A 288,358-nucleotide genomic window follows, 5' to 3' on the forward strand; every position below is an offset into this window, starting at 1 on the left:
CTATACTGTGAAATCAGAGATGGTTTTGTGGATGCATGTTCATTTTTGTGAGATGTGGGATTTCTATTTGGAAAAACCCCAGACGAGCAGTGATAGTGCAGGGAGTGCCAGCAAACGATTAGTGCAAATTGTGGAGTGGGTTGGAAGGGACCTTAAAGATTTAGTTCCAACCTCACTGCTGTGGGGAGGGACACCTTGCACCAGTCCAGGCTACTCAGGAAACTGAATGCTGCATTTCTGATTGACATCCTGCTTACCTTTTCTTCTATCTGCCTATACATTCTTGTTCTCTGTAGGCACAGTCCCTATAATTTTCTGCTTTGGTCTCTTGGGGGTTGGCAGTGCAGTGGGCTCAGGGATGCAGATTAGCTCTGCCCATCTCTCAGTCAGACAGGAGTAGCTGCCTCCTGTTGAAACACCCTGTAACTGGGGGAGCCCTGCTGCAAGACAGCACTCATTATCACAGGCACAGTGTGTGCTAATGAGTCTAAATAGCTTCTGGAGGAGCTCATGGCTGTCCAGCACACTGGGTGGGTGGAGTGCTGTATCTCATGGTGTCAGCGTCCCCTTTGCTGCATCAGGCTTGCTGAAGCGCACGTTTCAGTGGGAAAGAGAAGACAAATGGATAGGTTTCTAATTTCTTGCCTGTTCCTTCCACAAACAGCCCTTCCCTTGAGCCTGCAGATTTATCACAGCTGAGAGGGAATTCTGTGGCAGCTTCTTATTAAAATATTGGCAGCTCCTTACAAATGATGCAGATGGATCACTGACTGAAACAGTGCTGAAAGGCAGCTCTGTCTGAGGTGAAATGCTCTTTGTCCATCACTGCTACCTGCACTTTTCCTTGCTGGAAAGCAGATTTTAATTTTTTTTTTGTTATACTTTGCCTACTTCAGCAAATCAACATCTTAAAAGTTATTCCAGAGGCTCCCTTATCTTTTAACAAATATCTGTGGTCTGTGGCTGTCCTGACCTTGAATTGGTTAGCCGTGCATTTCTCACATCAAGATTAGATTATTGCGGCTGCCTCCTGACAGCCTGGCCTGATAAGACCCTGCACAATTTCCAGCTGGTGCTGGATGCTGCTGCCAGGCTCCTGTAATAGAGAGATGAGCTCCACATTTCACCTCTGTCCAAAGCACTGTGATATTTGCCAGTTAAGCAATATATCGACTTGAAGAGTTCCCTGTTAAAGACAAACTGCACTTTTTAGCCGCACTTACGCCCATGAGTGCTTTGAGAAGTGAGATGAAAGCACAGGCAGGTGCTGCCTGCCCTGTGTAATGGTGCTAGGAAGGGCTCTTGGCACCTGGCCTCACATCACCTGCACTAATGACAGGTTATTTGTGGCTCACCTCTAAACAGGATGGCATGAGTCCAGCCTGTTTTCTCCTACATCTTTTTAATTTCCTCACCTAGGATTGGTACCAGTGATGTCTGTAGTGTCCTGGCTGCCCTGCCCTGCCAAGTGGTCTCCCCTGTGTTTTCCAGGAGGGGATGCAGGAGCTGCTGCAGGGGCTGGAAGCAGGAGGTGCTCTGTGGCCAAAGGCAGCAGCTCTGAGCCCTGCACTCCGGAGCTCAGCTCACTCACAGCCTGCTCAGGGATCATCACATGCCAAACAGCACTAGTGTTACTGCAAACACCCTGAGCCTGCAGGAAACTGCATGGTGCCATGTGAAAAATGAGTGGCAGGGGGTTTTACAGGACAAAGAGGTGCAGGGAATGGTTGAAATGTGTTATTGTGCATAAGCTAATAAAAACCAAGGTGGGCGAAGGACTTCTTGACTTCTTAGCATGGAGATGTTACTTTTTTGTTTTTTTTCTCTATTTAAAAGTATTTTCAGTTTCTGTGGTTGGTTGGAAAAAGGAAACTAGGTTTTGGCATTAAAGCTGTTGATGTTCTTTCTTGTTTCTTTTTCTTTTTCTTAGAACTCTAAAGTTTTACATCCTTGATATCTGGGACATGCTGAGAGAGAGGAGGAACTGTAGGTTTTCACAAATAATTATCCTCCCTACTTCCCCTGGGCTGACCTCTTTCCTTCCTGCTCCAAATAGGCTAAATGGGCCTCTCTCCTCCTCTTCCAGTCTTCAAGGGGCTGATGGATTTTCCATCACCAGAAGCTTCCAAATTTTTTCTTAAAAGACAAGTTGGATTAAATAAATGTTTGTTTGTTTTCTGTGTGTGTGTTTTTCCCCTGGTGGTCAGAGGAAAAAGTGGATGCTCTTTGATAACAATAAAATACCAGTGATTGAGACAAAGTGGATGCTTCTCTCCCATCCCTCACTGGATCCTGAGGACACTCAGCCTTCACCACACTGAGCTTGAGGTTATGTAAGATTCAGAACTGCTCCTCCATGATTGTACAGATACAGGGAGAATGGGTCTTCATTGAAAATGAATTTTGCTGTTGTATCCAAGTGGGGTTTTATGTTTTTAACTAATGTTATATTAACTGGGAACTTTTAACCTGCTATTAGCTGCACAGGCAAAAGTGAAATACCATAGACTTGACAGAGTGACTTCTCTCTCTTCAAGGCTGTAATTCTGCAAGGGAGGAAAGATTTTGTGTTACTTTTGTTATTTGAAACTGAAGAGTGGAGAGAGTGATCAGTGAAATACAAATGTGTGTCACTGGTGAGAATCCCTTGGGATTATATTAGCAAGCAACAAGATAGGGAGAAATTAGTAAAAATTATGTGGAGGTGCATTGCTTTAACTTCCTCTGCACCTTTTGCCAGTTTTTGTAGCTTTTTCAGCTTTTGCAATCCAAAGACTTCTCTTAAATATTAGAAAAGCATGAAAAACAAAAAAAAGAGAAATGCTTCGAAGCAGATGAGCTCAGTCTGTTTCAAAAAATATCATGCTCACCAAGCATATGCACAGTACTCAAATTAGCTAATTTCTTCTTAGCAATGATAGCTCTAGAATGCCCTTGACCTTCCAAAGAGGAAAAATTTGTACTACTGCAGTACATAGGATTTTAATATTAAAAGAGGTTAAATAGCAAAAAAGTCAAAAGCTCTTTGCTTCCTCTTTGGTAAGAAGTGAGCTAATGCCAGCAATTTCCATGGCAACTGCAAACAGACTGTCCTGTTCACTTCCACGTTATAAATAAAACAAAAATATTCTCTAAATTACATGCTGTGCCTACATGTATTTGCTATCACCCTGTTCAGCAGACATTGGGAAATATTTCTGTACACATTTGTAAGAAAAGATTACAAGATTTATGCAAACTGTGTAGCTTTGGTGGGCTGTGTTCCTCGAGGAAATAATAAAAATAACCTCAAAACAATTCCACCCTTTTTATTGCTGATACTCTCTGAGTTTCACAAGTAATTACAAGTCCAAAATCTATACCTTTCCAGTAGCTAGTACACACAATAATAAACTTGCACAGCTTTAAACTGGAGAAAAAAAAATAAAAAGGGCAGGTGATGACTGAAACTTTAGCCTTTTAATTTCTGATGGGGTGTACACTATGCAAGGACAGCTGGTTTGTGTTCTGGTTTTGTACATATTCCAGTAGACCAGACCTACATTGTGTGCTTTCACTGCACGTTGTATTCTATTCTGTTTTCCATAAAATAGATCTGGGTTCACAGCAACCCTTTAGGTGTGGGCAAGCCTTCATCCTGCCCTTCTTTAGGTCTGGGAAGTGTTGTTCCCATGGGTACAGCTACAGGGCTCCAACAAGGGATAAAGCACATGAGCTTCTTGGGCAAGAGCAGCTCAAGAACTTTCCTGGGGATTCCTCAGCCCCAGCTGGTGTTCAGCAGAGGGCCGGGCATGCAGAACATCCCAGCACTGCTCACTCTGGGAAGGAATGTCCATGTCCTGTGGGGTGCCCATCCCAAATGCCACTTCCCAGCCAGAAGAGAAGGACTGGGAGATGTGAGACAAGCTCTTTGAGACAGCTGCTGCTGCTAACTCGAGGCAGAGGTGACCTTGGAGGAATAACCAGTGCTGCTAAAAGCAGAAAGGTGCATTAGGCCAAAACTGTCATTCTCCATAAAGTCTTAGCTGGGCTGCCCTGTCCATTTGCTGCTTGTTGAGAATTGAGCAGTGTAATTACTCACTGGCCAGAGATGCTGACATCCTACTGTGCTTCCAGCCTGCTGGCTGAGCGTGGCACTTGATATTACTGGTTTTTAAAGCACTTTTGAACACTGGCCTTGCCTCTTTTCACACACAGGTTCTGGGGCTATACTACATTATCACATATGTGTGTTCACATGCTGAGTTACTGTCAGATGTAAATACTGCAAAGATTAGTTTCCACTAGTGCCATTGAATTATATCTATCTCATAACTTACTGGCCTGTCCTATTGCTTTCAGGGAGAAATGTCCAAAAATGTATTATTCTTCCCATGCAAGCAAATGTTTCTTAGTTTTTCACCCTCTTTATTACAAGAAGATATTAAGTCTGGTTGCTGAGGTTAGTTGCAGTTTACTATGCTTGTGTGTGTGTGTAAAGAAGGACACAAGTAGATGTGGATTTATTTTTGTATCATGTATTTTCATTCTTGTTAAAACTTCCACAGGTTGAACAGAGATTGCAAATACAGCATAATAAACACCTCGGCACAGCAGAGAGGATATAATAGATTCTGTTTATTAGAGATGATTTTTTTTCCAATTAAAATTGCAGGCAATGTTTCTAATTAGAGTACAAATTATTTCAAGTATATCTTGCTCTGTTAAAAATCTGTGTAGAGGACAGTGCTACACTTGAGTCAGAGCTGGGAATCCAGCCAGGAATGTGACCCCCTTGATCCCTTAAAAGCACAATTGAGGGTGAGGCACAGGAGGAAATGTCTCCATTTTCTGTTACTCAGCGTTGAATCCTGCCTCATGCCAGGCTTGACTCAGCCACCACAGGTTCCACCATCCCCTTGCCTGCATTGGAGATCCCTGCTATTTACACTAAAGATCCCTGCAAAGCTCTTGAAATTATGCTGACAAGTTTAACTGTTTTTGTAGTGTCAGACACACCATATGTCTGTGAGTTTACACTGATTTTTAGCTTTAAGGGAGTAGGGAGATGGTGAGGACCTCTGCTAGTGCCATACCTTCAGCAGGGAAGGAGCTTCCCGTGGTGGTACCTGTGCCACACGAAGTGAAGGCTGTGAGGATGCTCATGGTTTGGCCAAACTGGGTCATTTTGGGGGTCAGCTATGGATGGCAGTCGCATGACTCAGGGCAGAAGATGCTCTGTGGCACCAGTCTCAGTGATCTGAGGTGGGTACTCTCCTGATGCCACAAGCTGCCTGTGAAGAAGAGGGAACAATCTGAGCTGGGTGATGCTGCAGGGTGTTATTCAGCAGAGACATGTTCATGGGGGAAGAAATTTCAAATATTGTCCATAACTTATTTCTGCTGTCCATGTCTCAATGCTTCCAAGCACACTGTCAGGGCTCTGAGGGCATTAATTAATAAGTCTTAATGGGTCTGTTCAGCCTCACCTGGAACTCAGCCCTTGCCAGACACTCTATTTAAGCTCAAGCTTGTGCCTTCAGTCTCTGCTTGAACTTTGCTGCAGGTGCACCTACCTCCTTGGTGCTGTAGGGTCTGCTCTCAGGGTTGGACACCCTGAATGTACCTTGTAGATGGTTCCTAGGTCAGTATTTGGCCTCTGTTTCTGGATGGGCTTTGGAACCATGTTGGAGCCCTGTTTCTAGCCCTGCCTATGGCTCTGGGTCCTTTTATTCCTGATTAGACTCCCTGCTTTTCCCCTGGATCTGCTGCACCAGCTGGATTTGGACTGTGGATAGACACCAGGATCCACCTCTGCTCACCATGTCCAGACTCTTTGGGGCTGTGCCTGTTGGTGAGAGCCCTGCCAGGGCTAGATCACCCTTGCTGCTGGGTGTTTCTGCCCGAGGGAGCAGCCAGCCCTTGGTGGCTCTGCAGAGCTCTCAGCTCCTGTGACCTCCCCGTGTGCCAAACCACCAGCAGGGCTGTGGCTGATCCAGCTTACCCTGGACCCCAGGGGGATGGATGGCTGTTAGAACCCGAAGCCTGGAAATTTTGACCTTTGTATGCTTTCTGACACTGACCCCCAGGACAGCACTGCTTTTGAATTGAGGTCTTGGAAAAGACTTCCAAATTTGAGTGATGGAGTTAAAAAACTGGTGTGTAGTTAGAATAGAAGTGTGTGATCTCACATAGTGAAAAGTTTTGAATTTGGAATTTTTAGATTATAGTAATAGGTATGAGACAAGCTGGAGGTTCTTGAGTGTTGTCTCTTTCTGTCTTGTTCCTTCTTCTTCGTGCTTTCAAGTGCTAGTTTTTGGTTGGATAGTTAATGCTGAAGTGTGAGTCTCAAGTGTTATTAGGTCAAAAGTATAAATAACATAGGTGTTAGCTCTTTATTGAAGTTTATTTATTTAGCTTTAAAAAACCTTGTAATTACTAGATTCATCTTCATTTTGCTTACTTTTAGCTGGTAGCTAGAAGTGTTGCATAACTCTCTGTACTTTAGATAGATTTAATAAACAACCAAGTCCAAACACGAGAAATTCATCTCCTACATGTTTTTAATCCTGACTCTGAGTAAAAGCAAAAAAAACCCCAAAAACAAGCCACTAATTAAGTGGTGCAACTAACCTAGTTACAGATGGCAATGTGGTACCCAAGGACTGGCTGGAATGCTGAACCACATCTTGCTGTTTGCCAATTCCTCTATAAGTCAATCATCTTCCTCCATAAATAGCTGACAGCCCAGGGCCTCTTGGGCTCTCCTGCACAGCAGTAGGCTGCACACCAGATCTCTTCTTGAGGGGACACCTCTCGAGGTTACTCCTTGAGGATGAGAGGTTTCTTGCCACAGCAGATTCTTGGTAAGTTATTGTTGGCATGATAAACTTTGAAAACTTGCTAAATGATATGAAGGATTGATTGTGCACATAGAATCGCTTAGTCTTTAATTATTGTCCAAGTCTAGGACTAGGTCTGGATCCAGATGCACCTGAACTGTCCTTTGAAAAGCTCTTTAGAACACAAGGGGGTCTTTTCTGAACCTCATGACTTTTCTGACCTCATAAGAGGAGGTCAGTTTTGTTTCCCTTATGAAATAAATACTTGCCATCAAGTCTCGTTAAACCACTGTCTCATTTGCTATCACACTTCACGAAGTTGCTGATTTAGATCAATGAATATATAAATATTCATATATAATACTCCCCAGGGAGAACAGTGTGGCACTCCATGTGGGACACTCACCCATCACTTCCCAGTGCCCACGTCCTCACCAAAGTGCTGTTCCCTCCCAGCCTTGAGCTGTCTCCTGAGGGACATCTCCATAAACCAGGACCTCTGTGCTTAAGTGCCCAGACCATCTCCATCCGATTTGGAGGGAGTGTGAGTCTCAGATCTCAGTACAAGATTTGTCCCTTCTCTGCTGGCATTGTCACTTCTCATAAAAGACCAAGAACCTATGGGTATCACTTGCCCTGGGCTCTGCCACCAGGCAGGAGGATACAGACTGGGTTTTTCCTGCTTTTCTAGGTAATGGTGTTTTGTTAACCCCTCCATGGAGTTCTCTTCTTTGCATTATGTGGTTGGGATGGGGAGTGTGATGAGGACATCTGGTCCTTTATCTTTATTTGGGGAGATTTAAATAATTGACATATCTCAGTGGGCATCAAGGGAAAAAAAAAAAAAAAGATCCTTCAAGCCTCTCCAGTTGCTAAGAGACAAGTGCTTCAACTTTGAAAGTCACAATCCATGCAGGGGATATTATCCTGGCAAATTGGACTTTCAAATCTGGCAGCAAGAGAAAAAAGGTGATGCCCAAAAAATACAGGTCGCTTAGGTGATTGAATCGCAGAGACATCTGTTCTCCTGCTCTAGGAGGGCAGGGGGCTGCTCTAGCTGGTGAACATATGTGACCACATTATGTGTAATAATTTTACTTGTGAGCATTTTGCATTTTTTTTTTTGCTTGGCCAGGTGACCCCCTTCCTTTCCTTCTTTCCGGCACAGTTAATTTTTAACTCACCTTTTGTGTACAAAGCCTGATTGTGTAGTCAGGCCGTGTGTAGCCCTTGCTTTGAAGCCTGGAGCAGGTTTGTATGCAGATGGAGTGCAGGATCAAGTAGCAGTTTAAAGTTTTAAATCCTGCAAGCCTCCCTTGCAAGGTCCCTCCCCTGACTGGCACGGGAGGGTGAAGCACAGAGCTGCTCATCTGCAGTGTTTGTGTCTGGAACAGCAGCTGCCTCGCTTCATAATTCTCTGGTCGTGTAACTCTCTTCAAAAGCACTGCTGTTGATTGCCCATCAAGTGAAGCTTTAGGGAGGATGATTTAAAGGCTATGACCTCTTCTCTTTTTGATGTTCAGACTCTGTGCATCACACAATGGCAGGGGAGTAAATACTAACACTGTTATTACACTGCTCCTCTCACCCTGGGATGCTCATGGCAAGTTTTGCAGGGGATTTCAAACAAAACCCCCTGTGCTCTGCCCTGTCTGTAAAATGGGCTGGGAGGCTGGTGTGTGCCCAGACTGATGCTGGTCATGGTGCTCATTTCTGCCATGAATTTCTGAAATTCACAGGCATTTCTGTGCTGCAGGATGTCCTACTTCAGCACTGCTCTGCTGGGTCACAGCCAAACAGCTGCAGAACTTGTGTTTGCTGAGCAGGATTGGGATCTGGGGCTCCTGAGTCCTGCACTGTCCTGGGGCAAGGCTTTTGTTGCCCTGGGGTTTTCGTGGTCTCTGACAAATGATTCCCTGGCAGAGACAAACACCTGGAGCTGTAGCTGCTCCTACTTGGACACAAAGTGTTAGCAGTAGCAGCTGGTTATTTGGCAAACAGGGCTTTCAGTCTCAGCCTCAGTTCACTGAGAGGTGCACTTGCACACGCTTGATTTGAAAGTATGGAAAGGACTTAGAGTCTCAGAATGTAAATTCTGCCACTTGTGCCACATCAAACACCTACATCAGGTGTGGATTTGAGTGCAAAGACTTCACCTTGCTGAGCTCTGGCACAAAAAGTCACCTTCAGACTTTTTCTTAAAGGCAGAGAACATGACAAAATCAAATCTATTTGCATTATAAAATATACAGAATATGAAAGATATCATAATCCTAAAATTTTTAAGGCTAGAGAAGACCTTTAGGATGACCAAGTCCAAATATCAACCCAGCACCACAACCATGTCCACCATGAAACCATGTCTTCATGTTCTGTGTCCAGATGTTGCCTGCATCTCACAAACTCACAGTGGCTTTGGAGAATGACCAGTAATGGCCTTCTAAACTAGATGCTTTTTATTTTATTTGCCAAACAGAACAAAAAAGAAAAGCTAGAAAATACATTAAAAGTGAAAAGGAGAAGATGCATGAAAAAAGGGAGTAAAAAGGGGGGTTTTGATCTTTGGCTGGTGTTTGTGAATAAAGTTGACACAGAGCTAATGTCAGAGGCTCTTTCTTAGATAGTTTCATTTTAAGAGCAGGACAAAGGGTCAGCCTTGTCATGGTGGCCTAGAGACTAAAGGAGGAGAAGGATATCATAGGCTGTGTGTTGGAGTTCATGCTGTTCAGGTCACCTGTCCTCCTGGGACTCGTGTAGGATAAGGTATCCTGTGCAGTGCTGACAGACCCATCCTGTTGCTATTTTGCTCTCTGGTTTCCAGCATACCCAGTTTGGATTTGTCACACTGGTCCCTGCCCTTCCTGTTTACCAGGTGTGATCCAAACTCAGCCATCCCTGAGCAGAGTCCCTGACCTTCCTGTTTGGGTGAACTACATCAGTCAATAAGTTTCATTGACTTTTCTGCGCAAAGTCACACAAGAGGCTGATTTCAATTTCTCTTGGAGAATAGTGCATGACCACGTGTCCAGCCTCACTCCTGATGCTTTTCTTACTGTGCAGAGAGCTCTGTATTTTCACCTGGAGAAGAACCAGCCCAAAGCATTGTAGTTTTCCAGGAAATTAAGACTCAAAGCCAAACTTTTGCAGTCTTTTTTTCCATCTTTTTTTCCCCTTTCCTCTGCTGCTTAATTGGAATCTCCTGTCAGTGTGCATTTGTAATAGACTTTTGTGAACACAGGTCCTGAACCCTACGTGGTAATGTAAAACCATTGCTCTGTGCTCTCTATAGCAGATGGGAAATGTAATCTTCTGGGTCCTGTGACAGCATCTGCTCATTATTATATGAACAATGAGAGGAGAAACATAAAAGGTGCAATGTACATTTATTTCCTGACACCTTGTTTAAAAGGCAATGGGCCCAATTCTTACTCCCTGTAAGAGCTGCTGGGAACACTTTGGTGTAAGATACCTCCAACTCAAAAGGAGGATTGCTTAATATGACTGAGATGTATTTTTTTTTTTTAGTACTCTAAATTTCCCTCAGTTTCCACCTTTTAATACAGCTTGTCATTCAGGCAGTTTTGAGTACTATTGTGCATTTATCAAAAAGTGGGTGGCAAGGCAATTCCTACAATTTAGTGAATCTTGGGACATTTGTCTCAGAATCTTCTTAGCCTGAAGTTTTTTGCTTCTGTCTCAGACCTGAAGATGAGCTGCAGGGCCTTTTCCAGCTGCACCTTTGTGTGTGAGACTTATTTATTTGATTTTATTTTAAAAATACATCTCTTCCTGAAAATCTGCCTCATTCTTGCACCTCTGAGGCTGTAACAGAAGATCTGTACAGGATACTTTCACTGGGGGTAACATCTTCAGACTCCATCTTTTGACTGAGAATTTGGAATCTGTTTGGATTCAAACAATCTTCTAATGAAAGTGGATGGTGTATTTGATAGAGTTTGTGTGCAATTATCACAGAATCACAGAATTGTCAAGGCTGAAAGAGAACCTTCAAGATCATCTGGTCCAACTGTATCAGGTCTATGATGTTAAAAGCACTGGGGATTCAGAGCAGACTTACTAAATATCAAGCAAGAGAGCCTTAACTATAGCTAGACCAACCAAACAACTCAAACACTGGTGGCACCTTCTCTTTTGCATTCTGCAGGTTTTGAAGTAGCTTGAATGACAGCCTCCAGAGAACAGAAAGGACCCAAGTAATGCATTTTCCTGCTGGACAATGCCTTCCCTCTTCTCCTTTGCTGAGTCCTATTCTGCCTCTGACCTGTCTGCTGGCAGCAGGCCAGCTCTAAAGTCCCTGGTATCTGATCTTCTGCTATCCTCTTACCTTTCCTGCCCCAGCCTGCAGATCCCTGTGCTATCTGACCCTGTTTGAAGTCTCAGGGTGATGGGCTCCATTTCCCCTATCAGCCCTGCCAGTCTAGGTGGTTTCAGCATTTCAGCAATCTTCTATGTGGGCTGGTGCATTACCTGTAAGGAGTGGAGTTTCATGCTGGAATTATTATGCCCTACTTATTTTTAATCCCCCTCCACCATCAGCACCTTTGCCAAAAAGTGGAGTCGAGTTTTGCAAGCATTGCTTTGATCAGGCTTGTACCTTAGGTAATACCTGTATCAGCATTTGCATATTGATTCCTGGTGGAAGGGTTCACAACCCAGATTGCCTTTAAAAAGCAAGAACTGTTTTCCAATAATAATTCCTTTGTCTACTAATAAATACACAGACACAAAACAGGCATACCTGGGTTTTGGTCATGCTTACAGCAGTTCTCTCCAATCCTGCTGATTCTCTTTGTTTTAAGGGAAAATGAATGACACTGGATTCTGATCAGGAGAAGGTAATTCATCCCAGTTTTATTTGAAGATCTTCCTAAAACAAACATGGCTAATTTGAAAGCCTAAGCTCTTCAGCTATCAAAAGTGTTTAGCTCATCATATTTCTTAAGTCCTAGCTAAATCCCACATAATAAAGGTGCCATGTAGGTATTACCCTTTCCCTTTGCTATTTCACCCAGGATGAAGCCAAAATCATTGTTCCTTTGACTCCTGTTTCCAGAGGGAGGTAACATCTACTGTGAAAACTGCTCTTTTAGGGTGGTGCTGGCTGGAGACAGATGTATATTACAGAGCCACCACAGCTGTGCTGTGACATGTCACATCACGTACTGGTAACTAAGGACTAACCTGCTGGGTGACCTTGGTACAGTAAATCCACTTAGCAAGTTTTCCCTGAGAGGGTTTGGTACTACCCTAACCAGCCCCTCCATGCAGAAATCAGTAGATAATTTTTAAAGCCTTCCCTTCCCCCATTTTCTCATGTTGCTGTGTATTTATTTCTAGTTACTAGTGTAGGAGGGTTGGGGAGGAAGGGAGGAAGAGCACCATAAAACCCTGGCTGTTTGTATTTCATAGATCTAATTACTGCATCTTGACATGGGAATGCATGCAGGCACGTGAATGTGTATTAGAATTAGGCAAATACAGCACAAATATATCCATGTGTGTCCTTCCAAATGAGCTAAACCAACTGAAATGTCAGTGATTGATTTTTCTAGTGGCTGAAATTGCAGCCTTGCTTATTGGTTTGTTTGTGAACAGATGAGAAAGGGAGATTTTATCTCTCCATAATTTCTGCAGAAAGCAGATATATACAGTAAATAATTATCCATGAGAGTGTTTGTACAACAAATGATGCAATGTCCTTTCTGAAATTTACTTGTAACATGGGAAATGCATAAGGAAAATGTAAGAGCACAGATCTATTCATTGGCAGTGACAAAGCTGGGATCATGCAGTGTCCCTCACCTTTGACAGCATGTTATTTCTACTGCTCTGGCAAAGAAACAATTCTATTCAAGAGTCTGAAATATTTCCTAAGATTTTTTAAGGCCTTGTCTGTTCACATCCTGTTTGAGTGGTGGGTGTAGCAAAAGTCAGTGTCTTCTGTAATGTGTTGTGAAACTGAGGAACTCCTTGATGCAGGATGTTCTGATTGCTGGGGGTTCATAGGAGATTATGGGGAGGCTGGGCAAGTTAATGGGGAAGAAATGCACGCAGATTTAGCAAACACCAGCAAAACACCTCAAGCCCCTCTGCTGCTGGAGGTCTGAACCTCAGGCTGTGGTGATCAGGGCAGCATTCTTGAAGTGTTTCAATGCCCTGTTTTAGAACCCTCCCCTATTATCTGCTGTAGTCCATTGATGGAGACAGGTTGCCACTCTTCCCTGTACAACCTTGCCATTCTAGGATCCTGTGAGGGATCTCTGAGGTCTGTTAGTGAAGCTGGGATGTGTGAGTTGTTGTGTCCAGCCAGCACACACGGGTCACTATGCAAGGAAATATTTTAAATCTTATGTAACCCCTTCTGGGGACAGGTTTAAGTTCTTTCTTGGATCAAGGCAGACATGAACAGACTATTTGTGAGCTAGTTACAAAATGCAGCTTGCATTCCTAAACTGATCCAATGCACGTTTAGGAAAAACAGAATAAAAGTGATGAAAACCACTGCCTTGGCTGGTAATTTGTGATCAGACAAAAAGTTAGGATCCTGGAACGATGACTTCTTCATCCAGCTGCAGTGCATATGTAGACACACATAAAAAATGTCATTGAATATTTTATTCCTATTAAGTTATCAACAAACTCCATGTGTTGCACAGATAACAGGAGAGACCAATGTGCTGAACAGAGGTGCCTTGTCGTCACTCTCTAGGTTTGATTCTACCCCATTCAAATCAGTAAGAATTTTGCTACTGACTTTGGCAAAACTAGGATTTTCATCCTGAAGTATCAAACTGCAGGAATTTAGGCACCTATTTTCACATGGTCCAGATTGGAACCAGAATGTTTCTTTCAGTCTTATAAAGAGGTGTTACATTCCTACTGGCTCATCAGCTTAAATTTCCTCTCACGTATTCTAACAGCTAGGAAAGGGAACAAATAAAAGAACAATGAAGCAAAAGTAGTATGTTGAATTAATAATACAATTTATACACTTAAAGGAATTTAAAAAATATATTTCCATAGAAATTGCTTCAGAAATACATCAGAGGCACAAATTAGGCCCTCTGAGGTATGAGTAAATGTGAGGATGTAACACATGGTAATCAAATCATGTCATTTCATAGACATGGGGATGATCAAAGCATTAATAAAAACTGCAAGGTCACCTTGAATCAAGGATTCTGTTTTGAGTGTCAAACGTTTCTTTCAAACATTTATTTTTGGCTTGTGGGACTTGCAATGACTTGGGAAAATTTTGTCCCTGTGCTTGAGTCACCATTAGTTCAGAGAATACCAGGCTGAGGATGTGACTGCACATCCCACTTGGTGGGGCTGAGCTGGACTACACGAGGCTGTGAGCAACCCCAGACAAAAGGATAATAAGGCACAGCAAGGGGATGGGTCAGGCTCATCCTGCAGGAATCTCAGCCCAATTCTTTTCCTTCATCAGACAGACTGTGCCAAATATAGACAGCTAAACCCCCAGGGTTCCCAGGTGGCAGAAAACTGTGGTGGTTTTTTTTTTCCCCCTCTCAGTCTAAAACAAGCCTTCCTCTTTACTTCACATGAACCAGAAAACCTAAGAAAAGACTGTTTTCGACACATCAACACACAGCGTTTCCGAAATGAAATCTGCTCCCCAGATGCTGCAGCTTCTCAGAGAAATCGATGATCCTGTCAGTTTTGCTGCTGGTAGCAGCTGCTCTGAGTCTCAGGAGTTGTGGCTGGACTGGTGCCAGTGCCAGTCAGGCTTTCACAGTCCCAGCTCTCCATCAGAGACCAATCCACTTGGGCTGCTGCTCAGCTGTCCCAGACCACCAGCCTGCAGAAGGGACCTGGGCCAGCAGCTTGTGGGGCCCTTTGGAACCTCTGCTCCCAAATCCCATCACACAGCCATGACTTGGAGACCAAGGCTCTTCTGCCCTGGGGTGATGTGCTGGGTGCCACAGACCCAGAGCCTCAGGAAATCCCATCCTCAGCCCTGACACCACCATCTCATGAGTCCTTCCCAAGTCCTTCCACACTGGTTGCAGTTCCCCAAACTCAGGTGTATTTCCTCACTTCTTGGGCCATGGGGTTTCTGTCAGATTCCTTGACTCCTGCAGAGAATATTTTTGATGAAGTGTAAAGGGTTCCCTCAGATGTAGTTACAGCCTCTTGGCTATGGTGTGGTTCCTGATTTATGTGGGGAAGAGTGAGACAAACCAGGACCTGAAAATGCTTCAGTAGAACTAGTTAGGAAATGCCTTGTTTCCATGCTGCGAGAGTTGAGGAAAGTAGTAAATAGTTGCAATTTTTATAGACAGAATTTAGTGAAGAGCTATTCCTGGGAAGTTGAAAGGACTTTTTTTGTTTTGAAGCTTTGGTTTTTTTGATGAGAACCCCTTGAAAATATTGAATCAAAATCTGCTCTGGGAAAACTGATTCAGAATCAGAAGACTTTCTGAAGCAATCTAGTTTCCTTGAAGAGATTTGAAGCTTAGTAGAAAATCCAATTTTCTGTTGAGAAGAAAATATTGTCAGTTGTTCTGGATTTTGGTGCAGCTCTTCAGTTCCCCTGGGGTGGAATAGTATGCAGTAATCTTAATGGCTATCTGAAAAATGAATGGAGTCTTTGCCAAGGACCAGGAGGTCATCTGGCCAAGAAGTGAAGGAGAGAAGGCTGGAGTAGGAGGCTGCTGAATCCTGGCTGGAAAGATGGTGCCTCAGTGTAGCTCTTGTTACACTCTGTGTGGTAAAACTCCAGGCTGATGAATTGCAACTTAAATGTGCCCCCAGTGAACCATTACTAAGTGTGGAAACATTATTTATATTTTCCAAATAATTTCAAACAAAACAACCCCTGGCTAATGAAAAAGAAAAATTCGTCACCAAATCCCCTCAGTCCTATTAAGTGTTCCTGCTCGAGGAATATCACGAGCTGCACAAGAACATGGTCCTTGTAAGAAACAGAATAAAGTGCCTTCATGCTGCTAGTGACCTCAGCTGGAATTCCTGGTTGCTGGAGAAATATTGGTCTGTGCCTACAGGGGAGGCTGTTATGTGCCCAGCCTGTTCTCCTGACACAGGACTAATGGTTGTTTGTAAACACTTCCAGCCTTTGTGGCACAGAGGATGCAGAACCATGTCAGATATTAATTACCCTGTGAATAAATAAAGAGGTAGAAAGTCTGGTTTTATCACTAGCTAGGTAGTGGATATTTACTCTGCTTTCCTCAGTACTGCTTCTCATCTTGGTTTCATTGCGTCAATAAGTGCATTCAATAAGTGCTTTTGCACTGAACTCTCTTTTAAGATTCAGCCACTGATGTAGCTTATAAACAAAGCAATTAAAGCAGATATTATCAACAAAGAACATCTGGGGCATTTCTTCATTTCCAAAGATTTTCCAGAATTCATCTTTGCCCTCACATGGATTATGTGTGTGGATGAAATGAAATATGCTGCTATACTTCTGTGCATATAGAATGCATATTCACTGCTACTTTATGCCATAGATTTTTATAGTTGTTAAATTTCCTTTTCATTATATTTGATTTGCTAAAATGAAGGCTTGTTTTATCAAAACTAATTACATGGTATGTATTTAATGTTCTGTCCCTAAGGTTTTCATAGTAATAAAATTGATTGTTGCTGATTAAAATGGTTCTATTACATCAGCTTAATGTCACTTGAGGTGAATGTGGTATTAGAAAAAAGGCCATTAAAAATGTTGAATAGGGAACACAGAGGCAAGGATTAAAGAAAAAGATTTTTTGAATGGGCACTCTTTAAAAAAAATTAATGATCAAGAATTTTAAAGTCTATGACATGGCAAGGAGAAATATTTGAGATGTGTACAAAATCTTAGTGTTATTGGTTTCATGGAATTCATTCGAGCACCACTCTCCAGCTCCTAGGTAAATGTTCAATGTACAACCTTAAAAACAGAGCTTATATTAATTTCTTGTGTAATTACAGGCCTGCCAAATACAGATAAAGCTGTAAATAGGGCAAAGCCAATATTTGGAAAACATCTCCCTAATGATGAGGATCCCTTATTTCTCTGTCAAAGTAAACTCAAGAGGTCATTAAATTTTATTACATGGAGAGGGAGGTCAAGGGCAGAACCACAAGCTCTGCCAGAGTTGTTGGGAATGTCTGGTGGTGGCAGCAGGAGTTTTCCTTGGCTCTCTGGGATGGGACCTTGGGCAGCAGAGTGCAGGGGAAGCATCACATTTAAACTTGAGAAAGAGGAAGAAACAAAGAAATTCAGAAAGGAGGAGTCAAAAGAGGGGAGATGCAAGACTGAGAAAGAGAGGACATCTTAAAGAGCAAGCCATTTTTAAGGGGAGAAGCTCTGGTGCTTCCTCTACTCCTTTTCAGGTTGCAAAACATGAAGAATAGAATAATTTTATTTGTTTAATTGCTGTTATAGTGTAGCTCTTCCAGAGCTCTGCATGGCTGCACTTCCAGTGAGTCATGGAATCACAGAACCACAGAATGGGACATCAGTCATGTAGATCCAAGCTTCCCTGACCATGGTCAGGAACAGCACTATAACCCATAGATCAGGTTGCTCAGGGCACCATTTAACCTTGAGTCAATACCCACATGATTTGCCAAAAGACCTAATGTTTTTTCTTGAATCCCAGCTTCCTGGGGTTGTGTGACCAGCCAAGAGTCAGATTTCTTCCTCTCTCTCAAAACCTGGAACTAGAATCTATATTTAGCTACTCAAAAGGCAAGTAAGAGGAACTAGAATTACAAGGACAAGAGGAACTGGAATTACAAAATCTGCACGATTTTTAAGCTGCTCCTGTAGGTCAGCATCTCACTTCAGAGTGGCTGCCCAGAACATTTCCTGTCCTCTCCTGTGATTTTTAGCAAATTGGGAACTCTCTATCATCCATGACTCCTCTCTCCCTAGTCTCTGACAATTTTATTCATAATTCCATATTCTTTTCTTTTTTTCAGATGCAGCTGCTGAATGGCAGTTCTTGATGTCATTTGCAGCTGTCTTGAAAGAAGGTCAAAATAACCCACTTCTATTTGACTTAAACTAAAGACCTTCAGAACAGCTAAATTCAGTTGTATGGTTAAAATTAAAATTAGTTTGAGGCTTAGAAGCACAGCAGAGTAGGAATGTGTTATGCAAACCATGACTGGAAAGTGGCATGATGCAAAACCAGAGGAAAAATCTGTGAGCTCTGTGGGAGGAGGAGGAAGAGGGAAGGAGAAAAAGTTCTGAAAATGGGAAGCTTCCTGGGGGAATAAAAAACAGTAACAATGAAATTACAACTAAAGTGAGCAGCATGTCTGATATTTCAGGGACATTTGCCTAGAAAAGTAAATTCATCCTCCCATCAAATACCCAGGAAACACTCCAGACAAAAGTTATTCTTGACAAAAGAAGGCATTTTCTTGGGCTTGACAGCTCTGTAGGAGATGATGACCAATAACTGGGGAGTGAGTCTTAAACCCCAATATTGTGAAATGACAGCTGCTGTACAAACACATAAGGAAGGAATAAACTTCATCTAAGGAATAGGAACCTTTCTTACATAGAACTATGCCTGTATGCTTTTCAAAAGTTCTAAGTAGTGTGTGCACTTTTATATCCTTCTAGAGTTTTAATCCATCCTTCACATTCCATTAAATTGAAAATATTGTTTAATTACCAGAAAGGAGAGCTTTGTATCCATGGAGAGCATGATTCTTCTTATTTTCCAGGAAAGGGTGGCTAGGCATTAGGCCCCTGAGGGTAGGAAGATAGAAGAGGAAACAGGAGAATCTGAGGCATCATAGCTTGTAAAGTGTGTGTGCAAGGAGAAATTATTGCACCTTTCCTGTAGCCAAGTCACAGCCTGTCCCAGTAAAGGAGGTATTTTTATACTAAAGCCTAGATGTGACTTTGTTCTGTACTTAGACAGTCAAGAATATAAAAAAAGCTATGAAAAGGTGACAGAATATGAATTTTGCCATTCTCTGTTAACTCTTAGGGGCATTTGGCTGGGTCACAGAGAAACTTTACTCTTCAAAGTCGTCCTCACAGGACCAGTAGCTGGTAGGAAATCATCCCTGTTTGTGCACAGTTTAAGGATAAGATTTTGGGGCCTTTATGTATGTATTTTTCAGTGATACACAAATTAGAGTGGCATGTTTTTCATTGAAACATCCTGTTTATGTACTGAAAATGAGTTTTTGAGGAAACTAGACATGTTAGTCAGAGCTGGGTTTGGTCTCTTATACTTTCAGATAAAAATGAATCATAAGATAACTCTTTTCAAGTTAAAATGCTACATTTTTGACTAAAACCTTAGAATTTTGAGACAAATTGTACCACAATGTAAATTTAAAACACCATGGGAGAGAAACCCTTTGTTTCAGGCTGAAAAAAAGTATTTAAAAATAGCCAATTTCGTAGAGACATTTGAACTTCCATTTTAGATCAGTGTGAAACCACTGCAATTTGACTGGGAAACGTGAAGTCCGTGATTTATATAACTCTACCCAAAACACAGTTTTGGTACTGGGCAGCAGGACCTGATGCTGAACAGCTGTGCGAATCTCAAGGCATTCATATTTTAAGAGAACCTTGGACTAAGCAAAGTTCTTCACTTTGTCTGATTCATGTTGTCAGGCGATAAAAAGAGTTTGGGGGGAAATGGATCTTACAGTTATTTTGAGAATATTCATGCCATCTTAAGGCTTTCTAATAAAGGTACCTAATTTATGAGCTTAGGCATGTTATATATTCCATGGGGAGAGGTGAACTCCTAGTTTAGCTCTTACATCTCTGAAGTCTCCACTGGCTGTAAAACAGCCTGAGCACATCACTGAGATTGGGTACCTGGAAGTGGGAATTATGGATGCCTTGGATCGCTCCAAAGGCCACATTTGTGTGTTTCAGATAATATTTTCATTGTTTAACAAGCAGTGGCTCGTCTAGGATCTGGGAGTTGTTTTCCAGCAACATCTGGCAGTGCAGCCTGTGGGAGGAGCGCGCTGTCTTGTCGCATGTTTCACACTTTACTGGATTTAAGCATCTCGTAGAATTCAAACCTGGGATACACGAGTGAGATCCAGCAAAATTATAGTTATTCCTGTGTTTACAGGTTTAGAGAAAACAGGCAGGAAGATGGAGCTGGGTGCTAGCAATAATTGCCAGCTGTGCATGCACAGGAAAGGGCAAGAACCTTGTGCCTTTACAAAAACCTGCGTTTAGAGCTGTTAAATAAAGGGGAGAGGCAGGAAGGGGAAGGAGTGGCTCCAGCAATTCTTAGCTGGATCTTTACAGAAAAGAAAGGGTAATTGTAACCACAGGTTGAACTGCAACAAAACAGATCTAATTATAACTGGCTGTCTATGTCTTGCATTTGTGATATACCCATTACAGGAGGTAGCTGGAGATGTAAGAACAGCAGATGTCTCCTTTTCTTCTCTTTATATGGAATTCCCACTAATGAAGATGCTACAGAAGAGCCTGCCTGGAAGTGAAATGCTAGCTCCTCAGCTGATGTAAATCACTGTAATCCCACTGAAGTCAACACTGGAGATTTAACATCACGCTAATTGAAGTCAATGGAGCCAGGCTGATATACACCAGCTGAGGTAAATTCCCCAGAGCATTCTCTGAGGGGTGTTTGGAGCCTGCTCTCTGGTTTGAGTCACAGAGAGACCCCAGCTGTGCAGTTCAAACCAGGCTCCTTATTTAGAGCTGACCTTTCCTAAATTTCAGTGATAGTTTGAGACTGGTGATTGCAATCCAGGTTCATCCTTACACTTAATTTGCAGGGTTTCTTTCATCTTCCTGGCCCTTGTGGTTGCATTCCCTTGCGTTTGAAGATTTTTGCTTTTTGGCCTGTGATATCTAATTAGGCCTGATATATTTAGCTGTCACAGAGTACAACAATCTGTAGCTAGGCTTCTGTTATTATTGATGGTAATATTGTATGGAGGGATCCCCAGATGGTGTTAAACATAGTCTTATGAGCTCCTTTTCTGGTGTGTAAGCAAATGCTCAGTTTATGGAAGACCTGCTGTCTGATTTGGTCTCTCCCTTCATTATGCAGTGATCTTTGAGCAAAATATGTAACAAATTGTGGATGGTCTTTTCTCACTCTCTGTAACTGATGATAACTTATAGGGCAGAGTATTTTTGGAGGAAGCAGAACTGGAAGGTTGAGTTTCTGAAGGAGAAATTTTGTTTCAGGGTGTTTGTGCTTCCTTCCAAGAGGAATGTCTGATACGTCCAGATGACTCAAGCTATTTAGACTTCAGACTTTTTTACCAGTGAGATGGCAATACCAGAGACCTTTCCCCTCCTGTGTATTGGGGAAAATGCTGAAGCAAAAGCCACATTTTCTACAATGGATCTTTTAGAGTGCAGTTATGCAGAGGAATTGGTTTAAAACAACAACAAAGACAGCTTCCAGTGCTGAAGAGGTGTAATCTGAGCATCAAAGGGTTTCTTTGCAAATGGTATGAATGATGTCAGGGATGGCAGGGCTTCTCTGTCATATCTCTTTGTGCTTCCTGGCTTGTAGGTTGGTCCTATTTGATATTCTTGTAGGTTCTGGCAAGATAGGCAAGATGTAGATAGCCAGGGGGAAATAATAGCTTAATGGAGAAGACACTCAGAGTAAAGAGAGGAATTGAGTTTGTAGTCTTGGGCTGTAGAGAACCTCAAACCTAGAAGTCCTATTCTGAAGTGAATATTTTGATGAATAGTTTTTTGCATTTGAAAAACATGTGGTTTGCAATGTACCTACATTTGTCTCTCTTCAAAGGAGACAACATGAAGACAGAGACTCCAATGAACCTTTGGCTAAGAGAAGGGACTGACAAATGACTTCTGGGCTGGGTGGGAAGGACAGCCCAGTCACAGTGTTAGACACATGCAGAAATTAGCTACTTAATGTAGACATTTGAAGTCTCTGTTTGGTTTTTCATAGAATGGTTTGGGTGAAAAGGCACCTCAAAGATCATCTAGTTTCAAACCCCCTGTCTCTTTTCACTAAAAATATTTTTTTTCTAATCTTTTAGTGTTGTGGAAACAGTCAAACTTTGAACATTCTGTTCAGAGGCAAGTGCATTAAGAACAGTTTTGAGGGTTGCATTAAATGTGCACATAGAAACATAGACATGCACTCAAACATAGAACAGATTTGGGGTTCTGCCTTTTTGTGCAGGAGGTGAGACTGTTGCTGTGGATTCTGGAGTCACATGCAAGAAGTGTTCTGTGTCACCACTGCCTGTATTTCTACACTTTATTTCAGGACATAAACACTGAGGACATCACTGCAACTGATGCACAGAGCCCCTGCTGTGAAGTGCCTTGTGCTGCTAATGAGACCCTGTGTGATCTCCTATCGCTGGAGGGGCTGCCAGATGCCACTAGGAAGAGTCCCAGAGAACTGGTGATGAACATAAGGCTTGTGAGAAGCACTTTGCTAAGAACAGTAGCTCCACAAGAAACTTTGGGTTTAGCAGTCACTGCCTTCCAGATGGGCAATACCTCTGTGAGCAGCTGCAGGTGAAATCTTCAGGGTGGAGATCAGGGGAAGGGAGAAGAAAATTCTGCAAGCTGCTGAGACAATGAGAAGCCAGTCATTAGAGTCATAAAATGGTTGAAAGAATGGTGAGAGTGCTCCTGCCTAAAATCATGACAAATGTTTTCTCCCTTGCTCCTTGGGAGAATTCCTGCTCTGCTGACATTTTTTCTCTCCTCAGGGGATGGTAGTCATCCTGCAATTACATTCTGGTTTTCTGTGCTACCAGAGGGACTTATTTTATCTGCTGAAATCCTTGGGAAAGCTCCTGTGGCCTCTCATCAGCACAGGATCAATTCCTGAAAATGTTATTCTGAAGTAGAAGCCTGGTTGGTGTTCTTCCTAACTAGCTAGGAATGGAGTTTTGCTAGGCTGAGCACAAGTTATCTGAAAGCCAAAGGATTTACCTGGGCTGTCATCCCTGATGTTGGGAATGGGAATGTAGATGGGTTTTAGATATTTCATTTTATGTGGGAGAATTTTACCCAGCACCAAAGGCTGTCTCTGCTGTCCCGAGAGAGCAGCCATGGGTGAGTAGAAGAGGACTGCACTGCATAAAACCCTCTGAGAGTGAGGGGAAGCTGTTTTCCCAGGGAGACTGTAGTTAGTTCTGCCTCTGGCAGGGTAGAATGAGCCCTGTGCAGATAATCCAGTGTGTCATCACAGCAGTGTGCAGAATCCAGCCCTGTCTGTGAATGAGGGAGACAGCACGGTGCAGCTCAGGGATGCCACGCTGTGTCAATCAGCCTGACCACCAGCTCATGGGTGCAAATAGGTGCTGATAAATGGTGTGCAGTCCATCACTAGTTGTATCTGATTGCTACTTTAGTGCTCTGAACTCTGGAGCTTTCTCTGTTTCATGTTGAATTATGACTTTCTGAAGCCCACTGCACAATGCTGCAGGCCAACAGCGTGTGTCTAGAGGGGCAAATTTGCAGATATCTCAGGACCTTTGAGCTGAGCTGATACCAAATGAAGGAGATCCTGGGCCTCTGCTCTTAGGTTGGCAGATAACACCTCCCAAAAAGGGAGTCTGCTGATGTTTGTTTGTGTGTTTATTTGTACACTGTTATCTTGACTGCACAAAGCCCCTCCTGGGGACTGTGCAGCCCTTAAAGGTGCAAGAAGAAGGACACTTCTGAGGTTTACCCAGCAAGACTAGGAGAAAGAGAATGTGCCTCACTGGCACATCTGGTGCCTGACAAAACCCTGAGTAGCTGATTTAGCATTTTACAGCAGGAAAGTTTCCACTCTCTTGGCCTATTTGGAGAAGCTCTGGGACAGGATTGGGTCTCCTCCTTTGTAACCAGTATATTGTGGGCAAAGAGAAGTGCCTGCAAAGTCTCTTTGTTCACTATGGGTTTGTCCTCCCACTGTGTTGTGACAGCCTGGTTTGGAGACAGATTTTGGCTCTAATTTGAGGAGTCTAAAATTTTCTTTAAGAGGCTGGAATATAGTTCTGCATTCAAGCAATTCAAAGCTTCCAGCTGGAAGAAATATGTCCAAGGCTGTGCTTTGCTGCAGACCTTTCTGCTTCTGTCCCTGCCTCTATAGTCACAAATGCACATGGGTTTGCAAGTTATGTCTATGGTCTAACTCAGAGAGCTGTCTGAAATGGTTGGTCTTGTTCTCTTCAGCAGAAACTAAATAAAATATATGAATGTCTGCTGCCCTATTGTAAAATTTTCACATTAGCTGTGATTTTACTCTGATTCAGTCTGTGCTAAGAACTATGGCTAGTTACAGAACACCTGAGTTAGTGGATGTTAAGTGCCCATTACCCACCACACCTGAACACTTCTCCATTTCTTTAGCTGATTTGAAAATAAAAGAAAGTCTGTCTTATTTCTGGAGCAGCAGTTAGCAAAAATGAATGTTGAAAACATCAATCTCCATTACAGAGCAAGCCTTCATGCTCTTATCCCTTCTTGTGTGGCAAGACATGCATTTCCTGGAATTGCTGAGCCACTCTGTGAGCAGACAGGCAGTGTTTAACCCAACATGGGCCTTGCTTTCAGAATAGATTTATTTTGTGGATGATGCTCTACTCACTCACATCACTAGAGAAACCTTCAGCATTCTGACCATTTAGGTTGGGTATGTCTTCTTGCTGAGGCTGTGGAAGTGCTTGGGCAGCACCAGGGCTGTGTGTGGCCCCAGCAGCCCTGGGCTGTGGCTAATGAATCCTTTCTGGCACAGACAAAAGGACTCAAGGTTCATATGGGCTCTGTTGGAGGGGCTCCCCTCATGCAGGTGAGCACTGTCACCCCCTGAAAACATTCCTAAGGAGAGATGATGAAAACATCTCCTTGTGGATCTCAGCTGGTCCAGAGAGCTGCCACGTGTCCCCAGGGATGGAGCCACCCCAGAGCCCCTGCTCCTGTTTCCCAGTCATGCTGGATACGATGGAGTAGGGACAAGTGAAAATCACTCTGAGTTCCCTCTTGTGCATTCAGTCCCATGCTCAGGCACAACTCAAATCCGTGCCAAGAGGCAATTCAGGTTAGGAAAAGGGATATGCCATTTTTCTCTACCTCTGCTTCTTGTCACATTTTGTTAAACGCGGTCATGTAGCATGTAATGAAGACATCTGTTCGTTTTGTAGGAAACTGTGAAAAAGTGCGTGCGTTTGCCTTGTGCCATCTGTTGCCATTCTGATAAACAGTTGAAAACTCTGGCAAACATAAACAAAAACAGTGTGCTTTGGTGCTATAACTGCACCATTTTCTTTCTTGGTGCTCTGTGTTTGAACCTTCCCTTGTGATTATTAAATATTTGGGCCCCTTTGCTGTAAGGAGATCTGATGTGCAGCAAACACTGCAGTTCTGCTTCTGTCCGTGTCCCTCCCCTGAACCTGAGGCAGTGAGGAGAAGCAGGAGTTTCTGAGCTGCTGGAATGATGAGAACTGCTGTCTGTGCCACCTGGACGGCTCAACTTTCTCCCCTCCAGATTTTGTGCCTCTGAGTGGAAACTTGGCTGAATCAAGCAAATTATTTGGGAATATGCTACTGATCAGGAGGGATTTAGATGTATTATACAGGATTATTATTTTTCCAGAAGTCTGTCTTGCGAGCAAAGGTTCTGTGTTACAGAATGTGTTGAAAATAAGTAGCTTATATTGGATTTCTGTGATGATGAAGAACTATTACTGTATGGAAAGACAAAATAAAAGGGCATTTTTTGTGAGGTTCATGCTGTCAGAGAAACACAAATAACAATGCTGGAGAGGAGGGGTTGGTGGCCAGTTAAAAGCAGGCAATGGAGAAACAACACATGCAAGCTTTTCATTGTGGCTTTCAATGCAAGACCATACAGAAGATCTCAAATGTTCTATATAAACAATTTTTTCAAAAAAAGAACCATAAGTACTTGCACAGGAGTCTTTAGCATGTGCTGCTTTGCATTTACCAGATCCAATCTACAGAAATAGCTTTCGTGAAGGGGAGAAAAGACCTCTTTTAATTCCTGCTACATAGTCACTAAATATAGTTTATTCTAGTGACAGTGCATTCTTGCTGGCATATATAGACTGTGCCAGTTAACAGCTAAATTACCTTTTGTAGATTTCTGCCTGAGTTGCATATAAAGTGAGCTACATTGCAGGTTAAAAATAAAATGTACTGTTCTAACAATTATTAAAATTCATGTCTTATAAAGTACTTTAAGCAAAGAAGTTGAATGCAGAATGTCTAAGCCAATACTGCAGTCCTGGGACTGCTCTGACACAGAAAACAATATGAAAACACGGTGGTAAAAATATAAAGAAGCTAGGAAAAGATCACAGGAGAAATACCAGGTTTTCTTTTGAGACAAGCCACGGAAATGTGAAATTAAGAAGTACTCTAATGCATACTGACAGGGATCAGAGGCACAGCTCACATTGCAGCCACAGCTGGGTATTTTTAGGCTGGTTTCCTTGGGAAGGCAGGCCCATGAGCACGGGGGGATGTTTGTGTGTGTGCATGCATGCACCTGCCTGGGCACTGCCATGACTTCTAAACCTGCTGGTCTCTTGCAGCTGAGTTTGACAGAAATGGTGATTTGCATCCTGATGGTTTCCTGAGAGTGGATGGGGAGGGAAGGTCATCTCCATCTCTTGTAAGGCAGGAAGGAATTCACCTGGGTAGACTGGAAAAACACCCCAGATGCAGGAAACCTTGAGAGGGAGGGTCTAGCACCTTGTTAGGCACGGGAGAATCTGGCTGCAGGGCACCAAATCATAGGAAAACTGATTTCAACAGTTCCACTGCTTATGGAACAACTTTTGAGGAGGTGGGACTTCTGGCAAAAGCTTCCTTTTGGCAACTTCAGCAGACTCTCCTCCTCTGAGGACCAGACAGGGAAGAGAGCTGAAGCACAGACACAGCAGGGGGTTACAGCAACTCTTGGGAGTAGAGCTGCCAGGGGCTGCAATTTCTATTTCTGAGAAGATGCTGTAACCTTTTAAATTTAACTTTACAGTGTAAGTATATGAAAAAATGCTCTACTTTCACTCTGATGAACATTTTGACAGCCAATGTGCCATTGAAATTATTTTCTTCAGAATTTTTTTTGGTAGAATCGTATGTCCCTCTAAAAAGACAACTTTGTGAAACAACATACATTTTTTGTTAAAAAAAAAGGAAAAAAAAAGAACCTTGTCAGAAGGAGTTTATTGCTTGGAGTCTAACCAATTTCAGTATCAAATGATAAATCAATCTGTACAATTACAGCTCTAATGGGGATTAGGTCACAGTAAAGCTTATGAGTACTCAAGACTTAATTAGCTCACTGAAATCAGTGTGACTCTACATTGACTCGGTAAGTCTTGAATCAGACTCTGAAAGCTTGATGAGCAGCAGGACTCATTGCTGTGGTGCCTAAATTTCAATGATGTCTCCCCAGCAGGGACTCACTGTCATCACTCTCTCCTGCAGTCTGAGCAGGGTCAGCTGCTGTTCTCTCAAAGTAGTGATCAGATGTGTTTTTCACTTCTGTGTTTCCCCTTCCCTCATCCCCCATTTTGTAACAATCTATGGACCTGGGTCTGAGATATTATTCAAATCTTCTCTTTACCTGAAAGGTGGAGAGCCCTCATTTGCCACGAGGTTTGGAGATTCTTCTAAGACAGGAGGTACCGGGCTCCTTTTCTTAGAGCTCTTTGTTCTGCATGGGGAAATAATTACACTGCTATAGACAGTCACTCTTGGGACTTGTGGTCAGGGTACTTGTAGGACTGAACATCTTTTAGACTCCTTGACAAACTGGTTTGCAATACCTTTATGTGAGGCAGGAGCTCCTGGCTTTGGCAGAATTCCAGCCTTGTTCCCTCTCTTCTGTCATGTTCCTACTTGAGGGACCAAGCAAGGGTATGTGAGGTTTCTGTGCTTCCAGCTGGGTCCAAGAGACTTTATTCTTTCTTGTTGTTTGACCTTGTCCATGGACAGATGGCCCTGCTGCATGCCTGCACATTTAGATGGAGGAGATATGAGTTGCAAGCTGTGTTGCTGTATTTTTGTAACTGAGCTTTGATAAGAGATTCTTTGATATGAGACAGAAGAAGTTCAGCCTCTGGCATAGAAGAGGAATTCAACTCCTGTCTTCCTGCATTCCAGCCAAACACATTTATCACTAGGCTAGAAGTTAAACCTGGAGAACTTGGATCTTCATGTTTTGGTCAGGGCCTGGTGCAGGACTTCTCAATTGAAGAATTCTTTCATACAAATAAAAACTCTACAAATAAATTCACAAGTTGGTTTTTTTTACACTGTTGCCTAAGTGGGTTTTTATTTGCCCCCTTTTGGTTGTGTCCCTGTTCCCACGTGTGGGACTATCTGGTTTTGTTCAATGACTTTTCAAGCCCTCTTCTGATGTGTTGTGTGCTGCTATCAATCTCTGTCTGTCTGTCTGAGAAACGCAGCTGGAGGGGCACTGGGCTCTGCAGGTGTGAGGCTGGGAAACATCTGGTTTGTGAATCACAGCAGGGCAAATGAGAGGGTGTCCATCTGCTCCACAATATAAAGACTTGGACAGCTCCAGTAATGCCCCAAAGTGCTAAATTTATATCCCTAAAGCTAAGCTGACTTTATCATCACCATATATAGGAACTTTGTGCCTTGACGTGCCCGTGGGTTAAGTTGCAGTGCTCTGGGAGTGTTTAACCAAAACTATTTTTTAAAAAATAAAAATGACAGCTAGAAGCTTTAAACAAAAACAAACTCCTAATCATGTTGGCAGTGAGAGAATCACTACCTTGAAGTGATGACTGTCGTACTAGGCAGAAAATTAAAAAAGAACAAGTACAGGGAGTGAGGTGAAGTAACTGGTGTATCATTTATCAGCAGAGATGGGATTCTTGAAGCCACTGCCTTGTACTCCTTAAGGGCCGTTTTACTTCTGGATTAATGTGTAGATGTGTTGGTAACTGCTGTTTGTCCCTGGGATCAAATGAGGTTCTCAGATGAGTTTACCCCATTTATAACTTGCTGTTAATCACACAGCAACTCTACAGCACTGGTCAGTATATGAGAGGCCATGTAAACAGGATAATTTTTCTGCTCATCTCTTTATTATGTCTTACGTTGTTGGTGAGGAGATATTTGTCTTCTGGTCTCTGTCTTATGTATAAGAGGACATATCTGTAGAAATAATCAGCTGTCCCCTTAATAAAGACCTTGAGGCACAGATTGTTTACAAAATGAGGCACTGCAAGTAAGACAAGGTCATCCTCTAAGATAGTGGCATCACTTATGATCTCCCAATCCAGTCAGTATTCACACAAAGGTGATTACAGCTGACTTTGAACTCATAACATTTGAACTTATAAATTATATTAATTTTTTTTCTTTCACCTATATTTGTATTTCCTTATTTTGCCCATATAATTAGTAAAGCCTCAGTGTGTTTAGATCCTTGAGTGTGTTTTGATCCTTGATGAAGTAAGTTTATTTTTTGTAGACAAATACTTGCACATTCTGTGGAAATACATTTTACTTCACATAAGAAAAAAAAAGTAAGCTGCTTACTTATCTCCTGATTCTGGCTAAGGTGGTCACACCTCAGGCTAGGAAAACAAAATGCATGTTGGCTGTATTAATGGCTTTGTTGGAATGGAAGGGGGCACGTGGGACATAATCTCTACAATTTGTGAGAGTGAAACCTTTTGAGATGGTGGCAGTAGGGGACAGGAGCTCAGGACACTTTGAGACCAGCAGCTCAGGGAGTTTTCTGTGCACCTCACAGCCCTTTTATCGAGTCTGCACTTCATCAATTTGTCCAGGACGATGTTATGGCAGACAAGTTAAGGCAAAAGCCTTTGTGAAGTCAAAATAAACAACATTCACTGTTCTTCCCTCATCCATCAAGCCTATCACTTCATTGCAAAAGGCTGTCAGGTTGGTCAGGCATGATTTATCCTTCTAAAATCCATTCTGACCACTCCAAATCACCCTCTTGTCCTCCATGTACTTGGAAATAGTTTCCAGGAGGATTTGCTCCTGGGATTAGGGAAGACTGATGGGTCTGCTGCTCCCTGGAACCTCTTCCTTGAGGGCAGGAGCAACATTTGCTTCCACCCATTCTACAGGAGCCTCCCATCTGCCCAGGATTATTGAGAGTGACATTGGCCCCCAGCATTCATGGATGCACCCATTCAATCCCAAGGACCTTGTTGTCCAGTTTGTTTGAATATTCCCATGACTGACCATCCTCTGTGGGTAAATCTGGCTCCAGACTTTCCCACTGGCCTCAGGGGATTCCTCAAGACCACTCTTTGCAGTACGACCCAAGTGAAGAAGGCATCAATCATCCAGGCTGGAATTCCTCGTTCCTGCTGCTGGGATCCTGCGTTCCCACCTGTGTGAGCTGTGTCTTTGTTGCTGACAGCAGAGGGGAGCTTAGTTCTGTACCTCAAAAGAAGGTGTTTAACTGCAGGAAAATAGGCCATGCTCTTTTGATCTTTTTTTTGGTAAATGCGGAATCTTTTATGTTGTGTTGTGAGCACAAGTGACAGAAGACCAAAATGTCTGTTAGCCTAGTTATGTCTTACATCCAGAAGAGCAGCTACTAACACAAAAGGAAACCAGGACCCCCCATGGCCTGTCTTTTGCATTCAGTTATTCATCCCCACAAACAATATGGAAAAGTTTTACCAGGTAACGCTGTTTCTGAGGCAACAAATCACAGCAAGCAGATTGATTGTGAGTTAGCAACTAGGGAGAGAGGGGGGGAGAAAAACAACACCCTTCAGCTATAATGTTTTCTAAAGTTAACACGTTGCATAGGAGGTGTAAATGATATGAGGTCTGAGGGCTGCCGAATTTCCAAATGCCTTCCTCCAATATCTTGGTCTGGCAATTAATCAATTTTCTGTGCCTTTCAGAGTTTTCCTCTGAACAATGTTCTTCCTCTGAAGCTCATTAGCCATCAAAACCTGTCATGTCTACACATGTTTTTCTTGCACCTCATTAAGAGATTATTGATTGTTGGCTTCTACCTCTTTCAGAATTTGCTTCAGAAAATTAATTTCAACCACGAGTGCAATTTAAATGAATGCTTTTGCCAATGCTTGATAATGACTTCCTTCGTTTAAAACCATTTAAAAATTTTCGTCGTGTTTATTTTGTCCCCTGCAAAATACGAATCATCTTCAGCTGAAGCAAAAAAGGCAGAAAATGTACCTTGATAAAAATGTATGATATTGTCTTAAGATAGATTGAAGCCTGAAGCAGTTTCAGAAATGCAAGAAAACTTCATAATTGCTATTGATCCATTTGTAACAAGTGTATCTTGTGGTCACCAGATTTTTCTTCCTATATGAGGTTTGTCAATATAGTCATTCCATTGAGAGAGGAACATAGGCCAAGCAATTAACACTTTTTTGGGGGGATTGCTTTGGTAATTAGACCAATTTTTCACTGGTATGTTATTAATTATTCAGGTCTCATGGGGTTTTTTTAACAGGAAACATTGGCAAGTTCTTTCTGCACTCATGAACAAACTTCTCCTGAGTCATCAGCCAGTGGAGTCAGTCAGATATTCTTTTGCTCGGGAAGAAGGAATTAGAAAAAAGGCTTTTTACATGTAACATTTCCTGGATGTTACATCCCTTCTGGCCAGTGCAAAAGATAGGATTTTCTTTTAAAGCTGCTGGGGCAGGCAAAGCAATGACACACATTTTACAGGGAAACAGCTTTAGTAGAGAGATATGAAGAACCAGATTTGTTCAAGGTTTCTAACTGCTCTTGAGGCTAATGAGAGTCTCAGAAGGGCCCTTGTAATGGGAGGCATCAAGTTGCTGTTGTTCCCATGCTGAAATCAAGCAGAAGTGGAGCATCAAACCTTTCTGTGTACTTTTGACATTGCAGTGAGATGATTACAGCAGCTCATCCTGGGAGATGTAGCACTAAGGCCCTTCTTTCCAAGAGGCTCTCTCTTGACTGAAAAAGCTGTGTTCAGAGGCATTCCTTGTTAACCCAGCCTCAGTGCTGTCTGTGTGTTCTGCCTCCTGCCTTCATCACACAGGTTTCACAGACTCATTCATGTCAAAATGGCTTGTTTTGACAACAGTGGAAAATAGACAGGTGAACCAGTAAGACTCAAAATCAACCCAAAAGAACTGTGCTGTAGAGCTAGACAGCAGTGGTTTATGGAAGAGGATCTTGGGATCATTGAGGTTGGAAGGCAGCTCTGGAAATTATCTCATTCAAGTCCCTTGCACTCAGCAGTTTCAGCTAGAGGAGTTTTCTCAGTGCCATATCCAGTCAGGTTTGAATACCTTAAAGAATGGAGGCTCCACAACTATGCTGTGCAACCAGTTCTCACATTCAGCTCCCTTTGCAATTAATTCTTGGGTTTGGGGGACTTTCCTGTATTTCATTGTGTGCCTGTTGCCTCTGTACTGGGCACCACTGAGGTTTATCAGTCATCTCTATTCTTCCCTGACAAGTATTTATACATGTTCACAAGTCTCCTTTCTCCTGAGTTTTTGTTTTGTTTTGTTTTGTTTTGTTTTTTTGTCTAGGCTAAGCAATCTTGGCTTTCTCAACCTCACCTCAAATGCAGATAAGTGGTAGTGGCATTTGAATCTGACTTCACTGTCTAGAGTAAGATTGTGAAAAGTCACTCTAAGGATATCTGATAACAGGAGCATTCTGTTCAAGCCTTGCTGGTAGTTTTTGACCTTAGATGTCTCTAGGCAGAAAGACTAAGAGTGGATTTGCTGGGCCTTCTGGTCTTCAAATCCTCCAAAGCAGAAGTTTTCCTCTCCATGATGTTGGTTGAGGTTCACTCCATGCTTTATGTGGTTTCTCCTTCCCATCCTCCCACAGTTAATGATACCTCTCCACTCTCTTGGCAAGAATGGCTGGGTTGACCCATCTGTCTCACTTAAATAATTAGGGATTGGTTGGGTGTGATTCAGACTTTCAGTTTATTTCAAATGAGGCAGGTTAACCTGCAATCTGTGGTCTCCCATAGTATACTGAAAAACAACATTTTAAATTTCAAGTAAACAATACATATCTAAATTCAACCACCAGTAATAGGAAAACAAAACCTACAGCTGCATTTGCTCTGGTAATTGTTCTGTGTATAGGAGAGACATTTAAAATGCCTTTTCATTAAGGAATATGTTATCTACATAGTTTTAAAGACATTTAAAATGAAAACAAACTTAAATAAATATCATGGGCAAATGTTTTGTTTTATGGAACAGACGGGCCAGTTAGTCACCTGATTTTGTATTCTAACCCCCTGCACGATGAGCTTCTCCCACTGATTCCTGCACACATCTCTTGTCATGTGGCTGGATACTCAGGGAGTCACAGCCCATTGCCTAATCCTGTGTCCATTTGCCTGAGAATAAAAAATTGTCTATTGTGGTCCCATGGTGGTCGTTGACTTGACAGAGTGCTCTCCAAGCAGGACCACAGGCACCAGCTGCTCCCTCCTGTTGGTTCTGTTCTGGCTATCCTGGCTCCTGCTCAGCTCATACCAGTGCACTTAATCAAATTGCCACCTGCCAATTCTCTGTTTCTGGGCTGCACAAGCCAGCAGGAGACAGCCAGGTTCAATCCCAGTCCTGCTGCAGCTGATGGCAAAGCTACCATCAGCCTCGGGGAGATGAGATATTCCCTCAGTATTCCATGACCTGCTATACAGTTATGGACATCCCTGTCTATGGGGCTGGATAGGCAGCACCCTGTGAAACAGGGAAAATCAGTTTAGACTCTCTCAGAAGCCTTGAAGGATGAAAATGACTGGACTTTTAATGCTACTGAATTAAGTGAAATACACAGATAAGGATTTTGGGTGAAATCCCCTGTCTTGTACTAGTGCCAGGCTTGGAAAGCATTCATTTCTTACTGCAGCTGGGGGGATTCTGGTACCATAAATATCTGTATGGACCAAGGCCATTGCTAACAGTCTTGTGCAGAATAAAATAGACTTTGTGTCTGTGGGCAGGTTGGATGTAAAGTACCTACTGCTATGACCGTGAATAGCCACAGACCAGTGTGCTTTGCCTTGAGATCTCTGTTCCCAAGTCCAGGCACCACTCTCTAAGCTCTTCAGAAGGTGTTCAGTTTTATCTTAAAAGCAGCTGAACTCATTCTGCTCTGCTCTTCCCACTGGCAGGCTGTTTCAGATCCTAATTGCTGTAGTGATTAGGAAACCTCTTTTAATTTCCAACCTAAATGTATGCATGGCCAATTTCTATTCATTTGTTCTGGTGCCAGTACTGGCCATTAAGTCAAATAGTTCTTTTTCTTCTGGTGTTAATCCTTAAGATAGATTTGTAGAGAGCAATCTTCCCCCTTTCACCAGCTATTTTGCTAGTCTAAACAAGCTAAGCCCCTTCAGTCTCCTCTTGTAAAACTGATTCTTCATTCTGAGTGATCTCCCTTCTCCAAGTCAGCTGTAGTCACACAGGCAGAAAACCAGAAATCGTTTCTATCTTTAGTGGTTATATCTTAAGTAACTGCTTTGCTCTATGGAGTAATTGGCCAAGCATTACCATTCTCCTCATGTATCCAGCTCTACATATTTCTCTGTGCAGAAGATAGCTGAATAATCTGGTCCCATCATTAGAAAGATTTGTGAAGGACACCAGCTGTATGTCCTGCTGTAGTAAAACTTCTGTATTTCATTTGTGTTGGACTATGGATAATGCTGAGACTTTAAGCTGTTTTTTCTCACGTGGTGTTCTTGATCTTTCCCTCCTGTGTCCTCTCCTATTTTTTTTGGCGGGGGGAAACCCTTAAGAGGGTAGTCCATGGGGTGGTGTGTAAGAGCAAGCCCTGCTCTCTTCCTGACTTTTCTTCTTGTCTGCCAGCACAGTTGTGTTCAGCTGGAGGATCATACTGAGTATTTCCAGCTGCTCAGACATCTCTTTGCTTTTCAGAAGTCTGAATTTCCTCTTCACTGGCACAGATTTAAATGCCTTTTGTTAGGCCATGGTCTTCATCACACAAAATATCAGCAGTACATTCAGTTTTCATGATGAAGAGCAATCCTACTGGGAGAACATCAGTGAACATCTGAGCTAAAACTGGTAAGCTTTGAGGGTTTTGCTCACTGGTGTTGGCAAGACTCTGGAACAGTTCCCTGCAGGTCTAATTATTTTTACCAGACAAGCTCCCATTGCAATGAATGGGGTTTGGACTGTGCTGTGATTTCAGTGGACTTTATGCTGCAAGACTGTCACGTTGGAACAACATAACGTGCCATGAGAAGGGACTGCCCTGGGAGAGGAACAGGCTTGCTGGTGTGCCCCATGTGAGCAGGGCTGGGATCTAGCAACAGTTCAAGGTCACATTTTGACTATGTATATTGTTTTAATTTGCAGCATCTTGGCAGTGCAAGCAGTCACATTTGTTAGTGTTTGAAAAGAACAAGGGAAATTAAATATGCAAGAGCATTAGATTACATTTCAGCATTTGACATGAAACCACAAAATTAAAGCAATCCAGACACATGCCCGCTTCTCTACTTCTTTGCACCAACATGCCCTCAGCTTCAGCTCTGTGACACCTACCACTTTGAAGGGACAGTTCTGTGAGTTTGTGATGACTAAGAGTAATTTAAAAGTGATACAAGAATGAACTGGGGTGACAGTCTTATGCTTTGAACCTATTTCTTCTGTTTTATTTTTTTTTCCTTTCAAAATCCCTCATAGCATCAGAGCCATGTGTAGGACTGGCTTTATTCACAGAGCCTGACTTACAGAAGATTCATGTGTCTGTTGGGCTCAGGGTTAACATGGTATAGACTAGGAGAGAGCTTATTCTTAGTTCTGACAGTGGGTTTTATTTATTAGCCTTGAGTTCCTTCACACTTTCTTTTTCTTCCTGTGCTTTTAGACCTGGTAGGGTGTGTGGGAGTGGGGTGTTCTCAAAACACTGACTGCCATTTAGTAGCCCATGCAACAGTTGGTATGTTTGTGTCACAAATATTGCTGCTTCCTTACGTATTCCTGGACCTCATCTTTGGAAAGATTTTTTCCTTTGGAAAATTTTTTTCTTCTCATCCTGCCAAAATGTAGGATAAGATGAGTTAGGGTTGTTTGTGTTTTCTGAGAGCTGATATAGAAGGGAATTTAAATTTCCATGCTGTTGCTAACTTTTCAATGAAACCTCCTGAGTTTCTGTGTTCACTAAGAAGTTCCTTGTGAATTTGTTAAACTCAAAATGTTTTTCACCTCAAAAACTTAGTGAAGAAGATGTTTAACCAGCTCCCCAATGTTCTTATTTGAGCAAGTACAAGAAAACCTCTTCATATCCCTGATTTGTATTCTTGGAGCTGGTGCACTCCCTCCTAATAAATAAGTCCTGATGTGTTGGAGCAGCACAGTGCTCTCCTGTCACATGTGCTACACCTGAGCTGTGGCTCAAGGAGGACATTTGATCTTCAGAGCTCAAATCTGCCCTGTCCCATCTGTGTCAGTGAAGGCTGGAGTATCTTGGAGCTGAGTCTTGAGAAAGAAGCAGAAATGAAACACTGCAAGTCAGAGCTGACCACAACATCTTTTCCTGCTATAAACTCCCAGTTTAGAGAAATAGGCAGCATAGCAGTCCCTTTCTTTCTGCCTGGGTCTGTCCTATCTGTTTGGATTGTGGAATCTTTGGGACTCCTGTTGTTCCTGTACACAGACTGGCATCATGGGAACACGAAAATTGCTGGGTGGCCCAGACATGATCACAATAAAATATTGAGTGGTGATAGCAGGGAGATTGTTTGTTAAAGTCAGAGTCCTTAGACTACAGTTTGATCCAGGCAGTAGAGATGCAGCTGGACATTACCATTCAGATACAAAGCTGGTAGTCCCAGCACTGCATGCCCCAATTCTATGATCAGTGAAGGATTTACAAACAGAACAACAGAACACAAGACCTTGGAGGTTGTATCAGGGGAGGGCTCTGGAGGAGTAAAATGTTGGTCTATGCCTTTGTTTCTGTGGACACCCTCCAGTTATTGTTATGAAGCTGAGCTTATTGGCTCAATAATTAATTCATTGATTTACAAATAAAGGGTGAAAAGCATCAGGGTGCATTTTTTTTTGTGTGAGAAAATGCTACATTATAGCTTTCAGATTATTTCATGCTAAGTGTACAAAGTTAAGGTATTTTCACTTTGCTCTGTCAGTCAATAACTTCAATGAGCAGAGGCTGTGGAGAGGAGAAAGAGAACTGAAAGAAAACTTCCTACTGACTGATCCTCTGCTTAGGAGCTGCACTTGAAAAAGCCAAAGGAGAATAGTCTGCTTACAGAGAGAGCATCTAACAGGGCTGTTGACAGCCAGGATCGTGAGAAAATAGCAACAGGATGCTTTAATCAATACAGAAGGAGAGGTAATTGATTTTAGGGATAGCAAGGGGTTACTCAGCCAATAATTAACCACCCTATCAAAGTTTTCTGGTAAAACCATGGATTATGTTGAACTCAGAGTCCTGGCTCTCTGAGGAGAGTTCAGACCTGGATTTTCCTCTTCCCCAGTGCTCCTTGCTGCTGACCTGCTGCCACAGTCTGTGCCCTTTATTCTTTTTCACAGGCAAAGGGATTCACTTCTGATGCAGCATTGGCACAGAGGATCTGGGAAGAGCTGCCATGTCAGTGTGTGGTGGGAGACAGAGTCAGAGCTGCCCAAGAAATGCTTTTGTTGAGTCTTTTTTAGCTGAGTTTCTCTACATTAAAAGGGAGCAGGGAATTGCAAGATCCTCCAGTCTCCAGTCCTTCAGAAATATTTAAAGGACCCTTGTTGTTAATGGTAGCCTCGAGGCACAAATACTCAGTGGTGCAATTGTGATGAGGCAGTTGGTGAGATGAAGCAGGTGGAAATCCTATTGCCAGAGTTTAGGGTTCTGGAGTGCTCTGTTTATTCCTGTGATTAACCTTCTCTGCAGACATTTGACCATTCAGCTCAGAGTGCAAAACACTTTGTGGGATGTCCTTTCTTCATCATTTCTGACTCATAACTGTGTCTAAACAAAGGACTTTGTTTAGAAATAATATTTTGTTTCTTAAGGTAATGAGTTCATTCCATTCCACTGCTGCCCTGAATGGATTAATCTGTACTCTACTGGGACCACAGTTTGTTTCTGCTACAGTACTGTGCAGAGCCTCAGAAAAGACCTAGATCCTCTCAGGCTTTGATAAACCCAGATAATGAGAAAGTTCCTTCCGTGTTTATGGCTGGCTGAACATTTTTGATCAGCAAAAATGGTCTTTTTTTCAGCAAAAACTGTTTTTGCCAAACTGAATATATATGGGGAAAAACCTACTGAAGAGGCAGAGAGATGCTATGCATTTGCAAGAAAGAAAATGTATTTAATCTTGTTTTACAATAAGTGGACTTAGACATGACAGGGCTAAATGAAACACTCAGTAGCTCTTAGTAAGTCTGTGACAGAGCTAGGATCTCAATTTTGCTGCTCTAAGCCCTAATTCCAGAGTTTTAAGCTCAGAATCATCTTGTTCATTCTTTATGCTTTAAACATAGTTTGAGCCTACTATTTCCATGGACTCTGTGTAATGGGTGAGCAGCCACAAAAATGTTAATTGTATGCCTGGCTTTCCTGTTGCTCATGAATATCACTCAAGCCTTGTGCCTTGGTTTCTTTAATTATAAGATAAAGTTAATGATGCCACCTCAGTTTTGCATAATTCCGGAAGTATTACATTTTATTTTTCTTGCTGAGCACTCAGGACCAAGACCTGTGGTTGTTACTTGGCACTGTTAAAATCAAAGGATTATTTGCAAGTTAATGCATTGCCTTTCTGGGGACAGGCCAGTGCCACCTGTGAAGCTCTGTAAGAGCTGTGGCTAGGTCCTGCCCAAGCACAGTTTTTACATGCTGCTTCTCTTGCCTTCAGAGAAGTTCTTCTTTTGCAGTGTTTGGGATGCACTGAAATGTCTGCATGAATTGGAAGGTAAGAACAGAGGACGTGACTCCAACATTTTGTTGTGTGCCTTGCAATACTCCCTTTGAGGGTTGCGCAAAAAATTGTGGGCATTAACATTCAGATAAAAGGAAGATGTGTTTGGAATTCTAATGCTGTTGTTTATGCTCAGACAAGTCAAACTGTTCTCTGGGTATTTCAGTATAAAGCATAAAAGTTTCTAATTAAACTTATAAATCAAGAATGCATGCACTGAAAATATTTCCCACTGCTGGATGCAAAGAGTATTTATGTGATTTGCCAAAGAGCAAAAGGTGCTGTATAAGATGCAAGTAGTTGTTGCAGATTGCATATTGAAATACTGAAGGCATACAAGGCAGTTGGTACACACTTAGAGTGCATGTGTGTGTGTCTTTACCTAATGTAAGGAAGGGAACTCTTTATATCTGGTATTTCTCCTCGATTATTAGGTGTCCCTCTATTGGGAAAAAAATTGCCATTCAGCTGAAATTCAAAGTCACCATTCTCAGTCAAAAAACAGAGAAGGAGTAGTCAGACTAACTTGTCTCAATGTGCACGTAATCCCCAGCTGCCTTCCTTGATTCAGATCAAAATATAGACTGTCAAGTTTTGTTATGCTGTATTAAAACATTTTATTGGAGATCAGACTAGAATCAGTGCCATGGGGATGGGACATAAAATTGTAATTTTCTGTTGCTGTCCCAAACTTGAAAAAGAGACAGTACTGCAAACAGATCTTTGTGTTACCTTAGAGGGCCAATCCAGAAGGATCAGACTGGTATTAAGCATTTGGTGCGGTTTTTTTGTTGTTTTGGTGGTGGTTTTTTTTTTGTGCAGTTGTTTTTCTTTATTTTTGTTTGTTTTAGTTGTTTTGTATTCATTGTATACATGTGTGTATGTGGGGGATGGGATTGTTGCTGGTTTTAGCTTTTTTGGTGGGTTGTTTATTTTTTTTTTTGTTATGTTTTTTTCCTAAATCAGGAGGGTGCCACTGGACCTGCTGGTTGGTGGATCCTGTTGCTAGGAGTAAACCTGACCCTCAATAATTAGTGCTTGAGAGCTTCATTTGGCCTCCAGCTCTGAGGCAAGGTTAAAGTGCTGTGATGCTGTTCAAAATCTATTAACCAAACAGAGTCTTACGGAGCCTTTGGACTTCCTGACCTTATCCAAACTCTCACAAACAAATTCTCTAAGCTAATCAATGAAACAGAATAACTCTGTGGTCTTTACATCCACCCACTCCTTAGTGGTTCTAATCCAAAGCTCTAACAGGAGGGGTTTCCTTATATTATTAACAGAGGCTGATGACCCTCTGAGCTGTGTTTTGACCACCTTGCCAGGAACCCCTGCCCCCAGATAATATTTTTAACACTCCAAGGATATGAAGTTTTAGTAGCACTGCTAGACCTGGCAAACACATCCAGCCTTGTGGAGCCTAGAAATGCTTGACTGGCCTGGCAGCAGGTGAGGTTTTCACAAGCACAGCTACAACACCACAAAAACTCTCTGTGAACAGCACATGCCATCTTCCTGCAAATGCATAAGCAAAAAGCACATGAATTATGTGTAAATACTGATAGGCTCGAAGCCCAAGAGGAGGGGTGAGCCAATCGTATCTCTGCCATGGATGCAGACATAATGAAAAATCTCAGGTGTCTTGGGGACACACAGGAGATCCCAGTGGTCTTGGCATTACGAGGAGCCCCATCAAACAGCATTAGCAGACTAATTAAATGTGCAGCTTAAACTTAATTTTCCTGGTAGCATTAAGACGGATTAAACATTATTCATTTGGTGATGTCCTTGGTTCTCAGTATTTTTCACTCCTCTTCCCACCTTGTCACTTTGTTTCAATCAGTAATATTGCTGGGTTTAGTTTAGGAAATGCTCCTGAGCAGGATTTGAAAATAGGATTTTCTAAGCAAATCTTCATAACTTACAGCACCTGGGTTCCTATTTTGCATAAGAAAAATACTCCTTCTTTTAATGAAATAGCTTAATTATCCAAAGTGTGAACATAGTGGCTAAGTGGAGAAAATTTGCTAATCTGTAAATGAGGAGGAGGATCTGTTCTATAAATTGCATTTTCTGTATTTCTCTGTTTCTTTTCCTGCCATGTGAACTTGGTGAGACTGTGTATCAGTACCAGCATGAAATTGTTGGGTGCCAAGTATTTAGATTAGATAAAAGAAAATTGTCATTAGGTGGGTAGTGAGACACTGACATAAGTTCCTCAGAGAAGCTGTGGATGCCCCATCCCTGGGAGCACTCAAGGCAAGACAAGACAGATCTTGAAGCAACCTGGTCTAGTGGAATGTGTCCCTGTCCATGAGAGGAGAGGGGTGGAACAAGATGATCTTTAATGTTCTTTCCAACTAAAACGATTCTATGGTTCTATGATGAATATTCTGATTTGTGCTTCTGCTTTGTTTACTGACCCATCTTGCTCTACAGGCAAATCCAGGTCCTGCCAATCCATGCCCAGCTGTTGGTTGCACATGTGGTGAGAGCTTGACAGATGTGGCTGTTAATTGAGTATATGGGATCTGTTCCTTCAGACTTGAATTCTAGCATTCTGTCCCAAGGATTTGGTGGTGTCTTCAGTCTATCAGGAGGTGAAACTCCAGACATCATATTTAAACTTGTATGTTCAGTGACAGAAAGAGTTCAGACTTTGACTTGGGGGCACCTGCATGCTGACATGATCTTTAATCACGTTATTATGTACTGCCTTTCCACCTGAGTCTCTAGGTGGATTAGCAACTATAAAATCTCTGATAGAGAACAAATTATAAAGTGACCTGAAAAAGATGTTGTGATTATTTCTATTTTGTGAAATGAGTGCTATGATACAGGGTAAGGTAGTGGGGCACCTCCAAGCTAAGTAATAGGCTACCTTTTAATTCCTTTCACATGTCCTTGAAATCTGCCATTAGTCTTTACTGCACCAGGAATCCCCAAACATGTCATTCTCTGACCTACTGAATGTAAGCAGCAAAATCTTCTGGAATGTGATGAGTCCTGGGATACATGGGAGGAATTTTCCATAGACTTTTTTAATGTCTATTGACTTCTTTTTCTGAGTGACACTTGTATATTATATTTTATTCTCCGTACCCAGCTCAGCCTGCTGGATCTGAAAGGCTGCTCTCCTGCTTCTACAGCTTCTTCATTGCTATAATCACACTGTAATAATACAGAAGGAGCTGGTCAAGAGAAGCATCAGACACTTTCTGTGATTGCTGCTTCTGCCTTAAATGCATTGAATTTCTCAGTGGAAACTCCCAGAAGTGTTTTATGCTTCACAGTTGTAGAAGAAGGGACAGATCCATCTTGAATAAACACATGGACTGTAGGTGAAGCAGGAAAAAAGGAGAAAACAGAAGTGTTTTTCTGTCCAGATCAACAAAATTAATACAGATCATTAGAACAAGAAGGTGTTTATAACCATGCTTCAGCATGGAATAGGTGCAGGCTCACAGCTGGGGTCACACAGGGGATGGAGTGAATTAGGGGGATTTGTAAGGTCTTCTCCATAGAACTCATTACAGCAGCCTCTCTCCAGTCACCTATCCAGGGCACTCCTTCAATACTTTGCTTTGTTACTTGAGGGACCATGAACAGAAGATGAATGCTTGCAAAGAGGTGGTGATTGATGCAGGTATGTGGCTGGAGTTGCACGAGTCATGTGAAGCTCTTGGATTGCTTCTGCCTTTGAAACCTTGCTCTTGTAATGACAGTGTGAAAAATGAAAACTTTCCTGGTACCTGTGCCTTTCAATGCTCACAAATGCTATTCACAAACCTGAAAGTAGTAAGGTAATATGTCTGATTTCAAAGAGATGGACAACTTAATTGGTATATAAATTTAGCTCTAATAATGCATATTTTTCTTCGTAATATATTCTGTATACTTTGTGTGTTAGCTGGGTAATTTGTTTCTGCCTTCTACCTTAGGAAGCAGTGGGATGGTGCTATTTATCTTGTTTCTTGTGGGAGACTTTCATAAAATGTTTGCTGGGCTGTTGACTAAGCGCATAAGAAAACAGTCAAAGAAAACAGTCATTGCAATTTTTACTAATCTGAAACAATTTTCTTTAAGAAGCATAGAATGCAGAATGTCACTTGAACATACAGAGTACATTTAGTTTGGGACTGGTGTATGAATTTTCCAAAGAGAAGAGCTAATCAAAGAGTGATGTTTATGGAATAATAATGTGATTGGAACTGTCTGATTTATTTACTGATAGAAGTAATGTTGAAAATGGAATTTTGAGAAGCTAATTGTCTGTGTGTGAAATTCTGCTTCCACACTTCTGAAGTATAACTTGTACACTGGGTATTGTGAGGACTCTGAAGGGGCTTAACAGGTGAAACACAATTGTAGAGCCCATTAGATGAAGAAAGTTGTGATCCCAGGAGGAGGGAATGGAAAAGATGTGGGAGCTGATATGAAGTTGTGGTTTGAATCCCTCTCCTTCCCACCAAAACAAAGGCACCACTGTGAAATTCATTGTTCCCTCCCCAAGTGTCAAACATGTTTCTTTGGTTTTGCCTCCTCATGCATGCACGTGTACTTGCATATGTTTATATGTAAATAAAACCAAATTGCTTATCACTAGGAGACTCTCTGCTGTGCCTGCTGAGTTTATCTGTGTGACAAGTACAAGTCATGTCATTTGGAGTGCTGCTGGAACATGCTCATTTTCCTTCGACAAGGAGCAAGGTACAAAAGATGTTAAACTTAGAATGAAGTGTCAGCTTCATGCTTTGCCACAGGGACAACTTCTAATTTTTTTTAAAGTTAGGAAATAATCAAAAACCAGTGCCACCCCAGCATCCTTTGTTCAGAACATGCCCATGAAGTACTGATGGAGGACAGGTCTGTGTCTGACAGAACTCTGCTTTCCTGCAGTGTTTTCTATCTTGTTGAACAAACAAAAGGGTTTGTTATATTACCATCACCATTACCATTGCTTTTTACTTCATTTAATGGATTCCCAGTGTCCTCCTCTCTGCCACGCAGCCTGTCTGTGTCAGCACTGTTAACTATTAAGTTGTTTATTATTTATTATGTGTTAAATGCTGACAATGTGACGTGCAAAGGATGTAGGCTGAAAGAGAGGCATTTAACCAGATGTGATTTATGCTTTCTGCAAGCTGTCTTTGTAAGAATTCTGAGCTTTCATATTTGCAAATCTCAGGTTGGTGGGTTTTACAGGCTATTCAGCTAATTCAGTCCCATCTTTCAAACATCTGTCGCCTCTGAAAAGTTCTCAGTGTAAAGAGGAAACTGTTATTTATAAGAAGAAGCTGTCAAAGATCAGCTATGTTCAACAATCTAAAGCATCGCTTACGTACATCAGCACTAAACTATGCTCATTTGGATAGCATGAATGACTAATTTTAGCTTAAAATTGGAAGCAATTATGGGTTCAGGAAGAAAAGTAGGGCTGTATGTCATTAGTAATTGATTTCTTTTGTGGAAGAGCTTGAAACGAACATTTAAAAAGAAAAAACATTTTAAAGTGATGTAACCTGTGGCATGCAATACACAGATGTTTCGCAGATTTGTGTGTATGTGTCTCAGGTGGATGGATATTCCTGATGTTATTCTCCCTCCTCCCTACAGCTCCCTGAAACCTCTGCTTTCCCACCGTGTCTTTCAGCTCCCGTGAAGCTCTCAAGCTGATGATAACTCACACTGGGAACATTGTGCAATTGGTGCACAAAGAGGAGAGTGGTGCAGGAAGCTGGGAGTTGCTTGGTGAGATGTTGGGGGTAGTTTTGAATATCTGAAGGTCTTGTAAGTAAATAATTGTTCCACCTGTGTATCTTGTGGTGAACTACAGCAGGTGAGCCCAACAGAGCAGTGATGTTCTGGACACTGATGAAGGACAGTGAGAAGTAGGGTACAGTGTCTGTAGGACAAGAACTGACTGTGGCAACACACTCCTTCTGCTTCTCCCCTTCCCTGCACCTTGGAACACCATGAGGTCTTTCAAAGGAGTGGTGCTTGGCAATCTGGGGAACAGCTACTGGGTCAGGAATCCTGACCTCTCTCAAAGGAGTCAGGTCAAAGAAATTGCCCTGCACTTATCTCTCACTGAAGCTTGTCTTCTGTGGCAAGGAGTCATCAGAATGATCAGATCCAACGCTGGGACCAAGCTGTCATTCTTTCTGCTGCCAGTGCTGTAGTCCCTCTTAGGGAATTTAAGGGCCAGGAAAAGAAAATAAAGTCATTGCCCACAGGACTGATGTTATGAAGGATGCCTTCATTGGTGACCAGCTCTAGGAATGCTTTGGGCTAGTAAAATAAAGCATATTTGCCTGAGTGGAACCAGCAAGTAGGGAGAGGAATGGTGAAGTGATTTAGTGTCTGGAAAGCAGAATTTCAAAGACTTTGTTGGATCTCTCCTCTAGGAGAAGTTACATTTGCATGGTCTTTTGCAAACAGATGTGATCTGTGAGTCTGGGTAGATGACTTTAAACTCAGTATTGAGCTAGCGTGATGATGTGGCTTTTGGATTAGTCTAGATCATGTCCAGTTATTTTGGTGTGTGGATGAGGTGAGTATCTGCCTGCACAAAATCTCATCAGCCTGTTGGGTGGGATCCAGTTCCTCAAGCATTACACAATTTGAGGCCTTTTGAGATGTGTGAGGGTATCCAAGGCAGCCAGTGAGGGTCTGGCAGCATTAACACAGGACCTACATCTGACCCAAGCAGGATTCCTGGGGCATCTCAAAGGGCTGAAACCCCCTTGTGAAACACAGGTCCAGAGGACTGAGGAGCAGACCTGCATCAAATGCCCAACTTTTCATATGTTTGCCTGGGAGAGATGGCCTGCCCTCTGAGGGGCCAGGCTGAAATGGAATTTGCTGTCCCTTTCTCTAAGAGAAGTCTGTATAGAAAATGACAGGCTTGCATGTGGCCAGGAAAATTAAAGTCAGAGGTCTTCTGTGGAGTTCTAGTTTAAAAGACAAATACCTGCAGACAAGTTGGCTAAAAAAAGAGAAAGATTTCTAGTTTTCTGAATACTTTCTATTTGGTTTGGCTTCAGAGCTGGCAGGATTGCTAATTTCAGCCAAGGGATGAAAAGACCCTTACTTCAAATCTTGGACGATATCTGCCAAATATATCTGCCTTGGGACTAGCACACCTTGCTAGCCAAGACAGCAGAACTGTGAGGAGTCCAGGGTTCACTCAAGAGTCTTTTGTGCATTAGGTCAACATTTGTCAAGACATTTTCAAAATAATTTTTTTTAAACCAGCAAGTCATTTTTGATGACCTTGTTTCAGCCAAAAATTTCCAAGAATCTCTGCTCGCAGAGTCTGAACTGCACACAAGAGAAATTTGCCATGACTGTTTCTTTCTTTAGGACCCTTTATGGCAACAAAAATTACACAAAGATTCCATTTATCTCATTTCTGAAATTCATAGGTAAGATTTATGAAGGCCCCTGACAGATTGTAGGCTGGTCTCCAATCACTATACCTCACTTTCCTAAAGATAGAAAAGATCTGTGCAAAATTCTTATGGAAGAACAAAATACATGTTTGTGTTCAGGCACTCAAATAACTTTTGCTAACTATGTTAAAGCTTAGGCTAAAGACTCAGTTATATCAAAATTATCTAGTTTGGTGTTTCAGTCTTTTATTGCTTTCTGGCTACCTCATGCTGCTTAGTTTCTATTTCTACAACTATTTATGTAGTGTACAGCTTGTGACCATACCTAATCAGGCCAAAATTTAGATCTAGTTTTAAAAAAATAAACCTCTGCATATTAAAAAATATTGTAAAATATTTAATGTAAAAAAATTGAACAGATAACCTCACTTAGTACTGTTCCTCCCTCCCCCCCAGGACCCCACACCTGAATTGTAGGCATTTCTTGTTTTCAATCTTGTTGGAATAAAGGAAAAAAACCTCCAGTTCCTTCTATTTTGGTTTCCCAAGGGAATGAGACTTATGATCCTATTCTGCCTGCCTGTCAGTCATTCTCTTAATAACTTTTGAGTGCATTGGCTGGTCTCAGGCACCTTTGACACAGGGTAGCACCTCTCAGATATTACATTCCTACACATTCTGTGCAAATCAAGACCTGTGTCAAGGAGAAAGACTTTATTAGAAATTTATCCCTCCCACAGGTCAGCAAGTTGGTGTGGGCCGAGTTCCAGGCTGGCTGTCACACCTGACTGTGACATGGGGGATCTGGAAATGTGAATCCTGGGTGGATGTGGCAAAGTCTGGAACTGTGGGAAGGGGAGAATCACGTGGGTTAGAAAACACAGAACCATAGAATGGTTTGTGTTGGAGGGCACCGAAAATCTCATCTTGTTCCATCCCCCTGCTATGGGCAGGGACACCTCCAGGCTGTTCAACATCCCAGGGGAGACTGGATGAAGGGACACCAAGGAAGGTGACTTTATTGGAGGAGTGTGCTTTAATTGAGGACGTTAAAACCAAATCAATAAGGATATATTGCTCAATATTAATAAGCATCCAGGCTTCTGCCAGCGCACAGAGGGGAAGGTGAGATGCATTTACAATTCTGTTTGTGTGTTTTGTATCCCAGCTAAGTTGGTGGGTGACAATGAATAGTCAGACAACTGATTACTGAGTGTTTGATGATGATCTGTTTAATCTTAGTCCAAGTGAATATATTTAACGTCTTGATTTTTCTATTGAATGTGTTGTGGCATTGGTTGCATACAATGCTTTCTAACATCTTATTAACTAAATAAAATCACAGGGTACTTTTAACAATGAGTGGTTTGTTTGGCTGCATTAATATAAATTCAAATTCTTTTTACTGTCACTGCATGCATATGAACCATCTCTTGCAGAAAAAGAGATTGATTCTCTTTGTGAAAAAAAATTAATAGATGTTCCCATTACCCAACATACTCCTCCACCTGAGAAAATTTCTAAACTTCAGCAGCTTTAGCAGTAAATAAATGCAGCTCTTGGAATATTTCATAGTGTGTTATGGACCTGACTTGCCAGGTTTTCAAACCCTCAGCAGCAATTCAAAGAAATGATTTGATATTTTGCTCATGTTCTTAGTGTTTTGGGAGAGAAATATTTGCAAGGATTCACTGAAAGAGAAAGAGAGCACCAAACTGGGTGTTATTTTGGTTTGGAAAAATGCTATCATTATGCTCTGTTTATTAATCTGTTTTATGGTGTGGTGTGTTTTCATCAAGAGGACTCTGTGGGTAGAATAAAATTGAGAGTGTGAGACAGATCAACCAGCAACTTCTATTTGACACACTCTGTCCACTGGCCTAGTTTATTACACCTGGAGTGAAACAACTAAAGCACTTGGGATAAAAATGTCTGAGTTTTCCATAAAATGAACTCCTGGGTTTTGCTGGTAGTGGCTGTTGGTTTTCATATGAAATTAGTAGTGTCTCATTAAATGAAAGGCAATTATATGTATTAGCAATAATGATAGAATCATACAAAAAAAAAAGTCAACTAAAAAAATCCCCTATGGATGTAATTTTAAAAATGCATTATGCAAGGGTTAATTTGTGAGCTGAGTTTTTTTTTTCTTCCCCCACGTTTTGAAAGCTTTGCTGTAATTTTGTATGAAATTTGAGATCAGTGAGTCTATAATATCTAATGAATAATTTACTACGCCAACAGTCTTTCTGTGGAAGAATACTAAATTAATTAAGGCCTGGAGGAATTTCCATGTGTTTAAGCCATATTATATCTTCAAGGTTTTACTGCTTCAAAGTCACTGAGATGAACTCCTGGCTTTTCAGGTGTTAACAGTCCCAGGAAAACAAGATTGATGCCCTTGCTTTAGCCTAGAAAAACTAAAGGGCTTCAGCGTGTGTTTTGTGTGAATCTATTAAAAGGATAGTTCCTTGCACTCACTTTGTTCCCTTATTCTTTTTGGATGTTGTGTTTATAGGAGCTGCCCTACCATCTCCCACACCCAGAGGTGTTTTGCTGGCTTGGAAGGCACACTCTGAGCCAGCTCATTAGGGTGGTTCATTGCTCTGGGTTAAAGGAAGTGGGGACCCTCTCCCACCAAGACAATCAGCTGTAGCTGGGCTTATCCCTTCCCTGAAAAACACAAAACTTACTTCTAACCACACCAACCTGTGCAGAAAGTGATTGGTTTTGGACCTGTTGGTCAACCTTGAGAGAATCAGTCAGAAGCTTTTTATTTTTTTGAGTCTCAAGCCATAAGCGTCTCTCACAGCTGATGGTACAGTGAAGGCTGGATATGGTGAGAATGCCAACCTGCCACACACACATTGTTTATTTAAACAGGACAAAATAGCTGCTTTCCAGCTGCTCTCGATGCCCTTGAGTTGAAATGCAAATACAGAAAAAACATGTGCCACTATAACCAGATGACAGCCGTTCCCCTTCCCTGGAAACCAGTCAAGCACAGAAAGGAGGAAATCAGTCCCTCTCTCCCATGGCCAACCACTCTCATCATTCTCTCCTTGCTTCCTGCTGCTGACCAACTACCCCAGGCAGGATAATTTGACTCTGTGAGAAAGCCTTCAGAGGTGCCTCATTTAGGCTTTCATCTGGTACACAATTTAGTGAACCACTTTAGTACTTACATATGTCCTGGTCTGGGCTCACAGTAGTATGTTCTTCTCACACCACTTCTGTGCTATCCCCACTTTAAGGTTAATGAACTGGAGTGCAGAGGGTACTTTGAGAAAGGTTCATTAGGACATCTGTGACACATTGTCATGGGTTATTCTTGCTGAGGTGCTCTAACACACAATATGTCTGTCCCAAGAGTTGTAGCATGATGGCACTTGAAGTGAAGGGGAAACAACCCTAGCAAGGACAGCAGATGCTCAACTGCATTCTCTCAGGTAAGCTTAGATCTGAGCTGCCTTCAAGACCAGGTCCTTCCAAACACTGGATGGGCTGTTTGGACCTGGAGTGCTGCTGCAGAGGCCATGAGCCGTGAAGAGTGTTGGGCCTAAACCCTCTCCTGGCTTTGCAGTGGGGTTTGGGGAGTCTGGTCCCTCCTCAGCACAGAGCTCTCTCCCTTTCTTAAAGCCACATCCCAAAACATTTTGCCAGATCAGGACCTCTCTGGCAGCACGACCAATTTGTACATACAGTAAATCAGAAAGGAATCAGGCAAAGACTCGTGATACAGAAAGTGGCAGTGCCAGATTAAACGTGGTCAAATTACTGACTGTGTATGTTCAGGCTACTTCAACAAATTAAAAGTGGGGGCTGGAGGAAGGATAGTCAATGAGGCCTGTATGACTGTAGAAGGTGGGGGGAAGTCAGGCTAGGGGTGCTCAGCAATACCCAAATTGTCCTGTTTGCCAATATCCAGGGATAATTTACACATCAAAAGGAGAGGGAGGAAATGGACATGAAAAGTGACAGCGATTGCCAAGTTAAATAAAAGCCCCTCAGTGAACATGAAGAGCAATAAGAGCCGTTTGGAAAGTTGGCTGGAGAAGAAGAGGTTATGTGAGAGCTTATACCCGACCGCCTTCTTGGCCCCTTGGGAACCAATACAGACATGGAATTCACTTGACCCGCAGGGCTGAGCAAAATATGGCCACACATCAGTAAAGCCTGATGCTTAAGTCGTAGGAAACAAAAGCAGGACTGTGCCAGATGCCAGACGAGTGGGATCAGGTAGCAGGAACCACAGCCTGACTTCAAAACGCCTGAGTAAATCTGGGCTGCTAAATTTCCACTGGACTGAATCTGAAGAAAATAAAGGAGAAGGAGAATGCTGTTTTTTACTTCTCTAGCCGGATACTAGAGGAAGAATATAGGTTGAATTTGAATAAGCAAGAAGCAATATTTCTAAGACGGGGTGTTTTTTGAAATATGAGTCTTTGTAGGTTTAGCATTAAAGCAATTTCTCTTCTTGTCATGAATCACTGAAGGACAGACACCGTGTTTAGGTGGGATATGAACACCCAAACTTCTTCCTTGCCTCTCTGCCCTTGATTATATTTTAAAAAAAATCTCCTTTGAGCAAATTCAGAAACAGTCTTGATTTTGCCTACCACATCCCAGTCTCACTTTCTACTGCTGAATAGCTGCTTAAGATCCCTTGTCAGGCAGTGTCGTGCTGGCTCACTTTGCAAAGAGATGGTGCGAATGATCCGGGCTTTCCAGAGCAAGCACAACGAGAGCAAAACTAATTGCTGCCCCAAGCAAGAATCTTCCGATGAAAAGCTGATCTATTTTACACAAGTCCAAACCTGAAATAACTCCACGGACGTCAGTGCAATCACTCTAGATGTGCAAGAGAGGCGAATCTGCCCTCAAGTCCTCTGTCTTCTTTCCCTGGGGAGGGCAGCCTGGCTCAGGAGTCAGGGAGGGGGGAGAGCGTCTGCAAGGATTGCTGCCTTTTTATACAATCTGCATCAGTTTTGTGATCAAAGGCTAGAAGTGACCAGAATAGGCAGAGTCCTGGGTTTTCCCATTCACATGGCTCAGGCAAGCTTAACCCTGCCTGCTTATCGGGGGCTTTGATGGGGGAGTCATGTGCGACTCCACTGCTGCGACTCTTTGTTCCAGGCAGTGCCTCTGGGGAGAAGCAGAGTGGGTTTAAAACCTTGGCTGTTTTGGGTACATTAAGGCTTGAATCAGTCCAGAGTGCAGGGGTCTATGCCTCTACACCCCTGAGCTGAGCTGGGATGAAGCCTCCAGCTGCTCAGGCTCTCTGGTCTCTAGGGAAGAGCCAAACACCTCTCGGGGTGGCTCTATCTCTGGCTGCCGTACGGCGGGGATTGGATTACAAGCAGCTTCATGCTGACAAGGCTTTGGAGGAATAATAATATCTTGAATATTATGGAATTTGAGGAATAATAATATTGGGGGGATAATAGCATCCTCTGAGGAATGAGGTTGTCTCTCTCCCTTACAGCCCTGTCACAGAGAGGTTATAGATTCTTACATGTAGTGGGAATTAGCTATTTCTTTAAGACATACGTGCCAGTTCCAGTTAAAACGTTCCCAGCATGTGTGCTGGCACAGCTGGGATGGGAATCTCCCTGCAAAATAGAACAACTGGGGCTTCCAGAGCTGCTTGAAATCATTCTGCTTCCTCTGCCTGCAAGGCAATAGCGTTTCCCTTGGCACCTTCTCTTCCTTTCTTCTTCCAAGGAATTAAGGGCCAGGTAGAGTTTTGCTCCATTGTATTATCTTTAAGACCCAGACTCCCATTTGCTGTGCTTGTGCATTGCTCCATCAGTTCAAAGGAGCTATGCCAGTGTAATCCAGCTGAGAAAGCAACACACCATACACCAGGCTGTTTGGGATACTGAACTCTGACTTCAGGACAATGATGCTGAAAATAAATAACCTGTTTTTTCTTGCTAGAATACAGTGCATTTCTGATGTAACTGATTTGCACTGTCTTCACAAACCCTCTTTACTAGCACCAGATTTAATACCTGAGGCAAAAGTAGAAAGGTTATTTTTAACAGCCAAAGGACATTGCAGCAACAGGTCTGGAGGATGCAGGGTTCTAAGGCTTTCTCACAGTGCAAGGAAAGTCCCTGGGATGAAAACCCTACTGTGTACCAGAGAGGTGAGTGTGTGTCTCAGCTTCTGTCCTGGCTGGGGATCTCTCTTTGCCTGGGAGAGGTGACCAGGCTGCCAAGAGAGCAGCGTGCACTGTGAGGCCAAAGATCTACCACCCCTGGGAGGGCTGGGACTGCTGTCACCTACTGTCACCTACTGTCCCCTATTGTCACCAATCTGCTACTGTGCAGCCTGCTCACCTCCCCTGCCAGCTCCACATGGGGACATGCCACCAGCTCAAGAGGGACTCGCTCTGGGAAGGGCTTGATGCCTAGAGGAGCTAGAACCGAGGCTAGACAGGTTAAGGGGGATAAAGTGGATATTTATTGAGGGGCCTTCAAAGGCCACACCCTGGCAGTACCAGTGGTGGCCCTGCCTGGATGGCTCCAGGATGGAAGCAAAAGAGAGTTTGGTCACAAGAGCTCACATTTTTATAGGTTTTAGTCCCTTTGCATACAGAAGTCAACTGTCCAATTAAAAGCCTCAAATCATGAAGTGTCATCCTCCTCGCCTGCTTGTCCACCCTCTTTTCACGCTGTTTATGCTCAGAGCCTGAACTTTGCAGCAATTGTCGTTGAGTCCTCAGCTGGAATAGGACTTCACCACCCTGTGAAAAGGTCCTAGTAACCCTCAATATAAAACTGAAAGCTACACACCAAGGCAGAACAGCAAAACTTAAGACTTGAGGCATCAGGCTGGCCCTGGGAAGGGCTGGCCCTGGGCTGCACACATGCTGGCCTGAGCAGGCACCATCTGCTGAAAGGGGACTGCTGCAGAGGAGGAAGCAAGGGCAAGACTGGCTTCTCAGAGGTGCAGACATCTCTGTTTATTTACTTTTCCTAATTTGGTTGGATTGTTAAGGAAAAAAAATAGGCTGTAGAACAAAATCGTGTCTTTGTCAGCTACAGATGTGCACATCTGATGTATAAAGCTAATGGGGAACAGCGACCAAACCAACTTGAAAATCTTCTGAGCTGTTCCTGAAAAAGAAACAACCCCATAAGAGAGAAACCAAGCCATGCTGCCCAGATCTCTTTGTCACATATCTCAGGAGAGGTTAGAGAAATTAAATCAAGCTCAGTGGGCTTTTAGTTGCCTTTGGAAGAAGTTTCTGCCTGGCATGAAAGCCACAGCCATGGCAGGAGCTCGGAGGTGCCTTTCAGATGATTGCATTAGCCATGGCTCCAGGTGTCCAAGGCAGACAGCTGACAATTACACCTTTTGTTTTCTTTTCATGTTTGACAGCCAGATGCCTTTTTGATCTGCAGTGTGCATCTGAGTGTACGTGTATATTGATTTATAACCTCGGATCTATTACTCTGGCAGAGTCACAAATTACTTACCTGAGCATTTTAACAAATATAGGGCTGATTTACACACTAGACCCTCAAATGAAAAGGTTCCCTTCTGGCAAATGTCTTCTCCTGCAGTTTTACAAAACACGTTCTTTCCTGTGACACTAAAATTATAAGGCTGTTGTGTGGATTTCACCGAGTAAAAGCTGCTCCTGTAGCTGGTTTCTCAAATAATTGAAGAGTTATATGGCAAAATTTTATGGCTGGACTCTGGATTTTAGAATCCCACAAAAAGACCTGCTGTGACTGCATGCATGTTGTGCAGGTTGCCTATTTAGAAAGGAGAGATGGCTCAGGAGCTGAGGGATCTCAGTGACAAAAAACAAAAAGCTAAGCAAAGTCATAGAGCAGGAGCCCTTTCTGCAGCTCTGGAAGTCAGAAAAACCAGATAATTCCTACTGACTGCATGTTGTACAGCCCTTGCCAGAAATATGAAGAAAATATCTGTATTAGTTCAGGTATTGAGAATTACTTTTCCTGCCAAAGAAGAGTTAAAACTCAAAACCCCCCAAGCCCCTCTCTTCCCTGTGTGTTTACTACTGGTCACTGCGGGAGATGGAGTATTGGCTTGGAAGGCCTCTTATTGACCTTATTAAGTTCTTATAAAAAGCAAGTTGTTTTCTGGTTTACAGTAGAGATTTTCTGCTCAGAGAAAAAAATCTTTGCTGGTTATTTCTGGCTCTGGAGCCAAGGCTCTGCAGGAGCTCTGTCCTCACAGGTAATGGTGCAGCCTGTGGGAGACCATTAAGTGGTGCTCTGAGACGCAAAGTGGGCACTTCCAGGCTGGAGTTAAGACAGAGGAGTTTAAAACCATGGTGCTCACCACAGCACTCACAGCCTGACATCAGAATTGCTTCAGAATAAGCAGCAAAAACATTTAAGCAAACAGTTGTTGTGAGCAAGAAAAAGTCTGACTGAAGAAGGGGATTGGGCTAATTAATGTGTGACCTTATGGTTCAAGCCAAGACCAAGACTTGCTCAGACTGCAAAATTATGGACTGCCATTATATAAAGGAAGACTTGTTCCAGCAATTCCTTCTCTTTCCAGGGATTATTGGCTGGGGAATGAGAAGCCTGGGGTGAAAAACTTATTTGCCTCTTGGGTTGATCTAGGCAGTGAGGGAGGGTGTTGCAAAATAAAATTTTTCAATTTTTTTTTAATTTTTTTTTTTTTTTTTGCTACAGGAGTATTGATGAATTGGAGGGAAAAAGAGTACAATTAATAATAAAATGCTGTCCCTGACAATGGAAGGTAAATCCTAGATGCCTTAGAGGTAACAGGTGGTACAGAGCTCTTCTGGTAACAAAACCTCTGGGAATACCTGGTCCTACAGAAGAGCCAAAGAGAAAGCCTGGGGTTTATATTTCATAATGCTCTGAGAGCTGAGCTACCCTTGGAGGAAAGTTAATGCTGGCACTGCCAGGGGCCATATATCCCTGCTCACCTTCCTGAGTCTGCCTCTGCAATCTCTGCCTGTGCAGGATGTTAGCAGAGTGATGTGCAGAGCATGTAGGATCTATGAAGTCTCTGAGGAAGACCAAAGTAATGCTCCTGCCAACTCTATTGTGATTGCAGTAAGCTCCTCATTTAATATTTATCACATTCAGAATTCATAGGAAATCACTGTAGGTTGTAGTTTTAATAGAAGTTGACCCTGTAAACCAACTGATCAAATCTTGGGTCAAGATGACATGACATATGCAAATCATATGCAAAGCTCGTGAACAGCTGCATGTACAAAGATCACACTCCACCATGAGCAAACCTCCACTGACTTCAATTAAAGTTTTGCCCAAGTCAGCTTGAGCTTTGTACATAGAGCTGTATGTGGGCTTTGCATATGATTTGCATATGTCATGTAATGTACAATGTGGTATTGTGTACTGGCTGTCTCCTCCTAATTAATACATGATAGAAAAACTCTTCGAGAATAATGATTAAGGAAAAAATGGTGCATAAGGAAATTGCTTGCAAATGACCACACTGGTGAAATTATAACCCAGTAATATTGCAGTCCCATTTATTTTCTGTTAGGTTTAATCACCACTAATAATTCAGTTGAGGGTAATTAATCTTTGCTGATCAAAGTACAGGAAAGGGCTGAAGTACTGTGGCTGCATCCTAATGACATGTAATGCTGATGGTGCACAATTGCCTGTTTGCAGAGAGATGTGAAGATGTCCTCATCGGCACACAGTCAGTGAATAGGAGTTCATTATCACTCAGTACAGGAGAGAGGCTCAAATAATAAAGGAAAAAGCCCAAAAGTACATCCACAGGCAGGTGCTTGCAACTAGAGCTCAGCTTGTTCCCTGAGTTGGAGGGGTGTGTGCAGGGAAGCTGTGGTAGAGACCAGTGAGGGAAAGGACATTCAGTATTGATTTTTTAAAATCACTTTATCAGGATAAGGTTCAGCTAATGCTGCACTGAAGGAAAAAGGGAGTTTCAATTGCCAAACACTCCAGTTCCCCAGCAGAGAGTGACTTTTACCAAGTTCTTTGTGTCAGTCATTATCAACATGGAACTTGTTACCTTCATGGTACTTGTTACCTTCAAGTACCTAGCTGGTACTTTCTCGGAAAGGACACCTTCTCTGGGTGATTTGATGAGGCCTAAATGATTTTTCCCTTGAGGGAGGTGGTTGATGAACCAAGGGAGATGGACTGTGGGCTAAAGATCCTGCAATGGAAATAGTACATAGCTCAAGAGTGGATAACTAAGGTTAATCTTTGTTCTTCCCCAGTTTTTGAAGAACATTTTCAGATCATAATTGTGCTGCTGTCCTGGGCTAGGCAAAAATCCAGCAGGACAATTTTCATCTATATGGCCAGAGAAAAGGGACAGGGGCAGGTTGCCTCCTGAATTGCTTCATGAATATAAAACATGCTTGAACTCAAAATGCTTGAAGTCAGTGCTGTGCTATGTTGAGTTTTGCAGATGACATTTAAAAATCCCAACACCTAATTTATTTAGTCAGGGTTCATTTATTTTAATCTTCCAGCCAAACCCTTGTTTGGCAACTTTGATCTGAAAGTGGTGTTTCTTTTCAAAGTCACAAAAAAACCCCTTCAATGCTTGAATATTCTAGTTAAAATTCTTTTGATATTTCCTTCTATTGAAACTGCCATTAGTGGTGTTAAAAAAAACAACACCTATTACTAAAAAGACAGACAGTATTTAGAGCTACAATGGTCCAGAAGTACAGTAAATCAAAACTGGAAATCCATCAGTTCTTTGGCTGCTAAATGATTTCCATGCTGGGCTGGCATTTATCTTCTAGAATAGAGAAGCCTTTCAGAGAACAGCAAATATCTGGCAGGGGACCAGAGGCCTTGGATATAAGACAATTAGCACAACAGGGGAAAAGAAGGACTTCCGGAATTAGAGATGAATAAGAAATATTTGAAAAGTGCACTTTAAGTTATTGGTTTGATCACAGCTAATGTTTGTCACTTATTTCTCATGGTTGCAAATGTGCTGTATTACTCGTCTGGTTCTGCTTTCTTCTGTAATTAGTTGCACCACTGAGTGGTAGGACGGGTACAAACCACACTTGTTTTCCTCTACTTCGTCTTTAAAAGACTACTTTGTTTGTTTCAAAAATAGGGAAAACAGCAAGTTGTTAGTTGTTGCAAAGATGGACTGCTCCCTCTTAGTCTGCTGGCTTTCTCTCCATGCACAGCTTTAATTAGATGTGGGGATTTAAGCCTTTACATTCTGAGGCATGTAACAGACTAATAATTAAGAGGATATATTTAGATGGTTTAAAAAACCCACTCTACTTCCAAGAGCAAATCTCGACGATTAAAAGTGCCGAAGGGTTTCCAGGCTCCTTACAGTATCGAGAGCTGTAAGTTTGCTCATCTTATTGACAAAGAAAAATGTCCCAATCACAGAACATAAACAGACTATCAAGTCTCAAATATTAAGATGTCTTAACCATTTTGTGCTACTTGGTTAGAAAGACAAAGTACATTTTAATTGATTAAGGTCACACCATTTGAGCTTCTGGAATTTCTTTAGGATTTATCTTATAAAGATGAAGAATTAATGATAATATCATAATCTTGGCTAGTGTTAGGGACAAACAAGAATTTACTTGTAAACTAACAGAGGTGAGATATTCTTCATAACGAAACCCAGTTTAAGCCTCAGGTGGGATATCATATCTGGTTTTGGACACTACACAAAAAAATGTAGATCTACAGAAACAAGGTAGGTCAAAACACTGAAAATGTACTCTGAAAGAAATTTGGGCTTGCTTTGTGTAGGGAAGAGTGGACTGATGAGTGATTCAGTGATCTTCAGATGTGCAACAAGCAGCTGCAGAACAGAACAGGCAGTCTGTTCTCCATAGCAGATGGAAAAGGAAGTGGTGGGCTTAAAGTTTAGCAAAGGAAATTTCATTGAGGCATTAGGCAAAGCTTCCTGGTGTACAGGTAGTTATAGACTGGGTTGGATTGCCTGGGTTAACTGTGCAGGCACATTGAAGGTTTTCCATGGCAAGCTAAACAATATCTGTTCAAAATTGTTTAAGTTGCTGTCCTTGCTGACATGAATGGCTCTTGTTGTGGCTTTATTCCTTTATTCCACCAAACAGTCCATCCATCAAACCCATATCTCTCCAATTTCGAGATATGGGTGCTGAGTGGGACCATGTCAAAGGCTTTACAGAGGTCCAGATAAATGACATCTGTAACTGTTCCCTTGTCCACTGATCCATCCCAGAAGGTCACTGGGTTGCTGGGATTTGCCCTTGGTGAAGCTTTCCCGAATCACCCCCATGTGCCTTAGCTTTGGGGAGGATCTGTTCCACAGTCTTCCCAGACACAGACACAGGCTGACAGGTCAGAGGTCCCAGAACCTTCCTTTCTACCCTTTTTTAAGATGAGCACAATGCTTCCCCTTCCCCAGTCACCAGGGACCTCACCTGCTGTGACTTTTCAAATATCCTGGAGAGGGTCTTGGTAACTGCATCAGCCAATTCCTTCAGGACTTTGGGATTCATCCCATCAGATCCCACGGGTTTATGTGTGCTCATATTGCTCAGGTGGCCACAAACCTGATCTTCTCTTTCAGTGGGAGGGACTTTGTTCCCCGAGGCCCTGCCCTGAGGTCCATTCCCTTGAAAGGTGTGGGAGTGGGAAGATAGGTTGCCAGTGTATCTGTTTATTTATCATGATGAAAATGTAAATGAGAATAAAAATATTTTTGTGTTTAAAGGTTGCCATGGGATACTATTCACTATTGAAAATCTTAAAAGTTTCCCCCCCGCCCCCTGAAAATCAAAGTGTCCCATGAATCAAACTCACAATATTTCATTTGGATTTGAGCCAAACTGAGCCAAAAGTTGGGCTTTGGCAACTCAGTGAAGAGTGCCTACTCACATGGAGGCTCATAAGAGTTTCAGCTTTGTCTCAGCCATGCCATGGTCTTGTTCTTTGGCCCTTTACCAATGTTTTGTTACCTCTCTGTGATGGGAAGCTGCAAGGCTTCCAGGAGGGTACAGTGCAGCCTGGTTTATGGACACCTTTGTGGATCTGGGGAGCCACACTACAATTCCCATGGGCACAGAGGTGGGCTATTCTTGTTTTGAAACTCTGAGATATTTCACTTGAAATGCCAAAACATGCTGAATGTTGCTGTTCCCAGCCAGAAAATACCTCTTTTTATTGTTTTTAGGAGGGATTTTTTGAGAGTTTCTATTTCTGACAAAAAGCAACATTTTGCATTGAGAAGAGTAATTTTTCATATTAGAAAACACAGGAAAACAGAACATTCCACAGAAAATTCGCCTTTCAATGAAAATAAGAAACAACCACCCCTCTCTTGCCCCTTTGCTGACTCTCACTCTGACTGCACACAGGGAATTCCTAAAATTAAAATTCTTTTTATGGTGCCCCCTACAAAAATAGGTTCTAACATTCTCCCCTCCATGAAACCACCCTGGGGAGACCAGTTCCCAACTGGAGCGTGAACAGTGGTAATGGGAATGACCTGTGGTTTGTGATCCCAGCGACTGTGGGGAGGACAGGGCAAAGCTCTTTGCTGAGGGATTGTTCCCTTGCAAACCTCTGTAAGAGGGAGGCATCTGTGAAGGTCCCTTGGTCAGGGTATTATCAGATCCTCCTGCACTGTTCTGTCAGGTGAGTTGGGTCCATCTCCTTCAGGGGACACCTTCCTTGTGGCAATTCTGCTCCTCTGGTCTCTTAGGAGCCCAAGGCCAGGCTTCCTAAAGGAGTTCCTTGGGCTTCATTCATGGCTGCATTTTTTTGCACCAGTTAATTTTATCCCCAGCTCTTTGCCCTCTCTGAGACTTTGGTCTACCCTTCTTCTCTTGTTCAAATGACTCCAAAGTGCTTTGAAGCTCTGGCCTAAAGGGCTTCCTTCCCTGCACTGCTAGTATCCTGAATAACTGCACCACAGGACACCCTGGCACCCCCCCATTTTCTTCCATATTAAGAAAAACAAAATAGCTCAGAACTGTGCATGAAGCCTTCCCCTGTTGAGGTTTTAAGCCCAGTTGGAGATGAAACACCTCACAGCTGCTTGCTCAACCTCCCCCCTTTCCTCTCCCCTACCCTGCTGAAATAGAGAGGAGAATCGAAGTAAAACATGTATCTTGAGATAAGAACAGTTTAACAATTGAAAATAAAGTAAAATAAAATAACAATAGTAAATGATAACAAGGGAAAAAAACAAGTGACATACAATACAGTTGCTGACCATCCACTGGCCAGTGCCAGACCCCCTTCCTGAACCCAGATTGGCCCTGTCAGGGTAACTCCCCCCAGTTTATATACTGGGCATGGTGTTCTGTAGTGTGGAATATCCCTCTGGCCACTTCAGGTCACCTGGCTCAGCTATGCTCCCTCTCAGTTTCTTTTGGGAACCTCCTCACTGGCAGAGCATGGGAAAGGAAAAAATGAAAGAGTCTTTGACTTGAGATAAACTCAACTTAGCAAAAAACCAAAACCTCAATGTGTTATCAGCACCATTCTCATTCTGACTCCAAAACACAGCACTGTAAGCATTATTAACAAAAAAATTAACTCTGCCCTAGCTGAAATCAGGACATCCCCCCTTTCCCATCCTAGTATTTCTTTTGGCTGTTCCCCAGCCCTTTACAGGTGTCACGTAGGAACTCTGTGAGGGCTGGAGTACCAACCCCTCGATTTTCATTGCAATAAAGCCTTGTGACATTAATGCAGCTGCTGGAGCATAACTGAAGCCTTTAAACTGCACTTTCCTTTGAATAGGGGCAGGTAATTAGCAGGGTTAGCTATTTGATTACTCATAAATTTAAAGCTGTATGGAAACCAGCTGTCTGTGCCCAGAGTAGTTCCACTAGGAAGAAAAGTGGTGTTAGAATCAAATCCCTGCTGAACTGACACTCTGTTCCAGAGCTCTGGAGTGACTTGTCTCTGTTTCTTCCACAGACCTGATGTGGGGCATTCTGGGGATCTGTCAAAACTTTATTCTTTGCTGGCTGTAACATCAGCATTTCTCTGTCACTCTGAAAGCTGCTTGAGGCAACAGGCATATCCATGGTTAAGTGAGATGGGCCAAACCTTCACCCATCCAAACCAGCTGCAGGTTAGTGACAAATGCAAACTCCAGGCTGAGCCTCATCTCCTGAGTTTGGGTTGAACCAGCCCTGTGTTTTATGGCACACATAGACTGTGCCTGGCTCCATGAGGGCAGCTTGGAAAATTAGCACACACCAGGTTGGTGTTTGGCAATGTCCTGGGCTTGGGAGGTGAGGCCAGGCAGCCCAGCCTGCTGGGAATTTCAGTGGGGAGCCCTCTAGGGCATGACTCAGTCTGTTGTTGTGTGTTGTAGTTCTGGGGAAGATCTGTCATGTCAGAACATGCAGGGTAGTGACATCCTTGTAATTCCTTGGGAAAAATAAAAAGAAACTCAAGTGAAAGGTTCTGACTCTGTGCTCTATATTGGTACATCTTAAGCAATCAAGTAAAGATTGAATTAAGCCAAATAAATGACCAAATAAAGACAGTTGCATGTTAGATGCAAGGAGGAGCATTTTCCCAGCCATGTGCCTTGGTCAGCCAGGAAGCCTGTAGATATCCCCATGCTGAGTCCAGTTGTGCATGAGTGTCCTCCAGTCCCTCCAGTCCCTTGTCCTCTCTCTCTGGTATTAGCATTGTACTCTGTCACCAGAGCTCTGAAAGAAAAGGGAGAAGGAATACAGGAAATTTGTCTCCTTCCTTCTTGTACACTGAAAAGCACTGCATTCATGTTCTGGCTGTCAGCATTTCTAGGAACAGCTCCTTTTAGAAAAGGGAATCAGGGCCCTGCAGTGCCCCTCACCCTGGATGTGACCTGTGCCTGCTGTTCCTGTACAACACAGACAGATTTCCAGATCAGAAATGGGGAGCTGCTTGGGCAAGGAGTTTCCCAGTGACTGGTCAAAGTGACACAGCCCTGCCATTCCTGTGGTTCTTGTCACTCAAACCAGGCACCTCTTTCACCACAAGTGGAATCCTTTTCCTGCTACAGCTGATCTTAACTGCTGCTGAGCTCAAATGTCCATGACTGGAAATCAGCTGCTCTCCATCCTTGTCACAGCATTTTAACTGCCTGTGGGATATTAATTACAGGTTGTCTTTTTCAGACCTATACTTCTGCATTACTTGTTGCTTTAGGAGCTGAGAAAATGCCACAAGAGACAATGGCTCTACAGTGGCTTTTAGCCTCTCAGGACAAATCCCAGAGCTGACATCATCTGCAATTATGGTGCACAGATTCAAGCACTCTGACATAAGGTGGTAAATTATTCATGATTTGGCAGCCACCATAACTGGAGAGTGTGCTTTAAGTAACCTCACCTCACAGCTGCAAGTGTGGTTTGTCACCACAGTCATATTAGACCAGTGGCTTATCTCTAAAAACAATACTTTGGGTGACAGTGATAGAACTTTGGTGTAGATGTATGTGGGATAAACAATTTCCATTGACTTCATGTGAGTTTCTTGGCTAATATAGGAAGGATTAAAATCTTTCCTGGATGGGGCCATGTGGCTTCTACCCCAAAGACTTTGCAGTTTAAACCAAAAGAATGCTAAGTGTGGGTTGAACACACAATTGCAGCAGATTTGGTGGGCTAGAGCAGGGCAAAAAGGAATTGAATTAACAACTTTGCACAGGCAAACTTCCCATCTTGTTTGAACAACCTTGTAATCACTTCTGTGCTGGCCAAAGATGAGGGACAGAGACCTGGGGCCATCGGACTGAGAGGAAAACCAACCATGATAGAAACAGGTGGGGACTGTAATTAAGACTTGCAAGCTTTTAAGATTTAAAGAAGTCAGGTGAGCAATGAAAATATACATAAATCCAGCTACAGTTCTATTAAAGACAATCCTCTCCCTACATATTGATATCAGAGCCCTAGCATGGGATGGAATGTTAAAGCTGCTGTAACCAACCACTGTGATTATTGTAGGTGATTCTGCATCATTACACAGAGAATTCAGGTAAGACTGAGGCCACCATGGGGCACAGAAGGGGAGGAAATGCTCTTTGCCACCAGTGTTTGGCCCTGTGGAGACTGGGGACAAGCAGAAGGTGACATCCTGGCTGGTTATCAGGACATGAGAATGGCTGGAGAGGGAACCCAGCACTGCTGTGGCTCCTGTGGGTTTTCTTTTCTTCCAGGAGAAACACAGCAGCAATTTGTGCATCTCTTCAGCACATCACTGCTGCAGGCCAGAAACTACTGTTCAATCCTAAAAGGCAATTCCTGATGTCTGATAAAATGCATTTTCTTCTTGCTGTTTGTCCTGATGCTTACACAACTTTACCATACACCACTGTCATCATCACTGTAATAAGAACACATTACAGTAGTTTCACGAATACAAGCCGCACGGATTATAAGCCGCACCCCCGGTGCCTCGACAATGTTGCTGTCTTTGTCAATAGATAAGCCGCACCCCGAATATTAGCCGCACTTTCGTTCGTAGCGAGAATCCGTGCGCAGCTTTCACAAATTGGCAAATTAGTAACAGGATCGCGGCATAGCGGGCTTTACTGGCTCGGGGCGGGGCCAGGCAGGCTCGGCCCGCTCATGGTTGCCGACGGGGCCAGGTGGCCCAGCTCAGCGCCACGGCTCGGCGGGGCTGGCCGGGTGGTACTGCCGCCGCCGCCGGGCTCGCTGGCCCCCCTCTCCCGTCAGCACCGCCCCGCTGCCGCGTTCCCTAGCCCCGCCGCCGGGTTCGCCGGCCGCGGCGCGTTCCCTAGCCCCGCCGCCGGGCTCGCCGGCCGCGGCGCGCCGCCTTCCCTAGCCCCGCCGGCGGGCTCGCCGGCCGCGGCGCGCCGCGTTCCCTAGCCCCGCCGCCGGGCTCGCCGGCCGCGGCGCGCCGCGTTCCCTAGCCCCGCCGCCGGGTTCGCCGGCCGCGGCGCGTTCCCTAGCCCCGCCGCCGGGCTCGACGGCCGCGGCGCGCCGCCTTCCCTAGCCCCGCCGCCAGGTTCGCCGGCCGCGGCGCGTTCCCTAGCCCCGCCGCCGGGTTCGCCGGCCGCGGCGCGCCGCGTTCCCTAGCCCCGCCGCCGGGTTCGCCGGCCGCGGCGCGTTCCCTAGCCCCGCCGCCGGGCTCGCCGGCCGCGGCGCGCCGCCTTCCCTAGCCCCGCCGGCGGGCTCGCCGGCCGCGGCGCGCCGCGTTCCCTAGCCCCGCCGCCGGGTTCGCCGGCCGCGGCGCGCCGCCTTCCCTAGCCCCGCCGCCGGGTTCGCCGGCCGCGGCGCGTTCCCTAGCCCCGCCGCCGGGTTCGCCGGCCGCGGCGCGTTCCCTAGCCCCGCCGCCGGGCTCGCCGGCCGCGGCGCGCCGCCTTCCCTAGCCCCGCCGCTGGGCTCGCCGGCCGCGGCGGGTTCCCTAGCCCCGCCGCCGGGCTCGCCGGCCGCGGCGCGCCGCCTTCCCTAGCCCCGCCGCCGGGTTCGCCGGCCGCGGCGCGTTCCCTAGCCCCGCCGCCGGGTTCGCCGGCCGCGGCGCGTTCCCTAGCCCCGCCGCCGGGCTCGCCGGCCGCGGCGCGCCGCCTTCCCTAGCCCCGCCGCCGGGTTCGCCGGCCGCGGCGCGTTCCCTAGCCCCGCCGGCGGGTCGCCGGCCGCGGCGCGCCGCCTTCCCTAGCCCCGCCGCTGGGCTCGCCGGCCGCGGCGGGTTCCCTAGCCCCGCCGCCGGGCTCGCCGGCCGCGGCGCGCCGCCTTCCCTAGCCCCGCCGCCGGGTTCGCCGGCCGCGGCGCGTTCCCTAGCCCCGCCGCCGGGCTCGCCGGCCGCGGCGCGCCGCCTTCCCTAGCCCCGCCGCCGGGCTCGCCGGCCGCGGCGCGTTCCCTAGCCCCGCCGCCGGGTTCGCCGGCCGCGGCGCGTTCCCTAGCCCCGCCGGCGGGTCGCCGGCCGCGGCGCGCCGCCTTCCCTAGCCCCGCCGGCGGGCTCGCCGGCCGCGGCGCGCCGCCTTCCCTAGCCCCGCCGCTGGGCTCGCCGGCCGCGGCGGGTTCCCTAGCCCCGCCGGCGGGTCGCCGGCCGCGGCGCGCCGCCTTCCCTAGCCCCGCCGGCGGGCTCGCCGGCCGCGGCGCGCCGCCTTCCCTAGCCCCGCCGCTGGGCTCGCCGGCCGCGGCGGGTTCCCTAGCCCCGCCGCCGGGCTCGCCGGCCGCGGCGCGCCGCCTTCCCTAGCCCCGCCGGCGGGCTCGCCGGCTGCGGCGCGCCGCCTTCCCTAGCCCCGCCGGCGGGCTCGCCGGCCGCCCCCTCCCGTCTGCACCGCCGCCGCGTTTCCTCGCCCTGGTCGGCACTGCAGGCCCCCGCACCGCCAGGCTCCCCCACGCTGCTGGCCCCAATTCTGCTGGGCTTCCCCCGCTGCCAGGCAGCCCCACCCGTTGGCCTTCCTGCTTCTGCCATGCTCCCCTGCACTGCTAGCCCCAGTTCTCCCGGGCTCCCCCGCCCTGCTGGCTCAGGCTCTGCCGCCCTCCCTGCCCCGCCCTGCTGGCTCAGGCTCAGCCGCCCGCCCCCCACACTGCTGGCCCCGCCTCTGCCAGGCTTTCCCACCTCTGCCGGGGCCGGCCGGGCTCCAGCTTGGCTTGGGGCTGCCGCGGGCTCTCACTTCCGTGTTGGTAGCTTTTAGAATTTTGTTAATAGATTAGCCGCCCCGGAATATTAGCCGCACTTCCGGGTTTCCACCAAAATTTTGGTCAAATTGGTGCGGCTTGTATTCGTGAAATTACTGTAATTAATCCAGGAACTCTGGGGAAAAGCAGCCATGCTCTTGTTTCCTTTGTGAGAAATGTATCTTGTTACTCACAGAAAACCCCTTTGTATCAACTACTCTATTGATTACTCTGTTCATTGAAGACTTTTTTCACTCACAATCAGTCACATTATCTAGATGTAAAGTAGAGGCTGGAATAAATTTTTCAGAGACTGTTGAAAACTGCAAATGACCATACACTCACAGATTTTCACAGCCACTAGGGACTATTATGTTCTTTACCTTGACCTCTTGTAAAGCTGAGGCCAGAGAATATGACCAAATAACTTATTTATATGGCATTAGAGGAAACATGCTATTTTTAAACTGCATTTTAACTAGCTATTGCTCAAGGAATGTGTGTATGTTAGATTGCTTTTATGTTGTGCTGAAAATATAGTTCCTTCCCATTCTCATTTAAAATTTCAGTGTCTGCATTTCCTCCTGATCCATGGAGCTGGCTGTGCTGGTACCTGATAATGCCAGAGACCCCAGCAGCTTTCTGCAGTGCTGATGCAATGGCCTGTGCTCAGGCATCTGTTTGGAGTGTACCCAACTTCTCCTCATGAAGGGACAGAAAGAGACATTGAATGGACAAGAATTAAATGTCCTTTCCTGAGCTAAATACTGAAAAAAAGAGTATGTTGCCCATTTTGAAATTATTTCTTCCTGCTAGTGGATGAAATGTGTGGTAGTTACCCAGGAAAAAAAAAATAAATTGATTTTTTGGAAGCAATGTAGAGTCCTATTCCTAATCCAAGGGGAGATAATGGAGGAGGCCTCTAACTCCGTTAGAGTTTCTGCAGGATATCATCCAAGCTGGGATGAGCATTGCTGAACTGCAACAACAGCTGGGGTCTGCTTGGACACTGCTGTGTTCATCACCACAGACTCCTCTTTGAACTGGAATGTCCTTTTTACACCTGATGTGCCTGTTAATTGCAGTGATAGTGCAGGACTGGGGGCAGTGGGGGAGCCCTTGGAGAAAAAGGTGAGTGCTTGGGAAAGGGAACTTGGCAAATTTACCTTAATGAGCCCTGTCTCTTTTGGGAAAGTCTCGCCTACAGAAAATAAATTGAAAGAAGGTAAAAGAGACTGATTTTAGAAGCTGGAGGAGTAAAATCTGACAAGCTAAGGTTTAAAGTGCTGTTTGGCACATTACAGTGATTGTTGTAGCTATACTTGGAATATGGTGCATAGGCTGACTTCAAAGGATAATGGTGCTATAGTTAATATCTTCTGAGATGCTAAGAAGAGAAGTGTCCATCAAAGGATAGATGCTGGCCTCAGAGAATGAGAATTACATATATTAAAATACATCTGGGTAATAACATGAATGTACAATATCTTAATGAAGGATAAATAAAGGCCAAACACTAATGCACCCTCCTATTAAACAAGATGCCCCAGCAGCAGCTGAAAACAGAGCCCTTGCAGGCAGGCCCTTTGAATTTCAGCACCTTTGAAGAAAATGCTGTACAAAGATTGGTAAGTGCATTGCCCCTTAGCAGCTGTCTAGAAGAACCAAAACATAGCAGCACTGCTAGCTGCAGCCTGCCAAATCCAAATCCCTCTGCAAAACAAAATCCCAATAAAACACTAAATTGCAGGAAGTCAATAATTGTATCCAATTAGGCAGGATAAGTGAGCTGGTGCCAATCTGATTTCTCACACTTGAGCAGGGTAGACTCAAGTGCAGTGGGATGCTGCTGACAATTTTTCCTCCATCAATATGTGATGAACTTAAATCTTCTTAAAGTATGACATTTCCATGGAAGTTGGTAGTCCCTTACCCTGCAATTCAAAAGAAAGTGGTTTTGAATGTTTTTTTGGCATTTGCTCACAACTGAGTCTGTATGATTGCTCAAAGGTGGGAGACTTGGGTATGAAGCAAACAGATTCCTCTCCTGCTGGAGCCATAAATCAGCATTAGCATGTTCCTGGCCTGAAGCGTGTCCTGCACCAGAGGAGCTGGGAATGTCACATCCACAGATCCTGTACCACAGCAATTCTCCAAAACCTTGTCACCCCTTTCTCATCCAAACATGCTGCCAGAAGATGGCCACTCAAAGAGCCCTGTTCTCTGCAGTTCACAGCCTGTCCCGGAGAGCATAAACATCTTCAGTGCTGAATGCTGCAGAAGGGCAACACATTTTCTGGGCTTGTAGTGAGCTCATGCAAGCAAACCCAGTAGTGTTTGCACATATATGGGTTATTTTGCCTTAAAAAAACCAGTTGTATACCAAAAAACCACCCAGAATTCAAAAAAAATAGAAGGCCAAATTTGATGTTTAAGCCTGTGTAAATTACTGCTAGATTTATAGCTAATCACTGCCAGGGAGTGGCACCCTTGGAGGAAGAGCCAGTGCCTGCAGCAAAAATCTGTTTGGAGGAAGCTGTAGTGATGCCTGTCACTGTTAAAGAATCTGATTTATGGGGGAGAAGTTTTATGGAAGGGAATTGTGAGACAGGGCAGACAGCATGGAGAAGATGTGGGTGATCTAACAACACTCAGCAGCACTTCCTAACAGACAGAAATAACAACGTGTATCAGCAGCAGGTAATCAGCAAATTGCTCAATATGTAAGGCCCCCACCACATTTTTCCTTTTGCCCCTTTATACTTTGGAGGCCTGGTGTGTCTGAAAGCCAGCACAGAGCCAGCCCAGTTTCCCTTCTGACCAACACTGGAGTGAGTTTTAGTGAGAACTGGAGTGCTGGTGCTGCCAGAGTGACATTCACTCCTGAGCCTTGCTTATGGTAAGAGGGATGCCTGCTTCAGATAACATTCTTGAATATTTTAAACCTGACATTCATACCCTGTGTTTTACTACTTGCAGATTTGGCATACTTAGTGTGCTTTGAAAAAAGCACACCACTCAACAGAAACCTCTGCAACAAGTGTTGTGTATTAACCACGTCTATGTGACAGAAAAATGTGTATTCAACTAAAGCCTCTGTTACATACACACACGTGCCAGCAACACCTTTAAAGTTTTCAGCATTTGGTTTTGGTGCTTAAAATTCAACGATGCTCATGCTTCAAAAACTGGAAGGATAACACGAAGACATGAGGTGCCTCAGGGCAATGAAAGTTACTTCTTAGAGGTATTTGTGACACATGATTTAAAATTGGATGCCTTGCTTTTATTACTCCAAATCATTTCTGTTTGCCATAGATATACAGGAATAGAATAAATCCATTGCTAGTCTGGTTACTTCTCCTCCTTCACTTCCAAGAAATCCAATTTTTGTTTTAAAAAATGTACATGTAATTAAAGGACATGTAATTCAGCAGAAAGTCTTTAAAATGCATAACTGATTATCTACTTCCTGTAATTGCTGGTTTGTATATTGAAACTTAGATTGAGTTGGCAGACAATAAAAGATTATTTTTTAATTAGATATACTCATCCCTATCATTTGGGAATTGGGGATATTTTCCACCACTGCTATTCTTCCTATCCAGGAACACGCACTAATCTCTTTCTTGCTATCAATGTCATTTTTTTCCTAAATGAGAGATAAACAGAAGCTGCCTCTCTTTCAGAAACAGCACAGCTAGGCTGTGTTTTCAGTTTGATAGGGTGGTGGTAGCAGGATAGTTTATATGCATAAGATGACAAACAGGAAGACTACGTACCCAGTTTAAAGCTCTGAGATTCACTTACAATCCCTGAGAAATATTTATATTCATTCTTCATTAGAAATTCTGCTTTTGCATCAGAAGATTGTCAGCACAAAATTATCACCCCCAAACTGTTCTATTATAGGGTCCCAAACTAATTTTTTTCTTTTCCTTGTGACAAATGAAGCAATTGTTAGCTGTATTAAAAGACATCTCATGTAACCTCTGGCCCTGCAAGCTCCATCTAAAATGACAACAATGTCTCTAGAGACCTTTCTTTGCTTGATAATGGGCACTCAATTTATAAATCTTTTCTCATGTGGGGACAACATTCCAAAGCCATCGATAGGGTCCCCACACCTCTCCCACTCAGCCTGCCCTGCTCCCTCTGCATGGCTGTCATGGGGTGACCAGAACAGTCATGTCATGGCAAAGTGAGGGGTGGTTTTGGGTTTATTTTCAGTTGTCCTTTTCATGTAATTCAGCCACCAGAAAAGGAGGTGGTGGAAGCACTGCCCACCCTTCCCAAACCCTCTGAAGCCATGAACCCGTGTGTGCAGGCACTGCCAGTTCTGGGTTCACTTTTCTAGATAGAAAAGGATGTTTTGTGATTTGGGGCATGTGGCACAGCTGTCCCTCTAGCTGAAGCTGCATCAAATTTTGCTTGTCTTTAAATTTTGATTAACCTTTTCTCCACTCCTACTTCCTTTTCCAGGCTGTGCCTTGTCACAGCACTGCCTGTGCAACTCCTGTTCATGCCATCCCTGATAACTTTCCCTCTTGACTACTGTAAATCTCCTCCTATTGCATTTTTTTTCCCTGCAGGCATCTCTCTCTAAACAAAAAGGATGTGATTCTTCTCTCACTCCCACTGTCTTTAACCTGTTGCAGTTTGCCATGTCATTATTCATGGTTTAAACGAGGCTAAGTGAGAGAAGAATGGTGCACAGTGATTTTCATTATGCCAAAGCCGTGCTATTCTCTGCCCACGGGCTATGGTATTATATCCCCCTGTCCCTTTACCACTTTCAAAGGCTTCCTTTCCTCCTGATCAAGCTCAATAAAATGCTAAAGACTTCCAGAGCTTGTTTTTGAGCTTGCCTGACCCTGCTCCTCTGATCTCATATCCACTCCCACACACATTTATTTGGATTTTCTAATCTGGCTATCTGCTGTGGCTGCCCAGCTCTCAGCATCTGGGTGTTTGTGGTTATTTATGCTTGCCATTTGTCCAATGCATCAAACCAGTGAGTCATTTTCCCCCTCAGGCTCACCTTTGCAGCTTCTCTCACCCTCCCAACTGGTGAGCAGGCGCTGCTGCCACCTCCCTTTCCACCTCCTCAGGGCTGCATGGTGATGCCTCACTGCACAGCTCTGGTGGTGTTGACCTGACTCTTCTTTCTCTTTATGACTTCACAAGACCTGGTGGCTTTTCTTTCTTACACCAAGTGTCCAGATACCCTTCATCTGGCTGGTGTGTGTATGCACAGCCATTGGGACATGATGCTTTTCCCTCCATGTCTTCCTCCAACAGAGATGCCACACTTCCCTGTCAGACTCCACAACAGACTCCCTGCTCCAGCACCCTCCATCCAGCTCATTTCCCCCTCTTCTCTGCCCCAAAGGTGTCTGGGGAGGGTGCTGGGCTGTCCCCTGAAGGCACATGTGGCTGTGTCCTGCTGGGTACAGCAGGGTCGTGGGGTGTCTCTAACTGAGGGTCCAGGGTGTGATTTAGCTACTGGTGGCACCACACAGGTTTCCCCAGCCTGGTCTGCACCCAGGCATCTTCCTGTGATCAAATAGTGCTAATAAAGCAAGCTTTGTCAAAGTTGGTGTTTTCCAGGCTGCATTTTAATGACATTGACTCAGGATTTATGTTCCTGTAATAGGTTCCTCACGTGTGCAGGCACAGGCTGCTCCTTCCTTCCCTGCAGTAATTGCTGTACTGCCCTTTATGTGGAGAAGAGAGAGTGAGAGGTGGTGAGCAGCCAGTAACCTCTAGCTGCTACTGCATCTTCAGGAGGCCTTTCAGGCTGGCAGGTGTAACCTTTGGAGAAGACATATGCTATCATCACTCGTCCTCTCCACCCAGAGAGCTGCAGCTGAGGTGATGTGTGATCAGATGATTCAGAGAAGAACCCCAGGGCAGGACTGCCTGAAATATCCAGGTGTCAAGTATACTATAATCTCTTTATAGCTTCCTTTCTATTAGAGAGTATATAATCCATGTGGGTGCTCTGCTGCCCAGAGCAGCAATTTTCATGTGCATATGTAACCCTTGAGAGGTTTGTGCATCTTCCCAAGGCTGGTGCAGATTCTGTGCAACCTTTTTCCTTCTCAACAGGTCCAGCAATGTCTTTTGTCTCAATATGACAAAAGCATGAGATTGCCTAGACAAAAAGGAAGAAAATACTTACATTCCTGTGTAAGTGACAAGAATCACTGCTAGAAATTGTCTTAGGGATCTTTCACTATCCCAGAAGGTTTGATCACACTGACTTGGAGTGACACCAGAGAAGCTGAGCCTTCTTCTGAGCTTTACCAGCTTTGTAAAGGCTGACTGGTCATACATCCCTCACCCAGTGTCTGTTTTGCAACAAGTTTGTGAGAGAGTTGTGGAAAGTGGAGTTTTTGTGGAGTTTGACCATAGGAGAAGCTGTGTCAGGTCTTCTTTACCTCCTTATACAGAGATCAGTATAGGGAAATGTGAGGCAGTCACCCCAGTTGTCTTTGATGGGAGTGAGTATGGCTGGGGAGAAACAAGGTTGTGCTCCTGGAATCTCAAGACACTTCTCTGGAGCTGCCAAGTTTTCTCACAAAGTCAGCTTATCACAACTCCCATCCAGCATTTCTGGCTCTTAAGACTGAGATTCATTGTGCTGACTGATTAGAGGGTTCTGACCCATTCTGGAGGGAGGAAAGGTCCTGGTTCCCTTCCAGTGGGATACTTTAACCAGTGTTCTGCACACAACAGAGCAGGCAGCACTGTAGGATCCTTCATATCCAGTGAAAATGAGTGTTTTGAACTGTTGTACACTGAGAACATACACCTTCTTCCCCTACAGTATTTTAAATTAAGTATTTCCTCTGTCCAGGATTTCAGAGACTGTTCAAGCAGAGTAAAAATTCAGATGCAATTTCTGCATGTGCCCAGATTTGCTCTGGAGCACGTGTGATGTGTCCAGCATTTCCAGGAGCCACGGGCCTTTGGTCTGTACCCTGGACAGATGGTCTGTATATGCACAATAAATGCCATGTGTTTCTAAGCACAGACCATCTGCAAAACGTGGGCAGAGCATGACTGATGCTTCCTGAAAACCTGGGACAGAAATATGGCAGCCCTATGGCTGATGCTCTGCACTGTGACCGAGACCAGGATTTTTCAAAGGGCTTCAGCCTTTCTGCTGCTGCTGATTTCAGCAAATTTTCCAGAGCAGATGCTGAGCAGGGACTCCACGAGTGGGTCATTTGGTAGGACAGATGTTGCACATGCTGGGTATGTGAGTGCAGCAAGGAAAGGCAAGGAAATGCTTCACTGGGAGGCTGTTTGAAAACTATGGTGCAGTGTGGAAGGCTGCAGAGTGCAGCTGAGGTCAGGAAGATATTTTAACATTAATTCAGTATGATGAAAAGGCTATGTGGCTCTTTTAATGGAGTTCTACAGATATAAAAATGCACCTACTGATATTGTAAGCTGTTTTATTTATTCACTTATTAATCACCCTTGAAATTACACTTTATTGTAAAAGTATTACTATTTTCTTCTCCAATGGATACCTGATTAATGTCTTGTAAGCCATACATGCCCTGGCAAATGGCAGTGATGTGTTTCCCAGCTGATAGCTAAATAATTCTCCAAATGAGTTGTTGTCTCAGTACCTTTGGTAGATGATACTGCCCACTTGATGAGCCCTCCCCAAGCAGAACCAAAATTACTTTATTTTGCACTAATTTAGAATGGTATTAACCTCAACATTCAGCAGTGAGAAATTTCCCAAAAGCTTTTCTGTTGAGTTTTCCCAGTTGGAACTACTTGTATTTTAAACTCTCCCAAATGAAAAGGTCATCCCATTTATCCCAAGCCTTATTTGAGACTTTCCTATAACCAATATTTATGTAGGAGAACACTCTCATTAGCCCAGTACTGCTGCCTCTCAAGAGTATTTTGTAGATTTTTCAAATTTGCAGCTTTCCCATATTAAGGAAGGGAGAGAACGTAGTTTTGGGGCAGACAGCCTGTTCTCAGAGGAGCAAAACAAGTTTTGGCAATGGAAATTCCCATCATCCCACTGTGGCCTTCACTGTCTCTGGATTTTCTGGCTCCTGGGGAAAATTCAACATCACAAGAAGTGAATTTTAACCTCTTGTCCTGGCTCACCTCATTACTCTCATTTCCTACTCCCTTTCCTTTTCTCTCCCCTTTCTTCAATCCCTCCCATCTACCAGATCTCTGTTTGGATGTGCTGGGTCACTGTGGTGTGCAACACCAAGAAGATGGAGATTCCTCTGCAGGCATTATGCTTTTTGAGCTTAGCAGTGCCATACTTTTGTGATTGTCAGCCATCCTATCATTCTTTAGCACTATTATCTTTGCTGAAAAATCAGTGTGTGTGAAGTAACCCTCTAAGTTTGCAGCTGGAACTGTCAAATCTTTCAGCTGTTGCCTGTCTGCTCCTCTCCTTTTCCCACTGTTTATTTTATTCATAGGGTTGGACATGGACAGCCCACTTCTGTTTACTTCTGTATCCTTTGCAATGCCTCGCTCAGTTTGATTTTTGGCATTTTAGTCTCAAGCTTCTTGGCCTTGTTCTCTTTGCTGATTGTCTTTTTTCCATTCTTTGTTGGCCCTTTGTTGATTGCTATTACAGTTTGTTGAGGTAGTTTACCCATTCACTCACATTAACAGTAATTTTTACAGGCTTTATTTTTCCCTGGCTTGGGAGATGTACTGGAGGTAGTTTCTGTACTTTTGGCTGAAAGGAATCACAGGCCTTTCCCACATTCATGCTTTTCAGCTTTTTAGTCCAGCTGAGTTCACTAATTAGTCCCTTTAATTTCTCAAATTTTGCCCATTCGAAATGTAGAACCTTAATTACAGGCCTATTTTTGTTTACCCTTCATTCAATTTAAACTGAATCAACTTGTGATCTCTCAGTCAAAGGTTATTTTCTTTGATCATTTCTTCTGTAATGTGCTTTCTGTTTACCAAAATGAAGCCTAAAATAGCATCAGTGGTTCAGCACTCTTTGGTGAATTAATTTGTTGGCAATTACATCTAAGACTGTCTGGGCCATGCTGCCAGTAGGAGCTTCTCTGCCCATGAAAACATATTTATTTTCCTCAAATCTCATTCCTTAATGACATGGTACATCATCTGTGATATTGATAAAGAAGTAAATAAAATGCTAAAAAATCTAGAGAGGAACAGAGAACACAGCAGGGAGCATTTCTATGCCACTCTGTAATTCTTTAATGCTGTATGCATTTCTGGTACATCCCATCTTTTAAAGGATATAGAATACATGGAAAAGGTTCAGAGATGGGCAGCAAGAATGTAATATGGAAGAGCTTCTGTCTGAGGAACAGCTGACTGAGATAACAGGCTTCAACCTGGAGATAATTGGAGGTATCTATACTGACAGCTGGGATGCCATAAAAATGGTAAATAAGCAGGGATTGGTCACTGTACACCCCTAGATAAGGAAATACAAGGGGGTATGAGGAAAACCTAGCAGATGGTTGGTTCAAAGGAGGCAGAAAAAAAGTGTTTCTTCTTATGGTGTGCAGTTCTGTAAAACTTCTTCTTGCCACAGGTTGCTGTGCCTGTTTTATAGGGTTCAAAACAAGCAAGCAAAAAGGCAAACCAGCCCTAGGCAGATAAATGGAAGAAAAAAAATCCAGTGAAGACTTTTGCCTGTACCTCTGACTCAGTAAGCTCATGTAGGCAAGGTGTTTATCCTGGGCAAGTATCACCACAGACTTTGTTTTATATTCTGCCCTGGACATGTGCCTTTGGCCATTTTTTGGAATGAGATGGATTTCTAATGTGTAGGAATGCTTCTATAACCCCACATACAGTGATGAGCAAAGGACTTTAGCATATTGAGATTTTAACAACTGCAAAATGATTCCCATCTCATCACTAAGGATAACACAGGAAGATTATAGGGTGGTGAGGTGCCTGAACAGGTTGCCTGGGGATGTGGATGCCCCATCCCTGAAGTGTTCAAGAACAGTTTGGACAGGGCTTTGTGCAATCTGGTCCAGCAGGGAGGTGGAACTAGATGGTCCTCAAGGTCCCTTTCAGCCAAAATCATTCTGATTCTATGATTATTAGTATTTTTTTTATTTTTCTCTCTCTGGTTATTGGTACAGACCTGGGTTATGCTCAGTTCTGTGTGGTAGGTTCTTGCCATTTCTGCCTAATTTCCAGTCACCTTTCCAGTTGGAAATGATCTTAGTGCTTTCTCCATTCCCTGGTAGGCAGTGTGTCACTGAGCAAAATTCCAGAGAAGCACGGAATTCTGCTCCAGGTCTTCTAAGGAATAAAGGCAGGTGAGGCCAAACAATGAAGAAAATGTGATTGACTAATAATTATGACCTAGTTACAGCCTCATTGCATACCTGTGCCACAGTGTTCTTAGGCATCAGAAATTCTGTGGGTCCATTGAGACTACTGGACTCTGCTACCAACAGTTATCCTTCTCTGCCTTACCTCTCTGCAGAAAATGCTGCCAAAGCTGAGTTCATATCATGCAAACCTTTAACAGCTGCCTGATGTTCCTTTAATCTTTTACATATGCTGCATTCAGCCTCCTTCCAGTAAAAAGCACATGTTTTTTAAATGCTGCAGCCTCCTATAGGAGGTCTAAGTTTTGACTTATGACCTGCAAACCAAAGGTAACCAGGAGTGTGCAGTTGCTCCGTGAACTTTGGAGTTGCTCAGACAATGGGATTGTGTTCAAAGGACTGGGATCCTCCACTCTGCATTTGGTAACTGGCTCTTGCTTGCACAAAGACATGGATCTGTCTTGGCACATGTGGGGAGAATAGTCTGTCTTTCCTGGATTGTTTCCTTCTCCAACTTTTGTCTTGTCTGTTAAGGTCATTAGTTCCTCAGGCAAACTCTGTGCACTGTTTGTTCAGAGCTCAGAACAAAGAGATCATAGCCAGGCCCCCAGACACCACCGTAAGGCTGCTGTGAATGATCCTTTTTCAAACTGCACACATCATACCAGGGAACTCCCACATGGATGTTTCCAGACTGGTCATATGCACATCATCCTGACGATTGATTTTCTGTGGTTGCTTTGAAAGTCAACAGTTTACTATGGGTTCAATACGAACAGAAAAATAAAGAAGCAGTGTTCTTACCACCAGTCTCTCATGAGATAATCCCCTTTGGATATTTTCCAAGCTTTCTTCTTCCACAGGATGGGTTTTTAGAGTTTTTGTCCCTAAAATTCTTTGATCATTGTGCCTACATTAGTCTGCTTTTGGAGCATCTCAAATTAAAGCTCATCAAAAGTTGCTAATTTGTTTAAAATTCACAGCTGCATTTAAAAATTCTTTTGAATACCTTCCTATTCCTTCACCTCCCAGAGCTCCTATTTTTCATGAACACATTCTTTTTAAAAACCTTTTAATCTTCTTCACCTTCACTGTATGTCAATCTGGCTAGGACTAGAATCCTTCCTGTTTTCTTCAGTGGTTCCAGCTATTTTCCTGGTGCTATCCTACCATTGTTCTGACTTTGTCATAGGTATTGTGTCCTTTCATTTGTACTTGCAACTTCAGGAAGCGCTCCCTCAATTTTTTTCTGTGAGAGGGCCACCAGGAGCTTGCTGTCTTCATGTAGCCTCCCAGTTCTTGTCTCATTTAGTGGCTCCTGAGCCTGGTTAATAGGGTGATTCACTGAAATATTTTGCATCTCGCTGTACCAGTTGAAAGAGCCCTTTTGCATCAGTATGAATTTATATATAAATATGTATGTGCCATCCTGCTAACTTAGGGCTCTATTTACCTGCTCATGTGTCTGTCTATCAAGCACTGTTCTCGATGGAAATTACTTCAATGTCTCTTCGTTACTTTGAAGTGATTTCTAGACAGCCACTTACCAAAGAATATTAACATTGATGGCAGATCTATTTCCCTATTCCTGCAATTAAAAATTCTATCAATTGAAATGGTTTTTACAGGCCCACGACTGAAGCAGAAAAAGGAGAAAATTCTGCCTGAGAATGCAGTAATACTTTGTGTAGCAGAGGGCAGCAGGACCAAGTACAATGAATGTGGTGTTCGGAGAAGCACACAGGGAGAGAGGAACTGAGCTCCACTGAATTCAGCTAGCTATTAACTTCAGTGAGGCAAAGAATCCTCCCTCCCTTTCTCCCTTGCACAACTCTCACATAAACAGAGATCCTGAGAGCTGGTCCTGACTAAAGGTGCTGTGTAAGCTGTGGTAGTCTTAAATACAAGGGGTTTTTTTTAGTTTTTTTTGGTTTTTTTCTTCTATTCTCCTTTTCTGTGATGTGTTGCTGCTTTATACATTCTGAAATTTAGGAACTATCAGGATTTCTGGACCTGATGGTTTCACTTTCTCCATTGGGAGTTTTATGGGGCATTGTAAGACAGGCTGGTTTCGTCAGACCCATTATTTGACAAGGACTGTTTACTCTCTCTGGTTTGGGGCATCTAATATACATTGCTGAATAAGGAATCAAGGCCCACTGTTCAGTCACAGGATTTAATCTGGCCTGTTTCACATGAAAACTCATCCAAATATCATTCTTGGACTATTTTGGAAAATTATGGGCTGCACCTCCTGGAAAATTACACAGGGACCTAGTTTGCATGGGGCAAATCATACAGAATTTTTTCCTTTCTCATGATTCCCAGATTAGGCAGGCACTAAATCAGGCTCTGCACAGCAGTGCTCACTGCTGCAGCTGGTATCAGTGAGACTGTCGCTGTGCTCTCACTACAGCAATCCTTTCATATGATACATGAGATGTTCCTGGCCTGGATTCAAAGGGCAAAGGGGAGAAGGATAACAGCATGGGCCTGGATTTTGTGCATTTTGTTTACTGCAACATCCTTTTAACCATTCAACAGTGTACACTGCTGGGTTAGGCAAAAGTCATCAATGTTGCCCTTGGTAAGAGGATCAAATAATAGTGCCATATGCTCCTATGCAGTGACATGCAATCACTGTCTAGAAGAATTTTTAAACTAAAACCCAGATTAGACTCATTTATGCTTATTTTGCTGCACTCTAAGAGTATACACCATCACTGAAGTATCTGTGCGAAGCAGAGATGTAGAAGAACCAGTAAATCAGTTTTTTCCTCAAATAACTATTTTTCTGTAGCCTTAATTTGTTTTAGAGGAAAGTCTATTTGTCCCCTTATTCATGGATTCAGGGCTTTGTGCCACCACTCCTTGTTCTGGAGAGCTGCTTATTGTGACTTCATCTCTGTGACCTGAGATGTTCCCTAAAGACCACTGCCAGGCTGGCTCCTCACAGCCATCTGAAGAGGTGCAGAGCTCCCTGGATAGGTATGAAACCTTTTCAGGTCCGTGTAGCCATCAGAAAAAAAAAAAAAAAAAAGGGAAAAGATTAAACAATGGGCAAATTGGCAACATTGATCCTGGAGCGTTCTTTGCAGGACATTCAGATCTGTGCTGGCTCCCACCTTAATCCACCCCTGCTGACATGCATCAAGCATAAAACAGCACAGAGGCTGGCCTCTGTACTCTGTAAACATTAACTAATTAATCCTCCTTACAGCCTTCATAGACTGCAAAGGAGTTATTCTTATACTTCTCTTCATAGACTGTGTAACTGCAGCAGTCTGGATAAAAGATTAAAGGACACAGACATAATGATTGCTGAGCTTGGGTGCAGAAGAACTCTTGGACCTCTTTTGAGCACTTTTCATGTAATTTTTTAGCGGTCCCAATTGAGTAATAAACAGGTGGGGCTGTATAAGCTATTTCAAAACAAGCTTCAGGGCCTTAACCTTATCTGTGTTACGCCTACAAATCCACAGAAATTCTGTTTGCTCCTTGCAGGGGTTTACAGCAATGCTGAAAATCAGAATCTGACCTATCATATTAATATAAAATGTGAGGAAAAATACCCAACAACAAACAAAGGGCAATGCTGAATATAGGTTTGTTACAAACAAATTGGTTATGTTTGGTTTTTTCTACATTATTGCTGTCCAGCATTCCCCTGTGTATTCTCAAGGAAATGACTTCGTTATATCAGTGAAGTATATTGAAAATGAAATCAGTGGCAACACCAAATGTGCCCAGACATGACAAGACTTTTAAATAACAACAGAAGAATTCTATCTCCTTTCCTGTTTGTTCCATGTTAACTTAAGGAGATTGGTGCTGACTTTCTGGAATGGGTGCAGCAAGCTGTAAATGATGTATGAAAATTAAATGAAAAGTCTCTGCCCAGGACACTGTGCACAGCAATCACTGCTGAGGCAAATTAATAGCTCTTTGCTCCTGCACACTCTGACATGGAGCAGTGCAGAAATTGGAACAACTACCCAAAAATATCCTGGGCAGGACATCTGCTGATTCTTCCCTCAACCTCATTTTGGGTGGTAGTGTCCTTTAACAGGGTTGAAAGGGAAGAGACCCAAATGTTTATAACCCTTCCTGTACAGGCCAGGTGGTTTGCTCACAGGTAAGGAACAAGTCAGACCATGGTGCCTGCTTCTCAGGTCCTGTTTTTTCCTGCCTCTCTTTCACAGCTTTGTTTATGTCCTCCTGTGTTGCAACGTCCGGCCCCTGGGGCTGTGCAGTTGAGAGACTCTCATCAAATGGGCAGAATGAAGCTGCTCCAAGTGTGTGGGTGCAGCTGGCACCTGTGGTTGTGCCAGCAGTGCTGGGATGGTGACAGAGGGCAGTTCTGGAAGGCTCCCTTGTAGTCCCACTGCAGTGCAGCACCACAAACAGGGGTTATTAATGCCATCAAAAATTCATGCAAGCCCAAGTTCTGCAAAGGCTCTGCTGTGTGAACAGTCTCTGGAGATAAAGAGGGCACTGCAGCAAGAGTAAAAAGCTGATGTCCTTGCTACTGATGCCCTGGTTAGAAGCTGCTCTTCAGAGCTTTGGTCGTGACCTACTCCAGTGTCCTCAGGTGATGGAGTGACCAGATGTTTCAGCAAACATCCCTCATCTGGCATCCCCTTTGGGACATTTGCTATGCAGCTGTCTGCACCTCCCTTGCCCTTTTTGCACCAGTAACTGGTGCAAGTGTAAACTAAACCCAACAGAAATTAAAAAATAATACAAATTAAGCAAGATGCCGTTTGTGTGGTGCTCCTTCACAGCCCAGAAGCAGAGGGAGATGGAATTTAATTTAGGCCAGTCCTCTGCTGCATTTCAGATAAAGGATTTTTAATCTAGTTGTAGGTTGATAAAAACACCCCTCTCTGATCCTGCAGGCAACTTTTTCTGCCAATTTTCTTTGCACAGAAGAAGAGAGGGGAAGAAATAATTGAAAGAACACTGCTGCATAGAAAATGACACTGACGGAGTAATGCACTTTGGAACTGCGTGCTCTGCCAAATCCTTGTTTTCTACTCTTTTTCCTTTTTTCTTCAGAAATTTAAAGCTATTGGTATTCAGCATGATTAGGTGGCAGGGGTTTTTTTGTTGTTTTTCTTTTTTTTCCCTGAGTGCTAGCCAGGTAGCAGTATTTTAAATACAAAATGATTTGATTCCTCTATTCTGGAGTGTTATTTCAACTTTCAGAGTACAACTTGTTCCCTTCCACCTCAAGCAGAAAATTTTCAGGGTTAATTTATTCATCTAATTGCTGGATGCACATGTGGTATTGCAGTCCACAGTGATTTTATGGACTTAAGGCTATGGTAATGACTTAATAAACATGCATGTGTACATGATTTGAAGGCAATGTATTCTCTTGAATGTAACATTTCAGAAAACACGGCATGAAAAATAAAAGGGTAGCCAGAGGCATATCTCAGTGGAGGCGTGAAATGCTGAGCTTTTAGTATTTTTTCCAAATTAAAGACTCTGTTTAGAAAAGGTATTACCTGTCCAGCTTTCTGACAATTCATGAACGTTTGAATGATCAAAAAAACCTCACAATTCAACACCTTTTTTTTTTTTTCCTACTTCCTTTGCCTCAATGCTCTTTTGAGCTCTGGTCTAGGGTCTTGAAACTAGTGTGCAAACATCCACAGAAAAGCAAAGCTCAGCTGAGTGGAGAAAAGGAGCAGGACAAGTTTGATGGACAGCTTTCAGGAAGGGCATGTTAGAAAATCTCTGTTGTGGTCTATGAAAGGGTGAGGGAGGTCAGGAGGGACGGACAAACTTCAAGAGCTGTTGATTGAGGGGCTGGTTAATTATGCCACGCCAGCTTAAACAAACCCCAACACAAATGCACCTCTGTTGAAGTCTATGAATTTACACTGGTTGACTGTTGAAAGGAGGAAAGGTTGGACTCTGTAAATGTTGGTCAATTTATTATGCTTGAAAGTTAAAACAATTTTTGATTGTCCCATTGTCAATTATTAAACCTGATGGCCTGGATGCAGCTCCCCACTTGGGAATGAGCCCAGCACGTGCCTGGGGGTGCTCACCCTCTGCATGGCTCCTTCTTTCCTCCTCCCCTCCTCACTGCCCAGCCAGGGCACCAGCCAGGATGGAGCTTTGACTGAGCCCATATGGCAGCTCCTTTTCTCTCCTCCAGTCTAACAGAGCCATGAGATGTGCTGGCAGTGCTGCATGAAGTGCTAAGTTTTTTTTTTTCTGATGAGGCCAATTTCCACTGGTGAGCAAGCATCTTCTTGAGTGGTCCCTCAATAAGTGTCTGGTGAAAAGGTTGGTTCTCTGATAACTGGGGGAAAGGAGCTGCTTGCAATGAGAGTTGTGTTTGTATACTCAGTTATATTGGGTGAGGTGGGGCTCCAGTTCTTTAAACTTTGCTTTCCCAAAAATATACTCTGCTGCTTCTTATATCTAGTGGAATGGTTTATAATGACGTCCAGATCATGAAAACTTGAGATCAAGTGCCAAGTGGTTGGCCAATAGCAGATGTAAAAATCTTTGAGTCTTGGAAAGGTCTGGATAAGTGTTTTAGCCATTGCCTAGGCCTGATACCTGCAATATTTCAGGATATGATTTTTTTTTCATGGAACTGGACAGGTCACAAAGTTTCCAAATGTTTTAACTCAATTTTGAACAGCATTTGGCTCACTTTTTGGCATAACTCTGGTCTGGATGCCAGAGGCTCACCTGCACTTAGCATCTCTGCTTCCTTTAAGCTGTGACCAGAAAATGTCTCACTGGCAACACTTAGCTGTCACTCGAGATGGAAAAACCCTCCTTGAGCAGTCACAGTGAATTAAGCTCCTGCCACAATGGCTATTTTTGACCTTGACCAAATGAGTCCCCTGGGGATACCTGTAAGCATTTCAGCATGCTGTGGATTCAGATGCCATCTCAGCCTGCTCTGGCTCAGGAGGCTCTTCTGGGACATGACCAGTCTGGAGTCTGAAGGTAGATGTAAGGAAGGCCCAGAATCTTCAGAGAAATCTGTGATTGATGGGAAGGAACATCCTGAATCCCACTGTCCTTGACTTTGTAATATTTATTTGCCCATCCAACCCTGCCCCTGAAAATCTTCCTTCTGCTGAAACTGATTTTTCAAGTTTTGTGGAGGTAAATGGTGATGAATTGTTCTGCCTGAGCCACAGCATTTTTCTTCCAAAAATGTCACACTTTTTGGAGAAAGATCTGGTGAAGGACATGACTTTTTGTCTTGCCCTGCAGTGACTCTGAGGCACAGTTGAGGTTTTCTCTTGCTGCTTCCCTGCTCCCAAGAAGCCAAGTTTAACTCATCTTTCTATTAATGGAAGGAGCTAATGCTGAAAAATGAGCCACATAAGTGCAAGTCCTTTGAAGCCTGTGGAGGTTACAGCTGTTGGCTGCCTTGGTGAGAGTCACATCTCCCTCCCATGTGCTTGATGCAAAAGCAACAAGAGAATTATTATGGATTTCAGTTGGGTTTATTCAGTCTGGAAGAGATGTGATGAAATGGTCTCCCACTTGCACATTTGCTGTCCTGGATATTTAAAGCAGAAGAACTATCTGTGCATCTGTCCATCCCTACAGCTGCTGTAGGTCCTTGCTCATGATGCTTAGTGGCTACTGAGCCATAACAGCCAGTGACACCCAAAAGGGCCACGAGTTCCCTCTGCCCTTGGTGTCCAGCACTGCCCCTCCGCTCTGACCACAGTTCTTGTGCTCTCTGCTGCTCCCTACTCCCATTATTTTTCATTTTGCCTCTGCTAGTTTTGCTAGCAAGATGCCATTTGTCACAATTGCTGTATTGAAACGGGGGAGAGATTGGGCTGGGGAGGTGAGGTGTGCACAGCTTCACAATGGGTGAAGTTGCTGCCACAGCACCAGATCCCATCAGCAAAGAGCTGAAGGTGACTGCAAGCACATCCTGGAGAATGCCATTCATTATTCCCTCGTACAGGCAAGATGAAGCTATTCCTCTCTGCCCTCTTGGGAGGTGCTATTTAAAGGAGGAAAAGGCAGGTCTTTCTTCAAAGAGCATACAAGCTAACCAAACTAGGCAAGGGTGGGAGAAAATAAATATTACCCTGACTACTGAGATCAAAAGCAAGGCTTGGAGGTGCTAAATGATTTGCCTGAGCTGGTATAAGCAGTCTGTAAAAGAGCAAAGGTGGGAAGTGAACCCAGAGCTCTCACCCAGCAAACAGTGTCCTCTGAAATGCCATGTGGTCAAGAAAATGGCAATTTCATCAAAATCCAGCAGTTCCCTGTGAACTCTGACACCTTAAAACAAGTGATATAATTAAAACAAAAAAATTAATCTGTTTATTTTTCTCATATAGAAACTGTTTTTCCCCACTGTTTTCATTGCTATCTATTGTTGCTACTGTATTTAATAACTAATAATTAATTATTTTGATAGCAAAATACATAAAAATTGCTGATTCTAAATGTTCCAGAATTCCTGCTCTCAGAAACATTTGCAAGATATTTCCTTCCTCTGGCTTTGAACTAAAAGGTATTGGAATATGTTGGCATTTGTCACAAGACAAGTTGCATTCTGGTGAATGATAAAGAACAATGTGCTTTGTACTGTTTTTTAAGGATTGCCCCTTGGTCATCAGATTTTACCTAGCTGAAAATAGGAATAGTGTTCATTGCATTGGGAAATATGCTTGCAATACACTTGTGTTGTTTTCAGAAAGACTGAGCTCTTAATTACCTACAAAAAAATTTTGCCTAATACACTCAGGCACTATAAATACAACCCCTTAATTAACCATTTAATTCCTCTAAATTAAAGAAAGATCATTTAGTATATTACCATGAAGACATTTGAGTCATTAACACCAACTTTATCATCTGCATCAAAAACAAGAAAAATATTTTATTCTTTCCTTGAGCTGAGGTGTAAGGTTTTATTTTCCTAGATAAGCAAAGGACAGCTTGGTTCCTAACTCTTAATTCTGTATTTCTGATCAAAAAAGAGCACACCCTGGATTAATTTTCCCCCTGTTGGCCCCAAAGGCTGTTCTGTTCAGGGGAAGGAAGTTAAGTTACTGCCCCCTGACAGACCTCTCTGTCAACTCTTCAGGATATTGATGCTGCTTTGTTTGGTGGGAAAACACCAAAAGTCAACACAGGGAGGCACTGGAAATAGCATTCAGATGGTCAGGAGACAGGCAGTGGGTTGGGTGGATGCACATGAGAGAGCTGAGCACAGTCAGGAACCATTTAATGGAACCATTTAAAGACTGTGTAACCGTGTTTCTCTTTGGCTACCAGGATCTCCCCAGAGCACTTGCCCACTAGCCAGCAGTGAACACATCTGTTGTCGCTAGAGATTTTTCTGTTGACTTATCTCAGGCTCAGGCATGAAACCCCTGAAAGCCTTGGGGTTGAGGGTAATCACTGCTGCATGGCACAGCCATGGGGGGCTGATTAGGGAGCAAGAGGGTGTTGATGGTTCCCAGGTAGAAATGGAAATAGGACAGAAGCTTTGCTCCTGTGTGTGTGTTTAGGTTGAGGCTCATTCCAGAGAAAGATTTGGGTACCCAAAGAAGAACAGAGGTAAAGTTAGGTCTTGTGGCCAAAACTGTAGTGTGAATCTGCTGCTGCCTAACCCTGAGATTGTCTGGGTTCAATATCTGTTTAAGCATCTGCAGCAGCACTTCTGTGTGCCCAGGGCTGCCCTGCCTTCTTGGGATCCAGGGACTTCGCTTGAAAGTACATTGAGCACCACTCAGAAACTCTCCTGAGGTGTGCAGGTGACTCTTTCAGTTACCTGAAGAGAGGCAAAGGCCATGTTGGTCATATCCAAGGAGAAGTCACATCCACAAAGGTTTTTTGAGGACTGCAGCTGTGAGCTGAGGTAACCAAGTTCTGCCTCTCTCCTGCTTTTGTGCCCGAGGCTGATCTGGGTCTGATCTTCAGCCCAGGAGTGAGGAGCGACTGTCTGTGATGGTGGCAGGTGATTGGAGAGGGACCAAGGACCAAAGATATTCCTGTCACAAAGAATTGGGAAATTTTTAGTGATAAGAGGGATGAACACTAGGTTCCTTGGTGATTTTAAGAGCTAGGCTGCAGCTCTACCTGTGAGTTAATGAAACATTAGTGAAGTTAAAACTGAACTGAGTCTCACTTCAGAAAACCTGGTTAACTGTTTTTTTGTGGGGTTTTTTTGTTTCATTTTGTTACTGCTCTCTGTTTTTCCTCTTTGGTTCACAGAACTGTGCTTTTATGCTTTTCCATTAAACAATTTTATGCCACTGCTGTGGATGAATTAATCTTCTGAGGATGGCTGTGGCTGTCCTTTACTGATGGGGGAGGAGGGCAGCAGGAATGACTTCACTGCTTCTTTAATTACTGATCTCATTAATTACCCTCCAAACCAAGTGGGTTTTTGCTCAGGGCTGTTTCCACAAGCCAGAATGTCCTTCTGGAACTGGTTTACACCTGAAAGGGTAATTGCTTCCTGACTCCATGCTTAAATATTTCCAAAACCCAACAGCATCTCATCCAGTTTTATCACACACCTCCTCCCTCTACAGCACTGGGCTTAGCCCATTTAGGAAAGTTCCCTATTTAGCTCACCTTAAGACACCTGCCTGATAATAACCCAGACACAACCTGGTATGGTCAGGACCAGAATTTCTATCCTGTGGTTTATACCTTGAAATAAATGGGAAAAAATGAAAAAAAAAACATGTGGAGAGACTCAAAATGGACAGTGCTGTGCCTGAGCAGCCTCTCAGCAAACTCTCACCCTGCAGCTCCTTCTGCTGAAATTGCTGAATGCTGTGCCTTGGCCCTCAGGATACACTGGTACAGTGCCAGAGAAGCAGTCAAAAAAGAAAAAAAAAAACAACCCAGCCTACCAGAAATCCGTTTTCCTCTGGAAGTCCCTGAGCAAGTGTGGTTCTGGCAAGGGAAGGAGGATAAAAATGATCCTCTTTGTGGGTGCACTGCACCAGCTCGGTGCTGCCGTGTTGCTGCTCTACAGGCACTTTATGAGTGATGTGACAGCTTCCCTGACTGAAGTAATTCCAAGTACTGTAACATGAAGTGTCAAGGCAGACAGTAGAAAACATTTCAATCCTTTTCATTAGAACAAAGCACTATTCTCTTGACGGCTTTCAAATGCATATTGTTTAGCTATTATGTGCTAACCTTGACTGTTATATTCCAAGCACAATAGCAGTGGGAGCTTTCTGCTTTTTTTGTTCATTTCTGATCATGGTAAGAGGATTTCTCTTTTTTTTGCAGGGTCAGTAAAATATTCAGTTATAAAGGGGCAAAAAAAGTAAAAAGAAATATTTATGTTGCAGAAACAGTGAGAAGGAACTTTGAGGTCTCCTCTCATGTCTCAGTTTTCAGGTGGGTCAGATGGTTCCCAGCATGGATTTTTACCCTGAGTGGCTTGTACTTCTCTTGACAGAAATCAAAGGCTGCAAGTGCATCCTGCCTAGACTGCTTGTGTGACAAGTGACAGGCTGATGCTAAAGTGACTGCAATGTCAGCTGCTGAAAGCCTCAGGCAATGTGCAGCAGGTAAATGGTTAATTAAAATGATTCTTCAAGGATACCTGTAAGGGAACATGGAGCCTTTCCAAACCTCCACAGGGAGTTATTGATGGAAATTGCTGCTCCACTTTTTTGCCCAGGGATACACACAGGGTGGGTTACCTTAACAGTTTCTGACATTTCATCTGTTTGACCATGAGGTTGCTGAGATTGGAAGATTAAATTGCTCCTGAAAGAATGAGATGTGACACAGGTGAAAGCCAAAGATAAAGACACCAAAATGTGTAAGCAACACATGAAAAGCCCTGATAAAACCTGAGCTCCTTTTTAGGACCAGGTGGGCCATGAATGCTGGAGGACAGAAGTTCTTGTTCTCTCAAAGGGCTTTGTAGCTTCTGCTTGCCCAAGGGTCTGATTGATTTTTTTTGTCCCATTCTCCTGAGTTAACCTTTTCCAGTTTCCACAATCTCATCTATTCATCATACTTTTTCCTCTCATCTCATTCTTATTTTCGAACAACCTCATTTTGTTCCACTTACAAAACTCCTTCTCAAAGTAAAGCATTTCCTCTCCACATCCAAATCCTCCTTCCTGACCCCTTAATCTCTTCCCATCCATTCCTACCTTCTCCCTTGCACCAGCTCCCACTCTCATTTTTCCTACCCCAAACTGGAACTTTAAAATTAACCTCTCCTGCTGCCATCCCTTCCCCTCCAGAGGATTCAGCTCTTCCCTTTCCACTGTTTGATTTTTCCTCCTTCCCCAGTGCCAAGGCCTGACAGAGGAGTCCCTGATTATATGTCTTCATTGTAATTAAACTGGGCCAGAGCCCATTCGCTGGCACTTAGAGCAAGTGGCACAGCCTGGCTCACATCCATACAGCTAAAAATCCTCTTCCTCCCATAACAGGATGGCTTTATCCTTTCTGCCTATTGGGAACAGCCCTTGGCAAGTGCTGCTCTCTGAACCCTGCCCAGACACAATCTCTGAGTACTCCCTAGGACAAGCCAGAACAGTGCCAGGGAGCATGCTAATAATTAAACATTATAGACTGTGCTAGAGGCCTTGGTGCTGTTTAATTTACTTGCAAAAATGCAGCTGAGAGAGTGGGAGAGGCAGTGCCCTTGCTTTCAGCCCAGGTATCCTCTCACAGCACAGCCAGCATGGTTGGTTTGGCCCCTGTGAGGACAGTGGTCCCTGGAGATTGAACAAGAGCCCCTGGAAGCATAAACTTGGCTAAAGGTGGGCAGGGCTTTTTAGTCTAATGGGGGTGTGGGAAGTATGTCCTTCCTTAAACTTCTGTCCTCCAGCCACCAAGTTCCTGCCCCCAGATATAATCATCCAAGCAAGGATTTCCTTGGGTTTTTTTATTTTTAATATGAGTTAAAACCACAGTTTTTTCTGCTCCCAGCCTGAGGTGAGGATAGTAAAATGCTACTAAAGGGAACACCTACATGGGAAATTTTAACTCCTTTAGTTAACATTTAGCAAAATCTGTATTGGCTGAAAGCAGGGTCTTATTGTGTGTAAAGCATTCTTGTAGTGAGTGATAAGAACTTTATCTGCCACAGGTGAGTGTGGGTAGGCACACAGGCTGGGAGGATGGTGCTGGCATAACCCCTCTGACAAATCACATTTATCTGAGACAAAACACATGCCCAGTCAAAAGGAAGGTCCTGAGCTCTTGGTATGGGTTTGGGAATAATGCTCTGAACAGAGTTAGTGTGAAATTGTGCCCAGGCAGAGATAGTGTTGCTCCACTAACTACAAGCTTAGGATTTTGCTCTGACCCAGGGGTAAAAGCCATGTGGAAATCCTCTGTAACCAAACTCTAATAGTCACCCCTCATGTTTTTATACCCTGAAAGGGTTTGAGATAATTAGCACATTCACATCCAGATATGTTACACACCTGGTGCCTGTATATATGTGTGTGTATTTATAGCCAGCCAAAATCTAGCACCACCACAGACTGAAGTGGTCAAAGTAGAGAAGTAGGTTATTGTTGTTTCCATGGCTTTGAAAATGTTATAAGCAGCCAGGAATAAAAACAATAAATAATTACTGTGTTACTGAATACTAATGTTATTTCAGAAATAACCATGTATATTTTCTGAAGGTTTTGCTTGTCTTTTAAGCCTGAAATAACAGGCAAGCAAGGTCTGTAAGCCACTTTTTTCCTTTTTTCATATATGTATGTATTTGTAGATTGGATCACTGGTGGGTTCTCTGCATTAACAATGAATAAAAGGCTTGAAAGCAGCTTTTCAGTCAGTGAGTGCTGCCTGGAATTTGTCTTGGACTGCAATTTCAGGTTTGGCCCTACAGACAGTAATATGTTCATCATCTCATACTTCATGTAAGCAACTCCTTGTGTACAGCACCAGCAAGGATGACTGAAACACAGGGGTTGCCAAAATGTTCTGTATGCTATTTTGTCCTGGCTTCTCCTTGTTTTTCCCAAGCTGCCACCCTGGGAGTCTGTCCTTTCCCAGCGCAACGAGGGCTGTGGGAGGCTGGGGCTGGGTTCTCAGCTCTGTGCCTGGCTGTGTGGTCTGAGGCAGAGCATTTGCTTTCTACCATGTGCCAGGCTGCACACCTTGCTCATCCTATCTGGTTCAATGGTGTTGCTTCCTACAGTTCCTTTTCTTTTTTTACTCCCAAAAATCTTACTGTCTTTGTTTGAAACTGAAACAGATGTTTACATTACATGCATATTAGCACACAGTAAGTCCATCCAAGGCAATGGAAAAAACTCTGGTGGGACTGTCTTGTGTTAGAGGATAAGTAATAGTGACTTTGTGTGCTGTGTGGGAGGTGACAGGACTCTCTTGCTGAGCAGAATGGCAGCAGAACACCATTAGTGCACAGATACAGGAATTGTGTTATCTCTGGTGCTGTTCAAGGCATTGGCGAGTTTCCCTTTGACTCCAGCAGAGATGGAGTTGAGATGAGACATTTGCCTTTTTGTGGACACATTCTTCTTTTCAACTCAGAGATTTTTGGAGGAGAAATGCAGAGATTGTCAGGACAGAAGATGGCTGTGAAAACAGCCATTGCCTTGCTGGAGCTGACTGCTGTGGAGCCCACATGTAAGTGCTTGAACAGGAGGGAAGAAATCTCAAAGCTGGGACCCTCATAGGAGAGAAACAGCAGAGCAAGTGAAGTGAACACAGGACAGCAGAGGGGAGGGATGGGACAGGCAGGCAGACCACAGGACTCAGCACAGAGCACCCAAATCTCAGACCTTTGGTCTTGCCTTGGTGTGTCACTCAGGTGGCTCAGCAGGCTCATGGAAGAATGGTGATCAGAACACTGCCAGCCCCTCTGAAAGAGGGATAAAGCACAAGCTAAAACACAGAGTCTATAATTAAAAACATTCCATCTGGAATCTTGTTCAGATAGATCTAATGTCTTCTGCTGATTTGTCTCCCTTCACACCTTCCTAAGCTGCCCGTGTGAGCACTGCAAGGCTGTAATTCTGGGAGAAGCTGTTTTCTGCAAATTCAGAGCTGCTCTGGGCTTTGCAACTTTGCAGTTCTTGGCAGAATTCATCCCATTTTCTTTCTCCTCCTGCCCTGTGTGGGTGGAAGCCTTGTGGGGAGAGAAGCAAGGTAAACAGGGCTGAGCAGAAGAGGTTCAGGGAGGATTTCCACTGGGGAAATGGAGATTTTGTGTTGGGAGCCAAGTGTCAGCTGGACCCATTCCAGCCTTTTCTCCCCTCTTCTGCACTCAGGGAGGATTTAAGCCTTTCCAATACAAGCCAGTGCTAATAGCTGGGAGAGATCTTGGATTTCTATGGATTTTGGCTCAGACCACACTTCTTTCCATTTCCCAAGGAAAGTGCACTGATAGCCTGATTTATGTACCCACCTTCTGCTGGGACTTAATGAACAATGCTATGACACAGAGCTTTTCCAGTGGTGTATGCTGGCCTCACTGCAATGCAATAATTGCACAGCAGATGTGTATGGCCATGGGCCCTCCAGCTGATGACAAAAGGTGTGGTGACAGGAGTGACTCTGCATTTCTCTCCTTTCTCTCCTTCCCAGGTTCTCCCAGGCAGGAAACACTGCCAATGATAGTGTGGAAGTTCCTGGAGCTCTTCTGTGAATTGAACCTTCTTTCTGACTGTGTTCTTACATTTCAGTAGGTAAATCAGCCCATGAGGAACACTGCAGCTGGCACAAGGCTGTGGCTCTGGGGGAAGTGTATCCTTGGGAAGCTCACTCATTTTACTTGCTGCTAAGTTGGCTCACTATGTCCTAAGTTTCTGTGTTGACTGCAAAACCTCTGTCCAACACTCAAACAGGGCAGGTAAAGAAGCTGCAGCGTTTTCTGGCTTTATTTCAGCAGTTAATATTGTACTTAACCTCTCTAGCTTCCTTCTGTGAGCTTTGCTTGTGTGGGGCTTGGGGACCCTGCTTTCTGCTGTGTTCTGCCTTTTGCCTGTGCTTTTAATCTCTCCTTGAGAAAGCTTCTATTTCCCCAGGAAGATCTGGAAATCCTGGCACACTGAGCACTCAATACCTGTCTTTGCTGGTCACCCTGGGGTACTGAAGGCTTCAGCCCCCTCTCAGTGCAAAGGGACTATGAGGACTCAGAAGTAATTTGTGAATGGCTCTACTTAAGGGATAGGGATGTTGTGTAGGAAATGCCTTAGTTCTGCTGGAGAACACTTTACCATGGATATCCTCAGCCCCATCCAATCAAGAGGAATTCCCCTCTGTTTTTTTTTAATTAACCATCTTCCAAATCTGATGTTTCCTTTTTTAGAGGATGTGAAGAAGGCACAAACCTAAATTTTCTCTGTGAAGACCCAGCAGCAGAATGCTACACTTGGATTTGGAATAGATATCAGGATTGTCTGAAGGGAGATTGCTGATTTTTCCTCCTTTACTGTAGATCTTTGTTCTTGTCAGGAACATGAGATGCACGTCCCAGCACACCAAAAGGATCTTCAAGCATGTACCTGCCATGGAAGCCAGTGCAGGCTGAAGAGTGGGAATGGTGGAAAGGATAAGGGTAATTCTGGCAAGATATTCCTAGGGGTGCTGGAAGGAGGGAACTGAGCACACTGAAGTGACAGAACAGCTCATTGCCCAGGGCAGTAAGGGACAGCCTCTCCCTGGGAGAGGACAGGCTGGGCAATGATGGGTGCAGTCCTGCAGGGTGTGAACAATGGATCCATCAGCATTCCCAGAGAGGGCAAGAGGTGCAGCAGATCCACGCAAAGGGCACAGTCAGTGGGAAATGGATCCAGGGCCAGAGTCAGAGCTGGACACAAGGCTACAGCGTGGATCCCAGATGGAGACATGCACTGGGGTGGTGCAATGCCTATACAAGCCAATTATTTGCTCTCTCTTATTTTCTAACCCAAATGTCCTGTGATTTTCATCTCTCCAGGGTACTCCTGACTCTCACTTTGTTTTGGATGCCATATGACAGGAAAACAATGTGAACTGAGGACAGCAGCATGGGGTCTTCCCTAATATTCACTTCTGATTGAAAAGAGATTGAAATTTTAAAATTGAATTTCATAAAGCTTTTTGAATCTCTGTGTCCTAATTTAAAATAATTGATAACCATGCTGGAATTAGTTGGTTTTGGATTTTATTCAGGGCACTACACAGGTCTTTGGGACAAACAGTTATTTAATCTTTTTCAGATGAATGGTATTATTAGAATAAATTTGCTATCCAGGCAGAGATGATCTGTTTCAAGTATTATCCAACACTTACAAGATAAAAGTTGATATTCTTGTTGTGATATGTATTTTCCTAAAAAACTCAGATTTATCCAGCAATAACAAACCAGCCTATGTTGAGCAATCTTAAGGACTGAAGCATGTGCATTTGTTTTATTACAGTGTCCTTTTTATGATCAATTTTCATGTTTATTTTGGTCTGGTGCTCAGAGAAGCAACATGCACCATGTGCAGGTTGCAGATGCTATTGGTACAGCAAGATGAGAAGTAAAAATCAACAATTCAAAATGCTTAGCACATTTCCATACTCACAGGTAGCATTCCTCCTTATGCAAAACACTAAAAAGGCCAGATTTGCAAGAGAAAGGCATAGTTATTACTGCTTATTCTTGTGTTATCTCTGTTCCACACCACTAATCGTGTTTGATTTATCAGTCAAATTTTCCATTATTAATGGAGAATAAAATTCAAGGCTTAATTTCAGAAAAACAAACCCTCTGCTCTTAGCACAGCCATTAGATTGTCCCTCTAATTGTCTTGTTCACCTTTCCCCTTTGCGTGATAAATTGTTTCTTCTAGGCCAGCATTTTCTTCATAAATATTTGAATTTTTGGTTTTTAAATGGAATAAATTACCTAAAAAAGGACTTAGTGTCAGTTCTTTAGCTTGTGCAAAAGCAAGGAGAATGCCTGCCTCCTGAAGCTGGCACCTGGGAAGGAGGGAGTCCCCTTGGTGAAAAGCAAGTAATGAAGTTGCTCTGCGAAGCAAAAATCATCTGAGAGCAGAAAGTAGGGCAATCTTTTGAATATGAAGTTGTGAGCCTCCAAGGAGAACCTATGAGTTAATTATTGTTAGGTTTTCAGTCTCTGGGGCCTCTTGACCGTGTCTTCCTTGCCTTCCTCCTTGACCTGCCAGGGCCTGCCCGCATGGAATTCTTTGTCCTGCAGGTCCCTCAGCTTTTCACTGCAGCTTTTCACCTGCAGATTTTCACTGCCTGCCCTCAGCTTTGGAGGCATGAGCAGGCTTGTGATATGGCTTACACTAAATTAACTCACTTGCTCCCTGCTCCCTTGGCTCTTCCATTAGAAGGTGGTGCAGACATCCCCTGGAGATGAGAGAGCTCTGGAAGGCATCCTTGGAAACATCAGCCTAAAAAAACAGACTGGATTTTTAGAATAAGAGTTTAAGATGTTTAAGTGATCAGCTCCTCTCCAGTGCTATGCAGATTCTGTGGCTGCTTAAGAGTTTCAGGTGTGTGAAATCAGGGCATCTAAGCAGTGACTGTACTCCAGGTGTCTTAATACTGCAATGCCCAAAAATACTATTTGGGGAATAAGAGATTAGAAGTAATACATGGAAATTAGACAGATTTGACATGTCTTCAGGCACCTGACATGGAAGCAACCAACCCTCTAATCACCCAGAATTTTGGCTCTACAAGTACATAGGGAAGCTGAGCGTTGGGCTTTCCTTTTAGAAGAAAAATGATATATATACTGTGACTGAACTGTATTTATATATATAAAATCAAGAGAAAATTTCCATCTGCTTTTAGTTTTGCATACTGAGAAACTTCAAAGGCTTCCTCACTGTTTATTTTTATGAATGAACATGTAAAAACATATATACAACTGTGCAAATACACAATCTTGAACAGAGGAGGAATGTATGCACATATACAGTTTGGTGGCGGATGCAAAACTGTGTTTTTGTGCAGTGAACAAGCCCTGTGTTTCAGCCTTGACAAAGGGCACAGTCCCTCAAGAAGCATCCTTTGTTAAGAAATTATATTTTTGAATAATGTGGGAAACTTCCCATGTTGGAAGGACAGGACAGGCCCCCTCCTGATGAAGGCACAGAGGTGAAAAACAGCTCTGGCCCCACAGCCATAGCCCTGCAAACCTCTCTGGGAGTCCTGCACAACCTGCAGCTGCCTGTTTGGATCTGCCAGCAGCACTTTTCTGATTCCAAGCACAATATCACTCCCTGGCACACGTATTTCCCTCAGATGAACCAGCCAGGGCCTTGGTGACTGTTTGGAAAAGCTGTGCAAAGCTTGGCTGAGCACAGAAACTTCTGCACCTTGTCTGTCTCGTGTGCAGGATGAACCACAGCAAATCCTAAGTCATCTCGTTGCACTTGGAGTAGTGACAACTCTCCGACACATGGAAAGGGGCCAGCTACCAGACCAGCTCAGTTTTCCTTGTTTAATCTCTTAAGCACATTTTCAGGCTTAACTGCTTGAGTGGCAGAACCCCCATCAGCAATTTAAAAAAGCAATTATTTTGAATCTCTTCAGAAAATATTTTTATCTGCATGATTCTGCTCAGTAGCTGCGTATTAGAAACGGTATGAATCACTCCAAAATATTAATTGATAAGATTCATGACCTTAAAAACATTATTAAGAGCAGGGTGTAAGGCATGCACAGTTCCGTTCTGGCCGGGGGGGACACAGCATTTTAATGAAAGAGTGTTAATTATCACAAAGATGATAGAAAAATCTTTAGTTGAAAAGTTCCCTCTATGATTGGTTGTGCTTTATGCCCTCCACTTTACACAAAAAGACATGTGAGGTGAGTTATAACTCTGCAAATCCCTACAGAAAAAGTCACTTTTCCAGAAAAGTATTTTTTTCATACCACTGTGCTCTTCTGAGCCACCACAGCGAAGGCATGAGTGGCAGCTCTGATCTTCCTGCTCCTAACGGTTCCGTTTTTGTAAGAATGATCTATTGTCTGTAGTTGTTGAATGACATTTAGGAAAATTTCCATTTCTGTTTCCCTGTGCGTGCACTGAGTCTTCCGACATCCTCCACTGGTTATGGTGCAGTCAGAGATTAAAGAGACCCACTGGCTCGCTCAATTTGCTGCGCCTGCCTTTCTCCTGCTCAAGCTTGTCCTGTTTTTCAGAAGTGTTTACCTGATTAACACACACAATTACTGATGTGTGCACAAGGCTCAGTTCAGGTTTTGAATGTTCCCTGAACCTTTGCCTCCAGATCAAAGCTGCCACGTCCTCCCGCGCCAGATCAGCCTCCTGCTGAAGTCAGTGTGACTTTGGCTGTTAACTTTGGCCCACGAGCACATTCCCAGAGTGCAGAATTAGGTGAGGGCTCCAGCGTTTCGCTGCACCAGGACCTTTGTTGGAAGCAGAATCCGAGCCTCCATGTTTTCACATTATCAGTCATTTGTGAATTCCTTATAATTTTTTTAATGACTTCTGCAGAGAGCAGTCAGATGCTATTAAAGTTTTACGGAATTAAATTGGAGAAACTAATTTTGCTCTTAGTATTTTATTTCAGTGTGTAACTTGATTTTTAAGGAGCACTTTGTATCGCATGGCCGTTTGCGTTTGCTTTATAAGCATAACATAAAGGTTTCCCTGGAGTCATGGAAAAATTGCCTTCTACGTCCCCTATCTAATTAACACCATGTATGTTGCCTAACTCCTTATAATTCACTCCTGAGCACAGTATATAGAACATGATTGGAAAAATAATTTGAAGCAATGAGAAAAAAATGCCTTTTGTAATATATATGATATGGCCAAATGCACTTCCAATCAAATTATATTAGGAAAAAGAAAGGACAGCTCACTGAGATATCTGATGTTAAAAAGAAACACCAAAGGCTTAATTAAAAAGTATGCCTATGTTTTTAAAGGGCACTGTGTTTAAAGCATAGTAATGAAGTCTTTCTTGCTGAATAGCTCGGTGACCTGTGTGTGTCTGGGCTGAGGCTGTTCAGCTCCCTGGTGAGAGCTCTGATCCTCCATCCCGTGGGTCACAGAGGAGCTGCTAAGCCCCTGGTGTGCTCTGGTGGGTCACAGGTTTCCAGGAGGGAGAGCAGTGCACAGTTAATTGCAGGGCTGGGGTCTGTGGTGAGGACACAGCAGATGAGCCTCTGCAGTCGAGTAAATCCAAGTATTGCCTTGCAGCTGAGGGGGGGGGTAAGACTTTAAACCATTCTAACCAGATTGTAAGTACTATCTGACCAGGCTCTGGGGATTTTTCAGTCTTTTTTATTTTTTTCTTTTCTCCCTGTGGAACCTGAAAGACTAATATGATTTGAAAAGAGAGCAAGTGTCAGTGGACTCAATTCTTGCTGGTGCATCAGCAGTGGAACCAAATGCCAAATGAAGAAGTTAACCCCTTCCCCTCCACAGATTTATTGAGGTTAATCAGACTGTGCATGCATAAGCCAGGGCACTGCTGAAGGCAAGAGGGTGGATTTGAATCCTGAATAAATTAAATGTGGAGGCAGAGCTGGGGCACATGCAAAGGACTGAATCCACTCACGGTCGTGCAGTAACAGCGCTCATCACATCAACCAAAGGCAGCCTTTGCTCATGCTGCAAATTTGGCACCTTTCCTCCCTGCAGGGCTTGGTTCTGACCTGCTCCCTTCATGTGAGATGGACATTCTCTCCTCCACCTTTCCTCTGGAGAGGGAGCTCATGTGAGACCCCACAGTTCTCTTGCTTTCAGATGTTTCCCACTGCTGGGCTCTCTTGCAGAGCTTGTCACCACTGGTTGTATCTGGGTGTTTTAAGGTCATGTTGTATTTCCTTATTAGAGGGAGAGAAGAAAAAGAGATAAATATGTATTCATATTTTCTATACATGCACTCAAAAAACCCCATTCCCTTTTAAAGATTTTTAGAAGATGTGGTGCCATTTCCTGAAGGAGAAGCAGAGGGGGAAGAGGGTCTAGAAGAAAGGCAACTAGGAAAAAAATACTTCTGATGTTAACAGATTTAATATAATGTAAACACAGAATTAAATGTTTGTTTTGTCACAAAAATGAAAATGTCCACCCTGATTTGGTCCAGGACAGGGATGTCCACAAACATCAAACTGGGTAGAACTATCCCAGACTGGGAAGAAACACCAAGTCTGTTAGGCTTATAACTTCACTTGGAAAAGTGGAGTTCAGAGGTGTCTGATAGATGTCTCACATGGGGTAAGGAAAGCAGATACAATATTTGGAAAGAGCTTTAAAAAGAAAGGTGTCAAGTTTACACAGTTGTCACAGTCATAGTGGTCTGAAGGATACAAATCAGGCATTTTGGGAGGAACCATTTTGCATCAGAAATCTCTAACTTGGCTTTAGCAAAAGACAGGTACAACAAATGCGCCTACTTAAGCCAAGGCTACCAAAATTCCTCCTCCCTGGATAAATCCAGACAGCCCCACAATACATATTGCATGTAGGGCCTAAGACTACTTGACATCAAACTTAAAATAGTCCCCTCCCTTTCATAAATTTTGTGGTTTTTTCTTCCTTCAGGAGGAAGCAGTCCTACCTTCCCTTTTGATTTCTTATTTTCGGATGTGTAGGATTCAAGAGCTCCCTCCTCCCTTTCCTACCCTGGCATTTTTGCTGCATGGATTTCAAGGCATTGAGTGAGTTGGTCACTCTGCCACTCACTTGTGAGGTGCTGGAGGACTCTGCTCTCAACACAGAAATGCTGCAGACACTTGACACACCAAAGAAGTCAAGTGAGCAGTATGAGATGTTTATTAATTGGGAAATGCAGATCTCATACACTGAAAAGGAGTGTCGAGAGTAATTGGTTCAGGGCACTGAAACACAGGCATTGCTGCCTCTTGCTAAGGGAAGGGACCACTTGCAAACCAAATTCCTTCCTGCATTAACCAAATTGCCTATTGCACTGGATAAATCTCATATTAAATCAAATTTCTTACAGCTCTAAACTGCAGCTGTCAGTTCCTGAATCAAATATATTAACTATTACACATGTCACCTGTAAAATGGCATCAATATTCTCTTCCAAATGTATAGCGGTTGTTTACAGATCCCTGAGCTGATGGAGAAGGCACAAAAAAAGTCTATAGTTTGGGATAACATAAAATGCACCAAGCACCTTCTCAGGTGAACTGAGATCTGCTTTCCTGGTCACTGCAAATGGAGCTTTATACCTGCAAAGCTCTTCCTTTCAAATTCTCTTTTAGGGTCACTGGTGTATGATCACATAGCGTGGCACTAATACTGTTTAAATGAGCTTTGCTTATCAGGATGGTGAAAATGGGCTGATAAGCAGAGCTCACTAGAAATTGAAGCTTTACAGGAAAAATCATGTAAAAATGGGGTCAAGTTAGATTTTGAGGTTTCTCATAGAGTGGATGTAGAAGGTGAAAGAAGGAGGGACTGGCCAGTGTGAAAATCAAGACAACTTGATTTTCATCTTTTCAATTTTTTTTCTTTTTTTATTTTTTTTAGGCCCATTTATATTCTGTACCTAAGAACATCCCTTGGCTCTGGTTTTCTAATCTTCTAGATCAGGTGTGTATCTTGGCCTCAGGCCTGGATTTTCCTTCCATGGAAACAAGCCTCTGGTAAGGATGTCTATGCGTGTCCAAGCTGCTTTTTGGGCCAGGTTAAGAAGTTGGGTGTTTGAACAGAGAAGTGTTCCCATCTCTCCACAAACAGCCTGAATTCCTTGGGCTGCCCCAGAGCTTCAGGGTTTAGAGATTTTCAGGTTCCCCATGTCCTGTGAGCCCAGTGAATCAAAGAGGACTTAGAAAGTACCCCGAGCTTCTGTGGGTGAACTCTGTTTTCCAAAAATAACCTTTTCTTTGACTTTTGAAAGGACTTCTCTCTTTGTATATGGGAAGGTTAAAACCCAAATGCTTGAACTCAGGTTAGTGAGCTGGAGAACCAGTTCCAAATATTTTAACTTGATCTCCTTTCTGGTTAAGATCCACGGACAGCTTCTGAGCTATGCACTCCCAGCAGGAACCATTGCTGCAGGAACAGTCAGGAGCTGGGCTCAGGCACACAGTCAGGCTGGGGCTCAGCAGAGTGAGGTTTAATTCCTTGAGCTGACATGGCTTTCCTGTGTGATTCTTGGCAGATCACCAAATCTCCCTGGGCCTCACTCCCTGTCTGCAAAATCACACCTCTAGGACCTGCTGCCTTGAGAGAGAGCTGGGGAGAGGCCATTTATTGTTGTGTGTTTATAATTTGGGGGCTTTTCTTTTGGACAAGGCCCCCAGACAATCTCATAACACCAATCCTGAGATAAAGCAGGCAGATCATCTTAAATAGTCTGGCAGATGCTGGAGAGGCTCCAGCCATGAAGTGGTTGGGAGGTACAGCACAAGCTGCTTGCACAGCACTGAAAAGACTCACTGGCCTTTTGTAGCTCACCCCTTGTGAGCAGCCCATGATTTATTTATTGAGGAGCAGTTTCTGAGTCACCTTCTTCTCCACAGTACGAAAACACTGTGAAAGTGAGTCATTTTGAGGAACACAGCCTGCAGCACTCAGTTCTCACCCTGCAGCCTGGAACAGGAGGAGGAGAGCCCAGTGGGTAGGCTTGGAAGAGAGAGGGAGTGGGAGATGCAGCTTCCTTCTCTTCAAATCTTGTCATCTGACCTTGGGAAAGTCACATAGGATTCAGGATTTATACCATAAACAGAATGGAGGCCTGGCTCTGGCTTTCTCAGAAGGGTGATTTTTATAGACTGACACTGTTAGAGATGTGAGACTGTCAGATTCTGTGGTAACAGGGTCCTTTCACAAGCCTTGGATAGGGAGAGTGATAAAAGTGGAGATGCAATAACTGACTCTGTAAGTGTAAAAGGTGACTGCAGAGACAGCCAGAGTCAGATGTTCCCTGTGTTTGCAGGGGATTGGAGAAGAGTCTTGAAATTATGGCAAGGAAAAACAGAGCTTAAATGTTATTAAAAGCCTCCTCGAAGTGATGTGTGGAATGCTGAAATGCATTGTCTGGGGAGAGGGTGGACTCTCCAGCCCTGGGATTTTAACCCTGGTTAGATGCACATCTGTTTGGGGTGGTTCAGGTGGAGCTGCTTGAGGCTGCTTTTTTCTGGCTCTGTGCAGAAGAGCTGACTGCTTTCCCTGAGCAGGCTGACCTTTAGTGAGATCCTCTATTACTGACTGCCTCAGCATATCATAATGCAAAGAAGACAAATATTTAATTTGCCTAATTATTTGCTTTGTTCCTTTCTGTCCTGCTGCTCTTTGATATCTTCCCTTCCACTACTAGCACAGCTAACAAAGCTCAGTTCTTTTCTGTCTGTGGAAAATTTGCCTCTCCATCCATCAAACCCTCCCCTGATTGTGATGCTGTTCCTTGCTGCCTCCCCGTCCATCTCTGGCTGTAGAACTGCCTCCACCCTACAGGCATCATGCAGCTGTTTCCAGCTGCACACGTTTTCTAATTAAGGTATTTGGCAAAGACTGGCCTTTGCAGTGTTCAGGCTTTCTGCATGCTGCTGCCTGGTGTTTGGAAGAGGCATTAGCAGGGCTGGGACCCTAAAGTCTTCCTGAAGAGATTTAATCTCAGAAATGGGAGCTTCTTGCTAATGAAGAGCAAAGAACACAGCACCGAGATGAAAGCCCTCTTCTGTGGCTGGCATTCTTTCTATTCTCATGATGAGAGCTGGAGCAAGTGTCCCTTCTGTGTCCCCTCTGGCAGAGCTGTCCCTGCTCATTTCCAGCCCATTTATGCAGCAGAACATCCATGCAGGCAGTTCCCCTTCTCTCACCTCTCCTCTGTGTGGCTGTGTGTGAGTTTTGCTGTGCTCTGGCATTCTGCTCTCCTGCAGCCCCCTCCTGCCACACCTGAGGCTCCCTGTCCATGGCAGACCCATCCCTTCCCTCTCCTGCAGCCCATGGGCTGGGGCTGCATTTCCCACAGGATCTGAGACACCCAGGGAGCAGTGTAAGTAACTCTGCTCTGATGAGTCCCCTCTGAGGATTTTGGCTTTCTCTGACTGTGATGTGGTATCTCCAGTCAGTCCTGTCCCTTGTGAAGGTCTCTCCTTGTAGGGAGCACGAGGTCTGTCCATCCCTCTCTCTTCTGCTGGCTGGCTCAGCAGCAGGAGCACTGGAGCATTGGAGATCAGAGTGTCAGTGAATTGAAGCCTTTCATGAGCAAAGGAGCTGAAGCCTCACCCAGGTGCTGGAAAACACTTATCCATGGTGCCCTCTGGGGAACAAACAGCTCCCCAGGCAGCACCAGCTTGCTTGAAACCCCAGGAGGTGGAGGTGCCATCTGTGTTGTGTTCATGCACTCACACAAGTTGAGACATGAATCCCAGTCTGGATTGGGTCTGTTTGTGAAGGCAGTGGATAAGTTTGGGTTCAGAACGTTTTCTCACTCTGCTCAATGCACAGTCAGCTGTCACTGCCTGGGAAGACACTTGTGGGAGTGAGTCTGTGTGGCATTTCCTGCACACTGGGCAAGGTGGTTGGGAGAGCAAATAAAACTCCAGGATGTATAAACACTGGGACAAAAGGTCCTTAGGATACCACCTTGTGAGTGTTTCATTATTTCACGGACATCTTTCAGCAAGAGAGGAGAAAAACATCCCTTTCTTAGCTTTGCAGACTGTGTGAAGGATGCTGAGTGCCCTCTGCATCAGCCACATGCAGGGCTGGGGGCTGGAAAACCTCTTGGATGATCACAAGGACATAGAGGTGTGAGCTGGCCCATGGTGAACGGTCACCACACTGCAGCTGGGGGTTTCCACCCATCAGAGCTGCGAGTGTCTGCAGCAGGGAGAGAGTGAAAGCTGCAGACTAGTTTTAAGACAGAGGTTGATGGATTTTTTAATAGTCTCCTGAGTCCTTCCAATCCTACATTTCTAAAAAATGTACCAGAGAAAAAGAGGAAGCTCAGAGGGGATAAGAGAAATGCAAGCCGTCTTTGAAAAGAGACTGTGAAAAATTAGAAGTGTGGGATGGAGAAATGAAAGATAACATGTTAAGAGTAAAAAAAGAAAAAACAACTCCTCTAAAGAGCACCCACACCCTCTATCAAATGGTGCAGAGAACGTAAATCAGGCTTTGCTGCTCCCCCTGCTCATCAGACAGGAGCTTCCAATAACTCTGAAAGGTGATACATGGCAAATTTATCCCCTGAGCCCCACAGAGGTGCAGAGCACAAGGAACCTGTGGGGAATGGCAGCACCGAGGCAGAGAGCCCAGCAGGAAGGAGTGGAACTGGATAGAGCTGGCGAGACTGTCCGTGGTTATATGTGAATGGATAAAAATAAGCATTATAAACTTGCATGCTTCCAGGCACAGGCAACCTCAAACTCCTCAGGGCGAAGAAATTTCCCTTATAAATAGGTTATTCCATAACTGTTCGTGGCATTAGCTACTGTCAGAGACAGGATACCGGACTAGATGGGCCCCTGGCAATTCCTCTGGAGAAGCTCTTTCCAAAATAAAGACCCTAAAAAAATTCCCTGTAACAAAGAAGAAATTATTGAGTTGTTTATTAAATAAATTAATTTGAATAGGGAGAACAGCAGTTCCTTTGTTCCCCCCTCAGTTTGAGCTGTGGGTCTCAGAAGGGAAAATGAAACCACTGCTCCGAGAAGCAGAATAGCATCCTCAGCCCTTGCTTCTTCCAGAATAAAAGGCCTATATTTAGAGGGTGCCAAGTATTAGAGATATACTGAGCTGGCAACTGGTTTTGGCAAATTTCCAAACCCATCTGATTTTCCACTTAAGTTAGACATTTCAGTAACATAAGAAGTTGCAAAGAGAGCTGAAAATAGTGTTTTGCTATCTTTGCAGCCCAACCTGCTGCAGTTAACACAGTTTGGGGAGGAAATGGGAGATAGCTTTTGTGTCAATCAATATTAAGCAGCATCTGATTTTAGTATGGGTGTGGTTTTGTGCATATACTCAGACACAAGTGCATCACACATTTAGTGTGCATATATAGGGTGCATACAGGGTAAGGTACGGCTTCTCTATCAGGTTCACTGCTTGCTTAATTAAGCATTCATTCATTGTTTTGACATTATCTATCTATCTATCTATCTATCTATCTATCTATCTATCTATCTATCTATCTATCTATCCTACCTATCTACCATGTGGCTTACCAAGCACAAATCTATTAGAACAAAAATCAGGCTCTAAGTTTGTGCAGACTTCACCCTTTTTGATCTGAAAGCTCAAACAGCTGTTTTAAAGGACAAATACAGGTGTCTGAGACTATGACAAAGGATGGAAAATGCTCTGTCTCTGAATCTCTGTAACAGTTGCAGAGTTCTCTGGTCAATATTTTGCAGATACCTCACCCTGACACGACAACCATATGAGGTACAAATTGCATCTTTCTTTAAGAGAAATAAGTGGGGTTTATAGCCACCTTCCCAAGTATCACAGAGGAAATAACAGCAATTTCTGAAGTGAGCCTTCCATCACTCCATATAATCCGCTATTCCTTCTCTCTGTTTTAAATTGATCATACATTTTGCATAGACTGTTTGGGCCGGCGATTCCTATTCTTGTTCTCTATCCAAGAGTCAATCTTTTCACAGAGGAAAATTACAGCTTAAGCTTGTATTTCTGCATTGGTCTGATGTGGTTCAAAGGTATTTATTCTACCTCTTTAACTCCCTTTAGGGGTGCCTTTATTGTGATGTGCAAACTGCAGCCAGATTCATATCCTTCAGTATTTGTCCCTATGCCTTGTGTTTCATAATGGCTGCTTCAAATGTGTTTCAAAAGCTTAAAATCAGCAATGGAAAATTTTAAGCACAGAAACCCAAGTAGAGTTTAGAATAAATCAGGGCTGCAGTAGTTTCAATCTGCAATGAGAAGAACTCAGTGTACTTTGGATACTGCCTGATATCAATAAACATTTAAGGCTGGAAAAAGAGAACCCAAGCAGACACAAACTCAGAAACACCGAAGTGCAGTCTAAAATGCATCACAGTGATTCATGTAAAAATCATGGTCTTCCTGGGTGGATTGCAGGTGGTATGATTTATTTTGGTCACGCTGGAGTTTTCCTGGGCTGGTTTCGGCCACCTCACCTGCATGTCAGAGCATGTGTGGGTGGCCTTCACTGCAAACGTGTTGTTAGGTGTGGCTGGAGAGACCTGAGGATAAGTCAGATTGTCTGTCATCAGATATGATGCCATGAGTACTTCAAAGTCACTCATTCCAGAGTGGCAGGGCCCCCTGACAGAGTCCTTGTCTAATCTGACAGCTCTGACAGCTCTAGGAACAGCTCGGGGAGGAGCCGACCTGTCAGACCTGGGGAAACACAAAATCCAGCAGGGCTCACTAGTCCAGGATGCCACAAAGTCAAAAGGGAGAGGGTGGTGATGTGTTTGAGAGATGTGGGTTTTTCCTGTGTGACCTGTGAACACCAGAACATCTTGGATCTTCTTCCAAGGGGCTTTTAAAAAGAAACATCCAGAAAAGCAAGTTTATTACCAGTGGCTCAAATGTAAGGTAGCTATTATTGTTAATGTGCATGTGACAAAGATCTTACCCTCTCATTAGTAGGGAACAATTATGAGGTCATTGTTAGCTAAATATTATCCTCATTTTATCATCCTCTTGGATATACAAGTTGACATTTCTAAACCATTTATCAATTTTAGTGCAGTGAATGAGCACAGTATAGAAAATACAGAAATGCTCCTTTTCTCCAAGCATTAATAAAAAGATTTGTTTCAGCCTATTTTTAAACATTTTGGTGGTGGCTTTTTAATATCATATATTAAAAAGCCCTGGCAAATTGCTGGAAATGTCAGCTTAGATCAAAGCCGTATGACCAAGTGATTTGAGCAAATACATAAATGAAAGCTTCTCTTTCACACACGTCAGAGATTAAGATGTGACCTTCAAAACCATTCAGTGGCAACTAGTTCAGCAGACTCAGGCTGTTAAAGCTAAGCAATTGCCTGTATATTGACTGCTGCTTGAAGGGGATAGATAGAAGCCAGGATAACTCCATCTCCCATAAATCCCTCCTTTGTGAATTCCTTGCCCTATTCATCTTTGCTAGGGTTTGTTCTGTTGAATGTGTTCTTCTGGAATAAGGCCTTTTTGGCTCAGGAGAGGGTCCCCCAGTACAGCCATCTGCAACATTGCTTTTAGAGTCTTTTGTGTTGTTTTATTTTCCTGTTTTCTGCTTCATTATCTTCCAGTTTTACTCCTATTATTTTTCTTAGGAAGGCACACATTCTCATTCAAATACTTTGCATCCCTTGATATAAAATGACCATTCATTTAAAGACCTAGTTCTGTCATCTTAAACCATTCCATGAAAATTGTGTTCTTGTACATCCTGTTTGCTGTTGAATAATGTTGGAAACAAATTATACTGGCCACCAAATGAAGCACTTTTTCTTAAATTAGTACCTGAAATTTCAGCCTCACAAAATCAATCAGGGCTTGGAAGACTGGGCTGTGATCTCTCCTTCTTTTGCCACCAATTAAGAAATCTGCTGTCATGACAATGCTATTGAAGAGGCATGAGTTGAGCAGAATGGCTCTTGCTATCTCAGAGCTGGGGGGAGTAAACATGTGCTGGAGGCTGTAAAGTGAACAGATGCTCTGCAGAGAGTGTGCACGTGGGTCACAGTTCTGGGTTTACAGAATCACAGAATGGTTGGGGCTGGAATGGACCTTTAAAAGCCATCTAGCCCAGCCCCCCTGCCATGGACAGAGACACCTTGAACTAGACCAGGTTGCTCAGAGCCCTGTCCAACCTGACCTTGAATGTTTCTGGGGATGAGGCATCTACAACCTCTTGTGCTGCAATTAAACTCAGGGGGAGGATTCCATCATGTGTCCCACATAGTGTTACTGTGAGAAAATTCAGTGTACATAAAACAAAACTTAAACTTGGGAACAGGTGTGTTGAGTCAGAAAGTGTTGTTTTTCACAGGTGAGGGGTTTTCTTGTTAGTTTCTTTGCTTGACATTACACTTTGGCAACCCAAAACACAGTGTTCCTTTTGGAGTTCTGACTTACTACCTTATGACAAGGCAGGATTTTGGGATAGGCAGGAGCCACAGGATATAAACAGCATGTTAGAAAACACACTGGTCAGGACTTGCTGCTGAAAGGACTTTCTGTCTTCTTGCAGGGCTGAAAAAACGAATAACTTCCAAAGGAACCACAGCACAGCATGGAAAAACGTCAGTAATTGCACAAGATGCTGTCTGGGTCGATGCTGTATCTTTATGTGCTTGTCCTCCTGTTCAGTACAGACACATTTCTGCATGCTACACCAACTCCTGTGCGTATTTACCTCCTGAAGGGGACTGCCAGCAGGAATTCTCCTCCTTCAGTCCTTTTGCCTGCCTGTGCTCAGATCCTCTCACACACTGCCAAGCTTTAGCCGACCTCAGCCCAGCGAGTGCAGGCGTGGGCATAGCTTTGCACTTCTGGTGCTTCAGTGGGTGATGCTCACTGTCTTATGCTCCAATGGCTGTGATTTGATCACTGATAACCCTACTCAGAATGGAAAAGAAGACAGTTTCCAGAAAGTGCTGCAGAGCAGCAGGCCAGGGAGCTGCGTCACAGCAGTTTCCCACAGGAAGGGAGGTGTCTGCACTGACCTGATGAAATCCTTGGCTGATCCCGACAAGGTTCAGCTCCTGGAATATTAGTGACAAAGCTGACATCCTCCGGACTCTGTGAAGCATGACTGGGAACAGCACGAACTGCAGAGCCCAGGAGAGGGAAGCACAATTAAATAAATTCCCCCTTTTCCTGTGCACAAAGGGAGAATTGATACCCTGGTCAAAAAGCCAAGTGCTGTTACAGCAGTTCTTCGTTATAGGCATGTGCTTATTGGCTTTAGTAAAGTGTCAGAGAGCATGTCTATGCAGATTTGTGGAACAGATATTAAAAAATCCTTTGAAATTACTTATGGTGTAGGGTTGAGGTAGCATGGAGTCCAGTGTCTCAAATAACAAATAGGAGCAAAGATGAGAAATGCATCTTTGGTGTTTTATATCACAGCAGATGACTTTACTCCCTGTAAAAGGAGGGTGTAATCACTTGGCAGACCTGGAAGATCTGTACCAGGCACTGTAGACTGCATCCTTGAGGGAGGAGAGCTCTTTAACAGTGATACATTTAACCCTTTGACCTGATGAGGGCTCAAACCATCACCTCCATTCACCTCAGACCTCCAAAGGAATTTCTGGGATCTAGTTGGTGAACATGCCATTGCAAACACCTGGCCTGAACCCAACCAGAGATTGTGAGGTTGTGGTCCCTCTCTGAGAGCAGCAACAGCAAGCTTTCTCCAAACTGATTACAGGAATAGACTTCCCCTGACAAAATGAGAAATGCAGGCCCTTGTGACTGCAGTGAGAGACTGTGTGCTGGAGTTCACTCAGAATGAGAAAGGGAAGGGGAAACCATCACCTCTGCTACTGTGCTGACCTGGCTGCTTTTCTGGACTGTATTTGATGGAGCAATCACTATGGTGCTGCTGCAAATATCAGTGGAAACAGCAAGTGTGGAAAATATTTTCTAGTGACAAAAGAGCTAAGATAACTTTACAGTTGAAATCTTTGTGGCTGCTGGGATGTAAGCACCAATCCTTTTCATTTTATTGTTTTGAGTGCCTTGTATCTCATTGTGCATTTGATGAACAAGGTTGAATTGGGATCTTTGAGCAGGAAATTTCTCCAGCCTGAATGGAGGAGCAGTCAGTGCTTGCAGAGCACAACTCTTTGTCTTGTGAAATTAGGTGGTTTAGTGCTCCAGGGTCCTGTGCATGTTCCCTGCAGATTCTGCAATGAGCTCAGAGATCAATCATGGGTCAGACCCCTCCTGGCTGGTCAGATTTGATCTAAATCTTCACAGCTACTGAAAGGGGAATCAAAGAATTGCCTTAGAATTAGAGAATGGTTTGGGTTGGAAGGGAACATAATCTAGTTCCAACCCCCACCTCCATGGGCAGGGGTGCTACCCACTGGATTAATCTGCTCAGGACCTCATCCATCTTGGCCTTGAACACATCCAGGGATGGAAATGGGATCCTACTTCATCCCTTCAGACTCATTCCCCTGCAGCCATGTGCTCACACCACCTAATTGACCCCACTGACACCTTTTGGATGTCTCAGGCCTGTGAGCCAGCCCACCATCTGCTGAGTGCAAGAGAGGAGGCAGGAATGTGCAGCTGGAGGTGAGGAGGGAGGCAGAACTGGCCTTGGTGGTGGCTGTGCAGAATAAATAATTCCAAAGTAAACTGTGAACATCCCGCATGAGCAGTGTGAGCAGGGGTCTCATTGCAGTGACTGGTACCTCTCAGCTCAGGTTCAGTGCTCTGCAGAGAGGGGTGAGGGCTTGTTCTTCAGCCAGCAGATGCTGACTAGCTGTGCCTGCTGCTTCAGAGCAGCACTGTGCTGCTCCAGCCATCATGCCAGCCTCAGAGCCATGGTCATTTCTCCATGGCAGCCCTCACTGAGGGATGTGGTCATGTCATGCTTCAAACATAAGCTAATTTTGCTCTGGAAGCGAGATGCTGCATTCTCTGGCACCCACACACTGAATGTCCTCTCCTCTGTGCACACACACTGCCAGCTTGCTGCTTTGAGTCCTCTGTGCTGAGAATAGTGATAGTCTCGTATTTTTTTCCCAAGATTTGTTCTCTGTGGGGGATCAGCCATTTCCAGTTTCTTCAGAGAAAAATCCTTTTCTCTCTTTAACCCTTTAGGGCAGTAGAAGTGACAAATAAGTGGAAGATGGGAACAAAAATCTGTGCTAGTTTTGGTGCAATAATTAAACTCTAGTTCCAGAAACCTTACTCCAAAATGTACAGAGAAGGAACAAACAGTATTTGACTGCAGAGTATCTGTTCCATGCAGATCAGGAGAGGGGTCACAAGGCACAGGCCAAAAAGAATATGGCTTGGCTTTGAGCCAGGCTGGAGGTTCAGAGCTGGTACCTGAAATCTCATTTCTGTGCAGGAGGGAAAAGGAGATCTGGTGCAGGCTGAGCACGAGTGTTCACTGCACTCTCACATGGAATTGCTGCTGCTCTGTAAGATTATGGAGAGGATGTTTATCTGCATGGCCTGAGCAGAACCTTTGCAGAGTAGAGGCAACTTTTACAGTAATGGACAGTGAGGCTAAAACAGTGACTGCTCCAGGACATGGCTGCTGTGTGAAGCAAAGCGGTGGTAATGAAAATTGTTTTGCTACTAATTAGAGCAGTCACCACTGGCAACCACTCCAGTCTTATCTGAGGAATTTTCAGGCAGTCACTGCATCTTGGTGAAAAGCAGCTCCTCACTTTCTGTCGCTCTCTTTCTGAGCTATTTTGAGTGTAATTGTTTTTCTCCCAACAGAGGGATGGGAGGGTACCAATCCAAAACCATTCCTCAAGCTACACTGGCCTGGAAGGCATTTTGGTAGAGTTTTCCACCATGATTTGTACTGCATCAGGCTGAGCTGTTTTGTACTGATGGACTGATTTTTGTTGGTATATATTTTATAGATTAGGCAGGAGAATGATGAAAAGTGTGATGATAGCTTTGGTTCCTACAGCACTCGTTGGGATGAAGGAACTCTTGGTGCCTGATCCATCACTGTGGAGGTAAAATAGAGTTGTCCATGTTAATTCATCTCTCTAGGAGCAGATCTGTTCAGGCTAATTTACCAGCTCTGAACTACCTGGCAGCTTTTGGGACTTACATGAGCCACAGTATATGGCACATTTTCAACAGGAGAAAAAAAAACTTTTTTTTTTTTTGGTCTCAGGCACATTCAGTGACTTGACCTTGGATTTTCCCCATCATAGTGACATACAGTATCTGAACTCCATTCTAAAAAAAGCCCCACCAAACAATGATACTGGTCTCTGCTAGAAGCTAAACGTTTAAAGGCATCCCCTGGTCAGCAATCATCCTAAATCAATATTGAAAGAGAGAAGTAATTCATTGAAAACACCATTCATTAATTAGAGTGTGGCCTGAACCACAACAGCGTGTTCTCTGAAGGCACAGATTTATTTATATTTAGTCACTGAAGGATATGTGGAAAGACTAGTGACAATTGTTGATGATGGTTCATAAGGGAGGCTGCTTGCTGGTGCAAATGCATAAATTATTGAGACAAATTTAGCTGGCTGGAACACTGCATAAACCAGCAAATGATCTGAAACTTATGTGGAATTAATTGCATTTGCCTTTGCAGATGTCTGAGCACCAGAGCTTTGGAGCTAGCAAAAATGCAGGCAGCCCTAAGGCCTGACTGCCCTCAGGTTCCTGCTCAGCCAGACACAAGGAAAAGAGTCCATTTCTCCTGCACCAAGTAAAATTCAGCTGGATGTCACTGTTAGAATCACCTCTTTCCCTATATTGTTATTTTGTGAAGCTGTAGTGCAGATACTTATGGAACCAGGACAGTCAACTTTACCCTAACCCAAGCTGCATGACCAGCCTGACAAGAACTTAAAATCATTGTGTGATATCTACTAATGCTTTATTACCATTGCAAAGTGGCTGCATCTCTCATGATCTCACATTCCCCAGTTTTATCAGGATAAAAGTAGAGCACTCCTGCTCTGGAAAGTTTTCTGAGGCAGCTTCATGGCATTGTAGACAAAGCCTTCCATGATTTTCTTTTAACCTAAGTCAATATTCTGTTTAGTGATGACTTGTAAAATAACCCTGGGCAGAAAAGTGAGGCCTCAAGTATTGTCTGATGTGAAATCCAAGAGGTAAAAATGTGTCCAGTGCTAAATCCTATTTCTTTGGGCTGGTGTGAAGATAAAATACTGTATTTGCACTCACCCTCACCTGTATTTTGGAAATCAAGCACAGGAATTAACTCTACTGTTACTGATTGACCAGTGATTTAATGTTTCCTGTGCTGTCCAAATCCTTTAACTAATGTGGCTTCAGCTAGTTAAGGAAGGCAAACATGGATGTTTGAGTTCAGTTCAGCAAAGTACTTTAGCATTCATCAAACATCCAGTGCACAGGCAAGCAGAATTTCAAGGGTCACATCTAAACACCCTCTGAAAAAGGAGATGGATAGCTCTGTATTCATCATTCTTTACAGACAGTTTTTAATTCAGGTCATTTTCTCTCAGATTCTTAGTGAGATTTCCTGAGATTTCAGCTATGAGACACCCACATAACCCACAGGGGAACATGCCCATCTGGCAGGGGACCTGTGTGAGGCTGCCTCAGCTGCTGGAGCTCCTTAGCACAAACAGGCAGCTAAAGCTTTGGTTGAGGAAGTTCTCAATTAAATTGAGATTGTCTGGAGGCCAGGGATTCTGACGTGTGAGGTCCTTAGGAATGACCTCCAGGAATGGTTCAGGTCAAGCTGATCCTGTGTCAGAGCAGCATGATGGACCAGATGACTGCCAGAGGTCCTTTCCCAGGGATTTCATGTTTCCAGCAGAGCTATAATTGCAAGAATGAAAGGTCAAACATTTTATACATTTTGTATAAATACCATTGTGTGTGCCCCATAATGTATGAGTAACAGGCAACTGTTAAATCAGTTTCTATTGATAAAACACCAACTATCACTTAATATTTTAATGGGCTTCTCCTCGTAAGGCTTATGGTCCAGGCCCTTCACCAGCTCTGTTCCCTTCTCTGGACTCACTCCAACCCCTCAATGTCTTGTGGTGAAGGGCACAAAACTGAGCACAGGATTTGAGGTGTGACCTCACCAGTGCCCAGCACAAGGGACAATCCCTGCCCTGCTCCTGCTGGCCACACTATTGCTGATGCAGGCCAGGATGCCATTGGCCTCTTGGCCACCTGGGCACAGGCTGGCTCATGCTCAGCCACTGTCAGCCAGCACCTCCAGGTCCTTTTCCACCAGGAAGTTTTCTGTCTCTCACTCTGTCTCAAGCCAGGGTTGTGGTGACCCAAGTGCAGAACTCAGCACTTGTCCTGACTGAACCTCATACAATTGGCCTCAGCCTGTCTGCTGAGCCTTCCTGCTTTCCAGCAGATCAGCATTCCCACCCAACTTGGTGTTTGCAAATGACTGAGGGGACACTTGATGCCCTTGTCCAAATCATTGGTGAAGATGTTAAACGGAGCCCTGAAGAACATCACCTGTGACCAGCCACCAACTGGACTTAACCCCATCCACCCCCACCCCAGTTAAGGATCTTCTGTCTCTTCCTGTTTTTCCCCTCATCATTCCCTGCATCTGGAAGGGTAGGGAAGACCACTGCTTGTGCTCTTGATCCTTTAACCACTCATCCCAAGGCTCTGAAATATCTCGATTGCCTTTGGATGTTTCGTTGCAACTTCATTGCTGTCTACCTGAAAAATCAATAATTGATAATAATCTGAGGGCTGTGACAGGTTAGGGAACTTCTTTTCATGTCTTTAACCCAGGCTCCAAGCTTCCCTAGGAGGTGGTTCACTCTGCAGTTTCACTCTCTGTCTCAGATACTCAACCTCCTCAATGAGCTTTGTCACTAAATGAAGAAGTTCCTCTACCTGGGTGCATCTAAAACAATGGACCTGAACTCTCACGTGGGTGAAAGCTGCAGGTGAGCTCTGCAGCACAGCTGGGAATAAACCAGAGCTTGCCTGGTCCATAAGGGCATAGCTGGGAATGCCTCATAGCTGCCATGGTGGGGTCCATGAAGGGCAGGAAATGTCCCTGGGCATGAAGAGGACGCCTCGACCCAGCCTGCTGGCAGAGCTGTTGTGAATGTGGTGTTGGAGACATCACAGCAAGAGACACACAGCGACTGCCCCAGAGCATGAAGGGTGTCTCAGCCACATCCTTGACAACCTCCTAGTGAGTGAGGGACAGCTCCTGAGAAAAGCCAAGGTGAGGTCATCAGGTGACTCAGGGAAAGCAGTGACCAAGAGGAACAGTGTGTGAGCACAAAGCATCATTGTCTGTGACTGGTGAGCTTCCTTCTTTCTTGGAATAGGATCTGAGAGACAAATAGTGATTTCCACCCCCTCTCACTTCTGGTGGTCTGACCTCAGAAGGGAGTGGTAGAGAAACCAGCTGGGAGTAACTGGTTATTTAAAATGGATCAAGATTGTAGCTGGGAAACTTCCAGGAAGGACTACTTGGAAGGGAGGGAACATGGAAACACCCAGGGCAGTCAGAACCAGCTAGCCAGTCAACTTGGAAAAGAAACAGTGGAGCAAAGCGGTCTCTCCTCCACTAATCAAGAGAAATAAAGAATTGAAATACCCCCTGGAACTGATGGAAAATCAGGTCAGGAGCAGAAATATTCATGCATTCGCTCAACTGGAGGGTAAAGAATTTCCAAACCCAATTTCTTTTGTGGAAACCTGGCTCCCTAAGGCTCTGAACGAGATGCAGAGAATGTCCCACTGCATGTGGTGTGCTGGTTCAGGATCCCTGCCAGGGAAATCACTCCCAATAACAAGCAAAGCACAACTGAGCTGCCAAGTTTCAAATGTTCATGGGAGAGGGAGGCTCATGACTGGAGAGAGAGCAATGAGGAAGCATGAGTTCATTTACTTCCAAATCAGCATGAGTGTCCTCACTTGTGCTGTTGCCTCAGATAACACAGGTTCAAGATAAGTTTCTCATTGTTCTAGGAGCTGTACTGATTCACAGCCCAAGGAAAGTCCACCTAAATGTAATACACAAGGAAGCAGACAGATATGCCATGGTGGATGAAACTCAAGTAAACAGGACACCATCTGGGGCATGGAGGGATTTGATGTCTCAGTGTTTGTAGACTCCAGAAGCAGACATGAGGCCCCTTCGTTGGAGGACAGCCTTCGAGTCTGTGCAATACATGTCATGGCAACAGATCTGTGTGAATCTGTATTTGGATTAGAAGGCACCTTTAAAGGTCATCTAGTCTAAACCCCATGCTTATTGCACATCTTCATCTAGCTCAGGTTTCTCATGTCGTTCTTTTTCCCAATTTCTCTCTCTTTCTCTCTTTCACTTCCCAGAGCTTCCCTCCCTCTGTTCCTTCTGCTTTTTTGTCATTCCCCTTTTCCTGACACTCTTGGCTAAAGCCATCTTATGCTGGCAATAGTGTTGGTTCAAGTGGAAGGTTGTGCTAGAGGTGTCCACAGTCCCTTCCAAGCAGCATTGCTGTGATTTTGGGGGCATGCCAATCTCTGCTCAGCCCCAGAATTCCCCTCTAGATGAGCAATCTCATGATGGTTTCAGTGATTTTCTGCAGAGACAGCTATGGTCTTTCAACTGCTCTCTGCCTCTCACTCATTGCAATATATCAGAACAGGCACTCAAACAGCCTCGTGCAACTCCCCAACAAATTTTTGGGTCATATTGGCTCTTCCTCCCTACCTTTTCCTCATTCCCATATCAGGTACACCTGAAGAAAAGAGAAGAAATCTTTCTTATTTGTCTTCTTTGTCAGCCTGCAAGGTGAGTCTAGGATTATTTACAAAGTTGTATAAAATACCCACAAAAGTTTCAGGTACACTATCTGCTTTTTAAAGTTAAAAAATATTAAAAAAAGATGTGCTGAAAAAAAGCCCCATGTAAACAAGAAAACTACAGTTGGCTTTGTGTTTTCTGGAGGCTTTTTGCAAAGGAGCCTCTGTGCCAGGGACATCTGAGCTGCTGTACCTGGAGTGGTGTCTCTGGTTTGACAGCATGTGAGGACCTCAGCCCTTGTCAATCCTGAGTGAACATTTTGCTTTGCCAGCCAAGGTTCTCTTTGCAGCACCAACCTCTGCTGTGGTTCCCCTTCAGTGCAGTATTCATTGTCTGGATGTCCCCCTGCTTGGTGATGAGTCACTCTGTGGAGGTGCCAGCCTCTCCCTGGTGAATGCAGGAGCACTGGGGCCTCTGAGCTGGGAAAGGTTGTGAACTGGGAGGGGAGGATTTATGAACACACACACACGGGCTTCCATGCCCCAGGACATTAAAAAGGGATAGCAGCAAGCACTGAGCAGCACCCTTGTCACCAGCTTGGCAAACATGACTTGTTTACAGCTCAGGGGCTCGCACGGTGCATGTTCCAAGGAGGCAGGTTGGGGCAGGAGCTGGGAGAGGTCCCACAGCCCCATCCCACCCAAGCCAGACCAGACTGTGACTCAGTGGGCAAACACAGCTGAGCACTGGAGCCTCGACTGGACTTGCTGCAGCAATCCTGGAACTTCTGTTTGCTTCCCAAGGGGATTTAGCAGTGAGGGAACAGCCTAGCAAGGAAGGAGAATGGCAGATAATGTTTGCTTCCTTTTGATATAAATATATTAGACAGGATCCCTCAGTGGAAGCATTCCCACAAGAGGAAAAAAAACAAACCAAGTTATCACAGGACAGACGGTAAATAAACAGTAATAACAACAGCAGCAGCAGCAACAACAACAACCCTTTCAACTAATTCTTTATTTTCTTTTGTAAAGGGGATACTTTGACCTGACAGAAGAGTGCACCAGGAAATGATGTTGCACCATCTAAGGAAATGACACCTCTTGTATTTCCCCACTTCTCCTTTCTCTGGTGTTCCATCAGGATTTTGTGAGGCTATTGCAGGACACAAGAGGGGCAGGCTCTGAAGAAATCACTCTGATCTCATGGTGCAACTTATTATTCTGGAAATCAAGCCAGTCCCTGGGAACTGAGAGGGCTTTCTCTGAAAAGCAACTTCAACCTACTTTGTTGCTCAAGACATGCCATATAAACTTAGTATTTTCCTCTGGTACAAACTTTAAAATGCATATCACGTGGGCAAAGACACACGGAAATGATCCCTTGGTCCAACTTATGTCAGTACTGTAATGCAGAGGCAAAAACGCCCTGCTCTCCAAAAGGCACTGCTTGAAAAATGCAGTCCTTGAGGTTATTTTATCTAAGTTTCTATTACTGCTCTTTGTGCCTTAATTGCTACATGATGTGAGAAGGAAAAACAAGGACAAAAGGAAGATCTTGTACCATTTCTTGCTTTAGACATTTAGCATAATTTCTTATTACTTTGTGCAGAAATTCAGAATAAAATTGCTTAGCCTCCAGACACTGAGCATTACAGGTGTTGTAAATGTTAGAGGGTCCACCTGAGAGCCCTGATTATTTTTGCAGGGATAAATACAGGTGAAAGAATAATTTGTAATGAATATCATTCAACAAACCATATCTTCCATTTGTGAATTGTGCGTGAAGAGATTGTAATTTTCTTGAGCTGCTTGCTGAATCGCTTCTGGAAATCATTCTTCACTAGCAGCTTCTTGGAGAGCAATTTGCTGGGAGCATTTCATATTCAAAGTTTGCAACTTGAGCTATTTTTATGAGGTGTGTCACTTCTCTGGAAGGATCCATTCTCTAGTTAGATGAGTGCAACTCCTGAAGTTTGAATTTGTGTGATTCCAGTTATGAATATGAATTTTGAAACTTTGCAAAGATGCCCCGAATTGTTTGTTTGATATCTGTTTGAAATAGATTTTCTTTTTGCAAATATTGGAAAAACATGGAAAACAAAACCAGCAAGGTTGAGGCAAATTCATGAGAGCATTCAAATGAACATTTTGGCTGCTCTAACCTCCTGAGATCAGGCTCTGTGCTTTTGGTGTAGTGGCAAGGGGTGGTGTGTCATCTTGGGTCCTACAGTTTTTTGGTAAGAGTAGAGATAAAAGAAAACCCTTCAGAGGTCAGGCATAACCAAAAAGTGTTAACACTGGTGATCAGTGGGTGCTTCATGTGGCTTGTTCAGAATTACTGACCCTGATATTGCTCTAACACAGCCATTCTGCTGACTTGGGAAGAGCCTTCCCTGGTGTCCTTTATCTCTGCCACAGCAAAACTAATTTCCAAATTTTCCTCAGCAGAAACCGTTGACAGGCAGGAGATTAGCTGGAAATTAGGTCATCTGGGAAGAACACCCTCTCCTAAATACTGAGATCTTGTTCAAACCCGAGGCTGCAGTGCAGCCCTTAATGGTGGATAAAAGAGCAGCTCTTTAGACAAGGTTCATGTTTCTGTTGGCAGCGCTGTACAAAGCTGTTCCAAAATCTGTGATAGTGCCAAGGACTGTGTTCGTTCAGGCTAGGCTTGGCTTTTCCTCTTCATGTCCCCACAATGACAGCTCCTGTTGAAGGTGAGGGAGGGTGGAGTGTGTGGGAACCTGCTGGATTGTTTTCTCCTCAGTTCCTTGGTGCTGCTCCAAGCTGTGCAGTGCCTGGGAGGAGAGGTGTCCTTGAAGAGCTGAGGTATGAACCTGAGAACCACAGCAGTGTACACAATGTGCCCCTCTCCTCTCTCCTCCCAACGTCAGATGCAAATGGCTGCCTACAAAAATTTACCTTTTACATCAAGACAGCTGCAGAAAGGCAGCTGAATATGAGGCTTATGGGTTTGTTGAACTGGAAAGGAAGCTAAGCCTTTTAATATTTGCCTCTGCACTCTTCCAATCATGCTGAGAGAGAAGGCCTTATCTTTTGGTCACAAAAGAAGTATTGGCAAGGCCTTGAGTAATCCCAGCAAGACCTGCTCAAATAAAAGTTTGCAGAGCACAAAGCTGTGAAAATTAAGGGGTTCAGAGAGTCCATCACTCAGTCAGGAACACGTACTTCTTGAGAGTCTAGAGCCACTCTAATGAGCCTGACAGAGACAAGATGCCTCTGGCATCTCTCATCCTCCTGGAGATGGACAGAAATGAGACAGGCACTTCTCCAGAAGGAGCATGGAGTGGTTAACAGAAAATCCTCAATTATAGGTGATCAGGATTCAGGGCTCCTACAAGTGGGTGCACTGTTGGCCTTCCCCAACCCAAAGGTTTTAGTTAAAAAGGCAGATAAATGAACTGCTTTAGCCCAGTAATGATTTCATAAATGCACGTGTCTAAGTAATGATTCCCTGTATTATGCTTTCCTCCCACTTGTATTAAGCCATCATGCCTGGATAATCTAACACTTTGAATTAAGCCCTCCTGCTTTACCCATTGTGTGCTGAGAAATTCTGCCCGTGCTCAGCAAATCGCTGACTCCTATCAAGTCCCTACAAGTACAAAATCATTCATTTTATTTATACAAGTCATCCTACAGGCCACATTTATAGGGCAGGCAAAGTAAATGCACCTGTGTTGATGCTGCAGTAATTTAATTGTGTCCTGTCAGGGAGTCTGCTTTAAGATGACACTTTCATGGTGCAGCTTGATGGGGTTTGGCTACAGAACAGCCCAGCTGGCCAGAAAGAAGGAGAGAGCAGAACAGGGCTGGATCTGAAAGTGGCTTTTGTGGCTCTTCTATTCCTAATAATGTGTATTAAATTTTAAAAAAAAGCAAAAGAAAAAGAGAAGAAAAAATAGATTCATTATGAAGAAGAGGGGAAAATAACTACTCATTGGCTACAAGAGGATTAACAAGGTAGTTTACCATAATATTAGAGGGGAGGAAGTCTTTTTATGGAAAGCACTGTGGAGAAGATGATTATTTTTACTTGCAGTTGTTTTCCTTGCCTCCCTGTTGTTCTTTTTTTCAGTTCTGTAGAACAGGCTCAAAACGTGGTACAAATCATATTATTTGCTAATGTGCCAGCCTGGTGAGTGGAGAATTTTAGTGGTCTGCAAAGAGAACAAGCACAATTCCTGTTATTTGTTAATCACCTCTGTGTGCTTAACGTTCAAAGGCTGTTTTAAATATTTATCCTCCTTTTTCTCCAAGGATTTGTGTTTTCTTCTAAGAAGAAAATTAACTCTATCCCAGCCCAAACCAGGACAGTAATATTTCATTCCTTCCTGAGCCCAGATCTGGTGGGTATAGAGAAAATAACACTCACAAGGAATGATTTAAGGTCTTTAAATTTCCATTTGAAATCTGAAAATGAAACTCAGGCTGTCCTCTATGATGGTAAAAAAAAAACCCAAACCAATCAATCAAACAAACAAAACCCACAGAAAAACAACAACCAAAAGCCCCCCCAAACTTTTGTTTAAATAAGCAGCTTCACACAAACTCACCTTTTAGCATTTCCGAGAAGTGTGGCAAGTTACAAGTGCTGGAAATGGATCCATCACAGAATAAGCCCTGGCTTGTCACAAACTTTTGGTGAACCAATACATGGCCAGTCTCAACACATTGTATTGCAGATATTGTGCAAGTCCACCAATAAATAGACAACTCAGCTTGCCTGGTTCTTACTCACCTCGTTTGTCTGCCCGGGAGATGGGAAAGAGCTTAATGAAATGAAGTACAGTCAGACCAGTCAGACTTCAACTCCTTTTTTCTTCTAATACGTGACCTTAACTGCCTGCAATGCTGTCGAGTTCCTTTCAGTTTTTACGTGGTGTAAAGGGCCATTAAATGAGTCATTCTGCAGAGATAAAGGAAGACAGCAAAGCCTGAGAGAGATTTGGGGTCCTGCTGGACCCTGGGTAGAAATCCCAGGATGATATGATTGCATAGGATGTTTCTCTATGGATGAATCACAAACAACACCACAATGATTTTTTTTTTAATTGAAAACATTTCTTTCAGCTTCATAAATTGGTTACTCTTTCCTATGCAAACAACTCTGATTATTCATCATATTTGTGTGTTCTTAATTTCCCACAAGAGTTATACGTGGGATGGAAGTTTTCTTTTAGTATTTGATAAGGCATTGTTTTTAAATGCCCATCATCCAGTCTGGGAGGATAAGCTTAGTGATTGAAGTCAGCAATTACAAAATCTGTATACTGAATTATACTGAAGGTTACAGCTTATAAACAGTCAGATGACAAGAAAATACTGTGTGATACTAATCACTAATCATATCTTGCTTAAAAATGCCATTTCCAGGAATCAGGATCAATCTGCCAATGAGTCACTAACTGTAGAAAGAATTAAATTCATAGCATGCATTATTTGAAGTGAGTGTTTTGATCGTTTCGCTATCAAAAGCTGATTCCCATTGGCTGCAGAGGAAGGAGGCAATCAAAGTAACCTCTGTTTTTCACATAACTTGTTTGTTTTTCAGTTAAATACTGACATCAAAAGTTTGTCATACAAAGGCAGAGCCTTGTCTCTAGCCCTGTGTTACACACTGTGAAATGCCATCCCCACTGATTTTGGTGACAAAATTCCCATTCATTTAACCTCATGTCAGAGGATTGATTTTTATTGACACACGGGGGAGCAATTAATTATTTACCCATCAGCCTGAGAGACCATTTCAAAAGGATTTATTTAAGGTGCTGTTCTTTAAGAATCAGTTATCTTGAGACATATGATACCTCATACAGTTCACTCTGTTAAATACCTTCCCCTCAATTAGCTCATGTTTTTATTCAAGAGAGGAGATGGATAGGTCTCTTCAGCTGGCAATGCTTTCAGAGTGTGTCAGGCCAAAGGGAAGCTAATTACAGGGAAGAGAGAAAAATGTGGAAAATACTGTTTGCAGAGGGCACTGTAGAGAGGAAACTTTGTTGTGAGCAGCCCTCTCTCACATTACACATGCTGAAGCTGTACTCTTCTGACCCTAAGATTAATGATGCCAAGCCAAATATTATACCCACGTCTCAAGGGTCACAAGAAAACTTATTTTTTTAATCATCTGTTTCTCATTTTGCTGGCCACAAAGATATTTACTAAGGAATTAGTATATATCTAAGTTTAAGTAGATTAAAATAGAAACATGCCACTGTTTACTGGATACATCTGCTCTCATTAGTATAACTTGTTGCTGTTGGCATGAAGCAGTTTAATTAAAATGGCAGCATACTTTTCTGTGGAATCAGAGCCTGGTCCCAGTGGGGCTCCTCAGACAGATGTGAGCAAGCAGTGCCTGCTGTGGTGGCTGCAGACAGAGCCCAGGGCAGCCCCCCTCTCCCACCCCTTCAGACAGTCTCTCCAGGAAAGGGCAAGGACAGAGCAATTCTTCCCCTTACATTAGACCTGTCTGGGTTTTTTCCTCTCTTTCCCAGATATTCTTTATTTGCTTTAGTCCAGCTCATTCCCTTAATGCCTACAAATGTTGTATATCAGTGACTTAGGTGTAGGGTGCCCTATTGGGTGAGGTACTGAGAGCAGATACAATGCCTGGGATGATGCAGGTACCACTTCTACAAGAAATAAAGTATTTGCCATCTGCCAAATACTGAAGGAAAGTCTGGAGGCACCATCTCCTCTGTTGCCCATGTGTCTGTCACACAGGAGGACATTCTCTCAGTGCTGCTCTGCCCCAGGACCCAGATGGGTTCCAGAAATCCTGTGATTGCCTTGGAAGTTATGAAAAAGTCAATTAACAGAGTCATTTGCCTTCTGTTGCTGTTGTTTGAGATGATACTTGGCAACAGTACTTAGGGATTTTTTATTTTTTTTCTGCAATGGCGTAGGTGAGAAACTGTGCTGGATCAGGAAATTACTCTGGCATGTGAAAAAGGTAAAAGTTTTCAAAGTCTGTGGCCAAAGAATACTTCTACTGAAGTTAAAACCTGGTGGCCAGGCCACTTTTCTGGGATTTTGATCTGGAATGGGATTTGGGACATGCCCATCCTAGCCAGTTTCCCTAGCCAGGAGCTAGTGTTTTCTTGTTCTCCTTGGGAATCCACCCCAGCACTGAAATATAAACATCTGAATCACAGGTGTGGTTGCCCAAAACTTCCTGGGTAGTCACCAGAGACAGGAAGGTTTCTTCAGGGAGTCATTGAAACACCTTGAAGATCACTTCCCCAGCATCTTTTCTTGTTGCAGTTTACTAAATAATATAAATCCTACATTTCAACAAGAGGGTGACTCAGTTTTCTAATGGAATGGGAGGAACTGGAAGATCCAAGTCCTGTCACGTCTGCCTGACAACATAATTTCTGCATCTCTCTCTCAGCTCCACCTTGGACCAGCCACTTGCTGAAATGACACTGTTTTGAAGGGAAAGATGCTGTCATCTCTCAACCACTTTTGTTAGGATAGAAAATCAGCCACCTACTCCTCACCCAGCAAGCAGAGCAGTGTGGTTAAAACATTTAATAACACAAATTGTTCTTGTGGTGGAACCTGAGGCCTCTGCTTTCCGTTCTTTCTGAGGCACAGGTGTGTATTTGGGTGTTTTCTGGGGTGATTTCAGAAAGTGCCTGTCCTGCCCAATGTCTGGGCAGGTACCAGCAGGACCTGGAGCCTCATACTGTGCAAACACAGGGATGCACCTCCTCCCCCAGGGGACTGCAGTGCACATCTGGGATGGGGAAACTGTCTGCTTCATGCTGGCCACACAGCTGTTGAAGCACTTTGGGCTGTCTGGCCATCAGAGAAAGGAGAATGTCCTGGTGCTGAGGAGCTCTGTGAGGCAGTGGGGCTGAATGTGCCTCTTCTCCCATCCAAGGAGCCAAAAGCAGGAGAACAGATGTTGACAGACACAGGGACTCCTGCTTGGCATCTCAAGGGTGGGCACTGGCAGACCTGGACTTAAAACCAGCAGCCCCTGATGTTCTCGTGGGTCCAAAGGCCAAGGGATAGAGCTTCACTTGCCTCTTCTACCCTGCTCTGTCTGCTTTTTGTTTCTGAGCAGCTCCTCAGTGCCTCCCCCTCGGTTGGCAGCATGGAGAAGCAGGGAAGGGGAGCCAAGAGTCTGCAGTGAGGATGTGTTTGTGTGGATGAACACACTTTCCACATATAAAAGTAATAAAGGGAAAATACTATATAAGTTCACTTGCTGACTGTTTTGCTCCAGTGCCATGGCCCAAGAACAATCATCCAAACTCATCCATGTGTGAAAATTGTAATATTGGAAAAGGCTCCTGTGTTTGCTATTAGTCATATTTCTTCATAACAACTTTCCTCTGTAAGTGGATACAGAAATAACTCTTCAGATTGTGGATCAGAGCAGGGAGCTGTATTTGCTTAGTGGTGTAGCTGCATTGATTGGCATCCCCCTGCTCTGAAGAAATGTTTTTAACCAGCCAGAGCAACGAATGCTGTTGAAAAACCTACATGAGTTACACTGACAGCATTCAAATGTAAAACCAACTAGATGTTTCAGGAGCCAAAACACGATTATTTTTAATTCACTGTGGTTAGGATTGGTTATTATTTATTGTTTGAACACAGCAGCACCTACTGGCTCCAGCCAGAAATCAGGACTTCACCACAGTAGGTGTAAAAGGGAGTAAAAAACAATTTTCCACCCCCTGAGTGGTCTGAGTCTGAGCAGGAAGCAGCTGGCAGAGTGTTTGGATAGGAGCAGCACAAGGGAGGAGCAGGAGGGAAGGGAACACTGGGCTGAGTGCCCTGGGTGTGCTGGGCTGGCTGTGTGGGGTTCAGCAAGGAGCCTTGTGGAGGGCAGGGAGCTGGTGGTGATGATCTGGGCACGTTTCTGGGGGAAGGAAAATGAAATCTGGAGGTGTGGCAGGAGCTGGAGAGGTGTCAGTGCCTCAGTGACACGCTGCAGTTTGTAAGGGAGGAAGGTGAGGAGGACACAGGGGATGCAGGGGGAGAAAGGACTCACCAGTTAGCAGCACAGTGTGGGATAATGGGATGGGCAGAGGGGGCAGAAGAGTGACAGTAGAATTGGAGGAAAAACTCCAGATCATCTATTTCTTTATGTCTTTTTTTTTTCCTTAGTTTTTTTTTTTCCCTTTACTTTTTTTTCCCCCCTTTAGTGGGAAGTTTTTTTCCCAGAAAACCCACCTTTGGAAAAGCTAAAGCTAAGCCTTTTGGCTTGGCAGTTCCCAAGCTGGGATGGTTGTGCCAGTTTCCCATCCTCCCTGCAGGATGGATGCAGGATATCCTGAGAGCACCTTCCCAGCCAACCCAGCTGGCAAAAGGCACTCTGTGCAAGTGGGCATTGGTGTCTCTCCTCTTTCTTCCCCATCTTCACATCCCAGCATCCAGACCTCTGCCTCTGCTGACCTTGGCTGCAAATCCTTCCATTTTCTGGAAAGCTGTTGTCCCTTTTTCCTCCCCTTCAAGAATAACATTGAGCCTTCCACAATAGTTTTGATAGTTTGATTTTTTCCCCCTACAACAGAATATGGAAATTATCTACAAAAGTGATTTTCTTCCACAAATATTTAGTTTTCTTCCCTAAAAAGATTTTTTGCTTAGAGCATCATTCCCATGAAAAGTTTGTGGCCTTAGTGGTAAAACTGCAGTGAAGGAAATTATTTTTGCAACATTATTTCAAATATATATGGTTAGGAAGAGTTTTGTCTAGGCCAGGAATCAGGAAAAATGAAAAACAGTTAAAGTCTGTATTAAATTCCATTTTAAGATCTCTCTTCTAGAGCTGTCTCCATATAATGGCTCAGAAATGTCCAGGGAAATTCTGTCATTTCTGGTTTCCATCTCAGACTGAAACTGAAACAAGCAAGAAGCCTTATAAAAAAATCTTGTTCCTATGAAGGGTTTTCCAATTTCCTATGTTTTTATTCTCATGAGGTTTAGATAAAACATCCAGATTTTTCCTTTTTTAAATGGAAGCCAGACTCAAAATCTGCTGAGGTTTCCCCATCACTAATTATAGCGTGTATGTGAAATTATTTGCTGTGAAGGTGAAGGGTAGTGTGAAATTAAAATTAGATGCATCAAGAACAATGCTTTCCTGTCTTGGCAAGTGTATGGGTTGGTGCTCTGAAAGAGAGTTTTTGTTTTGTCACATTAATTTCCTGAAAAATCCAGAAGGATGCAACTGAAGGGGGGTTGTGGGCTTGTTAGAAAAACAAACAAACAAACAAACAAACAAACAAGTAATATTGCTTGGGGTGGCGGGGGGACGTAATTTTCTGTTTCATAATTTCATTTAATTCTCCCTGCACATACTGGGAAACATGCATGTTATTTTTCCTCTCTCCTCAAATTAAAATTCCAGATAAGGGCAGGTCCTATAATCCCACTGGAGGCAGGATTCAGCTCGATGCTGTCCAGGGAGTGAAGGATTTGTGTGTGTGAGCTGGGCTCACTCCCTGCTGCCCTGGCCAGCCCTCCCTGGGCAGCAGAAGGGATCTCTTGGCAGCAGCAGTAGCCACAACACTTTTCCCAGTTGGGCTGGATGTGTTTTCCTCACAGGCACCTCGAGCAAAGGTCTGTGCTGCTCAGAGAGGAGCAGAGGGATGCTCCAGAGATGAACACCGCGGTCCTCGCCTGACAGCAGCCTTGTTCTCTTAAAAACCACATCCCTCATGTATGGCTTGCCTGAGGCAAAGCCCAGCATCAAGGCAGTGTGTCCACCCTGAAACCAGCTCCTTCTAATCGAGGGAGGCACCTTGATCCTGTCAGATCCCTGAGAGCACAGGCAGCTCTGCTGAGCTCCTCCTAAAACTGAGTGTCACTTTTCTGTGCTGAGGGCTGGGTTGGCTGGGCCCTCCACCACTTAAAACTTATTTTTCAAAGTTATAGATGATGGTTTGCTGCCTTGGTGGGTTTTTTTAGCTGTGGTTATTTGAGATTTTTAGTTCTTTATGCCATAAAATTTCCTGAGTAGAAATATCTGGTGGCTGTGAGTTCAAACTAACCGCTTCAAATCTAAACAGGAGTCTTAAAACACAGAAAAATCTTACAAATGGAAGGAGTTTTCAACTCTCTCTTTTTGGGGTCAGGAAGGTTTCCTGAAGAGTTTGGCCTGGAAAAAACAGAAATGAAATTTTGGAAAGCTGAAGAATTTGTATTTTTAAAATCTATGAATGTTACACAGAAAAAGATGCCTGGTTTTTCTATGTGTTACCAACAAAATTATCCTCTGAAAATGGCAAAGAGAATGTGGTTCCCTTTGCTCAGTCTAATAAAAGTTGTAACAGAAATAAACCCAAATAAATTTGTGATTTTTAATTTCAGGGTGGCAATTGAAAAAAACAAAAAAAACCAAACAATAAAAAAGCCCAACAAACCACAACCAAACCAACACCCTCCCCTGTATAATCTGTGAGTTAAATTCCCTTGAAATTGCCCAACATTTGATCCCAGTGACACAAATTATTGTGAGCTTGGAATGATATCAATTACTCCCCATTACTACCCGAGGGCTTGCTGAGATAGTGGTTAATAAGCCAAATCCTAAGGTGCCCTTTCCATTTGTGGGTAAGGTCAAAAGCAATTAAGGACTGGAGGATCTGTGGTGAAAGCTGCACAAGTGTAATATTGGTAGGGTTTTCTTTTGTAAATCAAAGTCACATCATTTGAGCAGTGCTGGGTTTGATCAGCAGATGGGCTCTTCCCAGTGCTATCCAAACTCAGATGTCTGTGGAAAATCAGCTTTCCCTTGATTCCACTCGTGGCTGTGGCTTATCTAAGACAGTGCATTTAGGTGTAGTTAAAGCAAGCAGGTGGCAGAAAGAGTCCAAATGACACCACATCTTTTGAAAATTTGGGGTATTTTATACAAGACAGATAAATCATCATCTAAGTGGACACACTGTTCTCTTACACAGGTGCCTGCCATATTAACAGCACATTCCCTGTGTCTGACTCTACCTTCAATTTCAGTTGAGCTCCATCATTGGGCCAAGGTACTCTATGTGCACCTGAATAAAGAGTCCTTCTCAACAGGATGAGATGAACTAATCTATTATTGTGACCAGACCTTCTTGAGGTTCCTCTTGCAAAACTCACTGTTTTTTTCCCAAATTCAGAGTAATTTCACAAAAGGCCTTTTTTAACATGGATTTCAGCTTCTCACAGGAGGATCCAGAGGTGGTATCTGATGTCAGCAAAGTAAGCTTCCTCAGACATACTTGTCCCAAGGAAGACAGCATTATGACCAGACTTATTTTCCACAAACTCATCTTGATTGCATTAATTATGCTGCTATCTGTTAATTATTTCCTGATTTTCTCCTGTATCAGATTTTGCGTGCAGTCAATTCCAGATGAACCTACTGACAGCTGTGCAAGCCTTTGCCAGTGACCTCTTCCTACACTGCTACAGTAGTATCTCCCAGGCTTTGTGATTCCTCTAATTTTCCAAGAGCTGCTATGAATTGAAGTCTGTGGCTCAGAAATCTGCTCCACCAGTTTTCTTAGAAAGCAGTGATCTGCATTATCTGGGCCTGCAGACAATTTGGGGTAATAAAGTTCTCATGTATAACCTGCTCCACACGGGGCTCCCTGTGACAAACTTGGCTCTCTGAAAGCCAACATCCAGCAAAAGATTGTCAGGTGGGCTGTCTCCAAAATCAGAGGAGGGCAGGGAATGTTGTCAGAGGTGGTTGCTGCCATCTCAGGGGAGCTGGAGCCTCTGCAGATTCCTATCTGTCCCTAGTGATGAAATAAAAAGTCCACTTCACTCAGAGTATAGGGCTGCTTCTTGATTTTTTTTTATGTGTGAGAGGTGGGTTGTGGTCCCCATCCCACAGACTGCACCCAGAGGATTTGAGATTCCCACTTTGTGACTGACACAGTGTCCAGATCAAGACCCTTTCCTGAGATCTCTTTCTCAGATATGTTCTTACATGTCTCACCAGCATCTGCAGCATTCCTCATGGGCATTAATATCTCCCAGCACTGGTTTTAGCCCCTAAAGCTGGATTTTGCTTCATCACCAGTTTTTTTTCATTTCTTTTATAAACCAAATTTGCTTAAACACAGGGTTTTTCAGTATGTAGAGGCTTCTCTATGGGTTTCTGGCTGGCAGCACACCCACAAGTGCCTAGACAAAGGTGTGTTTGAGTGTGCTGGAGATGTCTAATTTACAGAAATAACAGAAAATAGTAATTCTCAGCACATTTCCTATGAGCAGAGTATTGTTCCCCTGTAAACAACCCCACTAAGCAGGCAGCACTGTGGTCAGACAAGGTCCCCCTTGCCCATCTCAGCCTGTTGTTGCCAGTCCCAAAGGAAGTTCTCCAGAGAAAGTGGCCTTTTGTCTCCTCCCAGACCGGTTAGTTTGCATAATCTGGTTAAATAAAATGAATACACACAGGCACAAAGAATTGTGGGGGAAATGGTAGTATAACTAAGGCTGAGTGGTCCATCTAATCTGACATCAATATAATAAAATCGTTTATTTGTGTACACTGGAACAACTCCTTGGGACTGTGGTCTATTCCTGCTTCCCAACAACACTGTCATTAAAACAATGGGCACTGTAATTACTGTGATAAAAAGGCATTATTGCTTCAGTTCTTCATCTGGCCCATGTGCAGAAGGAAGAGGTTTTCTTTATAATCTCCCTGCAGAAGGAGCACAGGGACCAGAAGGCTCCTTCTCCCACTGGCTCTGCCGTACAAAAGATTTCTCCACACCGGAGACTGCAGTGTGAGAGCCTTTGTCTTAAATGAAAGGGCATAATACAGGCCTTCTGCCAGCACTGGCCACGAATGAAAGCAGAGCCTTTATGTACCAGCTAACTGCTGAACTGCAGACAATCCTGTAAAATCTGTGCTCCTCGATTACCTCAGCTGCCTTCGCATTGCTGGAGTGCTGCTGAGCCTTGGGAAGGGGCTGCCAGGCTGGAGCTCCACAGAGCCCATGCCAGGAGCAGAGCAGAAAACCTGCTTGCCCAGCACAGCCACCCTGGTGAGAATGAGGAGAGTGGCCCAGGAGGGAGATATGATTAATACCTCCAAAACTGTTGCTCCAGCTATTTCTGCAGTTGGGCCATTTCATTCTGGCAAAGTGCATCCGAGCTTCTGCTCGGTTCAGTTCCGTTTGAAACCTGCTAGTTTGGCAGATTGCTCCATTGCTGTGAGCTCACTGCCCAGCTCCTGTAATACCAGACTCTGCAGGAAATAGCCCAGAGGTGAGCATTTTTCCACTGGCCCTCATGAAAAGCTCTTTTGAGTGAGTCCAAGAGCTCACAGAGAATCTGTGAGCATGGCCTGGATAGCCAAGATGCCCTCTAGTCTGTGTCTGTGCCTTTCCTTGCCTTCATCAGATCTGCATTGCCTGCCCCCCCTGAGGAGCCTGGGTTGCAGAGCTTTCTGGGCTTCAAAGTGCTCAAGGGGTCCCTGAATCCTTCAGGTTGCTTAAACTGAGACAGTCTGGCTGCTGCAGCTCCAGCTGCCATAAAGCCCCTGCCTTGGGGCTCTGACAAAGTACTGACTTGGCTAGGAACATGGGGAACTGTTCTTCCTGGCTGCAGTGAGAATCCTAGAATTGTTAAGGGTGGAAAAGAACTCTAAGACTGAATCCAACCATTAGCCAGCACCACTGTTAGCCTTGAGGACATGCTGGCAGCAAAATCCTCCCTGGCTGTCTGATGTGAGTGACTGCAGGCGGGTGGTGTGGCAAAAGAATATCAATAATGTGCTGAGATGACCACTGCAATTGCTAACAGCCTCTTTCAGAAAATGTTTTCCCCACTGCAAGCATAACTGATGTAAATTGAATGTGTCAGGCTGAGTAGAAGCACCTACCCCCTTCCCTGAACTGCTCTCCCCTTGTTTGACAAGGTACAAACAGAGAGCCCATTCACATGTGAGAGGAGAGTACCAAACATTGCATCAAAAAGCAGGAGCCATCCTGTTACAATCTGCTGCTTGTCAGGATTTGACAGCGTTGTGAAATATAAATGATCTCTGCGATAGCAGCGCCTGCCTCAGTCGCCGGTAAACAACTCCCCTCATTAAAGAGATGCTTTAGAAATGACAGCACCAAATTATGTTAATATTTCTGAGAGGTGCTCTTCAGCCAGAGATCCTGAAATGAGGTTTGCCAAAATACCACTTCTTTGTAAGCAGAGGCAAGTGGCCTCACAATTGAAAGACTGATGCCATCAAACAGGCTCCGAGCAGTGTGAAAATGGAGCTGTTTGGATGTATGAGAAGGGACTGTGAAAGAGGATAGGAACTTTTCCTAAAGCTCTTTTTTATTCTCTTTAGAATATCCCCTGTAACCTTTTTAGCCTCACGGATTGTCTTCAGTTCTGAGTTTGTTCAATGCCTAATTCAATATCCTTATCCATGACAGTAACTCACAGGTCCAATCCTGCAATACCATCTTGCTAATGGTTATAAATGCTAGATCTGAAACTTGCTTGATCTCAGACTATATTCTGCTGTTCAGTGCCCTCTGCAACCTTGTTAAAAGAACAGTCAGACTCTTGGGAAAGAGTCCTGAGTCATTCTGCTTCCCTCCTCAGCATTTGGATTTTCCTTGGAGACATTTGGTTAGGTTTTTGCCTTGATTTTGCTTATCCCTCAGATCTGGTGAGATTAGAGTCCAGGACAGAATGGCTGCAATAAAATCATTACAGATTCCACCTGCATTCTTCTCTGAGTCAGAGAGAAATTAACAGAATAATACAGGCTGCATGTATTTCTCAAGTGAGAGATCACCGAGATCAGTCTTTGTCAGAAATATCACTAGTAAGAACAAGCTATACGCAGTGACAGATAATATTTCATAAGACTTCCAAGCTTCTTTTTTGGAAGATGAGAATATTTGATCCTCTTCTTGTCAGCAGGCTCGCTCTGAGTTACTTTTATAGCAACATTCTCCACTAAAGGTTCAGTTTCTCTCACGCTGTCTGCTGCTACCCTTCAAAAAGGATCTGGGCTCTTCTGCAGAGCTCTGGCTGTACCTGCCTGTGCACAGGAGCTGCAGAGATGAGACCCTCCACCCACCATCCTCTGTAATGCAGGAAACTCTTCTGTGTCTTTAATGTGGCACTGAAAGTCATTTCTGCTGTGGACAGGTCCTGTCAGTCCTGTGTGTCATATCTTCACTACGTTGTTCAGTTTTATATTTTCTGAAGATTTTTATCACAGTTTAAGCAGTTGGTTAAGTTCTTCCAGGAGGTGATTTTCTTCTCTTAGTTTTTCTTTTACCTCTCAGAATCCTACACAATGGTTATATTACATATACTCTATACAGCTGGCTATAACTCTACATACAAACTCTATATATACTATATAGCTGGTTGCAGCAATGTTAATGCACTTAAAAAAAAGGTAATAATTTCTATGGATGGATCTGAAAGCAACTGTGAAGACTTCTATTCTTTACACTTTCAAATTGTACATGTGAGTTCATACAAGAACTTCATGCTAATTCTGTGTTTTTTACACATCAAGGAAAAAAAACCCACTTGAGTTTCCGTAAAACACAAATATTCCAAATAACTCAGCTGTCATATTTGCAAGTATAGCATATGGATGCCAAGTGTAGGAGTAATCATGGTGTTACACAGCAAAAGAAGACATTGCCTGACTCCATGACCACCAAAGCCTGGTATATGATGTTGTAATTACTCCTCCTCAACCCCACTTTTGGAAATGTTTGGTTATTATCATGCCCAGGATTTTTTAATGATGAACTGTATGTATTGTTTCTATAAATAGTAGGTGTTCATTTGTGTTAAATAGCTTTCCATTTTTTAAATTATCTCTGCCAGCCTTCTGGTGAGACAAAATAATTTCCCTTGCAGAGGCAAAGAGTTAGGTAAGACTTTCACTCAGACAGAGAATTTTGATTTTCTCCATGTGACTCCCATGTCTGTTCTGACAGATGGAGACCACACACTGCCCTTGATGTGTTACAATCGGTATCTTCAGCAAGCTGGGTGAATCACTTGGTTGACACCTCAGCAAGGCTTGAATATGGAGGAAATGCATCTTTGAGGACACTGTCACTCCAAGGTTGAGATTTTCAGGAGTCATTTCCACCCACGGGAGTTGTGCAAGTGTCCCATCAGCCTTTCAGGCAGATGAGACAAAGGAGGAATATCCATAACTAAGATGTTGTTTCTGCACACCTGCCCAAGCTGCATTTTAACAATGGCTTTACGTTTAACCTTGACATTTTGTTGGCAGCAGGAGAGGCTGCAGGTGAGGCACAGCAGTCCCCATGGGACACAGGCAGGCTGCTTGCCTGCAGGGCACGGAGCTGTCGGGGTGCTCTGAGCCAGCCCCACAGCCAGAGAGGGGAGCTGGGAAGGGATTTCAGGGATTTCATCACCTGTGCTGGCCAGGCTGTCCTGACTTTGCCACAAGCTGGGAAGGAGGGTGCCCACATCTTCAGCATCCACCCACAGGCTTGTAATGCATCCCCTTTGGGCTTGCCTTTCTTGCAGTGTGAAGGTGTTTGAAAAGCACTGGGACTGTGTCAGACAAGACCACAAACAAGTAACAGCTATTTCTGCGTGTGATGGATTTCTTGGTATTCCTACAGCATAGGGATTGCTTGCTTTGCTTGGTGTTCATGATTCCCCACCTTCCTACCCTTTGCTCTCAGTATTAATGAGATGCAATTAGGACTGTTAAATCAGTACAACTATTCTGGCCTTTTTTGCAACTGGCATGTTTTCTAATAAGCTTGTTTGTTTTTTTTTTTAAACTTACTTGGTTTGAAAACACAGAATCGTGATACATTTAATCTGACAAGGAAGCTGCAGCTGTCAGGAACTGTAGTAAGGTGTGAATGAAAAGCTTATGCTGACAGAGGGATCTGGGCTCATAGCTCTGATTTCCTTGGGCAGGTTCAAGCGTAGCCTGCTGACAACGGTTAGACATTACACAAGAGCACAGCTCCTTGCCAGGTTGCTTTTCATAGCACTGTGTGGTTGTTCTTTCCTTTCCTCTGCCCTTAAGATGAAGGAAACAACCATCCACAAGAGAGATGGTGAGAGAAAACCCAGCCTGCCTGACCCGAGGATGATTTCTCTGTGGAAAGGCAGGACTAGAAGGGCTTGGATCACATTAAGTGAAGTTCCCAGGGAAAAACCCTGACATTATTCACTACAGTGCATGTTGAAAACCTTATTAAGCCAAAATAACAGGTATGACTTACAATGCCTTTCTTCCAACAGTTTCTGTAGATTACGTCATGTTGGTCAGTTCATGCTAACAACTGGGGATTGACCCAGTATGAAGTGGAAGGTATTTACTCTGTTTAGGAAAAGACTAAGAGAGCACTTGGTAAGTTATCAGCTTGAAAGGGATTTAGTTTTAACAACGATGGAGCTCCCTCTTGACTCTGTGGAGTAGAGAGAAGATGAAGTGCTGTGTGTCTGAATGAAACCATAGGTTCCAGGCTTACTCTCCAATTCTGCACTGCTGATCTTATTACAGAGGAATGGGAATCAGTCTGCCTCTCCTCATCTGAAAGCCCTTGGTGTTTATCCTGTGTCTGTGGATGAAATCCAAGCCAGACTCTCGGTGTCAGTGGTTGTGAGGGATATGGACTGAAACTCGAGCTTGCTGCTTGCCAAGAGCACCTCAGAGCCCTGCATTTTAGAAATCACAGAAGCAGAAGATGGATTTCCTTCATAGTGGACCATAGGCAGAGAGAGCTGCCTATGCAAGAGAGCTGAAACTCCCCAGCTTCAGGGCACACATGCAGACAGGCTGAGAGAGTGAGGATTGTTCAGCCTCAGAAGAGAAGGCTCCAGGGACACCTTGGAGCTCCTTCAGTACCTGAAGTGGCTACAAGAGAGCTGGAGAGGGACTGTCCAAGGCAGGTCATGACAGGATAGAGGGAATGACTTGAATGGAGAGTGGGTTGGACAAGGCTTCTCTGCTCAGCCTGAGGGGAGACATCACTGTGGTTTCATCATCCTCACGAGGGGCAGCAGAGGGGCAGGTGCTTGTCTGTTCACTCTCATGGCCACTGACAGGACCTGAGGACATGGCTGGGGCTGTAGGGGAGGTTTAGGTTGGATATCAGGAGAAGGGTTTTCTTCCAGAGGGTGGCTGGGCACTGGAACAGCTCCCCAGGGCAGCGCTCACAGCCCAGCCTGGCAGAGCTCAAGGAGTGTTTGGACAATGCTCTCAGGCACAGGGGTGACTCTTGGTGTGTCCTGTGCAGTTCCAGGAGATGGACTTGATGATCCATGTGGGTCCCTCCCAGCTCAGCATATTCTGTGGGTCTATGGTAAGATGGTAAAAACTGGAAGGAGCTGTGAAAGGGGGAATGTGGGAGAATTTTAAGCCCTTGGTTGAATCCTGGCTTGCTGTGATGTGGTGACAATCTTCCCTGCAGCTGCCCAGACTGCAATCTCTGTCAAAGAGAACGAATGCTGGTATTCTGATTGAATTGTTACATCCGTGTTACGGTAATGCTCATGTATATTTTTAAAACACTCAAATACTGCTTATACACATCACAGAAAATTATAAATATGTGTAACATTAAGTCTACAACAGACTTGAATACACCAGTGACTGAGTGTATAAAAATACACCCACACTCTTATCATTGCTCCTTTAAAATAACATTATTTTTTCAACAAAGCCCAATTAAACCAACAAGAATTCCACCAAGAATAGAAAGTTCTCTGTCCTCAGACAGCTAATATATCTTGCTTAGTCTTTTGAGAGCCCTAAAAGCAAAATTTAGTATTTTGTTTTCAGCAACACTCTCCTACAAGGGAGAAAAAGAATAATTTATTTTTGATTCATAGGAGAAGTGGCTGAGCAGGGGATCACCAGCTGGTATTTTGATTACTATCTTTGTGGAATATATTATGGACTCTAATTAAGTAAACTATCTCTCATGTCTATAAAGTTTAGGGTTCAGTGTTGGAACCTCTTGCTTGTGGATAGAATTGGATAGAGCATGTATCAAAGACAGTTATGTCTGTAATAATTCTAACCAGAGTTCTCACAGTAAATGCCAGATAAGGTTTGAAATGTGTTCAAGGGAGGGATTTAAGATGAATCCATTCTCTTCTGGTTTTGTTTAGTGCTGTTTAACAGAAACACACAGCAATGTTCAGCTAACTGCAGTCACTGGTAGCAGCCATTGGAACAAGTGCTGCACTCCTTGAGGTGCTGTGGTCCTGGCCAGAAATGGGAGGAAAGATTCTGGAGGGAAAAGGTTTAATTCCCACCAGGACTGACTTCCTCCCTTGCTTGCTTCCTTCCTTTTCCCTCTTTCCCTCCCTTTCTCACTCCCTCTGTCCCTCCCTTCCCCAATAGTCCACCTTTCACATCAATACAGCAAGAACCCCCCAATTAATCTCAGTGCATCACTGACAGCCTGTCTTAGGTGTCACAGCTATCTGGGATTTTGATGCATAGTGAAATGAAGATTATATGATCTTTCTTCAGCCTTTTTTCTTGGCCTGGACAACCCTGTCATAACGTTCAGTTGCATTAAATCAGTACGTTTGGGCTATCACCGTAAATAAGATGCACTATACATGTCAAAACAAGTTCTTACACAACCCAGATCTCTGTGCCTTCATTTGCTACTTACACCCTTCATAAGTCATAACAGGGAACGAAGCAACCTCTGTGATATGGAAATTTCTTCTCAAGTGCATAAATTATGTCTTAATGCTTCAATTGCTTGAAAAGTGGGACGGTCCCACAGGTCACCATTTCAATTCCAGCGATGAGATTTGCAAATATTAACAATGATTTCTGGTTTATGGGCAGGATTAACTTTACAGGTATCATGGTTTAATGCCAGTCAGCAATGAAGCCCGACACAGACACTTGCTCACCCCCAGCCCTGTGGTGGAATGGGGGAGAGAATTATGAGAGCAAAAGTGACCAGCAAAAGTGATTCCCGGGTTAAGATAATGGGACAGAAAAGGAAGAAAATTATCATAATGGTGGTAATAATAATGACAAGGGAGTTGGATATACAGAATTGCTCACCTCTCGTTGATCAATGCCCAGACAGTTCCTGACCAGTGGCCTCCAGCCAGGTTTCCCCACAGTTTATGTACTGAGCATGACCTCATACGATATGGAATATCTCTCTGGTCAGCTGGGGTCATCTGTCCTGGCTGTGTCCCCTCCCATCTTCTTGTGCCCCTTGGCTTTTAGCTGAAAAGCCCTTGACTCAGGGTAAGCACCACTTAGCAACAGCTAAAACATCAGTGTGCTATCAATATTTTCTCACACTAAATCAAAAACAATACCCATTACCAGCTAGTAGGGTGAAAATTAGCTCTTCCCCAGCCAAAAACAGGACAACAGGCATCGAGGCTCCAGTTCAGTTGAACGTGGGGAAAGAAAAGCCTTCAACCTAATAAATTAGCAAAATCCAGTAATGATGGCAGTTTACTTGGTTTTTAGGGATTCTATAAACTCTCCCAACTCTGAAAGGCTAAATCATGCACTCAGCTTCAATGTCAGAATTTTGTGTCTTTATCTTCAGCCTGATGCCCACGATGGGTAAGAGGGACTCATAAAGGGAAGGATCTGCACTGGGACCTGCCCTCTCATCCATGTGTGCCACAAGTTTATCATCTGCTCTCTGACCAGCTGCCTCTCCAAAAACTTATGGACATCTCCTTGATTTCAAGCTCCCTTGGTTTTTGAAAATCAGCTCTCCTATAGACCCTATAGGTGTTTTCAGGATTGATTTCCCCTGGAAGTGTGGTGGTTCAGCATCTTTCACCGCTGAGATGAGAGCAGTTCATCAGGAACATTTCTGAGCCTCCAAAAATACGTGCAGATTGGCTTTGGTGTACTCATTTCTCCTTGTTTGAGCACTAAAAACGCATTCAGGCAGCCTCTTAAAGTCATACAAATAACAGTCATTGAAATGGAAAGCAGTAAAATTATGAATATTGTATCATGCAATGTTAAATTACAAATAAATAAAACATCTGGGGCCAGATGTTTCTGTTGGATTCCTGTGTTGAGCTGCCATTCCTTTCAGCAACGTTTTGTGTGCACTTCTGAGAGCAGAGTTTGGCCCTTGATGTAGAGAAGAGTGTTTTAATGCAATATTAATGGAGGATGATTTCTCCACTAAAAACGAGGAAACTTGGAAGATGGAGAGATGAACACATTTTAGAAAAACATTGAAGGTTTCTCTAGAACAACAGTGTGGGGAGTTGGTTTTTTTTAAGGCTGAAAGGACAGAAAGCAAGACCGAAAGAAATTGGAGAAACCTCTACAGAGTACATATGGTGAGAATAGGGAACAGACAGTATAAGCAATTTACTTGAAGCAAATCTGAGTGTTCAAACATCACTCAAGAGTTTTAAAATATAGAAGAATGGTGAAAACATGTACAGGAAGAAAAAGGCATCTCAAACATTCCAGCCTCAGGTGGGCTTGTCAAGTACTGAACTCTTATTTTTTCTTTCTGAAAGTCTGTTGAATCGTTCGTCAATGCAGAATTTACTGATACCCCCGGGGCAATTTCAGGAGAAAAATGGCCATTCAATCAGGGAAAAAAATCCCCTGAAGAGGTTTGCCTTGTTTAGTTGTGGGCAGGTTTGCAGAACTGGATCTGCAGTAAGATCTGGAATATGCTTTTGCACCCTTTTGCTGATTCTCTGTGGGTTCCAGTGTGATGCCTGTGGCTGGAGGTGCTGCTTTGTCACTGTTTCTCCTGCTCCCCTGGATGCCCCTGCCTGGGCTTGTTTGCCATGTTTTTTTCAGAGTTGGCAGACAGCCTTTGGGAGTGCTGGCTGTTTATTTTGAAATGTGCTGGAAGGAGTTAAGTTTTCAAGAGACACGTCCCAGTTTCCTGCCTGCAGCCTTGCTCCTGTGTCCACAGGGTGCAGTGCACTGGGCTCAGCACTGGTGGATGAACACTGAAAGAAATTAAAGATCAGGCAGCAATTCACTTTCTGCTCATCTCTTTGAACATTTTATTAAGGTGCTCTTCGTCTCCATAGCCAGTTGTCCACTGCCAATTCCCTGCTGTGCCTCCCAGGGAAAAGAGGATTTTGTAACATCCAGCCCCCGAGCTGTGCCAGCAGCCTGGTGCCCAGTAGTCCAGCCAGGGGAACCTGGCAGCTCCAGTCAGATTGGGAGCTCCCAGGTTTCAAAATAAAGGCTCAAGTGTGTGAAACTGCATTGTGAAAGCAACAGCATGCATCTGACCCTGGACAGCATCAGCAGTCTGTGCTTTTGGAGAGGAATTGGAAGAAAATGCATAAAAGTCATCTACCTTTACTGAATGTTAGTTATTTAAACAAAATCAAAGCAATCAGTGACCAAATGAAGACTACAGAGTATTTTATTTACTGGTGATAGAGAAAGAGAAAACTCACTTTTTGACAATATCTTGAAGTTTTACAGTCCTATCTTCCTGCTGCTGCTTACTCTTTTCTCTTCTTGACCCAAACCAGCCTGTGCAAATCCAGTCTTCTGCTCAATGTCCTCTCTCCATAAACATTAAAAAGCTGAATGTTCTTGGCCTGTGGTCTTAGCTCCTCACTGCATCTACCCACAGATGATAATTTCCCAGGTCAGGGCAAAAAGTCTTTCCTTCCATACAAACAATCTTTCAAGCTGGAAATCCTTTTCTAGCACAGCTAGGGCAGCAGGTTTGCTATTTACTACTTTGCATTTCCTTAAACTGAAAGAGGAGATATGAAAAAAATCTGCTCAAACCCAGTGTTTTGGTCAGTGAGAAATGACATCATCAGTAACCCAGCCAGATGGGGCTGAGCACTGTGTCTGTGAAAATGTTCATAGGAGCAGTGAGCACCTTCAGACAGACGCTTTCCATTAGACTAAACACAGGTATTGCTTTTAAAAGTGTGCAAGGAAATGGGACAGGAGACCAAAGCCAGCAGTTAAACACAGCTGTTTTTTAGCCTTGCTGGCCCACCCCAGTTATTTTTCTTTTCAAGGTGTGGGCTCAATCATGAAAGTGGAAAAAATAGTGGAGAAGTTCTGTGTATGTCTCTTCCACACTCTGGATATTATAAGGTAAGCTTGAAGTTTCTCCTCCAGCTTTTCTTATCCAAATGTTATCTATACAAAATCCAAGTGCTAAAGCTGGAGTGGGAAAATTGGATATGCCACTTTTTGCGTGTGAGAAAATTGTGCCAGAGCTTTTATAGGGCCTTTAAAAATGGTGTCTCTAAATAACACCTGCACTGTACATTTTATATGCCAGTGTTTCAATTTATGAAGTTTCCTTTGGCTATGCCTGAATGCTATCCTGCTTTTTATATCTGACAAGAACTTCTCTGCCATGTCTCTGGAGTTTTTGGACTTCAGGGTGTTAATAATGAACATCTTATGCCTGTTTCAGTGCCCATGTCTGACAAGAACAGCACTGGCTTTTAAAAGCCCTTTATCTGAGCTGAGTGGAAAATGATGTTCCCATGCCATGGGACTTTCCTGCATCTTCAATATTTTCTCTTCCTATGCAGAAATAAAATTCATGCTAAGTTTGTGACAGGTTGGTGTGCTGCAACATAATTTTGGTTTTTGGTGATGTCTGCTCCTTCACACAGAATTAGCTGGCCAAAAGGAAACGAAAAATTCCCTCTCCAGCGTGTGACACTGGGTGCTGTGGCCAGGCAGACACAGCAGCAGGTGCTTGTCCATGGGCCCATCTCTCCCTTTTTTGTGTCTCTGTGCAAGAGCAGTGCCTTTGTTGCAGCTCCAGGACATTTCCCAACAGGTCTCTCACAAGCCATGAGTTCTTGCCAAAAAAGTTTGTTTTCTTGAATCAGCATTTTCAGACTGGGAAGAAGAAATTTGGATTGCTTCTGCTTGTTACAAATGGACAGACTGAGAGTCCCTGGGAGAGGACTTCACCCATCACATCCAGTTCAGTGTGGGCCTGAGAAATACCCAGTGACCAAGTAGCTCAATGGAAATCTCCCCATATCTCAGTGTGGAGAAGAGCTGATACTTTTAAAACAATTGCATGTTTAAAAATACATGTTTCAGTTATCTCCAGCAGCACCATGCTAACAGCATAGAGCTGTTCCAGCAGCATAAAAAGGAGAAAGTTCCATTTTCAGACACTTCAGCTATTTCCCCTGGTTAGTCTAGAAAGAGAACACCAAAATCACTGAAGTGCCCTGGGCAGACATTTTATAGCAGCACAGGCTATTTCATTGCTGGGAGCAAGTCTGTAATAGCCTTTTAAGCATCATTCAGCCTGAATTATCTGCTTAAGACATGTACATAAATCTTGCTATATTACACAATATTTTTTGCCCCCTTTCTTGAATTTTAGTCCTCCAGCTCAAGTTCTAGAAAAGGAGCAAATTAGTTTTCCTAGTTACTCATCAAAGCCAGTGGGATGACTGAGTTATGCCAGGAATTTTTGGCCCAGTTTATCATATTCAGAGGAGTGAAATTCTATCTAATGAAGTGGGAGAGGTATTACAGAAAGAGGAGGCAGTAACTGACTTATTATTACTCATTTCACCTTGATTTTATGTCATTTATCTGCATGTGCTCTGCACTATAGTAGTACCCTGATGATCCATTGAGACTCATCTTCACACCTCCCTTCCGAGGGAGACTCATGTCCTAATGATGGGCCATTAGGAAAAGGATGTTAACCACATTAATTCCTAATCCCAGCTCTAATTTCCAGCTGTTTCACAGTGCTGGAAAGGGGACCAAACCCCACTGTGCCTGCTGGGGCACCTCTTGGGGGGGGTGCAACTCCAGTGTTTGCACAGCAAAACAAGGAGAAACCATGGGAAACATGCCCAAGGCAGGGAACTGAACTGAGACCCACCTGTCTGGATGAATGCCCCAAGCATCAGCCTGCAGGATTTACCTTGAATTCCTTTACCAGGAATACCTGTCCTCTCTTGCTTTGTGAAATCTCTCATTCTCACTCTCATGAGGACAGTGACTCAGGACAAGGCATGGTTTCACCTGAAATTTCAAGGACAGCTGTAATCTTAGAAGTTGAGTGAAAATTTGGAACTGCTGGAGACACCTCTGAATTATAGCCCCCCATAAAGACAGGAGGTGCCAGTTCCTAGCATGCACCTGGAGGGCAGCAGTCATCTGGCCAGACAGTTCATGGCAGCTCAGAATTGCTGAGGGTGGAGATTATGAGGAAGAAATTGTCACTGTGTGGGCTAGAGGGCAGAAGACACAAATCCAGGGAAAACTAAGTTTTGTTAGTTCTGCAACACCAAAACCAATTTAATGTTCTGTTTCTGGGTGCTGCCTGTAGGTTTTAGTCCCTTTATAGTTGCTGTTGGTGTCAGTTTTTCCAGGAGTTCTTTATGTCCCTGAGCCAAAGCAGGAGCCATCTATACTCACATGTACGCAGGCAGAGCTGTCCAGATTTGCTGTAGGGAAGTCTGGTGGATCTATTCCTAGCAAATTGTGGAGTATGAGAAGTGATATATTGGGAAATTTTGGCACTGAGGCTGCGAGGCAGCGCTGCTTACAGCCCCATTCCCACTGAAGCTGGTGCCTGTCTGTAGGAATGTGGGCCCCTAATCCACTGCAGGAAAGAAGATGCTTCTTTTTACTGGTAGAATGGAGCAGAGAAGAAATGTAAATCCACTGCCTGCCTGTTGAGCTGAGCTGTGACCTGACCATGCACTAATTGGATCACAACAGCCTAAATGGGTTCAAGTCCCACACGAGGGCCCTCAGGGCATGAACTTGTCCACAATGGGTCAGTGGCCAAGAGCTGCCCATGGCTGTTAGTGCTAACTACTGAATTAATCTTCCTCCCTCAGCCAGCACACCTGGAGTGTGTTCAGGTGACATCTCTGGAGCCTGAAGGTCGCTGCTGATGCCCTGCAGCATCAACACTGGAGAGATGTGTTCTTCTAGTGATACAACACTGGAAGGACATCCTCTTCTGCCACCCATCCTTTCCTTTCAGATGTGAGGAGCTGCAGATCCTGCTAGGCGTGTCAAGACAAGTTTCTCTCCATAAATGATCAGACTGCCAATGGAAATCCCAGGCAATCTGTAGCAGGGTTTTCAGGATGCTGACAAATGCCCACTGGGAGCATGGCTGCCACCACCACCTCATTCTGCAGAGGCCATGGACAGCTGTCAGATAATAACAGCTTGGGATAATTAGTGTCCTGAAGGGCTTGAACTGAGGGCTCAGAAATGAAAAACCACATTAGAGAGTAGCTATTGCCTCCTCACCCCTCGAGACTGGTTGTGTACGTCGAGCTCAACAATAACATTAATAAAAAGCAATCCCAAGAAAAGCAATATAGCAGGCTGAATTGCCTCTGCTGCGTCTTGGGCTTACATTTCATTACAAATACCTTCTTACTCAGGGTAGGGTCTTTTTAAGTCATTAAGACAAGTCCTGAAGTCCTTTCTCAGTTTTCACTCATACCTCGGATTCTTTCTCATTAACTTCAGAGGATGACTCTTTGTCTGACTGGAAAGTGAAAGGGGGTCTTGGGATTTGAACTGCTGGGAATTTTGCTTGAGTAAGCAGCAAGAAATGTGGCCATGATAATAACGTTTTTCTTTTTTTTCTTTTCCTCAATTTCTTCATGCTGCTTTTCTGACAGCTTTGAAAGAGTGGGAGGAAAGCCGTTAGGACTCACCACCTTTTTGGTTTGTTTTTGAGGATTTGTGAAATGTTTTTCTTTTGAATTTCTAAGCAGAAAATAATTTCAACTGAAAAGCCATCATATCTCATTTAGAAAATGTCAATTAACACTGGTAAGGGCATTTTGCAACTAAACCAACATGAAGATATCAGGGTAACTACCAAAACATTTAGGTCAACAAAAATCTTGCCTTTGTTTTTGATTATAAAGGCCACAGAAGTTTTAACTTAAATTTTTGCCCTGTTTGAAATTGAAAGTTTGGCTAAATCATTCCCATAGAGACTGTGTTCAAACAAGGACATGTTTGCATATCTGCCTCTGATCATACAAGATAGTGCTGGATTATGTGATGTGCTGGCTACAGTGGTGTGTCCTCCCACAATCCTGTCCCTCACCAGAAACATGGACTACTTAGATAACAACAGCTTCACTCCTTTCCTGATCTCAGAGAAAAAAAAAAACAGAAAAAAAAAGAAAAAAAAAGCTTATTTATTTTTTTTTTTCTCAAGGAGAAAGTGAGACCAAGGGCAAAACTGTATTTCAGCACTTCTGGACACTGCAGAGAGCCTGCCCCAGTTTTATCAACAGAGTGTGAAGTGTTGCATGGGAAAACCTCATAATCGGAAAAAGTTTACTTTAGTCTATTTTGAATTTTGTTTAGGAATCACCAAGAGGTTACTAAAAGTCAGCAAAACTGCGGACAGATTTATTTAAGATGAAATAAAGAGTGGCCAGCTCTGGAAATGGGTTGTGCAGGTGTAGGGAAGGTAGTCAGCAGTCACAGGTGTCTGGGACAGGAGATGGGAAATGCAGAAAGGTGACAAAAAACTGTTGCAGGGCAATAACAGCTTAAAACCAACACAGCCATCTCTGCAATTAGCATGTGAATATGCTGAACGATTCCTCTCCTTTACCTGTGGTTTTAATCTCAAGCCTCTCTGCTATTCCTGTACTGCTGCTTCCCAACCCCTCTGCTCTGCCGGAGGGGCTCAGAAGAAGCTGTGCAGAAATGAGCAGGCATCCCGAGAAGATGCCCACGCCAGTCTTCACAAAGTAAGTCCTTTTTCATACACCACAATGTAATAATGTGTAATAATGGACATCAGCCCTGCTCAGCCTCATTTAATGACCCATAACTGAGTGAATAATTCATTCAGCGCCTAGAGATCTCTCGTGGAGACTTGTTTTACCACAGGGCCCTGGGGAATGAAAACAGCAATAAAGTTCCAGCTTTTAACCCATCCATTTACAAAGCCTCCTGATATTATTGCATCCATGATCAATTTAAATGAACTTGCTGGAGGTTTACTAGTGGCCTTCCTGTATTTCATGCCTCAGTACATATTTTTTCAGAGCATTTACAGCTTTTACTTATTGTTAATTTGAAGGGAATAGAGAATTCTCATCACAAAGTCACATTTTTATTTAAAGCTTTAATTGTCTGTATGAAGAGCTTGTCTGAAACCCAGCCCTTTTGGAGTCACTGATGTCATTTATTATCCAGTAAACTCTTTTAGGCTTTAGGACAGGTTAATACTCCTCAGTATCAGTATAATTTTTCTTAGACTGTGTTACTGTGTTTATATGAGGATCTTCATTTTGCTTTGGCAGCAGAATTTCTTTTCTGCTACTGCAAATTACAAAAAAAAAAAAAAAAAAAAAAGGAAAAAAAGGGAAAAAAAAAGCCTTCCTAAGCTGGATCGCTTTGCAGCTGTGAAAACCTATAATAACTTCAGTCGGATTACAACTACATCAAAGGTATTATATATCCCTGAGTAACATATTTACTGGGCTTTTCAACAGCTGTATAATTAGCTCTGGATGACTACTTTTTTCCTCTATGCCTTTAAATATCCATATTCCAAATTCACAGATATTCAGTGGGAAGGTGGTTTTCCCTTTCACAGAAGGTGTGCAACCCACTAGATTTTTTTTTTTTTCCCCAGAAACAAAAATAGGCTTCAGCTTTCCTGTCCCCTGGTAACCAGACCCAGCATGTCCATCATCCCTCCTGGCTCACTGCGGCTGCCTGATTGATGAGGGAAGTGGTTGGGGCAGGGGACCGGGACAGAGCCCTTTGTGGCATCCCCCGAGGAGGCAGCAGCTGTCCCCAGAGCCCCCCCGGACAATAGGAGGTGGCAGAAGGTGAGGAAAACACTCGTGCCTCCACAAGGAGGAATAAAAGCTCCATATGTCCCGGGCCACAACAGATGCTCCTGCCCCTTCTCCATCCCTCCCTCCCCTGCAGCATCTCCATCCCGGCACTGACAGCTCCATTCACAGGGACATTCCCGGCACCGGGCAAGGGATTGTCAGCTCCTGGTGCCAAACCCTGCTCCCACCGCACCTCCGCTGTCATTCCCTTGCAGACGCCTTTTTTTGTTATGCAATTACCTTTATTCTGGGGACAGGAGGGGAAAGAGGCTTTAAAATCCTCTTTAAGGCTAGCTGAGTTTTCTTTCCGGATTTCTTTTCTTTGCCCTGTGCTGAGTAGCAGAAGGTGGTGCTGGTGTGGAGGGAAGTTTTTCCCCCCATGAGGATACATCACAACCTGCTGGTTTATGTTGTGATGATTGCTCATTCCCATGGCCAGGACGGCAAGGGAAGACGTGAGAAATGCTTTTACATATCCTCAGTAGAAATGCTGATTTCCTCTTTTAATTTTTATTTTTTTTCTCAGCTGATGGAACTTTGAACTCAGTTTTCTCCTTAGAAAGATTTCCTAATGTGAGCTCCTAGCCTGGAATTGTCTGTTCCCAGTGGCCTTGAGATGTGTTGGCTGGCTGGCTCTGATGTGCAGGAAAGCACTTTCAGGACAAACAGATAATACAATTTATTATCTGATTTTATGAGAGCCATTTACACTTTGCCGAATTTTTTAAGCAGCAAGCCCTTCAGAAACGTATTCTGAGTGTGATACCTAGGAGAATTGCACACACATTTCCTGTCAGCAGCCAGAGAATGGTGTCTAACACCTGCTATGAAGAGCTTGAAATATATTCTTAAATGGCTTGATTGCTGTGCATTTCCCCTGAGATGAGATGAGATGTGATGGTGCAGTTTCTTTTCCATGAGACCAACTGCAGACACTGCTCCAGCAAAGCTCCACAGCAGCCTGGCTGAGCCTGTGATCACTCGTGCTCTACCCCCTGAACTGGAGCCTGGGCTCACAGCCCAGCTTATGCTCACAGCCTCACTCAAGACCAGCGACTGGGAGGCAGCAGACACGGGCCAAGGGGAATTTAGAGCAGGATCCTGCCATATAGGGGTTTGCAGAGCAGGTTGAGAGCAGTGGAGAGCTGCCTCAAAGTGTCCTTGCTGTAAGCACACGCCTGTGACTGCAGAGTCTGTTCCTCTCTGCCACACTTGGGAAGCCAGCAGCAATAGAGACCTGTTCTGCACGAGAAGTGAAAACACACACCTTGGTTTCCTGGCTCAATCTGCTTTTTCAGAGCATCCTGCTACTCCCATCCAGGTGTACTGCAGTGTCATCAGGAGGAAATCTTCCCATCCCATGGCCAGGTGAGAGCCAGCACCCATGGGGGTGGCTGAACACACCTTTCCCTGCATCCCCAGCCTCTGACAGTGCCCCAAACCAGCTGTGACAGTGAATATTGTGAATATTCAGCTACCCAAGCACTGGATGAGTAAACCAGAGAGCCTTCTAGGCAATACCTCCCAAGAACTCAAGCCTCAGCCTCTTTGGTGCACAGCAGGTGGGAAAGAGGAGTGATGAGAATGAGACACACCCTTATAGGGGATGTTTTTATTTCTGTATCCTGAATGGGAGCACATTTCCAGCCATTACCTTGCTCTCCTCTGTGCCAGCTCACCCCACCACACACCCACCCTATGAGCTGGTTCGTGGTGTTCCTAGAGGAACTGCTGGTTCTTAGAGGCTTCAGCTGGACTTGGTGGGAGCTGGGAGCTTTCTGCCCCATAGACAAGACAGTGCAATCCAATATCAATTTTATATTAAAAGAAAACCTCAGTGATTTTCTACTGCAGAGTGTTTGTGTTTTGAGACACCTGAGTATATACTCTGCAAAGGAAAGAAGGAATATATTAGGTATGTAAATATTAATATTTATGAAATAAATCCTGAAGTTTCAGCTCTTCTTTGGTTGTGGATGTCTTGAAGCTTATTCCATGGAGGATAATGTTTTTCTGCTAATAGGTAAAATGGCAGAAAAACCAGGACAGGCAGAAACTCATTTAGCATTTCAATTAACAGGGAAAAGGCCCTGGAATTTGAGTAGCAATTTTTTGTAGCTTTCAAAGAATATTTTCAAAGCTTTCTCAAATAATGTACTTTTCTTTGAACTTCCATTGCTGGAAGTTGCCCAGGAATTTCACAGATAACAAGCCTCTCTCCTCACTGCCACTCCTATACCTGCAGGATGGTTCAACTGGAATTCCTCATCCCTGTCCCATGTTCCCTGGGATTTTGTGTGAGCCCTTCCCTCCTTGCAAAGGCAGCTGGACCTGGGTTGCAGTGAAGCTGCTGGGATGCCAAGTTCCACAACCTCCAGGCTTAGGGAGTGTATTTTGCCCTTGCAAATTAAAAAATGCAAGTGAAAAAATGAAAAAGGGCAGGTGTAAGGATGTGTTTATGGGACAGTACAGATCTTCTCTAATTATTTTTTGGTCTGTGGAGGAATACAGTCTGATCCTTGCATAAGCTTTTTTGAAAAATGGAATTAAGCCAAAATGTCCATACTTAGGGGTCCCTCCATCTGGCAACAAGAAGAAAATTTATCCTAGATTCTGTCAAAGTCTTCATGAGAAGGCTCTGTCAAACATATGTGATGACGACAAAACTGCACATTTCAGTTTTACCCATGCTTCCTGGTCAAATACAGTAAATTTTATTGTCCCTCTGCCAGATTTCCTAGTTTTTTAAAAGGTAACAGCATTATTTATAAAATAAGGTGGAAAAAGCCAGCTTGGTAACCAGCTCTGGTTGATCATAGAGAGTCCCCCTGGCTGTCAGGCTGCTCTGCCCACACCACATGCTGTTGTTTGTGCCCATCAATCCTGATTTCAGAGCTGGGCAGAGGGGATGTCGCTGGTGGAATTCAATGCCATGATTTCTGATTTACAGCCATTGGGATAGGATACACCTCCTGACTGCCCCATAGATACCTCATTAACTGGTATAGACCAGGAAGTTTGCAGGGTGGTGGAAAGCCAGCTGTGTCCCAGCAGAGCACAGCCCTTGGCTCAGGGAAACCAATCCCCCTTCCTCATGTTGGTGATGCTGTGATCTTCAGAAGCTGTACAGAGCTGAGATGCCTGTAGTTAGTGCTGAAATATTAGGGATACATCTGTTTTAAAGGAAGAGTCTAATTTTAAACCTTTAAATTAATTGTCAGCTTCTCTGTTGTGGTTTGGCAGGCAGGGGAGAGGAACAGGGCTGTCCCTTCCTGCACGTGGCATCGTATCCCCAGGAAAAGGGCTGTACATCAAAGCAGCCCTCACGTGCTGAGCTGCTGGGATGCATGGTGGAAATCCCTGGGAAAGGCTGTGTGCACATCCCTGAGGAAGGACTGGGGTATATCCCTGGGGAAGAGCTGCCATGGATTGGTGTAGTCTCACTGCTTACTCAGGGTGAGGGAATGGCCCATCAGAATCTGATTTACAGCTGTGCATTGACCCATAGACTGATAGAATGTTGAAAGGAACCTCATCCCAACCCCCCTGCCCTGGGCAGGGACACCTTCCTCCAGACCAGGTTACTCCAAGCCCCATCCAACCTGGCCTTGAGCACTCCCAGGGATGGGGCAGCCACAGCTGCTCTGGGCAGCCTGTGCCAGGGCCTTTACACTCCCACAGAGAAGAATTTCTTCCTAATATCTAATCTGAACTGTCCCCAGCTTAATCCATTACCCCTTGTCCTAGCACTCTGTGTCCTTGTAAAAGGTCCCTCTCCAGCTCTCCTGCAGCCCCTCCAGGTCCTGGAAGATGCTGTAAGATCTCCCCAGGACAGACAATACGTTGTTGTGGCTCCCCTGACCACGGCCCACGTTAGAGTCCCTGAGTCACCTTGATTTCCATCAAGCAGCGTATTCAGAGCGAGAAGCTCTGAGTTTTATCTTCTGTGTCACAGTGACATTTTCAGCTTCAGGCTTGTGTAGGGTGAGGCAATGAGGAGGTGCCCAGTTACTTGCAGAGTACTTACCTTTTAATGGAAACATACTGCACCTCCCAGTTAAGGGATTCAATCCCCTTCTCCATATGAAAGCATAAATGACCATATAGAAAGGTAAGAACAGGGCAAGCATGCTAATTCCATGTCCTCAAGATGTTTAAAAGACATGAGCTTTGGGTTGGTACCCCTACATAAAAATAGATTATAATATCATGCAATCAATAAAAAAAAAAAGAAAAAAATATTAGAGGAAACAAAAACAATTCAGAAACTCTGCAGGGTGGTTTGTAATGGATCTGACAATCTAGTGGCCACTTCAGTAGCATAAACACATTCCAGGATGCATTATGTTTTATATTGTATGTGTTAAAATATTTAGTAACTACATTGCAATAAACATTGTTTTGATCTCAAAGTGCACCATATTTTAAAGTCTGTTGTACTCCAGGAAGAATTATATTCTCCAGCCTCCTTAATAAAAGCCACAATCCATGATGCTCTTGATGTGCACGGACTACACAGTATGATGACATTCTTCAAGAGGCCTTTAATGAATTAATGCCTCTCCAAATGGTTTTAAGCTTACAAAAGAAGATGTGTGCATGGTCCTAAACCATTTGGAGCCATTTTATTCAGTGCCTATTGATTTTAGTGCCAGTAAACCTTCCTGCTGCCTGCCTCTGATGAGTATTACATTATATCCTCAGTAGCACACAATGGGATTTAGCGGCGCCAAAAATGTAATTTCAGCACAAAATACAAAAGTCATTATAACATCAACTCTCCTTTTTCTTCCAAACTTTAGATTTAGATACCTTAGGATCTAATTTCTGAAGAAACTGCTGCTATTTCTCTGAAGTGATTTCAGAGAACTTAATCCTCCATCTTTAAACTAATCAGTGGGGCTGAAATGGGCTTAAAAATAAGGAACTGCAAATTTAGCTGTTTTTTTTTTTTCCTTCAAACAGCCTTTTTATGGAGTCATTACTCTAATATCGGTAGTGGTACACAAGGATGTTTGTCTCTGTGCTAGTTATATGTTTTTAGTAAGGAGTTCTCTCTAAGGTGCTCTGGGCAACAGAGCCAGAAGTTTTCTCCTTTCCTTTTTCCTTTCTGTTATTCTACAACTTCCCCAGTGCATGCCAGCAGAAGCCTTTTCCCTTCCCTTTAGTTGCTGCTAAAGGTGAAGATGTACCTCATTTCCTCAATTAATGATGCATCTTCTTCAGCTGTGGCTAAGCAGAAGGGAGACACAGCCAGCATCCAACCTCCCAAAAAGTGCTGCTGTGGGGCTGGGGTATCCCCACCTCTGAAGTTCCATGGTTTTCCCACTGTGTCAGCCCTCATGGAAATGACTTTGATCATTTCCAGCAGTGAGATAAAAAGAGGGATCTCAGAAACAGAAGCCACAGGCAAAGTAGTTCTGTACCATGGGAATAGACATGGATGTAAGACCCATGGAGATAAGGGGTCTATGGGAAATGGAAATATCATCCCCTTGCTCTGCTCTCCTGATGCAGTACCTGAGCAGGGAGGCGAGCTGGGGCCAGCCAGAGAGCCTCCCCAGTGACAGCCTGATCCCTGTGGGTGAGATTCATCCCTACTCAGCATCCCAGGATGGAGGTGAGGAGGGGATTTGCCCACCCCTGCCTCACTGGGCTCCTGCCTTCTGGTGATGCAAAGCTGAGAGAGGCGGGTGTAAGAGCCTTTCAGCAGGCAATTAAAGCAGAACGTTTTCTGTAATATATAAACAAGCCCATTAAGCCTGACTTTAATGGGGCTGAGATTCTATGATAAATAATTGAAAAGAAAGCTTAAAGTGAATTTCAAAGATTCGCCCCCCCCCCCCTTGAAATGTATTTACAATCCTACAGTACATTATATAGCTTGAATGTTTAATCAATTGTCATTTATAGACAGTTCAGTTCCTGGGGTTTTGTGATATATATGTGCTAAACAAGCCACTTGAATGTCAAAGCCATGGAGCAGCAGCTCTTGGGTTGAGACAGATTTGACACAGTTTGTAGAGGGCTGCACATGGGAAAAGCTTGATCTCATCTCTGCTGCTTTCTGTAGTTCAAAAGGTTCTTGAACCAGCTTGAATTCCTCCTGCTGTAGCACGTATAAGATGACTGGAGAGGGACCTGCTAATTGCTCACCTGGTCCCCAGGTCCAGCCAGCAGCTGGCAAAAGCTCTGGTTTCTTTATCAGTGCCGTGGCAAAATCCCAGTCCTGCTCAACAAGACCAGAGGAACAGGGAGGCAGAACAAATGGATGTATGAGAGGAGCAGCTGATGTTTATTGTGCACTAAATGTACTTGTCAGGTGCCTCGTTGTAGGTATTTTTCCAGGGCTGGTGGTGATTAAGGATGTCAGGGATGATGTGCTATTCCCTGCTCAGTGAGTGAACATTTATCCTGCTTCCACTATAACATGGGAACGTCCCTCAGTGCCTTTCAACACACACAGTTAAAATGTCTTGTAAATTAGACGCTGGACTTCCCATCCACTGTGCAGCTGCCCTGACTGAGGCTAAACTGGCACTGCCTCAGGACATCACTGGAGTTTCACTGCAGCCCCCACCATGCTGCTCAAAACCCCCAGCCCCTCTTCTTCCCTTCCCCTGACCTGTACTCAGATCAAAAAGACACAGATCTCTATTTTGCAGAGAAAAAGCTGTCTCTCTCTAAACCTCAGAGGTCAAGAGCACCTTTAAGCCCTAGAAGATTCTTTTAATAGATGTTTTGTGAAAGCTTTCACACGTGTTTTAAGGTGCTGCTAAAGTGCTTTGGGACTTCAGGCATTCAGGAGCTTATTGATGTCCTCCCCCAAGCTTCACCTCCTACTGAAACGGGACTCAGTGGAGAACTTTCAGTTTTGTTACCATCACATATCCTTTAAATGATTCTATTTCTGTCCTGCAGTGGTTTTGCTGACTGGGAGAATGCTTGTTCCTTGCCTTTACTGGGCTGTAAGCAGCAGTGATCTGGCCATGACATAGTGGGAATTGAATTGGTAGTAGAAGAGTTAATCAGGAAGAGAGGGTCTCTGAGGTGTGACCAGAGTGGCATAGAATTCCCCCTGCTCAGAAATGCAGCAATAAATACCCAGATGGCTTTTAAAATAATATACATGGATATTTAAAATTGTGAAAACAAGCAAAGTAGGATTCAAATAACTAGATACTCATGGCAAAAGGGATTAAATCCTGCTCTGAGCAGCTGTGCTGGAAATGGTGCAGCGCAGTCCCAGCTTTGCACCAGCGTGCATGAAATCACAGCTCATTCCCACAGAATCCCCTAATCATCCTTCCATTAACTCATATAACTGTGTGGGACTAGAGCAGATTTCTCAATAAAAATGATGGATAAGTAAATTGGGAGAAGCACTCTATCACTTAGCAGGTGTGAGAAGATTGACAGTCCCAGCACTGCTGAGGGAGGATTGCGTGCGCTGACTCCAGGGTGTCGCTGTGTGGAAACGCTTGTGAGTGGCTGGGGGAAAACTGCTGGAGTTCTTTCATGAATGAGAAATGGTGGTGCTGGAAGAGGTGATGCTGGAACAGGATGCAGGAGAGCTGCAGACACCCTGTGAGTAAACTATGCAGAACAGCATGGGCAGCAGGCATGCAAGGAAGGACCAGGAGCCTCCAGATGTTGAGAGAAGGGGTTGGAGCAGAAAAGCTGTGGCTGCCCCATCCCTGGGAGTGTTCAAGGCCAGGCTGGATGGGTGTGGTGGAAGGTGTCCCTGCCCATGGCAGGGGATTGTAATGAGATAATCTATTTCCAGCCCAAACCATTCTGTGATTCTCTGTGTCCCAGAGCAGGAGTGCTGGGGTGAAGGTAGTGCAGCAGTGTGGGAAATGGCACTGGGGAGGATGCTCTTTTCTGTGGCTATGAGATACACTGGCCCTTGGAGAACCAGCAGGAATTCTGCAGCAGCAGGCTCAATTGAATGGATAATGTAGTAAATTAATGGGAGAAACCCAAAGGCCTCCTCCTCTCTCCTGGCTAAGCCCCAGCCTGAGCTTTGCCTTCTCCTCAGAGTGGGGACTGGGGGGAAGGCACAGCTTCTCTGCTTCCCCCGAGGACTGGCAGCCTGCAGGGCTGGGAGGAGATTCCCAGGTCCCACAGCACACTGGGTTTGACTCTGCTCACACGGGGCTCCAGTTAAAAGTGTGGTTTGACAGACAGGTCCCTTTGGCTCACAGGATCCCCCTGCACTGCCACTGCAACCTGCAGCTCTTCATGCAGCACTTTTCAGAGAGGCACGAAATCCTCCTTGTACTGAAATTCCCTCCGTGGCTCTCCCATTCAGCATTTCTGAGCATTTATACCATGCTCAGCAGCGAATTAGCAAACGTCAATGCCATCACTCACAGATGACAGCAGCCTTGCTTGATGAACCCAGAGAGGCAGAGACAGCAAGTCCTGGGTGTCTGTTGGGGCAGTGCCACTGTCCCCTCGCTGTCCCCACCATTCCAGCTCACTGGAATGCCCCTTCCCCAGTGCTGTGCTGTCCTTACAGCCCTGGGATGGGGACTGGTGGCAGGGAAACACCCCTGCTGATAAGAAAAAAGAAGTGGGGGATCGGGATTAATTTTCATACACGGTGCCTGGAGAATTAAGCGTTTGTTGTAAAGATTTATTGAGTGAGAAACAATGCTTTGCCTAATCCCTTGGCAGGGGGAGCCGCTCTGGCTGAGACTGCTCGATAATTAGCGCTGGGAAATTCCCTGCTCCCTGCTCTGCTCTGCCTCCGAGCTATCTCAGGCGCTATCAAACCCTACACCAAATCGTACCCAGCGCGATGAGCAGGTCTTGCCGTCCTGCAAACCTGTCAGGGCACTCTGCCAGCTCCAGAAATAGGGATTTGGGGCAGGGAGGTTGGCTGCTGTCCGTCCCCTTGGCCACCCTTCAGCTGCACTTTGCAGAGTGCTGACAGCCCTGGACACATGGACAGGCTTTCTGGGATCCCTGAGCCTGTCTGCTCTGGATTTGCTGAGTTTTGATGTCTGGCAATGCCTGTTATCTCGTTTTTAACACAAAGATGGGGTTGTTCGCCACAGGCACCCCATGGGTGGGAGCACCTCCACCTGGGCAGGGTATTCATAGAATTCACAGAATTCACAGAATCACCAGGTTGGAAGAGACTTTCAAGATCATTGAGTCCAATCCAGCCCTAACACCTCAAGTGCCACATCCAGTCTTTTTCTAAACACATCCAGGGATGGCGACTCCACCACCTCCCTGGGCAGACCATTCCAGTACTTTATCACTCTTTCAGTAAAAAACATTTTCCTAATATCCAACCTAATTTTCCCTTGATGCAACCTAAGACTGTGTCCTCTTGTTCTGTTAGTTGCTGCCTGGTAGAAAAGGGAAAAAGTATTTCCCAAATCCAAGCACTGAGAAAAAAAAAAGGACAAACTGCCTGCTACATGGCTCTGAGCTGCTCTCATCCTGTGAGTGATAAAGGTGTGAAACAGAGAGTGTCTCCTTCTTTGATGGCCATGACATTGCTGGAGACACATCTGCTGGGTGGAAGGTGACACTCCTGTCCCAAGCCAGCACCAAGTGCCACGATATGCAGGGAAAGGCAGTGGTCAGACTAAAAAGAGACAGGTGGAAGGACTGTAAGTGTCAGGCAGTGCAGGCAGCTGGAAACCGCTGTGATCACACCGTATCATCTGCTAGGTCTCCTTAAGTGTCACTCATCTGCTGCAGTGAGCAGTTCCCTTACAGATCCCGAGGCAAGAGGCAGCAGAGAAACCCAAGATGTGCTCAGGGGTTGCACAAGAATCAGGCAGAGTCCTGCTGAAAAATGCCCCGAGGCTGGGCTGATGTGCAGCAGCGAGGAGCAGTGATGGCCATATGGTGTGTCAGCACCACACATCTCCCCTCTGCAGGTGTCCAGGAACAGGCAGCCAGGAAGGTATTAGAGGAAAATGACATTTGCAGAGCAATTCTCCAGTGTTGGTCCTGAGTGAAAAGCACCAATCACTTGGAGAAATGAAGGTTATACCTGACTCTGGGAATTTGTCCTCCACCTTTTGCTTTTTGAACCTCAGCAGTTCTTGCTGCAGAGCAGCACAGATGATCCCAGAGATGCAGCACCCCACGAGTCTTACTTAAGACTAAGGTGGGTGTCTAGAAACTATTCCCAAAATACATTTTTACAGATTCTTTCCTTTTTTTCCTTGTCTTTTTAAATGGCAGTGCTCTGACAAAGCCATCCCCATGAGCCAAGATTTTCCATAGTGACTAATGGTTTGGATGGCACTGGTTGAATATTTGTGGAAGTGAGCTCTTGAGGGCATTACTGTTCAGATCCTGTGAGATTCCTCACATTTGGGAGAGGCCTTGTTGGTGTAAAAGTCACACAGCCAGGACAAGCACAAGAACTACCCTCCCAGATGAAGAATGAACCTGGGGAAGGATTCAGGAGAAGAGATGTGTCTTGGGACAAGTTTCTCGAGCACCTAGACATGAATCCTACTATCTGGCCCTCATTTTCTCCTGACATAAAAATGCCCCCATGCTTTTCAAATGATGCAAAGCAGCTCTTCTGGACCACACTGTGCAGCTCACCAGAGGCATGACAGGGATTTATCAGATGGACACTTAGAACACAGTATTTTTTAAAAAGACTGCCTGCTTATAACATTTTCCATGCATTTCCTAGTATTTCTGGTGAGCTTTTCAGCTCACTTGATATATTATTAAGAGGAGCTATGAAACTAATTAACTGAGGAGAATGCTATTTAACTGTCAATAAACCTTTGGATCTCTGCCCTCTTTCCTCCAAATTTAGACATTCATTCTGCAAAGCCTTCTCTGTTCCCTACCCCACAGCTTCTCTCTCTTTCCTTTTCACAGCTCCTTGGTGGCACCTTTTTGCTTCACCTGGCCCAAGCTGTTTGTCCTTTGCATTGCTCCAAAGCCTGGTGGCTGCCTGCTCTCCATCAGTTTGTCAGGATATGATGTCTCACTGCTGCTGTGCCTCCTCCAGCCTCCCATCACCAAAAACCTCCATGGGGCTTTCTCCCAGGCTGGAGACTGTCCCTGATGCATCCTCAGGCCAGTTCCTAACAGGGCTCTGCTGGGAATTACAGTGGTGGAATGAGAAGGTCAATAGATGAAAATGGAAAAAGTAAAGAGGGAGGAATTTACCATCCAAGCACTAGTGAGCTCCCTACAGCTGCTCCTGCTGGACTGTGTAAATTTAAACCCCTTTAAATTACAGCTGTCTTTATTCTCCTGACTCAGAGGGCAACAGCTCCTTTCATTCCTCCTTAGAACTTATCTTCCAGCAAAGCCCATCACTGCTGATGCTTATTCCCCCTCCCCCTGGAAAAACACCTCCTGGACCTGCTGCTGTGGTGGTGCCTCTGCTGAAGGAGCCCCAAGGATTCTGTGGTTCCCTGGAATTGTGCAGAAATCGCTCCTGACACACGAATAATGCCCCATTTCTCTGCACAATGGCCCCATGCATACAGTGGCCTCACAGAGAACAACAGATGACTGTAGCTTCAGAGCAGATGTGCATGTTGTCCATGTCAGGGGTTTTGCAATGGAGATCTGGAAAGGGAGGGGGACAGGCAGATCTTTTGTGAGAAAGTACAAGGAGCCTGGTAAAAAGAAAACACAATGTAGAGAAAAAATATCTCTGGTATCTTCCTGTGGCAGGCTTTGAGAACCTTGATTCAGGGCTGTCTGAAATCTGTTTTCCCTAGAAAATAACTCTGTAATTTAAAGGTAGAGCAGAGCCTGGCTTTAAGGTACAAAATTGCTCCTGGATTTGCAAAGAAGACAGTAAGGAACAATTTCTATTGCCTCTGGGAGAAAGTATCAAGGGCTTTGCTCCCCTTGCACAGCTCCTCAAAGCCTGGAAAATGAGATAGTGACCTGAACTAACTTTTTTGGTTTAGTTCTGCATGAACTACATTAAATCATGGCACTGTGGATCTGGACTGTCCTGAATGACAGCAACCAAAGTAAGAAATGGCAATGGACTTTTTTCCACACTTGAACCCTGTGCTGGTATTTTCCTGCTGGTTCTTGAGGTTGGTACATCTGAGTTTGGAATCAATAGCCCGGCTTTCTTGGACACACTGCAAGAGACAATATGGAAGAAGCAGCAGCCAAAATAGCAACAACAGAAGTTGCAGCAGGCAGATTAGTGGCTGCAGCAGGCTCTGATCAAGCTGTTCTCCTTCTGTCACCATTTTGAGTGTTTATTGTTCAACACTCCAAAGTGCTGCCGGTTACAGGGCTCCACCAGTGAGAAGGGATAAAGGACAGTACAAAGGCCCTGTAGGAATGCAGGAGCCCACCCAGCTGCTCTGTGCCAGGGCTGGATGCCTTCCCTCCCCTTCATTCACAGCCTGGCCAGGCCCACCTGACTCCTGTCCAAGTCACACATCCTGGGGAAACTGTTGATTTGTCTCTTCAATAATTTGGTTACAAGCCCCAAGGCCTGGAGACAGCAAAGGTTCTGCCCGTGCCCCCTGCCTTTCTCAATCCATTGGCCAATGCCAACAAACTTTGTCAGGGAGCTATGAGATTCCTGCAAGTTTCATAAAAACAGGAGACTGCATTGAGGATGGGGAGCTGAATCAGTGCCCCCATAAAGCTCCTGGCTGCTTTGTCCATAAAACAGAGCACATGACCAGAGCATCACTATGGAATGCTGAAGGGGAAAAAGTACAGAGGACATGAAGGTGATCAGCAGAGAGCCCTGGGAAGGAGGTTCTGTGCAGAAGATGCTGTAGGAGGAGATCTGATGGCTTTCTGTGGGAGGATCCAGAGGCACATCTGTAGGAATCCAGGTTTATTTGTTTTTGCTGCTGACAGAACAACTTAATTATGCACTGAAGGTCTCATTTGGTCTCCCTGTGCAAGTCCAGATAAGGAGGAGCACAGCTGAATGCCCTTTAGCTCCCTGGTTATCTTCAGACAGATTTCACTCTGATGTGCTGATATGGGATTTGGGGGAGGAGCTGCAATTCCTGTTGGGGATGATCCAACCCCAGAGCAGCCTTAAGTAAGCCAGGGATGCAGAGTCCCAGGATACAGGACTGCTGGAGTGCTGTGAGCCCCTTGTGCCCCACACTGACAGAGGAACGTGATCCCCCCTCCTCCCACTGCTGCTGGAGCTCCTGGGGCCTGGAGTGCTGCCTTCCTATTTGAAATAAAAATCTGCATTTGTGAGAGCTGATAAGTCTTTTCAGGGTCTGCAGCTGGACTGTGAATAGGCTGTGAAGCCCTAATTTGAGTTCAGATGGGAGTGTTGGGCTTTTCCCCTGAGCCCACTCTGGTGCCTCAGGGACACCCCTGCTCTGCAGGAGCTCAGCTGAGCTGGGAATGCAGTGCAGGTCTGAAAAGGAAGATTTATTTTTTTTCTTTCTCTTAACTTTGGAAAACAAAATAGAAGAACTAACAGGCTGTAAAACATGCAGTCTGCTACCAAATTGCTTTTTAAAATGTCTCCAGCTTTACAAAAGTTGCACGTATTGCCATTAGACATCCCTTTCTCTATTACCTACTTACACCTCTTCAGAGTTGAATGGAAAAATTAATGCTGAGCCTCCTTCTCCTCATAATCAAACATTACAACACCGAGAAATTTAGAGTGAAGATTACACAGAACAGTCATTCCATAACAATACAATTATGATGAAATAATTTTAGCATCTTTGGTTGGAGATGAGATTAAATCTATTTTAATGAGACATTAGATGGGCTTTTTTCTCTCATGTTTTTTTCCTCGTGGCGCCATTACAATGCAGAGGAATTTTTTTTTTTTTCAGTTGCCTGAGTTTGTGATTTTTCCTTTACAAGAAATCAATATTCTGTGCAGTGAAAATCAGCTGAGAGTATTGCAAAACTTCTTTTTGTACCTAAATTACCAACACACTCCCTCCATCTCAACTTCATGCTGACAGTTTCTTTTTCCTGACAATTTCTGCTTTTCAGGTTTCTTCCCTAAAATAACTATTTCATATTTCCTGCATCAGCAAGGTTGCAGCAGAGTTGATTCCCCAGGCTTCTGAAGCTGCCAGGGAGCTCCATCTCGCTGAGCTGTATTTACAGCAGCTCTGAGTCCCAGAGGCAGCCCAGGGTGGCCCAGAGGGCTGGCAGTGCTGGCTCTGCCCGTGGTGCTGGGGAGGGCTGTGCCCCTGCAGGGTCTGGGGGTGGCACTGCCTGTGCCCCAGCTGGCTCAGAGCCCCAGCTGCCCCTCCAGCCTGGCCTCAGTTTGCCAGGACTCAGTGTGTGCCCTGGGGTGCAGCACCATGGCCATCACAGGACTATGGTGTCTGTTCAAAAGGTCTGGGGCCATGTAATATTCACAAATCATTTGCTCTCATGTGAGATTTGGTTTGGTTGTATTTCTTTTTATTTTTTTAAATTATTTTGATGGCAAAGTCTGGGCTGTTCTCAGATATCAAAGTGAACCTAAGGCTCTTCAGGGAATGATAAAGTTTAAAAAGGTGTGGGCTGTCTCCATCTCTCAGCTGGGGAGGGCTCTTCTGTCTTTGCTTCATTTACCACAGCTTCTTCCCAAAGGCAACCTCCTTCTTTTGATCCAAAATAAACTCTGGGAAGCTGTTCACTCATGGATCACCTTCTGAGGCATCCTTCGTGATTTATCTGGCCAGCATCACACTGGGGAGGGTGACCAGCTGCCTGCACTTCCTTCTTCTGTTTTGAAGAATCAGGTGGACAGATGGAAAAGATCTTCCCAGGGAGCAAATTGGTTCCTTCAACAAACTGCTCAACTGTGAGGGCAGCTGGAGGCTTTAACTTGGGCACCTCTGCTAGAGATGGATTCAGACATCCTGAATCATTTTATAAACCTACCAGCACAAGGTGCTCCTAAAACAACAAATTTGTTGATAGCTTGCTCTGTAAGAAAAGAACAAAATATTAGATAAAGGAGAGTTGCATTCATTGATCAAAGCAATGGGAAAAGGGATGGAGCTGATGTTATGGATCATCAGCCAGCTGCCTGAGTTGGAAAAAGGGATGTCATGTTTTTTGCCTTTAGAGGAAGAAGGTCTAATCAAACACGTGCCAAAGAAGGGGAAAGCCCCAGTCTCCCTCTGAAGGCAGAAAGGAGTTCCATGGAATTGCTTGGAGCCCTTGAGTTAAATGCATGTTGAGAGGAAACTGATAAAGATAAAACACAGCAATGGAAACCTGCCTCAGAAAGAGCAGGTAGGTCCCAACTGTCAACAGTAATCTGAACCTGTAACAAGCACTCTTGTTTGAAAATGAATCCAACTGAAAATGAAAGATTAAACAAGTACAACAACGTAAGAATAAATTGCACATAAATCTCTCTGGTATTCAGGATCAAAGGAAGATTAAAGAACAAGTTATGGAAATGTGGTAGAGGCAAAGAGAACCTATTAAGTGATATCATTTAGTGAGTATGCTAGTAATAGAGAGTTCACATCTAAGTTGAGAGAAAAGGGAATGAACCTGTAGCTGTTGAAAGAGACTTTAAATGATATCTGGCATGAATGTTACATGATGAATAAGGTTCTATAGCCCAAACCAAACAAAAATATGACCTGGGATCAGAGCTGGTATGAGAAAACTCACTTACAGTTGTGTTTTAAGGATGATGGAGAAGGACCAAATTATTCCAGTCCACCTTGCCATTTTGAGGATGTGAGGGTGGACACCAGGTACATGAATTACACTAAAGGAATGACATCCAAGTAAGGATGCAGCTGCAGGGCAGGGAGTATTTCTGGGATCAGCAGGGTCCCTCATCTTCCCCTAGAAGCTCTTCTTTCCCTGTTTTCCTCTATGCTGGGCTGAGGTCACAGCCTGTTATCCAGTGATGATGTTTAGTAGAGACTTCCTTCAGGAAACCTCACTAAAGTACTTGTCTGTGTGTGAGACTACACATTTATGCAAGTATGCTCTTTTACAGTGACAATATTAACACCAAAAGGCCCCATGTCAGGCACTTTGCCCTCATATTTAATAAGCCTTCTGACTCTAATGATATAAATAAAATTGAAAAAAAAAAAGAGATCCTCTTCTCTCCACTAAGACAAGTGAGAGTGTTTAGAAGAAGCATCTTGCCTCAGCTTGTGCAGAATCTACAGCAAGCTTGAACCTATCACAGAATCATGGGTGCTTTTTTACTGCAGGGAACACTGTGTCTGTCTTTTGGGAAAGAGGGCACTATATTCAGGACAGGGGGCAAGAGGTGCTGGGGACTTCATCCCATGTGGATGCTTGATGCTTATCATCACTAAATTCAACAGATATTCAATAAATATATTGATAGCCCTATGTCTGTGCTGATTACAACCATTTAATTCAATACAAACTCCTTTTTTCCCCCAAGATTATTTTTTTTCTGTGTAGTCTGTAGTTTTCTTTATAAAAATTTGTCAGGAGAGCTTAGAAAAGGAAGAAAATGCAACAAGCCTTTGTCAATATTTTCCTGTAGTGAAACCAGCTGGAAATTGAAAGGGACCAAGGTGGGGAAGGTATTTGCATGTGCAAAGGATGATATAAGTGCAGCTGAGATTATATCAAAGCAAAGACTGTACGAGGCAGTCAGAGGGAAGGTTTTGCCTTCACTTGGCCTCCCAACCCAAGCAAACAGCAGCCTTTGATAGCTTTGAAGGTTATTTCTTGCTCACACCTCGGATGGGTGTGCATTTGCTGAGCGCATCGCCCGTGGGCAATCTGATTTATGTTCAAATGTTTGCGGCACACGAGGAGCACGCAAATCTATTTTTATGTATGTATTTATTATCAAGGCATGCACAGCACAGACTTTCCAGCCTACACTACACAAAACAGCTCAAAGCTGTGCCTGACAGCAAAAAAGCTTTGTGGAGGTCCTAACCCAAGACATTGTGTAAGTCACCCTACACAAGCCCAAACCTGAGCAGCAAATGCCTGGATGGAGATGCTCACATCAGTGTCTCCACCTGTTGAATCTGTGAGCAGGAACTGGGTGAGGTCCCAGTCTGGGGTGAAGTGTAAGCATCTCACATCACACACAGGGGAAGGGAGGGCATGTCCCAGCTCAGAGCTGTCACTGCCCCAGGGACCTGACCCTACAGCCAGCACTGACCCTGCCAGGCTGAACCCACCCTGAGGCACTGAGCACTGCTCCCAGAGAGGAAAGCTGTTCATTTAGTATGCCCAGTGCATGTCTCATGAGATAAATTCTCCATTGCAGTGTTTGTCTCTTCATCCTTGTTTGGACCTGCATTTTTTGGCTGTTATGTAGTCAAACTGCATAAATAAAATATATCCAGCATTTTTCATCATTAACAGACTTCTCACAGCGCTTTTCGTTTTTAGACACTTCACCTTTTCAAATCACTCATTAAATATTAATAAATTAATCCCTCTCACACTCTTCTGACGCATTCAAGACATTTTCATGATGATCATCTTATGTGCTGTTTTTTATTTGAATATGAAATACATCAAGTGGATGTATCATTCAATACAATTAGCTGGCAGTTATAAACAGTGCCAGAAACCAAGCATGGCAGGCTGATTTTCCCTACATGTGTTCAATTGGCACTTAAATACAGGAAGTGAAAAAATGAAGAGCTAATGGCATGAATGACTTTTTGAAAGTTTGTTTACTTGCTTCTTTTCATTTCCATGAGTCCTTTTTATGAAAGTTAGTAAAACCACCAGTAAGATCAGACATTTTTGCTGGGCCAAATGCTTGTACTGGGATTGCATGGCAAGGTTTTGCTACAGGGGGGGCTACAGGGGTGGGTTCTGTGAGAAGCTGCTGGAAGCTTCCCCCATGGCCAACAGAGCCAACGCCAGCAGGCTCCAGGATGGTCCCACTGCAGGACAAAGCTGAGCCCATCAGTGACTGTGGTAGCACCTCTGGGATAATATATTTAAGGGGGAAAAAAAGTCCCAAACAAAAAATGGGAACTGCAGCTGGAGAGAGGACTGAAAACAAGAGAAACAACTCTGCAGATCCCAAGGTGAGTGCAGGAGAGGAGGAGGTGCTGGAGCAGAGATTGCCCTGCAGCCCACAGTGCAGCCCATGGTGGGGCAGCTGTGCCCTGCAGAGATTCACCCACAGCCCCTAGAGCAGACTCATGCTGGAGCAGGAGGATGCCCAAAGGAGGTTGTGACCCCATGGCAAACCCAGGCTGCAGCAGGTTTGCTGGTAGGACTTGTGATCCCATGGAAGGAACCCACAGTGGAGCAGTTTGTGAGCAACTGCAGCCTGTGAGAAGGACTCAGCTTGGAGAACTTCATGGAGGACTGTCTCCCATGGGAGAGACCCCACCCTGGTGCTAGGAAGAGTGTGGTAAGTCCTCCCCCTGAAGAGGAAGGAGCACCACAGAAAGTGTGTGATGAGCTGAGTGTAGCCCTCATTCCCTCTCCTCCTACGCTGCTGTGAGGGAGGAGGTACAGAATTTGGAAGTAAAGTTAAACCTGGATTAAGAAGGAGAGGGGGAGAAAGGTGTTTTAAATTTAGTTTTTATTTCTCATTTATTTCTCATCCTACACTGATGTGACTGGCACTAAATTAAACTAATTTTCCCCCCAGATGGGTCTGTTTTGCCCCTGATGGTAACTGGATAGTGATTTCCCTGCCCTTATTTCTGTCTTTTGTTATATTTCCTCTCCCCTGATGAGTGGGGGAGTGGCTGAGCAGCTTTGACGGGCACCTGGCCTCCAGCCAGGCTCAACCCATCACAGTGCTCACCCGTGTCTGGGTGGGAGGCTGCAGCACAGCAGCATCTCTGGGCTAAGCAAATGGCTCTGTGATGGGAAAGGGACACTGCCTGCACCAGGGAGCAGAGCCTCTGAGCAGATCTCCTCACACACAGTATTTGTAATGCCCAACGTGGAAAACCATGCTATCCAGAGCCATTTGCAGGAGTTACAGACAAAATGTACTTCCAGGCTCTACTCCAGGAACTGGTGGCCAAGGTTTGGGTGCTGAGAAGGGAAGGACACTGCTGGTCCTGGAGCCAAGCACACCTTGCCAGCTGACAGTGCTGTCTGTGCACTCAGGAGACTGTTTCCTACAGTTCAAGAGCAGTGACTGGCTTCAGACAAGACTGATCTCATTAGCTTTGTGTACATCTCAGCACTTCAAAATGGGGCAGCAATAACTGGGAAAAGATGTCCTGTTCTGAAAGTCAGGGTGTCTAGCAGGGGTTCAAACCAGTTCACATGAAGCACAGCCTTCCCTGAGCCTGATGTCTCACTCTCAAACAATGATGAAATCAACTTGTGTGTCCTGGCAAAACCCTGGCTTGTGAGAAAATACTGAATATGTGGAGTGACAGGCTGGCAGTGGCTTCCCAGGGAAGTGTCAGCCCTGCTGCCCATCCAACCCTTCAGATCCACAGCGCAGCCTGAGGCTCGTGATTCAGCTGGAAGCCAGGCAAGCTCTGTTTCTGCCACCCTTTCTGTTGTTTTCCTTGCCATGCCGTTTAGCCTTTCCTTGGGAAGGTGATGTCCCTCTGGTGGTGCTCACTAGCAGCTGCTGAGCAGGCAGGATTTCAGCAGTGACACAAATCCCAGACAGCCCTGTGGCAGGGTGATTCCACTGGCCTCACACAGCCAGCCACTGCCCTGCCAGCAGGTACCCAGGGCTCCTTCAGGGGCAGTGGGGGTGTCAGTGCCACAGGCACTGGTCTCCTCTCACCCTGTTGGTGTTGGACTCTCTGGTAAGGCTTGTCCCTGACAGCTGAGGGCAGGATGCTGCTGGGAACAAGGGCAGGCACATGCTGATGTGAACCCATGGGATGATATTGGTTCTTCCACAGCAGAGATCAGGGGTCTGGGCTGCCTGTGGGAGCCCCAGGGTCAGGCTGAGCCACGTGGCTCCAAGGCTGTCACTGGGATGAGCTCTGGTGTTCCCGGCACATCCCAGGTGTGATACACCTGATCTCCTTCTGACATCTGCTCTGGAGCGAGACAAATCAGCCTCTGCTGGTCTCTCTTGACTAACCACGGGGGGAGGAGAGGGTGACTTGCTCCAGGTTAGGTGAGGTGAATCCCAAACTAGGTGGGCACCACCTGTGTCCTGCTTTTGGTCATCCTGCTGCAGCACAGCCCTGCTGGCTGTGGCAGTTCTGTGCTGGGTTGGCAGAAAGCTGCTGCTTCTGGAAACCACAGCGGAAAGTGAAGAGGCTGTAGGGGATGGATACATGTGGGGATGCAGGGAATAGAGAGTAAAAGCTCTGTTAAAGCTGCACCCAGGCCCTATCTCAGGCTCTTTGGAAGGACCAACTCTTTTAGAATTTTATTTTGGTAGGGCAAAAATACAGGATAAACATGCTAAGATTGCTCTCTCAGCAATGTGATGTTCAGGAATCATTCACAGCCAACAAATTGTTGAGAATGGCATCATCTGTTGTCTGAATTTCTACCTGGTCAGCATCATGCAAGACCATGTCTGCAAAATGCAGCAGCTTTATGCAGCCAGTTTTTGAAGAAGTCCCTTGCTGTGCAGCTCCTCTCATCCCCATCTCCAGCCAGGCACACCACGAGTCATCAGCACTTTGCATTAGCAGAATATATAAAGTGCTTATATGTTTTACCATTCACTGGGCACCCCATGTCACGCCTGTCACAGTCCTGTTGGTCTCCTTTGGGCATCACCACTTCAGACCGTCACCCAGCTGCCTCTCCCAGCTTTTGTGTGCAGTGCCACCATGGCTCTTGCACCCCTGGCCACCTGCAATCACCTTCTGGCTGATAATTGCTCTGCTGCAGCATCCCCCTTTCATCCCCATTCAAAGCAGCACTCCAGCACCAGGGAAGTTTCTGCTCTAGCACTCTGAAGCTGGGAAGTACAGAGCGAAGCCAAAAGGGAAAGCACTTAAATAGGAGGAGGTTTGCCAAGCTATGATGTTACAAACAGCTGCTTTGTTGACAGCTCTGTCATAAGGAAATTACCTCCCCCCCTGCTCAGTGCTTCTAGAAATGGTGTTTTTGGAGCAGATTGTGTCTTTTTGCTTTTGAAAAGCTGTTGGGTGCTGTACTTCAGGAGAATGTGAACTGGAAAAATCTTGAAACCTTACCAATATTGTACGGGAAGGGAGAGATCTGTGCTTGCTTGTGCTTCTTGCCCTGTTCCCCCTCCTTCAGCGCTCTCACACTGACACTTGGTTCCTATTAGAGCCAAATGCTGTTTCCTCATATAGGGACTTACTCTGTTTAGCAATTATTAACATAATCCTGAGCCAGAGAAACAACATGAAACCCTATCTGCCCCTTGGTGGAAGCACTGGTGAGCAGCAGCACTGAGACAAAGAGGAGGCTGGAGACTTAGAAGTTTGCAGCATAGCTAAAAAAAAAAGTCATTATGATGCAATTCAGCTGCTTGGAGCAGATGTTTGGCCTGCCCACTGCTGAAAGGGGAGGCACAGCTTGAAGAGGGCACAATCTTGGTCGCAGATGATTAACAGAGAAAGCAACAGCCTTGAGTATCTAAACATTTACAGTGAGACAAAGGGATCAAGGGCTCTGTCCTTCAGCCTGCACTGTGCTACACATCAGGTGTACACAGGTGGGATGTACCCAATTTTGGCATCAGGCTGTTAGGAGGGGCAGCTCAGAATGACTTAGTGAATTCAGGTCTCCAAACTTATAGGTATTTTATTGTCCTAAACCACCTACTTACCTGGCTCTGTAAGCTCTGTTCCCAGGCCTGGAGGAGTTGAGAGAGGCAGGAGGAGCTTTTCTTCATCTCCTGTTTGATCTGCAGTCACCTGGCAGCACCCACAGCCTCTCACTGCTCCTCTTTGCTGCAGCTGCTGGAAGCAGCCCAGGTGTGGTGCAGGGTAAGAAACCAGCTGAACTACCCTGGGGAGGCTGAGGGCTTGTGGATTGCTGAGGGTTACATCTTGTCTGAGCCAGGAGCCAGGTCTGCTCTTGTGCGAGGTGACGTTCAGGGAAAGGATGTTGACACAAACCTAATTACAGGTGTTGGGAAGTTTTAAGTCTCTCTGTGTTGGAAATGCTTTTACAGCTCAGCTCTTTTGTTGTAGTTCTGGATCGTTTAATTAGTGTGTCCTCTCACTCATGAGGATAATTTCAGTTACACAATAGCTGTTGCCACAGCAGCTTTCTGTTTCATGGATTTTACTTCCTAGATCCCAGCTGGTTTCGTATTCCTCATATAGCTGTTCTCCTGTATACATCTGTACATATTTGTATGTGTATCTGTATCTATAAAAGGAGGAGAGGCCAGGAGTCCATGAGGAGATGTGCACAAGGGCTGCAATAACCCCAGTCATGGGCACAGATTGTGGCAGGTCCCCCTGACCAGCAGCTCTGCCAAAAATGATGAGGCTGCCACATCAGGCTCCAGCCAGCCCCCACTTTGCCACAAGGCAAACCATGTACCAGGCTATGTTAGCTGGAATGTGGCCACCAGGTGACAAGCTTCCTCCCTCCTCTCCAATGGAATTCATATGGAATTCTGTGCCCAGTTCAGGTGTGCTGGTTGGAGACACTTGAGGGGGTCCTGTGGATGTGGACCTTAGTCCCCATGAGGAGACACAAGGCAGCTGGATTTAGTTTTCCCAACCAAGAAGAGGCCAAGGACTAAGCTAATAACAGCCTACAGAAAGCATGGTTACAGCAACAAAGGGACTGAGCTCAGGACAAGTGGTTTGAGAAGTTCAGGGTAGACAGAGGGAGAAAATGCTTTGCAAGGAGGGTTCTGCAGCCCTGGAGATTGTCGTAGCTCTGCTAGAAGAAGCCATGGCTAACTTAATTCGGCGTTGGCCACAGTCCTGTTCCAAGTGGGAGGGTGGACTAGAGACTTTGAGAGATCCTTCCTGTGAATCACTGTGAACACACACAGAGTACCAGCACAGCCACACCACACTGGCTGTGCTTTCCCTGAACTGCCACCAACACCTGGCTGTAAATATTTTTCTCTGTTTTTTCTTGCCAGGCTATGATCCTATCTGTGTGGATGAGGAGATTTTTGGGACACAGGTAATTTTTAGATCTGTATCTACCATGGTCCATAGCATAGTGAGGTATTATGTACAATTCAAAACAAGATAAATACTGCAAAGGAACATGGCTGCAGTTACTTTCCACTGCATGAGTAACTCAGCAGAAAACAGAATTAGTTCACCTCCAGCAAGATTTGCTGTAGCCACTCATCAGCTGTGTTTTCAGGTGTGCTTTCCCTGCAGCAGGGCACCTGCAGCCATTTCCCCATCAGTGAAAGTCTTTTCCAGCCAATCAATCTTCTATTTATCCACCAAATCATGAATGTGTGTTGGCTCTTTAGCAGCCTGACCCCTGAATATGTTTGAAATGAGGGACTAACTCATGTGGGCAGATGTGTCCGTGTGTGCATCTTTGTCTGGATGTGTGTGTGGTGGAAGGGAAAGGTCTGACCAGAATCAAACAAAAATAGAATCCTAATCTCTTTTCTGTGTACAGCAAATTGGAGTAGATAGTTTCCAAATGAAATCTGAGATGGTGCCAGCTGCCTGAAAACTGTACCTACTTTAAAAATAAAATCCCACTCACTGCCTGCAAGTCATCCTCATCTGTGTCTTCTAAAGTCTTCTTTTACCAAACTGTCCCATAAGATGTGGGTATTAAAAACCACCATTTTGAATTGAACTGGGCTAATTTTAACCACTGGCATTTTAACTGGCTGGGGCTGTGGCCCCTTCACGTCCTGCTTCCTTCAAGGATGATCTCCTTCTTCCCCAGGAAAACTGCTGTCCTGCAAAGAGAAATTACACAAATATCAAATAAGGACTGCCTTTCATCTTGAAAAAGCCCCTATGTGCCACCAAAAGACCCCAAGCAGCAGAACAACTTGTGTGAGCAATGAACGGTGGAAATGTTAAAGCAGCTTTATAGGAACAGTAGAAGAAAGGAACAAGGCATGAAGCTCAAGCATATTGAATAAATGCTTTGCACATTGTTGTAATGAGATTCAGCTGACCGAGACATTTATATGGGGAAGAAATCACAGCCTCATTGCAATCAATAGACAAGTTGCCACCGACTAATGGAGCTCTGCTTTCATGATGTTTGTATTGCAACATAAGCCAAGATGCCTATGAGCTGTCAAAACCCTTTAGAGCCATTTGTCCCAACAACCCCACAGTATCATCCCCTAATACTCTATTATGCAAAGAGACCCCTTTTATTTTTATTAGAGCTAATTCACCAGATGGCTTCTCCCCGCCTCCCCTCCCTGCTTTGATGTAGCAAATGCAAGCGATTTTGCTGACTGCAGATCAAGGCACAGATCAGTGCTATTTGCCATGCACAGAACATGAAAAGCAGAACAGGGACTGTCGGGCAAACATAATATGTTTGTAAACAGCAAAGAAACCTTTGCAGACACATGGGAGGTGAAGCAGCCCCGCTCCCCTGGGCTGCAGGTACTGCTCCTGCAGGGAGTCAGGTGGGGAAGGGGGTGAATTTCTGCATATTGGTGAGAGATTAGAGCTGCTGGTGACACTGAACCAAAATTAATGAGGGAGCAGAGAGGAGCCTTCAAAGAGGAAGGAGTAGAAATAACCAGTTGGGTGACTGTCCTAGAGAAATGCTGATGGGCATGGGCAGACAGATGAATGTGTTCCAGTGACCCAGCCCAGGTTACAGTGCTGGTATCATGGCTTTCTTTTCACATAGCAAGTTAATTGCACACAACCTTACCAATCCTCACAGAAACTTTGTCCTTCGCTGCAAAAACCTGTTAAAAACAGAAGAGTAAAAAACAAAACTTCGTGTAGGTTCTATGTGAAAGAAAGCTCCTAAAAGCAAACAAATTTAACCCAAAATAAACCACAGCTTTCTCCTGGTTGCAATGCCATGCACTCAGGTGAGAATCCTTCCTGGGAACAGTGTGCTCCATTGCTGGTGGCACAGCTCTGTTTGTAACAGATTTCCCACCCCTGGATGAGGAGCTGCACTGGCTGGAGGTACAACCCAATGCCTACAGCCATCAGGGAGCAGTGTCTCTCCAGAGTTATTCTCCCTGCCTGCAGCAAAGGGTGTTCCAAGGACAGCTGGAGTCAGGTGTGGGACCTGTGTGTTAACTCCATTTAGTGTCTGTGATCAGGAATGGTGCACATCGCCTTGTGCCACACATGGTGCAACAAATGCCCTCAGTAAAGAATGGGTACCTGTTTTTACAGCTCATCACAGTGATTGTCATGATTTTAAAAAGATATGTGCTTTTAATCCAACATCTTGATTTTATGCAGTGCTGAAGGCAGCTGGGCTGGGCTGTAGAACCAGAACACAACAGCATCCTGCTCATCTGTGCATGTCTGCCTCCTGCACGGACCCTCTGCTGTCTAACAAGGCTACAAGCCATGAGAGAGGGGTTTCCAGCTGTTGGGACATGTTCACTGCTACAAACTCCCCTGTGTCTAATTAAGCTCATGGCTCATACTCCCCTTTGGTGATGGTGCTAACAGGTTCTCCTCTCCTGCAGTGGCTGCTTATTTTCATTAGAAATGGAGTGTAAAATCACTGAGACCTCTGCTGCACTGGGAGATCTGATTAAAATCCTGGGTTTCAGGATTTATTAGGAAGAGGGAACAGGCTGGCAGACATAATACGTAAGGCATTGGCTTTGCCCACAATCATATTGCTCTTGTCAGGAACCAGGCTGGGGGAGCCCTCATGCAGCCCAGGCTCAGAAGAGCCAGAGGAAAGAGCAAAACCATCTCAAAGAACCAGCCTCCAAGAACAGGAAGAAGTCCCTGGCTTTAAACAGGGTGAAATCATCCCTTAACATACATGCCTTGTTTACTGCCTTGCCCTGGAACTGCCACACAGTAAAGTCTATGCCCGTGAATCCCCTGAAGACTGGATTGCCTGACAAACAGTTTTATGTGCACCTTGTAAATGGAGGCAAATGGGTAACATTTTCCAGTTTCACCATGAAATGGGTTCCCTCCTGGAGAGGGGGATGTAGAAAATCTCAGGATAAAGAGATATGGTACAGGGAGATCTGATGCTGCCCAGAGCACTTGGCTGGATTTTTTTTTTAAGCAGCACTTGCACTGCCATAAAGGGTAAAGGGATTTGTGGGCCTGGGAACCTGCTAAAGGTCTGTGGGAAAACCCAGTTCTTGCTCTTCACTTTGCATTGCTCTGTAAAGCAGCACAGGAGTGGGAGTTCAGAGCTCTCTTTCTGGAGGCAGGAGGGCTCCCCACCACTGTCCACACCTGGGGAGTGATGGAGGAGCTCACTGAAACCAGAAATCATTCTCTGGAGATAGAGATCTCCATACTGAAGAGACATGGGAGTTTCATTTAATCAGTAAAAATTCTCTTTCACCCCAACACAAGAAACCATGTAAAATGTTTCTGCACTGCTCTTGAGCTTGCCCCATCACAAGGCCCCAAGTTCTTTCTCCCAGTAACACCAACAGATCTGAAAGGCCATTGCTGTTTTTTCTGTTTCTCTCTCACAGATTTTTTTTTCCTGGCAACACCACTCCAGAGCAGCACGTTTTCACAAACAAAGTTAAACTGCTTGGTTTCCATTAGTAACATGAGCAGTAAAAATAGAGGACAGGTGTTTCTTAGGAGGTGTGAAAGAGTAGCGGGATTTTCTTGGATTGTGGATGATGCTGTCACTGTAGGCTATCTGCTTTTTCTTTCCTCCACCAAAGAACATAGGAACATTTTCAATAGCATTTACTGGTGCTTAGTGAAGCCAGGCAGGTTTGTGCCTGCTGTGCCTGCACTCCCTGCAGGCAAAAAGAAATTGCAGCAAATAACCCTCTCCTTTGCCCATGTGGATCCAGATTCTCCTTTGCCCATGTGGATCCAGATTCTCCTTTCAGAGACATCTTTGCAAACTCTCAGGAGCAATTAGCACAGGACCTCTGTGGAGGGAATTGCATGGGGGATGAAGGACCTCAGCACAAGCAACTGAGCCCTGGTAGAACAAATAAACAGGAAAATACCCTAACTCCTGTGGGGGTTCAGCCCTTCTTCTGGGATCCCCAAGAGTTTTTAGTCATCCTTAGGGAAAGGTAATGCTCTGTGTGATGAAACATGCTTGTAAGACCTTAAAGATGCATTTTCCCAGTTCCCACCCTGGAGATTCCCTGCACTAGAAGTCTGGAAGACTTTTCCATGCACCTGTTTCTGAGCATCTTCTCTCAGTATCTTTCACTGAGGGTTTGCCACAGTGGCTAACAAGTGGGAAGGACAAGGAGGCCACGACTTCAGCCCTTGTGAGTTTACCTTTCCCTCTGAGCCAGAAGAGCTGTGCCTGTGCGCTCTGCAGAAGGGCATTTTCCATAATGCATTTTCTGAGCCACCACCAGCAAAAGCTATTAAATACTCCCCTGACATCAAATGCACAAACAGTGTGAATGAAGCTACTGGGCCTCATAGCTGTGTACAGATCTTAAATATCCTTCTGAACTAGCTGAAAACACCACTGTGTGTCAAAGCCAGATGGGCGTTCCCCCCACTTTTCTTTGTTTACCTCCTGCTCGTGTCAAATGGTGTATTAGGGCTGTAGTGTAACACACAGCATTTGAACTTCTCCTTTGTAGTGAACAGTGTCAACAGACTGCTTTTCCTGAGGAAAAGATCCCGAGCCCATAAATATCACCCCGGCGTGCTGTGCGTTGCTCCCATTGTGCAAATCTCCCCACAGCTCTCACCTCTGCTCCTGGATCACAGCGAGATAAATGTGCTGCTTAAGGCCTGATTTATTTCAGTCAAAGGACAAATAGTTTGATATCAAAAGGAGCTTCACAACAATTAACATGACAGGCAAGGAGGATTAGCTGTTGTGATTTTCGGTGTGGCATAAGCAGGCAGGTGCTGTTATTTGGGCTGCATCCCTCCCCCACACCCCTTCTCATTAAAGAGATAGTTATTGTACTGCTGTGAAAAGAGCAGCTGCTGTGCCTGAATTTCCCTATCAGCCACTGTTTCTAGTGTTGGTATGAATTGGGGACACATTGTTGGGCTTTAATTAGCCCTGAGCCCCACCACCACAGGGCTGCCCTGCTCTGACACACACCCCATGATGCTTGTGTTGAATGTGCATTAATCTCCTCGCTCCTGATGGCTGGGACATAACCTCTCCAAGAAAAGAGAAAAAAAAGGAAAAAAAAAAAAGAAGATACCTTTATAGAATTTGCAAAATGCTCAGCTTTATGCTAAGCAACCAAATTAAATGTAACCTTCCCTCTTGACTTCTCCAAGTCCCATTATAATTTTTTAGATCTTTGCTGTTGGTGCTGACTCTAAGGTTTCAACAGATGAAAACCTACTTTCAAACAGATGAAAAACAGTTTCCAAACCTGAGCCTAAACTTCATGGGGGAGCAACATTTGACAGGCATTATTTGGCACTGACTTCTTCCAGGGATTTGTGTGAAGTTGGCTTGTGAGGCAGCGTGGGCACAATAAGGCAAGGTGGGTTGCCAGCAAAACGAAGAATGACAGATCCCACAGAATTACTGTGGTTTCAGTTAGTTCAAAAACAAAGAAAATCCCAGAAACTATGGACTATCCAGAGGATCAAAACAGTTCAGGCACATTTATTGGCAAGATGCAAGAATTTCTCAGCACCTTCCCTGATCACATTCCTCTTTGCTTAGGTGAGAAGAGCAGACTCTGTTTCCAGACCTACAGCTGCCTTTTGTGGTGATCCTGGTACCTCTGCTAAACTGAAAATTTGGTCAGGATAAGGACATTTCTGTAACACAGGAGAGTGCTTGTGCCAAAACTTCCTGGTGGCCTGCTTCTGATCATGGCCAAAAATCAATTCCTGCACAAGGCTGTGAGAGCTGGAACCAGTTGCTCCAGCAAAGCCATACTGGAATGATTTACCAAAGCAGTTATGGATTTTACAGTGCTTTCTGTAGCCTAACTCTAAAAACACACTTCAAACTCTTAGGTACATTGTGCCTACTAAAAACTCCCAACCAATGCTCTTCATTTTTTAGCCTTTACCTCAGACTGCCCCTGAAAACATAAAGCACCTGAGGAAAAACAAAATTCTTGCTGAGCCTTGAAGAGTTAATCCCTCTGTAAATTGTCTGCCAGCTGGTAGGAAGATCTTTGCAGCACAGCAGTGTTTTCACCTGCTGTTTGTGTAGCCTGTAGCAAAGATGTGAGCTGGAGTATTTTTGTGGGGAAGTTTTGCCAGCCTGGGCTCTCCCACAGGGAGTGATCTCTGGCTGACAGAGGGTGTGCACGTGCATGCAGGGAGATGACAAAAAAAGTCTTGCTAGAAAAATATTGCAGGATTTCGCAGGTTGAGCGTGCAGAGATATTCCAAACAGCCTTGAACTTCAGCCAAAATCCTGATGTTTGCTACTGGTTTTTTTTTTTTTAATCACTTGTGTCTCTGTTCTGCTTGGGGAAATTCAAATTTATTGTCCCCCAGCTGAGGTCTGTTCAGATCAAAAGTGGTGCTGGTATGGGTTCAGTCACACCTGGTCCATGGGAGATGAATTTAGCTCTGAGTTGGTACAATGTCAGTTATTGATATTCTGTTAGTCTTGAGCTTGAAGGTGCACTGATGTTATTTTACTGCTTCTGCTGAGGAGATGGATTCTAAATCTATGTTTTGCTTTCTGCCCAGACCCTACCTGCAAATATAATAACAGCAGAGTTAGTGTCTTCCCAGTGACTGCTGAACTCTCTAACACAGCCTCTACAGCCCCATAACAGTAGCTGGCATCAGATCACAGCACTTGATTTAAACTCCACTCCTTGTTCAATAGACCAAAAATAAAAATAATGCTGAGAGATGAATCAAACCCGAGTTTGTTGGTTTAGTTTTTTTTTTTTTCCCTCTCCTTGAACATAAAGAACAAAATGTGTTTTTTAGTCTAGATGACTTGTCTTCCAAAGAGAAGAAAACAATAAGAAACCAGGACCAGGTCCCCCAGGAGCAGATGAGAACACTGAATCACTTTGTAGTGTTTGTCATGTGCACTGAAACATCCGCTGTGGGGTCTTGCTGAGCAGGAGGTAATTTCCCCACCCTGCAAATATTTATATTTTTTTAGATTAAAAAATAATCCAGACCTAAAGAGGGTAAAAACATCAAAAGCAAAACATATATGAGAAATGAAAACCTGAAAAAGTCAGTACACATCTCAGAAATATTTTCCTTCGACTTGAAGCATCCCTAGTTTTAAAATAACTTCAGTCTCACTAGAGTAATTAATTTTCTAGACAGAAAGAGCAACCAGCATATTTTTTTTTGTTTTAATATGCTGCTGGTAATTTACTGTTTCAAAACCTCCTTCTGTAAAGGGGGAAAAAAAGGGAGGGGAGAATAAAAAAGCTGAAAAATGCATCAAAACTGACCATTTCCCACAGAGCCAGTTTTCATTTCTGCATATCAGCATTTTCGAGCAAAACAAAGCACTACACAACTTTCTTGAGCAGCTCTATTCAAGCAGGACCCGAGGCCAGCAGGGACACTGCTTTAATGTCATGATGTAGCTGCAGAGAACAAAATGATTCTCTTTCCCCCAGCCTGTATGGCACAGAAATTATAAAGGGGGGGAATTACTATGGTAATGACCACATAGCTGCTGCGTGTTTATGCAGATTGATGACCCATGAGCCAAATCCCAGGGTCTTTACATCAGCAAAGCTCTGCCTGCCTCCTAAAAATTGCAATCCAAAGAATTTGCCCGAGAAATTGGGGGAGAGGTGTTTTTTCAGTGGATTTGAAAATATTTCAGTGGCATATAGGAATAAACCTCATTCTTCTTACACATGGGGGATGCTATTTTTAACAAGTCAGAACTGCTTTTCCTGGATGTGGAAGGGGAAACTACCCTGAGTCCCCTGGAAATGGCCACTGCTTAGCTTGGGATTAAACAATACCCATTGAAGCATCAGGATTTTCAGGGTTAAAATGACAGGGAAGAAAATGGGATCTTGCCTGTTCCTGTTCCCAGTAATGTCTAGCCAAGCTGACAGGAAAGATAAAGTTCACTCTTCCCTCCACTTAACTGGTGCTGGGATAAGAGATTCACACCCAGGAGAAAAGGAGACATGGCATCAGTCGTGACTTCTTGGCATAAATGAAAGGAAATTTTGACAGGCATAAAAATGTTATTTTCTCATGAAAAGCTGCTGCTTCAGTACACGAATGGGGATGCTTCTCAGGAAAGCAAAAGAAAGGGGAAGAGAAAAGAGCAGTCTCAGTCTGGTGCCAGTTTGTAATAATTCACACTATTGCCCATTTCTCACTGCATAATGATCTCGGGCAAAGGAAATGATGAACTCTTATTATCCACATTTTAAATATCAAGATAATTGGGCCAAGGAAAGGTCATCCCTTCCCACTGCTGTTAGCCATCCTCCTTCCCTGGCAGCCCAGGGCTCCTGCAGCAGCTTTTAGCACCATGGAAGGATTCACATTGCTGGCAAGACCAGAATCATCTGGGAAGGGGCTGGGATACTGCTTGTGTCTGCTGGAAGTTTGGAAAATGTGGGGCTGCCACAAAATGTGGTGCTGCATCCTTCATGCACCCAGGTGTGAGCTACCCGTATGTGCTGGGCTGTGGTGCAGCCAGCAAGGCTCTGTCCCTTGTGTAAAATCTAATCCCAAAATCTCTCTCAGCCATGTGTTTACCTCAGCTCAGTCAAACATCTAATCTTCAGCTTTGTCCCTTCTGGAGACCCTGCAAGCCAGACCCATGGCCTGAAGAGCAAGGTGTGTGCAGCTGCTCTGACCTTGTTCTGGCTGCTCTGCACTCCCCATCACTAACTCCAAACGTGTCTGGAGGATGTCCTGTCACCTGCACTCTGCTTTATCCCCCTCTGCATGTCTCAGCACTCACACAGTTTGACAAACCTCACATACCCCTGCATGATCTCTATCCCATCAAATCCACCTTTTCAGCTTTGTCCAGATAAACCTATGAGCCTTAATCCTAAATCTTGCTAGTAAAGACCAAAATGTGACCCAAACCCAGGACAATGTGAAGTCCCACTCTAACCCTAGGCCAGGAGTGACTAAACACTCCCTCCCAGCTTTAATAACTCCCCTGTTCTTGCCTGACTTTGAAGGAACCCATCTTCAGTTGTTTGCTCTAAGCCCTTTCCAAGCCCTGCAAGCCTCAAATTGGGGCTCAGCAGAGCCCCATATCATAAATCAGCCCCAGAAAGAATCATCCCTGCAATGAGTGAAGCTCTTTGTGTATTTGCAGGACATGTGTGTGCATGTTTGCTTGGTTTGCACACACACAGAGGCACTCTGAGACTCTGTGCTCCAGAGAGGAGACAGCAAATCTGCATTGCCCTGGAGCCCTGGGGGGAGATTAACTGTAGGACCTGTGATTTGTTGTTACCTGAATGGTGTGCATGCTGTCAGTTTGGTGTGTCTTTATCTCTAAGTGAGTCATATTATACAAATCAATTGCTAATTCAATTAATCATGAAAAACATGCAAAAGGACATCTCTAGGAGCTGATTTAGAGCATGTTATGTACGGGTGATTGAGCCAAGAAAGTTAATCTGGGTCAGGAGACTTTGATTTTTAATTCTTAATGTCACAGATTTCCATTCTTTTGAACTAAAATCTGACTTGCAATTTATTTTTCTGAGGGTGCAGCTTTATAGCTCCATTGACATTGGCATGTGTGGTCATGCATACTGAGCCTGTTCTCTTATGCCTGAGGAATAAGAGCTTTTATGGATGCACAGATCAATACAAGCTTAAGATCTATAAAGGGCTGCCTGGCAGTTTTCATATGCAGGACACATCTCATTGCATTTATCCACAAAGTTGTTTACAGGTGATTAAATCATTATTTCATTGCATTCATCTTTCCCCGTTCTGTAAGAAATGACAAATTTTGATCTTTTGTGTTGCTTTGCAGTTTGTGGACTGAATCTTACTTAAAAAATCCAAAAAACAAGAAACCCCAACCAACTCAAAAAATCCAGATGAAGAATGTATTAGTTTGTTGTGCAAAATAATGCCTCCATCATGATTTGCACAGAAAACACCCCAGGAATTCAACAGAAAACAATTGTTTGCACTGCTTGCAGAGATGTAATAGGGGTATAAAGTGACTATAGTCCATTGTGGGGAAAACTCACAGAGTGGATTCCTCCCAGAGTCTGAATTAGAAGTTTTCAGGGATTTTTTTGAGGAAACTCAGCCATTACAAATCAAGTGTCAAAGATTTCAGGCTTAGATGCTAATATATGCTTTATTCCAAAATAAGATGCTGAGTTCCCTCCTGACAGCACGAGAATCTGACATTTCTGTTTTGTGGATAGCCCTAGGAAAGAAATGGGGCTATAAATAATGTGCATGAACGCACAGAGTTAGGAAGAGGTGCAAGAATCTTCTACTTGTCACCAAAACTATGAGCAATCCTAGCCCCTGCTTGCCCTTGAACATGTGAACTGCTGCCTGGCTTGTGGGAGAGCCCTGGGGACAGAGGGAGCCAGACACAGGGCTGTGTCCTTCCTGTGCCAGCTCCAGCTCCTGATTCCCTGCTGCAGCCCTGGCAGAGTGGCCTTGACCCATCCAGGGTGACCTTGGCAGTCACTGGTGATTCAGCTCCAGCCACCACCTGTGAGATGGTGATGGAATCCACAGTGTGGCTCCATCTCAGAGAGATTCCTTGGGTTTGTTGGGAGGGAGGAGTTACACAGCCTGCACTGGGCAATAAATACCACAGCTCAGGTCTGGCAAGTGATGCAGCTCTGGGGTCCAGATGGATTTATTATTTCTGTTTGTCCATCAGGCTTTTTCACTTGGTCAGGCTGATTCCCAGACTGGAGCTGGTTGCCATCCTGGCAAATCTGGGTTAACTCACCACTGAGGGGTGGTAAGAAGCTGAAGGGATCTGCAGGGAACAGTACATGGAGTTTAGCAGGCAGCTGCTAGACTCCTTCCCATATGTGACATGCACCATTTGGGTTTTCCCAGATAAAGCACAACATCATGGAATTTGAGAAAATTACACGTTGGAAGTGGTCTCAGGAAGTCCTTAGCATCTCCAGCAGTGATCTCCTGCTGAAAGTGATGCCAGCTGTGAGACAAAAGGACTTTCACAGTGGGTGCTCCAAACCTAGGACAAGCCTCCAAACCTGGGTGGACCAAGTTTTTTAGGAAATACATGATGAGTAGCAGGAGATTTGATTATTCTGGGAAGAAAGCTATTAATTCCAGATGAGGAGAAATCCCTGAAGGACACAGACTGTCTTCATGACTTTGAGGAAGGTCAGCAGCAGAGAAGCTGTGCATGGGGATGTTTCCAGTTTCAGAATGAGATTTTCTCCCAACATAATTGAATACACAGTTAATGCAGGGGGTTGGAAACAAGTGCATTAAGGAGGTGAGTACAGCATTGCCAACACTTCATAGAGCAGAACTACTCAAGGAACATGAGCAGGTAATGCAGGTAATGGTGATGCATTCCCTTGTCACTCATCTGGGTAGAAATGGCTGGGATGCTATTCTTCTGAAAGGCATGGAAGCACTTAGATGGATAGTCAGAACACAAAAATGACCCTGCAAGAAGAGCACAAGCTGCTGCCCCTCTTAGCAGCCATACAGCCCCCCTCTTCCTTCCTCAGAAGGAAGGTCAAACAAATTTTTGACAACAGAGCTGGGAAAGACTTTAAAAAGCCACTGAATCCATCTTCTTGCTCCCATTTTACTGGCAAAACATTATTCACTCTTCAAAGTAAAATTTAGCTTCTTGAGCCCACCAAAACTGATTTGTAAAATAATTAACCTATCTGTCCCTGGTGGGCCTTTAAACCAGGATGGTCAAGAGAGGCCAAGCCTAGAGGAAGGTAAGCCTAAAGCTGTACAAGAATTTTAATCTTCTGTCTTTATATTCCTGCATTGTGTTCTGAAAGAAATCACTATGTTCAGGAATTTTCCCAGCTAAGCACAAAGTTTTAGTGTTTGTATAAAGTATGTTATCCAAGGAAAGGCTTGAAGAAAGGTGCATGTTTCCCTGTCAATCACCCTGTGCACACATGAGCACATTCAGTGCCTTTCTCCTCCCATAAACAGTTCATTGCAGATTTATTCCCCATGTATCTCCTTTTCACTCACTGGCAACTCGTGACAAAGGTTATATCACTTATTTCTTTGTAGATACCTAACAAGATGAAACAACTTCATAACCAGAAGAATTAACCACAGTAACTCATCGATGCAATAGGTGATCCCACCCAATGGCCAGTTAGGTCAATAGCAAATTTGGCCTTTGGCTGTAATTTACAGCTGCCTGCACACCTGGAGACTCTGATGATTCTCTACAGAATCCTTCCCCAGTATTGATACTCAATGTGGTGCACTTACACATTTTCTACTTGAAAAGTTTTGGTTCTTTCATTTAGAAAGACCCAGTGATCAGGTGGAGCCTTCCTCATTCCTCCTGTTTTGCTTTGATGAATGCAGTTAGGAGAGGAGACATTTTTTGTAAATATCTAGCTTTATATACCTGGAGCTAGCAGTACTGCAGTGGGGTCACAAACTCCTCAACTTTGGACTTCTCCTCTTCACTCATTCTTTTCCAGCTGCTCTGCCACATGCAGGGATCTCCATGGTCAGGGCACATCTCCCACTGCCACGAGAGCTTTGCCTCAAGCCTGCCAAGGGAGGCTCCTGAAGGCTCCCTCAGGAATGATTGTTATTTGGGTTTATTGTATTTTATTGGCTTTTATGTTAATATGCACTGTACATTTAATTAAAGATCCTGCAGGATGGCTGAATGCTGAAATCAGGATCTGAAACAGGTTTGGTTTTGGAGTCAGTTTCCTGTTGGGCTGCAGTGTGGTGCTGATAACCAAAAATCAAGCCTCTTTCTTTCCCCCTGCCTATTTCCCAAATCTCAGCACTTCCCACAGTGGCAAATGTCTCCTTTGGCTTCCTGGGGAGGAGGATAATTCTCCCACAATAGACATTGATCTCTCATTAGGCTCCATCCTGTTAGTTAAAAGCTGTTTTTACTCAGACAATCCAGAACTCATTTCCAATCTTAAAAGGGTGCACTGTTGGATACCCATCGAGGGTATAATTTTTAACCACTCTGTTTACTGAATCTACAAAAGTAGTTATTGGAGCTGTTTGTATACAGTGATTTTTCCTTAGGCTCCCAAGAGCAAGAGCAGGTGACCCAGCACTGCTAACTGTGGTAAAGCTTTTTCCTATTCAAAGGAGACAATATTATCCCATTTGACAGAAAGTCTGTTCATGCCATGACAGCTTGAGGAGATTTTCTTAGAGTTGTGCAGGGCAGACCAGGGCCAGTATCCCAACCTGGGCTTGTTCCTGGGTTTCCTCTCTGAGCCAGGCAGATGCAAAGCCACTGGATCAGCCCTTGTGGCTCATCCCTCACCAGAGGAGCTGCTGCTTTCGTGGAGATAAAGCCTTAATTCTTAGATATACAGTAAAAAACTTTCACACCATCAGGACACATAAATGCAGAGTGATCAGTGAGGTACAGCTCATTGTACACATAGTCCTTGCCTAGTAATTAACTGGCATGTAACTGAAACCCACATTTTAACTCAATTCTGCATGTGTTCCTTACAGCTGCACTGCAGCTTAAGCAATTATTGAGTTTTTAGAAGGAAGTACCAGTGACACAGCTCAGGACTGGACAGGTGCAAGAAGTCAAGGACCTAGCTGAGAGAAGAATGGCTAAACTGGCTCAGTCTGCCCTGGCTCTTCACCCTCCTTCCCTGTGCCACCCTCTCTGCACCCACAGCCATGGAAGCTGTGGCTTCAAATTAACTCAGCAAAAGGCAGAAAAGTCTTTCTTGGACGTGGTCAGTGCTCTATGTGTGTGTACCTGAGTGTGGGACAGTGAGCACTGGGACCATCTTTGGCATCTCCAAAGATTCACTTGTTAAACTGGGCTCTGGATTTGGGGCAGAGGAGACCTTTATGACCAGAAATGTTATGCACAAGCCCTAATCAGTAAAGAAGCTGGCCTTTTTTTTCCCTCCTCTTAGTAAAGTGACTAAGAACTTTTTTGATGAACATTCTTTTCTTAATACTTTTTACCCCACTCTGCTGTTTCATTGTCTTTTTAACAATGCCAGCTGCTTCACTTCAAGAATTGGTTTTCTGAAAGTGAAATGCCTCTCATCCTGAAGCATCTCTGGATGGTATCCATTATTGATTTGGAGCTGATGACGGCTGCAGTAGCTGTCTCTGACTCCCTGAGCCACTTAGAGCATTTCTCCTTCAAGATAATAATAAGCAGCAAAAAGCAATGAAGAATCCAAGGACTGGCTCTCTACTATGGCTATGCATGCTGGGCACACCTCATGGAATGCATACCAGAGCAGCTCCATTCTCTTCTGTTTCCCTGGGGTACTGTGCAATGGTATTTGATACTTATTTTACCCCTTAGAAAGGCTCAGAACACATTCACTGAGCACAGTGCATAAATTTTCAAGAGGGGCAGTTTTGACTGACATGACATTGGCTCACAAGGAAAAGAACACCCTTTCCTTACAGAGGACATCAGCTGCAAACAGTTTCCAAAATACAGATGGTACTGGGAGCTCTGGACCTCTACTTTCCCTTTTATATCTTCAGGCAACAGGGACAGCCCCATGCCAGTTGGCCAAGTACCTCCAGGCTAAAAATATCTCTTTTTAACCAGAGCTCTTGCTGCAGATGCTGTGAGAAAGTGACAGCTGAATTTGTCGATTCTCCATGGGAAATCTCCTTGGCAAGGCTTTGCTAACAGCCAAGGATGCCACACAATGTTCATCTCCTGGGATGACAGTCAAGAACTGCATGTGGGCAAAAGAGAGCTGCCCACAGCTGGGTACAAATGCTTCTAGTTTGACCTCTCATTCCAGCAGCTGAAGCATTTAGGTGGAAAATGAAGAGGAGGAAATGCTTCTTGGCCTATTTAGAAGTGGAAATGTAGAATTAATAAATGCCCAGGAGATCATCTGCAACTCTGCCATCCGTACAAAGTATTTTGTAACTGACTGGCCAGTGAGAGCTCTGAGCCAGAGACAATGCCCCTGTGCAGGCAGCAAAAGCTTCAAGAAGAGACATAATTATGACCTGAACAGCAGGGAGTGTCCCTCTCAGTTTGCAAACAATCAGATTAAAACATCTTTCCAAATGAATCTATCTGAATGCAGCACTCTCAAAATGGACAAAGGATGGACAGCCTGAGTGCTAAATGTGGGACCACCCTTTTGGGACTTGGACATCTGGTTGGTCATAATTGTCTGAAGACCCTGCACTCTACACAAGTTTTTGGTCAGGAACTTGGTAACAGGGAGCAAACAGGTTGAATTGCAATGTGAAATAGCTGCTGCAGTCCCTGTGGTCCTGGAGGGACCCAAGGGGTCATGACTGAGCCTGCATTGCTTCTTTGGCACAGCTGGAGAAAGGTCAGTGGGAATATTTCTACCCCTGCTCCAAACACTGTTCCTTGCTGCACTGCAGTGGAAATACATTTGAGTCCTTTGCTTTGCTTTTTTTCTTATTTATCTGCTCAGATCTCATTAGTAGACTCAGTAGCAGGAAAGCTTTGTCCTTGTTTCTGTTTGTTTGTTTTCTTGTATTAACACATAGCCTTTCTATGACAAGACCTAATGAAGGTTTGAATAAAACCAAAGAATCTCATAGTAAGCAATAAACCTGTCTAATGAAGTTGCAAGGTGTCCAGGTTGTGCTTTCAGAGGGGTGTGCTGAGGCAGCCACAGGGCAGTGCAGCACTGACAAGGCCAGGTCTGCAACAGGGATAATTTCTCAGGGTATAATGGACTTGCAGAGGGCTTGTGCTAGCTCTTGTTTGTTGGGCATTTGGCTCAAAGCTGATAGCAGATTTCCCCAAAGGAATCAGTGTGCTCTCTATTAAAAGGAAAAAACTGATATTAAATGTCACAGTAATTGATGCTCTCTCTTTCTAATTAACTTACCTCTTTTGCCAAGTCCTTCTACTGCTTCCTCCTTCCTGACATCTTTGCCTGCTGTTTACTGAGACTGCCTGCAAGCAGGAGCAGAACAAACCTGCCAAAGACACAAGAGTCCCCCTGGGATTTCCCACTTTGTCAAAAGCTGCCAAGTTGCAGGTGGGAGAAGCACACTGGCAATGATGTCATGGCCACTACGCTCATCCCTGCTGATGTCTTTAAAAACAGTATTTCCATGTGAATAAAGAGACAAATGTAAACCACATGACAAGGGAAGCAGAGGATCTAAATAGGGAAGCAGAGCTGCCTCCAAAAGCAATCTGAAGGACTTGCTTCTCTGTTCTCCTGCCTCTCCCCCTAGACACACTGTGAAGGGGTCCAGATGTGGCTGGGGTCTGGATGCCACCTGTCCCATTCCCTTGATCCGTGTGTTTGCAGAGGGCACTTGCTCCAGCTGTCACCCTGTCCTGGTTTCAGCTAGGACAGAGTTAATTTCTTCACAGTAGCTGTCACAGTGCTGTGTTTTGGAGTCAGAATAAGAATGGTGTTGATAGCACACTGATGTTTTGGGTTCTTGTTAAGTTGTGTTTATCCTAAGTCAAGGACTTTGGGTTTTTTCCTCCTCTCATGGACTTGGCTCTGACAGTGAGGACGTTCACAAAATAAACTGGGAGGGAGCATAGCTGGGACTCAGGTGACCTGAGCTGGCCAAAGGATATTCCTCAACACAAAATGTCATACCCAGTATATAAACTAGAGAGATTTCCTGGAAGAGCATCCTGTCTGGGCTCAAGAATCAGTTCTGGCATTGATCAGCAGGTGGTGAGCATAGCATCATGCACCACTTGTTTTTTCCCTATTTATTATCATTATAATTTACCACTATTGCTGTATTTCACTTTATTCTCAAGAATTAAATAGCTTTTATCTCAAGATACAGATTTCACTTTGATTCTCCTCCCCATTCCACCAGGGTGGGAGGAGGGAGAGGGGCTGAGCAAGCAGGTGTCTGTGCCTAACTTTCAGCTGGGCTTAAAATCACCACGCATCCCATCTTCACCAAAGGCTTTTCCCAGCAGAAAGGGGAAATATGAAGGGTTCTTGTGGCTCTGAACATGTGCTGAAGCAGGGAGGTTTTCTCTGACTGCTCTGAGCAGCCCTGTGTCCCACTACTGTTCAAAGACCTCTGGGTCACAGCACCAAAGGTTTGTCTGTTTGACCCAAGTAAACAGGTTGAAGACACCCTCTGAGGGAGCCCATAGCAAACAAACTTAAAGAAAAAAATCACTGCAGTGGAAAAGGACATCATGATTTTATCATACCATGTCCTTGTTTCCAAGACACCAGCAAAACTAGAAGGAGAATGGAGAAAAAAGTCTGGATGTGTCACTGAAGTCACACAGAGTCCCTGTTGTCAGCAGTGAACCTCCTTTACGAAGCACACCTTTCAGGAAAGGGAATGAAATCCTGAAATTGCAGGACAAAGTCTGACAAACATTCTGGAGAGGAGATATGATGAAATTAAAAGTAATGAAAAAAACCCCAGAAATTTGGAAATAGGGTGACCACAATGAAATGGCCTCAGATGACAAGAAGTGCAGGGAAATGAACCAAAACTTGCTAAAATTCCTCCTAATAACATCCTGAAATCATGGAAGAAAGGAAAAAATGTTGAGTGGTTGGTAAAAAAAATGAAATTACTAAAAAAATCATGGGAAAATTCTGAAACCGAGTGAATACACTAAAAGTGAATGGGATGATAAGAAGTGCAGGGATATGGACCAAAGCTTGCCCAAATGATGCTCATTGAAATTTCAGGTTTTCATTCTCTTTCCTGAAAAGTCAAAGTGTATAATCAAGATCAGTTGACGTGTTCTGTGTCTTCTTATCTGGTATCCTGCTTTTGGGTTTAGCCAAATTTTAGCATTTTTTTACTGTCTTAGTTCATCAACAGTACCTTTTGCTGGAAAAGATGGGGAAGGGTTTGGACATCTCATATCAAACAGCATTTTTTCTTGGCAGTACAGTAAAAGTGTTAAATCTGGCTTCAGGAGTTGACTCAAAACTCACAGGTTACAGTCCTAACTGGAACATAAAGACAATTTTTGGTCACTAAATTGTTCTTATTGCTGCTGGATGGCTGAAGAGCCACAATCATAAAACCCAGCAGCGGGCACTGCACACAGATTGAAGATAAATCAGTTCCTGACCACAACACTGTTTGGAGAAGAGCCCCATGCTTTCTTTTTATTTTCTAAAGGAGAAGAGCAGACTGAGGTGATGGATGTTCCCCCTGTAGCTGATTTGGTGGTCCCCAAACCACAGGTCACTGTGGTTTCATTTAGATCTGCAATCTCTTTTCTCCAGGGCTTTATCCTAGGAGTTGTTATTTCAATACAAACAGTTTGCACGAAGTGTCTGGGCAGAGCAGAGACCCGAGGCTGTCACTGGCATCCATGACCATAATAACCTTGCATAAGCAACACAGTAAAGCCAACAGCTATCTTATCCTTGGACAGCTGCAGGGTTCCAATAACCCTCATTATACCACATTCTCCTCCAGGGAGTAGACAGGGAAAAAAGAAAAAAAAAAAATAAGTAATTTATAATATGTTCAGAACTGGCACAGGAGCACAGACACTGTACAGTACATTATTAATTGTGGGATTCTTTTTTGTGCCATATAATATTGATTTTCCTGCAGATAACCAGATATCATTAGCTTGATTAATGCTACCACAGCTTGGAATAACTGGCTGAAAAGTTCAAACTAGGGCATTTTTCAGGAGAAAAAGATAAAGCACAGCTCAGACTTCTCTGTTCATACCTGGGAATATGCTGGCCAGAGGGTTTCAGGGGTGTTCAGCTAGATAGTTAAGAAAGAACTTGGTAGAGGAGAGCTGGAATGCACTACACAGCCTTCTGAAAATGTCAGACAGTTCAGATGCATTCAGGGCTGAGTTTATTTTGGTACCAAACCCCTAGGTTTTCTTCCTAACAAAGGTTGTCACATTTGCAGGCAGAGCTGAGTCACACAGGCTGCCTGAGCCAGAGCTGTGCTCCTGTGCTGCTGGATGTGCAGGCAGTGGGGCTGTGAACACTCATTGTCCCTGATGGCTTCAGAAGGGGAAGAAGCAGATGAAGCTCCCAGGGACTGGTTTATGAGCTGGCTGGTGCTCAGAGAAGTGTGCTGCTTATTGGCTGAGCATGTGCTGTGCCATGCAAAGGGAGTCAGCTTTACTCTGCTGGGGACATGGACTTTCTTCCAGAGCCCCACTAAGACTCTACATACTCATAACAAAGAGATCATCTTGAAAAGAAGTGAAAGAAGTCCTGCAAAGAAGGCCAGGGACAGCACACACTGATCAGTGTTCTGAGTGAGGAATCTCTGACACATCTTAAAGTTTTCAATGCTACAGCCTAGGAGAAGGTATCTGATATTTGGGCTGAAACTACTGCACTAATTGATTGTCAGCTCAACCTCAGCTTGCTGCTGTGTCTGGACTTTTGTGGTTCTCAGTCTCAAAATAATGGCAGAAGGAGCAGAAAAGTCACTTGATCATCACACAAGTCAGGAAATGGAGGAGTAGAGGGAGGAACCTATTTTCTTTCTTTTGGCACACTGGGAAGTTAAAGATCATTTTGTGGGTTTTAGTCCAGGGTGTTCAACAGAAGACAGACCAGAGAAGATGATGCTGCTCTTCGGGCTTTGATGAGGTGATGGCCACTACACACCAATGTAGAGCATCTGTGCAGACCCCTATATGGCCTTCTAGCTCATGAGAACTATCCCAAAATAAGAGAATCCAAGAGGTCTGCTCTGAGGGTAAGATGTGAGCAATGGTAGAACCAGAGTCTGCAGGAGGGCAAAGCCTCAGCTCCAGCAATGTGTTCTGCTTAAAGGTTTACATAGGTTTGTCTTGGGAAAAATCAGGCCAATTTGGGCAGGTAATTCTATCAGGAAATGGTATTGCTCTACTTTTGTTACAAAATAGTGCCATTGCCCTTAACAGAAAAGGAACTGGCCTTGGTTTCCTACAGAGCTAGATGAAGAACTGGCTCTCCAACAGTGCAGTGGAAAGCTAGCAAACTTTCTTCCTCATGAGACTTAAAGTCTAAATATTGTGCTCTCCTTGCTCTGAAGAAGGGCTTGTTAGTGCAGGCATTAGCCAGATGGGACAATTGGTCCCTAAAATCCTGCTAAGAATTCTACCATTGACTTGTTTCTGTTCTTCCTCAGATGAGCCGTCTCTGAGCTCATAAACTTCAAAAATAATCTAACTTGCAGCAAGTGATGAATTGAAGTAGGGCTTATTTATTGTTCTTGCCTAAGAATGTCTTTGAAAGCTTCTTCAGCATTTGTTGAGATGCTGAGTGAGGAGTGTTTTGCAGTTCCTCTCTGTAGCATGGAACAGGCATTTCTGTGGGAGCACAAGAGCACTTCTGATGAGTGTGTCAGTACTGCACTGTGAATGTGAACAATGACTTCAATACCTGTCTGGGGTTCTTTCCTTCACATTTAAACAGCCGCTTTCACAAACCTTTTAACTACCTGATCATTCAAATATCCTCCAAAAGCAAGAACAAAATGTTTGTGAGTATTGTTGAAACAAAGCATTTTCACAAACCCAAATACACACAACATTTGCTTTGTATTATCCCCATTGTCCTCACATTTTCCTCTTTACGAGTCCAATTTTAGCAGCTCTGACCTTGTGGAACCTTTTCTCAGCCACAAGTGTCAGTGCTCAACTTCTAGTTTGTCTCAAAAAAGCTGTACAGTGTAGTCTGTCTTTCCTGCCAAGCATCATAAAGTGCATTGATACCTTCTGCTGCTCCATCCTCCAGGCAACCACACCTCATCTGCATTTATTGCTACAGGGAGAGTGGGGTGATGTGACCAACACTTTCTGCAGGCTGGATGGGAACTGCAGCTGAGGATTTTGTGCAGAGAAGTGCAGAACTGTCTGCTTCCCTTTTGGAGACGTGACTGAACAATCACTTTTTTTTTTTTTTCCTTGTGAGGAAAAGTAAATCTTTTAACTATTTGCCAATCCTCCAAATAAGAAACTTTGAAACTCCAAGATAAAGGCAAGTTTTGAGATATTTAACAGCTACTCTTAGCAATTGAAAGCTGCCAAAGATTGATATTTCTTCTACCAGACAGGTTGGAAATAATGAAAACACTGGGTAATAAGATAGGAAACTGTTATCTAGTCAGTACAAACTGTTAACTAAATCAATAAACTACAGACTTGGGAACTTCTGTAGGCTAAATTATTGCTGAATTACTTCTCTGGAGAACTACCTCCAATTTTAAAGTTCATTTACTTTTACAAGTTATTGTGTAGGAGTCTGCAAGGAGAATGGAGCTACTTCATATATAACTGGAGGAAGTTAAAATGCTGAAAAGAAAAATTATGAGTAGTAGAAGTGCTGAGCAGTATCTACTTTTCTTGCAATGTGCAATTCCCAGTGTGAGTGCAAAAGTCATGACTTACAGAAGTGATTTGTGTTTCTGGGACGCTCATTGGAATTACCTTACAAATCCTCGTTTTTGGAAAGTATTGAATGGAACTTCTGAACAATTAAGCTCCCGTAACAAATGTCACAATCAACATTCTGTGCCACTAGTCATGTCTGTGACCTCAGCCTTGCTGTTTCCAGTAAGTGTGAGATCAGTTCAAATTCCCCACCCACTTTCCAACTGGAGGATTATGTGGAGTGAATGAAATAGTTCTTTGCTGCCAACTTGATTTTAATTATACATGTCCTAACCTTTAGAAAATGTATTTAGATTTTAAAATAATAGTGTAGGGGAGAGTGACACGGGAAATGTATGCTTGAGCTCACTAAGGGACAAAAGATATTTTCTCCAAGTGATGAACAGATGTGAAAATGACAATAATACACATGAGCTCTTGGAACAAAGGGATCATCCAGATGAAGAATATTATGCAGTAATATTTCTGCAGTAGTTTAATCCTGTAATCCTTATGTGAAGCTTTGATTACAGATTAATGTGATATCAATGAGGCCTTTATCACTTGTGGTGCTGAGATAAGATTAAGTGACCTGCTCATAGTCATGGCAAACCTCTGGCAAGACTGAAGGTGACCCCATGCTTCCTGACCCCTTGTTTACATAAATTTTCAGGTAACAGCTTTTGCTTTTGTCTCAGTCAAAGGGCTGGGAAAGGAAGGTGAGAGTGAAAGGAGCCTGAGGAGAAGGAAAGAACTATTTACATCTGACTGGAGTGGGGTTGGGGGATGCAAACGGAAAATCTGTAACCCCTTCCTCTCTAGGTGTCACAATCAAATCCCTTCCTTGTGTGCAGCAGAGGTTTCCAGATCACAGCTTGTGCTCAGATAAAGATTTTAAACAACTGGAAACACTTACATTGTGTCTGCAAATGGGAAGAAGTTGATTTAGGCCATTGTGACATGTCACCTTGAACACCAGCAATCCAACATTAACAAAACTGGTGTCCTATTTGACATATTTTGCAAACACCCTGTATTTCCGTAATTTTTATTTCCCATCCTCTATGTGCATCCATAGCCACAAAGACTTCACATGGGGTGCTCTGAAGCCAAGTTATTTGCAATCAAGAGAAACAGGTTCAGTCCCTGAAGCAGCAGGTGAAGAGCAGGCAGAAAAGCCTGCTCTTGAGCATTTGAATCCATGGCCATCATTTTTTTTCACTCTTTCTCCTGCCTATTAGCCTGGTGGTGATTTCACAGCATCCATGCTGAATCAGGATTCTCATTGGTATCCACAGCTCCTCATATCTGAGAGTATTTCTTTCCTCTTGACTCTATGAAGATGTCCTCTTTCCCTTCTCACCTTAGCTGGTAAAGTGCACCATGTGGCTCTGAGCTGGGATCAGGACAGCAGCTGTTGATTTAGAATCACAGAATCATTGGGTTGGAAGAAAACTTAAAGATCATCCAGTTCCAACCTCCTGCCATGGGCAGGGACACCTTCCACTAGACCAGGTCGCCCAATGCCCCATCCAGCCTGGCCTTGAACACTTCCAGAGATGGGCCATCCACAACTTCAGAAGTAGCATTTTTTAAATGCTACTCTTGAATGCATACAGTATCAGAAATTTGTGGTACCTCTGGATGACCAGCTGCAGTGCCTAGCCTTCCGCCACAATAAATTAATGCATAGCTGGTGGAATTACTTGATCTCAAATACCAGATGCTGAGGAAATATGGCAGCCTGCTTGCAACATCTGTATCCTCTTCCTTCTGTGCCCAGCTGCCCTGGGCCCAGCTGGAGGACACAGGGATTGACAGGTCTCTGATGTGACCATTCCTCAGTCCTGCTTTTTTTACGCTCTTGTAAAACTTACAAACTCATAATTCTTTTTATTGAAAAGCAGATCTTCAAACTGGGATTGGAGGACAAGCCCAACAAATGTGAATGCTGTTTGAAGCTGGATCCAACCACTGCAGCCAGCTGCCTTCAGATGTCTAAAGTGACTGACTTTGTTTTATGTGGCAGATATGAGGCAACCAAGAGCTGGTGTAATTGCAGATTTCCATATGGCAAAAGTCTTTCTTTGAAAAGGGCATCAAAAGGAAAAGATTAAAACATTCAGACCCACGTGGAAGGAAAAGGAAGCAACTGCTTGGAGCAGATCTGGCTTCAGGGAAACAGTGAGGCTGAGCCCTAGTCTGGCACTGGCTGAGGATTTTGCCCCAGATCCCTTCACCTTGCATCCATTCTCTGTGCTCTCCAAGCAGCTCTGTTTGTTTTCTGTTGTGCCACACCTTTTTGTGGTTGTTTTGCTCTTTTTCAGCACTCCAAGATAGTTTTCTGATGGCATTGAGGAGCTTCTTGATGCAAATGTGAAGCCAGAAATTTCCACACATGCTGCCTGAAAGAAAGCTGAATCAGTAAGAAGAAAGAAAAGTGAGAGAGAAGAGCTCCATCACACTACAAAATTTGTTTTTCATCATCCTCTGATAGATGAGATTTTCCTTTGCTTCTCCTGGAAATCTCTGGCACTAAGTACATCAGAATGGTCACCAAAGGTGCAGCTAATGCAGGATTTTTTTTCTCAAAAAGTGACTGAGAGTGGGTGCCAGATAAGCAATAAGATAAACAATAAGGAATCAAATATGCACCAACAATCTCCCAACCTCCAGAGAACTAAAGCCCTGTGAGGTACAGCCCCTGCCTGCTGTGCCCCACCACCTGCCTTCAAGAGATGATCAATCCACTCTTTTGGAGACTCACAGAAGCACAGAAACAGTCCCCATACATCCCAAAGACATCATCCTCATCTTCATCATTGCTAGTTATTGTCAAGGAAGATTCATCCCTTGGCTGAGTATTATGAAAGAATCATAGAATCATTTAGGTTGGAAAAGACCTCCAATATCATCAAGTCCAACTGTTAATGCACGACATGTTCACCACTAACCCATGTCCCCAGGTGCCACATCTACATTTTAACCCAGCACTGCCACATTCACCACTAAACCATGTCCCTGGGTGCCATATCTACATGATGTTTAAAAACCACCAGGGATGGTGACTCCACTACCTCTGTGGATAGCCTGTTTCATTGCCCTCAAAACCAGTGTAAGGGGGTCTTACTGCTCCTGAAAGCTCTCCAGGGGCAGCGTTCATCTGCTTAGTTCCCTCACTGAAGTGGAAACTCTCCTTCTATGGGGCAATTTTTGTGGGATGTTTATAAAGGACAAAGCACATGATAATATACAGGTGTAAGGCATTGTGGTTTCTGGTTTGAAGGACTGAAGTGTTCTAAACAATTCTCCTTGGACTATTGATTTCCCTGGGACATGCTTTTGGATAGCTGGGCGTTTGCTTCATGTGACTTGATGGTGTGGCAGGACTTCAGAATGCTTTTCCAGAGATGTCTTATTGTAGTCAGAGCTTCATCTGCATCCACAAAAATCCTCACCAGTGTAATGACCCAGGGAGTGCTGTGCAAACCTCCCTGGGAGCACAGTGTGCAGGGTGGCTCTGGCCAGCTTTGGAGGAAACCAGTGCAGGGTTTCAGCAGACAAGAAGGAAGGTCACTCTGACAGCAGATCCCTACATCCTCCTCTTTTGAGACCCCCTCCCACTGGCACACAGCCATGCCTTGGCTCCTTTCCAGAGCTACAGCATCTCAGCCAGGGAAAATTTGTAGAGAGCCTGAAGGGAGATGGGGAGCTCTGTAAATCCTCCAGCCCAGACTGTTTCTGTTGATCCGTGGCAGCATGCGTTGTACGTCCTGGTATCAATGTGATGAATGTTGTGCTAACTTCTGCATTGTGTGTGCCTTGTACTAAATATTGTCTGCTGGAAAGTAAATAACAGCAGATGAGCAAATGGGGCTGTGATGACATTTCAGTGTCCATAATGTTTCCATCCGCAAAATGCAGCAGTTATGCATCATTTTAATGGTAGGAATAGATAAGCAGTCAGCTATCTGTATCCGGAAAATCAAAAAGGAAAGCAACATTAGAGGAAATAGATTGGCAGTGGGTGTTCAAGGGCAATGAGTCATCCTTGCCACGAATAAGCCTCAGAATGAGGAATACTGATAATTAGGCAGCATATTTCAAAAGTTCAGCTCTTTCCTCCTTTCCCAAATTATCTTTTATGCCCTGGGGAGGTTTTGGAATGACAGTGTCTGCTTTGGGATGTAGACATGAAGAAAATCTACTGTGGGAAGAAATGACCAAACAGCAGATAGAGAAATAAAGTTAAGCTGTAAAGTTTCTTTTTCCTGAAACTCAGGTGGCCCCTCCATAGGAAACTGTCATGATGCTGGTCAGCCAGCAGAACAAACACATCCCAGGGAAGGACAAATCCGGTGGCCACTGAACTCAGCCCTTGCAGGAAGCACCAACAGCACCTGCTTTCTCCCTTTCCCCATAGCACTTATTCCCCCGAGCTTGCTCCGCTCTGCTCTCGTTCAGGGAATGAAACGGGTCCCTCTAGTGGGTGAATCCAGGAGGAAAGAGCCCCCTTCCCATTTTGGTACACTCTTCCCATCTCCAAGTTCACTCCTGTTTTACTGAAGTTGCCTTGGGTTGAAAACAAGGAGGATTTTGACCCTGAATCAGGCTGGGTCTCATCCTAGCCTAAATTCTGGGCTGTCTGAAGGTGAAATTTCCAAAGAGCAGATTTGGAGACAGAATACTGATTCTGCTGCAAATGCCAGTACTCTGGCTTCTTGGAGGTTGGAAGCAAAGATAAATGACAGGTGTTGTCTTCACTTTGGAGGATTTGTAAGAAAGAAGTCTTTTTGAACCTTCAACATTTTTGAGTATGAATCACAGAATCAATAAAGTTGGAAAAGACCTCTAGGTCATCAAGGCCAACCTATGACCCAATGTCACCATGCTCACTAAGTCGTATCACAAAGGGCCATGCCTACTTGTTTTTAAAATGCTTCCAGGGATGGTGACTTCAGCACTTCCCTGGGGAGCCTATTCCAATGCCTAACCACCCTTTCCATGAATTTTTTTCCTAACAGTTTCCTAATAATGACATAATTAACAATTAGTCCTAAAACCTCTGAATCACAGAGATGTTTGGGCCTGTCCTAGGTGGAGACTAATCTCTTTTTTAACTGGAATAAGCCTTAAACCAGCAAACATGAGTTCTTGTGAAACCACAGGGCTGCAGTGTCATCCCTGTTCCTTCCCTGCTTCCCTCTGCTGCAGAGCTCTGATTGCAGCAGCCTGACTTCCAGCACTGGCAAATGTCATCACTGACACTGCTGTGGTGGGGGCACACCATCATTATAATCTGTATGCATTTAGCCATCCCAGCATGATAAGAGAATGATTAGGAGAATAGTTGGAGAGTAAATTAAAAACTCCCAGCAGTTTCCTGTGTGAAGGTACTAACTTACTGGCATATTTTTTCACAGCATTACTGAAAAATGCCATTAGTTATACCTGTGAAGACATGTTAGATTTAAACCCCTGGTGAGAATTTTTATTAATATACAAATATGTTAGGGCTCTTATGCTGCTTAAAATGTAATTAACCATCTTCTGAAGATTAAGGGTGCATAATCATAAAAGAAGTGCACTCTTGTGCATTTAATTCTTCTAATCTGCTTTATGTTGATGTTAGTGTGGAAGAATAATCGCTAGTTTGCCTAAATAGTTTGGGTTTGTGCTGTAGGAAGAAATTGTTATAGGATGCGCTTCTAAACTTAAAATTTGGTAGGCTTACCGTGATGGAGGATGATGAAGGGCATAGAGAGATTAGGAAAAAAATGCTTCTTTTATTCTTTTGCTGCCGTTGCAAATGCCCTGCAGTGGTAAAGCTGTGTTTCTGACAGTCTCATTCAGCAGACAAAAAGGAGGAAGGGACAGGCACACCCAGCGAATGACAAAGATAAGAGCAATAAACTTTCAGTAGTCTTCTTAAGCACTAATTTAAACACATAATGTGTCATGTGGGGATTCAACAAGATTTTCTGAGAAGTATATGGAAAATGAGCAACCAGCACAAGGCAGAGACTTTTGATTTGCTGTCTTGTAGTAAGAGACCTGAGTTAGTGAAATGCACTCTTTAAGAAACTAAATTAATGATTTTATATTGTCATTAAAACATACTATTGGAGTAGTCCATCCTCCCAGGGCTGTCACAGCCCCCATGAAAATTCCATCATTATTCCAAAAGAGGTGGAAGCCTTCAGGGCCACAGAGTCCACCTCTTCAAGGGCAGTTTTTTCTAGCAACATGATCCACAAAATCATTAGGTCACTTAGAGAGCTCCACAGAAATACTTTTTGTTTGCCTTCCTTCCTAGCAGGACTAGTTCTTAGTTCTTAGTTCTTGCAAACGAAGAAGAGATAAAGAAAGAGCAGTGAACACTGTGGGATGAAGACATTTGCTGATAGTCATGACTGCATGACTGCACACTGAGGTTGGGTAATAGGTGTGCAGCCTGTTCCTAGCAGAGTCATTGAGGTGGAAACTCCTATGGAAAACACCGGGTGAAGGGCCCATGCCACTCTGCTTTTGTGGAGGAGTCAGAGGGGATGGAGACTGGCTGGTGTTCCATGAAGACCACAAAAGAAGGGAGTTTCCTCCTCACTTGAATAAGCAGGGGCTCTGCAAGGTCCTGGAGGAAAGCAGCTTCCAACATCAATTTTAAAAACTGAAAAACAATTGCAAAATCATTCCATACTTCTCTTTTTTTTTTTTTTTTTTAATGGAGTAATTTATGTTGGGTGGGGGGGGCAGTCCTTTAGCACTCAGTTCTTTGTGGGGCCAATAACACTTGGCAGCAGATTGTTGTGTCCAGTGGACCCTGCTCCAGGGCAGACTGGTGACAGTGTGACTCCAGGGAACAGTGACACACAGCCTAAGAAGGGCTCCTTGGCTGCTTCGTGCTTGTTTTCATTATTTCCAAGTGAACGCAGAGCATTATTGAGAGTTGCTTGTTTTCATTACAGCTTCCTTCTGACAGGTGTGACAGGCAGCATGGCAGGTTGCTCTGGGCCCTTTGCCATGCCGAGCTCTTGAGGCAAAGCTGCTTTCTGTGATTCCCTAAAGGAGACAGCTGCCAGGCTCCTTGTGGCCACCTGTGCTCAGGGACCAGCATGTCAGGGAAACCCTTCCTGTGGAGAGCACACACAGCTTTTCTCCCGTGGTGTTCACAGGGAGCCACAGAAGCTGCTGCTTGGGGAGCAGTGGCAGGGGAGACTCCTGATTCCTGAGTCAAAACCCAGCACAACAGCAGAGACGTTCCCCCAGGGCTTCCATCAGACCCCCAGACTAGGATGCTACAAAGACCATATTGCATTTCTAGTCTTTAGCTGGCAGTCCTTTACAAAACTGCAGGGAAATACCGAAGGTTGTTAAAGCATGAATAGTGTTCAGATCCATTTGATGCTTTGTCCCAAGCTGATATCCCCACAGCACTGGGTGCACACTGCATCCCTGTCTCCACAGGTGCCAGAAGCACCAGCACAGAGCTGAAGGATCCTGTCAGATCAGAGCAGGCTTCAGCCACGTGCATATCCTGCCTTGAACCTAGGCTTTTCAGAGAGGCATTAAGTAGGTTAAATCTTAAAATCTTATTTAAAATTGCTGACAAGTTGAGTGCTCAATTCCCTTGGGATTTTTGAGCAGGTGGAATATATACATTCCAGCCAATGGAAAGGACACAATATTCCCATTCCCAGCTTGTTTCAGGACTGCTAGTGTGAACAGCCTTGGATAAAGTGCACTTGAGAACCTGATTAATTCTGCTTGCCATTCAATCTTGCACTAAATAAGACATGAAGCTCCAGACACACAAAACCAGCCATTCTTCTGTTCTAACAGTTTGCTGTCAACACAAGATAATAAAATATGAATATTTTAGATTCATAATGCAGACAAATAGGAAATAGGAGCTGTATTGTGCTTCACATGCATGGCTAACTCAGTAATGCTAATGTGATTATCTCACTGAACTTTTGTGCTGTCGCTTAAGGCTAACTTTGCCTTGCTTAGCTGGAGTATACATATTTGTTTCACACAGGCCTAATGTCTGTTTTAAGTTTGTAGAAATAAGGGAGCCTAATTTCCCTCATCTGTTACAAGGTAGTGGCTTTTCTTGGCATTAAAGTCTTGGGCATAAAAATCATAAAATGGTAGAAGTTTTTGGTTCTTGAGAAGTAAGGATGGTGGTTAGCAGATCTGCCATCCTGGACTTCCAGGCACCAGATTTTTTCCTGTTTAAGAAATCGATTCACAGAGTCCCTTGGGAAGAAGTGCCAAGGAGTTCAGGAAGGGCAAAGGAGCTCAGGAAGGCTGGAGAGTCTTCAAGAAGGAAATCTTAAAGGTGCAGGAGTAGGCTGTCTCCAGATGTTGGAAGCTGGCTGGAACTCAGGGGAAAAAAAAAAAAATAAAAAGAGTTCATGACCTTTTGAAGAAGGGGTAGGCAATTCAGGAGGGCTATTGTGGTATCATGAGGTTAGCAGGGTCAAAATTAGAATTGAAATGAAAAAAATTAGAAAAACATCAGAAATAGAAAAAGCCTAATTGGAACTCTATTTGACCACTATAGTCAAGAGCAATAAAGGATGTTTCTACAAGTACAAAAGGAGAGCCAGTATATAAAATGGGGGAGTTACTTGGAAGGGGAGCTGATCATTGTTTGGGAAAGGGTCCAGCATTGGTCAGTGCATGATGATAAATTTTATTGTGCATCACTTCTTTTTTTTTTCACTCTTCATGCTTATAAATTCTTCTAATTTACTTTCTTTCAATTGTTAACCTATTCTTATCTAAACTTACTAGTCTGCACTTAGATTTCTACCTCTGATTCCACTTTGGTGGGAAAGTAAATGGGTTTAGGGGTTTAGGATTGTGAGGATGGGAGTGAGAAGTGTGGGGTTGGGGATGGGGGTGTGGGGCACAGGAGTGACCAGCTTTGAGGTGCTCAGTTGCCAGCCCATCAGCACCTCATAGCCTCTTTTCCTGAGCTGCCAGCAGAGTGTCATGAGCAGCACCAAAATTCCAGCAATCTGGAATTGCAGCAAGGCAGCTCAGAGCACAGGTCCCTGTGATCCACCAGTCTGCTCCACAGCCTTGTGCTCCAGCTCCTCCAGCATCCACACCATCTGCTGGAGAGAAACCCAGAACAGTGCTGTATGTGCTGGCACGTGTCCCCATCCAGCTCACCATGGTGTTCTGGAGATGGTTTTCACCAAGGAATGTTAGGGCAGACATGGCCTTCGGGAGGACAGAGAGAAGGGTTTGACAGCTCTGTGCTCCATCTCTCATCCAGGGCAGTCTCTGTCCCGTGTGTGCAGTCACCCTCTCTCAGGCTTGGCTAGGACAGCACTGCCTGCTGCTCTCATTTGTACCTGTTCCTTATTGTGACATGCCTTGTGATGTCATTGTCACCAGACATCACAGCCAGGCCAGCCCGCTCCAACAGCTCCACATCTTTCCTGTGCTGAGGAGCCCAGGCCTGCACACAAGGCTCCAGGTGGGGCCCCCTGAGGGCAGAAGCATCTCCCTCAGCCCATGATTCTTCTGAAGCATTTCACTGGCTTTCTGGGCTGTGAGTGCACACTGTTGGCTCATGGCCAGCCTTTCATCCACGAGAACCCCCAAGTCTTCTCTGCACCCCACACCCAGGGGTTCACAAAGGCCCCAAGAGCACCCCCAAAAGCAGAGATCAGTGCCAAAGGAAACAATCACATCTCACCACATCTCAAGGGGCAAAGCATCCAGGAACTGCATGATCCAATTTTATGTGTGCCAAGGGTTTGGGGTTGTACTGCTTTGTAAAGGAAGGCTCTGGGGGCCATTCCAGAGCAGTGGCTCTGCATTTGGAGGGCACCACAGCTTTGGTTTCTTGGGACCATTGTGAGGGTCGGAGCTGGGGTGAGGATGAAGGGCAGGGCTGGCCTGGCTGTGATGTCTCTGGTGTGAATGACATCACAAGGGATGCCACAAAAAGGGGCTGGTAGAAGTAGCACCAGCAGGCAGTGCTGCCCCAGTGCAGCAGGCTGGTGTGGCTGTGATATCTCTGGTACAAGTGACAGCACGAAGGATGTCACAATGAGCAGCAGGTATCAGTGTCAGCAGCAGCAGCACTGCCCCAGGCCAGCCTGGACGAGCATCAGGTGGACACACACGGCCAGATGCTGTGCTGGATGAGGGCAGGACCACAGACACAGGCACCCAAGAGAGTGCTTCCCACCCTGAATCCAGGGCACAGCCCCTTCCAGGGTGGGGAAAAGGGCACAGTGCCACCACCGGGACCGTGTGCAGGCTTTGCTGCCTGCCACCTGCCTAGCCCCTCTCCTTCCTGCCTGCTGTCTGCCACCCCTTATTCTCTCATTGCCAGCTCCCTTTGTTTCTGTTTTCTTGCTTCCCTCCCTTCTTAGCCCCACTGCACTCCTCTCCATTCTCTTGCAGGTCATAATGATCATACTACTCCTCTTCTGGCTTGTGCAATGGATCTACCATTACTTCAATGTGTGCCCAGATCAGGACCTCAACCAACAGAGGACTCAGATGGTGCAGGAGTTGCAGGAGTTGCAGGAGTTGCAGGAGGTGACCCACAATACCATGGAGCTGAATGTTGGGTCTGGAGGAGCTGTGCTCTCGACTGCCTTACAGCAATGGCTGTTCTGTGCTGTTGCTGGAGTCCTGGTGCTGCTCTTGGCGCTCTGCTGGCGGCTCAAGAAAAGGACCTGTGAGGTGGAGAGCAGCAGGGAACCAGAGAGTGAAGAAAGTGAGGAAGAAAGTCCTGCTGAGATGAATATGATCTGGATCTTTTCAAGACGCTTCCAGTTGTCAGTGCCAAAGCTGGCCTCCAGGAGAAGGGTGGTGCAGGAGCTGGTGAATGAACTTCTCCAAATCTCCCATAGTCTCTTTTCAAACAGTTTCTTCCCAGTGCTGGAACCAGTCATTGGTGTGGGCAGTGCTTATGAAGGATGGAGTCCCCATAAGGAGGAGGATGTTATCTACTGCGTGTTTGTGCCCCTGAAGCCTCCCCATGGGCATGCCTTCCGCCTGGAACCAGACACCACGGGGAAGATGCCACGGACGAGCACGCGCATCCGCGTGGAGCAGGTGTGCACTTGCACTGGGGAGCAGCCAGACCAGAACAAGCTGTGCTTCCTCCACCACTCTGAGGAGGAGCTGAAGAGAAATCAGGTGAACAGCCTCCTATATACCCTCTGCACTGGCCCTTACCTAGATGGGGAGAAGATTGCCCTCTGGTTCCAGACGTTTGTGATCTCAGCCTGGTCGGTGATGCCGCAGTCCCACCAGTACAGCATGAAGGTGCTCCCCTCCTGCCGCTCCTGCAAGATGAAGCTGATGAAAAGCTCTGGGAGAAGCCTTTTTGTGGAGATGGTATTTAGTGTGCAGCAAGGTGACTCGGACATCTTCCTGAGCAGCCAGCCTCCAGAGGCCCAGTTCCCCCCAGGCACGGCGTGGCTGGAGAGCTGTGCTGTGGCAGAGGCAAAGTTCTTCAGGCAGGTGGCCGTGCAGGCTCCACCCCGCAGCTGCCACCTCAAATGCCTGCGCCTCTGTGCTCGCCTTCTGGAGGGCTCGGGCATTTCTGCTTATGCCTTGAAAACCACGGTCATGCACCTCCTGACCTTGATCCCCCTGTCAGAATGGCAGCACAAGTATCTCCTGATGCGGGTGGATGACATCATGCGCTACCTGCGCTGTTGCCTAGAGGAGAAACGCCTCAAGCACTTCTTCTTTGGCAACGAGGACATGCCTGAGGAGATCTCCTTGCCTCCAGACTTCCACGAGGCACAGCCCCTAAACCTCTTCCAGCACCTGGCACAGGATCCAGCTGCCCAGACCAAGGCATTGAAGGAGTTTGATGAGCTGCAAAATCACCTCTACTTTGGGTTCTGAATGAGACACTGTAGAACCACAGAATTATGGAACTGTAGAAGAGTAGAATTGTTTGGTTTCTATGAAAATATTTCCAATATCATTCTAAGCATACTTTGACCTTTTGGGACCTTTAGTTGATGCAAAGCTTACAACAAAAAAGTTGAACAAACACTGTATCTCTGAGCAACCTTGGCATGGAATGCGGCTGCTCAGCTACCACGGAGTTGGAGTTGACTTGGTAGAAAACCTGAGGCAGTGGGCTCTGGTTTCTCTGATTCTCTGCCTATGGCTCCCCCACTGTCCATGCTCCTGCACTGAGGAAATAGGAATAATTGGTCATCCTCCACAGCTGTGCTCACTGCCAAGTGGCATTTAATGTTGCTGTCCTTCAGCCGCTCCTGCAAATGCCCTTTTTGAGAGAGTCCGTTTCTCCTGTGAGCTTTACTGGGTACAAAGATGGCAATAAATGATATATTTGAGCAAACACTTGATCTGTGAGTCTCCCTGCATCACTTTGTCAAGGAGCACTGACATAGGGTGCTGGTTGCTCAGCTGCTGCAGAGCCAGGGAGAGTTTTGCAGAAGAGCTGGTGGGTGGGCTGGATATAGCACTTGAGGACAGAGTGGGCTGTCTGGTTTCAGGACTCCCTGTTGTTGTGGGTTAATCCCAGTAGGCAGTTTGTCATCACACAACAACATGACTATTTAACAATTGAAATGAAGTAAATTAGAAGAATTTATAAGAATAAAGAGTAAAAGAAAAAAATGAGAGCAAGTGATGCACAATTCAACTGATCACCACATGCTGAGCGATGCCAGACCCTTTCCCAAACACCAATCACCTCCCCTTCCAGGGAAATATATTTTATACAGACTGGAGCATCTGTTCTGTCAACACAGGCTGAGAGAGCTGGGGTTGTTCATCCTGGAGAAAAGAAGACTCCAGGGAAACCTCATTGCCTTCCAGTATGTGAAAGGGGGCTTAAAAAAAACCAGGGGAGAGTGACTTTTGATACTGGCAGAATAGTGATGGGACAAGGCTGAACAGTTTTGTACTAAATGAGATTTAGATTACATGTTAGAAAAAAGCTTTTTACTGTGATGCTACTGAGTCTGGCACAGGTTGTCCAGAGCAGCTGTGGCTGCCTCAGTCCTGGGAGTGTTCAAGGCCAGGCTGGATGGGGCGCTGAGCAAGCTGGGCCAGTGGAAAGTGTCCCTTCCCATGCTGGGGGGTTGGAGCTCTGGATGAACTTTAAGGTCCTGTCCCACCCCAACCATTCCAGGACTCTTGGGTGGTGCTTCAGATGTGGGCCTGAAGCAGGAGCAGGAGGGGAACTGTTGCTGTAGGGATCAGCATCCTGGGGCAACTGGTGCAGGTGTGCCAAAGGTGTGCACAGCCATGCACAGCAGAGCTGGGGAAGGATCTGGAACACAAATCTGAGCGAGCTGGGGGTGTGTAGCCTGGAGAAAAGGAGCTCTCCACAAGGTAAGGGTCAGCCCTTTTCCCAGGTAACAAGTTACAGGACAAGAGGAAATGGCCTCAAGCTGCATGGGGGTGGCGGGAGAGTGGTTTAGATGAGATATTTGGGAAGGTTTCTTCCTGGAGAGGATTGTCAAGCATAGGAACAGGCATCCCAGGGATGTGGTGGGCTCACCATCACTGGAAATGTTTAAGAAACCCTTCAAGTGCCTGGATGTAGCACTTGAGGACATTGGTCAGTGGTGACCAAGGTGGTTGGACTTGGTGATCTTAAAGGTGTTTTCCAACCTTAACAACTCCGTGACTGAGGTACTGTTTTTGTCAAAGGAACTGTCACTACATATTAAAATACATTCACATGTACATACTGTTAATGTGATAATCTCTGACTTCTTGATGTACTTACAGCATTTCCTCTTGCTTGAGGCAAAGCAGCTTGCAGGGAAGTTACTTCTGCCCTTTGCATCTTCCTGCATCAGGTAGGCACTAGAGCAATCTGACTTTTTGCCATAACATGTGATGTGTTGGTACACTGATGCTGTATTTCATTTCCAGGGCCCTCTGCACACCATTGCTAAAACAATTACACTGATATTTTTATTTTTCCTACTGAAAAGTTTTGTAGAGGTCTCAAACTATGTTCCAGCTGGGAACATGCTATTAGTCTCACATGAGATAAAAGACTGCTTCCCATATGTCTTCTGTTGCTTGCCTCATCTACAGGTGTCTTTGCTTTGGATGCCTGTGCCTTCTGTAAGAGGAGAGGAGAAAGGTGGGCCTGAAGTTCTCCCTGCAAATTTGTGGATGTAGCTAGACAACACCAAAGATAACCAAACTATTCCACACTTTGAAATCCCTCACCATGTCTTGCTGCCTGTGAAACAAAGGAAATATACCCCTTTTTTATTAAAATGATGAATAATAACTGAATAATGAATATCTGTGATTAAAATCCCCAGTATCACAGCCCCATCTAATGGACTGGCTGAAAGATATTCAAAGGACTTACATAAAGTCTATCTGTTCTCTAGCAAAATACGTTATCATGATAAACAGGACCCTGTGGCATATTAAACTCTTAATTATGGCACAGGAGGCATTTTCTCTGAAAATTAAAAAGGTTGCAAAACAACTACAGCCTCTGGAAGGCATTTCTTAGAAGCAAAATGTAACTCAGTGTTAGTGACTCCTTTATCTACTTCCTTCAGTATTCTCTTGGCACAGATTAACGTGGAGAGGGGAGTCTCCATATTTCTCAGTCATGTTATCATTATGCCAAAGACTCTGGAATGCCATAATCCTACAGAGCAGCACAGGCCCAAGGGAAAACTCAAGGAAATCACTGAGAGAAGAGAGATATCAGTTAATCCTGACTTCATTTGCTATTGTAAATTTGAGACCTCCTTTCTTTTTTTTTTTTATTTATGAAAAAAATGGCAGATGATGTGTGATTTCCAGAGAAGTGGCTTGGCCTGCACAATGTCAGTCTTGGGGAAGACCAGCCTGTGCTACATGCTGTGGGATACATCTCTGCAAACCTTCCTGATCCTAAGGCTGGTTACCAGGCTTTCATGTCTCATAACCAAAACATAGTGGATCAAACCTCACTAAATATGTACTAGTAGCAGGATGCTGAAAATAGTGATGTCCCGAGTTTTACATCCTAATCCAGGGCTCCTGAAGCGAAGCAGGAGGAACCTTTTAGTTTCAGTGGGTGACAGATGAAGCAAATACTAGTTTCTAAGCATCTGCAAAGGTGTTTTAGATGCCAGTAATTTTTGTGATACTAGGTCACTAGGAATTTCTAGTGCTTCTTCCTCAGAGCTGCTCTTAGCTTCTCCAGCAGCGACAACTGACAAAGTACTTCTTCCCAGATGACTCAGAGCTCTGAGCCCACATCACACTCAGGAGTGCTGATAAGTCACCTTACTCCTGGAAATAGGAAGAATTAGGCAGCAGAAGCCCTTTATAGGTGTTCTAATCCTGAGAGCCCACTCTTTTTTCTCTTCTGAAGGTTTCCCACTGCTTTGCTCACCTTGTTAAGAAAAAAGCTCAAGCAAAATCTCTTAACATTCCCTGTGTTCCTGAGACTGAATGTCCAGACACAAACAAAGACTTTTTGCTGCTGTGTTTCACAGGAGTTGGCATCTGACTGCAATATTTACCACACACTGTTACCTTAGGGCCTAATATGGACTTTGGTAAGTGGATTTTGCTGGCCCCATAAAGCCTGGTCAAGGAATAACTGAAGCAGAAACATCTGCTCATCTTAACTTGAGAAACTCTCAAATAAATCCTTACTTAAGCCAAGTTCATTTTGGGTGAGAGATCACTTCAGATGGAGCAAATGTGATTTTCTATGCTGGCCATGGGTGCCTGTGGGGCTGGAATGACATGGTGCAAACATTAATCCTCTGGATGAAGACCTATTTCAGCAGCCCTGACCAAGTGCCAAATTCTCATTTGAATCAGTCTCATTGCTGGACCTGTACACAAGGAAACGCTTCAGGGTTCATTTGGGAAATGTATCTGCTTGGGTTAATGGCTTTGCCAGGAGACTGACTCTTCTGCTTTGGATTGATTTACCCCCAAGAGGCAGTGGCCTCCAGGAGTGCTGCTCCAGGGCTTGGGCACTGCAGTGAGCTGTATGGTCACAGGAAAACAGCATGAAGCTACAGGTGGCTGTGCCCAGGTGCACAGACACTGGTGGCTGAGCTTTGTCACCTCCTCCAGAGTGACCAGCACTGTCTCTTCTAAATTCCACATCTACAACAACAGACTCAGCTAACTGAAAGGTCACTAGGGAAGAGGAGGCTGAGGTAGTCAGGATTTCTCTACAACATAAGCCCCAAATTCTGGCCCTGGTTGCTGCATCCTGGCAGATGCCCCACTCTGGAGCAGTCATCAGAAAACAGGGGCATCTAGTGGCTGCCTTAGAAAGTTCAGTAAACAGCACCATTCCCTTGAAAAGACGTGAGAGTTTGCCTTTCCCCTCTCTCAGCTCTACAAATAAAAATATTTTATGCCATAATATAAAGAGGGAGGGAAAGGCACAAATCCTTGCTAGCTTTACTCTCTTGGAGAGCGTTTCTGACCCATCTGTGATATTTAGGGCACTGTAACCAGATTAAATGAAGCTTTCGCGGGTTTCTGCTGCAGCTGCTGCTCTGGACAGACAAACCTACATCCCTGGGACCCAAATCCCCTGCTGACTCATGGCAGGGGAAATGTTGCCTCTTTCTGTTCTGACCAAGGAGCAACAGCACTCAAGCACCGTGGCTGTGTATGACAGCCACGCTGGCCTGGGCTCCTCAGTGCCTGGTGCTGCCCAAGGATTGCATTTGCTGGAGATCATCCCCTGCACTGCTGAGCTGTACCTTGGGTGCCATCGAGCTGCACACCTCCCCACAGCAGTCAGGGACAGGGAGGGAATCAAGACTGAGGTGTGTTTGCTCCTGTGGCTCCTGCTGCCCAGCTTTACCCTCTCAGTGATGGTCCCAGAGCAGTGAGGCATTGCAGCAGCTCCTCCTTCCCTACTCTGGTGGGGAGCTCCGTGTTTTCCTTCTGGACAGGCACCTTCCAGACCCCTGAGGGTTTTCCCCTGCAGGGAAGAAAAGGGAGATTATCAGAAATGCAGGAATTATTGTTTGCTGTAATAGCAGAGATACCTTACAGCTCCAGGTATAATTCTCTTACACAGTGCTCTGACCCTGCACATGCAGCCCTTGCACACAGCACTTTTCAACCTGTTCACATCCTAGGAATTGCAAATGGGACTATGTTGTAACCACTTTCCCCCTGGCAGTGACAGCTTTCCGTCCCTCTTGCTCTATTAGGTTCTCATCAGCATCACTGGCCCAGTGTGATCTGAATTCACCTGAATTCTCCCTAATGTGTGGACAGGGCTGGCATATTGCAAAGGGACTGTCATGCAGGTGAGTTCCAAGTTTTCCTATTCAATGGCTAAACAGAGGACAGCTGAGTCCCCTGAGCTGCTGGGCATCTATCAAATGCAAAGATCATTGTTTTATTAAGCAAAAAGAATAAGGGAGAAAACACAAAGCAAAGAACTGAGGGCTGAATGCTAATAGGGCTATTGCTGTTATGTAATTCTCTACAGAAAATCAAGACAAATGATAATACTGGAAAGGCATCTTATTATTTTATAGGTTTAGTCCCAAAGTGAGAGGAGGAGAGAGAAAAACATGCACAGCTGTTTTTCCCTTTTCTGGCCACTTTGATGCACTTACAGGATACATAATTTTGCAAGGTCTGTACGTGCTCCCTGAGTCACAGCTCAACTCACCAATAAACTCCAAAGCTTGCATTCCCCACACAACCTGTTTTATGCATAGATGTGTGTTCTATGTGCAAATACCATTTTTTAAAATATAAGTTTAGCAGGCTGGCAGCCAGCTAAGGAAAGAGAGGTTCTGCAATGTGGTTACTGCTGTGTGTGAAGGTGAGCACAGAGCTCAGCACAGATGATACACACCCAAACCTAGCCAGCAGTGGAGAGAGCATGGTCACCATCTGCCCACAAACGCAGGGATATAAATCAGTTCTGAGGCCATGCTCAGCTGTGCTGGTTGCAGCAGAGGACTGGACTTAGCTCAGGAGTCAGAGATCTCCTCCTTTTCCTGCTCTGCAATAAACACTGCTAACAATTTTGATAGCAAAAATTTGGCTAAATGGCTTTTAAATGGAAATTCAACCTGTGGATCAGTTACAGAATGGTTTCATGTTCTGGTGTGGAAAATAGCTGCTGTGATGGCCTCCCCTTGGTGCACATCAGAGGATGCCATGTGGCCACAGACCACCCCCAATGTCCAAATGGCATTTCCCTTTCTGGTGGCTCCAGCCAGCTGCATGGATCTGGTCATCCTTTAATACCTTTAATTCAAAACACTGAGAAGCAGCACACAAACGTGAAAGAGAAATTGGCTTCTTCTGGTCACTCCTATGAGAGGAGCTGGAGAAGGTCAGTGCAAGACCAACATTTCTCACTGCAGCTGGTGGTGTGGACAGTGTTCATTTTCCAGCCTTGACTCCTCCAGAGGTGACACCAGGACTTGCTGCTGAGTGAGCAGGGGCACCTCAGCTGGGAAGACTTGTGGTGATTGGGTTTGTCTCCATTGGTTGCTCTGAACTCACCTTAATCTCTGCAGTTGTTGACCTGACATAGTCCTTGATTTCCTTATGAGTGGAATAAGTTAACAGCATTCTGATGGTAAATCCCTCCCTACTGGCAGGAACTGCTTCTTGCTCCCTCCTTTTCCAGTGCAGCAGTCAGAATGTTGTGGCTCTATTCAATATGTAAGCACTCTCTGCATGGCCTCAATACTGAAAAAAAATTAATATTACAGGCAATATTTACTGTAGTGAGTTTAAACCCCTCTCAAATCCACTAGAAGACTGTCATGGAAAGCAGCTCCACCTCTCCAGGACAGCTACTCTTCCCCAGCCAGCTTTAGAGCTTGGACAAGAGCTTGACACTGGGGCAATGGCAGAGAGCTACCACAGATCATTCACAATAATTGACTCTGAAAGCACATTTGTCTCTTGGCAATCATCCACTAACACAGTCACCACAGCTCAGGTGACAGCTCTGCCATGTGTTAGGCTGCAGGAACCCACATGTGTGTCTGAGCTGCAGTGATATGCTAATATTTTAAACATTTTGATCCGTTGCTTATCCTCCAGCTAAACAAAAAGATCTTTTTCACCTACTTTTAATTTCTTTTCCACCCTGCTGAAAGCAGTCGGCATCTGCTGCGGTGATGAACGACCTTGCTGAGCACATATAAAAGCCAACAGCTCTTGGTAGTCCAGTTCAGTGGTGCTGGTCTGCTTTCTTCAGCAAGAGCTGCAGGCACTCTGCTCCAGCTCCTCATTGATCATTGCACATATTGGAGACAAACACCTTTTCTCCCTGGGTGCAGTCAGGAGCTGCCATGTACTTCACTGGCTGTGAGACTGAGCCTGGAGCAGGGAACTTGTGCTCTGCTAGGAGCCTCTTTCATTTATTTCACTTTTCCAGCTCTTTGATAACATGCCCAGAGCTAGGATCTTTCAAGGCCATCACCCACTGTCCTCCTGGGAAGCTGATCCTGGTGTGTCAGTGTGACAGGAGAGGCAATGGCTGTGTGGGGACCCTTACAAAACCACAGCCTGCAGAGACTGGAAATCTTGTCATGCTCAGAAAAAGGACACATTCAATGCCCACATAACAGACATGCAAAGAGAGTGGCTCCCTGTTAGTGGGAAGCTCACATATCTGTGTGTACCAGCAGACAGTTTCAAAGCTGATTGTTTGAATTCTAAAATTTAATGAAACTGTGAGAGAGGAAAGGCTTCCGGCGTTCAGCAAAGAAAGGATTTTTTACAGCACAAATGATTAACACACACTTACCTCTGTCAGCTACTGAGAGAAAGTGAGGTCCTGCAGTTCAGATGTGTGCCTGGGATGCTGGAGCTTTGCAGATTTTTAATGGTTGAAGTAATCTTCCTAATCACCCTAACCTTCCACATGACAGACAGAAAAGGAGCTGCCCCAGACTCTCTTCAGCAAGGATGTTTGGTTCCATTGAGGGCTTATCTTCCAGAGAGAGGTCTTTCTGAAAGGTTTGGAAGGCAGAGCTGTGCTTGGTCTCCAGCATAGGCTGAGGGTGGTTTATTGATACCCTCCATGCAGGTCTGAACAGTGGGATTCAGGAGTGCTGGGGATGTGATACAACACTGGTGCCTTGCTGTCCCCTGAGTTGAGGTTTCACCGGGGCTGTGGGTGGATCTCAAGCCACAGCACTGGGGAGCTGCACTCCCCTGCAGGTGAGGGCAATACCTGGCTGAGCAGAAAGGGATGGATCTCATAGCCCAGAGCCTTTAAACAGGCTCCTTTCCAGGAGCCACATCCCATCCCCTTCCCACATAGCACAAAGGTGTCTCAAGGGTGACTTGCTGCCCTGCTCCCCTAGATCTTATGCAGTGACTGTTGAAGTTTTGCTTTAATAACAACAAATCATTGCTTAGTTATGGGGTAAACTACTTGCACAGATCATGTGAATGAAACAGGGCTCACAGGCCAAAGGGAGATGATTGGCAAGAGCAGGTAAAAGCCCTTTTGACCATCATCTCTCAGGTCTAGCTACACTGGTAAAATGGTTTGCAACACTGGCCTAGAAATCTTCTCCAGTGTTAAACAGTTTTATGCTAGAATACTGTACAAATTACTGAAGGTTTCTGTTATTGAAGGTTTCTGTGACAGGACTTTGATTAGAATTTTGCTCATGTTATTACAAACTCCCATCCTTCACATCCTTCCCTGGCTGCAGAGGGTTCAGCCAGGGCCGTCTTTGCCGCATTTAATCAGCCTGGGCATATTAACTACAAGTTCCTGCAATGCTTGAAACACTTAGGTCTTAAATACGTGCCCTTAACTGATGATTACTAATTTTTTTACTTGAAAATTTATCAACAGGATTGAATAATTGTTCATCTCCCCAGTCAGGTTGGCACTGGAATGAATTACATTCATTCCCAAAGTTTTGACAGTGACCTGAGACATCCCCTTTGCTGTTGGATAGGGATGTCTTACAAACAATAACTAAAAACCAAGGCATGTCAAACCCTGACAAAGGTTCACAGTGAATGTCAGTGAGGTACAACAGTGTGATAACCTAATTTCAATGGAGAAAAACAGAATCCTGATATTTTCAGCCCATGCCAGCAATCCAGTTTGCTCTCTTCCCTGTGCTTTCTGCACAGACTTCACCACAGTCATGGAGCTGAGGGACTGCAGTGTTAATTCCTGGATTACTCATCCTGCTACACATGGAGATGCAAGGGGAATGCTCCCCTCCAAATATGACAGTGTTCATGTTGGGAATTAAATCATTTTACCTCGAAAATGCGACACAGTTCATTACAGCTGGGCAGATGGGAGGGGATCACAGTGGTCTGAACTTGCAAAGTCAGTCATGTCAGGTGTCAGAGTTTCAGAAGATCCCTCTTGAAATGGCTCCAGGGCCTTCACTCTAAGCACTTAGAGTGCTTAGACCTCTCTGACAGTGATGCCTTAGGATATTTCAGATTGGTGACTGGCTGGGGAAAGTGCAGCTACAAGACTCCCCTCCAGCAGGGAGCAGAATTTCCAAGAGCTGAACCAAAGTTTGGCCAATGGTTACCAGAGTAACTAAGCCTGAATTTTGCCAAAGTATCTCTATATAGCAGGAAAAAAAAAAAAATTCAGAGTGTAGTAGGGACTGGATCTGTCTTCAACCCCTGGAACAGTTTTGCATGGAGCTAATTTTGAAGCAGAGGGATATATGACTGTGCACAGAGCTTCTCCAGGGGAAATAAAAATAGTCTTGTTATGCTAGTGATAAAAATGTCTGTTTCTATGTGTACAGATCTTTGAAACGCTTCTAGTACAAAATTTGCTCTGTTTTTGTGTCATCACTTATAACATTAAGCTCTGACAATCACTGAAAGCTGACCTGTGCCTGCACAGCCTGCTTCTGCAATTAAAGAGGCTGAAATGGTGGCTGTAGGGGCAGCATTTTTGAGACTGTTCTAAGAATCCTGCTGGCTAATCCAGACATTCACTGCTCTAATCCCATAAACAGTATGGGCTATCATGCCAGGAAGAGTCCCTAATTTCCATACCAGCCCTGCAGCAACAGGAAAAGCACTAAATATTCCTCTCACTGTCTTCACTCATTTCCCTCTGATGATGGTTTTAAAATACAGTCCTGCAAATATGTGGAACTCAGAGTTGTGTCAGGACAGCTGCTAATCATGTGGCAGTGATGCCTTTTCTGATGGATGTTTCTGTTATCACAATTGAAGTTTTGTCTCTTGAAATTAAGAAATAGTAATTAATGTATTTAGCGCCATGGGCTGATAGAATTGTTTTGACACTGGTTCTTGAAGAAACTGAAGCACTCCATCTTCCCTCCTAGCACTGTCTTATACGGGGATTTCAGGAAAATAATTGAGAATTGTAAATCATCTGGGGCTATGGTTGATTGCATTTGAGGTGACTTTTAAGGGTGAAGAAACATCTGGCACCTTTTAAAAAGTAAAGTTGGTGAAGAAAGTAGAGAAAAAAGAGAATACTGGCAAGAGGTGGTAAACATACAATCACCATAAAGGCAGAAAATGTGCCACAGAATATTTTTGTTTGTTGATCTCATTAAACACTCAACATCCCTAGGAAAAGCTGTTAGAAACAAACAAGTGGGGTAGCTCTGAAGGAGCAGGTTGGAGATAATCCTTCAGTCTCAAGTCTGTGGATTCCCATCATGACTAATAACATAACTCTGCCCTACTTTTTCCTCTGTAAAGGAGACTAGCATTGAGATGCTGCAGAGCTTAAATCTTTCCTGTGTGTATGATAACACACAAATAGGTGCAGATGTATGTAGGCACGATATTTTGGGGTGGCTCAGAAGTGGATGAACCTGAATAGGCCAGGGCTACTTGATGTACGTGATGCAGACTATGACAGCAAGTGGTTTCTTGCTTCTGGAGAATAAGGAACTTCCTCCTTTCTGAATCCATTTTGTTTTCTCCTCTCCAAAAATAACAGGAGGGAAGCTACTAAACTGTAGCAGACTGCTGTCATCTTCAAGGTGCAAGACACAAAGCTATGTTAATTTGCCCCTGAGAAGTATTTAGGAACTAGAACATTTAAGTGCCCAATTCTTTCAAAAACACTGGAATGTTTAAGAACAGTCTTGATGAAAGGGACCTTGAACCAGAAAATCATTTTTTTTCAGGATAATACATATTAAGTGTGCATCTAAGCACACTTCTCAAAGCTGGTGTGACCAGATCAGAGACAGCAAGAGAGAAAAGAGCAAGTGGTTTTGAGCATGCAGGAGAATCAAAGAAATAATCAGCGTGGCCCTGTGGTAGAGATAGCATTGGAGATGGGGGTTGGCAAAATGATAACCGTGAAAGTACCAGGCTCTGGGTCTTGTGAGCCTGAGAGGAGGTGACAGAGCTGTACAGAGATACAGCTGGGGTGTTAGATACATGGCACATGGAGGATCTGTCATTTCAAGAGAAGCTGTCAGGTTGAAAGATGGGGATTGGTTTTTTTTTTTAGTTCAGAGGCTGTGGATATAATTATGACAATTTGCATAAAAGTCAAGCCCCCTTGTACAATTTAATGGGGCTTGGCAGGAGGGTTTGGGAACACTTGATGTGCTAGAGAGGCTGAGAAGAATTGGAGCAGGAGCTGCTGCTTGTGGGACAGAGGCTGGAGGGCTGTGGCCAGAGCAGGGGAGCTGGGCTAGAGCAGAGCCACAGCCACAGCCTGAGTGAAGCAACACCTGGGCTTTCTAATTGAATATTTCTAATTCACACTATATCTGAGGTCCCACCTTCAGAGCCAGATCCCACTAAACGCTGGCAGCTCTGGAAACCTTGCCAGGTCTTCAAGGCGTGGAAAAGCCCTTCTGCAAAGTCTCCTGCATCTGGGATTTTGGGAGCCTGTGGGGCTGAGTGCAGAGCACAGTCCTGTCAGGAGTCACTGTGACCCACCTGCCAAAAGTGGGTCTCTTTCCTCTGTGGGTTTCCTCTCACTGCCCCAGGATTTGACAACCAGGAGGGATGAGTAGAGTGGGTCTCAGCAGGATTCCTCTCTGCCACCTCCACATGGTGCTCAGCAGTCCTTGGAATAGCTCTCTTACCCAGAGGAGGTGGTGACTGAGCCTAAACCTCCCTGTCACCCATGGGGAATGAGACAGGCTTGACATGATAAGGGACTTGATGCCCTTGTGAGATTCCCCTTCTTGCCTGGTGGCAGGTAAACCAAATATATCTTCTAATCTATTGAGGGGTGGAAGATTGTTTGGGAGTTTGCTTGTCTATTTGCTTGTATGGGCTGCAAGCTTTCTGGTAGCAGTGAAAAGAAGGAGTCAGAAAAAAAGAACTTGGGTCAAATTTGGGGTGAAGGATTGCAATACAAGCTTCTACTTTCCTGAGCCATTCAGAGCCAGAAGTGGACTAAACCATGCAAGTGGATGCTGTGGTTTTAGTATGACCATAATGAAAGCAGTGGGCAGTTGTGCAAACTGGAAATTCATTTGAACCATTGCTACATAAGCACCTTGACATGAAATCAGGACCTAATTCAGAGCCCCCAAGAGAGAAAATTCTGGCTTGTACTCTGCCTACATACATTCAAATTTATGCATAATGCAGCAAGTTTCTTCCTCTCTCTGCCTGTCCCTTTCTCTTTCTCACACACACAGACGCACGCACGCAGCTGAACTCCCACACAAGTTCTGCGGGGAAATTACAGCCTGCTCATGTCACTCCCTTCTTTGTCACTGAAATAGTGCCACAGGTCTGGAAAGTGCTGTCTCTGTGCAGCAGCAAACTTCTTCCAGCTCCAGAACATCTTACTTTGATAATACATAAATTAGAGTTTTCTGTGTAAATCAATAAACTGATTTTTTTTTCCTCAAAAGCTGGACTACACCGATACTAGTTATAAATTGTGGCTTTCATGTTTGCAAATTTTTGGGAGCTAGGCACGAAGAACCAAACTTTCTGTTGTCAGGTCACATTAACTCCAGGATTTCTCACAGGCAAATTGTGTCTTGAACACTCTGCATGATTCACACACACACACAAAAAGGGGCCCTTCTCCATGTAAAGTATCAGCTTCCATTAAGCAGAAGAAATAAACCATTGCATGCAAAAGATGTGAGCACGTGGCTCGTGAATAATCAGAACAAGTTTAGAAAAATCACCTCAGAGCATGGCAGGCAGCAGTAGCACACTTGGTACCTCTGATGCTCTGAGACGAGTGCAAGTGGCATCCTGTTGGTGCTGGAAAGAGCACAGCTCATGGCTGTTAGCAGTGCCACTGGGAGGGAGCTTTGGGGCTGTGAAGCTGCAGGGAATCCCATGGAGGTGAGGAAGGGGCAAGAATGAACATTTGCCTCAATGCTCAGCAGGAGCCAGGGCAAGCAGCTGCCAAGGGGCAACAGTGGAAACAAGGAACGTGGGAGGCAGTGCAGGATCTATGCAGAGATGGGCTTGGAGAAAATTCTATCATTTAAAAAAACCAGGAATGACTAACTTTAGGGAAACCAAGGGCTATGGCTATATACCCATCAGCATAGAACAATGGCTTAAAAACATGTTTCCTTCAGTATTTAATGAGGAACCTTGTCTATATACTCCTGCTCCACTCCCTTTCCCTTTGCATTGTGGCAGATGTGAGCAAAGCTACAGCCCAGGGCATCCTTCCACTCTAACAAAACACATTCCCTCAGGACTTTAGGAAGTTTGCTAATTGCAGTCTCAACCATAAGCCTGCAAAAAGTCACCAGTGGAGGTCCAGTTCTTGCTGCCATCATACTGCAAAACAGAGACTTTGCCCATGTATACCAAGTGTCATCTTCTGTCCTGCTAGATGTGTGCAGACTGGAAAAATATACACAATATACTGCCACAGGTGATAGGGAAAGAGTCATAGGTCAGGCCCAGATTAGAAGGTTGTGCCCCTTAGAGAGGATTAAGAGAAATCCTAAGAAATATCCTGTGGAGTTTCACAAGGCATATTTGCCTTGGAGTTTATTGTGGCTTCTTCCTATTGAATGAAGTCTGGATTTTAAATACTCTATTTATTTCAGCCCCCAAGCAGGTATTTCTGTCCTCTGTGCCCACTGAACATCTGGCTGGGTCTCTTGTGGTTCCTCATCTGAGCTTGAGAACTTGGAGGGCTACACCAACATTCCCAGGTAAATCATGCCAGTGTTGACTTGTAAATCTCAGATTCTTTATTCCTTCAACGGCACTGGGGAAACTCATTATGCACATGGTTTTGGACATGGAAAAAAACCGACTTCACCGTATTTCTTGACATGGAAATTCAGAATAGTTCTTCCAACTTTTCCTCCAGAACATTTGGGAAGGCACCACCAGAACTTCACCTGAGAGCAAAACTCTTAAAAGGAAAAAGATCTCAGCAACACTGTCAGGTCCCTCTGGAAGGTCTTTCCTTGGCCTTGTAGATCAGAAAATGACAGCATTCAAACATTGGTGTGCAGATGAAAAATGAGAACCAGTTAGTACTGTTCAGACTCACTGCTGCCAAATTAAGTAGAAAATGAAATATTTTAAGAAGCATCCTATGGTAAGTGAATTTGAATTAGTTGCAAACATGGATGATTTTCTTCCAATCACCAGACCACACAGAATTGCTGCTTGGATTTAATTCCCCCTTCATCTCACATATGCCTTTCCTTTATTTCCTGGCACAGATAGATGTGTGATTAAACTATCACTTTTGATATCCCAAAAAGCTGAAGAAAGGAGATTACACTATAAATCATAAAAATCCTCCTTTCCACCTGTTTGTGAATTTTAGACAGCTTTAATTCTTTTTTTTCTGTTGTGATTACAGCAAATTATAATAGAGATAAAACATAAAAGTGTTGTAAGTATTTTTTAGAGTGTTGGATTCATGATATCAATTTATAGAGATAATTTTGCCAACAAATGCAAAGCCATTTAGGGTTTTTTACTTGTTATGAAAGCTGTTAGATTAAAATACTGCTTAAACTTGTTACTTCTTTGTGCTAACACAAGTGAAAAGATGGTATCCCACTGAGTTGGTCACTGTCTTAGTTTATTTTGCCTTTTTGGGGCAGGATATCCCCAAACTCAGCCTCCATTTGTACACCTGCTGCAGCTGCCCCCTCAATATATCCTGCATATCGAGGTCCAAGACCACCAGCAGCACTGGGAGCCCTTGGTGCTGGTGGAGCTTTGCTGAGATCCTCTGCAGCTCATGGGGAGTTCATGAGGATGAGCCTGGACATCTGCGCTCATGGGCCCCAGTCCAAAAGGAAAGAGCTTGAATTGGTAGGATTTGAATTGAGTTCTGGACCAGCTTAGGGTGATCAGCAAATGGACAGAGAGCAAACACAAAGCCGGTGACTGGGACCTGACACACACACGAGTCACTTCATCCCCTGCTGAATTAGAGGCACAGGGAGGATCTCCAACAGTTCCACTGTGTCTGATTAGATTTTACCTGCTGAAATAGTGCAGCATTCTTCACTTGCAGGACCAGCACAGAGTGCCAGTCAGGTGTGTTGGATCCCAGGTTTCTCACAGTGGGCAGGTGGATCTGTAAATGGGGCCCAGGTGGGAGCAAGCTCAGATGCAGTCAGGGCATCCTCACCAGCCAGGAGTTGTTTTCATTCAGCCAGTTTGGACAAAATTGTGGACTAGACACTCAGTGTTCCATGCACACTTTTAATTGTGGCACCATGAATGAAGAGAAGAAATAACAGCATCAAGTTGCTGATGAGGAAGTATTCCCATGAAGAGAAAATATTTTGTACAATGCAGCCAACTCTTAAGCTGTTCCCAGCTTCTTCCTCTGCTCCGCCACAGCTGTGGGAGCTCTGTGTCTGTCTGTGTGCCCTCATATCCACACACTGCTTCTCTAACCTTTTCAGTAAAACTAGAACAGGTTGTTTCTGAGGAGAACTATTCTTACCTGATGACCCAGCACAAGGAGATCTGATGAACATGGTACAGGGACCAGGAGAGATGGATATGGACATACACACAGGGCATGACCCTGGCACTGGGGAGGGTAAATGGCATTTCAGGAGCTCACATTCCCAGTGAACACTTCAAACTGGATGAATAATTCAGAACAACACTTATACTTCTCACTTGGCTTGCCTTAACTGTGAGTAAATGTCAGATGTTTTTTGAGATGCACTAACCTCAAAACCATTTATGCAGTCACTTCTCTTTTCAGCCCTTTTAACCCCAAAACCAAAGGACTACTCACAGTGTATGAAAGACCTGCTGGCTCAGAACCCTAAGTCCCAAAATAATGATGCAGTCCATTGGTCACTAGTGCTCTGTTTGCAATGGTTATTTGGGATTTGTTCAGTTAGATCCAAATCTCAGGAGGCTGTGAGCTGGTAGCTTGGTTCAGAGCCATTAAAAAGTTGCAATAACTGTAATAGTTATAACTGTAATGCAAGTGCAGACATCAGCATCCTTCCTCTTACATTTTGTTACTTTTTCATCTTGCCCTAGGCCAGACCAAGGTTTCCCTGGGCAGCCCCAGGCCTTGATGGAGATGCAGAACAAGCAGTGGGGCAGTTTGTGAAGGTCTGTCAACAGAGGGTGAACACCCACCCACTGAGAGCTGAAAACCACACAGGATGAAGATATGGATGAAGATATGGGGGTGTCACTTCTGGTATTTGACAGTTAGCACCAGGACAGGCTGCCTGAGTGGGACTCCATAGAAAGACAATTTACCTACACCAGTTTGTCCTGTGGAGCCATGTGGATTTGCAGTGAGCACCAAGTGAGAGCTGTGTGTTGTTGCACTGGAGTATCTCTCTAATTATACAACAGTTACACTTTCTGGTACTTGCAGTTATCATTAAATCTATAATCAGCATATTCCCCACATGTTTGAGAATCTCTCCCATGCTAATACAATATAATTAAAACACCCCCTGTTTCAACAGTATCTGCATTAAAAAGGAACACCAAAGAGATCATAATAGGTGGAGAGAGGTTAATAATAGGTCATGTGGTTAATCTTCCAGTTACAAGGGCAAACACTAATTACAGGACTGGGAAGGGAAAGGGCAGCCTGATTGCAATGTGATTATGGTGACCTTGTTAAGGAGTGATCCAAGTCATGATGGGGCCTCAATAAATAAAGATAATAATCCCTCAGCACCTCCCAGTGAACATCAGACAAATGCTGAGAGCAGCATTAGCCCTCTCTGCAGGCTGGGTGGGAGGTTGGATGCTGAGTTGTGTTATTCTCTTCCCTGTCTCAGCCCAGCAGGATCGCTGGCTTCTCCTTCTGCTCGCTGAGAAAAACAAAAAGCACCGACCACTGATAACAAATATATCAAGTTGACTTCTAATGGGCTCTGCAGTACAGCATGTTGCAAATTACAGCAAACTTCAACATGTTTGAGCTTGGGAGATACGGCAGAACAACGTGATTCACCACGTTGTCAATGGCATGGTGGGAATTCCCAGGAAGCTGCAAAAATACTGGTTACCATCTTAGAAAAATGGTAAAATCTCAAGCTTTTTCAGCTCTTTTTCTAACCAGAATCATAAGCTATGCTGCCCAGGAAGACATGTTCTACAGATTATAACAGTTTCATTATCTCAGCAGAGAACTTGCTGTCTGTGCTGCAAACTGGTCCGTGGAGAAATTAGCAGGCTCCCAAATTTAATTAGGGCAGGACTCAGACAGGGAACACAGTGAGGTTAGCACAGATGTCTGCATGTCCCATCATTCTCACATCCTGTAATAAACAGGCATTTGGGGAACAGTATAAGCCAGGGCTGGAACCAAACAGTTCTGCATTATAGACATGAGGCTGGTGCCTGCTGAACACTCATAAAACCATTGGGTCATTGGTACAGAAAGTCTTCTGTTCCCCCTGATGGTTATGGATGTTAATTGAGGATGGAGTTAATATGACAATCAATGTCTCCAGACACATCAGGGCTATGTAGAGCTCTGTGGTCTGGCAGCTTCTGTGCTGGGTGTGAGTGGGGCAAGAGCAGTGAGTGGAGCTGTTTGAGCTCTCTTTATTTCTGGTTTTAGAAAATGCACAAAAATGCCATCTACTTTGGATTCTGTCTTTGCAACTCTACTTTCTTTTACATAAATCTATACTTTGTTAAGGACAAATGTCATGGTAACTGCCACATGCATGAAGAAACCATTAAACCTCTGGGCTTAGTTGTGCCTATAAAATAAACTTCTGGCTTAGCCACACAAAGCCCTGCTCTTGGGTGTCCAGAAGGTACCAGGACATTTCTTCAGCTGCCTGCAAAGCTGGTGTGAGAGCTTGCTGTGCTCAAGGGTTTGGATGACCACTGGTCACCATCTTAGGTTTGCAGAAACAGAAAGAGCACAGAAGCCCTGAAGTTCAAAGGAAATCTATGTCAGCTGTTCCTGTGTAGGTGTGTGCAAAAATGCAGAAAGCAATTAAACCTTGACATTTTTCTTTGGGATTCCACTCATGAGGATTTCCTATTAAATATTAAAATTAACTCAAATTAATTTGCTCCATTTGATCCATCCAAGTTGTCTTGCAAGTGCTGCTGGAAAGCAATTTCACAATGATCACAACCAAAATACATTTCCAGGGCTATTCCACTGATTCCCATTCTACCTTCTGCAGTGACAATTACCTACCTTTGAAACACCCACATGGATGTTAGAGAAAGCCAAAACAAATGTATAAGGATAGTAATTTTCTATTCATGCCCTTTCTTTCTACTGTTACTTATGTCAGGTTAGAATATCCCAGGAGCAGAAATGAGTTCACAGGAGAAAGGATGAGGAACATGGCGATTTTCCAAGCTTGAATTTTCAGTTTCCCCATGCTGAAAGGTGCTTTAGGAAGAAGAGTAACTGCTGCAAGCACTTGGGGTGGGCATGAGAGAGAGAAGAAGAACACAGGAGCCAGGGTCCTGCAGGGGACTTCTGTCATCTTGGGTAAATTTTGTTCCTTCTTCGATGACACAGATTGACATTTTACAAGTTTTGAGAAAGCTGATTCTACAAAGATGGCTAAATTGAACCCCAGTGCTATAAGGAGGGCTCAAATACACCACTCTGAACCATACAAGCTTTGGGTTATGTCTGATTTGAGGATTGAACATGATTGTGTATAATAAAACAATTTATTTCTTGTGATAAAGCAAGGATTTTGTCAGGGTTGCTAAGGGATACTATTCCTTGTCTTTTTTATTTGAAGACTGAGTTGTAAATAGCTCTCCCTAGAAGCAACTTAATCCATGATTTTTCTTTGCAGAGGATGATGTTCTTAGCTCAGCTCTTGCTGCTGCTCAGTCCTTCTGCTGCTACCCTAAGTTTAAGCATGACAAAAGGAAAGATAAAGGCTATGAATTTTCCATTAGAGTAAAATGCTGTAAAAAATCTCCATGTTTAAAGCATCTTTTGAGAGAAAGAAGAGTATTATTCAGTGTAGAAGGGATACAGTTGATCACCACGGACTCTGAGCACGCCTGCTATTTTTAGCTTTATCATCCCTAATGAAAGGCTCAGATAGCACCACTGGGCTTACCCAAGGATCTGGTGTATTAAAGCAATCATAAGCCTCATCAGGGCTGGGAAAGCAATGATGAGCCTAGAGAAGCAAGCTGTGATGTGCTACCCAAACAGCCACAAAATGAGAAAGATTATTTACAACAGTTTTTTGGCAAGTGGAGATATTTATTCTCCACACTCTAGAGAGTAAATACTGTGATATATTCAGTCCTCTAGCTGCTCACCCGAAGGATTTAGAATCTGCCCTTGGTCCCCTTGTAAGGGGATGTTGTGCCATGATACACTGGAGAATAGAGGAACACTAGAGTTTGAGAATTTGAATACCTGCTAATATTTTTGTCTGATGCCTGAAGCACGTGAGTTCACAATAGCTGCAATCCCAAAATATCTGACTCCTTAAAAGGTCTGTTGACTGCCCTTGGAGTGCCCTTATTATCCACTTCTGCTGGACTTGGAAATGTCTCCATGAACTGGAGAGGACTTTGGGAGGTGAACCAGAGGAAACATACAGGAGATGTCACAGATAAGATCTAGAAGGGGTAGTGTACCAGTTTTTAAAAATTGTAACCAACATAAAATGAATAAAAGATCTAATTTACCCACCTAAGCTGCGCCTCTGATATGGCCTGAGGGAGTGCTGGGATTTGCTTTCATTCAGCAGGGGCCCTACAAGCAGTTTTGAACCTGCAGGTCCCTGAAGAAAGGAGGGACATGGGCTGGGTCTGGGTGGCAGTGCCATGTCATTACTGAGCTTAAAACTGCCAAGAATTTGGTCTGTTTTCTGTGCCAGGTAAATACTCAGTCACATGAAGTCTGCAAGATGTGTGGGAAGGCTCCTGAGCATGGGTGTGTTTTCTGCCAGGTGGGATCCTCACTGTGCTGATGCAGGGAGTGAAGGGAGAGGGGAAGTTTCTGTTTTTATCAGTCCACACAAGTGTGGCTTTACCCAATATTGCATGAAGTGCTTTTCATGGACAAGGAAAACTTCTTTACTCTGAGGGTGATAGAATACTGGAACTGGCTGCCCAGAGAGGTTCTGGAGTCTCCTTCTCTGGAGATACTCCAACCTACCCTAGGGGACCCTGGTGGAGCAGGGAGATTGGACTGGATGACCTCCAGAGGTGCCTTCCATCCCCAGCTGTTCTGTGATGATGTGACTGAGTTTTATTTATTAGGGTGTATGTTCTTGGGCAGGCTGTGTATCCCAGAGGGACTTGAATGAATTAATCAACCCACACACTCTGTACCCTGGTCAAATGCAGGAGAGCTGCAGAAGGCCACATGCAAGCAATTTCCTGGCAGATGAGTTGTATCCACCATCTTTTACTTATCCAATTTAATGCTCAAACCCACAAGCAAACTAATTGAAAAATTGCATTACACACACATGAGTCCTCTTTTTCTTCTTTCATTCCCTTCACACCAATTGAATAATAAGTGGTAACCAATGTATTACAGAGCCACACTGCTTGCATGGAGACTAATAAAAGCATAACTTTGATCTGTTTTGACAAACACAAGTACAACTTTTGAGTCTCTAATAATTACATTAGAGAAAGTCACTGATCACGACATGCAGCATTGTGTTATTTAGAGCAAGGGAAACAGGTACTCACGTCACCAGGGTGGCTAAGTAGAGTGTGAAGGTGTTTTTACCTTCTTTTCTCCCACTTCCTTCATGGGAAAAGCAATCAAAGAAAGCCAGGGCCAAAGGGAGCAGTGTCCTGTCCCAGGTTCAGTTCTTTATTGCTTGTTGGAGCAATAGAAGCATTTGGAAAATCTCTTGGGGCACACGGTGTGACTTTTGGGATGATTCTGTTCAGGGCTGGGAGTTGGACTCATGAGTCTCATCCAACTCAGCTTATTCTGTGATTCTGTAATATGATGCACAGCTAATCATTTGCTCACACAATATTAGAAGATGTTTTGTGAGTTTATTGCCCATAAAAATGTTCTTCACACCCCTGCTTGAGTGATGCAAGTCAACTGACCAGGTGAGAAGCCTGACTTCAATGCAAAGGGAAGCAGGGCTACTGAAAGCACCTTAGCAGGGCTCTCAGCTTTCAGCTTTCCTCAGGCTGAAGTGATCTCAGCGTGATCACTTGGTGTGCTGCAGCTGAAGGGTGGCACCTTCTGGGGCAGTTACTGCTGTTCCTCCCCTGAGCATCCACTTAAAGCTTCAGGTCATTGAGTTCTTGCTGTGGATCAAGCCCTGGCAGATGCTATGCAAAGACAGAAATCTCTGGCTAAAAAGCTTTTTGTATAAATGAGAGACAGTAGCTGGAGACAGACAGACTGACTGGGAGGAAAGGGAGAAAGCAAGAAATAAGGAGACAGCATTGGTCAGGAAGGCGGCTGATAGTCTCAGCATCGCTGCAGACTGACTGATGTCAAGCTGAGAACCTTGGCAAAAGGCCACCCTGGTTCAGCAAGGAAGGAAGGCAGCAACTGCAAGTAAAATAGCAATATATAATAAATGGAGGGAAAGAAAGGAAAGTAGCTAGCAATCAATATAAATGAGAAGTTAATGAGGTGCAGAAAAATTATAAATGTATATAAAGGCACCAGAGACAAATCCATCCCTAAGAACATTATGAAGAGTTTTTAAAGAATGGCTGCCAGGAAGAAGAGAAAAACAAGAACTGAGGTAGGCCAGTTTCCAAAAGGAGGTTTGGAGATGGGTATTTGTGGCCCAGAACAGACATAAATGCACCATGAGCAGTGTTGTTCTGTTATGAGGAGGAGGAGCTTCAAGATGCACCCGTGTCTCACACACTTGACAATTATTTTTCTCTTCTAGGCTAAGCAGTATCCATACAACTAATCAATTAAATTATCAAATAAATAATTAAAATATCATTAAGCTAGCAAGAACTATTTATATCATGCAAAAGTGTTAATATAGTAAATTAAAGTATCAGTCAGTCATCAAAGCAATCTTGTTTGCTTGTTGTTCTGGGGTTACTCTAGCAAATTGAGTTTTATCATAGAAACGTGCAAAATCTGAAAATGCAGAGAGCAGATTAAATTTATACGGAACATGCCAAAACTATATGCTGCAAAGCACTAATTCTGGCAAGGTTGTCAGACTCATAAAGAAGAGGCAGCTCAAGTGTATCACATCCTGTACTCCAAAAGATGTAGTGGCTGTAAATTTTCTAATCCAATCTTTAGCTGAAAAACCAGGAGAGTGGTGAGAAGAAGCAGAGAAGAGATTTGTTCTCCATGCAGGACACTGAAATCCAGTGCAAAAAGACCTGCATGGTCTTTTTGGTGTTACAGCTTCTCAGAATTTGAGTGAACTGTAGAAAACACATCTGAAATGATGGGGTGGCTCCTGAAAAGTTCTAGAGGGAGGCATCCCTCTGAATTATCAGAAAGAAATATGAGAGTTGATGTAGTATGTAGATATGCTACTGGAGAAAAAACATGGCCCACTACATTAGTGAACTGAACAGATAAAATGGAATGCCCTGAGCTCTTAATGGGAAGCCAGATAACAGGATTTGCTGGTTGCTCTTGGGCTGAATGTTTGAGTCTGTAACATCTGTGGGCAGTCAGAGGGGATGGCATTTGGAGGAGGATGATATGGCAGCTGTGCAGACAGCAACACACAGTTCCTTTTAATGGGAAAAGATAGTTCCATAAAAACCTCCAAAAGCACTCAGGTGAAAGTATAACCTAGAAGCAAATGAGAATGATCAAGTAAAAAAAGGTCAGATAAAACCAAGAAAAAAACTTGAAGCCTTCTTAGAAGAAAAGGGAAATGTTTAAAGCAGTGGAGAAGATGAAGCCAGTGGAGGTGGAGAGAGATCCATCTCAAAGTGAAGGGAAATCACAATTTACAGCAGCATTAAAGTACCTAATCCAGAAAGAAATGTGTAAAGAACACAGAAAAGGTCATTGCAATTCCTGAGTTGTGTTTATCAGCCAAGTGTCTGAGCACTGCATCTTGAAAGGCAAGACTGGATGAGGAAGGTGGTCTGGAGAGGAGATGGGGGAACAGGAGGGGAGGAAGAAGTGTGGAAACAGGGATGTTTAGGGGCTGAAAGAAGTGACAGACAGGCTAATTCTTGGTAAGGCCTTGTTTTTGCTGCAATGCTACCAGCAGAAAATTTGCAGATGCTGTGGGCACCACTGCTGGGCACTGCACCCTCCCAGCCATTGACCTGCCTTGTGGGTTTAGCTTTTCTTAAAATAGCTCTTCTTAATTCACCTCCTCCATTCACTACCAGTGCATGCCAGAATACCTGAATTTCTGCAAAACTCTGGCCCTGTGTGACAGGACATGTTCCACAGGGAGCTCATAGATTAATGCAGTAAATTTTTCATCCATCCTTCCTCTCCTGGCAGGGGATCCTGAGAGAGAAGGATCAGCATTATCTCTTCCCATTCCAGCTTTGAAAAAGAAAATTCAGCTGTAAGGTTTTCTGAAAGCTTCTTCTGCATTTCTTTGTGAGAGTAGCTTTGGGAAGATATAAATATGTATATACATATATATATATAAAATCTTTTTTACATTACAAGAAAGAAAAATGTCATTGAAAATGTTGTTCTTTGTCATGTATTTAAATTTCTCTTCACAAATTTAAAAAGTTTGCTTAAGCTCTTTTTTTAGAAGGAACAAAAATGGAAACTTCCATCAAAACTTCTATGTCATTAAAAAGTCTTTTCTTTTAGTTGAAAAATATTTAAATGGTAATTTTGACTAGGATCATTATAGAAACAAAACCAATGTGAAAAGGAAAAGGAAAAAGAGGCTGCTTTAGCCATTACACAGGGCTCAGTGTCGAATTCCCAGTGTGGGGTCATATCTATTTAAGTGTGAGTATTCCCTCCTACCTTCTGCTCTGGAGAAAGCAGCAGTGCTCCTGTGCCAGCCATAGCTGTGTGGAGCTGCAAGGAGCATGTTCCCATTGTGAGTGACAGCCACTAATCTCCAGATAATTCACTAAATGTTCCTGAAGATCTACAGATGAAAATACACAGGAGAAATGGGTGGTTGTGAGGCAGGGGAGGAATGACAGCCATAGGGATGGAGGCAAAAGGGGATTTTTCTCCAGATGGGAAGAACACATAACCTGGCTGCTTTCCCTCCCACAGGGACCCCAAGAGAGAGAGGCAGGTGCTGCAAGACCAATTGCACTGATCCCATGGTCTGACCCTGCCTAGCTAATCATTCCCAAAGCACTGAGAGAAACAGCAGCCTTGGCACTGCAAATGTCTTCCCCAAGCACTGCACTGCAGGGGTCAGCCAGCAATTCCTGGAAATGGTTAATTGCTGGCCAGCTTTGATCTCCTTGAGATAGAAATCAATTCTCATACTGACAGTTTCTCAAAAAAGGGCATGCCTCAGCACTGTTGGATGTATCTCCTGTCTCCCCATCACTCCCTCCCTGGCTCTTGGGAAAACTGTGCTCAATGGCAAAGGTGATGGGGGGACTGGAGCAAGGAGCCTACAGAGCCACCTTTCTCATTCCACTGAAGGAGGAGCTCTAGCTAGAGGAAAGAAAGCTGTTAGACATTTCAAGAGCAGAAAGCATGTAGATACAAGCAGCAAGACACAAAATCTGAGTGTTTTCATGGGATCATGGGTTTCAGCCTCCAGGACTGATCACAAACCCTGTGAACACAGCCACTGATGTATGTCTGAAGAGAACAGAAGAACATGGAGCTTGTCTTCACTTGTCCAGAGGTAGGTGTCCAGTGTCACCTGAGATGCTGGGTTATCCTATCTGACCTCCAGCTGCTGTCCCAGAATGGTGTGAGGGTCTCACAGGTCCCATATCATATCCACCAGCCTTCCCAGTACGTCTCAGGTAGCTCAAAACACATGAACTGGTTCTAAACACCTCAGAGGAGCTCGTGGTGGTTTTCTCATCAGGGTGTGTGTGTTAGAGGATTGCAGCCTGCAGCACACACACACGTGAAGCTGGAGCACCTACACCCCCATGGGAAGCAGAGGAACCCACATTTCCAGAGCTCCTGTTTGTTCCCACCTGGCCTAACTCAGTGAGGATGTGGCTGCAAAACTGAGATTTTGGGGATTGATTATAGAGGAGTATTTAGAAGTCTGTGGTGTTTTGTTAACCTTTTGTGTCTCCTCTTGTGGCTTTTTTTTTTAATTGCTAATATTAACCCTGAATATATGGTTCATGGATTGCTGATTAATTAGGTTTTTAACAAACTAATAAACATTGACTGCTTAACTAAATCTTAATTTTTGTTTAAAATGCATGAATTGATCAGTTTTTCTTTGCTAGCCTTATCTTTATGGTCAGAGAAGCTTGGAGAAAGATTCAACACAGCTGAGGTAGACACGGTGCATGCTCATGTCCCTTGGCTCTGCTGATGCCATTGACCCACTTGCCCTGACTGGAGCAGCAGTGTAGGCAGGTAGTTCCTATGCAAACATCTCCATTTACAGGTATTTTAACCTCAAGCTAAGGCATCACATTTAGCTGTCTGAAAATGAGCTATTTGTTTTAAACTCCTGAGACTGCAGCAAGAGAAGCAGGTTTTGCTGGGGGGTCAATCATTGCATCCTAAACCATTGCATCTGAGCTGGGGTAAATCACCTCCTGCACGTGCCTGTTTGCCTCCATCAGGTACAAGCAGGGGATTCATTTGACTCAATGTGGTGCAGTGGATGGCCACAGAGTAGTGGCAAACATGGGGTGAAACCAGGAGTAATCCAGGGCATAGAGGGACACCACAGCAGTGACTCACCACAGCACCATGAACTGCAAAGTCCTTCTTGTTTACTTGTAAGCCTCTGCTTCAGTCACATCAACTGCTACTGCCACTCTGAGGAAGGGGAAATGAAGGACACTTATAGGTATTCTGGAAACTAGAGGTGGGTGACAAGTGAGGAGGTTGGTGATGCCTTTGCACATTTACTAATAAACTTCCTTTTAAACCCCATTTGGGAAAGTCTGGCTCTCCAAATAAGCACTGAAGTTTGCTTCTCATCATGTTGCATGCTAAGTTAAACATTAGCCTCTCCCACACTCTGCTGTAGCTTAGGGTAATGCCTTTTAAATGTACTTTCATTACCTTCAGGAATAGTTCAGAACATAATAGCATGTTTCTCTTTTGGGCAACATGATTAACCTTTCCTGGAACAACAGAGAGTGTATTATAACATCCAACAGCAAAATCAATACATTATTTTCTTGCCTTATATTTATATATGCCTTCTTGCCATGACATCCAAGCAGGACAAATATGATTTTTCTCATGAAAGACTTTCATGCCACATCATACCCCTCTTTTCTCCATTCCTTTGCTTCCATTACAAGCACTGTCTTTTAATTCCCAGGCTTTTCCATTCCCATCAAAACCTTCACAAACAGTAAGGTCAGAAACCTCTAATAATGTTTAGGAATCCTTTGCATAATCCAAATAGTTACTGAAAATACTCTGGTTCAGTTTGTAAATAAGGAGAAACATTTGCTTAGTCAAATCACTTTTCAAATCACCCTACATAATGGGATGAAACCTGTTAAACTCAACATATGACTTGTTTCAAAAGTCTTAAGATGTTGCTCTTTCCCAAGGAATTGAAGAAGAATTTAATATTAGTTGCTTGCCCTAGTCAACCACAGCCTGTATCTGTATGTGAAATTCTTTAGGCTGTAGGGAATTGCCTTATCTTCTGCTTGCTATTAAAAAGCTTCTATTTAAACACTATAGAATTTTTTCTTCAGGCAAACACTGTATCATTAAAAAAATCTCTTGAATCAGTCAAATTATCTTATGTTTGTCTTTAGAACTTCTTCACAGTTTTATAATTTTTAAGCACTTTTCATCAGGAAGTGATTGCTGCAGACACTTCTCAGGGGTGCTGCTGCTTCAGTCCTGATAGGGCAACTGCAGTGTCTGAAATGAGAGAAGTAATGAACAGCAAACCCATCCTGTTTGGGTGAAATTCATTCTCCTCCCTCCCCTCCTCTTCCCCTGGGACCAGTACTCTCCTTACACTGCACTTGAGAGCTCAGAAGTGGATGAAGTGGTTTCTACAGAAGTGTGCAATGTTTTTGAGCTCTCTTGGGGACAGGTTTTGTTCCTGAAGAACAGCCATTTCAGCTCTCTGTTCACTGAGAATAAATACGAGGTACATGAACAAAACCAATCTGAAGAGTCCTTGGGGATGGGAGAAACAACTGAGAACATTTTTTCCATATCAAGCAGCTTGGTTCCCTGGGACACCAGTGAAATGGTGCATCCCCTCTCTGGGATTTATTTTTCCATATCTGACCCTGGGAAACAAAGGTTTTAGCCTCATCCTCTAGAAATGCCCCTCTGCAGATTTATGCTCTTAATCCAGCTCCATTGCCTTTCCAGGTGTGGGAGTAGCATCAGTTCCTTATTTCTAACATATTTGATGTAAATTCTTCCAGCTCAAATGATCACAGGGCAAAAATGGCAAGGAAAATTGAAAGAAAGCAAATTAATTCTTTGTTTGTGTGCATGAGTGTGCCCTGCTCATTCTACATTGAGACTTTTGTCTAGCCATGAACATTCCCTATAATATCATTCCCCACCCTGAAAATAAATAAGAAAGGAGACAAATTTCTGATTTATTAAAGATTTTAAGGCAAGAAAAGGAATTAATAACTAGCTCCCCAGATCATGAATTAGAATTGTCAAAGCTACATCTTGAACTATTCATAACATTGCTAAAGAAGTTTTAAAAGGATAAATAGAAAAGCCCATTGTTTCTAGCTCGTAAACAGAAAAGCAATCTATTTGACATAATGCATGTGATCTAAATTAGCATGTCATAATTCAGTAGTTTTATTTCTTGGGAATAAATTGTTTTCTCTGTTAATGGACCTGGGCATGTTTCATCATCAGTAGAAGAAATATTTATAAATTTACCCCATAGGAGTTTTTGTAGCACAGTTTTATTATTTACTATAAAAATTTCTTCTCTACTTTCAGGAGAAACCCTGATTGAAGAATGAAATAAGGTAATATCTGAGCCCAGGTGAGGGACATTCACTGAATCACACTTAGGCCTGGCTTGTGCCTTTGTAGCAGCTTCAGTGTGGGGCAGGGTATGGCAAAGTCCAAGCACTGCTGGACCTGTAAAGGTCTGGGTGTGGTGACTGAATTTTTCTCCTTAGAAAGCAACTGCATCTCCAAGAAAAGGAGCTATCAAAAGGCTGGTTGTGTGAGGCACAGTAAATATAAACTAGACACAAAGACAGACAAGTGCAAAACCACCCATTAACACCACTCCAAGCTCAGGACCCTTTTCCAGACACCTGGGGCATTTGAAGGAAGGTCCTGAACATCAAAGCATAAAGAGATGCTATTTCATAGGCCTTGCTCTCTCAAAGGAGATCCCCACGTGCCCATTATAATAATCCCTGAGATGATAATTAAGTGGGCACAATGCCAAATAGGCATTTTATAGGTACCTTTCCTGTGAATTTGCAGGAGCAAGATGAGATTCAGAATAATGATAGTGTGAAAACAGTGTTGAGCTCCATTAGAGAATGAGTGTTATATTTAATGCACGCCTATAATCCAGTAAGCACATAAGCTTCCATGTATTTAAAACAGAATATCTTCAGGGTTTTCATAATAAATGTAATACTTCAAAGACACATTGACTAATGGCTTTCAGATATTATAGAGCAGGCTCTTCCCTATAGGAAATCAATTAAAGTTGAATCTTATTGATTTTTACCCATTTCTCCATACAGTGATAAACCAGACTTTGAACTCTCTTTGGATATAACCCCAATACTTTATTCTCCTCCACAGCTGAGGTAGAAGCAATTTCTAAATCTGATCAGATAAAATAGAGAAAATATTGGCCTCTTAGTTTCCTCAGTTTTAAAAATCAACAACTTTTCTTCTATTTAATCCACTTGAGGTGAAGTAAGATAAATTCCAGGTGACCCTGCAACACCAGGAGCTGGAAACAGGCATAATTTGCACATGCTTAAACCTGAAGGCTCATATGGGACCACAGTGACAAATGGACATGGCACTGACTCTGTGCAGTGAGATGAAAGTAATTTCCAGCCATCAACCACCACTTGCAGATACAGAGTGAAAAACAGGGTTGAATCATCCTAGGAAGTACTCTTGATGGCCAGCATCTCTATCAGTTTCTCACAATGGGCTTTTTTCTTCTACAGGTTAAGCTATAACTTGCTCCAAATAACTTTGCTAGATTAAGTGGTGGCCACTCCTAGTCTGTGAAGATGCACTTCCCTTAAATTTTGATTAAGCTGGCCATCCAGTTTGAAGGAAAGAGGCACTGCTGTGGGGTAGTTCATCTGATGTGTGCCAGACATCTATTTTAAGGGAGGTGATTCACATCATGCTCATCTTCATTTCTCTCCTTTGACCATACAAGCATCACTGATGCATACAGAGGTGTGCACTGCAGATGTCTAAACCCAGGCAGATTAATGCTGCCCTGTGTACCTGTGTGGAGGGAACACCTTAATCTCACTGACAATAGCATAATGAGATTTTGTAGCTGGATGCTGAAGACAGATAAATTCAGGTAAAGGATAGGCAGAAATTTTCAACCATTGAGTTGATTAGAACAATTTGGTTCATGAGGCTGTGAATTCACCTGAAGAACCTAAATCAACTCTGAATGGCAAAATACACTCCAGCTCAGCTAAAAACTTTGGAAATGCAGAAATTGCTGCAGGGGTGAAGGAGGCTTTGGTACCTGTGAGAAAATCAGTGAAAACAGTTTCTTCTGGAGCTCAGGTCCAGACCACACAGAAAACCACAAAGGAATAAAATACTGATCTGATTTGACTTCTGTGGCAAATTGTAATGAGCAGGCAGATGAGAGGGGAACACCATGTAATCCAGGCAGCATCAGCCTTTGCTCCTGGCCTCATCCCTCTGTGCAGAGTCGTGCTCTGGTCTCTCTCTGGGCTGAGGGCACTGGGAAAGCTGCCTGGACATACCCTTGATGTCACTGGCTATCTTTGGCTTATGGTTGCCTTTTTGCTGCCTGGATTCTGGATTGGCAATCTCCAAAAAGCCCTGTAAAATGCCATCCAGAGACCCATGTCTGACCAAAATGTTGGTAGAAGGACTGAGCAATAATGGCCTGGACCTTGCTACTGGCAGCAGGACCAGGCAGAGGTAGCAGCTCACTGGAAAGGAAGAATGGCCACGTTTAAAATCAGCACAGCAATCCCCTTAGGACAGAGCCCCAAGCTGAGCATTCCTGCTGAGTGTCTCTGCATGTGGATGGCCAGCACAACAGAAACCAGAGCCTGGCCAGAGCAGTCAGCCAAGGGCTGTAAGTACAGCTAAGCTTTGCTTAGCACAACTTTTAAAGGACATGCAAAGTAAAGATGATTTAAAACTCTCTTGTTCCTTCAGAACCCCTTCAGAAAGCTGAGGGGTTTTGGCTCCTCACCATGTATTAGAGCACTTTCAGGCCAATTCTCATTTACATCAGCAGAAAAGGGCCCTCTGGCTGACTACATGCACTGGCAGAGAATGGATGGTGGGTCCAGACACTCTGGCTGGCAGCTCTGAGGACAAAGCAGGAACAGATGCCTCTTCCCTTTCCCACTGGAGAGAGGACTGCAGATCTGTCTCGTTGCTCTCAAAACTTTGGAAACAAAATCAGCATTGGAAATAAATTCCAGAAGCCATTAATCTGTCTCGCTTCTGACATGAAAGGATAAAATATAATTCTGTTAAAAATAACAAAAAGCTGTGAGCAGTATATTTTCATTTTCCAAATTACTGAAAGAGCAGAACATGAATCCCTGTCTGTCAGCCTGAGAAAATATTTTATTTTTCATGCTAAGGAGATGCTAACATAAGCAAGTGGCAGAGAGAATGCTGTTAGATTAACTGCAATGTGCTGCAGCCATCAAAAGACCCCAAATATTGGTGATGAGAAAACTTCAGTAGATTTTGATTTTTTTTTTAATTTTTGTTTTCCTCACTGGAGTTACTATGCCATTACAGAAGAAGGAGTTTGCACAGCAGGGCCAGGAGGTCTGCACTGCACAGCCTTATGGAGGACAGTAGTTGGGATGGTATTGTCATGGATGAGTGATTGAAATCCTTTAAAGAATTGCCACCAAAGGTATTATTAGCAAAAGTGGTATTATTAGCAAATATGAATTTGTGAAAGTGCAACTAACAAAGTTCAATGGCAAGGTTCACTTTATTATTTGCAACGTGGAAATAACATACACAGGAAAATGAAGTTAGAATAGAGGTAGAATTATTATTAAACAGAAGCTGAAGATGCAAAAGGATAAGTGAGATTTTCCTGTTGAGTCTCAAGGCTCAGAGTGAAATCTTGTGCTTTTAAATCTCCTGATGGACCTTAGGTGATCTGGAGCCCATCTCATTCTCAGACTTGGCCATGGTTTATGTCAAATGGAGTTGGCTCTATGGATTCCTCTGGTGTGAATTCAGCTTGCTGCCAGTCACTCCCTGAGGAGCTGATGTGAGAAGGGGTCACTGCCCTCAGCTAGGAAGGATCTCAGTCTCAGGACAGGAACATCAAACTCTGCTCAAGGGGAGGCTCACCTGGCCTGCAGTCCAGTTGCAATTTAGAAAGAGCTTGAATTGGATTAATGCCAAGATCTGTTATTAGGAGAAAGTCACTGTGCCTCGAGGATCAACCCTGAGAGGTGTCCCAGCTCCAGGCAGATCCCCAGAATGCAGCCACGCTGCCTGGCAGGGGGAAGGCTCACTGAGGCTGTCATATTTATGGAATAAAGTGGTTGGCCTGTAGTCAGATTGCAAACAATGGGAAAAGTAAGCATGAAACTCCTTGTACCCACAAATTTCTTTGTTCCTTGATAAATAAGTCTTGGAAAAACCACCCACTATTCATCTGTTAATTGCATGATTGGTGTTCCTAGCTCGTATGCATTGATGCTCACTGGGTCACTCTGTTCCTTTGTGTTTCCTGGAGGAGTTCTTGGCCCATCTGTGGCTTTATCCCCTCTGCAGCCTGTACCAAATTTGGTCCATCACAAGTGTGCAGTGGGACACAAAGTATTCTTTACAGATCCTTTAAAGACCTTTCATTACTTTTTTTCCTTCAGGAGAAATTAAACACTGCCATTTTTCTGATATGTAAATATTAGCATAGTGACTAAAGCAAGCAACTATCTCTTCTTGAAGGCATCTAACTATAATAATGAAGGTTGAAAAATATGCAGGTTAAGGTGTCAAAAATCCAGATTAGGAGAAGCCTCTTAATTAAAGATGTTTTTAGTCGTGGAAGTTGTAGAGACATAAAACACACAGAAGCAGAGAATGGGAAAGCAAAGTAGATGAATTTATAAACAAATGAGTCATTGTCTCACTCCAAGTGACAAGTGGGAGGCAGAGGGATTTAATGAAAAAAAGGAAGAGTGACAAGGAATAGGAAGGAAGGTTCTACTTTATCACGTCTAGCCTTGGACCACTGCCACTGGCTGTCTGCAAGGAAGCAGCAGGAGGACAGAGAGGGTGCTGTGGCCAAGAGTGGATTTCTTTAAGGCATAATCCTGAACCTGCATCTTCTGACTTTCAGAGGCGACCTCAACACAAAGTTTGGATGGCAGATGCTCCCTCTGTAGCATCTTCTTCAGCCCCAGGGAAGGACTGAACCCTGCTGAGGCAGGGAACTAACTCTCTAAGCTCCCAGAGCCTGCCCATGCAGGACACAGGTGTAGATTTGGTGGCTGTCCCAGCTGTCTGCAAGCATCCAGACATGCCATGTATTGTTTGGTGCTCACATGGTGCACGTCAGGATGTTCTGCTGGCATGTGCAGCACCAGAAGGAGCAGTGGGCTGCTTTTCTGCCCATCTTCCTCCTTTGTACGTTGTATTTGCCATCTTGTCTTCACTAATCCTTATGCCAAAACCAAGGGAACCCTGCCGAGAGGTGATTGCATTATGTTTTCCTTTTTCTTCTTGAGTGTGTGCCGTGCTGTGAAGAAAGGAGTGGTTCAGCATACCTGCCTGCAAGGGATAAAATCAACATTGCTGACATTCTCCTTCTGGCTGCCCTCCACACACAAATTGTCTCCTGAAGCAAAGTAAATATTCTTCTTTTTTTTTTTTTTTTTTTTTTTTTAAGTAGGGCAATAAATACCAGTCTTCCATTATATCATCCATATTAAAATATTTGCATATAAATATAATCCAGAAAGGCATCTAGAGTCATGGTTTCCTAAAATTAGTAAGAGAAATTATGATCTAATTTAATTTCCTGCAAAGCAGTAGCTGTGGCATTTCTCCCTGTGATTCCTGCTTTGATTTTAGATGATTTCACACAGAGGAAATTCAGGCTTGAAGGTTGCAGAAGTTTCTTCCAAGTATTTATTTGCTGGGTGGAGTTATTTTTCCTTTCTTCTTCCTCTGCTGTGCTCCCCTCCATGCTCTTGAAAAGCAGGAGAAGCACAGGAAGGAGCTCTGGGTTCCCTGTTCTCTGACCCCAACAGCCCCCAAACTGGAGGACATGGAAATGCCTTGGTTATCCAGTTAATACAAATGAGCAAAAATCTTCCCAATCCTTTATTGAGCAAGGAGAGTGTTGCAATCCTATGTGAAGGAAAGGGGATACATCCCAATATATTTAACAAACCATTAAAGTGGAAGGATGGAAAGAGATTAATTTCTATAAAGAGAATTGGGAATGTCCTTTATGCTGCAGCAAAACAGCCTGTAAGCAGGAAGAGGAGTCAGGCTGTGATTTACTGACAGCTCTCAGTGCTCATGATGGGTTCCTGCACAGGCATGGCTGTGGTGGGACACAGAATCACACAACTCTGAGGGCTGGAACTGACCTTAAAGTCCATCTAATCCCAACCCCCTGCCATGGGCAGGGACCCCTCTCATCTCTGGGAGTTCAGGGCTAAAACATGAGTCCAAGAAGAAAGAACAAATGATGCAATTGTCTGGAGTCTTTTATGGGATGCCTTTGTAGCCAGCTCCTGGTTCTCCAGAGCAAGGAAGGAAATGGAGAGGGAAAAGAGTGGAGGCAAAACCTCGAGCAGAGAAGAGGCAATGCCTCCTGCAAGGACAGTGGCACTCAGCTGAGCTGGGATGGGGTTCAGGGAACCCCTGTGAGCTGTCATGGTGTGAATGGGGCCCCATCCAGGTGCCTGGCTGGCTCTGCTGGTCAGACTGGCTGCTTCAACATCCTTGGCCTGGCTTGTCCAGCCCTGGATAAGGAAGTGCTGGAGGCTGACAAAGGAGCCCTCAGCACTCTCTTCTTCCCTGGTGCCATCTCAAACAGGAGATTTGATAAATGCAGGCATCAAAACTCATGGCACATCTCCCACCAGGCTGAGGTCTGATGGGCAAACATCCTGCTTTGAAATTAGTGGGTTCATTTTACTGGGGAGTAACAAAGTAGACTGCATCTAAAAGCTGGATTTTGAGGGTTTTTTAATTCATGAAAACCTATTAACACAGCTTGTGGTTTGATCACATCTGGTTTATGCTGGTGTAAAGCCAAGCATGATGTCAAGTTACTGTTGCAAACAAGTCAGAGAGACTGTAACTTTCAGGTAGAAAGCTCTTTAGTAGCTGAACAGTTAAAGATTATGTTCACTATGTTTTCCTGCCTTGCAATTTCCTCATTCATAATGTATGAGTGAGATCATTAAAAGCAACATATTGGCTGATACCATCACAGCTGCTACCTAACTTTAACACTTCATAGCGAGGAATAACATTTCTCTTATGTGTGTCTCTGGAAAAGGAAAAAAAAGAGTTGTAGCTGTAAGAGCAGAGTAAAATGTTTAACCTCATAGAAAAATCTTCACACGTTGGGCAATTGCACATTTGCTGGGAATGTTTTTTAAATGAATAAAAAATATGAATCTCTTTTTAGGAAGCCTTTTCACCTTTTGCATCTATCACAATATGGCAACATATTTTTTCCCCTGCACAAAATCAATATTACATTAACTTCCCTAATAAAAAAGCATTAACTCCTACAATGAACAGAAAACTTCATCTCCAGGCAGGGAATTTTAAATTCTACAATCCTTGACTGTTTAGAAACATAATGATGATTATATTATGCCAAGGATGGATTGTGTCAGTCATATCAAACAGAGAAAAAGATGTCTTAGGGCTTCCAGGCATAAGCTCTGTGGTTGGTGTTTCATTTGTAGGCTGCCCAGGGTGCTGATCTGGTTAAATACATTAAATAAAAATACATTTAGGTTGACAGATAGTAGCTCTTTTAGCTGAAGAAAGGCACTGTCCATTTTTCATGGGTAATCTGAATCTTTACAAACTTTGAGCCTACATTATTATTTTTTACTTTTGAGGGAGAGGAATTGAAAGTATCTGCTATATAAAGCTGGCTTTTAATTTCCAAATATCCTGTTTCATATTCCAACCTGAGACAGACACTTGTTATTTATAAATCATGCATCACCTCTAATATCTCTGTTCCATCACAAATCTGAGAGTTTTGAGGAGGATGGGGGCGGGGAGAAGGCCAAGTCCAAACCATCATGAAAAATGAATTAGCTGCCTTTGAAGGAGAGGGTATTCCCTCTGGGTGTGTAGCAACAACTCTGAACTAATCCCAGAGGGCTGGTGTCACTCTGAACCACCTCAGGTCTGAATTTGCACATCTATGCCCCAGGTGAGGTGATGTCTCCCTCCCCTCAGCCAGGCTTTGCACCATTCCAGCTCCAGTGGCTCCACTGGTGCACGTGGAGAACAGGGCCCATGGGTTCATTAGTTTTAAACTTTGAGTCAAACAGCTAAAGCTAGGATGAAAGACTTTCCTTCTGCTGCAAATTCATAATTCATTTAAAGTGTGGCACATGAAGCAGAGGCAATAACATGGTCCTTTCCGAAAATCTTCGTTCAGGGTTTTAATTGTGTCTCAGAGGAATAAATGCAGGAGGGTTGCCTTCCTCCCTCCCACCCCCCTTCTTCCTCTGATAACAGCTTGGTTTTTACTACCATCACTTATGTCTTTTATGATTTCCAGCCTCTGACAGAAGTGCTCCACTACCCTTTCCTGTTCAATAATGAATGGACACATTTGAAGCTGCAAGTATTTGCACTTATGAGCTCATCCAGGCAAGAGATTTAAAAAACGTGACTTATCTAAACACCAAAAGCAGCCAAGGGATCAAGTAAATCACACACCCCCCACTGCTGCTCCTTTGCTATTCCTTTTCCCTGCCTCCTTGGTGCTGTACCTAAGAGAAAGAAGGTGACAAAGTCTTGCATCAGATTTTCTGCAATTTCTGCCCAAAGTGCTGCAAGAAAGCTCTCAGGGCAGTTACATCAGGTGTGCCCAGTTACTCTGGTTGCATCTCAGCTTCTCACCTTTCACAGCCAGCAGAGAGCAACAGGCATTTTTGGCACAGAGTTTATTTAATTACAAGGAAGGTGCCCAGCACAGGCAGCTGAGGCTCTGTCCCTGCAGTGCCTGTTCCCTCCAGGAGCTGTGGCCACACCACAGGTGAGTGAGCAGCAGGGCTCTAAAGGGGACAGGCAGTGCAGCTGGGACAGAAGGCAGTGCTTGTGAGCTTGGCCAGAGCCTCAAAAGGAAACCATAAGGACACCGGTGCAGTCTTGAATTTCCATGTCAAGGCTGGCGAGGGTGTGGAATAATTACACCTTGAGTAACCACTGAAGTCAGAGTTTAGTTTAGCAGGTAACAGGTAAGGAGCAGGCACAGAAAGGACTTGGAAGGGTGCACTCACAGTTCCTTATGGGGTCACTGGGAAGCTGCAAAATTAATCTGTGCAGTCTCTGGAGCAGGACAAGCTCTCACTGTGGTTACAGCCAGGCTTATGCCAGAGGGAGCAGTTTCCAAAAGCTCTCATAACTTTGGGTGCTCTTAAAATTCTCACTAACCCCTAGAGTCACTAAAAGATCAAATCAGTGAAAAATCAGGTGTCCACCTGAGGCCTTCTTCCATTCAAAGCACAATTCACTCTTGTCTTATAAAACACAACCAAGAAAAAGGCTTTTTCCTTGCATCATTGTCTAGACTTTTACCCAGTAGTCTTAAAGGATGCATCTCCAAAGCAGGAGAATCAGGAGCAATTCTGCTTTTCACCTGAGGTGATCCAAGCCCTTCTTTTCCACCTCACAGGCAGGAACCCAAAAACCCAGAACCTGAATGTGAGGAAGTGCTGGCTGTCAGCTCAGACACTCCTCTGTAAGTCAGGGATGTTGGTGTGTACCTGCTGGGGCAGAAGGAGGAATTAAGTGGAGATCCCTCACCTAGAGAGTGGATTAACCACTAGCCTACACCAGGAAGGGAGCAGACAACATTGGGAGCTCGGGATGTCCATGTGTGCCAGGTCTGCCCAGAAAATGCTCCCCAGCCCTGAGGGGATCTAAGGCAAAAAATGGGTTTGAATCCACATGGGTCTTTGGCTCTGTCAACATCTTTCCTGAAGGATCTGCTTCATGGCATCCAGCCAGTTTAAAGTTTTGCAAGAGGATCACCTTTGGGGTTGGTTGCCACCAGGGCTACTGCAGGGGGCCAGATGTGTTCAGGTGCAGAGTCACAGGAGTTCTTTCTGTGCTTTATCTCCATCCCTATGCTTCATCCCCATGCCTGGCTTTCATTCCAAATCCTGGAGGTGACTCACTCCTTCGGGAAAGTGGAAGAATTTAGCACTGTAGAATATGTAGGAGCTGTTGCCACAAATGCCCTCAGAAATAAACCCAGACATTTGGGAGTGTAATGCTCAATATTCACATGCCATGTGGCTTTAGGCTTGTAAAGTAAAAGCTTTAGAAACAGCTTTTGTTCAATCAAAAAAGAAAATTAATTATATCCACTGGAAAAGAACAATGAAATGTTCTGGACTGCCTTTTGAATTCCAAGTTTTCTTTGGGAAGGAATCTTTTCCAAGGCTGAAATCTCCCAAAACTGGCACAATGCACATAAAGTTTCTCTAGTGCCAGTAGGCACTGCTGCAAAAAAACATGGCAGGTATTCATGCAAAAAAAGTTCCTTTTTCTCAGGCAAGCATCAGGAGAGCTTGAAATATAAAACACATTCCTATGTGACGGTGAAAGAAAAATCACTTAGAAGAAGACAAGGAGAAATTGAAGTTACTCACTCAAACAAGTCAGGCTGACAAATTGCTTCTGCTGTCTCCATTCATCCACATAATGGCTCCCCCATTCCCTGGCCAGTTATAGAAGAATAATTATCTCTTTCAGATCAGCTGCCTTGGCTTCATCATAAATCATTTCTTTCCTCACCTCTTGCACTACCTCTGCCTCCTTCCCATTTTCATCAACATTTCCTTCCCACAAGCCTTTCAAAGTCCAGCTTTTGATTGACTAAATGCACCTTATGACCAAAAACCTCCCGTGAACTCACAATTTTTGTCACTCAACTCAAAATCCTTCTTTTCCAGCCACGTTCATGCTTGTGATGAGTTCATAGAGCTCCAATGAGAACAAGCTGGTCATGTAACATAAAGCATAACATGAGGTGAGTAAAACTGAGCCATGCCTGAACCTGCAAGGGGAACTTCTGCTCCTTTCAAAGCTCCACACAAATCTCACACTGCTAGTGCAGCCATGGTCCTTCAAGCAAAGCATTTATGCTTGTGTGTAATCCCATTAAAAGTGCAGAAGTCCGTGCAGAATGAGGCAGGTGGCAACAGCCACACCTGAGGAATCATCATGCAAGTTTAAGTTCATTGCTGGGTGTTGGCAGGGCACCTGGATGACATCTAGTTTGGGATGGACTTGCCCAAAATGGACTGAGTCCTATTAATTAGTAGGGCAGGAAATGAAGTCTGTTCCTTCCTCCTGCTGGACAGATGCTGTGTCAGAGCCAAAACCAGCTCTCTGCTTCTCTTTTTATCTTAGTTCCCCTTGGCACCAGTCAGTCCCACACCCTGCACCACCCCCTGCTTCTGCCATCCCAAATTGTTCAGTGCTGGCAGAGAGCTGCCTTGACCTCCTCCTTCTGGCTGCTTTGATTTACCCAGCTGACTGACACCTTCCCACTCTCACTGCTCACCTCTCAGTCCCATTAGCCTCAGACCTTCAGCAGCCAAATCATGGCTCTGCTGGAGTCAATGACAAAAATCACATACTCCCAGAAAGCCCCATTTCACTGGAGCTGTTATCAGAACAAATAGCCAGGGGGCTGATGCCCCAGTGATGGACAGAGTGCCTTCATGCTGAAATGCCTTTTTGTGCACAGTCCATTGGCTTCGTATGATTCCATAATAAAAGCTCTTATCCATTTTCCTGTCTGCTATTGTGAGAGGTTTTCTAGTATTATTACAGCATCTTGGCTACTTTAAAGTTTCAAAAGGCCTTTTTAATATGTTAAATGAGCTGGTCAAAATTCTGTAATTTGCTGACAGGAAACAAGGGGGAAAACATCCAGAGCAGACACTATGGATTTCCCTTCTTTTCTCTTTTTTTTTTTCTCATTCAGGTTTTCTGGAATACATGTTGCAAAGCCTCCCTGCTGGGTAAAGCAAGAGCTCCTAGGGGTCCTGGTGAAAAAAATGCTGGATGTTCTCAGCAGAAAACTCTAAAAGTAATTTAAAACCCAAAAGGCCAAATAGCCCAGTGGCACTTTTTCCCCTTCTTTTATTTGCACATTTTGATTCTCAAAAATGTAATAAAACAAACTTGACACCCTACTTGGGCAATAAAAATAAGCTCCCACTACTGAGTTATGAGTTCCTGAAAATAAATTAAGACAGACATGTGTTACCCTTTACAGCAACAACAGCCCATAGACAGTGTTTGGGATGAAGTTTTTTCCCCAAAGCCAGATGCTGCAACCCTTAATCTGTGAGTTTTGGGGATTTGTGTGTTTTCTGAAGGTGCTGGTGGAAAGCCCCTTGTTTATAGTGAGCATGGCCCTGGTTAACAGTAAAACCCTGCTTACATGAGGCACAGCTGGCAGCCTCCAGAAGGGCTTTGAACAGAAGGGAGAAGGAAACAAGCACTTCAAATCGGAGCTGAGGGATGGTGCCAAACCCATTAGCAGCACCTTGGCTTGTTTTTCTCTCTCTGATTTGACACAACCTCTTTCCAGGGAGTGGTGGGGGCAGAGTGGGCTGAACCAGCACCAGGCTGCAGTCAAGTGGTGCTCACCCATTTCCCTGGAGAGCCTGGGATGATTGCTGCTGTGGGGAGAGGGATTTGCATGGACTTTGGGAAGAGAGGTAAGAGTTTAATAACCCATGAGATAAGCCACTCAACATTATATGCTGGTTTCTGGTGTGTGTATTTCATGCTACCTCCTTCCTTCCTTCCTTCCCCAGCCCCTGCCTTGCTTAATTAGATGTCCCCAGTGAGAACAACAGGTGGATTCATTGTGCTTGCAGCTAAGGCAGGAGTAATTACATTATTCCTTTTCCTTGTCACCTCAACATATATTCTAGCCAATAAGTCACACATGAGAGATAAATCATGAAGGTTATTGCCATGTCCCTTCCCTCCATTGTCTTTCTTGCACCATGAAGAGCACAAGCAGCTCTAGTGCTGCCTTCAGACAGCTCTGGAAAGCCAGGCTTTACTGAACATAAACTAAATGCTTGGTTTCTGAAAGGCACAGACACTCAGTAAGGCAGAGCAGAAATAAAAAGGATTTATAGCCCCACCTCTCTCTGCCCACCACATCCTTCCTCCCAGGCTCTCACTCAGCCAAGTCCCTCTGGTCCCTTTCCCTTGCATCCTCTGGCCCTGCTGCTGCAGAAAACAGGAGACTTGCTGCAATGATCTTAGAGCCTTTAGTTGTTCAGGAGTACAGCTCTGCTCCTGGCTGCTGTCTCCATTTGAGATGTGCAGCAGCCTTGTGGGAGATGTGCACAGCTTAGGGCAATTGCTGGGGCCCTGGCACAGCTGCCAGCAAAAAATGCCCATCCCTATCAACTAAATGTGGGGATTTAGGCCTCCAGAGTGAGGCACTCTGAATTAAAATTCAAATTGGTGCCAAGAGCAGAGGAAAAACATCCAAAACAGAGAGCAAACACTGTAGTTTCACATCTAGGGTTGGTTCTGCCCCTTCTGCACAAAGGCAGTGGGTGAGACAACACGAAACAGTTCACAGCAGTGGGTAAATTTGGCTGTAGGGCCAATTCATTACCCAAAGGAGCACAGCCAATTACAGATGAAGGAATTTGATGGCTAAGGAGATGTTAATTAGGGTACAGCCAAAAAATTTGGTGTTTGGATTTTGTGGGTCCTTTAAAAATGTCTCACAGAATGGCCCTGAATGGAAAATTGGACAGAAATTGCAGAGACAGGGACAGGTCTCTGGCCCCAGGAGATGCTATCCAGATCCCTGGCTGCCCTAGCTATGTCAGGGGATGGATGGCTCTCAGACCTTTGCAACTCTTTCTGTATGAATTCCTGATGCCACAGACTCCAATTTTGTAGTTTATCTCCAAGGAAGAGATTTAACATCCTGTGCATTTTTATTAGAAAATTGTCAGTTCCAATTTTTAGCAGTAATATTGAGATCTAACCTGCAGCTTTTAAAATGGTTGAATGGGGAAGGGTTGAGGAGCATAAAGCTGCAGCACAAGGCAGCATCAGAATATCTGCAATTCTTAGTGTGTCTCAGGAACAAGGGTGCAGCTTTGGGGATGTGAAAGAGCTGATCTACAACTTGAACCAAGTAACCACTTGGAGATAATGAAATAAATTTGTCTAATCCGAAACAATAACAAAAAACAACTGATTTTGTTTACCAAGGTTTGCTAACCAATTTCACCCCATGACCTACAAAACAAAGCTTGTATTTAAAATCCAATTCTCCGCTCTGCTGCAAAAGAACAATTAGGAAATAACTCTGCAATAGCATTGGATGTACCAGACTGAGACATATGCTCTTAATCACAGATAACAACAATATTTATGGGAGGGTGGAGTGTTGATATAAATTGCCCTATTAAAAAAAAAACAACAAAAAGCCCATTCTGCTTAGAGAGTTAGTGAGAGGGAAGTATAAATAGGATTTGAAAGAAAACCACCAGCAGTTTAGCTAATGCTTTTGTACAAAGAATGAACCAGAGCCAAGCCAGACACATTTCTGAAAGCTGGTCCATGTGGAATTAGACATAGTGCTGATAAAATTGCAGAAATGTCTACCAGCTGCAAGAGAAAATGGGTGGTGTACAAGATGCTGGATCTTCACATGACAGCAGATGAGGTGGCCTTCCTACTTACAGCTGGAGATGGAAAGAAAATACATTCTTATTCCCCTTTTACATGTGAAGAGTTGATGGGTGAAGAGGTGGTGGCTGTTTCTTCAAATAGGTTGAAGCCTCTTCTCTGGATTTCAGAAAATAGTATATCTCAACCCCATGCTTTTAATCACTTTTCTCTCCAAAATACATTTCCAGTTTGCACAGCACAAATCCTGAGAGAGCTCAAAGGGTGTTTGGACAATGTTCTCAGACACGTGGTGTGATTCTTGGGGTGTCCTGGGCAAGTCCAGAGTTGGACTTTGATGATCCTTGAGAGTCTTTTACAGCTCAGGGCTTCCTGTGATTCTGTGGCATGTCTCCCAGTCTGGAGACCTGAACTGTGGCTGGGCAAGGCTAGCAGATGCTCTCTGGGGCAGGCTGGACCATGCCAGGAACCAAGTGAGAACATTTGAAGTGCCCTATCCTTGTCATCTTGGTGCACACAGTTTCTTTATCAGTATTTGAAACGTCTTACAACAGACTGAGCCCCAAATCAACAGCCAGCAGGAGGCTGCTGATATTCCTCAACAGACCCTCATTATGCTGCCTTTACAAAGGAAAAAAAGATAAAGCATAGCATTTTGCCTGGAGCAAGACTAGAGATTTTGGTGTCTGGCCCATAATTGTCAGCAAAGGGAGGATGTTAAACTGAGCCCTGCTCCCACCCAGCCTGGGTGAGGGTACTTACATGCTTCATCATGCCACTTTCATATTTTATTTAACTGAGAATCCATAAAGTCCCTTTAAATAGAAACAATTATTTGAATAATTTATCCAGGAGTAATTTCTGTTTCATTCCTGAGCCCGCTGCTGGAGCTGGCACGGCGCACGTGCTGCAGGGCACCGGGAAGCTCAGAGGGCACACAAACCCCCACGTGCCCGTGCCAAGCCTGATCCTGGGCTCCTTCCAGAGCCTGAAGTGTCCCCTGACCTTGGGAGCACACCCTGGAAGGGTTTGTGCAGGGGCACAGGTCTGAGGGGTGCCCTGGCTGCATCCCCCAGGAGCTGCAGGGATGGGGAGGGCTCAGAGCCCACCCTGGGAACGAGCAGGGATGGATGGATGGATGGATGGATGGATGGATGGATGGATGGATGGATGGATGGATGGAGAGCTGCTCTTTCAGGGGCAGCCAGAGCTTGGATGGAAACAGCCACGCGCAGGTGTGCAGCCTGGGAAGCTGAAGCTGCTCGTGGGGAAGGCTGAGTTTATCAGTGCAGTTTATCAGTGTAACATCCCCACTGTAGGAACCAATTAGCCAGTGCTTTCAAATTGCTGTGATAACACACAGTGGAAAAACAATTAACCACGGAAGTCAAATTTGCCAATTCTGGCCCCTCAGTCCTGTGGCTCTTCCTTGAACAAATAGAGCTTTTAGTGTCATGTTAATTCTGCACAGCTTGTTGGGGTTATAAAGTACTCATTGTGTGCTGTGTGGCAGAAAGAAAAAAAAAGACTAATGAAGAGGAATTTTTATTGCTGTGTCATGGTTTGTGCTGAAACCTGACACTGTTACCAAAAAGCAGCTTTTTTAGGTATTTTCTACAATCAGATGAGAATGTAAACATTTTTTTAGCATCAGCTCCAGCTGAAAAACCTATCTGTGCTCATTGGACTTGAATCTTCATTTTAGCTGTGAAAATAAGATAGTCATAAGATACATAGATATTTTACTTCAGGATAGAATGTACAGTATTCACCATCTCATAATTTATCTTGCTAAAGGCCAAAAAAATGCAGATTTGGTTAGGTCTTGAAGAATTATGCATAATCCAGAATGCTCCAAGGAATAGATGCACAGCATTACTTCTGTCCCATTTGTGATCTTGAATAGATAGATCTTCCTTTTGCATTTCTTCTGACTTAGAAGTCAAAGAAAGGGCTTATTTTCAGCTAATTAGACTCCCAGAGATTGCCTCAACTCTTCAGGAACTACTAACACATTTTTTTTACATCTTTCTTCTTCAATCACAGAGAAAGCCTTTGTGCCACACTTGTTTTTTCTCTCATGAAGCGATTATTGAAACATCTAACGATTTTGCTCCTTTGCTTGTTGAAAAATCTTTTGTAAGTTTATGATAAACAGGGTTGTAAATTAAACAGATGATCAGACATCTGCATTCCAGAAGGTGAGTGGCAAAGTGTTTTCCCAAGTGCCTTGATGACTGTGAGAACAAAAATATTTGTTTATGGTGCATCTTGAAAAGACTTAGTGTTTTCCTAGTGTCCTGCACCAAAAAAACCCCTCTGTGCTCTTGGTAAAAGTTCTTGACAAGATTTTGGGGATTGGAGAAGGGCTGGGAAGGTGGAAACCTTCCACTTCCACAAGTACTACAGAACTTGCTATTACAGCACTGCACAAACGGGACCAGGGTACCCCCAGGGTGGGTGTGCTTGTGACATCACATCACTGATTCTGAGAGCACACACCAAAGGTGAGTGGACAGATGTCACCTTCTGAAAGCTGCTTCGGCCTTCTAACACCTCATGCTGTTTGAATTTTATATGATTTACAGCTTCTCCTGGTTTCAGGATCATTTTGCAAAATATGCTTTGGAAGCAGCTACATTCATTTCTAAGGATCTTAAATGTCTTTCAAACCCTGGTTCCCAAGGGCCTGCACCCTGCAGGCTGGTGAGGGGTGAAGTCTTGGCTCTGTCACTTTTGATGTCCCTGCTTATGGTTTTTAAAGATGAGCTTTAGTAAATGAAGTTGTAGCCACCTGAGGTATTTATTGCCAGCTTCTGCCACTTGCTTCCCCCAGCTGCTGGCTTAGCTGGCCCGAAGTTTGGAGTTGTGGATCCTCTGTTTGGGGCTCCATCAGCAGTGCAATCTCCATCCCCCCTGCCTGAGACACAGACCCCTGGCAGAAGAGGGAGCCAGATGCTGAGAGTGAAGGGATCTGTCCCTGCCAAAACCATCAGGACTTGTCTACAAGGACATGGGGTCATTTTGGCATTGCAGGGCTCAGCACAGCGATGCTCAAACCCTGCTGCAGCCCTGGCTGTGAGAGACATGCCTGAGCCATGCAGCAAGCCAGCAGCACCCTGCAGGGGAAAGACAAGTCTCCTGACTCCCAGCCCAGTGCTCCAGCCAAAGCCTGGCTTCAACTTGTTCTGTACCCAAAAGCAAAGCTATTTGTATTCAGTGAAATAAATTGCGTTATACTCTTTTTTAAAGAGAACATCAGAACTCCTATTCATAAGCATATGATTGCCATTTTATTCTTCAATTTGTATTTCTTTCTCCCTGTGTTTGTCCTTAACACTTTAAAATGAATGGCAAGATTTCATTAAGGTGGTAGCAAAGGTAACTGGAACAGTCTGGCCTAACAAAGGCTGTGGAAAACATCCAGAACATTCAGGACATTAATGTTGTCCACACAGAACTATAAGAAAGTAGGATGGGAGCCAGATGGGTCAGGTTTCTCACTTTTTCTTGATTTTAAAATGCTTGAAGATGGAACTTTTGTACAGGTTGAAGGGAGCCATAGTAGAGCAATGCTCTGTGGTGAGCTAAATCTGCCAGGAGGCCACTCCTTCATCACTGCAAGTCTCTCCCAGCAGACACCTGCATCTTTTATCACACCACCTGAGCTGCATCATTCTGTTCTCCTGATCATGTGAAGCTTCAGCTGAAATGCAGGAACCTGCAGAATGCCTCTGGATTATTCATTTTTGCTTGTCTGTGTTTGCTGCACAAAGACTTGTAGCTCTGCTCCTGCTTTCTTTTCTTTAAGGTATTTATACAGAAGATTCCCAGTAGTAATAATCTCCGACTTTTTATAGGTTCTGCCATGCACAGGGTGACTCAGTCTGCAGCTTCCTGGTCATTTTGCTTAGATAAAGAAAACCCACAGCAGTCCTGGAGCAGCTCAGCTCTCCACTGCAACCTCCTGTCCTGCGTCCAGGTGCAGTCAAACCCAACAGCATGTAGGACACGAAGCATGATAATAAGCCCTTCTTTGGTGTCTGAACATGCTTAGTTCCTCCTGTATGGCAAAGGCCAAAAGAAGACCCAAAGTGACATTTAGCAGCTTTTCAGGCTCCATGCAAAGCCCTGGGGGCTGCTGCTGTGCTTGCATTTGTGGATATTTATCCTTTTGTCAGGGACACAGGTGAAGGATTGCTGTTTCACTAAGGCATAGCTGCTCATCTGGAGCTGATGGAGCCTATGGAGTGTGGAGCAGCACTGTCTGTGTGTCAGGTGTGGCAGCAGGCTATTCTGGATCCCTTTTTTCTGTTTCCCATCCAGGCTTGGTATCTATCAGTATTTTGGGCACTGTTTTCCTATTGGCTCAGTGGGAAAATAGAGACAAGCAGGAAGAGATGGCTGTAATCTAGCCCGTGGTCAGTCTCCTCTCTCAAAGGTGGTTTGGACCACCATAATACCTTAAATACCTAGTTCTACCAGAAAGTACCATCCCAGGCCAGGTTTTTTCTCTGTCACAAACAGAATGAGGTGATGGTGATGGGCTCTGTGATGCCAGCCACATTCTGTTCTTAGAGCAATGCTGCATCCCCTGAGGCAAGCCAGGTGAATGCATTTCAGACTTGTGCACCATTTCTGGGTTAGGAACCAACATTTTCTCTAAATGTGACCAAAAGAGGGAAGCAAAGAAAGCCCTGAATGTGCAATAGAGGTGCCAACAACATCTCTTTGAGCATGAGGAATGAGGAGCTTGAGGGAGTGCCATTACTGCCAGTGGAGCTCTCCCAGCTGATGTGGTTCTCTCCATGCTGCCTGAGCACAAAAACCACGTGAAAAGGGATAGCCTTGAAGACTGCCACCACAGCCCTTTACTCACACTGGGCTTTGCCTGTCACTGTGCATAATAATGAATGAACAAAATTATAACTCACAGTAATAGTGTGCATTGATGGGAATGGTTTCCATTTTGGTCAATATTTCAATGAGGTTCCCACCCTCTGATGGGATTGCAGGTCAGGGAAGGGTTGGGCTGATGCAGCAGAAGAAAGGATCATTGCTGGGCACTGATTGATGCTTTATTGGGCTGCAATACCAGAAGCGTCTGCTTGCACAAATCAAATGTTAGATCTCTGTCTCTCAGGGTTTTATTTTGCTAGTACCTATGGGAACCAGCTGGGCTGGCTGCCTAGAGAAAAGACAAAGCAAGCTAGTCAGGAAGTTTGTGGTGATTTAAGCTAGATGCTGATTAGTGATTCACATTTGTCTGAATAATAAAATAAATACAGAGAATGGGAACACTGTATTTCTCTATTGCTTCCCAAGCAAAAAAGGGAGCTGCTGTGTATAAGGTAAGGCTGAGAATTTTCCCACCGTGGCAGACCTGGTTTATTGCAAAGAACAGAGCAATACCCCGGAGAGAGAAAGATGTACAGTACTGTCAGTGGCAGAAATTCTTCACTGAGGATGTTTGTGTTAGTGAATTCATTGGGAGGGGGGAAAAAGGTAACTTTTTATTTGAAACATAAACAAGAAATATTCTCTCAGGGGCAAGTGACAGGCTGAAAAATTTGGAACAAGACCCCATGGGCATGCTGCAGCAGTGAGATAGCTGCAAGAGTTTAACACTTAAAACCCTGCTCTGGAGGGACAGGGCTGGTGCAATTTGATCTTTAGATACAGCCCTGCAGCACTGCTGCTGGCCTGGGTCAAGAGATGAGTAGCCTCTCATTATCTCTTTGCTAGAATTCAGCCAGTTATGGGTGACTTCTGAGAAAAAGTTATTTGCTGGGCTTTATTGTGAATCTTTTGAAATGTGCTGTCTTGTTTCAGTGAATGAAAGTACCACGGCTCGACACCTGAAGCTTTATTTCCTGCTTTTAAAGCAGAATGGGTCATTTTTCAGCAGACAGTATCTTCTTCAAAAGACTATTGTATTGCAGAATTAAATACCCTGCCTGAGGAAATGGCATTAGAGACTTTGAACTTCTTAAGTGACTTCATAAAATTTGGAAGTTAGGAAAAGAGAGACCTGTTGGTTTTCAGCCTGGATTGAGAAAAAAAAAGCTTCTTTCTGTAACAGAAACCAAAAAGTTCTGGAGTCAGACCAGGTGGAAGAGACCTCCCTTGCAGGCTGGTACAATTTCTGGTAGAGCCAGGGGAGGGGAGCAGAGCCACTGTCCTGGAAGGGAGGTTTTGCCAAAGAGACTTCAGGGTCTGAGCTGAAGCTTCTTTCTCTTAGTGGCCAGAGGCACCCTGCCTCTGACTTTCTTTTCACATCTGTGATTGCACTTCTTGATATCTTCTTTCCTTTCCAATGATGAGTTTGGACATATCATCTTCTGCGTTTATTTCTCTACCTTCCCTTTTTCTTCCTCTCACCAACTTATGTCCTGTTTTCATACTTTTTCCCTGCTTTAGGGTTTCTCACCAGAAGTCACTGGTCATGTGGAGAGCATTTATCCAAGCCTGAGATTTTGCTGCAGAGGGAACTCTAAGTGTCTAAGAGAGATAAATCATAATGGAAAATAGCTGCATTATTCTAGTTCTGTTCACACAGCTCTTAAAATAGAAAGAAAGGCCTCTTTGTAGGCTGCAGTTCAGATATTTGTCTGATGGCATGCTAGAAGGACATCTGACTCATGAGCCCAGTCGGATTTAGCTGCAGCATTTAGAGATGCCACCATTCTGAACTGCTTGCCCTCCCCTTTCACCAGTGGTTATTGTCCTTGTACCAGAAATAGAATTAAATGGATGTCCTCATCTTAACCTCCTCATGCTTGTCACCATGCACAGTATCAGCTCAGGACACTGGTGATGACAGGTTTGCTCTAAAGAGCTGCTCTGCCAGTTGAGGAAAAGCTGCATTGTTTCTGCTGCAGGGTCCCTAACTCAGGCATGGGGTGCAGAGGGCACTTGGGATTACGTGGGTTTGACTCTCACCTGCACAGAGTAGCCCATACAACACAAAAGTATGATCTGCCAGGAGCTGTCTGGACATTTTTTTGCATCTCTGCAGTCAGCAGAGTACTGAGGGGAGCAAATCCCCATGAAATACAGGTGCAAGCTTTCTGCATCCACCTGGAGTAATTTGTGTAGGAGGGCAGAGGGCAGAATGGAAATGCATTTTGAATGTGAATTGGACTTTAAGATGATGATTGAATTTTTTATTGCATCCTCACATGTGCAGCACTGTAGGTGTAGGAATCAAATGGCAAGGTGTTGTTTGCAGCATCTGCAGGCAGTGCACACGTGAACAGGCTCGTGGGGGTGGCATGAGCAGGGCTCCCAGCCCTGGCTAGGGGCAGGCAAGGGGTGCATGCCTCTGCATGCTCCTTCAGGCAGCTGTGTGTGGGGCAGGGTTGTTGTTTTTTTTTTTCCCAATACTGTGAATCCAACAACTTCCTGCAGTGCTGAATTCTCTCTGCACTCAGCTTGACATAGATAACAAAAACAGACATTCATTTGGGTCACAGAGAATAAATAATTCCAGGCCAGAATGTAAATTAAGCTGCATAAGAAATAAGGCTTCAGTCTGAATATGAGTGAAAAAGTTTTTTAATTTGTCCAAGGTGGGCTGGGCAAGCTGATATCTTGACCTGCCCATCCACCTTGAGCAGAGTCTGTGCTGCTCTAAAGCCTGGTCAGTCTGCCTGGCTGCAGATTCTTGCTGAGCTCATGGGGCTTGTCTCAAGCACAGGGCTGGGACAAGCTGTGTCACCTCCAGCACTGGACAGCACTGTGCTGTGGAGCCTGGAAGGGGAGAGGAGCCTTTCCCCTGGCTGGATCAGTGTGTTCCTGTAACCATGGGAGCTCAGGGGATGTGGGAGCTGCTGACAGTGCCTCGTGCAGCAAGAAGGGCAGTGAGGGGTTACCCAGCATGAGCCATCTGCTGCTAACAACTTCCCCAGACTATTGCTGTGCTTTGGCTCTGAACTTCCAACCCAGAGGTGAAAGGCTCCTTCACTTACTGGGCTATTAATTGTCCAAACCACCAGTCCAGTTCATAAGTGGAATTAATGGGAAGCCAGAGCTGGAGCTTATAACTGGGAGGAGCTTCACAAAATATTAATAAACAGTGGAAGAAAGGGCTTGGAAGGGCGTGAGATCTGGGCAGTTCATGCACCCAAGCTGTTGTCACAAACCCTGACAAACAGCTGGCCCAGGGCAGAAAGTACCACAGGGCCTCTGCTTTAGCACAAGATTTTTTATCTCTTTTCTGTAGAGCAATTTTAAACTCTTCAGTGCTTCAGTTCTGCATTTCCATCCAAAGCCATTGCACAGTCCAGATTGCCTCTGCTGTGAGATGTCCCCCGAGATAACACAGCAAGGAATTTCACTGTGACACACTTCAGCACAAGACTTGGATGCTCATCCTCAGGTTAAAAGCCACATTATTTATGGGAGAAAAGATTCCAGTTTCTAGGGTTGCCTCCCTACAATTTATATCTCTTTGCCATTCATCAGACCCCTTCTTCTCTGTGCATAAGTAGGTTCCTTATTCACAGAACATGCAGTTTATGCTCCAAACACAAGGAGGAGGAGGCTGAAATAGGATTTACCAATAACTTACCCACTCTGCAGATGTTGTACACAACTCTGAACTTTCCCATCCAGTGAAATATGCTCAAATAAGCAGAAGGTATCTGCCTCACTAGGGACCCTGCTTAGAAGCTGAGCCTGCCAGAGATACATGCACACACCCAAGATGCTGTGACACCCAGTGCAACCAAATGTTTTAGAGATGGGAAAATGTTGGTTCAAATACTGCAGGATAACGGGTTCTTTTCAGCTCTCTGGGACTGTGGTGGTTATTTTCAGTGGATCTTTTTCTTACATTTCTGCTTAAGTACCAGAAGAAAGCTGTTTGAGCTGCCACCTAAGAGGAATAAACAGCATGAAGAACCATTTCACAGGAGACCTGGATAACTTGGTCAGCCCCACGAGTTTTGGATGGCTGCTGTGTTTTGGCTGTCATGTTTTCTCCAGACTTGAATGGTCCACTGTTGTCTCCACCAGGACAGCCTTTCAGGGTGCCGTTGATGGACACAGGCAGCTCCTGATAGCTGAAAGCTTTATCCAAAGCTTGCTGACCCAGGGGAAAGATCCCTGTTTGTTGATCACACTGCCATCCCTCCCACTTGATGTGGACACAACCTCTTCTCTATCTTCATGGATGATTATTTTTAACCAGGAGCAGCAGCTAATACTAGTGATATTTTGTGGTGCAGGATGTGCCTGACATGCTGGGAAAAACAGGGTTATTCAACACACAATCCATATAGATTTTCAGCAGCTTTTCTCAGCATTAGCCAGGCTCATGCATCATTGATTTCTCAAGTGCTTTGGAAAACATAACAGTAGTGTAACAGAAATAGTTTGTCCATCAGGCTCTGTCAGAGTGGCAGGGCCATTGTTTTCAGACCCTTAGAGCTGCTAGGTGCTGTAGCTGTGTTACAAGACCACAGAAGCTTCACATCTCCACCAAAGTGTTTACATGGCTGCTACAGACAGGGCACAGCCATCTGTAGTGTTAGTGCAAGTGCTTTTTCATTCTTTGCATAAATTAGGAGAAACATATTATTGTGTTAACTGCTGCTCGTACAAGTTCCGGCAGAGGATCGCAGTTTAAAAATACATATTTATTTTTTAATGCATGTGAAGTGAAAAGTAAGGGTTGGGGCAAAATTCAACCCCAGAACTATTTTTCAGATTACAGGGGGAAACACATAATTTTAGCAGCAATGAAGAGAATCCCTGGAGTTAATTATAATGGCACTTTCCCATAGCTGGAGTGAAGCTCTGTGTGTCAGCACTTCTGCTCTTCTCAGGGCTCTGCAAATGGTGCCATTGTAGGTGCCAAGACACATACAAAAGCAAGACTCAAGGGGAAATCATTCTTAGAGTTGTAATTTTGGAATTAAATGAATACCAAAATGTTGACCACTTTAATGAAGTTTTCTCCTTGTTGGCATCCAAAAAGATCTGCACTGGATAACATGTAGGTTAGCAAACTGGGGGGGAAATGCCATCAGCATATGACAGAACCTGTTTTATTTGTTTATTAGTGGATGTCTCATGTATGAGATAAGACAGGAGCAACATATCACAACTCTGGCCTTTGTCCAGCAAACCCCTGAAGGACATGCTTCACTTTGAGCATCTTAATCCTTCTTCACCTTAAATGAATAAATACAGTCATGAGCTTGACACAGACATGGAAGTTGGTGTCACAGGCTTAGGGAAATGTGATGGCAACCTATAGCTGGAAAAGAGTGCCCAGCATGGATATATATGCATAAGTTTTATTTTACCATATGCATAATAAATATTTTGTTTAAACTGGACCATGTTCTCTTTACAATACCTTCTATTTCTAGGATTAAACAATTCTGTGCATCAGAACTGGACACTTCATTGGTTTATTTCTCCCTGTTTGCTTAAACAAGAAGAAGAAAACCACAGAAAATTTCTGCTTACAGGTTTTGGAAACTCCATTTATTCATTCTGTTATTTCAAGCCATCAGGTAGGGGATATCACTAGGCACACATGTTGCTTTATGGTTTGCATGATAAGCACATCTCTTAACTGTCTAATTCCTCACTGCAGTAATCAAGGTGATGAAAGTTTTAACAGGTTGGACCCAGCGCCACCTGGTTTGAGAGCCACCATAGGCTTTCTTGCTCCAGTTATTGTGACTGATATGTTTAGGGGCAGACATTTGGATTTGGAGATAACTGGCGTGTTTTCCATTGTTGTTACCTGCTGAGCTTCCTTCCCGGCTTTGCTGGACCCAATCCACAGCACAATGAGGAACAAGCAGGTGATGCTGAGCCATGCCAACCCCCACCTCCTGAGGTGGTCACAAAATGCAGGGAAATTACCAGAGCTGGCTTATCCCAGATCATATGCTGGAGGTTGAATAGCTGGTCCAGTTTCCACCCATTTGTGCTGCTAATAAGGCACAGAGAACAAACAAAGCTGCCCAAATGAAGCTGTCAGAAACTCCCCACAACAACAGGAGCTTTCTTAGGGGACAACAAGCTGGCACAGGCACCTTTCTGCCAGCCTATACAATTCAGTCTAATGAGTGAGCCAGAGAGAGGATGAGGCTGGCTGTGTGGCATGCTGGCACATCCTTGGCAGTGGCAGCAGTTGGAGGCAGGAAAATGAATACATTGTCCCATCAGAGGCACTTGACTTGCTGGCTCATGTCCCTGTGGAGCCCTTTGTGGACACAGCAGAGTGCAGACATCCAGGGCAGCATCCAGCCCTGCTCTAAATCACTTTGTGACAGGACACTGCCGTTCCCTGGACTAACAGGTGATGAAGGCAGCTTGGTGTGAATCCCCTGTTTACACCCCCCTTAATCCATTCGAGGTTTTTCAGATTGGTGTTGTGCCTGTTCACCCTGCACTCTGCTGGGCTAAGAGGGATCTCAAAGCAAACCAAACCCAAACCCTTTGATTTAGACAGCCCTACCTCCCTAAAAACAAGCATCTCCCCAGCTCAGGTGCAGCAAAGCCTTCTTTTCTTCCTCATTTCCAGGATCTGTTTAACCAAGCACTGCTGCCTCCTGTCCCCCCTCCCTCCCTTGAGCAGCTGCCAAGGGCATTTGCAATGCAGCTTGGCCCTCAAATTCTGCCCTAAGCATGCAGCCAGGACTCCAGCTGCCTAACTCCACTGCAGCTGGATGCTCACAGAGAGCTTCAGATTCCCAACTCCAGATAAGCCAAGATAGCAAGGCTCAAAATACATTCAAACTGAGGCTTGTATCTGGGTCACAGAGCTGCCAAAACCACCCCCGTTCTGTTGAAACAGCTATTGAATTTGCTTCTAGAAGGAAAAAGACAGTAACATGCCAAGTGACACTAATTGTTAGGCAGCACTGAGCAAGCATAATGCGCTCCTACAAATTATCTGAGAACATTTTTTTCCCCTTTTTTTGTACTGCGTTTTGAGGGAGGAACAGGGAAGTTGATCAAGGTGAATGCATAATCCATGAAAATCTATAGAAAGGCATAGTTCTTCCAGGGGCACCCTTTTAGTAGAAAAATGCTACCTTGGGTTATGTAATTGTTGGAGAAATGTTAAAAAGTTCTTCCAGATTTGAGGACAGAAAAATCCCTGTAAACCACCAAAACCATCATCAGCTTCTATACCAATGCTAGAGGGAGAAGCCTGGCTTTCCTTTGCACCATTTTCAGCTCTGATTAGAAGGGTGGAGATGGCACTGGGAAAAAGACAGCCCCTGCTTTGGAAATGGTGATAAACTACAGAGAATTCAACAATTCCAGTTCTTTCCTTTCCTTTAGCTATACACACAAACTTATTTTCATCATCATGCATTTAGAAAAGAGATGCCAACCTAACACCAAAAAAAAAAAACCCAACAAAAAACAAAAACAAAAAAACCCCAAGACAAAACAAAAAAAACCAAAAAAGACAAACAAACAAAAGGGCCAGATTTGCTCTGGATTGAGTTGGCATGGTGGATTTGTGAAAGATAATTTAAAACACATCTTACTGCTGACAATGCCCAGCAGAAAAATCCTGTTGGATGAATTACATGCTCTTAACAATTTCAGACTAGCATATTGAGGGCAAGTAGGTTCTGTTTCTGTATTTCTTTATCATGTCTTGATAAAAAGCATTTCACACCTGCATCTGTTCCTCTTTCCCAAATTAAGCAGTATATTCAGCCAGGAGGAATCCAGATGACTATTCAGGGACAAAAGAGCTGTTCAGCTTAAATAAAGGTGGCAGAACTTGGTGATTAATTTGTCTCCTTTGTTTCTCTAGTTGGAGAAGAATAAGACAGCAAAGGAGTAATTATACTTAACTACACCAAGAGAGTTTTGCAGTCCTGAATTCATGAGTGTTTTCACGTTGATGGAAGATAACCAGTTATGAGACACTTCCTAAATACAGGGCAGAGCTATGTGAAGGCAGGGACATGTGACAACAGCAGCTGAAGAGTGGTGCATTCAGCTTGTTTGTGTTCAGCCCATGTGTGCTTTTTGTTCTTTTTTAAGAGAGCTGTATATGAAAGTTGCAGTGGTTTTGGAACATGGCATATGGAGAGAGGCTGTCCTGCAGCTGCCCTGGCTGCTGGGTAATACAGATGTGCTGCAGATGTGTGTGGTTGCACCAATGTTTAGATTTTACTTCTACCGTTGACTCTTTTACAGGCAAAGGTCTTTGGAGAAAGCATATACCTGATTTTGAAACCTGTGGCTGAACATTCCCAGCTGCTGTTCTAAGTCTAGCAGAGTGGGAGACTGACTGTGGCAAGGCTATAATTTCATTTTGGGAAGGAACATGGACATTTTACTTTATCCATTTTGCCTTTTCCTTAGATGAGCCTTGCTTAAAGATAAGGATGTGCACAAGTCTCCAAAGCTTCCCCTTAACAAGTGAAAAGGAAAGCAGGCTTCCAGATGAAATATTAGAACAGAAGTATCTAATGTGAAATTATTTGGGAACTCCTGTGTTCCCTGATCATTGCTGGATCTGGTCTGAGCAACTGGAGGCTGCTTCTGGAGGAGCAGTGGCAGCAGAGCAGCTTCACTGCACAGCAAGCACTGACACCACTCAGAACAATGGTTCTCTGCCTCTCATGCCTAAAGCTCACACTGATTTTCAGTGTTTTAACTAGGGAAGAAATGTGCTCTGGTATTTAAGTAGTTTTCCTATTTATTTACAATCTTTCCAAATGGGAAAAAGTGGGACATAAAGAAAAAAGAAACAGCAATGGCACAGCCTCAAATGGTTACAGTAAAATGCAGATGTAAAGAGGAAAAGGTAAAGTCCAACTTCTGCAGTTGGGCCCTATTCAAAATACACGAAATATTCTTGATCTGGACATCTGGATCCAGAGTACACTGAAAGGAAACACTGACCTGAACCAATGAGCCATGTGAATTTTATCCCTTGTAAAATCCACTGCAGTAATTTCTCATCTTCAGAGGTGATGGTGGCTTTGTTTTCCAATTTGGGTTTGGAGAAAAACAGAACACTGAGTGCCGTTGTCAGAACTGGGTGACACTTGACAAGAGCATAAAATAATTTTATTCCTGGGTAACTCTGACAAATGATTTGGCCTGGGCAATTTAACAAGGCCATAAGAGATTGGAATCACTACAGAATGATTTCATGGCCAGTGGGCTGGAGGCAGCTCTGTTTATTTCTCTCTAATCTGTGGGTCATTAAGGATGTATGACAAAATGCGTTCCAGGAGTGAGGATTTGAGAAGCCTTAAGATGAAATGGTAGCAGCTGCTCATATCACAGACAAGGAAGAAGATCCTTTTGCCGGCAAACTTCAGAAGAATGTTACCAAAAGATGTATTTTCCCTGCAGTTTAAATGTGTTTAAATTTCTGCATTGTTGCCAGCCTTGGCTGAGATTTAAATTTGCACTGCATGCTTTCACAGAGATATTCTTTGGTTTGCAAAAATGCCTTCTAAAAGCTTTTCCAAAGCATGCTCTCAGTACTAACAGGAACACCTTTAAAAAGCAATAGCCACTTGAAGGGACATTTCTAAGGAACGTTTTCCCTTTCTTTGCCTTGTGCTGTTCAAACAGCAATAGCTGCAACTGTGAGGAGCAATAGAGCCTCAGGGGACCATATGCTGCAGCTAGAGGCATTTTCTGTGTGTCAGTTTAGGAGGTTGTCAATAAGAGGTCTCAGATCTGTTACTGCTTCCCATCACTTGGATCCTCTGGAGCAGGTGCCCCATCCAGTATCTATGCATCATCCACAGAAGCCTGCTGCCATTCAAGCAAGGCAATGTTTATTTTTGCTTGATTTTGCTTTGTCTTTTCACACATCTTGTCCTCCTTTATCCTGATTTTGCTATCAGTTTCTTCAATGAACAAATATTTTTCTGTTGCTACAGCAAATACTTCCTCAAGCATGTGTAAAGTTAAGCATGTAGGAATATTTTCTTGAATCAGGAATTCTTTGCACAGTAATAACCCACAATCTGTGTACAGACAGAAGGCTTGGGTGGGGAACACTCCTAGATGTTCCTATGGGAAAAGTGTGAAAAATTGACCATTTACTTTGGGGCAAAAAGCTCCTTTAATGTAGTTACTACATTTCTCACAACTAAAAGACACCTTGACAAAAGTCAGCATGGAAGCTGAATTGTAATGGTAGCTCACCAGTCTTTCCTAGTTACTAGAATGGCTGAAAACAAAGCTTGTGGTGCTGAGGATATTGGTCTTGTCCAGACTAAGAGTGCAGAGCAACCAAAAAAATCCTTATGAGAGTCTCCATGTCAGAGAGATCAAAGCAAAGATGGAATGAATGGTGATTCTCAGAAAGATTCAGTTCAAGAGAGAAGGACCTTTCCCTTGGCAAGGGTTGAAAAGGATTGTGCCATTTGTTTGACCAATAAAATAAAATAATATTTTTAAAACCAACAACATGTGCTACCTGGTAATGACATGAAAATTGGAATTACTACCATCAAGCTGGTATAATGCCTCTGCCTACCTTGCAACTCACTCTGCTGGCTGCAGGTCATGTAGATTGCCTTACACCAATTTAGGACAAATACTTAAGGTGCTCCAAGTGCAATGCTGTAGCCATTTAAGTAGATATATGGTAGGGAGAAGCAATAGAGTGTGCTACAAGAGTAAGGAGACAACTTCAGTTCTGCAAATGGGTCTCACAAGCCCCTTTTTGGAACAGTTAGGTCCATCCTGTCTTCCACATTTCACAAAATCGGTTGAAAAATTTAAAAGGGGCAGAAAAGATCTCCAGGGTTACTTAAAACTTAGAAATATCTCCCAATGTAATATATCTCACTCATCCAAGAGCCTCTAGATATATTTAATTAATCTCTATCTGAAGTTAAAAGTTTTCTTGTTCATACTCTGCAGAGGTCTGCCCAGGGAAGTGTCAGACAGCCTTTGGGAGCTCATGTTGGGAGCCAGTTCTTAGAAAATGAAGCTGTACCAGGTCACTCTCCTAATGAGACACAAGACCTGTCTGGTTAATTAACTATTAAAATAATTTATCTAGGGATACCATAGATCCTCATGTGTTTGATATATTGAAGCCTAAATTGCATGCCTTTCAAACACATTGCACAAACAACAGTGATGAACTTCCAAGACAGGGATTATGAGATTGGTTCTTCCCCTTCTCTTAGGAAGGTGGTCAGTTTACATCATCAAAATGGTTTCTCTAGCTACAAAAAAATGTAGTTCTCATGTTTCCTCCATGAGGAATGCAGGCAGGTGGAAGATGTAGGGTGGTTTTTGTGCAAAGCTTAGTGACCTTACCACATCCCCACAAAACAAAAGCTGCACTGCTGTGTCAGGCAATTCTTTATTTAAAAAATACCCTCTTATGATCAGCTCTGCTCCCACTCTCTGTGTAACATGAAATAATGCCTCCTGCTCCATTACCTGCTCTCCTCTGGAAGACACTGCAAGATCCCACAGGAAAATCGAGAGCAGCTCCATTACATTGTGGTTTTCTGCACAGGAGTCTCAGATTTGCTTCTGACATCTCAAATGCTGTGTAAAACCAGGGCAGAGTGTGGCCTTTTCACTCAGCCTTGAGCTCGAGAGGGGTCACTTTGCTGTGGGTATGGAGCCCATGTATTGCTCTGAACAGCTGGATCTTTGGCAGAAATAGAAGCTCCACTTTGACAGAAAGTTACTCACCATGTGTTAAACACCCTAAGTATCAAATACAATTTCTCATCAGAAGCCTTGGCACTTACCTCAGGATTTGAATTATCACTTGGAAAACCAATGGCCTCATGAGTGCTGACTGTTTTGTAAGTTAGGAATCTTCAGGAAGTATGGAACCCATTCTTTCTTTCTTTTTTTTTTCCCTGCAGCAGTGGGGATTCTTTTACATATTTTGTTCTTCCAAAACCTCTTCTTTTTTTCCTTATTTATCTCAATGAGCTCTTCTGTATTTTCTCTAACAACTCTAATTTCCCATTTCTCTCAGGTTTCTTTTTTTTGCTTAAACATTTTCCAGAATAAAGTAGCTCTTTTTTTTTTTTTTTTTGCCTTAAGTCATCTCTGAGTGCTTTAATTTCTTTACCTATTCTCACAGCAAGTACCAAATTCACCCCTTTTCAAGAAGAGAAATGGAGCCCCCAAAGATTAAATTACTAGCCCCAGTACATCTGTCACATAGCAGAAAACTGAGATGGGGACTTCTAAATCCAAGATTAGGCCCTCACCAGTTGAACAAATCACACCAGATAATTAAGGTCCTGTGAGGTCCCATGTAGTCCTGGTACAGCACATGGCCTTGCCAGATGTTCAGCAAGAATCTTGCAGCTGGAAACATATCTTGGGCTTTTAAAGATGCATTTTCTGAGTTGGCATTCCCCAAGGGTGCAGACATTTCAGGTTATTTTTGCCTTTCTTCATGTATTGCAGTCCAGGTTGCTTTAAACTGTGAGTTCACAGGGCTTCCAAAGCTGGCAAAAAAGGCTTGCATCTGGCCCAAAGACTGTGAAAAACCAAAATGAATAAAATAAGGCCATTTTATACCAGGGGAAAAAAATGAAACAAGGCCATTTTATTTCTCTATGCAAAAATGGGCAACAGAAAAGCAAAGTGCACATTCAAGCTCTCCAAGTGAGAAGACAATGACTGGAATTATAAAAGAAATTATCAGCAACAGCACACACCAAGAAGCTCCCAAACCATCAGTTACGTGGTCTGACTCAAGATCAAACGCATTGATATTCAAACACAGGAGAGACTCGCATTTACATTCAACAGGGATGACACTTAGCAGCCCTTTTGCTGATGCTCTCAAAGGAGTGTTAGTTGAGATAAAAGAGTTATACTGGGGACTTAAACAGCAGCTATTACTGTAAGTAGAGAGCAGCCCGGGGCAGATAACAAAGGGCTGAAGAGAGGATGGACTGGCTGAGGCTGAGAGAAAGAAATACCTGCAACATGAGATTTAAGTTTTCCTTTTGATCTTCTTTAGTAACCTTCAGTATAATTTTGTCTGTTTATGTACTCCAGCCACTTCCACTGCTGCAGTGCCTACAAGCCTGGCTGGTTTTCAGAGGTCCACTCTTGTCCTAGTTTGGAGGACAGGTGTCTGCTGAGAAAGGCAGGAGCTTCTCTTTGAAATGGAGAATGTAAACCCCCCTCCCTCCAAATTATTATAATTTTGAAATCAAGGGGCTCTCAGGCAAAGATATGGGAATTAGGAATAACAGTTCTTTACTAGGGAAATTAAAATAGAAATACAGTACTGCAAAGAAACAAACTCCAAACCCTGACACAGTCAGAGTACAGCCTGACACCCGTCAGGCAGGGTGTTGGCAGCAGTCCCATTCCATGGTGGCTGCATCCTCCTGCAGTGACAGATGTGGCTCAGTTGGAGCAGTGCTCCTGTACAAGGTGCAGTTTCCTCCGGAGCTCCAGTGGTGATGTGGAGAAATCCGGTTTTCCTCTGGAGTCCAGTGGAGAAAGGGGCTCCCTTAGTGTCCCAAAACCTCTGTTTTTATCTTGGTAAGAAATGTTGGGCTCTTCCCCCTGGCTGGAGCAACTCCCAATGGGATGCAGTAATTTTATCAGTGCCACAGTGGGACTCAATGGCCATGAGCAGAAAATGACTGGCTGGAGGAAGGATGGGTTGTGAAAAGATAAAGAACAATGCCCTGCCTGGTTTTAATGGATGGCCCATTAGCAGAATATCTGCCATGGAGATATGGATCGATGCCCCCACCCTCAACAGATGGTGATAGAATAGATACCTTTTATCACATCCTGTATTGTAACCCAAGACAACTCTCAAAATGCTGTTTAGAAGGAGAGGGCCCCCAGTTAAAAAGCAGCACTGGGAAGGAACAGGAAAGGTGAAGTCATTTCCCTTGGAAGACACAGAGATGCTCAGGTCACACAGGTTCACATGACAGAGCCTGGTGATAAATTGAAGAGGGGTTTGCAGGGGATACTCAAGTGGTAAAGACTTACCAAGAAAGTCTGATCACCAGGGTGAGATGGTGGTGAATGAAGAGAGAGCACAGATATGGAATATGTGAGCCTGAGAAATACATGCATGGTACCCATGATCCCTGGCTGTGCTAAGTTCTTGTTTCACATGCTCTTGGTTCATACAGATCTCTTAACACTGTAAACCTTTCAGACCCTAAAATCATTAGACATAAAGCTGCTTCTTAGCTGTTGAAGATATAAACTTAAAAGTGACCTGAAGAAAGTAGAAAGCCTCATGGGTTCACATATTCTGGCACAGAGACCCATGTGCTGGCCCTTCAATCAGTAGTTTCTCCTCCAGCAAATCCACTGTGTGGAACAAGGAGGATTAAACACAGTTCTGCATCTTTTAAAACCCAGACAGTTTTCAGGAGAAATTATCTGTCACCCTAATCCCTGCAGCTCTGTTTATCTCTGATCAGAAAGGGGAGTGCCAAATTGGCATACTGATTCACGTACCAAAAAAAAGAGCGTGCCTATAAGCACAGATCATGATTTGCATACTTATTAGCCTTGACTGCCAGGGAACATTCTGGTTCCTTTGTAAGCACAGAAACAGTAAAAATATGCTAATAGCAGCATATCAAATTTGGGCTTTAGCCAATCTGTCAATATTGAAATTACTTGCCTGTAATATAGTGGGTAAACAACTCGTTGTATAGGATGATCCAAGGCATGATTTGAACTTGTTGAGATTTAGTCATTTTGTGCCTGAAAAACTCACAGATCAGCAAGTGAAACATAAGCATACATGCAAGACAGATGTCACACTGACTTTCTATTCTCTTATCTCTTTGCTGCCTTCTTTTCTGCTTTGGGAAGTGGCTCATTAGAGAGTTTGGGGGTGGGGTGATTTCCAGAGAGAATCACTTAAATCACTGTCAGTGTGTGGCCTCCATATAGCCCCCATTTCTGCTCCTCCATGTGCAATAAAGACAAAATGTCTCCTGACATAAACTTGATATGAACCCAAGTCATTCTTTTCTTACCAAGACAAATAAAGCTTTTCCCACAGCAATGATCATCAAAACTCATCAAAAGTTAATGATTTTCCCTTAACTCTCCAGAGCTCCTCCATCTCTGAAATCAGCAGAATAAAAGGAACTACAAGGTTACCAGCTGAAGCCACAGCAGGTCTGTGCTATCTTACCCTTATCCTCTGGTTTCTCTCTGTGTCTTTATGGAGCAAGAAGTTCCTTTTCTTCATCTCTGCTATTTATTCTGTCACTCCATTTATTTTTTTCAATTATCTGGCATAGCCTGTGCTAATTGTCCACAGTTGGTTTCCCTTTCTTTGAGGGCCATTCCAGATAGAAGGAAGAAAGATGATGGTGTAGTTAATGAAATATTTTTGGCCCAACTCTCTTTATTCTCAAAGAATGGGACTGAAAGTTCTGTTTCTCTAAGCAGGGCTAAAAATAAAACCAGAAAAACAACAATAATAGTAAAACTCAGAAAGACTTCATGATGTTCCAAGACTCCATGAAGATCTTTAGCATATCTTCACACCCACTTCTTCTCTAATGAGACAGACCAAAATCTCCCAATCCCAGCTCTGCAGACCAGGAATGCCAGTGAATGAGAGGCTCCCCTCCAGAGCTTTCCTTGGAGCCAAGCCACTTGGGCAGCACCTTGCACTCATTCCAGCTCCATTCACTCTACAGAGCAACTTCATTGATCATTCAGTGACCCAGAAATGAGGGTACCACTGACCTGAAAATAAACTTTTCTGAGCTCTTGGTCTGCTGAATAACCACATCTGGGTCCTACATGCAAAACCAAGGAGGGGAACCACAGGAAGAGATAGCAGGATGCATTAAGTGGAGAAGCTGGTTGGCAGGCAGAAAGCATTTCCCTTCACAGTGTAAATGGGAAAAGTCAGGCACACAAAGAAGCATCTGGAGGGGGAAAGGAAGGTCAGTGTTGACAGAAGAGCAACATCTCAGCAATCCCATCCATGATCTAAGGAGCTGCACACATCCACATCCAGACACAGCAACATATGTCACTTCTTCCCAAAGAGAAATGTGTGTTTGACAGAGAGGAATCATTCAGGTGACAAACAGAAGCACATCCTGCAAGGAATCCCAGATTTAATGCCAATACCTCAACACCTGGGACCCCAGTCACTGACTGAAACATTTCAGAGCTAAAGACAGAGTTTCCAGCCTTAGCAGCTGAAAAGAGAAGCATGGAAATGTGTCCTCTCAAAACCTGAAAATAATTAAATAATCCGGTTTCAAACCCCATTTAAAACCTGTTGTTTGGGGGCCCCCATATGCTGTGTTCTGAATGAGCCCAGTTTTAAAGACCATCAAGTTTTGCAATTTATATTTGTGCACAATCTCCATTTATTTATATGCCAGAGGGAAAGAGCCTTGTTCTCTCTGCTTCTTCCCAGGGGATGATTCTAAGTTTCACAGCCAAGGATGAAAAGTAAATTAACAGGATATTCTATGATTTGCCACAAAAAAGGCAGTGTGCTGATATCTGAAGCACAGCAGGCCTTCCTTGTTCTTCACAGAGATAACTAGGTAGGGTATCTCACACAGCACAGGGTGGTAATTGTAGAGAAAAGTTAACTTGCTAATAGCAATCACTTTATCTTGTTTGTCAGTGATTAGTTATGTAAATTTGTTCTCCCCTTCAATTCCACACCAGTGCATCAAGGTGACATGCCACATGTGCATAATTACTGCCAGTGTTATTGCCAGACCTTGATCTACAAAATGCAAAGTGCCACTTATTAGGAAGTCCACACAATCAAAGAGGCTTCTTTCATTTCTCTACACATGTTTGCTGTTCTCTTTTGATAGGCACAGCATGTAAGAAGCCAGTGGGAAGCAAGCACAGCATTCACAACGTGGCTTCTCCTTTGTTAATTAACTAAGTCAGGTGCATAATATTGCCTGTGTAACTCCTTGAGAGCCCAGGACATTGCTGCTCTTACAACACAGGGAAATGCTGCTTTATCCATGTCTGTAAGGCAATAAATATTAAAAGGGATTATTTAAAAAAATATTTATTTATTGCTTACATAGCACTTCACAGGCAAATGATATGACAATCTCAACACCCAAGGAATTCATAATCTACACAGGCCAGACTCAGGCTGAGTCTGGGTCGATTCAACAGAAATAACAGCATCAGGATCTGGCTTTAATTAAAGAAAACTTTAGAGACTAATAATTAGGACTAAATAAAAATGCTCTTGTCTCAGCCATAACTCATTTAAACAGGAATGGAAAGAAAAAAAAAAACCAAAACAAAATCACCAAAGAGCTTTCAGCTGCAGCCATGGTTTAGTGCTTGATGTGCAGTCGTCATGGCTGGGACTGACTTGCAGAGTCAGACAGTCAGTTCGGTGCCCACCATGTCTAGCTGTAATAAAACTGAGCTGCTAATGACTTAAAAGCTCCAATTAGCATATATTGCTGAAGAAATGCATGCCATTTGCTGATACTCAGTAACAGGAGCGAGAATCCCTTCCAGCTCACAGAAAGAAATGAATTTCATCCCAAGCCATTCTTGTGATCGCTCTCCAGACCTTTGTCTCATCGTGTACCAGCAGCTCCCACTTCCAGAATCCAGAGACAATTCCTGCTTTTCCCTTCTCTTCCCAACAACCCACCAGAGAGACCATGCCTGACCTTGAGCAGCAAGGTTTGCCAGTGGGAACAGTCTCCATGGCAAGCAGTGGGATGAGGTGCTGGAGACCAGCAGCAGCTGCTGCTGTGTTATGCAAAGACCCAAATTCCAGCTGGGATCTGCTTGTACAAGTCAAGCAGGAGAAGGCAGCTGAACCCAAAGGGTTGTGGCTGCCTTGATTGGACCAGGTTCAACTGCACATCTGTTTCAATCCAGAAAGAGCTCCTTTGGAAAAGTTGCCCAGCACTAGGATTGCTTGTTGAAGCAGTTCACCTCACTGGTGCATGGGGCTGCTGGGGAAGTCCATTCTAATTTGATTTTTAAAATGGAGTGTTCAGAGAGGATGAAAGATCAGCACCACACCACACTGCAGTGTTAGAAAGGAAGAAAAATCAGTGTGATAACAATAATATTACATTAGTCTGAGCAGAAATGCAGCCTCACAGTCAAAGTGATCTTACTGAAATAGGGCGAAGGATAAAGACAGGGCAGAGCCAGGGGAAGGGGTGATAGGCTTCCTTAGGAAAACACAGGGTGTGCTGTGTCCTAGACCAGGCAGTCCAGGACATGGACTTTGTGCTTTTAATCGAAAAAAAAAACCCAACACTGAAGAGGAAGGAAAGTGCTGTTTATTGAGGGAGGCAATGAGGCATGGTGCAGCTGACTGACCCCATCAGTGATACCACCTGCCTAGGAAGGATCCAGAGGTAAGATATGAAAGTGTTTTGCTAAAACAAACACACAGGGCCATGTGGCCTCCAGCTGTTCAGTAAAGTACCCGGTTTGGTGCTGGGAGGGAGGACAGGCTGGTACCTAGAGGAATGAATGGTTCCTTGTAACAGTGAAAACAATAAAACTTCCTTTCCAGTAGGAGGGAACCCTGTTGTGTCCCGTTTCACAACCTTTGGCTGGTTAATCTCTATTGCACTCTCTGAGCTTTGTGATCCTTTCTGTAATTACAAAGCTGTACACAGTGTCCCCCTTTCCCTGGCAAGGCAGGAAGAAAAGCATTTCTCCTTCCCAAGCAGCCCCAGAGCGTTTGCTCTATTCTGGGCCAAAGCAAGAGGCTGCTGCCCAGCCCAGGCAGTGCTCAGCCTGGCCACATGTCCTCCTCTCAGATGCTATTTTGGGGCCATAATAGCTGGCTTTAGCCTCTTCTCAGTCTCTGTGGTCAGCCTTGTGCTGAGGGGGTTTGTTAGCCCTGAAGGATCAAGCTGTTCCCTATTTCCTCTGGAGCTGGAAGGAAAGGGCAGATAACCTGGCCCAGCCTGTGTGATGCAACTTTTAAATGTGCAGGAACCTCACACATCCAAAATTCTTCATGGTCTGTGGTGAGCCCTGGTTCTGCTCTCAGGCAAACCTGTTGTTCCTTTGAAGCCAGTGAACTGGCTCCAGATTCACACTGGCACGAGATGTTTCTGTAAAAACAAAGGGAAAGCGCTGCAAGGTGCTCCACAAGACAATTTAATCTGAGCATTTAAATGAAAAGAAATCCCATGGCAGGCAAGATCCAGTAATGCTGGGGCAAAGCACTTGGCTCTCACAGCTCTGCCCAGCTGGGCAGGTGCAGCATCTTGAGCAGAGTGTGAACATCAGTGTGAGCATCCCCCTCTCCTGTCCTCTTCAGCTGCTCTGCCAGCATCCCCCCCGTCTGGAGCTGTGAGCTGGAGGAGAAGGAGGCTGCAGGGATGGGGGAGTGCAGGGCAGCAGGGCAGGGACTGTGTGGGCAGCTCTTGACCCCGTGCTCTGCCTCTCTTTTCCCCATCAAGGAACTGGGGAATGGAGGGCAAGGAGCAAATGGGACTGAGGCCAAAGGCTTCAGCAAAGGAGTTGCCTTCCTCTTAGAGACCAATTCAATTAGAAACACCTTAATGGAGACTCGTTTAGCTCCCACTCAGCCAGGCAGGACTAAAGTCAGGGGTCTTCACCCTGGTCCCCTGCAGTTGTCCAGGCAAAAGCAAGAAATAAATACAAAAAAAAAAAAAAAGGTCAGGTTTAATAACTCATCTGGAGAGATGGCAAACCTTTGCTCCGACCTGGCACACCTTCTAGCCCCAATTCTACTCTGTCCTTAATAACAGAACTTATTGAAATGTCAGGAGATGATCACAGTCCTGACAGACAGAGCAGCAAAAACGCCCCTGCCTTTAGATGCTAACTTCTCCTGCCCCTGTGTGCATCAGCAGAGAAATGCATACATCTTTGCAAGCTTTGGACAGTGTATGCTTTTCCCTGTTTAAAGCCCTATAGAAACACTCCAGCTAAGATGAGGATGCCTTGGAGAAATGGGTTATTTCTGCCTTTTGAATATATTCTTGTGTATTTCCCAAAAGATCTTATTAAGCTTTAAAATAAACAACAACAACAACAAAAACAAAGAAAACTCCCAAAAGAACAAAACAAACACTAAACAGCTTAAGTTGGTTTGATAGCAAGCAAAAGCAAGCAAGAGCTGAGGAAACTGTCTTGTCCAAACTTTTTTCACCCTTTTCCAGACAAATGGCTTCCTTGTGCTCTGCACAGTGCTTGCAGACAGAGTTGCAGTATTATTAGTAAGGTTTATTATAGCATCTTGCCTTGAATGGCAGCAGCAGAGGAATCCCCACTGGGTGACCCGGGGTGCAGATGAGTGTAGGAGCTGTGTGATTCATTGTATGCAGCTCAGTGTGAAATATTCACAGCAAACTGTTTGGCTGGGCAAGAACTGGGCTTCTTTCTGTCTTAGAAGACAGAAAGCCTCTGATCTAGACAGCATTTCCCAGGGTTGAGTTATGCTTCATGAGCCTGTTTCCCAAACACATTTTTACCTTTTAAAAGTGTGTGTACAGTGAGACTGCCTAACACCCCAACCTTTAAACTGAAGTGCTTAAAAAGGAAGATAGGTCAGGTAGAGCTATTTCTGTTCCTCAGCTACACAGTCAAGTACTTCTAGGACACGGAGTACATAGAATAATGGAATAGAATGGTTTGAGTTGGAAGGGGTTTTTAAGGTCATCTCATTGCACCCCCTGCCATGGACAGGGACACCTCCCACCAGACCACATTTCTCAAAGCCCCATCCCACCTGGCTTTGAGCACTTCTAGGGATGGGGCAGCCACAGCTTCTCTGGGCAACATCTACAGCATTCATTCATGTGAATGAATCAAACAATTTTCTGAGGATATTAAAATGTTTCCCTTTGTGCTGTTTTCAGAAGTGATTTCAGACTGGGTTGGTTGTACAGTAGTTTCACGAATACAAGCCGCACGGATTATAAGCCGCACTTCCGGTGCCTCGACAATGTTGCTGTCAATAGATAAGCCGCACCCCGAATATTAGCCGCACTTTCGTTCGTAGCGAGAATCCGTGCGCAGCTTTCACAAATTGGCCAATTAGCAACAGGATCGCGGCATAGCGGGGTTTACTGGCTCGGGGCGGGGCCAGGCAGGCTCGGCCCGCTCATGGTTGCCGATAGGGGTGGATGGCCCGGCTCGGCGCTACGGCTTGGCTGGGCCGGCTGGGCGGTGTTGCTGCCGCCGCCGCCAGGCTCCCTGCTCCCGTCTGCACTGCCACTGCTGCGTTTGCTTGCCCTGCGGGCGGTGCTGCTGCCGCCGCCGCTGCCAGACTCCCTGGCTCCCCGCTCCCGTCTGCACCGCCGCTGCCATGTTGGCTCGCCCTGGCCGGCACTGCTGGCCGCCGCACCGCCGGGCTCCCCCACGCTGCTAGCCCTGGTTCCCCTGGGCTCCCATGCACTGCCAGCCCTGCTTCTACGGGGCTTTTCCCCGCCGCCGGGCAGCCCCGCGCTGCCGGGCTTCCTGCTTCTACTATCCTATCCTATGCAATGTGGCTCCCGTGCACTGCCAGCCCCGCTTCTGCCGACTCCCCCGCCCTGCTGGCCCGGGCTCTGCCGCCCTCCCTGCCCCGCCCTGCTGGCTCAGGCTCAGCCGCCCGCCCCCCGCACTGCTGGCCCCGCCTCTGCCAGGCTTTCCCACCTCTGCTGGGGCCGGCCGGGCTCCAGCTTGGCTTGGGGCTGCCGCGGGCTCTCACTTCCGTGTTGGCAGCTTTTAGAATTTTGTTAATGTATTAGCCGCCCTGGAATATTGGCCGCACTTCCGGGTTTCCACCAAAATTTTTATCAAATTGCTGCGGCTTGTATTCGTGAAATTACTGTACTTCTCTGACAGACAGAGCTTGCACCAAATCTGCTGCATTCACTCAGAGCTAAAGTCAGCCATTTCATTGCTTAAAAAGTCAGTGATTATTTGATCTAAGTCGATGTATCAGTGAACTCTAATTGTTATCACTTCAGTTTAAAACCAGAAGGCTCAGGTGAGGGGAAGAGAGAAATCTGACCAGTCTTGTCAAGGCTGAGATGTCTCTGAGTATGCCATAAGAATGAGCTTTAAGCACCTCTGAAATCTCAAGTGTCAAACTCAACAGTGCTTGGTTTTAATACAACAGGTACTTCAGAGAACAGCAGCAAGCAGGAAGGATTTTCAGGATACAGTTTTGATCTTACTGGCACTAGTTCCAGAGTTAGCTTCTCAGTCCTATTCTGAACATGGCAACAAGACCCTTTCCAAGGGAATTGTGTGCACTTTAGAGCTGATTCTAAAACGTGTTTGAAGAACTATACATGGGTTGGAATTACCAGTGAGGGAGGGGAAAGGAAAATAGAAAGGAGCAAATTTGAAGAAAAATAGAACAAGGCAAAAAAATACCACAGAAAGGAAGGTATTTCCAAGGTCCTGCCTTTCATAAAGCTGATCTGGGAAAGGTTATCAGAGGTTTGAGAAAAGGTTATTACAGCCAGCCATGTGAGGCAGTGCCTGTGAGTGATGCATACACGAGTTTGAGAGGATCTGTCCCCACATTGTGTGTTGTCCATAAGGAGTTAACAGAGGTCTGAGAGTCACTGGTGCTTTATCCTTTGGCTGAGGCTATGGAGTCTGCCCAGAAGCTCACAGGCTGGCTGGAAGGGGGAGGAAAGAAAAAATACCTGTAGCAAAGTAGTTGAGGGAAGGACCTCAGCCAGTTGTCAGAACCAGAACACAGTGATTATGTAGATTATTATGATTAGATTTATTGCCAAATATAGTACAGTATTTAAATAACAACTCTGTCATCTGTTATAATGGATTGTCATATAATTGGGTCAGGGTGCTTCCTGTTGAATCAGGATCTTCAGTGAGACCTCCTTGCTCTCTGAACTTCCCAGAGAAGTCTTGGTGTAGCTTGGTGCCCTTAGTCTGACATTTGGCCAACAGTCCATGTCTAAAGGGTTAAAATGTAAGCAGCTTTGGCTAAAAAACAGAATTCACAATTACAAAACACCTATGGAGCTACTTTAGGATTTTACCTCTGTGCTTGACCAGATCTTTGTGCTTTCACTCAGCTGTATATGGAGTGGGGGAAGAGATGAGAGGGAGGGGATCCACACCAAATCTACCTGAAACCTTGCAAGAGCAGTTTGCCCAGTTGACCCAGTCTTCAGCAGCATTTTATCTCCTTTTGCAGGCCAATATGCACCCAAGTCAATCACAAACAGCTCAGCTTCCTCTCCTCTGGAATTCATTAACTATATGAGCATCCAAACACCTCCTGCAATACCCACCTGGTACTCTTACATTAGGGCAAGCCACATGGCCCATCATAGACTTCAGAAAGGAAAAAGAATATGTGTGTGTGGGGGGGGGGGATGGGGGGGGGGATGGGAGGGGGGGGAAACATGCACGAGAAGAAAGATGTAATTATGTTTCACTGCCATCATAGTATCTCAGAAGGCAAGATGAGGAAAGTAGGCTAGATGTAAGTGGCACAAGGTGTTGGTGATGTGGGGTGGTTCCTGTCCACTGAGGGCTTTTTGTGTCACTGATAATTTCAGGCTTTGATGTGAGGAAAATAAAGGATTGCTTAGTGTGTGACTGCTCTCTTTGCAATGGCTTCTGCATAAGTGACACCTCTGCTTCTGCCACCTGTAATAGGAAAGGACACACCAAGGACTGTGAAGTAACACTACCCCATCCTAAAAAACACTCGGAGCAAGCCCAGGGGCACTAATGACTGAGAAACATATCCCTAAACTCACGTACAACCACCTATCTGTACCCACTGCAATGTCCTGAAAACACAGCACCAGGAGACATTCAGTCTGTGGAGGGACCTTCTCCTAAAGTGGCCTTACCTGTATCAGCCCAAGGGACAAAATTTTGGGGTCCCAGGTTCTGCACTTCCTCCTGATCACACTGTATTCAAGATGGACCAGACTCTTGCTTCCTTGTGAGAGACACCAGCAGGAATAATGCCACATCCTCCACATTCCTTTACTTTATGGAGAAGTGTGTGCCCAAGTTGCCCATAATTTCCATGTAGGCAGTTCGGTCATTGCAGCATTTGTTTTCCTTTTCTATCAGGCAAGAACATATAAAATTAGTTATATTTCCTTCTACTGAAAATCGTTCAAGAATGAGACCAAACCAAGAATGACATTCTGATGGAAGAGGAGAACACCCAGACAGTCCTTTCCTTTTCTCTGTGACCTCCCTGTCTGCTATACTGCAAATACTTATCTCAGGTTGAAGTGCACCATTTCCTTCCTAAAATCTCTTACTTGTGCTAGTAATCAGGGCAATATAAAATATTCCTTTTAGACCATCTGGAAGCCACAGGAAACATCAATTAACTGCATATATTTGAATCATAAGTACATTAGGCTAGAAATTTCTACATATTCTAAAAATGAAATCCTATAAAGATTTTTAAGCTGTGCAATATTTAATTAAGTGGTGGCCCCAGAGTGTGGGGAGCAGAATCATGTGCCTGGGCCACAGTGCAGGGTTTGCCACAAACCCACACAAGCCAGTCCCCATCAGCAGTGCAGCTATAAACTTTCTTTCACATAGTGAGCTCCCTGTCTAGCTGGTGCAGCCACATCACAAGCATTTCATTTATAGCCTCTTTTGAAATGCAGAGGATTTTTTTTTTTTGGGTGGCTCCAGCTGAGCTGCTGAAAAATAAAGGAAGTGTGCTCCCTACTGTCTGGAAAAGCTCTCAGTGGAGCCTTCCAGTTTGATTCGAGCACACTGGTCTAAAATACCAGCAGCAGTTTAAAATGTAAGCCGAGCCCTTTCTGAGTGTGCCTGCAATACGTGAGGATGTCTGTGTGCATCAGAGCCCTGCTCTCAGCTTCAGCCAGCCCAGCCAGCAGCCAGCAGCAGCCCTTGGGTGGCCTCACGTTGCAGTGGGAAGGTGCAGAAGAAGGAAGCACGCTGTTCCCACCCTTCCTGGGGGGAGCATTGGCTTCAGCTTTGCTTGGTGACCTCGAGAAGTCACCACACCTCGCTTTGCCCTTCCCTGTGGCCAAAGCAGGACCTGAACGCTGTTGGTTGAGCACAATTCTGTGATCACTCCTGGAGCTCTGACTGTGAGCTGGCTGCTCTAAGAGCAAAGAGAGTTCTCTGCCAGCAAGGGCAGCACAGGACTCAGCAGGCAGAGTTTCTGGTTGCAGCATTCCCTGTCTCTCTGGAGAGCAGGAGGGAGCTGCAAGGGAAGTGCTGACCACTCCACCACCACTCCCCTGGCAAAGCCTTCAGAGCTCTGCTCTGTGCAACAAAAGGGATGATGAGCAGACACTCAAGTGGAGGCTGGACTTGCTGTGTTGTGCCCAATTCACCTGACACTGCCCTCTTCAAAAGTGGAGTGAAAAGTCATCTCTGTTTGGGTTTCATTTCACTTGGGAGCAAGCCACAAGAAACTCTAAACACCTGTTATGGGAAGTGTGTGGTGGAGAAGGAGCTGGCTAAGGAGATGTGGCAATGGCTGATATTAAGGTGAGAAATATGTCAGAGAACAGCTGTTGATGGAGACCATCAGATGTGATAATGACTAATATTTGCATTAGTGAGCTGAAATAAATATTAAAGGCATTATTCATGGCATCTTTTGATGGCACAGAGGTAGGAGGCATCATCCATGGAGAAAAAAAATTAGGAATGTAGTACGAGAAAAACTGAGTGAGTTTAAGGAACTGGAGTATTAATAAAAATACTATTAAATTCACAGTACATAATTCACTGTGCAATGCTCAGGGTCTCACAATGAGGAACTGATGACAAAACCCTTTCTATAAGCTGTGAACTCATCTGCTGGAATTGAGTGAAGCAGATAAAGACCTGCGCATATGAGGTTATTATGGGATGATTACATGCTGCCAGTGTGATGTAGCTGTGTAAAAAGAAAATGTGGTCTTAAGCGGTGTCAGGAGAGAATCTGACTGTTGTGCAAACTGACAGTAAAACGTCACCCCCGCGGCATGCAGCAGACCCTGATGGAGACAGATGAACCGCGCTGGGAAAGATGCAGCGATCGAGGGGGAGGAAAGCGCCCTTAAGGATGCTCTGAGCATCTTCCCTCGCACGGAGCGGGTGCAATGGGGACCGCGGCTCTGTCTGTACATAACCCCTGCCAGCCAGGACAGGACCTGTTCAGGTCCACGCCCGGTGCTGTTCCAGGAGAGAGCGGGTGTGGAACCCTCAGTAAAGTGAGGCTGGAAGTCGGGGGTCGGAGCTCTGGGAAGGAGCGGCGCTCGCAGATGCGCCCATGGCAGCAGGAGGGAAAGGCGATGCTGGAGTGCCATCGTCTGTCCCTCTGCAGCATCGCAGGGTCTCGGGAGCAGCGCTCGAACTGCTCCCTAGCGCCATCGGGGAGCGAAGATCCCGGTGCGCTGCGCCTGGGACCAGGGCGGGCTGCGGCTCCGGGCTCTCACCGGGAAGCGCAGCTGGATGCGCAGCTGGCACAGAGGGACACAAGGGGGACAGAGGGACACAAGGGGACAGAGGGACACAAGGGGGACACTGCCAGCTGGCCTCTGCTACCAGCTGGGTGAACCTGTATCGTGTTCTGGACTACGTCAGAAGAGAGAAAGAATAGCAAAATGGAAAGGAAAGAGGAAAGGGAAGGGAAGGGAAGGGAAGGGAAGGGAAGGGAAGGGAAGGGAAGGGAAGGGAAGGGAAGGGAAGGGAAGGGAAGGGAAGGGAAGGGAAGGGAAGGGAAGGGAAGGGAAGGGAAGGGAAGGGAAGGGAAGGGAAAGGGAAGGGAAAGGGAAGGGAAAGGGAAGGGAAAGGGAAAGGGGAAGGGAAAGGGAAGGGAAAGGGAAGGGAAAGGGAAGGGAAAGGGAAGGGAAAGGGAAGGGAAAGGGAAGGGAAAGGGAAGGGAAAGGGAAGGGAAAGGGAAGGGAAAGGGAAGGGAAAGGGAAGGGAAAGGGAAGGGAAAGGGAAGGGAAAGGGAAGGGAAAGGGAAGGGAAAGGGAAGGGAAAGGGAAGGGAAAGGGAAGGGAAAGGGAAGGGAAAGGGAAGGGAAAGGGAAGGGAAAGGGAAGGGAAAGGGAAGGGAAAGGGAAGGGAAAGGGAAGGGAAAGGGAAGGGAAAGGGAAGGGGGCTCAATTCCTATCTCTAACATCAGCATTGCCCTGCAGTGCCTGAGCTGACTGGTTTGTAGCAGTCCCTCACACACCAGACTGTGTCACCTTTTGCTCTGATGGTGGGGATAGCACAGAACGAGTATGTGTCTGCCACTCATCCCTTTGGTCATTATCTTACACGAGGCTTTGTGTTAAAGAAAAACTGCAAACATTTTCACTTCAACGACATGCTTTGGCTCATTAATCCTCCACAATATTGATTTTCTGACATGTTTTTTTCAGTTAATTGTTCCAAATGGAGAGGAGCTGCCAAGGCTGCAGTGCTGATACATATCCCCCCAACCACACACCTCAGGAGAAGATGGAAGGTCCATTTTATAGCTGCTAAATGTATCTGTAACACAACTCGAAACCAGCTGTCTCTGTTTTGCATTTGCAAATGTTTTTCAATGTAGGTTTGATGTTAGGGCCTGCCAGCATCTGCAGCAATGCTACCAGCAGCTTATTAACAGGCCAATTGCCAATTGCTCAACATTGTCATATTACACCAGAGCCTACAAGTCTGTGCAATCGGAGCATCCATTTTCACCATCTTTTGCATATATTTATTGTACTTTCTTCTCACAAAGTGCCCTGCTATTCCTCTGTTAAATACTCCATCAACCATTTGGTGGAGAAAAGCATTAAGAATAAAGAGAACTGTCACTCAGTACCACATTTCTGAAAGCAAACCCGTGTGTGATGGAGCCTTACCTAGCACTGTCTCTGAGTTAGTGTGACAGGAGTGCCCATCCCAGCAAGAGCTTTGTGGGGTTTGCCAGGCCAGGAGATCAAACCCCTGAGACCCCAGGTCCTGTCACACTGCACACAGCACTGACAGCCCTGGGAAGCATGAAGTGGAGCAGTGAGGGATGTCCCTCCTCACAAAATTCAGTGGAAGCCTGGAATGCAGAGAAGCTCACAGCAGCATGCAGGACCAGGCCAGAAAGGCTGGGTGTGAGGCTGCAGTGAGCAGTCAGCTGGCAGGAGCAGGGGAAGTGCTGGGACACATCAGGATGCTCTTGGTGCCTTGAGTGCCCAGCCCTCCCTGCAGCTGGTGAGTCAGTGCTGTTTTCCAGAGCAGCAGTGCTGTCCAGGAAGTCTGCAGGAGAGAAGGGACAGCATTTCTCAGCTTTTGCTCTGCACTCATGGCCAGGACTGATGTTGGAAGCTTCTGTCTCCCTCTGAGCACAGCCAGTGCCTCTACTCCTGCCTGTCCACCATTTCTGATACTGCTTCTCCTTCTCTCAGCCCCTCCTGCCCTACCCTCTGGGATGAACACTACACAAGCTCCTGGGCGGAGTTTTGGTGCTCATGTCAAAAAGTTCAGAAAAAAAACCAAACCACAAAACCAAAGACCCCATGAAGTGGCCACCTCACAATGGCAGCACTAAATTACGGTAATTTCACGAGTATAAGCCGCACCGATTATAAGCCACAGCTCTGTGTGTCAGCAACATTTCTTTCTTTGTCCATATATAAACCACACTGGATTATAAACCGCACTTTCGTTCACAGTGAGGAGCTGCGTGCAACTTTCACAAAGTTGCCAATTAGTAACAGAATCGTGGGATCGTGGTGTTTACTGGCTTGGCTCGGGGCCAGGCGGGCTCGCACTTCCAGGTTGGGAAAATTAATAACTTCGTCCATATATTGGCCACTCCGGAGTATAAGCTGCACTTCCGGGTTTGGACCAAAATTTTAGTCAAAAGGGTGCGACTTATAATTGTGAAATTACTGTAATTCTCTGAGTGTGAGGGGAGGCCCAGGTGTTTCAGTGTGTCATCACAGCCAAACCCCCATCTCTGCAGGATCAGCCCATGGCACCATGCCCATCTGTGCCCTGGGAGGTGAGGGAGAACAGCCCTGGTGACCTGAGGGGAGGAAGGCCTGGAGGACTCCAGGAGAACAGCCCTGATGACCTGACAGGAGGGAGGGCTGCTTGTCTCCAGAGGCAGCACGTGCCTCCCTTAGACATTAATTAAACATTGCCTCCTATGCCGTATGCCACTGATAATTGCCCTTAATTTCACATGCTTATGCAAAGGACAATTAATAACTCCTTTGTTACCTGCCAAGGGCCTCATTGCTGTCAGGGGGTGCACCCTGCATGGGTGGCTGTGGTGCACCATGGCAGGGCACCCTGACAGCCCCACTCTGCACCCTCCACTTTCCCCAGGGCTGTTGGGGCCATGTGGGGACTGATGGTGTCAAATTGTCCCCATGGGGCTCTGAGATCCTGGAAAGAAGGCAAGGATTTGCCAGTGGCTGGAGCCACCAGTGTGGGAGTGGGATGTTTTCAGTCAGGGAGCTTTCTCCAACCACCTTTGGTGGGGGAAGAGGGCTGGCGGACATCCCATCCAAGGATGTGTGCCAAGGCCATGGGGAAAGTGCTCCATACATTTGTTCATGGTGTTGAAGGTGTAAGAGACCACACAGAAATCCACATGGGTCCTACATGAGAGGGTTTATACACCCCAGCAAAACCAGAAATGAGATTAATTCAGATTATCCACACCCCTTAAATCATTTTCTCCATCTGTTGCTCCCCTTTTACACCTAACCATCCCCTCCACCCTACCAGGCATTCCTGTTGATCCCTTCCCTTCACAGCAGCCCCATGCTGTCTTCCAGCTTTTACTTCTTTGTCTGTTAATCTGCTTCTGTTCCCTCACCTTGACATTCATGGCAATTCAGGTCACACCAGTCATGAAAAAAATGTTGAATTATGAATCTAGCCACAGAATGGGTCAGGAAACAAGAAGCTAGAGATGTTCCACAGGTAATTTTCTCAAGCTTAGTTTCTCTGCCTAAGCTAGAACAACCATTCATTACCATGCTCCTGGCTGATCTGAATGACACCTCAAACATACAGAGATTCTTCCCTGGAGACTTTCCTATCCCCCTCTTGCTTGTCATGGCTCAGGAAGTTCCTGAGCCAGAAGTGGCTTCTGGTCACTGGACTCAACTGCCAGGGACTGTCACTTCTTTGCTAAGGCTGTGACAGAATAGGCAAAGAGGTTAAAATACAGTGATGTACTCTTTAAAAGGATTTTTGTTATCTTTTTTCTGAAAGTGTATAATATTATGCATATTAGGAGAAAATTGGGTCTTACCTGCCACAGATAACAGAGCAAAAATCTCAATCACAAGGTGAAATAATACACAGAAATTTGCAGCCAGACATGTTTCCTACAGAAGAAATAGAAGTATTGCAGTAGTGCAATATCTGGTCAAAGAATTGGGATCTTTCTGCAGCCCATGTTTGCAGCTCAGCCTAGGTTACTGAGATCTGTGGCTCTGATCCAGCAAAGCACGTATTTATCTCTCAGCAGGCGAGTAATCCCATTCACTTCATTTGTACCACTCACGCACTTCAAGATAAACAAATATTTGTGTGACTTGTTGGATGTGGCTCTCACTGAGCTAGGAGGAAAGAAAGAGAGGTGATTATGCAGTTCCACAGGGAAGAATGTGTGGAGATATTTTTCTCTTCTTCATCCTTGCAAAGGATGCTGTATGGATTCAAACCCTGGTTAATGCTCAGTTAGTGTTCAGAGTTACTGCCACTGAGTTTGCTTTGGCTGATAGTGACAGGAGTCTTTAGGGATTGCCTTTTTTTATTTTTTAATGTTTGCAGAATGATGTTTCTTTTAGTTAAACAGATCTCAAGCTTGGGAGAAGTCTTCATGGGTGCTTTTCATAGTGTTCTGTCACTCCTATAATTAAGTAAGCCCCCTTCTTGAATTCTGTAAGAATACAGAATACATTGTAAAATGAGGATTTTTTATGCATTAATATAGGTGCCAATGTTCACACAGCTGGTGTGTGTGTGTGTTTATGCAGATCAGTATTTTGAGCAGGGAGAAGCCTCTGTTGGCTGCACACTTGATCTCCCAGCTGAAATGAATGACGTGGAGTGCTGTGAGACACATTATTCCCATTCTTGCCCCAGGCTGAGATTGCCAATGCTCACATTACAGGGACACCACTTGACCCATCTCCACTTACGATGTGCACATGAAATACACTTCATGATTTTACTACAGGGTGTGTCATTTGCCTCCACGGGTCAGCCTATCATCTTTCATAAATTCCAAAAAGAACAACACCTTCTGGGCAGCAGCCAAAATAAGGACTGCTGGGGAATCTGATATTTGTTTCATGTTTATATCAGGAGGAGTCAAGCAGTGATAGATCTCCTATCACTTCACTCAAGTTTCTTGCTCTGGGTTTTGGGATAAGAAGCCAGTTGCTCCAAAGTTGCGTAAACTTGTAGAAGCCAGTAAACTCACAACACAATAAAAAGTTATTAAAAATCTCCTTTCTCAGTTGGTTCTTGTGCTTAAAACTGAAATGATCTCTTTTACTTTCCCATTTTCTCATTTCAGGGAAAACAAAAAACCACACAAACCCAGATTTTAGTATGCTTTGTATTCACTTTGTGTGACAGAGTTCATTGCAGAGGCTTGTTGGGATCTCCTGTTTCTTCTGGAAAGGCTCTTTACACTCTTTGCAAGTTGCAATTTAGTTTTTCTCCATAGCTACACCATTTCTTGGTCTTTGCCCTAAAGACTAAGGAAGAATGCAAGACAGTTATATCCTGATAATAGCTTTGCTATCTACTGCAGCTGCAGCTGGCATAATAAGAAGTGATTTCTTCTGGGGTGCATAAGTTAATTTTTTCTCCAAGAGCTCAACGATGTACAATTAAATCTGTGGTTTAATGAGACAGAAAAATGTCATATCATTCCCGTGAATTAGAAAGGTACAATGCACTTCCCAATAGGCCAAGTCAGACTTATCAAATTTTAAATTAACCATCATTATAGTTCAGAAATTATCACAGATTGTTCTTCCAAGACCTGTTAAAATGAATATTTAAAGGATCACATAAATAATGCCATGTGCACAGTTTTAACTCCCAAATTTTAGGCCAATAGAAGGCCTTGGCTGGAGTCTAATTAGGCACATGGACCATAAGTGAAATTCAAAACCCCAATATCAGTGACAATGGAGGCAAAATTCCAGTTAAAAAACTCTGACACTTTGATCCTTATAACAAAACTCTCATTTTAACCACATTTTTTTTTCATTTATTTATAGTCCAGTCTAAGTGTCTTATATAACCTGGGCTGCTCTTACCCAAACCCCACTGATTGCCCTAATTGTGCCAAGTTCCTGATTCAAGAATGTCTGGTACAATAAGCACCACAGGCCAGTCCTACAGTACATGAAAGCTGTTTTTACCAACCTGAAACTTCTGACCAAATGAAATTTTGCTTATAAAATACCTTCCGTGCTAATTTAGAAAAATGTTGACTGTCTACATGAAAAGCATAATTGGCATGTTGACTGCCAAAGTGGGCAAGAAGAACGGTCATTTCGTAGAAATTTGTTTGCATTACTCATGCTTTAATTTCTTTTCCATTTCTTCTAACAACTCTATTAATCTATTGTTAGTCTTCAGATCTCTTAAACACTCTTTGCAATGCTTTTGTTCAAAGGCAGCCCTAGATCAGTAGAATTCACTTTACCCTAACTATTGCTGAAACGTCTGTGGACAATATTAAATTTTTGCTCTTTTCATAGTTGGATAGATATTATCTTCATCTTTCACATTGAAAAACCAAGTCTCTGGTATTTCTTTTTGTCTGCTTTGCTTTGCTTTAATCTACAATGTTTTCACACGTACAATCTGGGTTTTAGCTGCCAAAACCATAATTATTTCAGGAACGGTGAGGGTTAAGTAGTGAATACTACAAGAGGAAATTTAACCTAGAGATTTCTTCCGTGACATCCCACCAGCCTCCGCTTTTCACATGAATTTCTCTCCTGTTATCCCAACATTACCCATGTGTGACCTGTTCCCCACCCCAGACTCCCTCAGCAGGTAGTTTCCACCACGACCTGGGCAATTTGTGAGCTATGCAACCACCCCATGAAGGAGAGAGTGAGTCAACCTAGAAGTATCTGAGGGAAAATTAATCTTTAAGATATGGCACTTAAAAAAGGATAGATATGGGTTATCTGAATCATGGGTTGTACATGTAAAAATATGGCATCAAAGAAGCTCTCTTAACAAACATTCTCTCCACCTCTGCTTGCACCCTTTATCTGACTGAGGAGCAAATTAAGGAGAGCTGTCAGTACAACCCTGAGCACCCCTGAACCACCGAAACCCCCGGGGACCACCGCACTGGGAATGCTCAGCAGCCAAAATTCCAGATCAGATGTGCTCTGTTGCCCTTTTCAGAGTCTGCATAGATCTTCAATACTCTCTTCAGATCTCTCAGATAGCAAATTCCCCAGATCAGATCTGTAGCAGTGTTGTGTGGATCAGCTTTCTCCACGTTAATGGAGATTAGGCACGTAGGAATAATCAAACTTGCTAGGTTACTTATCCCATTCCTTGCCATTGCTGTTAACCTTGCCATCCAATCACCAACACAATCTGTTTTAAGAGCACTTATCCCATTTGTGGGAATATTCCAATATTTTAAACAAAAGGTTTTTTTAAATTTTATTTTATAAATTTCCACTATCTCAATTTTTCCCTTCTGAGACATCCTGTATATGCAGAGTATGGTTTCTTAAAATGCTTTCCAACTCACCTTTTTTTTTAATTTGTTTTGTTTTTTGTTTTTTTTTTAATTTAGGAAACATTATCCCTATCCCTTTAATTAACCACACTGCCCATCTGCTCCAAGCTTCATCAAATAACACCATTCTCAGGGCTGTGCTCTTCATCTAGTGTTCAGAGCTATCACACTATCTGCCTCCACGATAGCCAGCCTGCTGTTCCAGGCCAAGGAATCATCTCTGCTTCCATTCCCGTGGCTGTGTTACTCTCAGGCACTTTGCTGTTAAAAGCCTGCTTTCTCCAGTGAATCATTATCCCAATCATGAGCACAGGCAGGATGCAGCCTGGTCCCCAGGACCCTTCCCAGGAGCAGACAGGCAGTATCAGTGTGAGTCAGTAGATGGCTCTGTTACAAGGCATTGCAACAGTTTTTGGGTCTGTGTGTGATGATTTTTTAGTCCTGCAACTTTCTTTTTACAAAGTGGATTCTTATCCAAATCCATCTCTCCTCTACATGTGTCTGCTGTAGGTAAACTGTCCAAAGAATAGATCTCATCAAACCCAAAGCAAATCAAATATGTCAAAACATGACAGTCCCTATATACCCCAGGTACTTTTCAGTCAAATGCTAAGAGAAAGAGCTGTGACACCCCTGAGTATTCAGTCATCAGAATGACAAAATTAATTACCTCACCTTTCCTCAGTTTGTCCTTGCTGATGCTGCCTGGAGTTTGAAGGTGCTCAGAGAGGTCACAGATTTTTAGTGTCACACTGTAGACACTGATCTTTGTTGCAAAATATAATTTTTAATTTAACCTAACTAAAATAATGGCCATACTGGATTAGATTAATTACCCAAATTGTCCAGCATACTGTTTCCAACATCAACCAACAGTGCATGCCTAAGGAGGGCAATAGGAACGTGTCAAGGAACTATGAGATACCCTGAGTAATTGTAACTCTCAGCCATTCCTGCTCCAGGGATATTCTAAATTGGCATAGTCTTTACCTATTCAGTAATCTTCAACAGATTTTTCTTGCATGACCTCGTGCAGCTTCCTCTTGCCCCCATTTAAAGGTTTTCCATCAACAACACCCCACACCAAGAAGTTCTACAGCTCATCTACACCATCTCTAGAGTGCCTCTTTTCATTTGTTCAGAGCCTTTCCCTGCCATCTTCATATGCCATCCCAAGATTCTGGATTAGAAGACTGAGTGAACAGGCAGGTTGTGCTCCCCTTCTTTGTGTAGTTCCCCATCTAAGAGATTTGTGTTGCATTTTGTTCAGTTCTGTACTTTCAGCCCATGTCCACATCACAGGTATTAGGGCTGGAGATATACCCATGTGGTAATTCACATCCCACAGCTCAAAAATCAGGATATTCTACAGCTGTGCAAGAGAGGAACTGTGGTACAGTTCATGACACAGCTTATAAACCCATTGCTGCCAGCACCACTGCACTGTCTAGCCCTGGTAATGGCTTTTCTCTCCATTTTCTGCCTTCAGTACCAGTCCAATTTGATTTCAGCCCATGAGCAAGAGAAATTCTCATCACAAACTGGAACCAGGTCTCAGACTGTGTTTCTTGTCAGGCCAAAATGACATTCAGTGCCATTAAAGGCAGATTTAATGGTAGTTCCTGCTGAGTAATCATGGGCACCAGGCACTTTGTACCTTTGGAAATGTCTCACTAATAGCAACATGTGGGAGGAAGGAAGTGTTCCCTGTGGAGCCTGACACATCACTAATTCAAGTATGATTAAGTCTCCCTGTCCATCAGAGCCCTTTTTCCTGCACTCTATACTTCTCACTCCTCTGGCTCTACCTGTTCCTTCTCCAGGTTTGTGCCTTACTCTGCTCCTGGCTGTGGTTCTGTCCTTCGGGAAACATGCATCCTTCCTACCTCAGGCCCTCTGGATTTCTTTGCATAGTGTATTGAAAAAATACCAACTCACTATCCTAGATCTGCCTTTAGCAAGTGAAATACTGATGTCCCCACAGCTAATCTTCTGCGTGGTAAAAAAAACCTATCCAGAGAGATATGGTTACTCCAAAATGCCTCTGTGAAGTGCTCTAACTAATACTTAAATTCCTGGAAGGAGGGGACACTGGCACTAGGCACGTTGCAGAGGTTTCAGTTCTTGTCTTTGCTATGAGAAACATGAAAAAGCTGGCAAGGGATCTTTACTAAAGAGTGTTTCAGCTCCTCTGGCTGTTTTGCTCAGTGGACAGGCTGCAAGGCTTTGTGCTGAACTGCAATAAACAGGAAGCATTAACAATAGCTCTGAGACAAGAAGGCTCCCCTGAAAGTCTGTGGCCCAGATATTTGGCTGGTGCTAATCAGAGCCATTCAACTGGGCTTTGAGGAACTGCACTGAGTACATCAGAACTAGCCCCAGCTCACATATTTCTCATGGAAAGAACAGGTGACAGCAGCAGAAGTGGTGGGGAAACATTTTGTTGTCCAGCTGGATGCTTCTCAGACGTCAGAAATGAACTGGCTTTCCAACCTCATTGCAATCCATGCAATGTAAATATCTGCTGTTCTGTTGGCATTTTTGAATCACCCAGAGGAGATGCTGGCCTGGTGCACCTTCTGGAAGGCTGGATCACCCAATTAATCATTTCACCACAGGAAAATTATTCTTTTCTCTGTTAGTTCCTAAGTAGCATCTGATCCATAGTCTGAAAACAAACCAGAGGAGCCTGGTGCCCATGGCCAGCCTTGGAAGGAGTACGAGTGCAAAAAGTGCAGGGCAGGAAAATCCCTAAATACTGAAGTAAGCAACTAAACATACATTTCCACATCCCAGGGGTCAGCTTGCTCAGCTCAGCCACTGCTTGTCCCCACAAGAGCATTTTATCCTTCATCTACTTCATCTAGCGGCAAGGGATTTTATCTTCAGGTAGATGCTGATGTCGATCAGCCAGGCTCAGGCTCTCTCTGCCTTTAGGTGCCGCTACAGCACAAATAAAAACAGCAGGGCTCAGCTTGGTCGTTCCCATGTGTGGAACCCAGCCCTTGCACAGGCTGCCCTGCATGTCAGAGTCCCGGGCAAAAAAGCACCGGGTCCATCACAATTACACCAACAAGAGCCATGAAACACTCATGGCTCCCTGTGAAAGACGCTGCTGGTTTGGTTTTTGGTTTTTTGTTTTTAAATTCCAAAACCTGTTATATTCAAATGACCTGATAATTCCTCAGCTATTCCTTTTCCACGTGTTTTTTCAGTTTTAGCTCCTTTCTAGAAACAGGGCATTGCAGTTCAGCCCTCCTGTCCCTGGTGTGGGCAGCCCCACACATGTCCACCTGCTTGATCCAACACTTCCCCACCTCCAGCCCTGCAGGTTGTGGGTTTATTCCTTCAGGGAAGTGACAAAGTCACTCCAGACTTTACAAAGTGTGCTGAAAGCAGTGATTCTTCATCCTCACCAGTGCAAGAACTACGAAGATTGAGGTGAAGTGGTAGAAGAGCAGGATGGAACTCCATGAACTTCCACGCTGAAGTTCACCAGTCTTGAGACTTCCATGGGTTTTGGTCAGTGTCCCAGGATGGCCCTCACTGCAGCTGCTGGCTTTTCCCATGGATCAGGGGATTTCAGTTTCTCCATTCTGTGCAGCCAGTTTCCCTGACCCTCTGCTGTGAGAACAGCTCCTTTGCTATAAAAGCTTACCCTCCTCTTTCTCTCTTCTGCCCCAGTTTCTGCTCCCCGTTTACATTTTCTTTAAGTGAGAACTTCCTTTTTTTTCCCCATCTGAGTATTCTCCCTTTCTCTTCAGACTGCAGTTTCAGATCCCAGGCCAGATTCATCCTCTGAATCTCTGGAATTTGAGCAGAGCCTGGAATGAGATCCTCTTTCCTTGCTGCATAGCATTTTGCAGGGATATGGACGGGAAGGGTGGAAATATCTTAAGAATACTTCCAAGCTGCAACAGGCTCAAACATAGCATTCAGTAATGCAACAATTTCATTAAAATAACCCAAATTCATCAGTTATGCAATGCCTCTCCGCAGCACACAGGTGAGTCAGTGAGGTTAAACCAGAACAAAACCCTGTCCCTGAGATAGGCAGTGACTTGCCCACAGCCCCGGAAAGAACAAGAGCAAGATTTGTTCTGTGCCCACGGATATACAATTTCTGCCCTTGAAATCATTTCCTCGAAGGAAAGGGATAAATTAGAGGCCCTGCTTCCCTCTCCAGATGGGGAAAGCTCTGATGTTGTTCTGCCAGAGGCATGCCATGAGCTGGGTAGGAATTGTTTATGTGGGATCTCCTACTCACCTGTAGGACCAGTCTGGACTGAAGGTGCTGCCAGGGGATGCCTGGGCAGCAGCAGTGGCCAGACCCAGACACATCAGCCCATGAGCATGGCCAGGCAGGTGGGGCAGAAACCAACCCCATGGAGCACTTCTTTCTACGAGTTCAGTGCTCTGGGAGCACCCCTGATGGCAGAACTAAGGCAGTGGGTCCTGCGGGTGTGCAGGGAGCCTCTCCCCACGAGCGGCTATTGGTGCTTCATGGTGTGCACCCAGCTCTGTAAACTGTGGCCAGAGCACTTTAACTAGGCTGGGTAAGGGCTTGCTTCTCATATTGCTTCCTGTGCTTTTGTGCATTGTTACTTCTCAAGTTATTCAAAACATCTAAAGGAGGCTGAAGCAATTACACTGCAACTAAAATAAAGTCCTAATTTTGTAATCCACTTCCCCCCTCACCCACACAGAAAAAATCCACAATGAAATTTAGTGCATGAGAAAATACAGAATATTCCACCTACCCTCCAACAGAGCATGTATGAGCACAGCCCTATCACAGCCAGCACCAGACTAGAGATCTTTTCATTAATTTGGAATATATATGGGCAGAAGCTTGATAAGCAAATAGCAGTGTTCCCAGCACACCAGCCAAGCCCTATGAAAACTAAAAACAATAAATTTATTGAAAGCTTTTTAAAAATAGGAGGAAATTATTACTCATTTGAATTCTGTTCATGTTAAGGTCAATGGTCTTTTTTTCAGATTCTGATTGTTAATATTAGATGAAAGGACATTTCCTTTACATTGTATTTATGAACTCTAGTGGCACAAGGAGGATAACAGCTACATACATTGCACACCAGAAACATTTCTCAATTTTGCATTGTTTAAGGATTACTTCATTACTCATTTTTCCTTTGACCTTTAAGTTAAAGTCAGGGTTATTTAAATGCATTCGGCCCAATTGTGGTTCTAGAATTTGTGTGTGGATACATGATTTGCATTCAGTCAATGCAGCTTAGACTGTGCACATGCATAAGACTGGTTTGAAAAACACTGGTCTGAGTTCTCTCATATTCTGTATGATGGAGGCAAAAATCCCAAGAGCTTGTAGGATGGGATGAGTATCATCTTCAGTATCTTCTGTT

General features: G+C 44.3%; 1 protein-coding gene across 1 annotated transcript; it reads left to right on the top strand.

Annotated features, from left to right (window-relative positions):
• The first annotated feature begins 200,134 nt into the window (after positions 1–200,134).
• LOC116997430 (inositol 1,4,5-trisphosphate receptor-interacting protein-like 1) lies at positions 200,135–201,592 on the top strand. Its single transcript, XM_033062127.1, has one exon. It carries the CDS (start codon positions 200,135–200,137, stop codon positions 201,590–201,592), a length of 1,458 nt encoding a protein of 485 aa, XP_032918018.1.
• Positions 201,593–288,358: the final 86,766 nt, after the last annotated feature.

Source organism: Catharus ustulatus, chromosome 6 (assembly GCF_009819885.2).
Source record: "Catharus ustulatus isolate bCatUst1 chromosome 6, bCatUst1.pri.v2, whole genome shotgun sequence".
Classification (NCBI taxonomy): domain Eukaryota; kingdom Metazoa; phylum Chordata; class Aves; order Passeriformes; family Turdidae; genus Catharus; species Catharus ustulatus.

What these genes read in the sequence shown, in the direction of transcription:
- LOC116997430 (XM_033062127.1), top strand. Translation starts at nt 200,135, where the DNA reads ATGATCATACTACTCCTCTTCTGGCTTGTGCAATGGATCTACCATTAC.